Genomic DNA, 288358 nt, shown 5'->3' with positions numbered 1-288358 from the left:
TTTTTTTTTCTTAGCTAGATTTGTAGTATCCATATATTCCTCGTGTCCGGACCAGTAGAACTGAAATACGGACCTGGCTCTGTGTGAGAGCTGTGATGGATTTTATAACTCTATTGCAAAGTTTCACATTTCTAGATGCCAGACCAGAGACCTACATCTCCATTTCAGAAAAATGAGCTCACAGCATGCCTACTGTGTGATCTGTGTACCAATCACACCTATCGTCACCGTGTTCAGCACACATGCAATGCTCTTCTGTATTTTGCTTGGCTCAAGTCTGAGGGAAGCCAGGTTATAAGAAAGTGTTTAAAGTTTTTGTTAATGCATTTATTATAGTGTAGTATTGCAATATCACCTAACTGTTCCTACTAGCCCTGCAGGAGCCCAAACATGGAAACAGTTCTGTGACATCTAAATAGTACAGCACTGGTTTCACAACAAGAGATGAAGGAGCTCAAGTGGAGAATCCTGATCACTGTTTATAGTAAATATGAAATAAATAAGCAGCTATTGGAGGGCAAACAGATGATATGGTAAGAAATGCCACTGACCTTTGTTTTGTTCTCGACAAAATAATGAAGCCCTTATTTCTTTACATCTGTATAAAGCAAAGACAGAATTGGTATAAAATATGCAGATCTGACTTCACTACTTATTCACAGTGACATAACCTTATACTTTTTATTCTCTCTTTCTTTAGGTGAAATGGCTATGGTATTGATACAAGTTAGGTAGATGCTGCATATTTTAAGTTTTCCACCTTCCCTAGACAGAAAAATACTTCTTAATGTAGCATTCAAACAGCTGCTTCCTCTTGTTGCTATGAAGGTAAATCAGGGCTACGGGGAGGTTTCAGGATGGAAAGAAGTGGATGTTTTGTATAAATAATGTCATTATCTGGGGTTATGACAGAGGTGGTGTATGTGCATACAAAGTTACAGCAGGGCATAAGCTGAAGACAAAAAGAAATTGTCTCTGGAAATCACAGCTTTCTGTTACGGGATTTTTACAGATCTTGTCTGGAGCTTTGGTACCAGTTGCTGTTGTAGAGAGGATGGTATGTTAGGTCACAGATTTGACCCAGAATTTATCTATTTCTTTTCTGTTAATATTGGAGACAGCAAAGAACTGAAATGTGGGCTGGTGTTTTCAGGTGTTATTTGCTTTTCCACATTTCCTCTTCATGTGTCACTGATGACCTGTTGCACTGCCGATTCCCTTGTTGTCCATTGACTAATAATCTCACAAGAGGCTTTATGAAGAACTCAACCATTTTTCTTAGTGAATTCCACGATTGCTGAACTTTGTCTATATATGAAGTACCAGTGCATCTCCTTTCCTTCACTCCATCTCTTCTGGCATCTGCTTGTTCCTCTAATGACATTCATTGTCACACCACCTCTTCCAGCCACCACTATTTCTCCTTTCAAGAGTTCAGAATACTCTCACCAGTCCATTCCTCAGGACGTGAGTTTAAGCACATGCTCCTTTCCCAATAGCTTCCCTACAGGATTGTGTTTACATACAGCCACTTTCTGTTATTACAAATATTTGGTAATGGTACGTTTAGCATTTTGGAAAGAAAATGTTTAGTAGGATCAAATTTGATCTAACCTTGGCTCCACTGAAATGGATGTGAACAAATGCTAATCCTTCTCAGACTTAACCCAAAGGGTAGTACTGAAATGCTGCTGCTTTATCATCCTTGGGGGTTGATGGGGGGAAGGTTTGGCTTTTTGGGAGGTTTTTTTTGTTTGGCTGAGGTTTGAGCATACAGTGACACTCTACTGGAACTGAAGGGGCAACCATCTGGTAACATTTCCAGATTTTCTTTCTGGTTTCTGACCTAGAAAGTTGGCTACTTTATTAAGATACAAGTTTTATTCAGACTTAAGGATGAGGCTTAATTCTGGGTTTTCTTTTACTTTATCTCTGCTGATCTGTTTTAAGCTGTGTTCTGGTTCAGCCCTAGCTAAGTTAGGGGAAGTTTTAAATTTAAAAATCAAGCAAAACAAAGCTCTGCAAAGGATGTGTTTTCTTTTTTCTAACTGCTTGCCTTTAAATATCTTGGTGTGAATGTCTGGTTGATAAAGAGTATTACACGGGAGATGTAAAGTCTATTCTAATAGAGTTTAACTTCTGTGAAGTTTTTCGCTTAAATCAGAACTATAAACAACGTTAAACAGAAAGTCTTTCTAGCTGTGCAGGGGACAGGGAGAACCACAATGAATGTGGTGAGCAAAAGGAACTGAAGCACAGCAAGTGAGGAGATGAGAGGAACTGAGTTGGGAGGAACTCACTGTACTTCTGTGAATAGATGACCACATTGCCTGCTAAAACATTGCCTCAAAGTCCAGGGAAGCTCATGTGAGATCGCTATTGCCATCTTCACACACCCTGCTGCTTAGCATGTCCCATTTTTTCAAGCATCTGTGGTGGGCTTGGTGGTTTTGGTTTGTGTTGTTTGATGTTACAGTTCTGTTATGGTTGAATATTCTTCATGATTAACATCTGCTGAAGTTTTTCAAGTGTGGTGGTGGAAACCAACTGATTACGGAGAAGCAATCTGTGCTGCTGTGGTTCCTGGCATAAGGTCTAGGGGAGAGGAGATGTGAGAAGATGAGAGAAGACTTTGGGGTCTTTTCTTTTCCTGTGGTGGTTGAATACCAAGGCTTTCAACAACTTCAGTTCCAGCTGGGTCATTGGGATTCTGAACTATGTACTTCAGCATAGCTTATGGATTTTAAACCTGTCACATTGTACTTTTATTATAGATATGGTCCTGCACTTGCAAGCTGTCTTCTTGATCTTTTGCCAGCAAGGCTTTTGCAGCAGTCCTTAGATATACTGTAGCAGTTCCCTTTTATAATATCTATCATTAACACCTCTTTGGCATCTGTAAGAGTTTCTTCTTTGCTGGAGATTGGAGCAGTTGATTAAGCAGCCTTTTGCTGTCCGCAGGCGATTTCTCAGATTTCCACTTTGTTTCAAATCTACCTTTCTAGCAAAGGTCCTGGAAAAAGGTTGTGACAGGGCAACTGCAGCCCTTACCTTCATGGTAATAATAAACTGTTTGAAAAATTTCAATCAGGCCAAAGCAGTGAGACAGCTTTAATGAGGATTTGTAGTGACCTTCTGTTTTATAGTAGGTGGATTCTGGCACATTGTCAATTTTAATTCTTACTGATCTTCCTGTGGCTTTTGATACCAGAGATCATAGGTTTCTCTTAAAATACCTGTAGAAGATCCTGAGCCCTGTGGGCACTGTTCTGACACTGCTTCATTAGTATTTGCCTCAGTGGTGGCAGTTTGTCACTGTAAATATCTCATCTTCTGATATTGCCCCTGTGAACTGCCAAGTTCCCCAGGGCTATGAATTGGGCGGGTCCCTGGGGTTCCTCTATGTATATATGAGCTGCAGCTTGCATCTTCAAAACTTATACGCATTATAATGGCATGCAGAAAGTGCTTGGACATATCTATTTCTTACAAGTATTTCTGTGTATATGACAGCAGTGCTTGCCTGTCAAAGTTTAGACTGTAAAATGTTGCAAAAGTAAATGCAAACAAAATGGGGTTATGACTGCCTGTTATCTCCTCTTGATTGAATCACATTGTTTTACTCTTGATTTGGTATCTTAAATCACAGAAGTAGTTTAGGCATGGGGGTGAATTTTAGTCTGTTTCTGGTTAGTCATGTAATGCTGGAGAGGTATTTCTGAATGCCAAGAGGCAGCAGAGACTGACTACTGTTACTGTTTGAGGTAGTAATGACAGTAAGACTTGCTGATGGAAAAAGTGTGCTAAATCATCAACTTCTCCTGTCTAGCAGGACTTTACTTATGGGACATCTGTTAGAGGCTTCTGCCTAATCCTTAAAAAAAAAAATAAATCCAAGATGTGGCACCTTTATTTTATGTATAGAAGGAACTTTTTTTTAGAGTTAATCTGATGTTCTCATTCTTTTTTCCTTTATTCCTAGTTATTCTTCTGGTGATTTGAGGTACAGTTAATCTCGCATTGAAGGTATCAGTAGTTAGATAAATAGCTGCCACTGGGCTAGATATCTTGGCTGTGGACTTCTGTCTGTGGAAAGACAGAATAAATCTGTACCATGATTAATTTCATCCATAAGAAGGCTTGTACAGTGTAGACATGTAAATCTTTGGCCTCAGCCAATGAACTGAACCATCATAGTTTGGAAGGTGGGTGTATGTAGAAGATTGTGGCCTGAACAGATGTAGGCTTGGGAAGCAAAAGCACAAAAAGGCAAAACGCCAAGGGACCCACAACCAGTTCGTGCAATGTTTGCATGTCACAGACCTTTAGCAGTACTACTCTTAGTAATCTTGCCCACCCAGGGTGTGCAGCACATCTGCCAGGGGCTGTACTGTGGACTGGCTTAGTGAAGTGGTTGGGCTCATTTCTGGGGGAATTATTTTTTGGGGTGAGGGAAGAGACATGGGGAGAATTAGTTCCCTGAAGGGGTGCTGTGTTGCAATGAAGAGGTCAGGCCAAGTGTCCAAAACATAGAAGGTGCTCGTGTTGCTGCCAACTGCCACAGCTTCATTTTGTCCCTGCCACTCAGGCAGTAGTTTCATAACACAGTGTGTCTGAGCTCCTGGTTCATTGTGGTATCCATTCAATTATACTGTCTCTGTCCATCTTAGAAGAAGAGCTAGTTGATAATTTACCTTGTGATTCAGTGCATATATCCTCAAATTGTACTTGCCTATTTGGATCATATTTCACTTTGAAATGATTTCTAAGGTCTCTTATTCACAACCTCTGTGGATTTAGCTGTGGCAGCTAAATCTGACAGGGATTATGAATTGGAGGCCTCCACCACCACAGTTCACAGTCCAGGGTATTAAAGTGAACTGAAATCAATAGTGGTTTACATTATAATGTGCCTGGCTCTGCACTGGAAACTGAAGAATGGACACATCACCTTTTTTTTGCCTCTTCAGCTTTCAGCAGAAGGTAAGGTGGCCAACACCAAGAAAGTACTTGAACTTTGCTTAATAGGACTTGGTGGAGCTCACAAGGAAGTGTTCTTCTTTGATAGTTAGTTTGCTTTCTGTGTTGCTTGTTTACTTCTTCCCTCTGTGCTTTGGATTATATTTGCCACGTATTAAGTTTGCATGTGTTTCTAATTTACTTAGTTTCTTCAAATTTTGTAATCTCATGCATTTTTGCCATTTATCTCAAATTGCTACCAGCTGTAAATATCATGAGTACGTTTTTTCACAGTTTTCCTAATTACAAATGAAAATGCGGACTAAAACCAAAATAACAATGCTCCTATTCCACATGAGACAACTTCTGTATTTAATACCCTGCTTCAAGTCAGTTGTTATACAGTGCTAGAGCTATTAGCTGTGTAATTCACCGTTCTGTCTCCACCAGTGGTCATCAGTAGAAAGGACAAGGCAGAAGTTTGCTTAAATACACATCTAGAAATTGTGTAATGATTTCAAGGTTTTTTTACTATTTCTAGTTTTACCTAGCTGGCTTTTAATTCCTTATCGTCTAATTAAATGTAAAAGAGACGCTAGTATTAGATGCTTCACTTAAAAAAAAAAAAAAAGTTACATTCACCGGATAGAACATTATCAGATGAAAAGAATGGATTAGTAATTTAATTAGATTTGAAACAGTCTCTTGTAAATCAATGGTACTCAGTAGATGCTATCCTTCTTCTTCTCTGAGTTCTTTTAAAGCTTGAAAGTCCATAAATGTTGTTTCTACTTAATGATACTTTCATAGTAGAAATTATTAGGAGCATGCCTGTCTTTCTAGTTCTGCCAAACAATGCTGTATTTTCTTTTTCCTAGTTTCTCAGTCTCTCCCAGCTGGCTACGAGTTTTCAAAAATCCTTTTCAGTGCTGTGGTAAGTGTGGCAGTGAATTCCCTCCAAGCCCTAGGATGAGGATGCCTGAAGCAACAAGTATGCTTATGCTCTGTTTTCAAGGGCTGCCTTACCTGCTCTTTTCTGTAGTTGTTTTTGATGAATCCAAGATGCTGTGACCATCAGATAGCATTGTTGAACAGTAATGTTAAGGTCCTGCTTATTTCCATGATGTGGAAAGACAGCAGCAAGCCTTATCACCCGAACTAAATATTCACAGCACAACCCCTCTCCCCCAGGGGCTGTACTGGCTTTGTGTTAAATAGCATATTGATTACAAGATTACAGCATTTTGTGTATAAAAAGTGTATAGTCATGGGCCTTTAGATTTCAATTGCCTATTTATCTCTGTGGAAAATTGTATATAATCACAGAGGAACTGCTTGGGGTGGTTCAGAACAGTGTGAGGGGGAAAAGAGTTGAGACAAAGAAGATGCATGCTCTTCTGGGGACTCTGTTCTTCAGTAGACCCCTGTACCTTAGTGTGTGATTGTCAGTGGCAGCAGAAAAGGTGTCAAGGCTTTGCCTGTGTTTTCACTGATGCACAATGTGGTGTCTCCTCATTCCTTCCTCTCCCCACCTAGCCACTAAGGATGATGTGTAAGACATGAAGGATTTCTTCATCCAAAACACTATATATGCAGTTGTGAAGCATTTCTACTGTCCTAGGTAGGGAAACTGCCGTTATCTTTCCAGTGGCTACACCCACTTTCATAGGAGGAATCAAGCGTTGGGTTAAAGTTACCTCTAACGTAGTGTGTTTTGTGAATGACTGGGTAAAGCAATTTCCTGTGCAACTTGGAAATGTCCGGGATGTGGAGCATCTTGTGTGTGGATCAGCACTGGTACAAGTAATGTATGTATGCATAATTTGCAGTAGACCATGGTCCACTTCATCTTATACTTGTAATCTAGTCTGTTTGGCTGCTCAGTTTATGGATGAGCTAAGTATGGCTGCTTCCCGGATAGTATATTTCATGCTGTGGTGAATTAACTTAAAATCCCATTGCTGTTCTCCTGTAAAGTGCCTGCCTCACTTTCTTTAAAGTGTTCTGAGGTCTGTCTGGCTGCAGCAGTGTATCTACTTTAATTTAAAAAATAGTAATTTAATTCCATATTATGTGAGCATATTTGGTCATTCAGGGCAAGTAATAATAATGTAATTTCTTACTCTAGTTCTCAGGTTTTAACTGGTTGCTTAATTTTCACTCTGTTCCTCCAAATTTTCATTAAAACTTTGAAAGGCTTACCTAATATTAAGAACTGGATGCTAGTATAAGTGTTAGAAATAGTGATGAGAAACTTGAATCTGTACAGCTGTACAGCAAAACTGTGTTAGTGAAAGTGAGGACGGCAGATATTGAGAATTTCCTGATGATTTGGATGCATTTAAAGTATTCTCTTGATACTTGTACATCACCCATATAAAGAATATTTATTTGGTCATAAAAAGGTCAAGGACAAATCAATGGCCGTGAGGAATGCAGAATAGGCCTGTATTCGCTAGAAGAAATACATATTTTGAGACTGTTTTGCACCGGGAGATGCTGATCCATTATGATCCCAGTAGGAAAGTCACTCAGACTCTGTAAAGTGTCATTTGAAATGGTACTTATTAAAGCTAACACTAAAAAGAGAAAGAGAATAGTAAAATCTTACATCACTTTAGATGCTGGGAACCCCGAGCTGTGCAGTATCAAAATGGGCCTCTGATCCACATACAGCACACCGTGCCATGGAAAGCATTACCCCATTTTGGTCATTCAGGCTATTATAGCACTTTCTAAAAAGAAAACAACTCTATTCATCATTCCTACTGTCAAACAGAAAAGATGTTCATGTGAGAGAAGTTGTGGCTGCACTTGTTAGATAAAGGCAAGGCCGGGCAGGTGGCGTAATTGCTGGTACCAAGTGGGAGCTGCCCACAGACTCCTCCATTACAATTAGCGCTAAGTTTATCCTAAGTTTATCCTGAGGCCAAGGGATACACACAGCACATCACAGGCCTGAAGGCCAGGCTGTACAGGCAGCACAGCACAAGCCCAGGACTGCTCAGTTTAACTGTTAGGTGGATCACTAACTCCTTGATGTATGGTGGTCTTCCAGTCAAGATCACTGCAGAGACCATGTCCCTTTCGTTCACAACTCAAAAATGTAGTATCAAAATAGGAAAGATAAATTACCGGTCAAATGGTATCCAGTATTGCTCACCTTTTGAAAGTCCCAGTGTTAGTCTAGCACAAATGTTTGCTCTATCCCTTTGAATGAAATTTGGGATCCCAACAATGTGAGTAACTAGTCTGCAAAATCAATTTCCAGTGTTTTGAAATCAATACCAGGGATTATTAAAAAAACAATTACTGGTCTTGGATGCAGCTCTAGAGTTTTATATATGCATTATGGCAGCAATACCTCTTTAAGGAAAGGCAAGAAAGCCACCAGCTATTGATATACTAGAAAGAAAAGCTTCATTAATGTATGAGTGGGATGAATTCAAAGAATGTCCCAGTATGATCAATCTCGATGTTACTGCGTTGCCACAGGTTGAAATGTAGAGAATGTAGAATTAAGTGAGTCTGAACTAAGTCTTTGGACAAAGTCACAAAAAGAATTGTGCACATTAAATCCTGATGCTGACCTTAGGAGCTCCACCTGCTCGGTCCATGCTGCCTCTTCACTGTATAACCTGAACTCCTTCGTTATGCAAAATTTCCTTTAATGCATACAGAGTGAGTTTATAAAATAAAACAGTGAGAAATGCATCTCCTAGTTATGCTCAAAATACAAAAATCTATTTAAAGTATTTTGAAATATTTGAAATTTATAACACTACATCTTTCCAGACATCATCTGCTGACTTACAGATCAGTTACTGAGCAGTATTAGTAGCAGAATATTTTTAAATATTTCAGATTACTAATTCCAATCAGACTAAACATGAAATATGTAATTTACAAGAACATAACAGGAGTCAGCTGTGAAGTTATGAAAGTAAGTAAACTTGAATTTGCTTGACAGATACTGTACTAAAATCTTGATAGTGTTTGATACACCTGTTACCAAAAAAGGCTGATTAAAAAACCCAAATTTTAGTTTAGGATGTATAATTATTATTGTGTTTTTGCATGCATATTCCATATCATCAGGTAATTTGTGCAAAAATCAAGGCAGAGGCAAAGGAGATTTTAGAAAGTTTGAACCTGGGAACCACTGGAAAAGTACAACTCTTGGTTAAACTTTCGTATAACCTTCACTGATGCTTATTATGAGCTATTGTGGGGAAGCATTTTGTTTTGTCACTTAAAATAATTTGCAGGTTATATGTATGAAAATACAAGAATTGTGACTACTGCACTGAGTATCCTTCAGCCATAAACCTTAAGTGAGTGTGCGTATATGCATACACACACATATATTTGCCACATGCAGCTGTTTGGTTTGCATTCTCAAATGGGTTTTGTAGCCATGCTCGTTGCCAGATTTTACTTTGCCCATATTGCTGTTCATCATGCTCTGTTGCCCAGTGTAACATCAAACGTAGTGTGCTATCTAGACTGTAAATGCCAATGTGTAACTAGTGTTTTAAGGATCAAGTCTTTTGTGATAAGAACTACAGTGCCCTAAGCTGTGTCAGGTCTCAGAGCGGCAGGTAGAACAAATAAGCTGAACCATAAGGGAAAGAGCTGTATCCTTCTGATTACACTGAATTATCTAGATTTCAAAACTTAAAGATTTGGTTGGTTTTTTAAATACGATATCTTAAAACAGATGGAATCCTTTTTCTGCTTCAAGGTGGTTAAGGATATATTACTTTGGAAGGACTCCACAAATTATTACCCAGTTCTATGACAGTTGCAGAACACAGGAAACTCAGAGAAACTAATAATTAAAATCTTAAATAAGTGTGGTTTTGGGGCTGGGTTATTTTTCTTCTTCCCTCCTAGAAAACTCAATTGTTTGAATGCCTGCTAATTAGAGTAGGGATGGTCTAAATTAGATTACCTTCTCTCCTCCCCCTTTCTGGTATATTTGGAGAGGTATGTTTCAAATTATTTACAGTCTTGAACTGGTGAGATATTCCCAAATGTTTCACTGATTATTTTTTTTCCCTGCTGTTGCCTTATATATAATGTAATTAGTTCTTTCCTTTTTATTAGGTCACTCAGGCTGATGTATATCCTGAATGAAATCTTCGTATTTTATATTTAACTAGTAGTTATAACACACCCCAGTAGGATCTGATATGCATATTGCTGTTTTAAATCCTTATCTTCTGCATTTCAAAAATGTGGGGTTAAATTTATGATGATACTGTAATTATTTGTTTTGATTTTTATCAAGTATGTTGCTTTGTGGCATTATAGAGTATTTTAATATCCTCTTAAACTATTTTTTTTTTTTGCCATCCGGACCGTGTTGTTTTGAACTTACTCTGAATACACATCCAAGCCGTGCACAGCGCTGTTGAATCTGTTCTGTTTTCATGAGATGTATGAAGCTTTGATTCCTGATTTTTTTATTTGTTTGGGTTTTTTGTGAAGATTGCCTCTCTTCCTCCCTCCTTTGTCAGTCTGGTCCCTTTCACATCTTGTGGGGAGTAGGGAATAATCTTACTATTAATATGAGGATATACGATCTATTTTTTTCCTGCCACATTCACAGCAGTCTCCCTTCAGTTGCTAAATGTTTTGTCCTGTCGGCTCTTTTTCAGACCAGGTTATTAGGAAGTAGAATATTGATTATTTAGGATGAGATTTTCAAAGCTTGCCTAGAGGGTTGGGGTGTCCAATTAGAAATTAATGACCTAGAGGCAGCTTTGAAAATCCCACCTGTAGAGTTGAAGCTTTTAAATGAGTCTGAAGTTAAGAGTGCAGCCATAATGAGTGCACAAATGGTGTGATATTTTCCTGTGATTGGAAGGAGTGTTAAATAGCAGCTCTCTATCTTCATGTCAAATAATTAAGGAAGTTACCAGAAGTAGACTTCAGATCAGAAAACGGATCCTCTTTTCTTTGTAACCAGCTAACAGGCAGTTATTTAAAAAAACTAAGGCACAGTACAGCCCCGGTAATGACAAGTTTTGTCTAGGAAGTCATGTTGTATCTGTTTTGTGAAGATAGTTAATCAGAAACTTTGAAATAAGCCTAGAGCAAGAATAAAAGCAAGAAACTTAGATTATTTTTTTTTTCCAATGGATTGAGTGAAAAATATTTTTTAGTTATTTTGAGAAGTAAATGTAATAGTACATGAGCTATAAGAATGAAAGTAAAGCAAGTCTCTTGTGTGCCAAAGATTTTTTTTTTTTCTTTTTTTAATGATTCCAAGAGTATGGCAGGTGAATCCATTTAGCAAGTGTAATGACTGGAAAGTGGAATGTTTTTCAAATAGCATGGATGAAATGATCTGTAGCCCATCAGCGTACAGCTGGAATGATGTCATACATGGTTATGCTTTAATTCTTCCTGCATTGCTAAAGGGGGAATGGGGTCTGTAATATCCTCAGACTGCCTTGTTGAATGCAAATCCTCAAGCTGGAAATGGAGAGCCTTCTCTTTCTCTGCATGACTAATGTTAATTTCTTTAGCAGAAAAAAAATTTAATATGTCTCTCTAATGGTAAATTACCTTTTATTGTAAATGTGCCACATAAAGGAAGTAATAAGTCATTATTATTGACCTATTACTGTTCTTTCTGTTTTACCTTTAATTAAATAAAAATGTGCACTTTGAGTTAATATGCTTTTTGTTTGAATATTCTTTTATTAGTCCAGAACTGGTGCTGATACTCCAACACACTGTAGTAATTAAAACTTCCTCTTAGATTTTGCTTAAGATGGGGTTGAAGTTTTCATCCTAGTTGTTCTCCTTTGATGGGATCCCCCCACCCCATTTCTCTTTTTCTGAGACTTCTAGTCCCAATATTGTATTGTTAGGTGGTGTTTCTAGTCACTTGTTTGCTCCTCAGGCACAAAGGTGGGAGTTTTTCTGTGGGAAGATAGTGCCCTACTGAGCTAATGATAACTTAGAATGTTAGTGCTTAAAAGAGTTGATTACAATATAGAAAAATAAATGAGACTAATTATAAAGGAAAGCCAGAAATTTGCAGGGTGTGAGTGATGTTACAGTGCAGCTGGTAGAACAGCTGGATGAGTGAGGTGGTGGAGTCATGTGTGTGCCAGACAGTGTTAGAAAAGAGCCTCAACTCTCTTTTCTCAGGGCAAATTATGCATTTACAGAAAACTGCCGCTAGGGTAGAAGCTATCCCAAAATAGGCTCAGGAACTGAGATCATAATCCAAGAACCTAGAGGCAAAGTACCCTATCTATAAAACCAGCTATGCTCATTCCTTCTCATGATTTTTTTTTTTCCTCCCCTTAGGTCAGTATTTCTTTCTGCATAATAGCACAGGGTTAGCAGAAGGAATCACAGGAATCACTTTATAGCTTGATACACACCCTGGGGGAAAGGCACTTTCCTTGGAGCTAGAAAACATAGACTTGAACCTCGTTAGGTAAGGAAGGCGTTGAGCCTGACCTCTTACACCCTAAGCAAAGGTATGAGTGTTGTGATAGTATATGAAGGTGAACAGTGCAATCACCACCTCGTTACCGGTCATATTTAGAAAAACTGCAAAATAAAACAGGAAACCTGGACCAGATCTCATAAAGAATAGATGCAAAAAAGCCTACCCTCAGAAGAAGGTCCAGTACTCTGTGGGCTAGCACTTGTCTACATCTCTGAATAAATGTATTCACTCTGGCATTTAAGATGCTCTGTGCGCTCAGATTTTTCTCTGAACTTCAGTGCACTGGTTGTTTTGAATCCCACTCTGAAATGCCAAGTTCCTCCATGCATTGCAGACATCAGATTCTGAAATCTGAATTCCTTCCTTGGGATCAGAAGCATAGAAATTTAATGTCATTGCTCATTCACTGTGGAGCCCTATGTCTTTTATTGGACATATCTAATCCCAAGTGTGTAGGCAGAGTGCAAAGACAATATGTTACGTCATGTCTCTTTAGTGATCCTGTTGCAGTAATTGTCACTAGGGGTACTCCAGGGTCACCCTTGTTCAACTAAATGTGGGCAACAATACTGTAACTATAGTGGGGCCAAATCTTTGCTTTGTAGCTCTGTTAACTGTAATTAAGATATGCTGATGTAAAAGTAACAGTGCACCAAAATTATTGTAGTATGATGGAAATGCAACCACTGAAAATTGATCAGCTGATGATAATGACTGTGTTAATAAATGTTGGCACTTTCTAAGTCAAAATTTAAAACTGAGCCCAGTCTTTGTTCTCCAATGTACATGACTAATCCCACTAAATTTGTCTCAGTACTAGCTCTCGAGCTCCTTGGCATTTTTTAAGAAAAGGTATTACAATGTTTGGAAGTCAAAAAATTGTTGATATTACTTGAAAGAGAGATGCTAAAGTGCATTGCTAATTGAGGCCTGTAAGTCCTCATAGACTGTTATGACTGTTGATAAGTATGGCAGGCTGTGGATGTTGCTGAAGGAGTAAGAAAACCTGTTGAACCACCTGCCATTTTGAATTTCTCCTTGCACATAGATATTTTTCTTAAGTGCTGATCTATTTAAATTTTGGTTCCTGGTAGTCATAGTTCCCTTTGTCACCTCTCCTGCAGCCTCTCTGTTGCTTCCCCAGTCTTCCTGTGCATACTCTGCTCCTTCCTTTGCCTCTGCAACACACCTCTAACCTTGACCTCTCTTCCTAGAGTTCAGCCTCTTCATTCCACCAGTCCCCTGGTACCCTTCGCTCTGTGCTTTTTTTCTTTCCTTCCTTCATGATGCCTTCACTTACCTGAACTTTATGTGAGGAATACTTTGAGGAACACAAGTAGCCGAGGCCAGATAGTAATGGAATAATGCATTTTAGCTAATTGCCTCTATCCAAGGTAAAAACCCAATCCTTTCTGGCAGAAGTGGCATTGCCCCATAGTAAGACCTCTTAATAAAAAAAAAAAAATTCCTAGAATACCTAAATGTCGATCTATTCAGCTCAAACTTTGAAATTTCTGATGACTGTATTAGTCTTCAGCAATGGTCCTTAATAAGATGGAGAAAAAATAGGAAGTATAATTTTTCTTTTAATGTTCTTTGTATAAGAGTTCTAATGTAGAAAATCAATACTTGCTATTCAAAGGAAAGCTATTGAAACAAATAATATTACTGGTTGGCAGACTCAGCAGGCTGTTTGCTATGATTACATTCTTGCTGACATGGTACTGCACTGGTGTTTAGAAACCCCAAAAAGCAATTTTAAGTCATTATGCTATGAAACAATTTAAGCAACTTAGTGTTTAGGATATAGTTGAAATAAACCTCAAGAACATATGAGAATATGTTCTTATTTGTGCTCAAAAAATTTTTGTATTAATGAGCCAATAGATTCTGTATGTCAACTGAATGACAGCAACTGTCCCTCAAACCCTTTATTTTGGTTGGTTGTGTTTTGGGGTTTTTTTTTGAAGTTTGTTCTTTGTTGAATTCTTAAGTGAAAAGTATGATACTTGGATTTTTTTAATATATCTTTTAGCCCATACTTAATCACAGGCATTTTCCTTTTTATATCTGGAACACAGACTGCTCAATGGTCTTTCTTTGTGCCAGCTCATATAATTCATATTTTTATTACCCTGATCAATTGAAACATTTTATTAAAGGTCAAAAGAAAAGAAAAATTGTAAAATTAGAAATGGAAATGGATTTGATTAACGATTGAAAGCATAAATATGGAAGCAAATGATCCAATTTATTACCTTTTTCTGTTTAATAAGTATCTTTGTCTTTGATTCTAGTTCTGTGTTTTACTCCAGCGGCTTTGGCTATACAAGTATGTTCTTTTTCTATCTAGCCATTTATAAGCATGGGAGAAATCTGCATTAACCTATGCATGTGTAAAATGGCTGGTAACAACAGCAGTATACAACATAGTATTAAACTCGGTCAAATGTATTAAGTGTTCCTTTTTTCATTTGCAAATTCAATACAGTATTGAAACTGTATGTGAGATTTTTTCCCTGAGACTTCAATTGTAATGCTAAGCATTTATTACTATTGAAAGCCTATTCTGCAAACAGACAGTGTATGCATAGTGCTTACAATAGCAGTCACCATGATAGTGTCTACGCTGTGGGGCAAGTATATTCAGTAGCACTTTGTGACACTGGTGTTGGCTGTGCATGCAGACTGTGGATACTGAGACTTCTGCTGACAGTCAGTCAGAGCAGATCTGAGGACCCATCATCTCCCATTGCAGTTGCTTTCCTCTGGAGGGAGATGGTGTGTTTGAGCAAGAAGGGAGACGAAGTACAGTAGGTCAACAAATCTGGTGATGGGATGACCAAGACTGGGGAATCTTCTGCATGTCTGAGCATACTCTAATCCACAGTATATACACAGCGTAGGTTGCTCCAATTTGGTGGCAGTGGTGTAACTGCTGGGTTCAGTGGTGGTAGACTGTTTAATGGGTATAAGGTAGTGGAAAATGGAGCCATTTTAGCTGTGTAGTAGAGGGTGTTCTCCCTGTTAGTGCCCGGGTTCAGCAAAATACTAGGTACTTTCTTAACTTTTAAGTGTGTGAATGCTCCCCTTGAAGTTCCTGTCAGTTAAATGTGAGCATAAGAAACTTGCTGAGCTGTAGACTATTTTCTTATTCTGGTTAAGGCTGTAAGGCGGCCCTTGAGACCCTTTGGGAAAGGAAGCCCTCTAAGCAGTCAGTGACCAAGGCATCAAGCAGAAGAAGGTGCACCCTGTGCACGACGTGCTCTCTGAAGTGCAAAACCAGGCTACATCAGAAGCGTGGCAGAGGTCAGGTGTCGAGGGCAGTTGGGCTTAGAGAGGGAAGCGGGGCTGACAGTACAGCTGGATGCTCCCAAGGAATCTGACCTGGCAAGGCTTCATTCCCCATCATGACCCAGCTGAGATTATTTGGAGGAATGAGTGTCCAGCCATCCCTGTGACACAGGCAGTGAGAGATGTCTCTTCACAGATCTTCAAATGTCCAGCAGACAAGTGGGTGACTATTTTTATGCGCAGGCAGTAGTACATAAAATACCATGTAAAGAAAGTGCGGATAAGCACTTCCTAGACACTTAATGACACAAACCAAATTGACAGGTATAGTGACATTAATTTTATCTGAAGACCAAAACAGACTCAAGTCTTTTATCAGTGATCTGAGTGATGACTGTATTCAAAAGAGAAGGAAACTAAGGGTATTTTTTTTCTGGAGTAGTAGTAGTGGATTTTTGTTGTTTAGGAATCACGGTCCACGATTTTTAACACTATAAACTCATGTTCCTTATAGCTTGTGTAAATGTATTTGTACATTGTACATGTATTTGTAGTGTGAAGTCTTTATCTTAGTGCCTACTGCTTCTATCTGACCCTGAATTAACAACTTGCTCATAAGCTTTTCACTGATGATTACAGCTACGTTATCCAACACAGCCACGCCTCCAGCAGTGACTGTAGCTCCAGTGGTCCTCTTTGGCTGCGGTAATAGCACCTAACAACCAAAGTGGGTGTTCCTTTAGTTACAGCTCAGTTCCTTCCCCAAAAAAACCTCTACCATTGCAATGAATGAGGCAAGAGACTTGTTAAAATATCATTACAGTCTGTTTTGTACATGTTGTGTCATTACACACAAGGTAGTGAATGGAATTGTATGGTCAGCCCTAGTTTGATATTTCTCAGGTTTGGAATTCTGGATTTTTTGAAAACTCTGTTGTAACAGATCATACTGTTGTAACAAAAGGGAGGTTTTTGTGTGCAATTTTACAGTACTCCAAATATGTTAATATGCAGTGGTTGAGAAGACTGATGGATTCTAAATAATCAACAGGGAATTAACTGAGGGTATCTCAAGGGGTTATTTTAGAGACAAACAAGACAAGACAGTTATTTTGAGCAACAGTCATATAATTCTTTTACATGGAACAACTCTTTGAGAGATGTCTGATTCGCTGATAATTAAAATTATAAATGAGTCTTGTTTGGCCTGAGTGATTACGTTCATGCTCCAGTGACTGTGGCCTCTAAGTACTAAAGCATATGATTAGACCCTTCTCTGACCTTTCAATATCATGTTGACCATATCTAGGCTATAACAGATCCATAGCCTGGATAGTTGTTTAGGGCCAGATGGTGTTTTCATGCAAAATTAACGCAAGAGGTTGCTTCAAACCTCCTTGTTCCATGCATAGCACAAGAATAGATTATTGAAACAGGGGCTCTGGTATGATATGATGAACTGCAACTGAACTTACTGAGGATGGGCATTTTGTATGTATCATCTTCCTTCCTGTCTAGCGTTCTTCGTGTCACTCTAGGTGATTTAACTTGTAATTTTTTAAACAATTTTTTTCCATTCAGCAGCAAGATGTAGGTTTTAACCTGACTGTAGGAATAATTCATATATTTTACCAATAACAATCTTTCGTGTGTTTAGCTAAATATAATAATTCTACTTTCACAATAGTGTGACGAGGTACATAATTTGCATCTATGTGCTTTGTACATCCAAAGTGAGCATTACCTTCCCCAACTACAAGAAGAATAGGTGTTTTTCATTCAAATGTGATTATATAGTGTGGAAGACTTTCACATATAAAATCCAATTACTAATTCCTTTTCCTGAAATTTTAGTTTGGCCATTTCCACTTCAAGCATTTTGAATTTTGACGGTTTTTGTGGGATGAATGGTCACGCTAAGGAAAATGACAAAACACAGGACACTAACAAGTCTGTCAGACACTGCTGAGAATTTCCTCAAGTTAGAAGATGACAGCCAAGATAAACTTTCCCTTGAAATATCGTGATGAGCCTGAACTTTCAGGAAGTAGTTAATGTTCAGTGTATGAACACAGCACTTCTTTTAGGTATCCAAGAATACAAATAATAATTTTGGAAATTATTTTAGGTACCCAAGAATACAAATAATCATTATGGAAATTATAATAATTATGGAAATTATATAATCATTATGGAAATAAAACAAAGTTATGAAATAGAAACTAGAGAGAAGTACATGTCAGCTCTACATCTTGACTGCAGCTGTTACTTCACCTTACCTACTTAGGAATTCATCAAGAAATCATGAAACAATCCTTAATATTCCATGCAATCTTTAAATCTGTGCATAGGAAGGCATGAAACACACAATTTTTATATATATTCGTTGATTTGATGCTAACAGGTTGACAAGATATTGGGCTAAACTGTACCCTTGTGTAGCTTTAGTACTGCTTTACGGAGAATTAATATTGCCTGGTTTTTTCCAAAGTCAGCTGTGAGAATTTCTGTAGTGCACTTGGGCAGACTTTGGAAATGAGGTCCAGGAGTAACTTTTTCTGGCAGTGCCTCCATTTTCCACATGTTAATTTAAATGATTTACACCATCTTCTACCCTGTCCCCAGCCAATGTCTGCATTCTGTATCTGCTGCTGCAGGTAATGGGCCCAAGATGTATTTAGAAGCCCAGATGAGGGTTTATTGAATTTACATACTTTGTGTATGAGGCATATGAAAGTCATATAAAATAGTCTGATGTTGACAACATAAAGGAGTATAATACCTTTCAATTATTGATTTTAAACTAGCCTTTTGGTAAACACATCTTTGTTTCTGGTGTTTCTGGCTCTTACCTGTGAAAGAAATTGGCATGGGTTTTTGTTTTTTGTCCTCCTAATTTGTTTAAAATGGGCTGCTGCATATGCTGTCTTTACAATGATAGATCAAGGGTTTTCTGTTTCCTTTTGTTGGTTTCACATATAAGTCAGGAGTAAGCCACTAACTTAATAGAGTTATAGTAACTTTGTGTGGTTATGAGATAGATGAAGATTTGGTCTCTGTGTTAAGTATCATTCAGTTTTGTTGGGTGCAATTTCCTTCATAAGTATTTATTACGAAGTCTGACTTGCTGGAAGTGGTGTGCCTGTTCATGGCATGGAACTGTTTCATGAGCCCTGTTCCTCTTTCCCCTGAAACTTATATAAAACATGTACTGTGCAAATGATTGCTCTACCAGAAAACTGCTTGTAGGCTAAAGTTGTGCTAAAAAGAGCTGAATAAACTGTAATTCTTCATTTATGGGGCTGAAGGTACTGGAAAGTGTAATATGAATTTGAACCTTTTTTTAATTACTAGGGAAGATTGCTCCCGGTCATTGTTTAATGCCATCTTTCTTTCTACACCACTGACCAGAGTTTGTTTCATCCATTGCTGAAATTGATCTAATGGTTGTTTTTAAACCATGTTAGCAGCAAGAAAAGGGCATTGGTAGGAGACCAGCGGAGAGATGACCCTATATATAACTGAATCTTCTTTTTTGGAGTTTACCTTTCTTAGGAAAGAGATGACAGGGAAAGGATGGATGCATAGATGGATGGGGAAGACCTCCTATCACCCTTTTGGAAATCAGCGTATGTTGCTCATGTGTGCGTGGGGAGCCATGGCGTGCTGGGAGCTGCTGGAGTTGCAGCTCCAGGGAGCAGAGTATGAGAGAAATTGGGGCCAGAGTGGCTCCAGAAAACACTGAACCTCAGGCAGCAAGTGCTTGGGAAGTCACTCAGGGATTGGTGTCTGGCCCATTCTGTAAAGGATTGATTTGGTCCTCATATGTTTCTCGTTCCCTTTCTGTCACCTCTCATGACTCCTATCAGCTCCCCTGACTTTTACTTTGAAAGGGACGACTCCCGTTCATTCTTCTGTTGTGTAGGGAAGAGATGTGGTTTGATCTGGTAGCCCAAGAAATTTTGAAGTTGCTCTGAGAAACAGAAGACCTAATATAGGAGTCCCTAAGAAACATGAGTAAGGTGACTTAGGGTATAATTTTCTAAGTGTTTTTTTTTTACCAGTGCAGAACCTGCTTTAATTACCATGTGGTTTCTTTTATTCTGTTATATTTTATCCAGTTGTACTGGTACTGTCATTCAATTTTTCAAAATGTTAATATTCCCTTTTTATTACAAAAAGATGCTGCTCAAATAAAGAGTGCACACTTGCTGTGTTAAGGCTTTGCCCTTTTTGTGGTTACTTGGGAGAATGCTGTCCTAAAATAACCCTTCTTCCAAGGGAAGCATATCAAGAGCATCTCCTTTCAATTGATTGTATTTTAACTGTTGACTCTGAAATCCTGATTTAAATATGAATAGATGTAAATTTTTTTTTCCCCTGGACTTAAATTCTTCTATTTGATTTTGGGTGTTTGCTTGTGTATTCTCATTTTGTAAGGCAGCTGTTTAGGCTTATGCAATACTAGATAATTCTGACTGAACCTCCTGTGTTTGTTTGCATTATGCTTTTGTTTTACTCTGCAGTTCCAAATGATAGGTTGTAGTAAGTATTCAATTTTCTGATGAGGCTTAAAAGAACTTTGGCTCTCCAATGCATCAGCACACAACTCCTGTTTCACTATGATAAGAAAGTGTTTGCCTTCAGGGAAAAGGAAAATGATTGAATGCATGTGTTTTACATTACTTGAACCATGATCATTTTACTGAAACAGGCCAAGACATTAACAAGGGTTTGGCCATGAGGGAATTAAGAGCCAGTCATGTATCTTATATCCTAGTCAGATGTTGCTTTTCTTTTCTTTTTTTTTTTTTTTTTTTTAAAAAAAGTGCTGGAGTTGAATGCAGTTGGTGCTATATAAACATATATAGATAAGAGCATATGTGTGTCTATCCATATGCACAGGTGGCCTGTATGCAACATCAGTATGTAAAGTACAGTGTTATCACTGAAAGCTAACAGTGATCGTCAACTAGCAAAATGTATTTGGAGAAGAAAATACCATTTTAGCATTTACTTAGTGGTCAAAAGTAATGAGGAACAAGATCCGGTTATACCAAGTTTAGTGCCGTAATTCATGTAGATTTGAATATAAATCAAAGGTATGTAAAATTCATATCTAAAACTGTGTTCTTTGTTATATATTTATTGTATTATAATTCCTTGGTAATTATTTTAGCCTTCATCTAGACTTCATGCCATTTTCAGACTTTAGATCCACTCTCCTTCAGGAATTGTCTGGCCACAGTCTTCCTTCCTCTAAAAATTTTGGGTTTCATCTTTGAAGTCTCCTCTGAGCTGTATCCAGAAGTATCATTGCTTATGAGTCTTTGAGATTCCATGTGTCACTCTGCTGCCTGACAGGTTGGGATGCCACTCAGATGGCAGTTCACTTAATAATCTAGATGTTGTAGCATGATCCTCTATGCTGTATCAGTACTGATGTTCATCCATCCACTTTCTTTCAAACAGTAGCTGCATTGATGTCCTCTTGTACAGCGTGATGTAAGGGGCAAGCACCAGGCCATTCACTGATATTTTGTAAGAAGTGATCTTCTAAAAGATGAGAATTGTTTGCAGCAGTACTTCATAACCAAGTTGCTTCCATAGACTAAACCATGCCAAAGAATAGAGCATGGGAAAGAAAATCCTGAAATCTTCCTATCAACAATAGAATGGCACAATTCACAATGCCTTATCGCTTCAAACTACGATATGATAAAAATGAATCTTCATTAGATGCAATTCAGCCTTTCTCCTGCAGCTAGTAGGGCACTAGTGGTTTATCATAGAATCATTTAGGTTGGAAAAGAGCCTTAAGATTGAGTCCAACTATTAACCTAACACTGCCAAGTCCACTTTAAAATTCTGGATATCGTTACCTCGTTGTTTAGAGAATGATACCGCAAACTCTGGGAGGTACTGGGTTGCCAGCACTGTGGGAATCACCATATAGACCACTGAAGCTTGTGCCAACTCTGTGTTCCTGGGCAGCTCTAGGACTAAACCCTTAGCCAAGCCCTGTTATTTCATGCATCCTGGTGAGACACATGGGGACAATGTGTTTCAAAAACTGAAATGGTTGCAGCCTGCATGTTTATATTCATTACTTGCACAGACCAGATCCTTTGGCTGTTTATGTCAGTCTGTGCTGATACACAGTGTATGCCTCTGTTTATATCTTTCCCATATATTTTGTTCAGTTCTAATGATAGACCTTATGAGACCACAGCTCTTACAACGTTTCCTTATGTGTGCCCAGAGTTTCACATTGATCTACAAGAGAAACTGTTTAGACTACAGCCAGGCTTTCTGGTGGTAGATTTTGGCAGTTTCTAAGGCCTGTTGTTTTCCCTGTGCTGCCAGGGTTTCCTGGCGGGGGACACGGGAACTTTAGGCCTCATGGAAGATGCAGCATTAACCTGTGAAATCAAGATTTTCACTGCAACATAAGCTGTCACCCAGGAAAGCAGTGTACAATGCATTTGTGAAATGTATGAAAAAAAGTCCAGGAATCCAGTTAATTAACCACATCAGTTTCTTAACGTGATCAATTTTAATTAAACTGAATTTTAATAGAGATCTGTGTAGTCTGTAGAGAGCAATTGCTAATTCTACAAAGCATGTGCTGCTTTTCACTTCAGATTTGCTCCCATCTAATTAATATGGATAGGGCATTAAGCCTTTTTGGACTCTGGTGGTTTTCATTTCATGACTATTAATGATTTTAATGAACTGGACTAATTCAGTAGTTTTCATCCTAGTGTTTCAGAGCTTTGTTCATCACAAATTTCAGGTTTATAATTGGTTTCCAGGTCTTAACAGTGGTCATTGATCAGCTTCAGCAGTTTCTTTTACAACCCAGTAGGAACATAAAAAAAGTTTTTAACCCTTTGCTAACACAAGGGCACATCAAAACTGCCTCAGTATCCAGAGAAAGAAGATGGGATCTATGAGTTCACTGAACATGCCAAATTGTGTCTGAATGCAAGTTGTGTAGAAATGTTGCCATTGAAGACATAAGACAAATTAAAAAGCAAACATGCTAGGTGAAACTCTGTCAGTCTTAACATATAATTATGTCACACAGTTTACAATACAGAGGACCTGATTCTGCACTGTTCCTCATGCTAGTTTTTTATACCAATACAGAACTATCTTAAAGCATTGCTATTCTAAATGTGTATTACCTGCCTGATTTATATATATATAAAAATGGTTGTGAAAAGTGTGGAGACTGTTTGTTCATACAGTGCCATGTGTATTCAAAACTTTGCATTAATAAATCAACAGACCTTTTTAACTCTTTCTGTACCTTATATATTTAGATTAGAAACCCTTCATAGGTTCATCTCTCTGGCTGCACAAAGACTGGCACAAAGTGTCCTCGTCTCAGTAAAGGCCTTTAGTGTGCTATGTATTATTATTAACAGCAAACACCTTCTTTCAGTAGGACTTGACTCCTCTATTGAGATAAGTAAAAATGTATATATATTATTTTTGAATTTTAAAATATTAAATATTTTCAGTGGGGTTTGAGCAAGAAACCTTGTACCTGTAAGACAAGTTTCATTGATTCCTACATAAAACATTAATGCTGGAAATTCTCTTTCAACAAACAAGCAAAGCCCCTGTTTTTGTTCATTCTTGTAGCTACCTGCACTGCCTTCGTGGTCCTTGAGAACTTTAGGACAACCAATTCAGAGGAAGCAAATAGTATCAAGCTTCATTTTTAAGTTAGTTGGTCATCTTAGACTTGGGAAAATAAAAAAAAAACCCAAACTTTTGCAAATTTGTTCTAGATGTAAACACTTATTTTCATTTACAAGCTACATGGAACACTTTGCAGTTGCTACAGACAATGTACGGAGCCCTGGAAATAAGAAGCAGCCATATGTGTCATGGTGATGGTATTGGTGTTTTGTTTGCTGAAAATCTTGACCATCTATCAAGACTGAGTGTAGAAGGTAAAACAGAGCTAGCTTGCTACACAGTGTACTCAGCAGTTACCTGGCTGTTTGCAGATGGCCATCTGCAGAAGGACACAGGGCTCATTGGCATGAGAAGGCAACAAGGTCTGGTGAACTGAGCTACCTGTGGGCACTGACTTCATCTCAAATGAGTAGAGCACAGCTTCTTCCTGACAAGGCTCTTGTTCAGTTGTGTACCAAACTTTTTATTTCTTTTCCTCATGGGCCATGCACATTTGGAGTCAGTGAAGATGAAACATTTCACACCAGCAATTTCGTAATGTTTATATAAATTTCTAGTCTTCAGTTACTTGATTTTTAAGTGTTAATGACAGCTTGAAAGGATATTTGCAGTCTAAAAAAAAAAAAGTGCACATCTTGTCTAGAGGCAGATCAGAGACCCCAGATGTGAACCTTCAGTAAAGCATCAGGAGGCTACGAATTAAGGCTGAAAAATAATGTGGTGGGGGTTTTTTTAATTTTTGTTTGAATTCTACCAGAAGAAATAATAGCAGCTTTGATATAACACTAGAGATACATTTTGTGGGTTTGGTGCTGAACGGAACGGTATTTGTGCCGCTTCACCAGTATGGGTTGGTACCATTTGCCCATCATCTACCACTGCACATTGCATAATTGTGTTCAAGTTCTGAATGGATAAGAGCAAGTTACAAAAGAGAAAGGCTTATGTATATTTAGAAGATTAAACAATAATCATAACTATTCCTTCTGGTCCTGTAATCTCTGCAGGCATTAGCACAGGGTTCCCATTCCTTCAGAAAGACACCTTGCACTCTGACAGAAGGATGTCTTTCCTACTGCTGCCAGCTGTAATCTCTTTGGTTGTACCTGAGATGAGAAGATTCTTATCCAACCACGCTGTAGTTTGGAAATATCTCTGTTTCAGCACTGATGTGTGTGACTCTATCAGCTGCAGTAAAGATCCATCATGCTTTCCAACTGTCTGTTAATCCTGCTTCAGTCCCTGTCAGGGTTTGTTTTTTAGCTAGTTCTGCCTTAGGCTGCGCTACTTCTTAAGGATATGACAAGGTTCTAATGTACCGATGTGTAAGACCAAAATTGTTGGATTGTTAAACAGTAATGGTGAAAAAGATGCTAATGACTTTATTCTCTGAAACAATGCTCCTTTTTTTTTTTTGAGCTTTCTTTTTTCGTTCACCTAGTATTTTTAGCACTTTATTTCTAAAACACTGCTGTCTGAGTGAGAGCTAAGAAACATGCTGAAGTAGTAGGATCTAGCGAGTAGGGTAGTGAAAGATGGTGAATGGCATTTGACACTTAATGGTTCAATATTTTCACTGAAAAGTGAATAGAAGCTCTCATTTTATTTACTTGCTGTTTCTGAGGTTTGAGCTTATCTGTAGTCTATCAAGCTTCTGCTATAAAGCACTGTGATGATTTCTTGGGGTGAAGGTAAGGGGGAGATTTGACCATATGCTTATTACATTTCAAGAAAGAGGAGTTATCCTTGGATTTCTACTGTGTCTTGAATAGATTTTGAGACCACTGGAAAAATGCGTAAGAAAATCCTTCTGAACAAAATTAACAAAGTAGAATGCCTCTGACTCCCGTCCCTTTCCCTGTTTGCTCCATCTGCCCTCCAGAACAGATTCCTGGGGGGTGAGCAGTATTCTGATTTTATGACGACTTGCAGCAAGATTTGCATGACACTATCTGTATGTGTGCCCCAGGAATAAATTCTTTTATTCATTTAATGTAATTTACAACATGCTGCAATGATTCTTTGAAATCAGGAAACATTCTACACAGAAGGATTAAGAGCTAGGTTTACAGCTGTAAGAAATACAGATATGTAACCATGTTTTATAATCTATTAATTCCCTTTCTGTGGTGAGTGTAAATGTTACTGTGCTGACATAAAATCCATTGACACTGAGACACCACTGTTAAAGATATCGTATAGGTAAATTCTTGATCTTATAGTGTGGTCCACAATAATTGACCGGGAGGTGTTTCAGGGAGAGTGTACATCAGGAAGGGTATGGACTTATTAGAACAGTTTGCCAACCAGATTTTAACCATTATGATTGGTTGACTGTTGTCATGTCAGTAGACCAAAAAGGTGTTTAAAAAAGCAGATGCCAATTTAGTCAGTTAAGTTGAAAGTGGCTTTTTCAGTTTGCAGTTCCTCCCTTTGATATAATGCAAGTGCTACTGAAAACAGTAGAACAAAAGGAGAATAAATAATGGGGAAATAAAGATAAAATAACATTAAAATACAACAAAATGCAATCTGTTTTATTTAAGGACACGGTTTTGTAATCAAGCATCAGAGGGGAGGAAAAATGTAAAAAACAGCACCAGAAAGGGACAGAACTATATTATATTGTATATCTAATACAGTCCTGAACGTAGTGTTGCTGCAACACAAAAAGCAGCTGTGATTTAGAAAATGGTCACGTTTGAAATGTCTAGATCCCAGTTTTCCTTTCTCTTTCATCATTGCAGTCAGCATAGTAGCAAAAAATAGCTCTCATGATGTCATAAACTTTACTGAAGAAAGCGGTGTCTTTCTTGAATTATTTATTTTACATAAAACATTTATAAAGTGCTACCAGACAACATGTAAGAGCAGTATAATAAAATCAATAAGCATTAAAATCAGAATGAATTTGGGCACCTCATATGTTCTGTGGAATTATTCTTCAACTGTGCCCGATCTGTGGCTACAAAACACCTTTTCTGCTATCCTTGATCCCATGGCCTCTCTGGGGAGGCTCTCGATATTTGAACAGTGTTGCTGGACTGTCCTCAGCCAGCTCCCAACTGTTCCCAGGGGACTGTTTCCCAGCTGGGAGCTGTATGTCATAGTTTGTGCTGACCTTACCATTCTCCCCCTCCCCACCTCCAGTGCCTTTCTCATGCTGTTAAGCACCAGTATTCTTGCAGAATTTTGAATTTAGCACAGAGTTGGCTGACTTAGCCCATGAAGCACTGTCCCTATGGTTGAGGATCTCCCAGCTGCCCCTATAGCAGAGCTTTAGGTCCCATAAACTCCCTTGGAACAGCAGAAAAAGGACCAAGGAAATGACCTTTTGCAATGAACAGTGATCCTTAATCTCAAGTTTGGAAAGATGATAAAATTCTCAATGTAAGAAATAAAAAGACGCTAAGGAGTTCAAGTAATATGGATAGAAGACAAGACAGCTTTTGTTCTTACTGAATAAGTACATTTGTAGTTATCTGAACTAATAATGTCACACAAATATGGGTTTTCTAAGAAATGACAGCATTATATTGAGCATATAAGAGTAACATAAATGGTATCACTTTGTTTAAAGGCTGAGTGTGTGCATGTGTACAAGACAGAGGCACTGGACTTTGCAAATATAGTTTGGCAAGTGATTTCAGATCATTTTGTCACACACACAAAAGCTTTGCAGAGTACACTCTGGTGTCATAATTCTGTCACAGAATTTAATTTTTAAATTGCTGAGTGACAGTTCTGCTCCGAGTGGTGCTGGTGCAGCCAAATACCTCTTTGAGAGTGCTGCTTCATCCCTTCCTACAGTTCTCAGGTACCTCTCTTCAGTTCCTCCTCTGGTGAGATTCATACCCTCATGAGGTAGGCTATCATGCTACCAACTCTTGCTGTGCTCAGTATTTCCCATCTGCTGTATTATCTGATTGTTTCAAAGCGACATCTCCGGGTTTCCTGAATTAGTACAGCATAGTTCCCCTTAGGCAGTATTGGTATTGCTTGCTGATAAGCTGTCAATAGGTTTCCCAATAATAACCTGTCAGATGCTATGTGCTCTGCTGTGATTTCTTGGCATGTAATTTGTTGATGGAGTATAACAGGTCCCATCTAGTTTCTAGACAATATCAGCCAACAGATGGTCCTCATGCTTGTACCTCTTCTTGGTAAACCTGTTGGTTCCAGATCACAATCACAATTAAGTATCTAGAAATAATTGTTGGGGTTTTTTTTTATAGAGTCTTTAGGTCAGCTGCTGAGGGGAAAAAAAAAAGTGGCAGAAAACTTACTTTGATTTGGAGCAAATCTTAGCTATTTATTTTCTCATCTCAATGAAGGAGGGGAAAACTGAACAAAGCATATTCAAACTTAAATGAGCACCAAAAGAAGACTGCTGCTTCACTGCTTTTCTCACAAGAACTTAAACCTGCATCTCTTAGAAAATTGACTGTAAGACCAGTTAATAGAGTCGCTTTCTTTCATAGGCTGGGTTTTTTTTTTTGGTTTGGTTTTGTCTCAGTAAATATTTACGTATTTTGTACTAACTGAAGAAATATCAACAGCAGAAGCTGAGACCACATAGGCAGAGGCTGTGTATGGTTTTGGCTTGTGGAGTGAGAAATGAAGATTCAGATTTTCCTAAGCAGAGAAATATATTGAATCTGGCCTTGCGTTGCTGTTACTGGACAATGCTGCTGACAACTCCACTGTCAAGTTAGAAAATTGATCTTCAAAATTGTTTTTTCACTCTCCAAGCCTGTTTTGATGGGTTTTTCACAAACTTCCCGTTAGTTTTGGCCCATGTAGTCTTGGGGTGGCCTAAATTAAACCTTCCAGTAAATCACTTGGATAATATTTTCAATTTTGCATGTGTGTACTTGCTTGGGTTTTGTTGTTTTGTTGTGTTTTTTTTTTAAAGAGCATTGTGTGTATGACAGTCCTCTTCAGCAACAGGCAAAAACACGTGGTTAAAGTGATGTTTTGCCAAATTTTGTAATTTGCGAGTGTATTAAAGACTCAAGAGATAAAAATGTTTTTAATTGTACAGAAGCTATTTACTTTCAGAATTGCAACAGTCACTTGTACGGGTGAATGTGCTTTGTGCAGTATAGTAAGAAATCTATCTGCTAATTTTTCCATAGTGTGTTTTCCTGGGCTGATAAAAGTGTACTGGTCTCATGACTGAACTGCTAAAGCACCTAAAAAGCCTCTAAGACTTCACAGAAAAGCCTCTGTAGTGTATGACTGTTGCATGTTTTTGCACACAGGCTAACCAAACTGCGTGAGTTTTTATTTTTGCAACCTAACTACTGTATCTGTAGCAAATCAAACAAGATCTGTTTGCTTTAACTAAAATTTGTAACACAGCAAAGCCCTTTGCATGCCTGTTGATCTCAGGTAAGAGTAAAAATGTTGGAGTGGTAGAATCCTACTGAGAATCAGTTTTTGTCCATTTAAGTACTTGCCAATAGTCAGATATGACTATAATTGAGCCTGTTCTTCCTTTCTTTGCACAGGAAAGACTCCTTCTAGGAGGCAGGAAGAGTTTTGCATAAATGAGGCAGGTTGCAGTCTTCTAGATGAGCAGTATTTTCACCAAAGCTGCACCACATACTTGCTTTCTGCCTTCAGCCTGTCCCCAACACATACCTCTATAAACCATAGGCACCACGAACCCCTCCAGGTAGCTACGTGTCACGAGTTTCTAACCAGTAACCAGTTCCCTGACAGGAAGACTCAGTGGCTCAGTTTGGATAAAGTTCTGAGACTTCATTAGTAATCTCGTGGTTTCTGATGACTTGGGATGTTCAAGATCTGCTCTGATGCAGGGAGTTCAGTGCCTTCTGGACTGCAGTCCCGTCACAAAAATAGTAGAAGTCCTTTGACTGAAATGGTTTGTGGCAAAGTGCCTCTTCTTTTTAAAATCTCATGCCATCCAATTGGCAGATGTGATCTGACAATGATAGAGAATGGGTCAGTGAATATTTTATATCCTGGTGAAATACAGAGTTTGGGAGTAGCCACATTGAAAGCTTCTTATCAGCTTTTCCCGTCAGTCCTTGCTAGTACACCAAGTGGAGTCCTACCTGCATGGGACAATGGACACAAGCCTGTTTCTTCCTTCTTGAAAGGTGGTGGGCACTACTGGTTCATGTGAAGTACTCTGGGCTAGGTGGGACCCTAAACTGGTACCTGCGTTTCTGAAGAAAAAAAAAAGATAAATAAACCCCTCAACCCCCCCAAAACCATACCAAAAAAGCCAACCCAAACCCCAGATTTCCTCATTTTTTAAAGTAGCTCTTTTGTTTTAAGAATTTGTATTTTGTATTCTTATTGCTCAAATACTTCTAGATTTAGCACATTAGCCTGTCTTGTAAGGGTGAAAAGTGGGGTTAATTTTTAGAGCTAGCTGAACATTGTGGTGAATGAAGTTAAATCCAGTTGGCGGCCGGTCACAAGTGGTGTTCCCCAGGGCTCAGTATTGGGGCCAGTTCTGTTTAATATCTTTATCAGTGTTCTGGACGAGGGGATCAAGTGTGCCCTCAGTAAGTTTGCAGACAACACCAAGTTGAGCAGGAATGTTGATCTGCTTGAGGGTAGGAAGGCTCCGCAGAGGGATGTGGACAGGCTGGTCGATGGGCTGAGGCCAATTGTGTGAGGTTCAACAAGGCCAAGTGCCGGGTCTTGCATTTGGATCACAACAACCCCATCCAATGCTACAGGCTTGGGGAAGAGTGGCTGGAAAGCTGCCTAGCGGAAAAGGACCTGGGTGTGCTGGTTGACAGCCATCTGAATATGAGCCAGCAGTGTGCCCAGGTGGCCAAGAAGGCCAATGGCATCCTGGCCTGTATCAGAAATAGTGTGGCCAGCAGGAGTAGGGAAGTGATCTTGCCCCTGTACTCCATGCTGGTGCAGCTGCACCTCGAATCCTGTGTTCGGTTTTGGGCCCCTCACTACAAGAAGGACATTGAGGTGCTGGAGCATGTCCAGAGAAGGGCGACGGAGCTGGTGAGGGGTCTGGAGCACAAGTCTGATGAGGAGTGGCTGAGGGAGCTGGGGTTGTTCAGTCTGGAGAAGAGGAGGCTGAGGGGGGAGACCATATTGTTCTCTACCACTACCGGAAAGGAGATTGTAGAGAGGTGTTGGTCTCTTCCCAGGTAACAGGTGATGGGACGAGAGGAAACAGCCTCAAGTTGTGCCGGGGAGGGTTAGACTGGATATTAGAAAAAACTTCTTCACTGAAAGGGTTGTCCAGCATTGGAACAGGCTGCCCAGGGAGGTGGTTGAGTCACCATCCCTGGAGGTATTTGAAAGAAGTGGTGCTTAGGGACATGGTTTAGTGGTGGTCTTAGCAGTGTTCGGTTAATGATTGAACTCGATGATCTTAAAGGTCTTTTCCAATGTAAACAATTCTATGAACAGCTATTTGTTATTTTAAAATAAGTATTCTAAATAATGCCTTGTTATTTCAGAATTTTGTTCTTTGTCAGGTTCTCTGGTTAAGTTATAGCCTGGCTGGCTAGTTGCAAGGCAAATGCTTTGAAATCTACTGAAATAATAACTAGAATAATGACAAAAAAAATCTAGAATCTGCAGAATTTATTGTCTGGATTTAGTTTGAGTTTTGTTGATTTATGTTTATTATTGTTATTTTTAAAATAAGCCTGTCTGTTCTCTGAAATGAATACATAGTAAAGAATTATTACGCAATTAAAACAATCTTCTGGCTAAATGTTAAATATAAAGTGCTAGTTAGTCAATGGAACTGCCATTCTCCTGGAAGCCCAAATCTGTTTCATGTAGTACCACTCTCTGCTGTGCATTGTTCAGTTTTGTACGCAGTACCCAGATAAACATGCAGGGATGGCTTTTCTCTAGGCAGTAGCATAGCACTACTGTAATCTATGAACTCAGCCTGTGCATGCCTCCACATTGCTATTTGTTCTTCTTACTACTGCTGAGCAAAGCGTGGGAGTGCAAAATGGGATGACAAGACAGCGTTGCTGAGCAAGGTCACCTGGAGCTCACATTTCACAGCTAAGCAGGCTACTGCTCTTGACTAAATTCCTGGTGAGTTCACTGCCTTGAAGAGTAGGTGGCCATGGCAAAGATTTGCTTGCTTACTTTTGGTAGGAGGACAAAGGTGATGTTTTGTGCCTGAGAAGAGATAGAAGCAGTGAATTCTGTCTTGAAAAGCTTTTTATACTTGTTCTTAAGGTGGGAAAATTCAGTTTTGTGTGTACTGTATGGAGCCAACCATATGATGGTGATTCTTTAGATTTAATTTTAGTAAGTTATGAGGAATGTGGAGATAATAACTTTGAAAGATGTGATCACAAATGATTCAGTTTAAATTACATGGAAGGATGTACATAAACACCAAAGTAATTTCAGAAGGGAAGAGTTTGAGAAACGTATCAATTAAGGATCAATTAAATGAACTAGACTGAAGAATTTAGGGAATTGAAAAGTGCTCTGGAACTTCAATTTAAAGAAATTCCAAGGTGCAGTGTGAAATTTGCAACCAAGGACCAAATTAAGGAGCATCGGCTACAGTTACTATGGAGATAATTTAGGGCCAAAATTAAGGGATGCAACCCATAAACAATCACGTTCATTGCGTACCCCAAAACTATAATTAAACTAATACAGATCTGGTGGGAGAACAAATGTGCATAATTTTGCTTTGAATAAATTCAGGTTGAAAACTAGCTATTGAGATTCTGGCACAGCTCTCCAAAATAAGCATCAGGAGACAGAAGACCTAAATGAAGTTAAGGTGGAGCCCAATGTACTGTTTAAACGTGTTACCTAAAGAGAGGGTGTAAGCTGAGGGTGTAAACCAGATGTGAACTGTAAGCTGCCTCTGATATTTTTCTGCACTATAATGTATTGCACAATGTAGGTTTAACCTCAAAATGTGTTTGTTACAAACCTGCTGTACTTTTTCAAGACTCCCAGTGACTATAAATAGGCTTTGAATTATGTCCCAAAGCAGCAAATAGGGTTTAATAATAGCTCCTAGTACCTCAGCTGAAGGTACTACTTATTTTCCATTTCTTGCATGGCAAAGCCTAAGAGAAAGAAAAGTCTGATTACCAATATTTTATGCATATCACCTGCAGCTGATATTTTTAAAAAGAGTGGAAGAAAACAGGCATGGAAACACAATGTGAAAACCAACATCAAACCTGACTCTGACAATTCACTCCTAGTGAAGGCTGTATATGTGTGTGGGAGTGAACAGAGAAGGAGGGACCGGAGGCCCTGTCTTCCCTGTTGCCTTACTTGCTTCCTCTTCAGCGTTCAAAAAACTCTATACCTCTGACTTTTGTAACACTTATCTGAAAACTTACTTTAAATGAACAGTATTTTAAAGGTGTGCAGGTTATTTTATGTGAAAATAAGGGTAAGTCTAGAAGTGTGTAGTCATACATATCTTTTTTTTTAGTTTCAAAACCTGTCTAATGCTAAGCAAGAAGTAGTCCCGTTACAATAAGCAGGATTAGTCATTGGCTTAAATTAAGTAATATGCTTAGTTGATGCGTAGAAATATCCAGAGTCCTAGTACTTAAGAAATCAGCATAACATATCCAGTGCCTCCTTCATGTTTTATATTTTGGGAACCCAGGGGTTATATATTTTTCAAACATATTTGAAATAAAACCTAAAAAACAATATTAGCAAAGCTACTCTACAGGATATAACACTTAGAAGAGAGACAGCATTTGAAACTATTAAATTATTATCTACAGTATTACCCAAAATATTTTAGCTAGGTCTATGAGAACTTTGAAATTTGCTTTAAGGACTGTATAGTTAAACGCTTTTTAAATGCACTGCTTAATTTTTCCTCACATTGTAATTCATTGTTGGCCTTTTCCGCAATGAATTGTTGGGATTAACCAATAAATCAGCAGAAAAGACATGCCAATTTCCTCAACAGTTGACAAATTACAGTGTGGGCAAAGTACTGTATGTTTTATTTATTTTTTGTTAATTTATTTCATGGGGAAGGCTAACATTCAGATGCCCCCAAAACGTGTTGTTTTTATTTGATAGTATTGCATTTAATTATGTTCCACTGTTTCTCAAGTAGCATTTGTAAATGCATTGCTAATAGTCATTACCGATAGTAAAGTAACATTTTCCTTGATTTGTGAATATTTACTTAGAAAAAATAGTATTATTTGGGAATAGAAGATTTGTAATTACAACGTTTTTCTTTCTAGAGCTTCATTTTAATAGAAGACCTTTGACTTGGTTGTATTTTTTCAGAATAAATAAAGCAGAACTTCAGGTTTGAATACTGTAGTTCTGAATTATTTAAAAACTTGCATTCTGGTTTCCACACATTAATTATTTCCTAATGTTTTGGGATAGTAGCTGTGCAGTCAAACTAGGCATGGTATCTGCCATGTACAAATCCCTGAAAATGGATATTTAGCAGGCCATTGGTAAGGAGCACTTGATGTGTGTGAAAACTAGTGATAAATGACCATGCAAATTAGACCGTTAATTGTGCATTACCTTGAGTTTCTCAATTCTTAAATAGCATTGTCTGCAACGATTAAAACAATAAATACAGTATCATTCCTCGTCAGGAACGTAGTATCTTTTGCTTTTATCATAACAAACCTATTGCTTAAGACAAGCTTTTGTTAAGTGCTTAGAAAGTGCCAGTAAAGAGAAAGTGTTTCTGACCTTGGCCATGTACTACACCCTCTGAAACTGTATTAGCTTTTATACTGCATGATGTATGAGCAGCCTTTTGAGATCTAGCAGTATGGAATACAATGCTGAAAAATAACCATTCATGCAATCCATTCAATATTTAAGGTTACGCATATCAAAAAGACGGCAATGTTGAAGTGTATTGCAACATTCCGGGGTTTCTTACAGCCCCGAAGCTGGAGTCTGTACCGGGGAGCTTCCCTGGGGGACAGGGAAGTTCCTGCACAGCGGCTGCCTTGTAGACACGGTCGAGACTTCTCCCACTCTAACAGATGCCCCAACTGTGGCAGGGAAGGGTGTTCGTGCAAACCGCGGTGTGCCAGGTCTGTACGAATGAGACAAAGTCGAGAACATGCCCTGTAGCCATGGTCCTGATCTCAGCTGCTCGTGCACAGGCCTGAAGCTGCTCCGCTGGCGGGCACAGTCACGAGGGTGGAAATCGGGTCCTGTCACGGAAGAGGTGAACTGTCCCAGCAGGGATGCTGCAATGACTAATAACCAAATGATAACAGTAAATCACTTGCGATTTAGCAAGTTCAGTAATTGAAATGGAGCTTAATGCTGTCTAATGACTCTTGCAGGGAAGAGGCGCTGGTGCCTGTGGAGGGACGGGCGCAGGTGGGCGAGGAAGAAGGTGGGCAGAGAACATGGCTGCATCTTCCACCTCACTCTTGTGTCGCATAGGGAGGCTGACTCTGCCCCCGTCTCTGCTTTTCAGTCAGCGTACATTTTTGCAGGTATGGGTGGCATCGTAGCTTTCTAATGCTCTGTGGGAATCGAGGGAGATCACCTTATTCAGGGGAAGGGTGCCGGTCCCATCCTACCGGCAGGACACCAGGCAGCCCCCACATCCCCGTCACCCCTCACTGGCTTAATGCACCTGGAAGAGGCAATGCTTTGGGAACACTGTGCTGTTTTTTGCTGACTTTTGTTAAAAATTATTTGATCTTCCAGCATGATCTCAGTCAAAAATGGTGTAATTTCTACATTGCTGTGTGATAACGTCATTAGCCTGCTTCTGGACAGGGAATGTTCTGGGAAGGGCCAAGGCCCTGTGGTGACCAAAATGGAGACGGGAGCCGTGGGGAAATACTTACAGTGTCTGTTTGCATGATAAAACTGAATTCCTGTTTACTCATTTAAAACCCTCTAGAGAATATGGCTAGGTATATATTATTTTAGAAACTATGCATTATTTACTTAGCTGTGACAAATACGCTCCAGATTTAAAACCAAACTGTGCGGCTGCTTGTTTAGGTACCAAGTAAAAATACCCCCCTACGTAGGAGGAAGTATAGCTAATGAAAAGCATCAGTGGTGTTAGAGTGTGTTTGTGGGAAGGGGACTGGTTTGCTTCTGAAGCTACAAGACTTGGTGGTAAGATGCCAGTAGACACACTCATGTGGACACAAAGCAAGTTCTTGGGGTATGAAGATGTCTGCCATACTGGCATTAATTAAAGTATAGTTAACGGTAGAATAGTGTGAATTAAGAGCACTTTGGCTTTACATCCAAACTTTAAACGATCACCTAAATGATCACTCTCTGTTCTAAGAAGCTCTAGCTGTATTTCTGTGTTATCATCAAGGTGTATGAAACTCGTCTGTTTGGGTATAAGCATATCACAACTTTTAAAAGTTAGCTTACTTACATAATCTCAAAAAATGCGATAGCACCATTCAAGCGTTTTATTATAACTTCTGTAGCTAAAATCTGAGAATCTTACGGATGCAGTTTTACAATTCATTGCTGTTGGTAGTCGGGCTGGGTTGAGTGTCTTCCAGGCTGGGCTGATCATTTGTGTCCCCTCGTGCTCACACAGCTTTCTGCGGTGCTCCTCTTCGAGGGAGCACTTGCCCTGGTTATAGACAGCCTCGCAGGCAGCTGAGAAGACAAAGACCTTGCTCTTTGGGCTGCGGAGGGGGAAGACTGCTTGTGTCAGCCCTGCCAGCAGAGCCTGAGGCTTGGGAAACTTCATCCTCCTCCTCAGCTTCTGCCCTGGCTTGCATGTTTGCCATTGAATTCAAAGCTTATAAAAATGTTTTATTTGTTACAATACAGCAATATTTCACCTAACAGTTTCCTTTTGTTTTTCCCCAGTGTTACAACATCAAGCTTCAGAAAATTATTAGGGAGCGAAAAGGAAGGTTTCCTTTCTTTATGCATTTGTTTCTGTAGGCACTCCACCTCTTTCATAGTATAAAAATATTATTTATCTGTCTTAAGAAGGTTCTAATGAGAAATTGGTATTTAAATATGTATTGAAACAAAATGGTCTTGGAGGGTTACTTTAATTTTGGTGGTAATTTACAACTACTTCGGGAATCACTATTTTGGCAATACTTCCTTCTTTTTAGTCTGTAAACAAAATACCACTCATAAAAGCATCATACCAAGAAAATATGCAATACATACAGTACGTCTTTTTCTTTTGCACCACTAGTAATACATGATGAGATACGTAATTTGTATAAACAGTCACAGATGGAGCTTCAGTTTTACTATTAGGATCTCACATAAAGCACTAATTACTTGGCTTAAAGGAAGGCACTCGGGGAAAAAAATGGGCTTTGTGGATCAGAAAGATGGAATCTGAATTGAAGTTTCTGTTTTATAATTACCTACACCTTTATTTTGGTTTGGGCTGTGCCATGACGCAAAAACCTCTGAAAAAAAAGGATTCAATTTACAGACTTCAAAAGCTGTATCTGACTTTTTTTTTTTTCCCCATTGATAAACTTACATGAGGCAATAATTTAAATAATCTGCCAATTTTAAGGTAGCATTTAAGTGGGTTTTTTGCTGTGACTATTACTGGCAGAAAAGAGATTCTTTCCTTGCCCCTTATTTCCCAACATGTGCATGTCAGAAAGGAGCTTCTGACAAAAATAAAAAAAAGACTGTCTCCCCAAAAGTGTACATGTTAGGATAGGACCCACATTTGTGATCCTGAAGAGTGAACTCAAAGAAAAAGCTGTATTCTTCTGTGCTTTTTGAAGTCAAATGTCTGTATAAATGTGGGTAATTTAAAACTGAGATAATGAAACTTTTGTCTCAAATTGTGCAAGTTGCTTGCTCTAATAAATTTGTCCACTGGTGGTACTAGCAGCCTTTTCACTGTCTGAAAAATTATTCAGGTCACCCACACAGCCTACAACTCTCATTGCTATGATTAAATCTTCTTATCCAGTGGGGCCACCCTAAAACACCTCAAACGTTTTGTAAGTTTGTTTTACACTAAAGCATCCTTACTTGCAGGTGGCAGAAGCAAGTTACATTTTTATTTCAAGGCTTAGTTGGGTTTTCTCTGGCTGATGAAATTTGGATACAAAGCCTTAATGTTCCAAGAATTCAACCTGCTTCTGGTATTTGTCCTTTCATGCTTTCAATTCTCAGTGGCTTGACTCTCTTGATTAGAAAGAATGAGTATGTATGTGTGCTAATAATTTTATCTAGGGATTAATAATTGCTGTGGAGATTCATTTAGGAATAATGATGATTTGAAAAATACTAATTAACCAGTCGGGTTGAGAGCATTGGCTAGCAGCGTTAGATTTCCAGGCCTTTGATTTCTTATATGTACTTTTGTTCTGTGAATCTACATTTTTCTGGTTCTAAATCTAATCTATAATCAAATTTTCTCTCATTTCTAACCCTTTGCTTTTAGAATTCCGTGATCTTGTTCTGTTTATTAAATAAAGGTTGCTTTCCAAATACAAATGTATACTGAGGAAAATTAAGATAACAGAATGAAGTGAATGTTGCAATTTTAGGGTTTTAATTAATACTAGAACACTTGAAACAATGTCCTGAAATGAATGGGGTTTGCTGATGAGTTGGTTTATATTTTATTTTTGATACTATCCTGCTTCTCCTAAGGGGAAAAATATTTTTTGTTCTTAGTCCAACATTTGTCTCAAGAATAATCGTAATGAGCATATGAGAGTTGACTGTGGGTGAAATGATGTGACATGCCAATGACATTTTCATTAAAAAATATTTTAATGAGAACAGGAAACAGAAGGGGGAGAAAAACCCTGTAGGCTCTGATGCACTGTTAGCTACCAAAAAGTACAAATATTTACTTTGGAGTGTGGCGGTATAGATGGATAGATAGATATTCTTTCCACAAAATGATCTTTAAAGAGGTGCCCAAGTTTTTTGTAATGAGATATAAGTAACACAGAACACAGCAGTAAAGTAAGACTTTGAGTTCAGTGACATAAGCTGCTCCTGTTCTTTGTACTACTGGAAACAGGAGACTCCATAGTAGCTGTTTTTAACCATTCTGACAGTTTGTTTGAAATACTATGCCATTGAGAGGAACTGGGAAATGTAATGTGATGCATTTGAATATGCATTTGTATCACCTTTTTGTTTATAGCAGCAAAAGCTATGTCATTAGAATGAAAATAAAAAATAAACAGAGTCAGAAAGAAACAGACAACATCAGCTGACCTCTCCCAGGTGGATCCACTTACAAAACTACAGCAGTGTCTCTCAATTTCAGTTATCCATACTTTGGTTTATTTGACTAGTACCAAAGCAATTCAGATTTAACGTATTGGGGAGCATAAGCTAGATAAGTAATAAGACTAAATTAAAAAAAGACTTGTATTTGGATAAGAAGTCCATGCTTTCCCTCTAGTGCGTCAACCATTTTTACGAGGTGTGTTTTAATATAAGACACAAGTACTGTAAAAGTGTGCAGGGTATACACGGCAGAATGATCATCTTCCCATAAATGCTGAAAACACAGACTCGTTCTTACCTTTTGTGGTAAGCATATATTAATGAATGACTCACCAAATCCTTTGTGTCAGATTAAAGCTTGGGTCTGCATGAGTTACTCATAAAAGGCCACATAAGTGGAAAAGAACGAAGACTGCCCAGTGCAGGAGCAGGCAGGCACCCTTGGGTCTAGCTGGGGCAATGCCTCATGTGCTACCCAGCCATTCTGGTACACTGTTGGGGCGGGAGCAGAAAGCATACATGCTGCAAAACTTGTTGCACTAATTATGTTAAAGTTGATGAGGCCTTACAACTGCCTGCAAAAACAGTTTTGCTTACAGAAAAGCAAATGTTCGAAGTCAAATAAGGGAAGGCAAAGAGAAAAATGTCTGTTTAACCTGCTTCTGACTGTTGGCTGTGTGTATGTGCCTGAAATTTTTGTTTGAAATTAGTCAAGATGTTCTATAAACTTTTATAATGTCATCTCAGCGAGTAATAGCCTGAGAGGGTAATTCAAATAAGTGAGTATTTTTTGTATATCTCGGAACACTTATACAATTAATCATTCCCTTGAAAAACATTTTGAATTTTTGCCAGTGCTTATATTGGTACAGGGCCAGTGCAGAAATAATTGAAGGGTCCTTGTGTGTAAAAATTGTAATATATAATAGAATTTGGGAATGAGGGAAAGGTCTGGGTTCATGTTGCAGTGATGTCATCCCAGAGCTCAGATACCACGTGAGAGGGGGGCAGCAAGCTAGAACAAGACAGGAAAAAATCCCTCCCCCCTCTTTCTCTTTTCAACTGTTACCACGATGGCTCAAACACTTCTCTTCTTCCACACTGTAACTGAAATCTGAAGCCATTCTTGTTTCAGTCTTTAAATGCAACAAAAAATGAGATGTGGAAGTGTCTTGTGTAGGGGGGTATTTAGACCAAAACAGTAATTGATCTTTGGTTTGGATTCTAATAATCTGAATGGGTAAAGACATCTTCCTTCATTAATATCCCTTCCACGCTTGGGAGGCAGGGATCCTGAAGTTCTAATAAGTATTGAAAAAACACTGGAATCGGTCCCTGACAGTAACAAACCATTTAAAGTAAGTGAGACTTGCATAACTCACTTCAAGCACACACAAAGGCAAGTTTCATACAAACGTCTGTATGCTGTCTTAGCTTCATCTGCCAACTCAGTGTCTTGGTTGCCCTTTCAACACCCGTCATACTTCTGCTGTAAGGTGCCTTAAAATGAAGACTTACAGCATCATGCCAAACTACGTTAGGCAAAAATTAGGACATGAATAATTTCACCCCAGAATATTTTTTACTTGTGCCTTTGGGTGAATATATAATAATAAAATTATTATCACAGAGGAATAACCTCAGAAAATCCTACGGACTAATATATAGTTTGCTTATTTTAAAAGAAAACCCCGACTACTTTTTATACAGAGAGGGACAGAGGGAATAGAAAGGTGTGCCTAGTTTTTAATGTCCTTAGTCCAATGTTTAGAATTCTGTTGGTTTCTAATATTTTTTTTAACTCAGAAATATATTTAAATGAAAAACCATTAGGTACACCAATTTTCATAGCAGAAATAATGACATGTTTTCTTCAATCTCTGACCTTACAAGTTGTGTCACAGGGAGATTTTACCTTTTCAAACAAACCAAGTATTTCTGTGCAATGAACTAGCTCGGAAGGGCTGAAATTCATAACACGTAACTCTAGTGGAAGAGTTAAAGGCAACTTGTTTTTGCATCTTCTTGGCAAATAAATAGCATATTTTATTAAATATATGGGCAATGCTCCACATATGGAGGAAACGGCATTTATCCTGCAGATGCAGAAGATGCATCCTGCACCTTCCCCAGGCACTGAACTTCACCGGTTAGCAATTAAACCTGAAAAAATGAAACTGTAGGACAAGATGCCATGGCAGTGATCAAAAGGAGAAAAGAAAAAAAAAAAAAGAGTAAAAAAAATATTATGTAGTGTTTGGAAACGGTTCACAATACTGAAGAATTGGAGTTTCTTGATCCTTTTCCTGTCCTTAAGTCTTGTGTTTGTGTAAGGGCAATCAGTTCCTTCCAACTTTGACATTTAACTTGGCTCAAATCTTCAGCGTTCAAAGGCTACATTTCAGACTTATTTGCCGTTCAGGAGGCCAGTTAAAAGCACCTCTGTTTGGGGTTGAGGTTTTGGTGATTTTCGGTCCTACTGTTGCTTTGTTTGTGAGTGTGGAGTCAATATTGTCTCTAGAGATCATTCCACAGAGTTCTTGCAGCTGAGGGAGGGGGGCTTGTTTGGTTTTTTGTGTGTTTTTATGATCGATAGCTCTTTCTGCATCTTGTCTGATTAAATTAGGGTATTTTAAAATTAGTGCCTCTAGAATCAGAATATTTTAGTGACAACATTTCCCAGTATTATGAATCAGCTGAGTTTTCATTTGCAACGTGGGTAGTGTAATATTGATAGTGTTGCATTGATGATCTTCTAGCAGACAAACAAAGCACTCCACTGGAAATCAAATAACCTTCGAGTCTGCAGTCCTAGGCACCAAAACTGTCACTGGTGTGTTCAAGTAGGAGTGATGGTTGTACAGAAGCCAGACTATTGGTGCTTTCCAGCAGAAGAATTTAATGGTTCTATCAAAATGTTCAAAGAGGAAAGATGAAAAAAAAATCTTTGGTGCTGCAATTTTGCTCTCATGTGAGAAGTGCAAAAGTGTACTGATTCGGACTAAGATCGGTGTGATTGACTTGGAGGCTGGCTGATTACAACTTGGATACCAATTTTAACTAAATTGGTTTAGAAACCAATTCAGGTCTATAAACCACATCAGGCTAAATCGATTTAAGGTTCTCTTAAACTGATTTAAGAGAGACTGCACCAGGGAGTTGCACAGATTTAACTAAATCTGTTTCTAAACCACTTGAGTTAACTCAGTGCTCATACTGTATATAAATCATCCTTTAGATGTAGAAGTTAAAACGTCTATATTTTATAGTTGTTCACTTTGTTCATTTGATTCATCTAGATCTATGTACAAATATTCATTGTACACAACTATTTCATTAGCAGCAAGCAGCATGGAACGGGAGTAGTAATTTTCTTTCTTTTTAATTGAACTAATATTTGGAAAAGGAGAGATTTGAGATGCATATAACAGTGCTTTCTGCTGAAACCTTTAGAAGGATGAAAAGACACTGGATGATAATGAAATTGTATTTTGAGCTTTTTTCCATAAAATGAAGTAGTCATTCTAGTGTGCGAAGTGCTATAATTATAAAGCAATTTGCCACCCTTAATGGGAGGACTTTTATTTCATAAAATATTAACAAAATATAATATCGGTGCAATAGGTTAGGAACAGTCTTATTTTCTCCATAAAAAGTCAATTTGTAACCACTGCAGACTGTCTTTCTCAAGATGACTATATTAGGGTAACTGATCCTTTTATAGAAGTATAAAAATATAAGCATTAAAATAATCACAACAGATGTCTCATTTACCTTTCTACTTAGTAATCAAATATTTTTCACTGTCTGCCTCTCTGATTTAGAGGCTGGTGTTGTTTCTGCAGATGATTGGCCAAGGGAAGTAGCATTTAATCAGTGCCTAAAAAAAGTAAAACTATTTGAGACAAAACTATATTTAAGAAGGGTTATCAGCTAGACACTGTGGACCTATCCCCAGCTTGCCTAAGAAAACATTTGTATTAGGCTAGCAAATAAGGAAAAATTCAGACTTCTTTTCCCACAGTGAAGCAAGAGGAAGAAAACTGAGGGAGCATCTGTAATTACAGGATTTCAGCTCTGATCTGGGCAGCTGCGAAGCATATGTATCATATGAAGAACAAAGGACTGGAGATGGCAGGATTAACCAAGCCTTAATGGATTCATTCTTTCATTTGCTCTCTTTGTTACTATTTTTGATTGACCAATAGATTTCCTTTTTTTCTTTCCTTTTCTTTTTTAATTTGCTGCTGTTATTGTTCCAGTGTCCACTCAAGCAGGTCACGATCAACTCCTAGGGAAGTCGTTAATCATATTCATTTTGATAGTGCTTCAAGATCAACCAAGAAATGGAGCTCTCTAAATAGTTGAGACAAAGATCATGAAGGAAACCACTTCAACAGAACGGTAAACATAATTTTCTCCTAAAATAAATGAGAATCCTCCACCCTGTGCTCATGTTAGCTAGTGTGTTAGCTAGGTAGAAAGGCAAGGAAACACCAGGAGGGACAGAACAAAACATTCAGTTAGCAAAGGAGGATCAGAAATTAAATGTGAACCACCTCTTTCTCCAGCTTTCCAGTCTGTCTGTTATGTCACTAAAATGAATACAACAAACCTTATTCCAATATATAATTGTTGCAATGAAGTTGATAAGAGATACTTGGTCTGCCTCTGCTCTGTTCAGGATGAGAATCTGTCAGGGCTAAAGCTTGTGTGGTTGATGAAGCTAAAGGGCCAGGAAACTGTCCTTTCATTTTAGCAAACAGTTTATGTTCATTGGCTTCAGTGCAATTGCACCAGTTCACACTAAAGATAATCTGGATCCTATGTCTGGTAAAACAGAGTGTCAAGTTCTGTCCAATTTTTCCACTGACCCAGAACACTCAGGTGTGATAAAATTAGATGGATTTGATGTTATCTCTGGAAGCTATTGAATCATTGCTCTGTCTTTTTTTTTTTTTTTAAACAATAATGAGTATGTATTAGCAGCATAGCCCTCTGTATTTAAAACCAAACCAAACAAACAAAACCATAGGCAATCCATGGGCTATCACTTGTATGTACTGTAGAGTTGTGTCCATGAGAGAACATTCACCAAACTCTTTTTTCAAAGGCAGCCCCAAATGTGTTTGGCAAAATATATTTGTAAGCTTTTCTAAGTAGACTAAACCTCCGTTTTAATGATGATTGTTGTTTGTTTGCATCTAAAAAATAAAGTAAAAACAAAACAAAAAAGGAACAGCAACACAACAACCAGTTAAAATCTTTTATTTCTAACTGAATTTTAAGAGTTCATTTTCTGAATAGCACAAAAATAGCTTAAGGAAATTACATTTTTCTGATTGAGGATACAATAAAGATCATTAATATTTTAGCCATTCCAATGCCGTGAGGTCCCATCTTAGTGTCCTTTATGCAAGCAAAGCTTCCATTGATGTTACATGGGCCCTACCGGGACGTTAGCTGGTGTTCAAACTGAAGGATGGGATCCCAGCAGTATAGTTAGCAAATGTGTTCGGTCCCTAAGAATTCAGTGTACAGTGTAAACTTGATTATTAGCTCACAAATCACTGCAAGCTGAATGTTTAGTCAGTCTGCCAAAGCTGCTGGCTAGAAAATCTGTATCTAGAGAAGTCATTCACACTGGAAACCCATCCTGCATCTATTATTAACAGGGTGGAAGCAATCTTGCTTATGTCTCTATGTATGTTCACAGCTGTCTGGCAATCAGGAGTGGTGGAAAACACAGAAGAAACATTGCCTAAACTAGTTGCTTGTGGGTTGAAAAAGCAGTGTGTTGCTATTTATCCCTGTCAACAGCAGGCCCTATTAACTATTTTTAATGAATCACCACTGCTTTTACTTTTGCCATCAGCCATGACCTTCACCATTTAGAAACACATGGTCTCTCATAAACGATAGTCTATGACATATAAACTTGAGAAGGATTCTATCACAGCTCAAACTACAATATCTATCACTAAAACAAACTGCTCATTCCAGCTGAAGAGACACTCATATATATCATGGAACCAGCATTCCATATTTTGAAATTTACTGCCCTGCATTGGTGCTTCTTTTTCTTGGCTTTTTTTTTTTTTTTTTTTTTTTTTAAGGAGGCCATACAACCTTGCTCACTTAATACTTTTGATAAACTTCTACTGACAAGGAACTTGATTAATGATGGTTAAAAGAATTGAATCAAGAGTAGGAAAGACAGGGCCAAAAAAGCAGACTGTTGGGCTGATGGAAACTAACGTCTCTACAGAAATATATGATGGACCCTCCTTTTTGCCATGCCAAGTAATTACTCGCACAGGCCTGTTGTAATAATTCCTATTACAGCCAAAACGGAAAAGTCAGTAACTCACAGCCCTGGGACAAGGTGAAGGCAAGGCCAGAGTAGTGTGGATCAATATTTCATTTACTCACCGAGGTTAGCTTCTATCCCTGTATCAAATTCTTTTACAGAAAGCCATGAAAGAAATGAGGTTTGCTGAAAAACACCAATACAGGACCCTCATTTCCTTGGGGGTGCTCATAGAGTACGCAGAGCAACAGAACCTTTCAGCAAAACAATATGCACTCAAGGTCACTCATTACTTGCTACTGTTGGAAAATAAAGTGCCATTAGCCTGATATGAGTAATGTACATCAATCAACTGCAGACCAGCAAAAGTATGTTTTCAACATGGTATTGCAGCTGAAAATGAATGAACCATGTTAACGCTTTCTGAACAGTTTGACAACAGTGAAGAATTTTTCCTTTGGCATTATCATTTATTTCAGAGTTTCACTGCAACTTGTCTCTGTAAAATCAAGCCAGAGCATCTCTGTTGTTTGCTGTGCTTTATTATAATTGAATTAATCCTCATTAGGCAAAAGTAATTATTTTGATGGGGGCAGTTGGATGCTTTCCAAAAAGCTCCTGTCTGTGCCTTACAGGACCCTCAGTCTAAGGGCAGATAAACAGATGTAAGAAGAAATGATCTATTGTGTTAATAAAATAATTTAAAGCAATACTTGCTTAGAGGATGAGATGACATTGAGGTGCACGTACTTCTACTTTGCTGCATACAGCAACTCTTTTCTTCTGTAAGGAAGTTTTGAGGAAAAGGAGGACTTCTATATCACTCAAGAATTGCATGTTGTATGTAAGGCTACCACTGTGCTGATCTGAAGGGCAAATGTAATATATGCTTCTGAAATAGCTGAAGTACACTTTGGCATATTTGTTTGCTGCTTCCTCTCACAGACTTCCTTTAACATTTTAAATGTTGTCTTCCCTGTAGATTTGGGGTTTACAGAGAAGCTATTGGGGAAGGTGGTAACTGAATGTGTTCTGGAGCTATGTACAGGAGACCTTGTGAAGCACAGTCACAATGACACAACTACTGTGCAAAAAATAATGTTTTTTCTTGGCGTCTGGGGCATCTATCAAAATGCAGGCTTTATTGTTTGAGCTTTCTCATTTGTAAATATTTCCACGAAAACAGAAGAGAAAGTTCTTTTGCTTCTGTGCGCTGGTAGAGATACAACCTTGCTTTTACTGACTGCTTTTTGGAAAAAGTGTTTGGTGGGTTTTTCATAATTGCTCATATGGTTGATGATGTTTTAGATCTTTTCAAATCTCCTTGATTGTCATCTGGTCAGAAAGTTATGTTTTGTGTTACTAAAGTTCAGAATTCTCTAATCTTATGGGCACCATTGAAAAATTTGTATCATAGTCATGAAGGGGTACCTTCCCAAGAACTGCTGTGTCATCCTGTTCAAAAATAAAGGCATTATGTAGGCATAAAATAAACTGTTACAGAGTAGGGAGAATGACTGTGTGAAGAGCACACTTTTTTTTTTTTTTTTGTGAAACTGTAGTCTTTTCTTTTTTTCCCTCCTTTTCTCTTTTGTAGCATTCTCTTTGTCTTTCTTTAGCATTTTGAAATCACTTACTAAATAAAAATGTTAAGTTTTTGTTCCAGAATCTTATCCTGAAGACTTACTGAGGCATGCAAAAATAGTTTAAGTGTTAGGATTTTGCACTATTACTGTCTTTTGTAGTGGTGAAGATAAAGTAGTTTCCTTTTCTAACACCATCTCCTGAGATCAGACACCCAAAGCAAAGCATTCTCATCCATAATGAGTGTTGAACTACTTCCAGCGCTGAACTCACTTAACCCATGTTAAGTCCATGCCACACTACAAATGTGTAAGTAAACACAACCCAGAAATGATGGACCAAGGGGAAAATGACTGATCGAAGGTGGTATGCTAAGTCAGAAATTATTATGGTCTTTCACGTTCGGTATTTTGAAAGTTTCTGTTAAGTTTACTGCTGTTCAGTAGAGTCTAGGGACATCCAATGAATTAATTTCATGTCTCCTGCATAAACGTGTCCACTATAGTTGTTAACAACTTGGATAATGCTCTTGAGTTTTCTGCAGTCCTGATGTTTTGTATTTTCATTTACAATTTGGAAGTATTGGCAGTTCAGCAAATACACTCTTAATCCCAGTTCTGTGCAGACCATGCTGCTTCCATTTGGGTGAATCAGTTGAACCACTGGTAAATGTGAGTTTAATTATATTTTGGGTTGGGTGGGTTTTTTTTTTCCTATGGATTTCCTTCTTTAAAAATGAAGATTATAGTAATTATAGTACTGCGGAACACTTGCTTCTGCTTCCTATTGTTCTTCCTGTGTGCTATTTCTTTCTAATGATTTAATGTAAAATGATGTACAGTGTATGAGCCCTGAGACAGTACTGCTCCCTTCTTCATATCTGCAAGAAGGAAAGAGAGATGAACATTTATAACTGCCTATGAAACAAAATACATCAGTTTAAAGAGAGTCAGTCTTTCTAGTCACGTAGAGAGGCTCTCTTGGATTAAAAGGGTCCACTACATTTGATTTGCTCCGTGGTTTAGATGTGAAGTCAACTTTGTAAAGAGAGGGTAGTTCAGTCATAAAAAGTCTAATAATTCCTTAGAGAGATTCTTTGAAAGGCACAGAGGAGAATTAGAGAACCTGTCTCCTGTAATTTTAGGAGAATTAGAATCACAATTTCCTTTTTTTAAAATCCTGTTGTGATTAAGTTACTTTTCAAAATCTCATTCACTACACGTAGTAAGCCTGTAACACTGCATGGGGCTGCTCTATGCTTATGTTTCTAGAGTCCCTGAGGCCCAAGTCCTCAAAGTTATTTAGGTGACTAAATATAATTTGAAATGTCTCAATGATGTTAGTAGTTCATTCTCATGAACCTTCTTTGAAACTGGGAGACAGTATTACCTTCATGTACTTGGAGGAAGAGGGCTGGTGAAGCATAAATAGGTTTAAAGGTATTTAGGTGCCTAGTTAAACTAACAGGAAATGGGCACCTCAATACCTGTAGAAGATCTAGGTTTCGCTTACTATGGGGAGGATCAGCACATAGGTATTATAAATCTCTGGAGGTTTCCTATGCTTCTAATTGCAATGAACAAGTCTTTCAAGAATGTTTCAATCAGGGCAGGAGGGCATTGTGATGGGAGGTTGAATGCTTCAGTATGTTTTAAAAGGAAATTAAACCACTTTTCCCCCTCTAACTTTCACTGGTATAAAAGAATCAAAGATTTCTTTTTCTGTTTGCAAACTAGCACCCTAACTTTTGGGTTTGCTTTTTTCCCTATTTCACAAGAAAATACCCTGGTGGTTCTTGATGTCACTGAGAACCAGAAGTCATTACTTTGTGTCAGTGAGTGCTCTTGTATGGCTTTCATAACAATAAAGTTGCGTGTGGCAGGATTACTCTTTGAACCAGAGTGTTAACTGAGAGATTGGGGTCACATCCATCACCCAAATGTGAGGCGGTCTGCTTGCACTTATAATAAAGAACAAATGTTTGGTCTGGAGGTCAGGATTTTTGGATTCACAGTGCACTTAGTTAGATCAAGGTCTGATCTGGGGTTAAAATCAATATCGCAAATTGCAGCTAAAATGACAAAGAATATGTTTCCATCTATGTTATATTTTAGGTACAGTAGTCTTAATGTATAAGTAGGTCAATTCCATTAAGATGTAATTTCATTAAGGGACCATAACTGCAACTGGAATTTAGCCACTAGATGTTTTTTTTTGTCTAAAGCAACTGTACAGACATGCATCACTCTTGGATGCTGCTCACTGAGGTAGTTCTGCTTTAGAACAATAAACTCAGTAATCATACAGTGCACTCCGCAAGAAGGTTTGAAGGAAATCAGTAAAAAGTGTTTGTCTGTAGGGAATGCCAGCAATACCACTACCACGGACTTCTGGAGGGCAGACTGCGGCCCATTCAGGACACTGGTCGAGAGGGTTCCTTGGGAGATGGTGCTGAAGGGCAAAGGTGTCTAGGAAGGCTGGATGTTCTTCAAGAAGGAAAGATTAAAGTCGCGGGAGCAGGCAGTCCACATGTGCCGTAAGAAGAGTCATCGGGGAAGATGACCGGCTTGCTTGAACGGGGAGCTTTTGCTGGGACTCAGGAAAAAAAGGAGACTTTATCCCCTTTGGAAGAAGGGGCAGGCAACTGAAGAAGAGTACAAGGATCTCGTTAGGTCATACAGAGAGAGAATTAGAAAGGCAAAAGCCCAGCTAGAGCTCAATCTGACCACGGTCATAAGGGATAACAAAAAATGTTTTTTCAAATGCATTAACAACAAAAAGAGAGCCAAGGAGAATCTCCATCCTTTACAGGATGCAGGGGGGAACATTGTCACCAAGGATGAGGAAAAGGCTGAGGTACTTGATGCCTTCTTTGCCTCAGTCTTTAATAGCCAGACCAGGTATCCTCACGGAATCCAGCTCCCTGAGCTGGAAGACAAGGATGGAGAGCAAAATAAACTCCCCATGATCCAGGAGGAAGCAGTTAATGACCTGCTATGCCACCTGGACACTCACAAGTCTATGGGGCCTGATGGCGCCAGGGGAGGTTCAGGCTGGATATTAGGAAAAATGTCTTTACTGAGAGAGTGGTGAAGCACTGGAACAGGCTGCCCAGGGAGGTGGTGGAGTCACCATCACTGGAGGTGTCCGAGGAACGTGTGGATGTGGCACTGCGGGACATGGTTTAGTGGGCATGGTGGTGTTGGGTTGATGGTTGGACTTGATGATCTTACACGTCTTTTCCAAGCTTAGTGATTCTATGATTCCGTGAATGCATTCTTTTTTTGAAATGTCCCAGCAATACCTGGCAAAGTAGTATAGTAAAGCAGTCAAACGTTTTAAAAATGCACACTTTATAGAAACTTGAGACCTTCAGTTTAATGCGCTTGTAAAGGTACACATGCAAGTAGAGTATTTAGCAGTAGAGCCTTCAGGCTTGCTTTCAAAAGGGACACGAGACAAAACATCTGATCTTAGAGAAGCTTCACTTCAGTTTCTGTAATGTGGCAAATCTGGGCATAGCTGACCATAAAAGACTTTAAAGTCTTGGAAAAAGGAGATGAAAGTGTCATTCAGGAGGAGACACTTTTTATGCATTCATGCTGGCTAAGGTACAATGTCTGTCCCCGGGCATGGTACATGAAAGGGTGGCAGATAAGGAGGAAGGGGGAAGTAATCTCAAATCTTGGAAAAGGAGGAAGATTGTGGGATGTCTTTTCTGTAAACCTCTGTGAGGATTAATTTCATGTGCATAAAAATCATACTGAGCTTTGTAGCAAAGCGTGATGCCATGTTTACAAAGGGTGTCTCTGTGTCCTCTGGTGGCTGGACCATAGGTTGAGAGTCATCTGACTCTCATAACTGTTGAGCTAGAAGAGGCTGTGTATTTCTTGCACAAACCGGCAAAGTTTATTTGGGGTTTCATCCCCACTGCCCATTCCCCTAAGGCCATCACCCAACATTGCCATACAGCCCAGAGCATAATATGCTTTTTTCCTCTTACAGTGCAGAGTTGGGGAGGAAATACAGCCCAAGCTGTAGTCAAGCGAAGGGCTCTGGCTCTTTCCCTCTGCTGTGGGATCTTAAGAAGCCCCAGCTTGCAGACAAGGATCTGCTGTGTGTATGTGGAGGAAGTCTGGGGAGAGAGAAGATCATAACTGGGCAACAGCTGCTCTGTATGACTTGCTTCCCTGGTAACCTGGCAGCTCTCCAAGTTGAAATGTGAATAGGAGTTAAACTGCTCGAAGCATTAATTCCCCTTATAGTCACAAGCTTCTCTTTCTCCTCCCTGCTCCCCCTGGAGCAATGCTCAGCAGAAGTGGAAGTATCCTATGCCCATGCAGGTTTTGGAGGGTTCATGCTGCCAGCAGAGGCAGGGAAGATGTCGCTACACAGTGTGGTTTATCTCGAGTATCGGCTGCCTGCTGTAACAAACAGGAGGACCAGGATGTTGGCAAGCTGCTCTTCTCTCTTCCCTGGGCCCCGTCACTTGATGTCACCTGATCTTATGAGGAGTTAAACACTGCATGCAAAAGCTTTTGTGATTGTATTGATATTTGGTGATCCCTGTTTACATGGAAGGCATTTCTGTGAACTTCCAGTCATGTGTAAGGATCTCGGGATTACTTTCTGCTGCCTCTGGGTGACTTGGATATCCTCCCCCCGCTCTCCCCCTGGTATTCTACATGAGCAGAATTTTCTTGGCAGCTTTTCAGGACTCCCCAGCTTACTACTGGGTCCTTTTGAAGTTCAAAACACTGCTCTGAATCTAAACCCTGTTGCAAAAATGCAGTTTTATGTCCCTTGGATGTTTATAGACATAATGTTTTAAATCTTTCAGTTTTAATCATATTATAACTTGTGGGTTTTTAAAGTACCTTTTAAATGTCCTGTTTCCTTCCTGCTACCTTTTGTAACATTTTGTCTTGAGTTTTCAGTTAGTGTACAACATTGGTGACTCATATATTCCAAAATATTGCAAAGAGGAAAAAATAAAATTTCTACCTGTTGGAGAGTGAAGAGATGTAAGCTAAACTGGGTGCAAATGAGTATCTATTGATGAAATGCTGGTGTTTATTTTGTCAAGATATATAAAAAAGCAGTATAAAATTAAACAAGAGTAATACATACAGCTACTTTGTGCTTACTTTTAAGTTTTCTCTCTATGGAGGCAGTAACGACAGCAGCCCAGACAGTTTCTTAAGGCTTTTCCTGCTCTTCTGTGCCCTCTATTTGATCACCTGCCAAGGCTTGCGAATAGTGCCAAATCAAACAGTACAGCATCTCCATAAGTCTGCTCTTGGAAGCTAAGGAATTCAGCAGTTGAAGTGCAATGCCAGATATAAAAGAAGCAATTACAGTGGACTTCCAGGAGTTTAGGTTGAATAACTTCAATATTTGTATAATAGATATTTTGAGGCTCCTTTTACTAACTGGACTTCTGCTTTCTGTATGCTTTATCAACAGAATCTTAATCTATTCAAATATAATCTTGCAAAACCATGGTTTTTCTCTTTTTTTTTTTTTTTTTAGGTTCTGAAGATCCATACAAACTTTGAAGCCTATTTCTGTGTATACTGACATTGGCAACTGAAGTGCAATGTTCATTGGTGAAAGAGAACCTTTGCAGAAGGAACCATAGCAGCTATTTTGAGTATAGAAGAGCACCTTCCTCTTTGCAAGTATTTATCTTTCTTCCTACTTATGCAGAAGCCTTCTCGAGTTTTTTGTCCTTCTTACTAAGTAACGGTGAAGAAATATCTGATGTGATATCTCTCAGGTTTTCATGCTTTATACAATGAAATGAATTAGTGGGGTAATGACATTGTTTAGAGTGAAAGCAAGAAAACTTGGATTTCTTTCATTGAATTGCAGTGTGGACACATGCCAATGCTGAATGAAGTAAAATTCATGTCACTGTGATCGACCATCCAAAATCTATTCACCATTTAATCTTCAGGAGCACAAAGAGGAGCTTTGCCCAAAATGAAACTATTTTTACATATACATTAGTGAACAGCCATACTCTTTTGTGGTCTTGAAATCCAGAGTCCATTTGCACTAATTTAACACACTGCTTGCTTAAATTCTAGATGAAGGAGCAGGGAAAATCTAACTAAACTTGAAACTTGATTACAGCATGACAAGATTAGGGGAATAAATGGGCGAAATTGATCTTGCATTTACTGATTTTCCTTGTAAAGATTCCCTTTTTAGCTTTGTATGTATTTTCTTGTTGTCTCATAAAGAAGCGATGAGTTATTACTTAGCCACATGACCCAGACCTTCCACACTGTGCCTGTTTGTTACATTCACAGCACTGTGTTCAAGGGGGGAAATAATTTCTTTGAATAGCTTTAATGAGATAAAACTTCGGTCTGTTTTCTTTGTTGTTTCAGTCATTTGTACCGTGGAATACTTGGACTATCATGATAAAGGGAAAATGGTTGAAGATTTCCACTTTTATGTGAAATTTATTGAAGTTGCTTTTGATGGTAGTGAGCTCTAACAAACACTAAAACAAACCAAAAAATCCTTTTTCTTAATTGTAGGTGGATTTTTCCCCTTGTTATTTTACTGTGCAGGCTCAAGTCTTCACTACAGTAGATCAATAAAAAACTTGTTTGCATTAACAGGGCTAACTATACACTTGATGTTGGTGCCTGGCTGTATACAGAGGTCACTTGCACTAGAAATGTGTGAGAGAAATCAAATCTTCTACCTGCCTTGCTTGAATCTAGGGGCAACTTCACTATGTAAAAAAATTAATCCTTTTCCCTCCAGGGACTTAGTTTTTAAACATAGCTACTAGAGCTATGTTATTTATAGTCTCTGTGAGGTTTATAGGAGTAATAATAATAAAGAATAAATCCTAGATTTAATTTTGTTTTTAAGCTCACTGCAAAAAATCATTCTATTTGTTTTGTAAGTTTTGCTTCACAACATCACAGTCAAATTGATTTCCCAATTATTAATTCAGAAACACTTTGTAAATTCTATCTCTTGGACTAACGGGTGGCTTCATTGCTGCATAGGCACAAATTTTCTACAGTAACATAGTGCAGGCTCATTGTAAAAGATCTCACAATTACGCTCAGGGGAGTTCACTGTCCTTGTTAGCTGACTTTACCTGCTGGTGAGCTTCCAAGTAGTATTGGCATCTGTTAAAGACAGGGTTACTTTCTGTCTCCTCTTTCTTCTCTTCCCTTGTTCACCCCATCTCTAGTGAAAGATGCAGCAGAAGTGATGATTACCTATCAAGCAGATGTAGGTTCAAGTATATCTAGATAATAGTGTGGTGGTGTGTGTAAGTCAGGTATGCTGGGGAAACAATCTTCGTGATGTAAGTGTGTTGTTAATGATATAATGACTCTAACTTATTTTCACCATGGAATGGTTTGTTTCATCCCTGCAAATAATGAACTGATTATGCACCCTATACGTATGGATTACTTTGCATTCTTTCAGAGGGCAGTTTCTTTTGGAGTGAACTGCATAAAGGCAAAAGGATGTGTGAATTATGCAGTACAGTGCCAAAAATCTGGGGCTCAGCCATGGAAGTTGATGGCACTGTATGGCCTGGAAATCTTGGGCCATTGTTGAACTCATGGCAGAGAGTTAGGTGGCTCATTTGGGCCTGATAGCAAACACTGTACTGAGCTTTGCGATGCTAAAAAGGCACATGCTAGGAAATGTGGAAGAGAAGGCTGCATCTAAAACTTCTCTCTCCACCACAGGTGTATGTGCCTATGCCCAGGTTTCAGCCATGCCTCTGGTGAATGTTGGTGTCAGAATTTGGAGCTGTACTCAAGCAGAGGTGTAGGAGAGGAGGGGGAGGAACTCCGTTTCATTTCTGAGATCTCGTGAGATTAAAGCTTAAGCTCACAGAACATATTTGGTCCTCAGGATGCAGCTACTTGATTTAGGGTAGAATTGATAGAATGAATTTTTAACATGTTATCTTTCAAGGCTCCTGGAAATGTGGAAAAAATAGTATTCTAAGGAATCTTTATACTTCTTGTATGCAAACCTAGTATATTTTTTACTTGGTATTTAACATGAAGGAGAGGTTTTTTCATTTAATAATTTTATGTTTTAAAGGAACAAGTTTCTAGCTTTGGGTTTGGCTAAAAAATAAAATCTACACACGTGCATACATATGTGCTGTCAACCAGGTGACATCTTCTAGCATCTTTTTCCTAGAGAAGTAGGGTATGTTGAAAAAAGAAGTAGAAGTAAAAGAATTCCACTTCGCTTTCGAAAACAACCTTTTGTAATGTGTAATCCTATGTTACCACTTCCTTAAAAAAGCTTTCTTTTACCTAAAATAAACTTTCTGAAATAACTCTTACCATTTGGAAAGCTTTCAACACATTGTAGGACAGAGTTCTTTCTTTTTCTCTTCCAATAATGCTTTGCACCATGCTGTGACTTGAACTTTATTTTCACATGTTGTGGGAGCATCTGAAATCCCTTGCCAATCCACCTTTCTCTCCAAATCCTTGAAACAAAATTAACAAAAACCGGTGTGTACATATAGGTATGCTACAAATACATGTATATGATAATTATTTCATAACAATGGTAGGTAGCAAAATGAGGTAGGCTGCAAATGGAGCTTTCTGACATCATTTCCATGGCAGATACTAATAGCAAATGCTGATTTTACATCAGTTTTACAAGAAACTGGTGAAAGCTCAGGTGGTGCAGGGGAAGACCAATGATATTTTATGGTGTAAAATAATGTTCACAAAATGATAAAAAATGTGGGTTTTTAAATTGCAAACTGTGTAGGAACTCTTCTAGGGGAAAAATATAATCAAATAGCATGTAGGGTTTTGTATAGCAAAGAGAAATGTTGGGCTAGCCAACTGTTTAGAAATGGAAGTAGGATGTAGAATCCAGGCATAGCTATTACCTGTGGTGTGGTGAGAATGCTTCATCCATAGTCTGCATGTTGAAAAAACTGTTGGGTTTAATCTGATTTGTGATAAATACTAATGGATTTTTCACTTTGTGCAGTTATGTTTGTTGTTGTTTTTACTGAAGCAGTTTATGTATAGTTTTGCAAAAAACCTGAAACTGTCAAGCAATGTTTGTGAATTCAGCAGTTCATGTGAGTAATCCAAAATAAGTTTGCTAAATGGAAATGTTGTTATGACTTTCAGTGATGGATTTTTTTTCATGGAATTTAAGTTCATATTAACTCACATTATGTTCAAAGAGAAAAACTAATGAAGAGCCTGATCCTACAGTCCCAATTTCTTTGAATCAAGAACTGTTATAGATTCTCGCATTCACCTTGAGCAACTATATGGTTTAAAGTTTATGCAACAAATTATTAGGTTTGGCAATGACTCAGTCGTCAAGATTAGTTTTACACCAAATTGCTTGCAGATACCAAATGACAGGTTTTGTAATGAAAGGTTGCAATTATTTCTAATTTCTTCAATAGTAGTCACAAATCATGGATGCTGATTCTGCCATTTGTACGTGGCTTTCTAAAATAATATCCTGATGTGTCTGCCTTACCAGTCTTTTATTCTGTTCACAAAGCCGAATAAATCAGGTAAAGTTACAAGTGTGCAGGAGGAATTTTCAGAAAAATTATTACTGAATGATCAGGGTGGGTGTTCTGGGGTTTTTTTCCCAGCACATTTGGTTCTTATTATTTATTTTCTCTTGCTTGTTGATTATGTTTGGTATTCCACACCCCTCAGCCCCACTCTGAATGATTACAGTGAACTGCAAAAATAGGTAATAAACCATGGTACAGCATTACTGATGTGACTATTCTGCTCCTAGTTCTGTAGGTAGCATGCTCAGCCCTGGCTCAGGGATGTTTGCATTCTGTACTCCTCAGTACAGCATAAACGCTTTCAGTCTTCCCAAGCTTCTGAAATTATTCAATCCACAGAGGCTTATCACATTGCCAAGCTCATATAATCTGCTTATCACGGTCAGTCTCACACAAGTAACATCATGACTTACCCTTATGCTGTCCTGGCCAATATTAATGTATTCTTTCCAAATAAAACAGCTTCTAATTGCCTAAGCTGTGTGTGAGCTATCATCCACATGGGTACTACTGCTATTACAAGTATTTAATGACTTTGTAATACCGTGAGTATGAAAAAAACCTATGTAAAAGAAACTTTGGTTTGGTTTATGTCACATTTCAACAACTTGCTGCAACAGCACTGCCTGCAACAGTACTAATTGGGATTCTAATGCAACATTCTGATTGATGCTTTTGTTTATGGTGCAAGTTTAACTGCATTTTACCAAGAACAAAACTATGCTGCTAGAGAAAGCACCTAAAATCACACAAACTATGTGGAATTCTTTTCATTAAATACTTGCTTCATCTTTTCTAAAGTTTTTGGTCAAAGCTGTGTTAGCTTTTTACACCTGTTCAGATCAGTACATGCAGGTGGATGGCAATACTCTTCTGGGTTGTATGTGTATGTGACAACCTAAGTCTTCAATATGATCTGGATTTAGATATTCCTCTCAAATTCTTTCCTATTTTGGTTACTTGCAGGAAGTAGCATAACTAATGACACTCAATATAATATTGTAGAGTTAAAGCAATATTTCATTTGGGGAACACACTCTGGGATCTTTCATGCACATTTTGAAGAGAATGTCCTCTTTTCTCTGCCCACAGGTTTTGTGATCATGCTCCCCCAGCCCCCAGGGCCGGAATGTTTGCATTGCATTTGTTTGCCCAGTACAGTTATTATCCTAAATGAAAAGTAGAAGTGCAGATTGTTGCAAAAACCTTCTCTTCTCAGTGCTTCTCTCTCATTCTGACAAGATGTTAACTTTTGGAAAATGATTATCAACAGACAAATAAAAATTTATTCCTATTTTCTTTAAAACTTTGTTATTGAAAAACTACGCCAATATTATCCTTGTATAAATTGCAGTAATTCTCTTGGGGTCAAGCTTCTTTAACTTTCAAGCAATTCTTGGATGAAGAGTAATAGAAAATAAGCCAACATCAGTGGATGTTCAATAAAAAAGTCGACTGTCCTCAGTCAGTTTGGGTTTCTTTGTGCTCAATTTTTATATTTGCAAATATGGCCATTAGAGAGGGAGCACATTATACTTGAAGTAAATATTTTAATATTATTTGATGGAAATAACTTGGAAAAGCTTTTATTTCAAGCAGTGGTTTTTTGTTTATTTTGTACGTATACTAAATATTTTCTCAGAAATTCATAGTTTTTCTGTTGAGAGGGGAAAAATGTTTGATATCCTTAAGTAAAAGGGTCGTAAATAAATGTGACATGTTATTTCTCTGGAATGCAGTTTGTTCTCAAAGGTCTGGGATTCTCAAAGGGGATTGACGTAGACGAAAGTCTGAGAGACCCAGTTCCTTCACATCTGTGACCTTCTCTTACAGGCAAGTAAGACATCTCTGCTTTACCGGTCAAACTTCAGTATCTGCAGTGTGATGCTGCTATGTTGGAATAACATTGTCAGAAAATCTGTCAGTACCCTACAAGTGACAGTGGTAGGCACTGACGATCAGACTAAAGCAAAACTTTTCTTAAATTTAACAAAACCAGCAATATGTGCTAAACGGTGTAGTGTAAGCAATCTTCTGGCCATTTAGCACAATACAATTAATTTTAGGAATGCATTCTGGAACCTGACTCTTCCTGACGGAAAAATAATCCCCTACGCTGCCTGGGAAGGGAGAGGGCAGCAAAGCATTTTAACAGAATATTTTGGGGATGCAGCAACCTTATTTCTTCAGCAAATTCTATTTGCTACAGACTTGCAGTGGCGGCTTCACTCTATGGCATCTTGGTGCTATACAGCTAATATGAGACATGACATTAAACGCAAAATAGGTAGGAAGACTTGCAACTGCTTGCAGATGGGATACGTCTCCATGTATATTCACACTAAGTCAGTATTACCAGGGCTTTGGCTAGCATTTCAAACACTGGTGGTTTGGGTTTTTTTCCATATTGCCAGATGGTATCTGCTCCCTAATTGCATTTACATCTACTGTGTTTCTTGTATGACCTACCAGGCAGCTTCTATTGATGGTCAGGATTGAGCATATTTTTCATTGTAGTGCAAAGGGAATGATTTTACACTCAGGGTATTGCCTTATGAATAAAGCTTAAAGCTTACTGGAGCTTTAAGTCCAGAGCTATATTCTTTCTGTATTACTTAATTTCATTTTGGGGCAACTAAATTCCTTTTCATTTCTCTCTGCAGTTTCAAAGAGCTGTTTATAAAACAATTCCTCTTCTAAGCTGCAGGAAATATGAGCAATGGGTGAAATGATATCTGTATGCTTTTGAAAGTATATATAGTAATCAATAGAGACAGAAGGCTCTTTATAAAAGCAGAAGTTAGTATTTAAAATCAACCTTTGAAATACTGCAGAATTTTTAATTACTCTTAATTTAATTCTCTTATTTTAATTACTTGTCAAATGTTACCTTAATTTTTGTCAGATAGCCTTTTTGATACATGTTTGGGTCAGACAGAAATACAGTGGTGTCAGAACAGAACAAAGCAGGAAGCTGGCTATGTCTTTTCCCATCCTTTTCTTGTGTGTAGGTTTTCTACATAAGGATGAACACCTGTCACATGGCAGAACTCTAAATATTACAGAATTTTCTCTCTTAAAACTGGATGGTTTCAAATATATTACTTTGTTTGAGAAGTTCAATGATAAGAGGACTATGTCTTTCTAATGAGATTTCCTTTTAACACCTTTGTTCATCTTCTGAAACACTAGTCCCAAAGTAGCAGACTTTTTTTTTCAATCCAACGATATAACAGCTTCCTGAAAGGCATGCAGTCTGCAATTAACTTTTTTTCTTCACTTTTATTTTTTTTGTGGAAGAATCAAACTTTCTAACATACTCTTGACAGCCTGAGTCATTTGATGGGGTCCTTGAAGGTAAAAGGGTCATGAAACATCACAGGAACAGGAGACTTTTTCAAAAACCCCAGACCTTAACCTTTGCTAGAACTATACTTCTTTTACTTCCCAAGAAGAAACACTGTGGTTCAAAATGAAATATTTCTACCATATAGTAATAAACTAGTGTCGAATAGGGAACAGATATAAAATTGCTTGTCAATGCTGTTCTTTTTTAAAGTCTGCTTTGCGAAAGATGATTAGTATAAGGTCCATAACAAAAATTATTTAATTTATTTTTCTGGACCCTATTCTTTGGTCCAGTCTCTTCTTCCCAAAACAATTTTATGAGATATTGCTTGGGACTTCTGTTTAAGTAATACCCATAATACCAAGCGAATTTGCAAAGGTGGATTTAATAGTACAATTATTAGGATCCACCAGATGCCAACTAAACTAGTAATAATGTGTTTGATCTCAAACATCAAACCTTGCAGTAGCTCTAATGCTTAACTGCACCACCAGTAGGAATGAAATCTTGATCCCATTGCCATGAGTTGGGGATTGGCTGCATTGCTCTCAGTGCTTAGACTCTGAGCTAATCATTATCAGCCATATTGTCTGCTTGCTTTTCAAGCATGAGTGTGACAATTATAGAAGTTCTTTTATAAAAAGGGAAATGATATAAAGAAAATCTCTATGACGACTACGGCAGCTTACCTGAGTGTGTTAATACAGATGTAAAGAACTATTGATAATTGTGTAAAATAATTTTACCCTTTAAATGGAAACTAAGGAGATGAAAAGTATACTAATCTATCATTAAAAGAAAATGAAACTTCAGAAGAATTTATGACAATTCCCCTAGTTCATTGTAGCCTTGTGGCACTTGTTAAAAACATTAATCAGGAAAGGCATAATGGTGGTAATAACAATAGACAGGTATGTGGCAAGGTAATTGAGAGAACTGTCTAATCTGATTAAAAAGCTGGTAGATGCCATGAGGAACATCTGAAATGTTTATGGGCTAAGCGATGCCAAGGACCTCGACAGTAAGATGAATAGATATACCTAGCGTGGACTGGGCACCAGACACTATAGAGAGTCTAAAAGCACGGTGGGTAAGCGGTGGTGTCTGAAACATGACTGTCAAAGGGTATGCTTCATTTAGGAAAGATAGAAATTAAAATGAAAGGTGATTTTTCTGTGCTAATGAATCTGTAAAGTAATACAAAAGAATAGAATGGCTAAAACAAGGGGTTCGGAACTAAAATGCTTCAGTGTTGGTTGAACAACGACCTAATGGAACAGTATCAAAACTACCGGGCTAATTTTTTGTTTGAGTAAAGAACCTCGTTACATGGTTTGACAGAGCACCGTGAGAATTGTCTTGTGGTGAAAAGGTTTAACATTCCACATGAAAGTGCGTGAAAAACTGAGAAATTGGTGGTAAGCCCCAATTTTAATTCAATGTGAGAATGATGAGTTTCTTTATCAAGTTGTTACAGAAGAAATAATAGGTGATACTATGCTATGGTAAGCAGTGAGTACAAAATAAGAAGCTGTTCACAGAGAAAAGCCTTGGCTTCGTTGATACTTGATTAATTTCAAATTAAATAGAACTATAACTCAGACTGGTTTTGAAGAAATGACTTGAAGAAATCAAATTAAAGAGCTATTCAGTGGAGTCACTTAGACTGTAGAACTCAGGACCTGGAATTGCTCTTTACTTTTGGTTTAAAAAATGTTTGAAATTTTCATTTTAAGCAAGAGGAAATAAACTTGTAAGGAAGGTTTTGAGGTCCAGTTTTGTGATGTTAAGCTGGGTAACCATTTAAAAGGTTATTAAGAGTAAAAATCTCACTAGAAATTAGGAAAGAAGCCAATGAACAGAGGAAGAGATCTGTCATGGGTAGGAAAACTGTCTGGTAAGTATGACATGACAAGTGCCAAAGTCAAGATGTCTTAGACTTAGGAAAGAAACTGAATGTAAATCAATGGTAAATAGTTCCTTATCTATATTTTAAAAGAAAAGAAAGTGGTGAGAGAAAGTGAGTGGGACTTGCATTTAATGTAAATGAGGTGTAGATTGAGGATAATCTAGTTTTGGCCAAACCAGTTGGAGTTGGGGTTGTCAAGGAAGCAACACAGTTCTTAATGAGAATAGAAAGCATGAAAATATAATCTTAGTAAAGCCAAAATAAAATGAAAACTTGGAAAGCATAATATATAAATTTGGCAGGGAGAAAGTAGGAGAGAAAAAAAAAACCCTGAATAACTCTTTATAAAAATGGTACGTGAAAGTATGATTCCTGTAATTCCTTTTTATTTTTAAAAGATCAGTAAAATTGTATATGGTGCCAAAAACCAGCAGATTAAAAGTTTTGTGTAAGAAGTGTGTGTATGGTGGTAAGGATGGTTGTAGGTAACTGTCTGTTGTTTTAGTTTTAATTGTATTCAGAACTTTAGAGAAGTTAAAAGAAGATACTAAGAATAAACAAACAAAAAGTTCTGGAGGTTGATTTAAAATTGGATAACACACACTGAATTTACCAAAGATAAATTATACCACATCTCTCTTTGATAAATTAAATTCTTCATGTAAAGGATTTTTTTGTTTAATCCTGACTTCAATAAACCATTCTGTATGGGTCATGTGGGAAAAAACAATGAAGGGTGGGGTAGAGGGAAGTAAGAGAAAAACGGTAAGGTGGCTGAAGAATTCTATAAAAATCTGTTCTAAAAGTAGAAAATTTTGACTGTAAGTAGATTGAATGGAGTTTTTTTAAAGGCCACCTTTGAATCATTGTTATATAACAACACTGGAATAAAAAGCAGGTACAGCATAATTAAATTATTGCAAAGCCCCAAATTATGAAGTCATTGTTATTAAGGAATGAACTTCATAAAGAACGAATTTGGTGACTGAGGATAATGGAAATAGGAAGGCATTTAATACTACAATGGATGATGCTATGCTTTTAAAAACTAGTCATAAGGATATCTTTTGAAACATCTGAGCTAATCAGTTGGAAATGACAACAAAAAGAAGAACTTGAATATATTAGCAGATTACAGGATGAGGGTGAGCTACCACTATGATGCGGGTTGTTGAAAAAAGCAATAGTTTGACGCCCCTGGGGAAGTATTCCCAAAAGGGACAGCAAACTGCTAAGGTCATATACGTGACAGTACTACATGTCATTTGAATTATTGCATGCTGCTCTTGCCCCTGTTTCAGTAACATATTTTCAATTGAAAGAGGTGTAGGAAAAGGCTGCAAGGTTTATCGATGGGATGGAGAACCTCTCTGCTGAGAGGAGGCTCAAAAGTTTGGTTTGTTTAACCTAGCAAAGTGAAGCTGTAAAAGAGTTTGCTTGCTCTTTACAAGTATGTTAAAGAAGCAAACACCAGACAAAATAGCTGCTTAAGAGAAGGGAAAATATTGGCACAAGAACAAATTGTGTATGACTTGGTCTTAGATGCATACATTTGGGCTGGAAAGAGGAAATCTCTAAGAATTGGAGAAGGGAGATGCCAGAAATGCTGTTTGACGGTAGAAATGGGAGAGAGATGCCAAGGTACTGTTAAGATGAAGTATGATTAATTTATAAACCAGATTTTATGATGATGTGGCTTGTGATAGCAGGCAATTAATTTTGATTTAGGAGGTTCATTCCTGCCCTGTGTTTGGGATTCATTAAATGGTCTTCCCACCTGCCTCAGAGCGCATGTTGAACGTGATGGCATGGTACTAAGGGAACACCGCTGATGTAATTTTCAACTGTGTCATAAAATCAGGGGATATACCAGTTGAGATTGTTAAAGATCCTATGACTGTTTTCTTGAGTTCTTTCTTGCTGCTTATGACCTTGCTAGTTTGCCAGTTTTATACCTACCTTCTGTCTCTTGCAGTTTTGCTGTGCCAATATAGGTCAGAATATTTGCCTAATTCTAGCCCTCCTTATAGAGCACTGAATGGCGAGGAAGAAACCAGACTTCTTCAGCTGAGGAGTAGGTCTGAATTCCCTGACTCTTGTTCAGGTTATGGGGTTGCATCTTCCAACCCTCCTAACACCTCTGGCACTGCAGGAGTGTTTGTGGGAGTCAGAGGGCAATGACTAAAGTGCTCCTGAGCGTCACCGGTCAATGCAAAGTGGGGCATCCCTTTTGGGAACCACAGCTGGGCAGTTCTGTGGCTCCTTCTGAGACGTGCTCAGACTCAAGTCTGGCATGAAAACTGGTCCCAGAATTAAAAACCTGTTGTGTTGCCGATTCCTTTTTGCAGTTTTCTTCTGGTAAGCCTTCATTTTTTCTGCAATTGCTGGGTGATAGGAATGTGGCTAAGCATTAATTCACTTTGTTGTTGTACATTAATAAGCAGTGGCTGCATCCCTGTTCTGAAATATATATGCTTTAATGAATGAAATTACATTTATACGTAAGCTGAAAAAAGTGTGAGTGAATATATTTTACACAAATGACAACTGATAATTTTTTATTGCATTTAGTAAATTAAAAATGTGTATGCTGATTGTAGGGTGTTAACACAGATGCTTCAGCCTCAAGAAAAAAAAACCAAACAGAAGTGAGGTATGAAGAATAATCTGGGGGTTTTTTTGTTTGTTTCTTTTATAGGAGGTCGAATATTAATCATGACAATTGGGTCTACAGTGGGATTTGTGAGGCAGGGTAAGAGTTAGATACTGTCTGCAAAAACCCATGCAGCTGGATTGTTTACCAACTTATCTTTATAAGAAATCTTTAAAATAAGGAACCTATCTACCAGAAAGTCTTTCCATGTTTCTTTCTACGAAATTGTCGTGAAGCTTTGACTCTAGATAAGAGAATTATAACGAAATAAAGGAAACATTGTTTAGTTGTCAAAATGAATTTGAAGTGTGACATGTGTGGAAAGAAAGAAACCACAGAAAATTGGATATTGGCTCCTTGAAATTTAGGTATGTAATGTGATGACTGTGGATTGTCTAAAAGAATCTAGCCCTTCGTGGTTGGTAGAATCAACTGTTTTATTGACTTTTCTGGTTTTATGTTTTAAAGAGTATTAATATTAATGACACATAAACAAATACTGCAGAAAAGCTCAAGAAGTATTTGTTTGTAATCAACTTGATATTCAGTGTTTCTGCTTTTTTCAAGTTTTATTATCATGCTTGCTCAAATTTCCTAATAAGTGAAATAGTAGATTTGAATTGAATGTTGTAGAGCATCCATGAAACAAAACACTTTTTGCATCATAAACAAAATATTGGGTTTACTTAGATAATTAAGGTTCACTTTTATACAAATAAGAACTAGTCACATGCCCTGCCTGTGAATCAAATATCAAATATTTTGGTGTAAGAACGACTAATGCTATTTCTCCTAATTACTGCTCAATAACCTTCACAAGGCTAAAGTATGTAATGTTCAAGTATAAAGGAACATACAGAAATATATTCTCTCTCTCACACACAGAGATTTATATATGAGGAGAGCCAAAAGATGAATGAGCCTGTTTTAAAATACAGATACGAATTTAAGGCATTGTGCATATCTTCTAATAGCCAAGCATTTGCATAATCAGGATTGTATCAACCTCACAAGAAATGTAAGGAATCCTGAAGTCAGCTTTGACAGCTGTAGCACAGGGAGCTAACTCAATCTTTTGTTTTTGATGTGCCTTTATACTAGAGTATATGATAATGATAGTGCAAATGAGCTGCTGTAAGACAACTTGTTCTCTCAATAATATTGTTCAATTCTGTATTACCCATTAGTAAATTTTTAAGTTTCTTTCGAATTCTCTAAGGCCTTTATAAAATGGTCCAGGAATATGCGTATAATATGTTTATGTTGACAAGGCTAAGAATCTAAAGTGAGGTGGATGAGGGTCTGTGTTATCACAGCACAGTGACAGGGCACTGTAAAGCCAAAGACAGTGTTATCTGATGCTTGGTTTTTTGCTATTTTATGCTCAAAAATTACTCTTGAACTAGGAATAGCAGTAATTTCCTTCACAGACACTAGTCAGAAGTAAAATTTTCCTTTTCCAAAAGGGTTCACAGGGAAAATTTACTAATACCAACTGATCAGTATTAGGGGGATGGGGGGAAGGCCAGGCTAGTTGGTGATAGGCAATGTGTCACTGTTTAGAAACTGCTGGAAGCTGGTAGCGGCTGAAGTAGTCATCCTCTGGCGACGTTTGATAGCTGTGTAAACCAAGTTCACGCTTCATTCAACTCTTAGTTGATAAATGCCTTGAATTTCAGAAACTACTCTGGTGGTTGTCACCAACTGCAATGCCTTTTTCAGTAATTTCATGCTGAAATTCAAGAATGAATGAATTATAAAGACTTAGATGTTCCTTTGCTACTAAAGTTGTAGTGGCCCTCCTCTCTACAAATGAAAGCGTCCATATGGATTTATAAAGACTCATGGAATTTGAGCCTTAGCTCTATTAGGTTTATGGTAGAGTGTCTCCCTTTATGCTTCTCAGTGCAATTTTCTTTCTTATGTTTTCTTAATGGGGACTTACTGGCCAAAAGGAGACGCTTCATGAGATTCCACGTGGTTGCAGGAGCAGGACCTAAAGTGAGCTGTGGGCCAGGCTGACAGAAGGCCCTGCCTCCAGGCATGGTCCAAGGGAGAAAGGTCTTTCCCTCTGCTGTGCTTGCTCATGAGGGGAAATAATCTGCTGCCTCCTTAGTAATTATAGCACCCACCACACACACACCTTCTTCCTATACTATGAGGTGACTGAAATGTTGAAGAAAAGCTTAAATTAATTTCTTTCAACCAGCCCTATGCCTTATCTGCATGAGGAAATGTGAAACTGCGGCTATAATTCCCTCTCTCCAGGTGTGCGTTCATATGAAATGAAATGATGCTATCCAAGTGTATGGCCTCTGTGGGGGAAATGCAGGGAACCAACCAGACAAAAAAAACTAGTGCCCTCACAGAAATAACAGACAACTTACACTAATACTCTGTGAAATGGCTCAGCAGCAGCAATATTGATATTTAAACAGCAGTTTACGAAGTCAGTTCAGCAAATCAAAACTCAGTGAAAGGAAGGGTTTAGTAAAAATTTATTTTTTATTGAATGCATGATATTCTGAGACAATTAAAGCTAATTCGGAACAGAATATGTTACCAGTGAACGAAGCCTGTTCAGGAAGACCTACAGTTGCAGTTAGTCGGTGGGTGTGTTTCCCCACATAGCCTTACACACACCCCAGCTCTTTTTTCCCTTCCACTCCCTATGCCTGGATGCAAGAAGTGATTGCAGCCCAGGCCAAGGCAGGCAGAGGCCCCGCTTCTGCTCTCTGTAAAAGCTAAAGTAGTTCCACGTACTTTAACGGTGTCAATCCTGATTTACTGTGGCACAACTGAGCCCGTAATCTGGCTGTGAAATAATAAATTGATGCACTCTTGAGGGAAAAAAGGTCTTATGTAAAATCAGGAAAATGCTTTTGTTAAAGAAGGACTGTGAGATTTTTATTTTTTATTTTGGTTTGATTTTTTTAATTGCTGGTAAAAATTTCAGGTTTTTTCTCAGATCGGTTTGTCGCATCAGAGTAAAATATAAATAATATATAGTAAATAATATTTTGGGCTTTGTGGAACTAAATATAAATAATGTGTTGTTTGCATCAGTGAAATGCATGCCTTTTTCAACATGTCAGGGCACTTCTGATACACTTGTGTTGGCATCATTATACTGTGGTAGGAGGAAGTCATTTATTTATTCCCTTTTGGCGTCCATAGGATTTAGAGATGAGACATTGCCCTTCTGGATGCATAATCCAATTCTGATGCTTTTGTTTTTTCCAGTAAAATGTCAATAATTTGATATGTTTCTATTGTCTAAAGCGGTTTTGTCTTGATGAAAGACATTTTAAGTGGACAGTGTTTCAGAACAAAATTTCTCTTATGTAGCTTGTCATTATGTGTGTAAAACGTAAGTAAATCTTATCTATGAAATTAATGAGAATGTGGGGAGAAGGAAATATTTTTGATCAGCGGTAACCAAACTCTGAGAACAGGGAGGAAAAAAGATGTGCAAAAAGCTTCAAAATACAGCGCCGCATTGTTTGCAAAAAGCCTGCTGTTTCCTTTATGTCTAACTGATCCGTGCCAGAAGCCCTCTTGAATTTCTACAAGAATAGAGCTTCAGATCATCTGCATTCAGTGCCAGAGTCATGGCCCTGGAACCGATAATTGCCTCTGACAGGATTTAATTACCTTCTCCAGGACCTTTTCTCTGTTTGATTGGAGACCACCCCCTGCCTCCGATCAAATCAGGCAGTAATAACACGCCGCGGTGCCGGAGCCAATCCCGAGCCCGGCCGGTGCGGTGACCTTGCCGAGCCGGAGCCGATTGGCGGTGTCGGCCTTGTCGGTGGTGGCAGGCAGCCGTCACCGGCCGGCCACCGGGAGATAAGAGAGCAGCATTAATGCTAATGGAGTCTGTCAGCATGCCGAGGCCCCGGTTGCAGTCGGAGCACGGCGGCGTGGGCAGGCACAAGGGCTGCGGAGCCGCCGCAGGCCCTGGGCGCCCAGACCTGCGGCCGTCTTGGCGGGCCAGTTGCCATTCAGCAGCAGCCCTGGCAGCTGGCCGGCCGCGTGCGCTCGGTGTGACAGAGTCGTTTTCAGGAGGGAGTCTTCCTCCGCTCCCCTTCCGAAACAAGTGGGGTGAATTTACCGGGGTGAAATCCACCGGTGTTTTGTAACGTAGATGGAGAACATCGCTACTTGGTATGCATCGTGCAGCCCCTGCTTTTAATATTAACTTGACATGTGCAGTCACTATATTATTTATGGTTGTTTTAATGTGGAGTCTAAATGTACCCTCAGCTTTAAGAAAGAAAACTGCATTCCTTTAGCAGTCGGCTTTTGGAGACCTAATGCTTTTGAGGTGAAATAGCAGCAGAATTCAGAGTGCGGTAGTTTTTAGCAAATATTTTCTGATTCTCAGAAATTAAGCAAAACCTTTTGCCCACACCTCATTTAGCAGCTGGATGTCTTGACAGCATTACTTCTTTGAGAGTTTAATTGGCCGGACTTCAACCGTAAGGTGTGCGTAGCAGCCAAGAGTCAACAGATACTCTTTTGGTTTTGTTCAAAGTTATATTTATCTCGGTGCAGGTAAAGGGCTTGTCCGTGCTCCAGTGAAGCCGATGGCCGAACTCCAGGCGGAGCAGGGGTAGATCCAGGCTTATTTCATGCTGTGTTTGTTGCTTCATCTGTTTCCACCTCGAAAGGAAATGTAAATGCTGTGTAGTGAAATGGAGGGGAGGGGGGTGATTTGATGTCATGGTAACTTCTCCAACTATCCGTACAGCTGTACATAAAATCCAGTGCTGCTAGAGGCAATGCATCTCACAGCACCTCAGACAGCAGCGGGGGATGCTGATGCGATTCTTTTCCTTGCGGCTTCACTGAGAGGAGCAGCAGTTAGCCTGGCGAATGCCTTGCATCCCGGTATTGCCTCTTCCGATTTGAAAGGCCTACCAGTACGAACAGGAAAAAGGATCACAAAGACTGCTGCAGAAGCAGCGTTACTCAAGGAAGCAAAAGCACAGAAGGGCGGGGGGAGCATGTTCAGCTCTGCATTAGATAATCTAGCCCTTTGTGCAAATGCCCTGTCTTCATTTTGCCAGTTACCCTGTTTTTCCCTTTTCCTAAGTTTCCATATAACTGAGGATCTGAGATGTTTTCATATGCTCTGAACAAGGATTACAGGGACGTAGGGCTCTCCTAACTCAAGGCTAAGAAACTTCCATATGAATGCATTGTTTGGTGAAATTAAGTTGTGTTTCTACAAGGCAGCAGATGACCATGTATGTGTGACTCTGGTCTGACCGAAGGCCAATTTATTTGGGAGTTATTTCACCCTCCTGTGGATGGCCTGGCAACACAGCGGTCTTCTGAGGTGAAGAGATGTTAGAAAGAAAAAGGTGTCGGTGCGATTTTTCTCTTTTTCTTCCAAACCTCTGCTAGCATATAGCAAAGTATGCAGGCTGCTTGTATAGACCGAGACACCGCACAAATGCTCTTAACTGCGGTGCAAAAGCTCTTCCCTTTTCTCAAAGCGAAGTACAGAAAGATCAAATAGACAATGAACCATTCTGAGTGCAGTTCCCTCTGGAAACGTGGAGGGAAAATCCACTAACCCTGACTCTGTAAAAGTTTTCATTTCTAGAATGGACAAAACCACTCAATTTTTTTCTTATTTCAAACAGTAACAGAATAAAACAGAGTGAGTGTATGTGTGTGTGTTGGGGGAGGGCGGGTGGAATCTGAGGCAAGTAACATTTTATTTTTTTTTCATTTGCCCAGACAGATTCCACTGTGAACATGTAATGGTTTTCACTGAGGCACTGTGTTATTTTAAGGTAAATCTGCTGACTTCAGAATGCATAATCAGTTTCATGATCGTAATAAATTATATCACAGCCATCTCTGGGGGGAAAATGGAAGGAAACGCACAAAGCAAGAGCGCTAGGACAGCTTGCTGGTTAGGGCGCTAGCCTAGAACCCTTTTCTTTGTCGCTTTTTTAAGCAAATAATTTCAAAAGCACCTAGGTCAATTAAAAGCTCATTTTGAAAGCATTATAAGCACTCAGAATTTAAGTCTCTCTGAAAGATATTTTTGAAAATGTTGCTGCAGTTCAGTTCCATAGCTGTAAATTGGGAATTGAAGCACTTCTTGCAAGGGTGATGTGTGAATAAATACATTTGAAAGAAATTGGAGCAAAATAGAAGCTTTATAAGGACCTAGGATGGACAGACAGGCTACACAGGCTGTGGTACTGAAAGCATTTATTCACGAGCAGTCATAGCTTAAGCAGCTTGGGCATCTATCCCCGCTCTTGGCGGGTTGTTCCCACCTCTTGCGTTCTTTGCCACAACTGTTTGCGCTGCGGCACGGTGAACTTGATCAAGGAATAGATCCAGCTGGTAAAAGATAAAATGTATGCTGACTACATGGCAATACAAACATCTGTGCCAGACAAAACACTGGTTGGCACGTGGGGTGGAACGAAGGCTGGGAGGAAGGAGGATGGGAGCTACTTAAGCAACCTGTCGCCGAATGCAAAATCACAGTCTATTCTTATTTTCCCAGTACCTTAAATGTTAATCTAGAACAGTAAAGGTTTTGTTCTAATGTGCAAAATGGATTGACCATGGTCTGATGAGAAAACTTGGAGGTTTTTGTCTCTGATTTCTATACAAGCAAAACTGGCTCTCTCATTTATATATCAAAAAGTAGAAGTAAAATAACCCAAAATTTGTTAAACAATGGCAGTATCCCATGAAAGAGATGATTTAGGAGTCATACTGTCAAGTGTTATATTTTGATTTTTCTGAAGAACTGAATAGAAAACATACAAATGGAATGCTACCTTTAAAAAAGACAGCTATAATTCTTTATAACTTTTCTTAGAAGCTTGTACTGTATGTCTGCTACAGTATTACTTTTTTAATTACCTCTGCCTAATTGTGAGATAAATCATTGTTGCGTTACCCTTTTATATTTGAGATACTTCAGGTTTGTCTTTCCAGGCTTCAGTGGCAGTATACTAAAGATGAATTTCATCTATTCCATGTGACACAGGTTGTTTAACAGGAAAATGTTTTTATTAGAAAAGCTGGTTTAAGGGTCCATCTGGAACCAATTGAATTCTCTAATGGCCTAACCTTCTACTTCTAGAGGGAGAGAGGAGAAAAAGCAGGGAGGAAATTCAGGCTAACAGTATAGTTCTGCAATGTGAATTTAAGAACTTTCCCCTCTGCTCCCTCCAGCCTCTTGTTCCTGCTCTCTTGCTGTAATTTGCCATGTCCTCAGCTTTGTACATACAGCTACTTCTATGACTTGCTGTAAATTATACTGTCCAAATAGCTGCTATTAAAAGTCATCATCAAAAAAGGATAGGGGGAGCCCTTAAAAAGGATGAATGAGGGAAGAGTAAATTGTGCTATGGGAAAGGAAATGAACGTGGGTCTATGAGGGAAGACCAGGAGCTCCTCAAGCCATTCTCACTTGAGCCAGTCATCACTAAAGCCCGTATGCCACGTAATTACAGACTCAGTCATAGACTTTGACGATCAGCAGCCCTCTTTAGATTACCAGAGTATCGCTGGGTACCTCCAAGGACTGTGTGCGAAGGCTTTATCAATATAAAAATGGAAGGCTACATATTGCAGCCTGATTCAAAGTCCAGTGATGATCCCAGGTGTCTTTCCATCATTCCAAGAGGCTTTGGAGAGAACCTGTGTATAGCATTTCCACATCAGATGGGAGGAATTCTGCCCATTGTGCCACAAATTGAGCTGAGCTAAAAAAAAAAAATATATATATATATTTGCAGTAACATATCTTTAAAGGACTTTTTCTTATCAAAGAGATATTAAGGCAGCATTTGTCCTGATATTGTGTTGTTTATAAACCACAAACTTACTGAACTCCCCATTTTGTAAGCCTATTCTCACATTCAGGCATAAGATTAAGCAATTTCTTTTTCAAATGCAGACAGCCTGTAAGACAGCAAATGGTTGCTACTTGTCCAGGACGAAAAGGGCTACAGTACATACGTTAATTCATGTCATGGGATTCTGAACTTTTTTGATTGCATTGCTTGTTTATTTTCAAAGTGGAGTGTAAAAGTCATTATTGATGTAACACTGTATTTGTCTCTGCTGTTTTAGCAGCATAAAATAAGGACTCTGCCCCAACCACCTTAAAATTTTGTTGGTAAGTGATACAGAAAAAAATCTCCAAAAAGAAAATACTTTCCCTTTTTGAAGTTGTCCATTGAAAACATTTTGTTTCTAAGTCATGTTGTATTATTAACTCATATCAGGATGGACTGATAGCAAAATGTAGAAAAAGAATATTACGTTGTTAATAGAAACAAACAGCTATGAAGTCTGAAGCTGTGAATTTTGTGTAGCTTGTGCTCCTTAGCACCACATCCCTGGCAGAAACATTATAAGCTAGAGCATAGCTAGAGGAAATTAACGTAAAAAGTGTTGATTAGGAAATATTGGTGAATGTATTTGTGTATGTGTTTGGGGAAGAGATAACAGCGCAGTTCACTCCTAACCTCATCTGCTTAAGTGCACGGCACAGTTATTTGAAAAACCGTATAAAAAAGATAAAATCCTGAGTGCAAAGAGCCTAAAAATGCATCTATATTGAGAAACTGTAGCCAATTGATTATTCAGCTGGCAAAATGGAAATTTCAAGTTGCATAGACAGCTAATTGTGGCCTGCCTATGGAATGACAGGTCTATAATTTTTAGTTTTGTGCACATTCAAAGCCAGTCACCTTGACACTTAACAGTCCATTATCTGCTGGCCACCGACCATATGATGATATTCAAAGAGTGACAGGTCTTTTCCATTACAGAATGATAAAATGCACTATGCTTTATTTGGATAAAGCTGTCTTCACAGACAGAACAAACCAGGTGCTTATCTGATTCTTGCATGCAACAATGACGTTGGGACACCTTTTACTCCACGGGGCTAATCTTTTTGTTGTTGTTGTTGTTGTTCTTTTGGGATAAAGATGAGTGAAATGAGTGAAACTGGTATGCCCAATATTATTTTCTAGAACAGGTAAGCTGGCATTCATATCTATGATTTCTTCCAGTATTAAATAAGATAGATTGCAGGAAGCGTTGGGAGCCGGGTCATGCAACTACACGAGTCATAATCTAGGGAGAAATGTTTATTTTTTTATAAAAAAGATTGTTGTGTTTTCAGCATGAATACAGAGCAAGGTCAGGAAACATGTCCCAGGATACTTGCTATCAAATAATAAGAAACAACAAACCGCCACAAATCAGGCCGAGACCTAGTATTTAATTCAAACTTAAACAAGTGGCTGGATCAAGGCAGGGACTCTGCTACACCTTCCCTGGATGTGGTAAATGTGTCTGTGGCTCTGTCCCTGGCCTGCAGCAAGAACATGAGACTGGTGACCATCTCTCTTTATAGGAAACACACAGCTTGAAGAGCAGACAGTGCTTGGAGCTGGGTCTTTGGGTTAGGGCGTTCCCTGCCTGGGCATCTCTTCAGGGGGTTGTGTAATCCAGGGAGGGCAGGGAAGCAGTGCTTCTGTAACAAAAGCTCAAGCTACAGCAGAGAGAGGGAGTCTCTTCCTTGTACCTTGCTGTGCAGGGAAAGCTGTACTTTCAAGCGCTACAAACAATTTGAGTACAGGAGTTTGCAGTTTTCAGGAACCTGATGGGAGATGGGCCCACACAAAAGTCATAAACTCTGTTTTGGCCTCAGCACTAGTTTCTGTGCCGAATTGTCCTCAGTGAATTTTATTTATTTATTTCTAAATGTCACTTTTTAGTTGGGAATGGGAATTCTGAATGTGCCTTTATGACAACTATTTTTAAACTATTTCTGAAGTTTTAACAAGAGTCAGTATTGTTTTTCTTTGCCGGCAGGGCCTTTTTCAGCTCCCAGTGACATTAGCGCAAAGATGCTCACCAATTCATTGTGTGCTGGAGCAAGTGCTATATTAGTAACTGTGCGGAACGTTGCAAGAGGTAAGTTTTATCAACTGTTCATTTTGAAATTACCTTAAAATTATAAAAATCCTGTGAATCACAAATTTACAAAGCAATTTTCTTGAGCATTTAGAGTTAGCAATAATAACCTTTGCCACTGGAAAAGATGATTTGTGGATTTTTGAAATGATACACATCTGCCATTTCAGTGTTAAAAATTATTCTTTTAGCTCCTTGCTTATTCAGTAATGAGTGATGATAAATCTACAATACTTCTGTGATTATTTTTTTCCTATAAGAAATGTACTTCATATGCAAATGTTCAGTCTCCTATGTCCTCATATGTACGGTATATTACATGTATTTATAGCTCTGGAGGAAAGGCTAATGAAGAAACCATAGTCTGAAGAGAACAGCCATGAGACTTCATTTGTTCCCTACATGCTGCAATAACACTAATACACCTTTTACTCTACAGAATGGCTTGTACTTGGGGAATTGTGTTTCATCCAATTTTCTTGCAAATAATGAACAAGTTCCCCCAGGTTTATTGGCACTATCTTGTGCACACTTTTTTGGTGTAAATTATTTATTCTACTAATTTAACAGCAAACAGTCCTGGATAGTGAGCTTAGTGAGGCAATTTCATACATATTGGTTGTAGGTTAATTATTTAGGGATTGAGATATCTCTGGTAATGCCAAATAAGTACAGACCTAATCAGAGAAAGCAATTGAATGCTCTAGGTTTTCCAGATCTCAGATCATGCAACCATTATTTTATGTTCATTAAGTCTGTGTTTTAGTGTAAAAGAACATGAATGTGTTTTGAGGTAGCCAACAAGTCAACTCTTATAGTTCCTGTCAGTTCCCAGGTGATCGACCCATTGGTCACTATGAGCCAGCTAACCAGAACGTTCAGATCCACATATTCTGTTATTCTGGAAATGGAGACAGTTAGGATATTTTTGGGTATGTGTCTCATGGGATAGCTTAATGGTTTGGAGGCTGTTGAAATATGAATGCTGAAGAATCAACAGATAAATCATATTTAGGACTAAAATAAACATCCTTTGCTGATTTTTTTAAAGGTGGTGTGTAGCCACACAGAGGAGATAGCTTAACTTCTATAATTGTCACTACTTTATTTTTATAGAGAGATTTTGATGCTAATCATTTGAAAAACATGAAACATCTCAAGGCCTATGTAGCGTCACTACCCAGTGTCAGTTTAATGGGAATGGGTATTGTGTATTTTTTTTAATTCAATGAGGAAAACATTATTCTTAATCAGTATGAGGGTTTTTCAGCTGACATAAAATAAGTTGGGTAATTCATTGGAGAGAAGTGTAAGCTCTGAGTAGAGCCTGGGAAGACAATGAATGAAAAGCAGTGTGAGGAGAAATCTGTGAGGAATGCTTGGTGTGGGTAAAATGTTGATGTTAAGGCATAGTTGTTTCCATTCTGTCATCTTTATTTCTACAGCAAAATTACTGCTCTGGGCTGTACTGTGCTTGACTCCTTAAATGGCACTCAAAGCAGCCCTTCGGAAGGGCTAGAAACTTTTTATCTTACATCTGTGTTCTAGCACCTCTTCAGTAGCAGCTGGGCTGTGTTGGTTTATTTTTGAAGATCCCCTATGTAGTAATCTGCTCTGTAGGCCGTTTGTTTTGGTAAGGTTTGTTTTTATTTTCTCTTTATGTTTGGTTTTTTTTTTTTTTTTTTTAAATAGGCATGTGGATTCATTTTTAATGTTAAATTTAAAGCAACTTCCTAAAATGTGCCTTGAAATCGGAGCAGATGGTGGGGAAGATTTGAGATGATCCCTGTTTTTTTCCTAAGGTAGTTCATTCCACAGTTTTAGGTCAGTCTTCATGGAAGTGCTTGCCCCCTTCCAGATGAGCCCTACCTTCTTGCTGAAGAATTTGTTTTGCTGGAGGAGTGAGTAGTTCATTGCAGGCTTTCCAGTGTAGAGAGTAGAGGATATGATGGTGAAAGCATGATAGTTTGCATCATTGAGGGAATGTACTGAAGGATTCTGCACTAATTGGATTTTCTTTAGCACGAAAGCCTTTGTGCCAGATGTGTTGCACTGGTAAGAGAGATGAATAACTGAAGCCAGATCATTAATAAGCAGGATAGGATGGAGTCACTTAGCAGCAGATTGAAGGAAGCCCCATTCATTGGCACTTAAGGGCATTCTGCCAGCAAGGATTTCGAGAGTACAACAAAACATGTTTCCCATTTCACATTCAGTTGATCTGAGATGCATCCTAACAATATATTATTTTTCTCTATTTCACTATGTAAAAATAAATACAATACTTCAAAAAAAAGCTCATGTGCATCAGCTGTTCTCTGGTAGGAAGACATGCTAATCTACTAAATTCTCCAGTTGCTGTGGGATTTTTGCATTTCTAAGGAGAGAGCTAATAAAACTCATGATTAGTGGAAGAAGATAAGAGAACCATGGATAGTGCTTTAGTGATGGAGTGCTCAAGTGAAGCAAGGAGGAGAACTGGAGCTAGACTCTAATGGACAGCTTCTGAAAAGAAACCCAAAAAGGTGGGTGTTAAAGTTTGTCCAAGATTCTCTGTAGCTGTGGGGTGGAATAAAGAGATACTTCCAGCCATGAGTTTAGATATCATTCAGCAACTTGTATTTTATGGAACCATGGAAACTAAAAATCAAAAACATGAAAGAAAGACTGTAATAGTTGGACAAGTATACGAGGAATCTTGGCAAAAGTATGAAATAAAACATATACAGCTGTGTTAAGAAAAATATTTAACTCCATTTTAAATGCCATGAGCCATTAGGATGTGTTAAAAGACAAAAAGCAGCATAGTATTTTTTTCCAGCAAAAATGAAGAAGGAAAGATGCATCTCACTTTATTGTAAAATGTTTTAATTACAGGAGTATACTGCACTTCTGCTTAGGTGCAGTTCCTATGCTCTTAAGTCCATCAGCTTAGAATTGTGCAATTATGTGTGGAAACGGAAACACAGATAATCAAAGGCTTCAGAGTTACACAGGGTGAATATAGGAAGGGCTGACCGGGTTACATGGAGGATTTGGAGTGATTGGACACGTGCTAGTTCTTGTTATTTAGGAACCTTATTTTCTTAAGACAAGGTGCCAATGACAAGTAAGAAAAATTACTTTTTCATAATTCAAGAATTATATGACCTGGTAGGCTGGAAGAAAAGAAAGAATCTCTTAATATTTGGCTTCTGTGGACTATTCATGCAGTACAGCTATTTCTCCTACAAAGTTGAGAACATGTAGGAAATTGAGCTGTGAGGTGTAATTAGAATTCAGGAATAGCTCATCTAGTTTTGTTTGGCCAGTGAGTGAAAGCAACAAAGGAAGGACACAACTTCATAAGATGAATGATTTTCTGACTGTGATAAACCACTTATTCATTCAGTACGAGGAAGAAAAATGGATATGGACTTAGAGAGCAGTGATAGATCAGTCTTTAAAAGCTTCCTAGTTTTGGGAAAAAAATGAAATATTTATTTTACTAACCTAGATGGGGACACTTTATCTAGTCCACTGTTTAAAGTTATACCTGTATTACACATGCTAGAGTTCTGTAAAGAGCTACCTGAAGTAGAGGTAAATGAGCAAGCCAGGTACTGGAAACAATCTGGTTTCTAATAGTAAGGAACTCAAGAAGGCCTAATTTATCCTTTTTAAGACAACACTGGTTTTTAATTCCTTGTTTTTTCTTTCCTGCTTATACATTTTAAATCATCAGTGCAGGATGCAGTGAAATTAATGGGTTACGAAGGTGTAATTTTGTTGGTTGTAGTGCTGTTTCGGGGTGAGTATTCAGTAAGAAAACCCTGGATCCAGCTCTGCCAGGTTCCTTGCTTCTGCTTTGCTGATCTGAGCTCTGACACACTTGCTGTAATATGACATGAGATCCAGCACTTTATTTCTAGTGGCAGACTTCAAGTTCCCCCTCCTTTTGTGGCATTGACTTGAATTTTTGCAGAGAAGATATTGTAGACAGGCACAGCAGTAAGGATTTTTAATCCTTTTCATAACAAAACTCAAGGAAAATCAAAAACTCAACATACCTTGTCTGCTAGGCTTTGCGCAGTAGTTGCTTTTTATTTCTGCTGAGAAGCAGTTCTTAAGCAGAGTGCAAACCAGTAGGAATGACTGTACAAAGGGTGGGATGCTTTCCATTGTATTACTGGGCTGTTTTCCCATTTACTTCCTGGCGTCTCTAATGGCATGGAGACAAAGTTTACAGCCTATCTACATGAAAAGGAGGGCACAGGGCTGATTTGGATACAGCCAAACTGATCAGGGAAACTTGAAATAAGAACACCTGACAGATTCAGGGGTTTCTGGGTAGAATACAGCCTTTAAAAGTCTCAAGGGAATAACACGTTGTCTTTCAATGGCATGTCTTTCAAGGAGTCCTCTCATTTTCACATTGTTCTTTAGTATGAAATGTTAAATGGAGATTCCACCTGCCTGTTCCACAAGTAGGTCAGCATTTGATAACTGCATTAAAATTGGCCTTTCTTAAATCCTCTCTCTCATTGTAATCCTTCCTGTCCCTCTCAATTTTCCTATGTTCTAATGCTGCATTATGGAGAAAATGTTGGGTCTTTTTTCAGATTATTTCCAAACCGTCACCCACAATAGGGCTGTTTTGGTTTTGGTTTTGGTTTGGATCACATTTCTTCCCCAAAAGCTTCCAAAGATAGACACAACAGATATGATGCCACATAAGAAAGAGGGGTTTTTTATGCTCGTGCAAAATTCCGTGTTTTTTTCTATTGTTCTGAAAAAAAAACCAAACCGTTTTGGGCTTGTGAAAATGTCTTAAAGAATATATTCAGAATATTTAAATATATTTGGTAATTTAATTCTCAAGCCTAACATCCAGTTCATTTTCAATGTGGCCTATCACTTCTGGTGTGACATTACTGAAAACCTTCTGATTAAAGCCAGCTCTCTTATGCATACTTTACCTCTGTGACCTATGAGTAGCTTGAAACCATTTGAACTCTGTCTAAATTGGATCCCCCTGGTTGTAAGTGTTACTGCATGTCAGTTCTATGTCAGTTGGATGGAAATCTTGCTGCAGCGGATGAAAGTTCACAGCTTAGTATTAATCTACTGGGCAAACTACATCTAATGCCTTCAGTTTTCTTGAAATACAGCTTCTGATGACCTCTGACAGGTAAAATACAATATAGGATTTTCTCATATTCATTTTAGTGTAGATATTTAAAATGTAGCATGTATCATCCTTCTGTACCAAATAAATGCTATGAGAGACAAAATTAAGAATAGCAACAAGTGGGTTATTGGACATGGAGACTTTTGTTACTAAAATATGTCTAGGTCCACTACTTCACAATTGTCTTATTCTCAAAACAGAAAATGCAAATCCTGGCTTCAGTAAAGGAGGCTGTTTACCGATGAACGGCTGGCTGGGATTCCCTTGATATCTATTGGAAGAGACTTCCAAACTGGTGTGTGAAGAGGAGTTTAACAAAGAAAAATTCCTGAAATTGCATGGTGTCTGGAGCGGGCAGCATAAATCACTGAGTGCTGGTGGAGCCTGTTTTTAACTCACAAATAAGAACTTCGAATTTAGCACCAGCTACTGTTTAGAAGAGAATCTGTATAGATTTGTGCAGCCTAGATGACACCATTATCAACATCCGCTGTTACACAGTCACAACTTTATTCTGCTCTGTCAGTGTTAGGGAGTCTTAAATTGCAAGTACATTACATTTGGGTTTGCTTTTTAAGTGATCTTCTTGTACATAAAATTCCAAGGAAAAAAAAAAGTCTAATAGGTGCAGGTTTGTAAGTCTGCAACTTGATCTCACTTCTGTTTAAACTAATGTGTTTAAAAGAGAAATTTTAGTCTATAGAGTAACTACAGTTTGCCATTACAAAACATTGCTATTTGATAAGTCAGGTTAGAATATCTCATCTGATGACTCTCATCCTGTCATTCCTCTTAGGCAAGTACAAAACAATAGTAATAAATCAGTATTGGTACGGCCAGAGGTATTTTAAGACAGTGGCTATTGTATCAGTTCTTGGACAGTTTAGGAGTGTATTTGTCTGTTGTTTCCATTTTTAAACCCAGACTTCTAAAATCCTGAGAGCTTGACTCTTTTTCCCATGAGTCACACAAAGAAATAAATTTTTGATTACAACATGTGCAGAACCCAGAGTCCAAAACCTTGGAGTCCTCTTCCGTCAGAGGTTCTAACACCTGCTATCAAAAGATATATATCAAAAGTCGGTGGCGCTCCCAGAGCATGCAGGGTTCGGGTCACACTGGTCTCTGGGAGACCAGAGCTCATTCAGCAGCAATGCCACAGAAGTTTTCTATAAGTACACATGCTGTATGTACACTCGTACTAATATAAATATAGAATAACAGCATAGGGACTCTTACAACAATGTAACAAAATCAAAGTATATAAAAAAGGGAAATTAAGCAGTTTGCAGACTATGGTAATCTTGTGGCTTGTGGCCTTTAATCATTGATTTTTGCTTTGTTAATTTGGCAGTATTGAATGTAGGTAACTGCAGCATTCTGATCTGACAAATATGTGGAAAAGAGCACACTGACGAAAATCTATCAGATGATAAGTGAATGTTTCAAAGTAACATGAGTGTGCATAGTTAGATTCTGAACTGAAAGTACTGAAGTGTGGACTGACAGCGGTGATCTTTTCCTTTACTGTTCATTGGCTCACACAATTCGTTTTAATAGAGACCTCCAGATACGAAGATGTATCTTACCCATTGTAGAACTCCCGTATGTGGTAAATTTTCTTTTTAAGCTTACAGAGTGCTTTATGATAGGCTAAACTTGAAAGAATAGAAAGAAACAAACAACAGTGGATGACATAGTATGGTTTAGTAGCTTTGCGTATGAAATAGCTGACTGAAAATCATGTATACTTAAAAAAAACCCGCTTTTATATCAACAGCTAATGTCTCATCTCAAATATAAGGGTCTGATCTCAGGGCAGGGCAGAGCATCTTCTCCTTTCAATTTCATCACTTTAGCTAGAAGTGAAGCCAAGGATTTCAGTGGGATGAAGGAGATTCTGTAGCTTCTGCTCTCTGACCCAACAACATTAAGTATAGCCTTTAGTCTGAAGCTTGGACAGAAGCTTAAATATACATTTGTCCAGGTTTATTCTAGGTTTCGACCTTCTTAAGGGTAACAGCTTGTTCTAAATGGGAAAGAGTCATTGTCAGACCATTCATTTATCTTGCATCTGGGTAGAGACGTCAGCTAATCTGGGGAAGTTTTGTGTCTGGATTTGTTTTAGAAGCTATAGAGTTTTGTAGGCTTAGCCCCTTACTGAACATGCCACTGGGCTTGTGGAAAGTTGGGATCTGAACCCCTGCTTTTTCCTTTGTCTTTTGCGTTGCCATTTTTGTATTTTTAATGTTTTCCCTTTTCACTTCTCCTTCCCAGAGGTGAGACATCTCAATGGACAGGTCCCTGTGACAATAAGGGTGCTACAGACAGACACTGTGATTCTGCTTCTCTCAGCTACTGTCAAAGGCTATGCTGTGTGCAAATCTTAATGCACAACAGGAATGCACGGGAATCCTAGGTGGACAGAAAAGTACCCTGGTTAAATTCTGAGATTTATAAACTGATTTTATAAAATGGTTTTCTTTTAGAAGGCATTTTTTACAATAAGATCATGGTTTTGAATTTGCAGTAATAACGTCACAAAAGACAGAATTGTGGTCAATAGGTCTGAGTGGGGGAAAAAAAACACTGATAGAAGGCTCCTCAAGTGCATAGTTTGGGTTAATGGTAACTGACAGAGAAAATGACTTTTTAACACATACGTTTTGAGATCACCTCATGGGAAAAGATATCAAAACCCATGGAAATCATGCCTAGATTAGTTTAGAAACTTGAATGTATTACCAGAAAATCCTCTCAAGATTCCACTTACCCTTTTTCTACTAAGCCTCCTATATGTTCCCTAATAGCAAGAAGTCTCCTAGATACCTGTTAGCACAACTTTCTAATTAGTCTTATTGATAATTAATCTGGATAAATCCATGTGCAGAAACTTCTCATTATCATTTTTTTAGAAGTGTGATATAGGACCTTCAAGAGATGTTTGTTTATAGATATTTTCCTTTTCATGGTTTCTGCTACGTGCATGTCGTGGTGAGATTGTGGGTATAGTTTAGTTAAATTTCCAAATCAGGCTACACTTTAAGAAATGAAATGTATGGTATCCACTGCTTGATCTTGATGATTGCCTTTTGTACAGGAAAATGTTGATGTGACTGTAAAAAATGCCCTGACATAAATATTTTAATTTACAATAGCACACTTTCTATCATTTCTGGGTCTTTTTGTTTTGTTTTGTTGTTTGTTTGGAGTTGTTTTTTTTTTTTTTTTACTTCTCGGTTCTTGTTCAGCTCTACAAGCACACTGCTAAGTGGCAGGAGGAATAACATATAGCTTGCAGTCCATCATCTGCATTCCCTTTGTGTTAGGTGTAACACTGGCATGAAAATCGGAGCCCCTGCTCCAATTTTTCCAGCTGTCTCTGTCTCCCTGTGATCTGTTTATACAAATTTTCTGGCAAGTCTTCGGATATGCGAGTTTATATCCCTTTCTTGAGCGTACGTACACGTGTTGCTATCTCAAAACATGGGAACGACTGAACAGAATCATTAATGGCTTTTTTCAGTAATTTGAGCGTGTTTACTGATGTAAACCCTCAGAACATGCAATATCTTCTTCCTTTGTCCTCTTGCTCTCAGATTTCTATGTAAGTTTGTTTTGTTTTCATCCAAAATGTATGAATAAAACAATATCAGAATCTTTTCACTGCCATCTTCAGGTCTTATTTATAGAGTACTTTCACAGCTTCAGGAATTGTTAACTTTTAGGCAATAAATGTCATCTTACTTCTGAGGTTACATTTGTATTCTTTTCCTTAGCAATATTATTGCTTTAAAACTGTAATATGTTTTCTATTTTGGTCTTTTTCTATTGCCCCAAGGGACTTGAGCTATAACTAGGATTTGCATTGGCCACGGTGCTATTCTCATTCTGCACATGGTTACGGGTAGACAGGCAAGAGTGCCAGGGCCAAACACAGTATTCTATTGAAAGAGCTTGTGCCAAGATTTGGGCTTGAACAATTTGGAGGAGACATGATGTCACTGTCTCCATAAAGTGAATTTGGACAGGAATGTTGTATTGTATTTTGGGCATGTGTTTCAAAAATAACAATTAAAATAATATCTTGTATGTTTCCTTAATTTTTGTATTTACTCTCTAGTTTCACAGTGCTCGCCCTGCATTTCTCATGTCCTAGTGGTATTTCTTTTTCATTATTTTTCAAGCAGAGTTTGATGACACTGATTTAGCAGTTTCTCACAGTTCACTGCTTCAGTTTTCATCAAATTATACTTCTACTTATACTAGACACTTTCATCATCAATTTCCATATGCCTCAAAGACATGCAGGGACCAGTTTGCCAACACTGAACTCAAATGCTAGACAGTAACTGGAATACAGGATTTTTTTTCTTAGGGTGTCTGAAACAAAGAGTGTAGAATCCCTCAGTTCTTAGCAAGTGTTTTCAGCCTGGATGTGTTAAAAATCTGGACAATAATTGCTATGGAATATTGATTTTAAAACATTAAATCAAGGGATAAAAATTAACATTAACCAGAGATTATACTGTAAGACCTTACCCATTTCTTTCTAGAAGCCTAGCTTACATTAGGGAGCACTGGATGCGAATTCAGGCTTTGCTCTTTCACCACAGAATGTGAGGATTCATAAGCATCCTGAACTGTAGTTTCTGTACAACAGAGTGTGATAATTACGATATTTAACACATAATAAAGATTTTAGCCTCAGGCTCTAGGTTTACATGTACTTTCACATCAGCAGTGTTGCTGGGGTCATTCAACGAGACAAGGCTTCTGAGAACGACTGTGAAAGTCTTTTCCTTCCTTTAGGGAGTCTTGTTCTTAACTTCATCCTCAAACTAGAAAGATCTCCATGTTGGAACGCCCGACCCCTTTAAAGGCTTTGCATTATGTTCATCTTACAATTCCGTACAGTTTTCTATAAAGGGACCACACTCCTGACCAGAGGTAATTTGGAGTCCATAAACTGAAACTAAATGTAGATGTGCTAGTGTAGAGCTAGTGTGCTAGGAAGAGTGTAGACAGGCAGCTGTCTGATACCACTGTGACTTCTCAAAACTCATGGGGACACAGTTCATCTTAGATCCAGGAACAGAAATGTAGTGTGGACAGAGTCTGCCACAGGATGCGATAATCTATGTGATGAAGAGGGAAGGGAGTTGTTGAATAAGTTAAAGGTCAAGGAGAAGAGAGGTTTGTAATACTCCCTACTGTAGTACTAAATGCCTGTTTCCTGACAGACCTTCAAGTTTTGGAATTACTCGGTACAATGAGCTTTGAGTGCCTGAACTGCAGCTGAATTGAACTGAAGGTTTTCTCATGCATTGGCTTTGACTCGATGCACTGTACACGGCTTAAATGATAAAATGATCACTTGAGGAAAAAGGCATCCACCTTCTCCTAAATAGGTAAATTGATATGCAATAAATAGGATGTCTGAACGCCTTGCATTACTCCCACAGTTGCGTATTCCCTGTCACAGCTCATTGACCAGAAGGTGACCAGCAAAAACCTTTCCACAGATAGTGTGCCCTGAGCCTTCTGTATCTGGGAGTTTCTGCAGTAATGTCTTTGCAATAACTGCTGTGCATCAAATACTTGCATCTTTATGTACATACAAAACTGAAGTCACTGCCTGCTCTAATTATGAAGGAGTAAATCACCCATACATCCTTCTCAATTTTGAAAAAAGAATGTTTGGTGGAATGTTCAAAACAAAAAAAAAAATTAATGAGAATGGTTTCTTCTCTAGGTACCTTGACTAGCAGTTACACTGGAAGTTTTCAGAAGGGCAAATGATTCACCTGCAGCTTTTTTGCATCACTTTTTATTTCTACAGAGAGCAAGTAGGAAAGTTCCAATCAAATATTTAATTTAATTTAATAGGGGAAAGGCAGCAGACAACCATTATCCTGTGACAACGTTCTGGTCCATCGAATATAAAAAGAATGCCCAGAGGACAACTAGTGATATTTCCTTCAGCAGTCTTACCTGATGCTCTATCAGCATTATAATGACGTGCTCCTTTCTGTCTGCAGATTCTGACAGAAGGCTCAAGTTTCACTTCCTCTTGAGAATTGTACTTTTTCTCCAAAAGCTGGTGCACTTCTATGGAGAGGCCATGGATTCTTCCTGAAGATGTAGTGTTTGCTGGAGTGTTGAAGAGGTTAGTGTATGGGCCCATGTTTGTGAGAGAAAAAGTCAAATAAAAATTCTTAAACCAGTAGAGATTACAAAAATCAAAAGCCAAGAGTCTTTTTTTTTTAAATACATTTTTTAGGATTTAATTAGCTGCTAGTTCCAGTTTGTGATTTTCTTAAGGGAAAGAAGCTCTAAGAGCTAAAAAAAACATTTGTATCTTCAAAATTGGAATCCTGGGTTTTTCTTCTCTTTGTTTTTTCTATTTAGTACTATGTTTTTCTGTTGTTTTCATGTTGTTGGCCAGCATGCTCAACCAAATGCCCTGTGACTTATGGGCTACAAATGGAGGAAGAGAGCAATGGAAAACTTTTAATCTATCCAACTATATTCTGCAAATTTGGAATGTAGTATCTGCTCAGTGGGGCATGAAGCCTAAACTAATGCAGTTTTCTCCTCTTGTCTTCTGTTCCACAGTTACTGAAGAATTTCTACTTTAATGAGAGGAACAAGCCTGGTAAGATGCAGTTTTTGACAGAATCACAGTGGTCTACATTGAAATACGGTGAGTCCAGTGACTTTCAGTGTAGATTGCTACCGGTGGTTGTCCACTGGATCAAACTCTACTTTCTTAAAATGTTAACAAATCAAAATATGCATTGTCTACTACTGTATCAGCATGCCCCAGGCTCTGGAGGCCAGAACTGAATTCTGCCGGCAATACAGATGAGAACCCTTGATGCTCTGGTCTTAAATCCAGGAAACACATGTATTAAAACAGGCAAACAAAACCCGTTGATACTGTGTCCAAACTAAAAGACAGTGTGAAACACTGGCCTAACTTTTTCTGAAACTGTAGCATACCCTGTGCTGGTCTTGGTCCTGCACTGCACACTGTGGCACTCTGTGTTATGCCAGCATAAGCATTCAAGAGACTGTGCTGTGGACTAGGCTGGGAAAGTGATCTGCCTTAAAACCCTTTTTGCCTTTTTGGAAGGAGGCTTTTTTAAAAACAGAATTTGTTCTTCTTGTGTAGTTTGTATCCCTGAAGTATGGGAGCAGAAGCAAGTGGCAGAGGAGTGGGGCACTTGTGGAAACACCCTGGAAGTAGCATCGTTGATCATTTTATACAGTGAGACGTGACCTTGTAATCAGGTCTTCCCTGCTTTGGTCAGGCGATGGAATATTCTTGAGCTTACTCTGAGAGTACTCTCCACAAGCAACATGCAGCAAATTGTGGAGCACAGTAATGCACCGCATGACGTAGTACATCCTGACCAGATAGGATCTGTATCGGGACAATGTCATGATATACAGTTTGAAAGGATTTTAGTTTTTTTTTTAAATTCCTTTCTGTGTAAAAGATCACTCAAAAAATCTTATTATTTAAGGAATGAGTTCTCAGAGGTGGACTTGAACTGATACTTTCTTGTATTGCTTCACAGATACTTGGGGAAGATTTTTCCCGAGGTAAACAGCAAATTGAGATGGGTGTCCATCGTTCACTCTGGACTACCCTATGCGTGTCTCAAAAGTTGTTGGCTCTGTCCTGGGCTTGGCAGAAACTGGAGACAGTGGTACCTATGAAGTGTATTAGAAATGACATAACAGATTTTGAAGAGTCTGTATGCTTTTTGTGATACTATCGTGTTTTACAATTAACATGCATCTGCTGCATCTGTACATTTGATGATACTCACTTTGGATTTGTAAAAGTGAAAATACAAAATCCAGCGCAAACTCTGAACGTGGCTTAGGTTTCACGTATAACATACACTTTTAACATTACGAATAGGAGGTATTAAAGTAAAGAAAAGCTGCTTGTTCACTGTTTTGGATTTTGCCCAACTAGAAAGATCAGTCCTGTGACACTCACAATAAACAGCTTGTTTACTTTTTAAGTTTTCAAATTTATCTCTGAGATCCTCTTGTCAAGTGTGTATTAATAAATTCACATTCCAGCCAAAATAAGGATGTTTTCTTTTTCTGTACTTACAGACTTGCATTTTGATGCTGCTCTTGTGAATTAGAGAAGAAAGGCAACAAAATGCAACTCTTTTCCTCAGAAAGCCCTTTAATCAATTTGAGAAAAATATTTTTTCCTTCTTTTAGCAACTCCAGGGCCAGCACATTTCTAAAGTGGATACATATTTGGAAAGCATACTGTTCTCGGGGAAACAGAAAACAAGTAGTTTGTAAAAAGGGAGATTTCTGTTATGTGCTCTAGACAGAAAACATTTCAGAGTTTGTCAAGTCACATATTAAAAACAGTGCTCCTGATGACTATATTACAGCTCGGTGTTGCTGCTGAACGTTTAGTATTGTGAAAAAGATGTGACCTTAGAATCAGGTCCCACTCTGGATTCATGAGAGCAAAACCCAAGCACCGCTAACTTTCAGGCCACATACCTTACTTTATATAAGGACTAGTGAATTAGGTAAATGGTTATTTCAGTGCTAGGGCACTGAGACACTGGGGTAATGCCTGATTTGTCTCTCACCGTACAAGGTATCAGAGAGAAGGTCTCTGAGCTTCCTAATTCCCAGTCCAGTCACCTACCCAGCATTCTAGCCTGTTTCTCCTCCTGTGCTAGAAGCTCATTTTTTGTAGTGCAGGGGGCTCTAGATGTGTAAGGACACAAATACAGGAGAAGTCCTGCTGCAACTGCAGAGAAGGGATGCAGCAGATTCAGGATCAAACCCATTCCTCCTCACCTCCCTCCCCTTCCCCCGTGCTTTTATATTGAAGCTGGCAGTGGTACCAATGAAGCTATCCTGTTGTCTTTGTGTCCCAGTTGCTCATCTCACTCACTGCCTTGTTCCAGCAGAAGCATCTGTGCACTTATGAAGCGGATCGAATGGGGAGACTGACCCACACCAAAACAGACTGCTTTTCCCCGGTGCTAACTGGATCGCTTTCCTGGCTGGGATTCCCTGTTCTCACATGAGGGCTAGTTCAGGGACAGAAGTGGGGTAAGTGGGCTGAATGCTGGATTGCTTATTTCACAGCAATGTCAGAGTAAGTCAGCTAAAAATATTTGTGACACTATGAGCTCAGACTCCATTCCAGGCAAAGTTTCCCTGGAAATGTTGCTTTGAGTTGGTGAGGAGGGCGACTCATCTGCGGGCCACTTTGTCCGAAACAGGAATTTTCCTTTGGTGGTTCACAGTCCTTACTTCTGTTAAAAGGGAAAATGACAACAGTAAAAAAATCAGACTGAAAGGTCTAATGTAAAATTTGGAAAAAACTTTGCCATTTAATCTTTTTTCAGGTTGATTTTTCTTGATTTGCCATGCTTCTAAACAGGACAATCCATCCCAGGGGATTTCTGTCTGGCAATACTGGGGACCCTTCTTATTGTTTTCAACAACAAAGAAAAACCTGCCTAGTTGCCGTGCATAGCCGAAGGTTGGCCAGAGTCAAAATCACTTATTTAAAATATGTAGGACACTACTTACTCTGAGAGGCCTGTTAGGAGCTTTTATTTTCTGTCAGCTCCATTATTCCAAACCCTTTGGAATTTTTCAACTTTCTTCTCTTTTTTTCTTCATTTTTTTTTCTCCCCACTGTAAGTGTATGACTGTGGAAGTCCCCCCCTTCCGTTTGCTGTCTTGAAAGTAAAAGAACACACACGTCTAATCTTTACTTTGTTACTGTTGTGGCTGTTGACACAATTGCTGTGGATTTTGAAAAAAAAAAAAAAAGACAACAGCAACCTCCCTGATTCTACCTCTCCATAGAAAAGCCCCAATTACCCTGAGACAATGTTCAGCCTCAAAGGGTAACCCGACAGTAGTGGTTTTCTTTTTTTTTTTCTTCTTCTTTTTCTTTTTTTTCTGGTTGCGGAGGTGAGGTTATCTACAGGAGGAGCACAGCACTGCATTAATACCTAATGACGAAAGGTGCGGGAGACGTGAAAACATGTTTCGAGAATTTTTTTTTTTTTAATTGTGGTTATTTATTTATTTTATTATTTGTTTAGGCAGAGGAAGAGCCGAGCAGCGATGCGTGGTGCCGGGCCGGCTGCGTGTAAGGGGTGCGAGCCGGGCGCCCGCCGCGGCCTCCCGGGCGCTGCCCCGCGGCGGGGGGGGGGGGTCCCGGCACTGCCCGCCCCGCTCCCCCGGGGCTGTGGCAGCCGGCACCCCCCTGACCCCGGCTGGGCGGCAGAGCCGCTGCTCCTGCCGGCTCGGCGGGGGGAGGCTGTGCCGCACTTGGGAAATGCAGCAGCGATTCCTCCCTCCCTCCCTGCCCGGGGGGGTGAAGTGCGAGGCAGCGGGAGGAGCTGTGCGTGTGTGTGTGTGCGAGCAGCGCTCCGTGGCCGCCGTGTTTCCTGGTGCCTGCTCCCTGACCCCAGTGGCAGTCCCGCTCACTGCACCGCGCCCGCCCTCGCCGCCGCCCCGGACCCGCACCCGGACCCAGGCCGCCGCCGGGCACCGCCGCGGGGTCGGGCGCAGGCTCTGCCCCGGCCGCGCCCCCGCAGCCCCATGGAGCGGCCCCGCTGCCCGCGCTGAAGGCATCCCCGACCCGCCCGCAGCGGCAGCCGGCGGAGGGAAGGTGAGCGGCCCCGGGTCGGTGTCTGCGCGCCGGGGCGGGGGGGGGCCCGGCGGGGGGCAGCGGCGCACAAAGCGGCGGGTTAGAGGTGCCGTGTCATGGACGAGAGCGGGGGGGGGGGCGCGGGCAGGAGCTCCGGCGGCGGCGGCGGCGGGGCCAGCCTTCTGCAAACAATAATAAGGATAAAACTGGCCGCCTGCTCTCCCTGCCTCCGCCGGCGCGACCGCCCCGAGCCCGCTGGGTCGGGTCGGGTCGGCGCGGCGGCGCGGCGCTTCCCCGCAGCCGAGGCGGCTTTTTCGGCGGCGCTGAGCGAGCCTGCCCTGCCCTTCTCCCCCAGGCCGTGCCCCCGCTGCCCTCCGCCGCCGCCGCCTTGCTCCTTGGCCGGGGGGGCGGTTGCAGTGCTGGAAGTGGCCTGGGGGCGGGAGGCGGTGTGCCGGCTCCGGGCTCGGGGTCGGGGCGGGGGGCGCCGCGGCGGGGCCGGGAGGGTAGGCCGGGGAGCATTGTGCTGGCTGGGGCCAGCGGGCGGGCGGCAGCGCCGGCGGGCGCAGCGCCGAGCAGCCGGCGGGGGACGGGGCTGCCGGCGCGGAGGGACCCGGGGGGGGGGGGGGGGGCGGCGCGGAACACGCCGCAAAAGTAAGGAGGGTAACGCGGGTTGCTGTGCCGTTCGCCGGGGGAGTTTCCCCTCTGCCTTTCGCCGGCGGGAGAACCCGCTTTGAAACCCTGATCCCGGAGGCCTCAAGCACTTGGAAACCTTCCGGGGGTGGGGGCGAGGTGCGGGGGACGGCGCGGTTGGCGCTGCCGGAATAAAAAGCAGCGGCATCCCCCCCGCGGCTCGCAGCGGAGTTTATTGCATCCCTCCCCCGAGCATCCCCCCCCCCCCCCCCAATAATTTCGGTTCCGTGGCAGCCGGGGGGGGTGATGCGAACTTTGCGCGCCGCGGCAGCGATCGCACAACGATTGCAGAAATGCCCCCTCGGGGGGAGCGGCCGGGGGGGCCGGGCAGGGCAGGGGGCGCGGGGCGGGGGCTGCGGCACACGCCGGGACGGGGCCGCGCCGGAGCCATTGGCCACCCAGAGCCATCAATCACCGGGGGGGCGAGCCCGGCGCCCCGCGGGGCCGCGGGCGGGGCGGCCCGGGAGCCGGCGGTGGGGAGCGGCCGGGAGCCCAGGTACCGGGGGGCGGCGGCGGGGGAAGCAGGGGGGGAGTCGGGGTCCGGCCCCCCCCCCCCCCCCCCCGGGTGCCTCCGCCTTGGACTCGGTGGGTAGGCTGGAGCCCGGAGTTGCCCGCAAGCTGCAGCGCAGCATCGGGGGGGCTGTTGGGGCAGTTGCTAAATGATCCCCAGGCGCGGGGTGAGAAACTGGGGGTGCGGGGGGGGCCGCCGTCTTTCGGGGGGGGTGTTGCAGCGGCCAGTGCCCGCGCTCCGGGCGGGTGTAACGTGTTTTGTTGCTGTAACAGCGTCGGGATAGTGGATGTATCAGCAGAAGGTGTTGACCCGGAATTAACCCTTTCCGTCTCCTGCCGCTCACAATTTTCTTTACAGCCCGAGCCCAGGCAGAAGGCAAATTTCTGCCGTTCGGATGAGGAAGGCGTGAATATTTTATCTGGGGGAAATGCGTTCTTCGCCTGCCTGGATGTGCAGGTGCATACGTAGAGCTTCCGTGCGTAGCTCCCCCTGAAATGTAACATTACGGTTTAAAATTCCCGATCCGTGCGTATTTTGTGATAGTTTTTTGACACTGCGGTTGTATACTGATTTAAAATGAGCTGCGCCTAAGTTTGTGTCAGCCCTTTTATGAAAAAGTGCCGGTTTGTAGCTGTAAAGCTGAGCAGATGTATACAATAGCGCATCTCCTGCCTCCCTGGCGGTGCGGATCCACGCGGGAAAAGGATTGTTGCTCCCAGGATAACAGCTACGTTTGGGAAAACGCAACGTGCAAAACCATCTTCATTTAGGCTTTTAATGTAGTCATTCTTACTTAAAACCGCTACATAAGGCGTGGAAGACGCACATTGTTTTACTTGACAGATGTGAAAAATAATGCAACTTTCATTCTTTTGTACTCATCTCCTAGATGTAATCTTCAAAGAGTGATTGCAGTTGGAGAAAGAAGACCGCTAGTGATTGAAAGTAGCCTTTTTAATTTTTTTTTTTTATCTTGGGCCTAAAGTAAGTGTTTTTAAAGTTTTGAAGTGTTCAGCTCCTTTTTGATATTTTCTTCAGGGAAGCTCACAGTAAAGGTAATAATTAGATACTTCTGGTAGGTGAGCTGTAGTACTCTGTGGAGCACTAAATGGAAATCAGAGAATTGACACAGAAGCCAGCTTCAAATTTTACTTTTTTTCCAGTCTGGCAATTGTTGTTGAATATCATTTTAAAAGGCTGCTTTGTTCGGCTTTGTCTTAATTTAAGTATAGAGATTTATTCTTAAGATTAAAGATTGGAACAATGGGAAGCAATTGCAGCTTATGTACTTATAATCTTACTGGAAGTCATCTTTAAAGTATTTAATACAGCTATTCAAGTATCCTCTTATCATTTGTTTTATGCTAGTTAGTTGTAATTTCTTTCTGTAATGTGGATTGTTATAAACCTTGTAAAAAATGCTTACTATCTTTCTGTTTAATTCACTCTCATGAGCAAATTGGGGTTTTTTTCTATGAGTGAACTGTACTATGAAATTTAATGTTTTGACCTTTCTTATGCTAGATTACTGAAAATGGTGTGATTTAGCTTTTCTGAAAGCCCAAGCTTATTTTTACTGTTGGTTTAACGTGTTGGTTTATATTGTAGCTTTTAATTGCGAAAAAATGACATTAGACATGTAATTTTCACACTACTTCTTAATTTATGCAGACGCTGAAGTTCTTGCTGTGTAAAAGACAAACTTAGGTTTTTTCCCTGGGCGCTTTGATGGCTAGCATTCTTGTTAATGACAGTCATTTCTCTAACAGGAAGATGTTTTCATTTGTATTTACTTTTCAGTGCAGGGCAATTATGCTGCTCTGTGTTGCATGCTCTTCGTAGTTCGTATCTCAAAAGAATTACAGTACTTGGAACAGGACTGCAATTTGAAGCAGGTGTTGTGTTTTACTGTTATGCAAAATAACACTAAAATATAATTGTAAGGGAAATTAAGGAAACAGCTGCAAACTTGGTGTGAGAACCACTACATTATGATTCGTGAGCAGTTGTTGCCGTGCATCTTGCATCACCTCTAACACAGCAAAGATTTGGTTTAGTAAAGCTCACCTTGCTGATTTTTACTCCTGAAACTATTGCCCTTATTCTTATGGGAGGGGGTTAGTGCAAAGACCAGACCATAACCTTAGTTACGGAGATGTCCTGTCTCGCTAGTAACTCAGTTTTTAAACAGGAACTTTATGGTTTAGTTTCATCTTCATCTTTTTTTTTTTTTTTCTCCAATGCTAAAGAAGATGAAGGATAGAACCCAATTACTGGAATGAGGGTTGCAGAATGTCTTAACCCAACTAACATATGGAAGCCTACATAGGCCTGAGGTTGTAAAATAGTAAAATAAATGGCCTATAGCAGGCCATCTGCCATTTGCAGGGCATTTTTATCGTGCTTCATGCCAAACTGGAAATTAGTCTTTGTATTAAAAATATATTTTGAATACAAATCAAAGATTCCAAATGTTTAACGTTACACATGGCAAACACATTTCTATCTGGGAGCGAAGAGAAGTTCAGGAATATCACATTGAAAAAATACTGCTTAGTTTGATGCCCAGGGCTCAAGTCACTCTCTTCTCTTTCCTATCTCTTTGTCTTCCCAGTAAGCACTGATTTACTTTTGTAAATTACACACCAGATATGACAAATCCACTATTGTGTGTAGCAATTAAAGGGGGGGATCAACTGATGCGAAGTGTCATGATTTCATGTAAGTCCTTGCAGCTAGGATAGCGTGCCCCAGCTGAGCATCTCCCTCAAACAGGGCTTTTCAGAGTTGCTCATCTTGAAAGTATTCTTCGAACATCAGCTGATCAATTTTCACAAAGTCCCTCTGAAAGGAAGGCAGCTGAGGTATCCTCAGTTTATTGATTGAAGAAATTGAAGCCCAGATTCTGTGCAGGGAACTCAACAGAGATCAGCTTTGGGAAGTTTCTGGCTATTGGGCTTATGCTCATGTTATAGAATTATTCCGGTCTTAATGCAAAATACGTTTAAGAGCACTTTGAAGAAGTGAAAGATAGGGATGCATAGAGAGGAAAGAGCATATTTCTTTCATCTTCTGCAGAAATATTTATGCATAAAATCGCACTTAAATCTGTCAGATAAATCATTACTGTCTGGTGATGAATCCAAACCAGTTTCATAGCTAGTGCACTGTAACGTGGATATTTTGTTAACGTCTAGCTACTAGCCTTTCTCCGGACAGATAAATACTTTGATTCAAAGGTGTTTGGGTGTACCTTTTGCTATGCAATTGTAAATTCTTTTCTTTGCATCAGCTTCTCATAAGTCTCTTGGATGTAACTTATTTTGTAAAGCTGAAACAGGGCCTTGAAAACAAGTGTGCGTATTTGTGGAAAGCCATTTGTCCTTCAGGAAACTGGGTCCACTTGTTAATTTTCATGGTTGCAGTTAGCACAAGATGTTATTTAAAATAAAGAATAGTAAATGTGGAGTATTTGACTGGAGCTTTCAACACAGACTTTTTTTTTTTTTCCTTTTTTTCCCCCAAAGATAAAGCCTTATTTTAAGCATTCATCCTTTGGCTGTATTTAATAATGATGGAGTTAAATGATGAGGTAATTAAAAAAAAAATTGTGGCTAGTAATGCTGGAAGAGTTGGGTGATGGGTACATCAAAAATATAGAAAAAGATCTTTGAATAGAAATCAGGAGAGGATAGAGTAATATGTCTGCGTATGTTTACATCTCCTTTGGGTTTATAGCAGCATGTGCTGTCTTTCTCTCTTGGCAGAGGTCCGTGGAGTTGATGAGGAGCTGCTTGGAGCCAGGAGCCGCCTGGAACACAATGCCCTACCCCGCTCCTGGCCTTGGGAAGTTGTGAGCTGCTCATGTCCATAAGGAGGAAGGATGGCTCATGGAATTCCTTCACAAGGCAAAGTTACCATAACGGTGGATGAATACAGCTCCAACCCAACGCAGGCGTTTACGCACTACAACATCAATCAGAGCAGGTTCCAGCCTCCGCACGTGCATATGTGAGTATTCCTGGCCTTGCCTGCGTGTCTCTGCGTGTGCGTCTGCGTGTGCCTTGAAACCCAGCGCTGCTGCTGAAGGAGTGGCTTGAAAACTGGAAAAATTGGTTGGTCACATTAGCTAATGGGCAAAATGGTTATCAAATTTCTTACGTGGCAGTTTGAGAAACACTGCTCCATCATCTCCTGGCGATAACTCTTTCTCCCTGAGGTGCAGTGCCACCGACTTCGTGAAACTTGCCCCAACGATGACTAATAGGGTACATTTTCTGAAACTCGTCACTCCACTGCTCTCTTTAACACGCCTGAGGGACCCATTGCTTTAAAATTTAAGCTCCCTTCCCCCAGCCCTTACACTCAGCTGCGAAATAGGCCTAATTGGGACTAATTGCCCCCCCCTCCCCACCCTGATCACTGAATCCTTTGTCCTCCTGGTTGTGAGTGGAACGTGTGCCGCATGCTGCATTCCACTCGCAACCCGCAGCACAAAGGAGTCGGGGCTCCCAAGAAATACAGCTAAGGGCGTTAAAACGATGTCCGTGGCCCGAACTTAAACCAAGAAAAGCAGGGGAAGTGGGGAGCTGAGGCTTCTTACCGCACCTTGCTATTCCTGGGTATTGTCTGACCCGCAGGATGGTTCTGCTGCGCCCTGCCTGGGCACAATGGTTGCGCTAAGAGCTAAGTACCAGCTTTAACTCTGAATTTCCTTCCCATTGTTTAGTTAGGTTTGATCTTTATCGCTCGTTCTACGGAGGTTCTTTTTCTTTTAACATTAATAGACTGAAAAGCACGTGAAACTAAAACAAAGACGACATCTCTTGACCTCCTGTGTGCCATTGTTAGTCAGGATTTTGAACGATGTCACACTATTGAATTTGGTAAGGATTTTGCATAATAAGGGGGAAAAAGTTGTATGGAACTTCATTGCATTTTTGTTATGTAGAAGCCTGCCGGAAGAGCCACAATGTAGGAGTTCATCACCTTCTAATAGGATTTCATGTGGTTACAATCTTCCTAAAGGCAACTTCAGGGAGGATGCTGAAGAGTGTCTGTAGTGTGTGTGACTTTTCAAGGTGGAGAAAGTTTTCATTAATTACATTTGATTTATTGCTACAGCGGTGATGTAACTCTTCTTTTAGAAATATTTCCATTTCTTGATTCACTTTTCAGACCTTTTGTCAGAAAATTTCCATTGCATGTTTTGCACTCCAGACTGCACTTCTGACTAAGTACAAATTCTGTGTAGAGGATGAATTCAGAACAAACAAAAGAAATTTAGAAAACAGTTTTAAAGAACCCCTTCTTATTGACACTGATTTCAGTGGGGGCTGATTTTAGGACTGACTAAGTGTGGTGTTCAGCATTGTAAAAATTACTCATGCTTTGTTTCAGAAACTCAGAAACATTTATACAGCTACTTCCCTAATAATTTGTGTGTCTCTTAAACGGTATTGACTTGACAGATGTCTTAAAAGATATTTTACTTGTTTAGAGAAATTGTATAATTGAAATAAATATGGAAACTATAAAGCACAATATAGTGTCAGTATTTTAAAGGATTGTTAACTGAAATACTGCAGCTTGCTTAAAATCGGTAATTTGGTTTCAAGGAAGGGTGTGGCATACTAAAAGGGAGATCAAAATTTAGAAAAATTGGAAGGGGATCAGTCTCAGATTTACAATGGGAGCAAAGAAAACGATGTTACAGTGCAGGAGGTGAGTTCGGGTGTGGGTCTGGAGAGCAAACGATGGGTTTTAGAAAACCTGTTGAGGAAGAAAATGCCGGGATCCTACCAGGTGTCTAGAGTCGTGGGTGGAGGCAAGCAAGGAAGTGAAGATATGACTATGGCTGTGGGTTTGTGTGATGGTAAGAACTGAAGAGTTATTTCTGGGGAGAAGAGACTGACTAGACCATGTGGTAGCTTCAGAGGGGGTCCTTATTTGTCTTCCCAGTGTTTTGTATGGAAGCGTGCATATTTCTGAAAGAGGATGTCATCAAGCAAGAAACCTGAACAGAAAATTGGTAAAAGCAGTATTAACAAAGAAGCCGTGATCTTTTTGCCCTGTTCTATCTTTGCTAGTGCCACATTGCTGCAGCTGCCAGGATTGTTTGATTTGATTTGGTTTTACGGTCTGCTTTTCTTTTTTGCTATCTTAAAGTAATGCATGCATTTTTTTTTTAAAGAGGGAATTTGAGGAGGTTTTATTCTTCTTTAGTGAAAAAAATTATTTAAAAAATCATGGGATGATGAAAAATGAGTAAAGCAACACAGGAACTGAGCGTTACATATATGTGAATAGCAGGGCAATGTATTGCCACAGGGCCCTGCTGCATACCGTAAGTCAGCTTAAGGACACTGTTCTTTCCCAAAGGAAATAATTTTTTAAAAAGTAATTTCTTTATGGATATGCACGTTCATGTGCAAAGGTGAGAACTGGATTCTTGGTGTATACTGAGCCATTTCTGGTTCCAGTATCCTTCGGGCTTGACTCTCGATAGAGTAAATGGAGAGTCTGTGGATTATCGCCAGTGTAAACCTGGTGGTTAAGGCACTGCTGGCATTACACTGCCTGTTCCATGGGACATGTGTCCTGTGCTTTTTCTCCCACTTTCATTTTGTGCCTTTCACATGAGTGTCATGTAGTTCGATCAGCAGGGATGCAGTTCTCTTTTTGTCATCTTTTATATGTAATTTTTACACCAGCACTTCTTAATGAAGCCATTTAAGTGTACTATTAGGTAAATAACAGCGTATTAAAGCTGCCTTTGCTTGCGCTGGCTGTGACAGCAATTTTGTCAGTTACTTAGGCTTTGGTATATTATGACTTTTGAATCAGTTTGTCCAGTTTTTGTATTTCATTTCTCTACTAATTAATGTTTGAACAGGTGTTCTAGAGACAATTTTTACTGTACGATTATTTTGGATAAAGGGATATCATGTTAAATGTTTTGTCATCTTGAAGCAATGCTCCCACCCAGAGGTTTCACTTATTTTCTGAAGTTGTTATAAAATGTTTTTATTGGAATGCTTTGTACAAGTTATGTTTACTTTCAGTTAGTTTTAATTAACTGCATCACCTTAGTTCCCTGCTTTAAAGGGCAGCTGCAAAATAATAACAATTATAATGTGCCTGCCTTTGCTTCTTAATGATTATTATTCTTCTGAAAGTTTCATACTGTCCCATTTTTTGTCAGGAATTGTGACTTCAAGAGGCAAATGCTTCTTGCTCCTTTAGTGTAGTGCTGCCAAGTATTATAAGGTTTGGTTTTGGTTTTTTTTTAAAAAAAAAAAAGCTTGTAAGCCTGTTTAGACCCTCAAGATGCTTTGTGTGAAGCTATGGCCAGTGGTGCCAATGATACCAGTGAGCAGCAGTAGGATGCAGGCTGGGAGCTGGCAGCCCGGGCAGGTATGCTTTAAGCTGCAGAGGCTTCATCCTGTGAAATCACAGCCTCAAAGTAGAGAGGATAGAGAAAATTTGTACTATGGTAAGCAAACATTAGGAAAAAGGTAAAATGGCAAAACTTAGAAGATAATTGAAATCATCAGGTATATTTGCCATTTGCTTAGGGTGTTCTCTTTTTTTTTTTTGTTGTAAGACTTTTCTTTTTTTTTTTTTCCTTCTTTTAACTCTGTAGCTTTATGGCAGCTACCACAATGGGTCTTTAAACCATTTTAATTTGACAGGAATTACTAAGGCTCAGTTTTGTGGAACCTTCCCATCTCACCTCTTTTTTTTCCTCAGATCAATGGAAAGGCACTGAGAAGAAAATGGGACAAATCCAAATGGAACATTATTTACTTAGGTTTTAACCAGAGGGAAAAAAATCTTCCTGTTTGGCTACAACACCCCATTTACTTTCGGGGGGGGAAAAAGGGGAGAGTGAAATAAACTTTGCGTACCTGTCGTGGAAAATGCCTGTTTTGACAGGCCCAGCTGGTGAGGATGAGGGAGTTCTGTGGAGATAAACTAGCTGTACTCCAAGCTACTGCAGGCTGAGCCTTTTCGAGGAGTTCATTAGCTTTCCTCTGGTCTCACCCAGAATGGCTTGGTGGCTTGTTTTTAGGATACTTGGAGTACACATTAAAACTCTGGTATGGTTTAAATTCAGTAGTAGGGGAGTAAAAAAGATAAGAGATTTCTGTGCCAGAGCAAAAGTCTTCTAAATGAGTTTATGCATACCTGGAGATACATTGAACACTCTGTAACTATATAATTTTACTGCCTTTTCTGTACTGGAGTAATTCCCCATGTGAGAATATTCTTATTTTAAAACAAAGAGTATAAACAGAGTTTTATATTAGTAGAACTGTATGTCTATAGTTGAATAAAGTATTTAAATGTATGAATGTGTGTAAATGTGCATATATAATAATAATAGTAATATAAAAATATAGCTGTATAATCATAGAAGAAAAAACTTTCAACTGTGCCGAAGCCTTAAATTGTTAAAGCCCGGAGATCTTATTAGACTACTAACCTTGTGAAGTAGGATCTTGCATATTTTTTTTTCTTGGGGAAACCATCCTGCATTTAATGGGTTTTATAAACTCCCACTGAGATTAGTGGGGAATCATGCATTTGATTTGTAATACTCCCAATCTCTGTTTCATGTAAGGTGTGTGATATTTAGGGGGAGGGGGAAAGACTTGGCATTAGTAGAATATGGACTCATTTGACATTTACAGAGTAGTGGAGTTTGTACATGTAATAATACTGGTTGAGAGAATACAGAGATTCAGTCTTATGGTAGTTAGCTGTACATAGTGTGACTGGGCAGGCTATTTCGGTTGATAATGATGTGATAGAAGATCATAGTTTTGGTGGAAATTGTTGCTCTGTCTATTAATAACACTTCTTACAAAAGCATACATAGCTCATGATGACCTAAGTTCCTTTTTCTAAAGGAAAAAAAAAAAAGAAAAATTTTATTTTTCCAAATAAATAAAACCCCCGGTACTCCCTGAAACAAGCAAGTTGCTCGTGTTTTCACAATCAGAGCTTAAATGTATGTTGAACAAGTATAGTGAAAACTTGAGCCTTGCTTTTGGACACTGATTTTTACTGGGGTGGTGGCTCCTTTGTGCACTTTTAGCCTCCTTTCCCTCACTGGTCCCTCAGTGGCATGGGTGGCTACTGAAGCGCAGCAGCTCAAGACCCGGTGCGTTAAGTAAAACAAACCTGTTTTTCTTGAGCCAAGAGCAGTGGCCCTTCAGCAGCTGCCCCCAAGCAGCTGAGCTCTCCCCGCAGCAGCCTGGGGATTCCAGCTACGGCGGCGAGGCCGGCAGCTGTAGGTGAGAATCCTTACAGCTGTCCCAAAATAAATAGTCCCCACTCAAGAAGAGGGCCATTAACTGATTGTATTTTCTGATTCTCCTGCCGTAGAACAATGGAAGCCGAGTTGCAAAGGTGCTAATTTTAATCGTCATTAAGAAAACTCTTACTGGAGCGTGTGCATGCCTGTACGTCTGTGTGAGTTAAAATCAGTTAAGATCAGTACAGATCTTACGTTATTTAAAGTTACTTATTTTGCAAAATCTAAGCATAAAATAAATTCTAAACTTAAATTTTACCTGTAAAATGAGAATAAAAACTTTCTCATGAGGATACACTTATGTTTAAAGCCTTTTGAGATGCTTGAGTGGAGCATGCTGAAAGTGAAGTGTTCATACAGTGGTGATATAAGGGTCAGGGATTGCAGTTTTGTAATTAAAACTCAAATTTAGGCCCCTTGTATTGCGTTTATGCAGTGTAGTCATAATATGCTAAACTCTCTTGAAAAAGTTTCTGACTTCTCTTTTTGTCATTGCAAAAAGGGATAATACCGACCTACCTTTAAAAAAATGTTCTGACATCCGTGGAAGGCTGTTGCTGTAAAAGTGCCAATAATACTATTATAATAAATGTAGGACAGGTTTAAAATAATTTTTTGTCACCATCGCCCTGTTAGTTACTGTATTTCCAGATTGCGCTGTCCTAAGATGGAAGCCAGGTCTGTTTAAATTGGTGATAAAAGCCTTTACCTGTAGTGCTAGTGGGAACCGGCTGCCAGAGCAGTCTCCATACCTATCAAAATCCATCAGCCAGTCCCTCAGCGTGAGGTATCGGCTTTGTGCAATTCCCGGGGGTTCTCTGAATGTGAAGAGCTGTGCCTGTAGGTTACTTGCAGGGCTGGAAGGGGGGAAGTTCCCTGATACACACACTTCAGCACGGAGCCTGCCGCTCCCCAGCTGCTCGTTCCTGCCCCTGTGCCACACGCTCTGCCACCTCCCCAGCAGTGTTGGCAGTCTTTTGTGAGGCTGCTGTGTAGTCATACCACTGAAACGGTCTAGGTTAAAAACGCCCCTTCTGTGGTGTTTCTTGTTTTCCAGTGAGCTACTTTCAGTGATTCTCTTTCACCCCCTCACAGTAGTGGGTTATGCGGGTGGCCGGCACAGGTGAGAGGGCAGTGAGCTTAGGGATCAGCCAAGGGTCAAGGATAGGAGGAGATGAACAATTCTTCACCTTAATTCTTCATTGACGAAATCGTGCTGTTAAAACAACACCTTGTAGAGTCAGTCTGGGCCCTGTGGTAAACCACGAGAGGGAGAAAGAACATACATGTGCATAAAAACCAAACAAATTTATTTCTTGCATGCTGTATTAATCATGGCAAGAAGCCTTCAGGTAACGAGTACTTTAATTGTAAGGCCCCGTTTCAGTAGCTGAGCGCTGTAAATGGAAATTTTCATTACGTGATCTGATTCTATGTTATAGTATTACCTATGTAGTTCCTTTAGTGGTCAGTCATACTGAGTGACAGTTGACTTACGATTTCATGTCTATGTACGATATACAGTGTGTTCTTATCTTACGGGAGGTGTGTGATGGGGTCTGACCAGGAATGCTTTTTGCAGCAGTGGTCACTACCACACTGTCTTGTGCTGGAGGGAGACTGCTTACTGGGGGAATTCTTTGCTGTGAAGTAGTTAAGCAAAAAAGGTGGATATACATTACAATCAGGATGTTGTACTGTCACTGGAGCTTGTAATTTCTTTTTTTAAAATATCAGGGCAGTAGGGCTATTATTTTGGAAGCAGCAGATTATTGCTTTTGTTTAATGCTTGAACGGTGAGCGCAATCTATCCTGTGAAACAACTTCTAGAGCATAGATTTCCAAACAGGGAGTTAATGCTTTACAAAATTTGCAGCCCACACACTGGGAATCTCATTGCAGAGTTTTTGGCTCATGGTTTTCTCCTGGTGGCAGAATGAGGCTGGTGCTCCCTGCCAGCCGTGATGAGAGAGCGTGTTCCTTGTGACAGATGGCTATTCCAAGCCCAAGGAAGGCGCTGCACCTACCTACCAAACATGTTGTTATTTTATTTTACAAATCCTTGTTTGAATATCTTGTTGGGCAAATAAGGAAAACAAAAGCCCTGTACACAATGTGGTTGATGTTAGAGAATCATAGTGGTTTGGGTTGGAAGGGACCTTAAAGATCATCTAGTTCCAACCCCTCTGCCATGGGCAGGGACACCTTCCACTAGACCAGGGTGCTCAAAGCCCCGTCTAGCCTGACCTTGAACACTTCCAGGGTTGGGGCATCCACAGCTTCTCTGGGCAACCTCTTCCAATGCCTTACTACCCTCATGATGAAGAATTTCTTCCTTATATCTAATCTAAGTCTACCCTCTTTCAGCTTAAAGCCATACCCCCTTGTCCTATCACTACATGCCCTTGTAGAAAGTCCCTCTCCAGCCTTCTTGTAGGCCCCCTTCAGGTACTGGAAGGCTGCTATAAGGTCTCTCTGGAACCTTCTCTTCTCCAGGCTGAACAACTCCAGCCCTCTCAGCCTGTCTTCATAGGAGAGGTGCTCCAGCCCTCTGATCATCTTCGTGGCCCTCCTCTGGACTCACTCCAGCAGGTCCATGTCCTTCTTATGTTGGGGGCCCCAGAGCTGGACGCAGTACTCCAGGCGGGGTCTCATGAGAGCGGAGTAGAGGGGGAGAAGCACCTCCCTCGACCTGCTGGTCACGCTTCTTTTCATGCGGGCCAGGATATGGTTGGCTTTCTGGCCTGCAAGCGCACACTGCCGGCTCATGTTGAGCTTCTCGTCAACCCACACCCCCAAGTCCTTTTCCTCAGAGCTGCTCTCAATCCGTTCTCCGCCCAACCTGTATTTGTGCTTGGGATTGCCCTGACCCATGTGCAGGACCTTGTACTTGGCCTCATGAGGTTCGCACAGGCCCACTTCTCAAGCCTGTCAAGGTGGGCCCACCTCTCAAGCCTTTCAGGGTTCCTCTGGATGGCATCCCTTCCCTCCAGCACGTCGACTGCACCGCACAGCTTGGTGTCACTGGCAAACTTGCTGAGGGTGTACTCAATCCCACTGTCCATGTCCCCGACAAAGATGTTAAACAGTGCCGGTCCCAGTACCAATCTCTGAGGAACGCCACTCATCACTGGTCACCACTTGGACGTTGAGCCGCTGACTGCAACTCTTTTAAGTGCGACCGTCCAGCCAATGCCATATTCACCAAGTGGTCCATCCATCAAATCTGTGTCTCTCCAATTTAGAGACAAGGATGTCATGCGGGACAGTGTCAAATGCTTTGCACAAGTCCAGGTAGATGATGTCAGTTGCTCTTCTCGTATCCACCAACGCTGTAACCCCGTTGTAGAAGTCCACCAAATCTGTCGGGCACGATTTGCCCTTAGTGAAGCCATGCTGGCTGTCACCAGCCACTTCCTTGTTTTCCCAGTACCTTAGCATATGTTAAATTACTACATGCAGCTTGCTTATGTTTAATGCAGGACTATTTCAGAAATGCTGAAGTGTTGGTGATGAACATCAGTTTTGTACTGAATGTTACACGTTAACTTTTTGAGTTTACATTTCCAATCTTGAGCTACCAGAGGCGGCTTAATTTCCGAGTCAGTTGCCTAGCATGGTTATCTATGGAAGAATTTAGAAATGGAGGGCCAGCGTTTCTCCTTCCCAAAAGAGAACCTGACGAGTTTTGGTTTTGAATTCTGTGAAATGTTGTGGCATAACTTGAGAAAATAAATGTGCTTACATAGAAGAAATACAGTGAGGCAGGGAGAGTTCTTTAAAACATACATCTCTTACAGAGAGCTGCAAAGTTACTTCTTTGAAGATACTGTGAAGTTTGGTGTAGGGTTTGGTTTACCTGCGTTGCCCCAGGTGATGAGTGCTACCAGAGAAAGTGGAGCACCAGCGTTGGATAGGAAGTCCCCTCGGTCTTGCATGGTAAAATCATTCACCTCTTAATTCATGCCAGGTTTTTCCAAGTCCCCAGAAAGGATTCCAGCCAGTTGTGAGTTTTGGTATTTGAAGCATTGGCTTGTTGTTTCCAGTGGTTTGAATCATACTTGGCATATGCAGTTGTAGTTTCATGGACTTCATTGTGATTATTTCTGCTTGCAGAAGGCCTGATACTGGCTTTCTGATCTTTTCTGTAACGTGTACATGCAGAGCAGTGCAAAATAGAGGAAGGAGGTAAGCCTGTCTACAGATACACCTGCACATATTTCATAGAAGATATTTTAGAAGATATAAAGAGCTTGTTTGATGGAATTTGGAAATTCAGGTCTTGCCCATTTACTTTCAGTTTTGATGTGGGCCATTAAGATTGCAATTTTTAGGTCTTATATTTCAGAGGGTAAGTTTTGTGATCCTGTGTGTGGTTGCTTTTAATTATAAAATGAGGAAGCTGTGGCCAAACCACGTATGCGTTTAGAACACTGAAGTCAAACCAATTCTATCCTGTAGTAAATGTGACTAGACTTCATTTAATGATTTTTATTTAGATGCCTTTTTCAAACAAAAAGACAGCATATGATAATCTTGTACCCAGTAACACGTACAGTAGCCGGTAACATGCCCAGAGCATGCCCAAGTGGTTAGAGCAGAAAACCACAAGTCTGTATTCCAAACAATAAACTTTAGGTACCGGGAGTTGCAGTCATTTTATTTCTCCCCTGAAGGGTTGACCATAAAGCTTGGTCTTAACCTTCATAAACACGGAGATTTCTCCTGGCATATCAGCTGTATGTATCGTGCAGGATCTGCTGCATGAAGGTTGGCTGAAACAAAATGCTGGGGGATGAGCGTTGGTGTTGCACACTGCTGCTGAAGCTTTCAGGGTGGGGGCAGAGAGGATGGCTAGAGAACAAGTCAACCCGTAATCCCCCAATACAGTCGTCCTCTTCATAACTCTGATGGATCAAGCCCATGTTATTTCTTTCTCTTTTCTTGTAGATCAGAGTGCTGTCAACAGAGTTCAGCTGTGTACCCTCCACTGACAGGGAGATGCTTGCCCCTGGTTTTATATGCCCTGTTTTATAATGGGTGCATTTTCTAAATTTAAATCATTATGTCCAGGGGAGAGACAACTAAGAAAATCCCAACTCTCTCCTGTTTTTACCAAAAGATTATTTAAATGATTGTGCTGTGTGGTGTCTTGCAACATTTGGTTTTGTCACAGGTTGTGGATTTCATATTCTCAGACCCTCTCTTCCTTGCGTGCTGCTTGACATTAGGGCTACAGAGATTCCACGGGATGTTGACAAGGGAAAAACAGTACTGGAGGCTTCCTTGCAGCAGAGTCTTCACTTACTGTACTGGGCATTAACTTATATCCAGCACATTAGACTTAAAAGCACACAGCCATTAAGTGTAGCACTCCCTTCCCAGGAGGGCAGCAGATGGAGAGAGAATGGGGGAGGGAAGGAGAAAGGAGTATGATAGAGGGACTTTATCTGATGTATTTGTAAGCCAGTAAACTTGCTATTTACCACGTTTACAATTTCTCTGGTATAAAGAATTGAGTGTAGTGACTGGGAGCATCAGGGTCAGCACATTACTCCTAAATGTTTAGCTATTGTATCAGTTTATGGGAAAGAAAAGGTGCTAGTCCAGTGTATCTTCCCTCATGCTCCTTTTAGATAGGGAGCACAAAGAAAAAAGTCATTACTTTTTAATTACTCTAGGCTTCTTTGTTTCTTAGAGGATGTTCACGTTTGGCCAGCAGTGAAAATTACCAAAGGGTTATTTTCTTTCCTGTGAATGGTGAAGTAGTAGTTTTGGGGAAAATTATTGTTCAGAATTAAAATTTCATGTGGTCCAGCATATTTAATGAATAGGAGCCTTGTCCTATACTTGTTAAATGCAGTGATTAGTGACACTCTTATTGCTTCCAGTGGGACAGGACCAGTCACTTAAGAGATGCCAGATTAAGTGGCTCCCTCAATTTTAAGCCATGATTCTTTCAGGGACTTGTTTTCTCTGGTTGTTAACAATGTACATATAAGATTATGATAATTAACAGATATTAAAGAAGAGGGAAATTTCATTTTTATGGTTTGTGTATTTTGTAAATTTCAAGTCAGCCAGGCATTCACTTTTCCTCCTGGTGGAAAGGACTGAATAAATTAAAACTAAAAAAATACATAATTATACATAAAAATATATAACAAACTCAGGTGTAATCTTTGGCATTATTTGAAAGTTTTTAAAATAAATTGTTTTCATTTTGATTGTATTTCTCTTGACATTAGTTTGATTTTTCCATCATCTTTTGTTTGTTAAACAGTGATGTTTGCAGCTTTGAAAGGAAGGCATGTCTACAAGAAGAACTAATTTTGTTCTGCTATCATTATTCTATACCTAGAACATTTCCACTTAGGACATGCTCTTTGGGTTACTGAGGGAGAGTTATGACTCATATTGCAACTTCTTAGGTCTTTTGGAGGGTATTTTAATTGTTTGCACAAAGTTCTTAGTTTTTCTGCTAGAAATGTTGTCAGTATAATGAGGCTGCACAGATCAAATACTGTAATACAAGTTCCAGACACCCTCTGAGAATTAAAATGATGATGATAATCCCCTAAGGGTGGTGGTGGGTTTTTTTTTTTTGCACTGTGACCTTTGGCAGTGTTCTGCTCGGCTACTTTGCAGTGCTGCTTTGTGAGAGTGCCACTGTGTTAATGGAAGGATCACACATACTGTTCCTCTCAGAACCTGATACATCATCTTGGCAACAGAATGAAGACCTTTAACTCTTGGAGTTTTCATCATTTGTTGTTAGTTATCTATTACCATAAATTCTATGCCTTCAAGAAAACAGGTTGTTTTTAAAATGTATGTAAGTAGAGTAGAGCCTTCATTTTCTCTGAGCCAGAGGAGAAAGGAAATCCTGGTATTGGTTTCAAGGAATCTAAATGGTCTGTGTTTAGGGGGATTTTGTTTTGTTTTCAGGCTCATTCATTTTAGATATCATTAATACAGAGCATGTTTTCCTGAAAAGAATCCTTGCATTCAGTCTAGATTGTCAAGAGGGAATATTAATTTAAGTTGAAAATTAACTTTGGATCACCTGGCTTCCTTGATAGTCTGTTCGTACCATCATTTAATACTGTGATAGACAAGAGTCACTATTTCAGTCAGTGTTTCTCTTGGAAAGTTTTTAAAACATCATTCTACAGAATGAGGAAGACCTTTTATGACTCATTTTATTCAGTGCGGAGTTAAAAGGTGTAAACTGAAACACATAAAGTCAGGAAGTTAGTAGAGGGTTTTTTTGATTAATTAGTTCAAATTAAATGGGGGTCTATAGAAGATTTGGTACAAGAAGTGGCAATTTTCTGGATATCTGTTTTTAAAGAGGCAATGCAGTTTCTATAGGGTCCAGACACTTGTCCAATAAAATCCAAGAGGAGTGTACTGGAGGTGACTAATACAGAATAAATGGAAGATGAGAAATGGATAAATGATCTCAAAAACAGAAATAACCAAAGATATTGGCCTAAAGCACAGTTCTTAGCACACCTTGTGCCTTCAGCTGTATTTAATTTGTTACGATTTTACTGTCTGCGTACATGTTTAAAGGCAATCTTGCTCTAGCATGGAGCAGAGCAGTAATATATGGCACGTTACTGCTGCAGCAGTAGTATTGGACGGAGTCTGTCTTTCAGGTTTGTATGTGTTTTATTATTTTCCTTACAAAAGCTTTTTTAGGTTTTGAGCTTCCAGACTCATGCCTTGTAGTTGTTCACAAGGGAACCTGGCAATGCTGACCAAGAGGTTGTACGTTAACATACTGAGGCAAGGTCATTTGAACCTTTCAGTGCTGTGCCCAGAACCTGATGGCTTTAAAGGCACACTTTTTTTAATTCTTTCCAGTTTTTCTTCTGTTGGGCTTAGTGTGCTTGTGAGCAGTGTCAGACAGTGCACTGGGAACAAATTCTCTTTCTCCACATATGCACACAGAGCTATTGTAGTTACTGTTAGAGCTTCCCTCATAAGTTCCCCACAAATGACTGTCATCTCTTACCTGTAGGGACTTCACGTGTAACCGGGAGGGTAGGTTAGTCTCTGCCTCCATTCAAACTAGAGTTTCTTCAGAGAACACCAGTTGCCATGGTGGTCTTTGTTACAGGAACATCTTTATAGGAACTAAAGCAGAGTCCTTTGTGGTTTTTTTAAGGCACAAAACAGCTGTCAGGGTAGAATTTCTGTTTGTTTAGGGTCAGATTAGACAACGAGCTCTAAATGAAAAATTGGGTATCCTGCTATCTATCCCCTGAGTCATCTAATCTTAAATAATATCCTGTACATTCATAGGGCATGAACAGTGCTGACAAGTATGTTCAAAGAATTTATAGATTTTTTTCCTCTCTGCTTTCCAAGCAGAAAAAGGCAGAGAACTAAGAATTAAAATGTTGACTCGCTGATGGTATAACTTAAGTATATTACGCATCAGCTACAATGGATGGCTGCTGGAGTTGCCATCCCCAGCGTTCTGATTTTAGCACCCTCCTGAAGGCTGTTATCCTGCAGAAGGAACAGTTGAATGGCGCATGAAAACGTATCCTGAACTGCCTTAGTTTGCACTTCAGTATATTACTCTAAATGAAAATCAGCTCTTGTTTAGTTGAATGCTTCGCCTTGAAACAGTGATAGTCAAGAACCATGGTATATGGGTGACTATACCTGGGAGAAGTATGGAAGAAAGAGAGAAATAAGGCTGTCCTTATTTAATTTGTTGCCCAATATGGGTCGATACCCTGGCTCTGAGTACTCACATACCAAAGTTATATTAGGCAGTATTTAAACAAGTGTTTTTAAGTGTTTGTCTAACTTTTGCAGTCATTTTTGGTGCAGTACTGTAGAAGGGTTCTGTTCCTATACATGCGACTACAGATGTGACTACCTGAGTTCTTTGAGCATGACAGAGTTGAGGTCCATTCTCCGTGAACGTTACGTGTTTCACCCATTGCCAATTTGCAGTAGTCATACCACAGTATCTCCTAGTTGTAGCAATTGCATTAGTTGCAGCTCGAGATTTTAGTGATGTTGGTTCAATGGTTCCTGCAGATCTCATAGCTGAAAGGACTTTTTAAAACAGGTGGGTATAATATTAAAGCAATGACTACACAGGGCATAGCAAAACCCATTTTCTGTTTGTCTTACTGATGCTGCTGCCTGTGTTTTTGAAATAAAGTCTTCTGATCCATTGCACAGCTCCACTTCTGGTTTCTCTGAGGAGCCTTATGACTGTATTTTGGACATGTCTTCTGCAATGTGTGATACAGCTGCCAATGACCTGGCAGCTTAATCAAGTTAGGAGTTCAACTGTACAAAGAAAAAAGAAACCTTATTCATTAACCCCCATGTATCTTTTGGTAATTAATAAAGGTGGTATGGGTAATTGCAAAAAAGACTTGAACGTAAATTGAGACATTTTAGTAGGTATTTCCCCCACTGTGAGAATCTGACTTTGCGATGGCATGGGGGGACACCAGTCCACATGTGCAGTTTAAATAGGTCTGGATTCTGCATTATAAATATGCACCGGATGCAGGGGAGAAAACCAGCACATTCTCTCAGGATGCCGTTAGGGCCAAGCAGAATCTCATTAGGGACAACTTCAAAGATCAGTTCCTCATGTCCATAAAAACAAGTGTAAATTATCTTCTGTGAGCCTGCTGTTAGCAGTTGCACTGTTACATTATGCATGATTTTAGACTGCGCATGGTATGAACAAACTGCACTATGTTTCATTAGTGTTTTTCATTTTTATGCTAAGCTTGGCAACTTTGCTATTTATTGGTGTTGTTTTGGCTAATACACTGTTTGACTTTACTAACAGCTAACATAACATGAAAATTAGTGACACAATGTCTGAAAAGGACTTTTAAGGTTCTACAGTGCTTATGTTTTTACAGAGGAATAGCATATAGAGAACTCCCCGTATTGACAGCTTTACTTGCCTTCTCATTCTTCCGCTCCTTGCACTTAGTAAGAAGGTGGCTGCTCCTGGCTCTCTTGGAGTGAATCTTGAAGGAGCTTGAAAATAATAATAGGGTAGAACTTCGGTAACTTGTGCTTTCACTGAGCTACATACCCCATCATATATGTTTGAAAGGCCAGTTTGTAATTGTTGCTGGGGAAGTGTTTTGAAGTAGCGAAGTGCAACCTCTGTGAATGGAAGTTTTGTCACAAGTTTCAGTGGGATCAAGATTTTTGAGTTTAAGTCTTTGTTATCCTTGCAGAAACAATAAGATGCTGTGGAATGTTTTCCTAAACTGAGCTATATTGCTAAAAACGGCAAAATATCTTTTTTCATTTTTTTCCTTGTGGTATTTCTGCCTTTTTTTATATGGCTTAATCACTGGTGAAGCCAAGCTAGGAAAGCATTCCCTTGCACACCTAGTCAAGGTTCACCACTGCCTTTAGATGTGGTGTTAAACTCCCGAACGGGTCAGCAATCTGATTTGCAGTGTGATTTCACAAAGACCTGCAACCTGGGGCTGCTTTAAGCTGCTCAAACTTAACACCCCTTGTAACAGCCGCTACGGTTTGAGAGCTGGTTTAAGCCACTGCTTGTTAAATTCGTAATGATGACAAGTGTGTGAAGCTGTGGTTTTATGAGAGCTTTTTTGCCCCCTGTTTTTTTCGGGGTGGTGGTACTGCCAACTTGAATAGCCCTCACTCATTTGCTGTGCTGTTCTGTTCTCCCACGTGTCCGTGTTGTACGTGTAACATAATTGGGAATTCTGAATAATGCCCTGGAGTGAGAGGGAGAGAAGCTCGGTGCAGCCCAGTTCAGTTCTCCAGTCCTGTTCACCATCCGTCCCTGCAGACAGTGGTACTGGCACAACAGGGCAGACTGCTGAGGCAGGAACCAGCCACGGCGAGAGGGGACAGGGAGCTGCAGAGGCTGGCGCTGCTGCTGCAAGGCAAGGTTATCAAGCTGTATACCCACGCTGATTAGTAATCGCTTTGTGTTTAACGTATGGCTGACTTTGCAGTTCATTTGCAGAAGTACTGCATGAGACATAGCTGTGAAGTTGTTGGTTTATGTGTCTTGAGGTGTTGGGTGGTTTCGAGTTCAGTGTGTAGGTGAATTGCAAAGCTAGAAGAAACCCATGTGAGACTTTTGTCTAATTTTCAAACAAGACGTAAAGAATTTCCCACCGTTGTTCAAAGCTACAAGAATAATCTGAGATAATTTCTACATCCTTGAAGGGCCTGAGTGCGCCTGTGGAGATCAGTGGGAATTTGACTTTCTGCAGGGCCAGAGTAGTGCTGTAAGGTGTGAGGGGTGCTGAGCTGCCGGCTGTCCCGCTGGTGTTGCCGGAAGCGATGGTGCAAGGCGCTGGGTGGTGCAAGGACTGAAAAGAAGTGCCCCGTTTTGAACTGCAGGGCAGCGTCTCTGGACCCTCCCTGGTACTGAGGGCTCTGGGGAGCTGCGGCCAGTCGGCATGGTCCCGCTTAGATCTGCGCTGATGGAATGGGATGAAGGAAGGCTGGTCTTTGCTGTGTGGAGCCTGGGACAGGATGTTCTTCTCTCCTTGAAAACCCTTAATCCTCATTTAGCGCTCCTACCTGTGGTTCCCCTGGAAGAAAGGGCAGTTAGTCTGAACAGAGGCCAAATCTATTTTAGTGAAGTTTGCTAGTACAGTTCTAATGTTAATCATGTTAACAGATCCACCTAATGAGGACACAGATTATGCTGGTAAAAAAGCTTACACTCTTGACAGCAAGCAGCCAGATGGAGAAAAACTATGGAAGCAAAAGTCTTGCTCCTTCCTGGGTTTAGGTTTTTTTGGTTTGTTGCATATATATAGATCTTCTACTGTTACAAAAACATTGCAAAAATAATTTTCTCTAACTGACATCACTTTCTAGTGCAGAGTTGCCTGGATTTTAATGAAATTTAAAAAGTTGAGTTCTTTACTCTGGAAAACTCCCAGCCATTTCAGCTGCCTTTTAAAATCTATTGAGCTAAAAAGCCTCCTTTAATTTTTTTTTTTCTGCTCACCTGGTGTAACAGAGGAGAATTTGACTGAGATTTTTTTTCTGTGATTAAAAAATGAAGGAATCAAAAAAACCCACACGGTGTATATTTGTTTCTGCATGTGCGTATGTATATACATATACATATAGTTGATGCTTACCTGTTTCCCAGAGAGAATGTTTACATGCAGTAGTAGCTTTGCCATTCTCTGGAAGCTTGCTTCCTTTTGACATTCTCTTGACTTTGATTTTAAAGCCTGTAAAGCCCCAACATGGTTTGTTATCTTGCTAAGGAGTCATCAGTTTCATTAGAAGTTCAAGACTGCGTTGGGAGGAAGTCTTCATTTAACATCATTGTTTAGGTCTGGTTCTTTGTCTGACCATAGCGGACAATGTTTCAAACAGCGATAAGATAAGAAGTGGCAGTGATAGCCATGCTGCAGGGTTACTGGAAGGGCATGAAACAGCGTCTGGCTGTTGGACTTCAGAGGTCTGATTCTTAGTTGTAATGGGTGATTGAAATGTTCTTCTCATAGAGTTGGCAGTTAATGTGGCATTCATGTCAGTGTGTCCCTCAGGAAAAAATGAAGTGGTTGTAGCAAAACAAAAAAGAAAAAAGCAAAGTCTGTAAAACTGAGCAGACAGAGCATAACTCTGTTTTTCATATACAGCATGGTCATTTGCTGCTTTTAAAGTTCAAAGAAATACATGAGACCATGTGAGGATGTAGTTTTGTTCAAGGAAGATATAAAATAATAGAGTAACAAAAAAGCATGGATGGTTGGGACTGAGATGCTGGGAAAGAAAGGTGTGAAGAAGGTTGTGAAATACAGCCCCTTAGCACAATAAACTTCAGTCAGGGCTCTTGTTATCTCAATATTAAGTTAATTGCTTTTCTGTTTTTCTTTATTCATTCATTTTGTTTGTTTGCTTTTAATTTGTCTGTTTAGGAAGTCTGTTTCCCATCCAAGCCTAATACTGTCTCCAAAAAAAGGAGTCATCTAGATGTTGAACATAGGATGCGAGATCGAACTGTGTCTGGAAATAGAGAAAACTCTTGTTAGACCAAGGAGTTTCTTATTTTTGTCTTAATAGGAAGAAAAAAAAGACTTAACATTTAGGAAAATTGCTGTGTTGATCCAACATGCAGCTTCTGTTGAAAGGAGCAGCCCCACTGCCTTTGTTCCTGCCGTCCAGTGCTCCTGTTGCTTCACTTGTGCTCATACTCACTGCTCGTCTGGTGAGCCGAATCGGCTCATGGAGGGGCCACGCAACTTCCAGGGCTAGCCCAAGGCAGCAGTCGCACCATGCAAAGTGGTGAGGTGGGCGCAGGAGAGCAACTAGGTCTAGGTCTGCACGGCTGTCCTGTGTATACTCCCTTCTAGGCTGTGAAGCCTAAAGTCTTGACTTCTAGTACTGGCTCAAGACAGTTGTTAGTGCAGCTGCACTGAGAATGGGATTGGGAAAAGGTTTGACTGAAAACATGCCTGGAACTGAGGAGTGGTTGGGCGGATGTGACCAGCCACCTGTCTATAGGCTCCCAGTATAGGTTCTGGGAGAGGAAGAAGGCCTTTTTTTCCTTTTTCCTAACATGTACCCATGAAACAGCTTATGACTCACCTTTTACACTCTGACTTTTAAGAAGGGCCAAGGCTGTGCTTGTGTGTTTTACACTGTTAACCTGAAATAGTGGCCTTTACCAGATCTGTGAATGGAGTGGATGGTGAAGGCAATAATCTTGATGGGCTTCCTGGTACAAGTTGTTATCTCCCATGAGCCAGAGCTTGGTGGGACCCTCATGAGAGAGAGAATCACAGGCTGGGAACCATCAGGAAAAAATCTAGGAGACAACAGGTCTTCACGGTTAACAGTTTCCTCTGCTGTGCTTAGTGGTGTGAGAAATCACAGCATAGTTTATGCAGTCAACAGCAGTTCCCTGCACTTACTTCAAAATACAGAAGTGGCTTTACATTGTATTATCCTCAGAGTGCAGCGCTGACATCCTGTTAAGCTGGTGGCAGGCCATACTTAATGTCCCAGGGCGGAATTCCCTTTGTACCATACTGCAGTTGTCCCTCCACATATAAGCATGTACCCATCACGCTTGGATTGGAATTGCTTTTTTGCCATCAGGCTGGGAACTGAAAAGTGAGTGGCACATGCCACGAGTCAGAGACGTTGTTAAATTCCTGTGAGGTTAGATTCCCTTCGGATACTTGGCTTGTCTGAGTTGAGCGCAGCTAGGCATGCCCCTGCTTACTGAGGTCCTGGGGCTGACGGTACGTACACCTGGCAGGTCGCCTCATACTCAGAAGTAGTTGAGTGGCAACTCTGTAATTTGGGCTAGTCTCTGGGCATGGCTATTTAGCAAAGGTCAAGGGCAGAGTGACTTACTGGATCATGTTTGGCGTGTGTGTGCACAGAGGGAGAGTGGCTTATAAGGAAGGCTATCGTGACACAGTGAATGTCATTGATCTATATGGAAATGGTTGTCAGCCACTTTAATTAGCTGTTTTACAAGAAACACACACCTGTGCTTGCTAAAATTAAGTTGTATTTGCTGCTGTCTTGGTGACACACTGTAAAGAGTATACAGGTATTGAATAATAGTAACAGCAAGGTATTACTTTGGTGAGAAACGGTCTTTGGGGAGATTGTGACATTTCAGACAAGAAAATGTCATTTGTGTGGGTGAGTTGAGCATAGCTCTTTGAACGGCGTGATACTCTCTTCATCAGTTAAAGATGATCATTATTTAAAAAAAATCTAATGTTACCTGACAAGGAGAGAAATAGAGAAATCCTTGTTACAATAGGTAATACCAATGGAAAAAAGCAAGTGCTAGAGGTGGTTCCTTATGCAGAAGTAGTTGCTACTGGAAAGCCTCTGGGCATGTTACCGTTTGGTTTCTACAGCAGCCTGCAGACAAAGCCATTCTTGAGGAAAAGTTTAGAGCAGTCAATTATCCAGAAAGCAGATTGACTAGAGCCTCTTAATTCTAGAAAGAGCCAGGTTTGCCCCTTAGGGGTATAGGTTGTCTCAAGTCTTCACAGTCTGCAGAAGATGAAGGAGCTCAGAATTTTACAGGCCAAAGTCAACCAGTAGAGTAGAACTAGATAGGAATAATCAATTGCAGAAGGGATTTCTGGAACAGAGTGAAGTATCTTGCCAGTTTTGCCCTTAAGGGCGGTATTCGTTATGAAACAGTCTGTAAGTCTGTCCTTGATTGCCAAAAAGTTTGGAGGGAGGAAGGAGGAGAAAGGTTGCAGGAAATTAGTCACTATAGTCAAAGAACTAAGAATCTTAACTGCTAGTTTTGTTTAATATAGATGACCGTTAGAGTATTGATGTGAACAAAAGAGTTTCACTTAGCTCACATTCCTGCACCATTACGGTCACTGTGAACTCTGACTTTATTGACTTCAGTAAGCACGAGCACAAGCCCTTCGTGCTCTCCAATGGGAAATTTCAGTGGCAACGCCAGAATGCAGAAATGTAAAGAGAACTGAAAAACAAATGGATCCAGATGTAAAGGAAGAAATGGTTACGACAGCTGTTCCCAGGTTTTAACAGATGTGGGTGGTTTTTTGTCTCCTTGAGCAACTTACTGAATTAGCCTGTTTCCTTACTTAGAAAATACCCTAATAGTTACAAACCTGTTAAAGATGCTGGGAAGTTTTATTTACCATCTTTTACAGAAAGTTTAGTAATGATATTTTGCTGAAAACTCACAGATACTTTTTTTTTTTTTTAAATTTGCAATTCCCCATAGCCTTGGAGAGCTATTGTGGAATTCTGTCGTAGTCTGTCCCTGGAAGGTATTTTTTCCTGCTCCATAATGACAGGAAAAAGAACTGGAATTTCATTTGCACGCTGAGAAAAATTACTGTTGGTGGGTGGGTGGGTGCAATTTTACACATATTCTTAGTCAAAGCAAAAATGGTTTTGATTGTTTAAAAAAAAACCCACAACCCACCCAAGTTAGTATAGCTGACTATGAGTGCACCCTGATATTCCACATATTTATGTATTTTGGTTTTGCCAGTTTGTAAATTTTACTGTGAATTTTCAAGTAGCTGAAGCTTTCCTTAGGTTTTTATTATCAGAATAGATACTAAAAACATTTAAGTTACTTTTCCTTTTAAGTACTAAGAGGAGTATGAAGATGAAAACCAAGACTAAGTGTGTATCTACATAGGGAAACTGATTCAGATAGTTCCTACAGAAAAGGCTGTTCTGCAGCTGCTACTCTGAAATTCCTCTTGGTGTGGACACTCATATTCTCTAGGAAAAGTGCTCAAGCTGAATCAGAAAACAGGACTGTGCCTAATAAATAGACTCCCTGGGGGGTCATATAGGAAAAGCTATGGTGCTTTTAATTCACACAGCCTGTCTTACTTCAGAGTAACCTCCTCATATTCTTAAGCTTGAAGAAACCAGAAGGTAAATAAAAACAATGAAAAAGATTCTTTTGCATAAAAAAAGGTGTGGGTTTGGGGTTTTTTTTTTATTAGTTTTGTTTTTTGTTTCAGTTTTTTTAACTCATGGTTTGGGGGATCTGAGGTATGATTTCTCTGTCTTTAGCTTATTAATGCCAAGGTTGGTGGAATTAATCTCTGTGCATGAGACCTTATGTGCCACTGACTATGTGAGCTTAAATGTTGCATTATTCAGTTTATGCCTTACCAGCACCCACCACAATAGGATGAATTTCACATACCTTGGTTATTCCCATCTAAATGTGAAATGATGGTTTCTATTTGTTCTGCTGCAGATAGGACGTTTCATAATTTTTACATGTCTAATGCATTGGTTGAAGTAATGAAATTCCCTCTTTTGTTTTGAAGTGTAATCAGTGAGATTCCATTTGCATCGCTTGTAGCTGAATCACGTAAGTGAAATTACATTGCCCACATCTCATTTTGTGTCGTAAAATGTTATGTGGTGCAGCTTGTTTCCCTCCTTCCTGGAGCTTTTCAGGGTCATATTCTTACTCTAAATTTCAAAGCTACAAAACATTTGCTTTTTGTATTTGGCATAGAAATTACTTTCTGCAGTGCAGTTCTATGTCTGCCACGTGAACCAAAATTTTGATAGTGCGCAATACAGGGATTTGGAAAGCACTAGTTCTCAAAGCTGTCAAGGTCTTGTGTTCTGTTACATATTAAGTGATTACTAAGTAGGTTTGTACAATTAGCAACAACCTCTGATTCATACGTGATAATACCTTACTACCATTCACATATAGAAACTGCACATTGAGGGGTTTCAGCTTCTTTGACTTTGGAATTGACTTGTAGATAATACTGAAATCAAAATGATTCTGTTGTTCTTCCCTCTTTTCTTTCCCCTGCCTTTGTTACTAGCATAGAAGCGAAAGTAAATGCGTTTTTAAATTGAGTTTTCTAAAAGTATCCCTGAGGTAGATTTCTATCTTGACTATGATTCATTTTTGGATTTATTTGATTTTTGGGGATACGTATTTGGAAGTAAATGGTTTAACACAGTAAGAATAATTGCTAACTGCAGAAGTCAGTGACACTTCCGATAAATATGAATGTCCCAGATACTCCCACTGAGGACTTTTAAGTCATTAATTTTTATGATAGAAGTATGAGCAAAACAAAAATGTTCTTAGATAACCTATAGCACTGTGGTTGCCCACAAACCCTCTGCCTATTAACTACATTATTGATAAAACCTCCTCATCGTATATGCAGCAGCGCTTCTCATAATACTGTTTAAATGTGATGAGCGTCAAGTAAATGCCATAGACAAGTTACAGTTATGGTGGAACAAAAATATTCAGTGCTGGTTTTTATCCATAAGATTGGTTTTATTTTCTGTAAAAAGGCACTGGTGCGGAGTTCAGCAGCCTCTAACATATGAGTACTCATTGCTTAGGAGAAAGTGTATGAGAGCACCAAATAAGGAGCGAGATTTGAAAAAGAAAATAAAAGGGGGAAGAAAGTAAGTCAGAATGAATTGTGCATTTCTAAGGAGTATCTCCAGCTGAAGCTACATTGGTGCAGTCTTCTGCTAGCACAGACATGAGATTTTATTTCCCGCTGCTATAGCTTTATCTACCAAGCTTTTTCTCCCTCAGACTAATGTTTGTATCTTGAAATATTGTGGAATGTGTACTATTTGACCTGCGGTTTCCTTGTCATAAGTTGTTTAATTCTGGAGAGAGAGGGAAAAGAGGGAGAAAGCTATCTGCTATAATCTTTTTAGCTGGGAAAGTTTTTGACACATCTTTTACAAATAAAAGAACCTGCTTTTGGTATCTACGGTACAGCACACTGCAGCCCTCTCCAATCCAGTCACCAAGGAGTTGCAGCATTTTGTTGATTGAATCCAGTTCTCTCTGCGACTGGGTTGCATGTCAGACATGTATGTCAGGGAGACAATGTTAGCTGTAATGAAGACAATTGCACTAAAAAGATAAAGGATTGAAAGATAAAAGTGCAAAATTCTCTCCAGTAGACGCCCAAAGTGATCTTTTATGTCTCTGTGTTTCCAGCAAAGTTACTGCGAAGGGTTGAGACTGTGTCTAAGAGCAGAACGTAGTTCTGATATTTTTTTCCCTCCTTCAAAGAAAATTATACAATGTAAATACGTATTTTTCTATACCTCCTGAGACTGATTCAGATCTCTCACCAATCTAAATCTAGACTTCAAGTTGAGCTTAAGATGACTGGTGTCAAAATTGGTGACAATGGAATTAACTAGGAGCATAGAAATATTAGGGCAGCTGTGTGACTGTGTAACATGCAAGATTACATCATTTCAGTCAACCATTCTAATGTACCGAGCTTTTCAATAACCTGGATGCTGAGTAGGAACTTGTATTTTGGCGTTGGTAGAAGCTAGTTGATTATCTCCTCTCTCTATTCCTATTAAAAACATGGACTTAACTTTAGAAGGAGAGTTAATTGCTGTCTGTATTTTATCACCTTCCCTACAGAAAGCTTCTTAAACCTTAAGAGGAGCTAGAAGCTGAAACCTTTGACAAGGGCTGAAATAATTCCTGTACATGAGACTGAGGCAAAAGGCCTTTTAGGACAGCATAGCTATTATGAAGAGTTTTATTTAGTAGGAAGATAGTGTCAGATGCCCGGATTTCAATGGGAAGCATTTTATTACTAATATCTTCAAGAAGTTTGTTAGAGCTTAGATGCAGCAGAGAATATACATCCTAATGGAGATAGATTTTTGTACTGGTCCAGATCCACAAATGGATTTTGTAGATAACATACAGTGTCTGCCAGTTTCCTTCCTTAAAATAGTATCTGACGCTGCATGAATAGTAGGAAATTTCTTTGTATTTGAGTTACATGTTCCTCTCTGTTGGTTCACCGATCTCCTAGTCACATCACTGACAATTTCATAGGCATGTTGATGACACTCTATGCCCTTAGTAACTTAAAATGGGGACTGGTGGTGTTTGCCCAGCGTGAATTGTCCTTCCTTTGAACAGGTTTTTTGGACTCAGTTCCATCACCCCTGTGGAAGTCAATTCATAAGGCAGAGAGACTCATGATGAGCGCTCTGTTTAGGAGAGGGCTCACACTTCACTTGCATGGAGGTTGAATTGCATCTCATCCCTGGAGAGGGTGATACCTTCAGGTCAGAAAATAAAATGATTGAGAAGGCTCAGCGCAGAGTTTCTTACCTGCACTGTATAGTTAACTTATGGATTCAAGAAGAACACTTGTATTTCCTGAGCAGCAAGTCGGTGAAATTTCAAGTAGTTACTGTACTTCAGACCAAATATATATTGGGGGAAAAAAAATCAGAACCAACCTCAGGTGTTTCTCAGCAAACATTCGAGGCTCAATCCTGTGGGTATCTAAACACTGAATATTTGTTTCTGAAACATGAACAGGGATTTTAGATTTCATAGCAAATTCTGCAAGATAATCAGATCTCCTCAAAATTTTGTACCCCTTCAAGTCCGGTTGTCTTATTACATAAGAGTTACAGTCTGTTGCTGAATTTGTCATCTGCAAGAAAAGGTACCGAGTTATGCTTATGAATTTGGTACTTTTTAGGACACTCCAGATTTCATTCTTAATACAAACAGGCATAAGAAATGGAGTATATGCTGCAGTAATTTCTCCTATACTATTCTTTTTTTATAACTCCTCTCATTAGTTTTCTAAAAACTAATTAGTTTGGTCCCTCTGACCAAAATTGTCCTAATTTTCAAGAAAGATGGCCTTTTTGATGTGTCAAGTCAGAGTGAAACCAGTTAGATTTAATCTGTCCCAGAGATATGCCTCTGTTTGGTTTGGGTTTTTTTTTTTTTGCATTACAATTTGAAAAACTGTTTTACTATTGAAGCAAGGGCTGAAGCCTTCTCTGTTTTTCCACCCTAGAAATAAGTCCACCCCATTTTCTGACTCCTGCAGTTGAAATAATTGGAGGGATACCACACGTTAATTTAGCCTCACTCTTGCTGAGATATAAAAATGTGAATTTTTCAAATCTCATTGTCCTTAAATTAAAATTGGATCTAAATTCTCTTCTCTTTGGGGTTTGGGATGCCAGATTATACTTCGAGTATATTTAATGAGTTGGTGTTTGTAGACCTTATAGTAGGGAAATAAAAATGTGCCTTTGGTGTAGAGAGTTTATTGACCTGCCTTCCTAGTACGTGCAGTTTTATCAGCAAATGAGTTCTTTTGGAGTAGGGGGAAGGCATAATTTATAGCAGTCCCCCAACAACAACAACAAAAGAATGTGGGAAAAGTGCTTCTTAATGACTTTTAACTGAAACCATACCAGCATAAAAATGGCAATTTACTTTTTTATTTAAAGGAGATACTTTAACCTGGAGAAACCTGGACCTTAGAGTGATGCTGATACTGGTGTTGGTACTGTTTTCAGTTCTGTTTTGCTTCTCTGACCTTTGGAAAGCCACTTACACCTAAATTTTAGAAGGTATTTCATCGACTAAAAAGAAATTCCATCTGGGAAGGAATGATTAATAGGATTTTCAAAAGCGCTCAAGCAATTCAGTTTCTGAATTCCCATTAATATCAAAGGAGGTTAGGTACTTCAGAAAAAAGACCAGGTGACTCTTTGCCCCCAAAGAACACCATAGAAAATCTCGATTTTTCCTCTTTCTGGTTTTATTACTGACCAGAATCTGGGATTAACAGAGTTTGGACCCTTAATTAGTTTATATCAGGCTGAGAAAATGTATTATTATAAATTCCTTATAAAGGAGGGTTTTCTTAAGTTTGCCCAAATGATGATGGTGGATAATATATGTCTTTTCTGTTTAATCTCATAAATCTCACTGGAAGTAAAACAGCTCCAAAACCTGTAATAAAAAGATCCATCATTTCCCTGCAGCTCTAATTGTTGGAAACGTTAGCAGTAAGCTGCTGAGTGGTGCGTTGAATCCTCCTGTGGGTTTGTAAACGTAATTTTTTTTTTTCCCCCACATTGCACCAAGACACAATTAGTGCCATTTCTGAAATAAATATCAGACCTCTGTTTTCCAGAACTCTCTCTAAGGTTTTGATGGGTGACACATGTACATGGATGTTTCCAGAAGAGGTGTGGCTTTCTAGCTAATTTGGGGTAGTCTGTTCCTAGATATGAGTGCTTGTATAACTAAGATCTACCAGTGTGAGTGTTGAAAGGTATTTGCATCCCTTTCTTTTTACTCAGAGAAGAAACCAGATGTTTTCTTGGTGTTTGACCACACTGGAAGATGGAGTCAAGTTAACAAAGCACTAATATGTATGATTTAAACAATTAATGGCTGACAGCAGCCAACTAAAGCAATGCTATATTTTGACATCCATTGTGTTTATTGAGAGGAAATGAGTATTTGGCTTTGTGTCATTCAGCATGTGTTGTATCACAAAATCAGCTCTGTGTATGTGCATGTATATATTTTTCTGGCTGGAGATGTCTGGATAGCTATACGATGCGCTGAATTTATGCTGTAAGAATTTGCAGGCAGTGCACCTTTTGTTGGAGGGTACAACGCGATCAGATAACCTGCCTGTCCCCTTCATCAAAGTTTTCGTAGTTTCCCTTCCAAAATCAGGAGATCAGGTATAAATACTGAGAAGTTAATCTATTTACCAAACCATTTTATAAAATACGGCTTCAAAAAGATTTATAAAAGGCCTGGCTTTTTTTGAATTTTAAAATTCAAGTTACGAAGTGATAATTGACTGACTAGAACAAATTTTCAGGACAATAGATCTTTACACAGGAGTGTTAGCGCAGTGGGTGCGTGCCAGCCAGGAGGGAGGGAAGGGTGCTCGTGTGGCCTGTGTTAGCCCCGGAGGGGCCACCAGCGAGCTCTCGAGCTCTCGCAGACCAGGCAGGTGTGGGAAAGGAGCTCCGGGAAGAGGAGGCAGCGGTGCCGAGGTGGCCCTGTGGAGATGGCTGACTTGCAGTTGTTTCCTTACCTGGTGCGCTGGCTTTTGCCTCTCCTCCCTGACGGCAGGCGTTAGGCTGCAGCAACCATCTGTGGCGTGCTGTTAGCGGTGCCTTTGCCCTGCTGGGTTTCCTTCCAGTCCCACCAGACCGTCCGGCTTTTTCTCCAGTTTGCTGTCCTGTTGGCTGAGGAAAGCCATGGTAACCTGTGGTGTCTGGCTTTAGCCATGGGTACGAGGATAAAATGAAATGGTTATGGACAGCTGGATGTGGTGTTCGCCTTCATCTCCTCCCCCTTTTCCAGGCAAGTACTTTTTTTCCCTTTCAGTCAGTTCCTGTGACTGGGCCCTCGTCATACAGAGTCTCATTTAGCATTGGCAAGCCAGCATCTACCCTGGCAATCATCGTGAAGTGACTCAAGGAGATAAAGATGCCAGGGCCTGTTGGACTCAGTTGGCTGAGCCGGTTCAGGGAACACAGCCGGCTGGTCGGAGCAGCTGGGGAGGCACAGCCATGCATGCCGGGGCTGTGTCAATCCCAGCGTGGGTGGCTGAGCCTGTGGCAAAGGAGGGAGGGCACTGGATGAAACCCCTGGGGCCTGACGAGTCCTTGGAGAAAAACCAAGGTCTCAGTCACCATCCCAACAGTCTTACAGCCTCCCTTAGTGTAATTTGCTTTTTTCTGGATTTTGGTCATCCAAGAGCCTTGGTCTTGACTGTGCAGAGTTGGCCCTGGTGTGTGCCCAGTGATGGCCCTTTTTTTCGCTGGTGTTTCATCGTGGTGGGCGAGGGGATGCGCTTGCTCTGCCTGGCCGGCCACGGGGTGCCACAGATGGGCAGCACTGTGGGAAGGCAGTCCCATGGCTGCCGTGGCTCTGGCTGCCAGCATCCTGCGGCTGGGTGGGGCATCTAGGAGGGTAGAAATGTTGGGTGTTGAGATGGATGCTGTCACGGTGCTTATTGTAAGAAATAAGAGTGCTTCAGTGGAGGAAAAAAGAAAATGTCTGGATTTTCCAAGATGCCATACAAATTTGGGGAACCACATCCAGAGAGGCTGTGGGAGATGCAGTTGCAGAGCAATACAGGCACAGGAGGTTTTCTCCCTTGTAGCTTTGGGAGAGTGAAGAAGCTCAAAAGATTTTGAGTAAGTTCTAATGAAGAACAGGGGCACTGTGTCTGCTCCACACTTGATGCTGGAGTTCTGGTTTTTAATCTGATAGTGTATGAAGTCTTCAGTAACATGTCCATGTTCATATCAGCGTGATCAACTAAACTAAATGACACTACATGTTAAGACTTATGTTAATGTTATGAGCTGAAGATTTTAAAATTAGATGTTACATTTTTGTTTCAAAATGTAGATGCATTTACAGTTTGATTTTGATATAGTCCTTCTGGTCTGTGACATTAAAAACTGGTTCAAAAATGATGAAGTTGGCCTAATAGTCCTGAGAGTTTTTTTAAAAATAAGAACTATTACACATCTTTTATTTTCATTCAATTTCTTGAACATCTGCAGGGCATACAGATGCATTTCATGCATTTTTCTTCAACTGAGAGACCTTTTGATACATTATGACAAAAATAATTAAGCCACAGGTCTCACGTGGGTCTTGAGACTGGCTCTAAGAGAAATAAAAAAATATCGCAATATAACAAAGCTGTGAGATTTGGCTACAGTAACATACTTTAAGTACCCTAGCAAGGAGTTTTCACAGAAATTCCCATTATTCTCTTCTCCTGATCTTCCCATGCCAGAGGGAGCATGTGTAGAGCCAGAGGTATGAATTCAAAGACAGAAGAAGATGAAGATGTAGAAAATACATTGCTTTTGTTTTCCAGTTTCAACAAAATTATCTTTTGTTGCCTTAGCTGAGGAGGGGGAACTAACAGCACTTAGAAACAAGCCTTTTAAAGTGTTTTTGCAAAAATGTTTGTATTTTAATCCTAAAATAAATATACCAAGCTAACTGGCTTTTTGAAAAAGTATTTGGTTTACAAATTTTGAAAATAGGAGTAGCAGGAAGAGTATGAAGGTTTTGCAAGAGGAAGCTAAACAGTAAATAAATAAAACTGTGACTATTCATAGCAAGTATGAGTAGGTGGTTTTTTTAAAAGCTGGTAATATAGATATGTTTGTAATATAGAATAGTTACTAGATAGCGTGTCTCCAAGTGACTCTCAAAACAGTAGAGTAAGTGCAGCAACACATACAGATTCTACGTGGTACACAGACTCAGAAGTCTGTGCTTAAATGGATCTATAATGAATACTAATTTAGACATCATAAAAACAAACCCCCAAATTCAGTCACAGGTACAACCCAATGGAGAAACAATTAAGAGGTGAAAAGACAGCATACAATGTGACAAAGTCTGGGGAGGACACAGGCCTGTATGTCATGGGACTATTCCTGCATCTGGTGAGTCTGGGAAAGAGTAAAATGATGCAGTCTTCTGCAGTGACCACTGACTTGTTGACCTCTAGCAAAGCTGACAGAAATGGCTTAAAAAGTAGTGGCCTGTAAGCAGTAATAGTGCCGGTGTGAGTTGTAGGGTTTGGGGCGAATGATTTTCAGCATCTGTAAATGTTTTGTCCAGCATAGGTGCTGCATTCATCAGAGTGATTTATTCTGCTTTAGAAACTGGAAATTCTTCCTTGCTTAATGTTTAAGCTTTTTATTTAGTTTTCATGGATGAGTTGGTTTCTTGGGAATTGTTCTATAAGAGGGGATTTGGGGTCTGCATATCCCAAAACCCGAGAGAGCAGGGAAGTGAAAAGGCTGTGGGTTCAGCTCTCTAAGCACCGGCATTCCCGGGGTCCGGCTAACCCAGCCAGAGCCCTGTATTTTCAGCTTTCAAAGTCACCCATACAGAATTATCCTTTGGAATCAAAACTTCTATTTCCTTCAGAAAAATTGCGCTTGTGTATTTTCTAAATTTTCTTTGAAAACAGGATCCAAGTGTAATTCTGCCTTGTCTCTTGTCTCTGCACCGCCTTTCTGTCTTGGAGGTACTTTCTAATGCTGCTGATTTATAAGACATCGTTAAGAGTAACTAGCGTAAGCTTGGGCTGAAATACACATCTAACGTGCCTGTTCCATAGCGTGACATCCTAAATCAACTCCTTTGCCTCCGTGCATGTGAAAGGCCTGACGTTTTCCTCCTCTGTGAGTCTGGAATTCAGCCCTCCTACCTCGCTCTCAAAATCCCTTTGATAACTTCTGCATTGCTGATGGTTGTTTAATTATTTAATCTCAGCTTTTAAAACGTAAAGCCATGACGAAATTTGCTGTCTGACGGATGAGGACGGCGTACAGCTCCAAGTCCGCGCAGTCCCCGGGCGCGGCGCCGGGTGCCGTCCGCAGAGCCGGCAGGGCGAGGGGCAGCGCTCGGCTTCCCGGCCCCCCTCTCTTGGAAGTCCTGTGGTAACCGTGGTTTTGGAGGAGGATGCTGATGAGTGATAGCTGAGCAAGCCAAATCGGAGCCTGGTTTATGTTGTCCTTCAGTTGATTCAGCTGCAGCAGTGTGTGAGGAACTGTAAATTTGAGGTTTGTACCTGAGGGACTCTTGCTCTAAATGAGAACAACGGGTGGTAAGGGCAGTTTAGTAAAGCCAAGTAATTACCTGATAAACAAGGTCCTTACAGAAGTGTATGAAGATTACATTGTCCCTTCTGTTTTCTAAACCCTTGTCATAAATGCATTAGATGTGACAGATCTTACATTACTGTCACGATCTTAGAAAGCAGTCATTGCTCAACTGCCTTACGGGATTTCATTCTGGGTCTTACATAAACTTTTGAAAAAGCGCCTCAGTGCCTTATTTTCTAAGGTGCAAGATATCTTAGGGTAGATAAGTACCCGTTAACAGCTCTCTGTAAAGGAAGTTAGATGCCCAAAATCATTTACTAGCTTAAGGCAAAAAAATCCTTATTTGTTTTGATACTTGGCTATTTTGTTAGGTTTTTTTCCATTCCCTGATTGCTGTATTAATCCTAACATAGGAACATTTAAATTATTCTGGAATAACATTTACTGCATCTTTCCATGAGCATGCTTTTCCAAATTGCAGTGCTGAAATAATCTGTAAAGTGTTACAGTCTGCCAGCTCAAGACGACTGAAAAAAATAAAAGTATTGGTGGGGGATGGAGAGTGTCAAAATCAGCTGGATGCACTGTGTTTGGAGCAAATGGTAAAGAATATGTTGAATTTCTTAGGTATGTGCTCTGATTCAGCAGAGACTGGTGGTGAGCAGGGCTGAAATAATTACTTTATCTCCTGCTGAATTGCAGTGAGGGTCAGATGCATAACTATAACAGAGCTTTTGGAAACGCCAGTCTAGAATGCCCAGATGTTGGGTCGTGAGGTTGAGCAGACCACCAGAAGGAGGGTCGACGTTCCCAGCCCAGGTGGAAGCCTGCGAGTGAGCAGTGTGTTGCCAAAAGCTGTGGAAGGGTAGTGCCTCGCTTACTGCGGTAGCTGATCTCGCAAGTTCAGAGGCCAATCCTCTCATGATGTAGTGAAAAAGAAAAATCTCGCATTACTGTTTGCCATACTGTAGCTGTGGATGAAAAGAAAACTTGAGCCTTTAGGACTGGCAATAACACCACCTTTATTAAGTTTCTATTGAAGGACTATTTTGAGTAAGATGAATTGATGGGCTGAACACAATAACCTCCAGTATCTCACTTTCAAATACTTAGTAGGCAAGCACTAGTGAATAAGAAGAAATTAAGCTAAGATGTAGAAAAAAGGTTACTTGGCAACATCATAGTGTTTGTAAAGAGGAGAAAGAAGGTCAGGAACTTAATGAGTTTCGATTACAGAATTTTCTGTAAGTAAGTCATTGCATGAATAGAAAAATCCTAAACCAGATTTTGGTGTCATACTCTAATAGGTATTGCCTGAAGCAAAACAGGGTTTGTTTGGAAACAAACTGCAGAGAATAGCAAAAGCATAGCTGCCGTGTACGAACAAAATTGGGCTCCCCAGAGGCAGGCAGTGCTGGTCATAGCTCAAGCAGAGACGATCTGAACAAGGTCTGCGGTACTGCTGAAAGTAGGTGTTCGTTCTTTGTGTTGTCTGGAGTAAACACACTTGGAAGTGTGGAAACGTTGATTTGGAGTCCCCCATGTTTACTGTGTGACATGCTATTAAGAAAGTTTCTGCTCACCTTCAGTAATTGGGAGGAAGACACCAAATCCAAAAGCGCTATGGCCTGTAATTACCAGCTTGCCAGTGTGATTTCAATGGGTAAATGAATTTTCCTCTGTAATAATAACCTTATTAAATTCTGACCCTTGCAGAGAAGAAGAATCCATTGGTTGTTGGAGTTCAGATTTTTGCAGTGGGTTTCTGTAGTGGTAACCAGTTGTATGGCTCAACAAGTAAAGACCGAATTAAAGTAAACATCATCTTGTAGAGCCTGAATTTTGCAAATTAATTCAGTGGACCATGGCAACCAAATGTGGAACTTTTATGGTAAATACCGTTTGATTGGAAATACTTAATTATGGTACCTAGGAAAATGCAGTCTAACAAATAATATCTTCCCCCCACCCCCCCATGCTAAAATTACAGCCATTAGTAAACATTCTACCAAATGTAAAAGACTCAGTAAAATCGTGTTAGTAAGTGCATCCACGTGGACATTTTTCCATTGGAGACCGGTACATGCCCATATGGAGTCTGATTTCTTGAACCACTATAAGCTTCCCAGCGTAGGGAGCTGAATTGCTCCCTGGAGGAAGGTTTTGGTCTTTCTCACCTATGTAGGGAGCTGAAGTTAAAGACACTGGTGGAAGTTTTCACACAGTTCAGTGTGTAGTAAATACTAATTCAGTTTACCAACAATAGTAAATACAGCTCAGTAAATAAAGGAGTACTTCAAAAGTCTATATTTTCTTAGGATTTGTGCTTTATTTTCTATTACTGATCATACATCTCATTACAACTATGAGGATTTAAGAAAAACAGATTCACAGTGATGTGTGCTAGTTACTTGTTTTTATTCAGTGTGGAGAGCAATACTAATAAAACCTGTTTAATTTTCTTTTTACTTTCAGGCACCAATTTTTGAATGTCTATTGTGCCAGTGTGTCCCAATAAGTCTTAAAACAGCATCATTTTGGGTGCTTTAAAATACTTTGAGCTTGGTTTCACTGCTCTGATGATTTGAGAGCTAAGTGGACTATTATTCTGACATAGCTCCTACATTCCGCAAAATTTCTAGCTGAAGCTAAGCTCTAACCATGATCAAAGTGGCACATCAACGGAATGGGCTGAAGGTTTGTGAAGTTGGGATGGGGTTTTCTGTGGTGTTAATCCAGATGCTGTGCTATTCAAATGTTGAGTGAAGTTGAGCAAATCAAATTATGGTAACTATGCAGAGAAATAATTGCTATTCCAAAGTAGGCTATGGGTTGCCTTTTGTATTTTAAGTTATTCTGTTACAAATTAGAACTTCTAACCACGAAGTATGCATAAAGCACGTCTCTTCCATGTTATTTTTCTGTTCTGCTTAAAATTGAAAAACAAAACCCGAAACACCTCAAAACCAAACTTCTGTGCTGAGTCACATACAGTTGATAAGATCAAATTAACAAATGTAGCTTGCAAATAACCAATTGAACTAAAATTTTAAATCATTGGCTATAGGGAAAAAAAATGTTTTACCTATGGTTGCTTGTTACTCTACCACATCAGTTCCTGACTTTATATGTTTTGGGAAGATGAGCTCAGGATTTTGTAGGAGAGTAAGAAGTTGTCATCAGATTCAGTTCTGCAATTTCCAGGCCTCATCAAAGCACTCCCGAATGTACCTGATTGTGCATAAACAAATATTCCTGCTGGAATCTATAAGAGTGCCTATGCCCTTGCACAAAATCAGATGCTAAGCTGCTCAGCTCAAGTCAGATCTTGTTGCTGGCCCACCTGTAATTTAATGGCTCGTGCACTTGTTCATGTATAAGGCAGATGATGGAAAAAATATACCTGAATTCAAAGTCTCTCAAATCCATTTTCCCCAATGTTTAAATTAACCTTAGTATCAGAACTGGCCATATTGTGTGTATTTTTCAATCTTCCTTCCTTACCAGGTAAGTATTTAAGAAGTACTGTGATCCCTTCTGGCTTTTTGGCAGTGTTGCATTACGGAGTCACTTCTTTCAGCATAGTGTGTGTAAATGGATGTGTATGTGTGTGCATGCACGCTTGTGTAGAGATAGATCTGTGTTGATATCTGAAATAATAGATGTGAGGGTTTTAACCTTGTAACTGTTACGAGATCTTTATGTGTCTGCTTTAGGGTCGACCCTATCCCATATGACACTCCAAAACCAGCGGGCCACACGCGATTTGTCTGCGTCTCAGACACACACTCCAGAACAGATGGCATCCAGATGCCTTATGGGGACATCCTTCTCCACACGGGCGATTTCACCGAACTGGGACTGCCCTCAGAGGTTAAGAAGTTTAATGACTGGTTAGGTAAGGAATTACTGCGTTTTGGTGACCCCAATTAACCTCTCCTGTCAAGTGTCAGTCACTGCCTCCTAATTGAATTAGAGCACTTGAAATTCCCCCCCCGCTACCCTTGCTTCACTTGTCCTCATGTGATGTGCTGTTTCTAACCTCAGTATGATTCTGTTAATTAAGACAAATTTTGAGACTTTGCTGTATTTCTGCATTATCTTGGGGGAAAAGATTCTGTCATTCCACAGCAAGGACTGTGTAGCCTTCTGTGTGCACTGAGGGGGTGGTGGCACCTCATATCAATGCATACAGCGTCCTATTAAGTTGACGCTGTGGGGTTTTATGTCCACAGCCAAAACTGTTGCTTGCTGTATTTTGGGTTTACCATAATTGAAAGCAGTGCTGGAAGTTACAACATATTTGGAAATGATGAAAGTCCTTCTTCCTACAATACAGGATAGCAAAATCAAGAATACGGTTTGGAAGAGGAGAATTTTTTTGGGGTGGTATTCACATGGTTGCCCCTTTGAGTTAGAGTACTGGCATTTTAAATTTGAACTCAGGCACTCAATACCTTTTCGGTAGAACGCCTTTCGTATTCTGCTGTAGTTGATAGCAGTGCCTTGATAGTCTATTGCTCCAGATGAGGGCAATTAAATTGCAACAGCAGAAGACCAAAATGAAGGAGGGGAACTTCTCCAGGATGCTTCTGTTATAAATGCCACTGGTAGGCTGGCTGTGTACTGCCATGTCACCATCTGCATTAGAAACAGAGATGAAGGTGACTCGAAGCAGCTGATCTTCAAGAAATGTTAGAATGAATTTACAGCATTATGTAAAAACCTTTGAAAGCATAGCTTTCTCATCACGCTTTACCTCCATCACTGCACTCTCTCTTGCCTGCTGTATGATGGCCACATCTCTACATGCCTTAATAGCATCATTTTATTCCATTGGAGTTCCTTGGCTGACCCTTCAAGAGATAAGTAAAGAACATTGGGATTTACAAAAGGAAATTTTAAATAGAAGAGCTTCCACATTCTCTGTCTTTTCACCCTCCTTTGCATTTTCTCCATACTGTTCTTTTTATCTTCCTTCTGACCTCTGATTTCCATAGCCCAATTTTAAAGAACATTTTTCCTTCTTTTTATTGCTGTGCATGTGGGATTGGGGCTTCCAGATACTGCCATATTACTGTAATTTAATTTTATCTTTCTTATTTCTAGAAAGCGGCACTACATTTTATGGGCTCAAAACTATCCTTTTTCTAGGAATGTAATTGCAGGACTGGGAAATAAGAAGTGGTGGGAGAAGTAGGTGGATATGTACATAGGTTGAGGGAAGAGACACACTAGGAATCATCTTCCTCAACTTTTGAGTGTTCTTTGTGATAACCTGTAAACGTTAGCGTTGCGAGGGAGGAGGAGGGAGCAAGGTAAGGGCAGTGGGAGGCTGCACCGCTTCACTGGGAGTGAGCTGTGGGGTCCCCCAAGCTTCAGTCCTCGTCGAGAAGCTGGACAGCACTGCTGTTCAATGAGGTTCAGTTGTTAGAGATGCTAGGCAGCTCCAGAAAAGGAATTGCTTTCTGGAGAGCATAGACCTCCAAAGTCTACCCTGAATGCACTGCTAAGAGCAGTGTCTGCCCACCAAACTTCATCTTTGGACTTTGGGTCGTTTCACAAGTATTGCCCGAGCCCACGCCTAGTGCTTGGCATTTGAAAATGCTAACTCGGTACTGCTGAAAGCCGAAACAAGCAAGCTGCTAGTGTGTTTTCATCCTTTCGTGGGGAATCTTACAGTATTGGCAGTCACTTGGCATTCCTTGTATTTAACAGGTGTTTCATGATGGTGTTATTTTATCCCATAGATCCTTGGTTTAACATTTGCAACAGAAGAATTATAACCCTTTGAATAGGTTTTGTTCCATCTTCAATAATTTAGCATGGGGCTTTCTTAGCATATATACAGTTCTTGTAGAAGTCAGGAGAGTATTTATCTCAGAAAGCAGATTTTGCATTCTTTGGCAGTTGGTGTCATTGAAACTGGAAGCTTTGACTGTGTGAGGACCTACTGGCTTTGGCCTCAGGCTTTCGTATTTCAGGTACAGAGAAAACTTTTTATATTTTTATTTTTTACATGCACAGTGTCTACTTGCATTTTCATATATATGACAATACCAGTTATTAAGTTTCTGGCATAAGTTGAGGCAGCAAATTTACTCCCCTGTGGAATCCTGTCGCGTTGGTGAATACTTGCTCCACTGCTGTCCTCTCCTCATCAAAACGCTATGAAGTCAGGCATGCCCTTTTACCACTTTATTTCAGGCTCCTATCTGTAAAATGGGAGTAATTGCATTTTACTATTTACTATGTATATTGTGAAGATTAATACCTTCAAGGTTGTGAGGTGATGACATGGAATAGTTTAAAAAATACATACCAGGGGCAGGCAGGAACAAGCAGGATTCCTTTTTCTTCTGCCATACAGTGGGAGGCATCTTATTTTTTCATTGTAGTTGGTAGGAACCTTATTCCAAAGCAATGCACTGAGAACTCCCATCAAATACAACGTTGTCCTTATAGAAAGGAGTGTTCATATCTTCTGTGTGCGTGGTTTTCTCCACTGGCAATCATGTTGTAAAGCAGTAATGAAGACAAGGCATTTGTATCATTTATACTGCGAGGGAGAGAAGCGAGATCAAAGCTAGGCTTCATTCCACAGCTTATTTTACCTGCTCTGTGGTAAAACAACAGGACCTCATCTCCACTAGGATTATATAATGGGAAAACTAAAAAACAATAACTATCCGTAATTTTCTCGGCAGTAAAGCCAAGGGAAGAGTTAAAAGGCGATTATTCTGAACCCCTGCCTCACTTGTACTGCACTGGGTGTTACGTGTGCCAGAGTTATACAGGACTGAAGGCACTTCTGTCAACCCTGCGATTTTGTGGGTCTTGCATCCCTTTGCAACTCTTCGGCTATTTCACCTGAGCAAAATGTTCAGCATCTTGTCCATCCATTTTATTAACATTTATCCTTCTTCCTCATCTCTGCAGCCAAATCACAGAACCTGCTTTCCACGCCCTCTTTCCGGCTCTTCCTACCTCTCAGCCCTTCCTGCTACTTCTACTGATTCTTGCGCTTTTTTCCCTTTGGCTGATAAATTTTCATTATTGGTTTTGCATGAAAGTCATCTGGGCTCATACATTGAATAACCTCTGTGGTCACTTAGTGATTACATACACTGGCTGAGGTAATTTATTCACTTTTGTTTTGGTGTGAACATGTCCCTTGGGTCTTGTAACTGCTGTAATCACTTGACCTTAGTGACTGTTGAATGCTTTAAACACAGTTATTTTAAATTTATAATTGTTTTCATTAAAAATCTCTTATAGTAACTTAACTGACCTTGCAGTAAACACAGCATTATGTGCTGAGGAAGAATTAAGACATTATTCTATGCCCAATATATTTCTCACCGAATGTTTCAACATACTATTATTATCACTATTCGTATTTTCCCCATCCATTCTCATTCAGTCATATATGGGAAATGAAATACAGGAATATCTAATTATAGCTCTGTCTTCCTAGTGCAATATTTCCTTTCCTGCGTGATAGGAAGTGATTGAATAACTCACAAGAGTTGAAGAGAAAGCAAAGATAAATTCAGGCAGATAGATCTTTAATGAGTGACGATATGTTTATTGTGCTCAATTAGTATGGGCCTGATTATGCATATCCTTACTTGTGTGAATAATTTGCATCTGGTTTAGTCATTTTTCTCAAATGGCTAGTTTTGTTCTTTTTTGTCTAGTGGTTATCTCTTACTGTGTTCGTTTCTGGTTTGGGGGGTTTTGTTCCATGCAAGATTTCTAATGTAAGGCACATTACTGGGTGAACTAGGCACAATTCTGCAGTGGTAGATAGGAGTAAATCCAGGAGGTGAAATTACTGCTGGCTAATGTCTGCAGAGCTGACAGTAGAATTTGACTAGGTTTTTTTCTGAGTTGTTCTGGGATTTAGCAGTTTGACTGTTTCATGTTTTTTCTTCAATGTCTTGCTTTTATTTTGAACACATGTTTCTTTCAATTTCTGTGGGATAATGACTTGAGGAACTTTGTGAATGGTTTAGTGGCCAAATACATATGAGTTTGTACTGGAACAAGTATTTCTTTACCTGTAATGTATCCTTGCCTTTAGTGTAAAACTTGTTGATAGACAAAAATCCAGCTTTTTTTCTGTGCGTAGTTCCTCCATCATGTTACTTAAAGTGAGAAGAAAAGAGTGATTATACTATTTTAACACAAGGTTTTCTTATTATAGTTTGCATATGTGGATGTGGTCCTCAGAAATGTATTTTCAGTTCTTTTAAAGTTCATCTTTGTGTGAGTGTTTAGTTATTGAAAATAGTAGCTTCAGCTTGGAATTGCTGGCTGTTACACAGTATAGATGACAAAACGGGAAGAGCACTGGAAATGCGGTGTTGCCCTTGGAGGTGTGGACAGGCAGTTGGTTCCAGTCTACGCTTGGATTTCTGCGTTAGTACTGTAGAAACTTGAAATTACAGTCAAAACTGTAAGCCAGACACCTGCCAAAATAGTGTTTGATCTTGAAGATAGTATAATTTAATCTGAAAAAAATGAACTGTAACAAAATAATGTAATAGTAAGATCAAGCTCTTCTCTTATCACTGTTTAAAAATTCAGGGTCACATTCCTCTTGTATCCTTTCTCAGTCTCTCTGGTCTGGCTCAATTACTCCCTCATTTTATCTAGGCTTCATCTCCTCTCCAGGCATACTTCATTTAGGGTGTTGTGTGAGCGCGTAATGTACACTGGAAACAGTTTCATTGTGATGAAGTATTTGTTCTTGAGAACTTTTGCTCCATAAAAGGATATTTCTGATTTTTATAAAAACAAACCAATAAGCTCTAAATTTCTCCAGATTCAGAGGTGTATTAGCTCAAAGTATTCTGAACTAATTTAGAACCAGAAGGAAGCTTATGAATAATTTAAAATAAAATTATGGCAATAAAAACAAATCTCTTCCTATTTTTATGAATTGATTTATTTCTGATTTGTGTTTTTACCATCTGGAGCGTATTTTGAACCCTATATTGCTCTACTTGTTATAGCTAGAAAGAATAATTGACTAAACATAAAATACCATTTGATGAACAAAACTCTTAGCACTTGAAAAAAAATTGCGTTCATTGCCAGTGAAAGAAAATGCTGAGGTAGCTTTAATCCTGTAAGTGTGTATGAGTTTTGCACAGCTGTTCTGGGAGAGAGGGAAGCAACTCCCTGGAAAATCTATTAGTCTAATTTTGAAAACAGCTATGTCTTCGGTGAGTGGCTCTGGTGAGGACTGTCTTTAGGCTTCAGACACTGGAATGGGATACACTTACTTTAATAAGAGGTCGAGCTGGCTGCTGAAGACAGTTGACTCTTCTGTTGGTGTTGGCATTCTGCTGTCCTTCTGACACTGTTAGGAGTTCCGCGTGATTTGTAGGATCCAGACCATGTTTGCTGCCTATTTCAGAGATGCTCTGAACTGGAGAATGATGGAGACCTGAAGGTGCACTGGCAAGCCTGTACAGACAGTTTTATTGTGTCTATTTGCTTATTAATTCTAGCTGCTAATAGATGCTGAATGTTATGAGCTTGGAATGTGTTAATGCAATTTCATTAAAAAAAACCCCAGATTTATAAGATGAAATCTAGAGTTATCAAGTGTTTTTGGTGTGGTGGGTTTTTTTACTTATTTAGTTCTCTGGGTTTTGTATCTCACTCTGTCTGTATGGTAAAGTTTTTAAAAGCTTCTTCCAAGTTTATTTAGATTTTATTGCAGTATCACTACTTAAGAGTATTTCTTTTGCTTTTGTTCTAACTTGAACTGTGTTTAATGTCAGAGTTAAATTTTCATTTGTAGTTAGTTTTAAATTCCCATATGGCTTGACTAAATTAATTGTCAGTGCTCATCTTTTATTTGCATACACCTTCTTTAGATATATTAATACTAATTTTATTTTTCTTTCTTCTCGGAGGAATACAAAAATAATTTGAATGTTACATTTTATTTTATTTATAAAATTGTGGGGAAATACAGCCATGTGGATTTTTGGTAATAAGCTGAATAATGTTTTCCTGATGTAGCAATCCACAGTGAAATGTGGAAACAAAATGGAAAAAAAAAACCTGCAAAATTCTACTTTTGTGCTATGGTTATTATAGCTTCATATTTATCCTCTGCTCTGAGTCAGATACTAGATGCTTTGTGGAAAACAGAAGCCTAGAAGTGTACCTTAAAAGGTAAAATAGAAGAAATTGTATAGAAATTAATGTCAAGATAGTAAAATTTCCACTGACTAAAGTGGAATTTGTGCATGAGGAGCCGTGTAAGTTTATTCATATCTGATCAGTTGTTTCTTGTTTTGCTCTTGTTACTCCTGGTAACTTTTCATAAAGAAATTTCGGAAGAAACTATTTTTACTATCTGTTAATGGCATACAGAGAAACTTTGAGGGTTTTTTTCTAAACTGTAGTCACTAATTAACTAAAGAGACAGTGTAAAATTCTCTGTACAAGTTGTGTACTACCTGCCATGATCAATCAAACCAAACATTAAGGTGTTATTTGATAGCCATTAGAAAACTTGGCTCAGGTGAAATGTGCTTTCAAAGAGAATAATGTTCTCGATTGAGTGGCTCTTTATGTGTTTAAACCTAACATATTCATTTGGTAATTTTCAATGAAAGCAAGGAGCCAGTGAGCACTGGAAAGTATTGCACAATTCTTGGACAGGACTTCCAATCACAATAATTGCTCAGTCATTTCTTGCATCTGCTTCCCTGGACTGCTGTTGTCTTAAAAGGGGGGGTATGATCAGGTTTCAAATAACAAACCATAACCAAAATAAATTCATAAAATAACCAAAATAATTCTTCCTATCAATTCCCTCTTTCCCGCAAATCCACTTTAAAACAGAACAAAGATTTATGGTTGTTGTATTGACCAGGCATGAAACAAGTAATGCCACCCAAATAGAAAGTTTTATAGACATTGTCATCAGATTCGTCCTCCAGCATTGCTGCCGCATATCATAACATGAGAATGATTTCAATGGAAAGCAGTCAAAGTATGTATTCTTTGTACACCATCAATTTATTTTGTCACTTACAAATTAAATCTTGCATCAAAAACACAAAGTGCAAAAATGCCTCTCTCCTAAATGTTCATATCATGTACACCATATTAACAATATCTAATTAAAATGAGAAGTCTTTCTGTTAGTAGAGCATCACATTCCTGCTTAGAAAGAACAATGGTTTCGGGGTGGAGGAGTTGCTTTGAGCAGAGAGAGATTAGGGCTGGGAGGAGAAAGCACTGCAGAATTTAGTATCATGTGTAGTGTTCAAAGAAATTTTATTTCATCATAAAGATTAGCAGGCTGTGTTTAAAACCAGCAAGCTGGTTGGCAGTGTCCTGTCTATTACAAAGCTTTCTTTTTTTTAATCACCACTTTTTTTTTTTAATGTTGTATGCGACTACAGAACCTAGCAGACAGCAGGAATGATCTTTCAGTTTTGTGCTTCCCACCCCCCTTCCTCCTTTCAGTTCTGCATGTTAGGAAATGCGTGAGATTACCTTAAACTGAGCTACAAAACGGTATCTCAGTGAAAAGCCAACCTGCATTTTTTTGGCTTGTATAAAATGATTTTTTTTTTTTTCCATGGCCAGCCACTGAGAGTGAAGATCTGCTAAAAATGTTAGGATGGGGGTGTGTGGGGGTGTGTGGGGGTGTTGAATCAAGCTTAAAACTCAAATGTTAGCATTTATTCACACTGTTGTGGACATTACTACGCTGTAGAAAAGCAACATGCAGCACTTTATGTTAATGCAAGACTGGCAGACCTTTATCTTGTAGTAATTGCCTATACTAGGGGGTTAATAAGTGTTCCGAGAATTACTGACTTCTTTTTTTGTTAAAGAAAAACAGGTTGTTGCTTCTTGCTGGCTATAACCAGCCTGCATAGCTTGTTAATTACCCCTCTTGTTGCAGTGGGCTGAAGCTGAGTATTTGAGCTCGGACGAATTCTACATGCATTTTATGTATCGGGAACGAGGTGTCTTGGCACAAAAGGGCTGCAAAAGAAAGACCTGTGCAACTCCACCTTGCCCATCCACATCCGTCACGCCTGGTAGAAGAGCTTGAAACCTTTATTGGCTGTATTTAGGGAGTATATTGATTTCAGAGGACGGGTGTTATATTCATGGGTGCTCCAGTACCACTGGTCGGGGGAGAAAAAGGAGAAGAGAACCCCTTCTCCCAGGGCTAAAGGAATTTTGTGTTTTCTTTGTCCTGCTTTGTTGTCCTGAGCATGGCAGTGCGAATAATGGTGCAAATAAGGGTGGTTACAAGACCCACGGGCAGCATCTTCCCTTGGTGACCCTGGTGCAAGGCTGGGAGGACCCACTCTGCTGCCACGTCCCGCGGCGCTGGGCTGGTCTCAGTGTTTGGCTCACATGCGGGCTGGTTCATGGTGGCCCTTCCACCGCTTTGGGAGCTGAGTTTCTCAGGACTTGAGATCGTGTCGAGGCTCAGGTCACTTCAGCACCTCAGTTCACTGTTCTAGTCCCTCTTTTCTCATCCTGCACCCCAGCTGTGAGGTGTGACGGTTGCCAAACCCTCACTTACTATTGATGGTACATTTAGTAGAGAAGGAACAAAGCAGCACAACAGGGGACAGCAGTGTAATGAGAAAGGCAAGAAGATGCAAAGCCAACATGGAAGAGAACAAAATAACATCAAACTGGGGGAGGGACGGAGGCTACAAAGAAGAGGGAGACAAATGAGAGCAGAAGGATGTAAAGTAGTAGAGATTCACCTGCGTTTTCCAGAGCTTCATTTCTTCCCAAGTTAATAAAATTAAGAAGTGAGAGCTCAGGAACACTCTGTACTTAGAACTTCCTGTAACTGTTGGTTAAGTGAACCTTAAAGACCTCAGAATTATGTACATCTTTTCTAATGAACCAGAATCTTTAATATTACAAACCAGGCTGGGTATCAGAGTGCAATAGCTCCTTTTCTCCTGAATGTTGCCATTAAATTTTTTTGGTGTAACCAGCCAACACGGAGAGTTTTAGTTTAAAACAGAGCTGCAAATGGTAAAAAATTACCTGTGCTTCCTTACTTTTACGTGAGCTGCTCTCCCCCACCCGTTACTCTTCAGGCTCCCCACTCCCGGAGCAGCATTTGGCATTTGCCTTCGCTGCTGAGAGAGGAGCAGAAAAGCTGCAAGGCAACCATGGCGTTTCCTGCATTTTTCTGCAGGAGATGTCCCCTGAGCATTGTGGGGAAGGAGTTCGTTCCTTCTGCTCGCCCCTGTCCCTGCTGCAAGCTTCGGTGGTCACTGGGAGTAAAATAATGTAGCTGTAGCCGTACTCGTGGTCCTGAGAGTAAAGGTCCTGGACTAACATCCCCTCATAAAAAACCCCATGTGAAGTAATTCCCAGACTAGCGCTGTAGGGAAAGCCATTCGCCATTTGCAGTCTGCTGGTTGTAAATGATAATCCTGTGCCATTAGCCGGAGTGTGAAAGGCGGGAGGGAGTGCCTGAGCGAGATGGCTGAGGGATGGATGCCCTGCTGCGGCAGAGCCCGGGCTGGCCCTGGGGACGAGGGGAAGAGCCACTGCTCTGGTGACTGACAGCTCTGGCCATGTGCGTTAAAATGGGTCCTGGCATTTGAGTGAGTTCCTAGAGAGGATGTGTGTAGGGTTATAGTGGAAGCAATATAGCCATTCATAAACAAATGCTTCCGTGAAGCCAGCTGTAAAAACAATGATGCTTGCCTTTGAGGTGAAAGGGCAAAACCTTAGCAGAAAGGAGTATAAATAAGAAATAAGTTGTTACCTTTGTGTAAGTGACTGAAATAGCTGTTCTCGTAGTGCTTTGTCTTAATGACCATCTCCGATTAACTATAGTTGTCGCCTTATTCAGCAAAACTGCATATCATGCCTTTTTATGGCAGTTTTTCCGTTCCTTTTCTTTTTTTTTAAGTCTAGAAATAATGGCTCAAGTGGGTAAGTGAGGAGAGACCCTACTCTGCAGAAAGCACACGAGATGAAAAATTGCAAGTGCTGCATGCCCCAACAGTTAATGATAGCGTTTAATTACAGAGAAATACTTACTCGTGTACCAGAATCCCCTGTGTGCTTCTGTACGCAAAAGCAAACTACAGATGCTGCATCATACAGATTTTGTAGCACCTTGTGAAAATGTTAGTGTAGATTCAAATGCACATATCCATTTAACCTGATTTAAAAACATTTCACTACCTCAGTAGGTTAGGTGCTTACTATTGTCCTTATTAAGGAGCAGAGACGGCTGCAGCAGCGGCCCTATGTACTTGTAACAAGGATAGGAAAGCTAGCAGTGTCACCTGAATTCCATCACAAATGAAGCACTCAAACTCTTTATATTGCAGAATGGTGTTTCCATTATATATATTATTTTTCATTCATCTGTTTTGTCCTTCCGTCTTTGGAAGGACTGTTAGGAGGTATTTCAGCACCCAGGTTTGCCCACTGAAATTAAGAGTGCCACCTGGGATTTTTTAAAAACTTCAGTCTGAACTGTCTGTCATGAGGTCCTGGGATGCTGTAACATAAATAATCTGGTATTTGAAATTCTGCAAAGCCAGGAGAAGAGAGGAGGGGAAATGGTAGCAGGGGTGAGATTTGGAACTCAGAAATCCCTGGCACCAATTTCCATAGTTATCGCTTTAGACCTTTATCAGGCTTAAAGTTTCCTTCTGTCTCTCTTTTCTGTGTTTGGGGTTATGATATGTGCTTAAACTTACACGGAAGGTATCTGAGGCTTTGTGCCGTTCTGCTCAGGCAATTCTAGATGGCTAGGCAAAAAAAAAACCTGCAGAAGAGGAATTCAGTTCCTTGTAATAACATCATACAGCTGGAGTGATTTGGTTGTCTCCTTTAGTAGCTAAGAAACCTCTCTGTGGGCTGGGTTATTAAAAGGAATTTCCTTACAGGACTCAGGAGATTCCTGGTATCCGAGATCATCTTGAAAGACTACAATGGAATGTTTACGTTTTTTAGAATAATAAATTTAAACGTGGGATTCAGAAAATAATACTGGAGGTTCATAAAGAGCTGCCTGAATATTTCTAGTTGACTGTAATTTCTGTTTGTGCTCTCTGTGTAGTCTCTCAGTAAAGATTTCAGGAAACGACCGTGACGGTAGTTCTGAAATACCTTACCTAGTGCTGTCAAATGGATATTGGACTGCTTCTAGAAGTGGAGTTTAGTTCAGGTTTTAGATTTCTCCTCTTCCGACTTAGAAAAGGAAGAAACAATTCTTAACAAACATCAGCATCGCCATGTGCAAATACGTTTAAAAACACCTTTGAATATCAAACTTGCTTTTTAGACTTAAATGTTTACAAGGAAAAGCACAGAACATGATCACAGGGTAAAAAGCAGCTAATTGCTTTAGCATGCTGGAGGATGTTACATTGTCAAAGTTACTAAAAAGCCGATGTCCCGCTTTTAGACAGCAGTCCATGCTTTTAAAACCTTTGGGATATTTAAAAAATATTTTATCTTATTTCTTCTTTTTCCTTTCAGTTTATTTTCCTTGTGATTATTCTTGCTGTCCCTGCTTCTTATTTTTTCCCTTATCATTATGGGAATTTATCCAAGTTACATTAGTATTGGTAGTCAGTTAAGTCTGAGCCCCAGTATGTTTTGTAGTTTACCAATAATGTAGTCAAAAATTATAGTTTTGAAAGGAAGGATTTTAGTTCCATGTATAAAAATTGAGAAGTTATGTAAAATATACTGTATTATAGAAAGAAAATTAAAACAGTTATCAGAAGTTTCTTGTTTATGTATTTGAGGTTTTTCTTCTCATAAGAAATGCTCTGATCACCTTCCTGGGATACAGAAAAAAGGAGGCATTTGAAGGGATTTTTTCAGAAATACTGACTAGGCTTTACCAGGCTGCGAGATAGAGGGAGGCGTCTGCCTCCTGCTTTGTGCATTGTAAGCCTCAAAGACTTTAATTTAAAAATGAGAAAACAAATAATGGGAGCAAGTTCAGCCAGGAGAGAAATGGGAGAATGTTTTTGGTGATTATATGTGTTTCCTGATTGAGGTATTGATTTGTTTATCTCAAGGTAGGTAGGTATTGGAAGTGTTCTGATAGAGGTGTGTTTTTCAATCCTGTGGACAGAAAAGGAGGTTCTGCTTGCTCACGTAAAGGTCCCTGTCAATACGGCAGAAAAATCTGGGGCAGAATCTATATCTGGGTCCTGCATTCATAATTCTCATTTCCTTCAGTAAGTTTTCCTTCCACAACTAGTGAAGAATTGATATCCAGACTTGTTTCTCATTTAAATAAAGATTTTAGTTTGCCTGGAAAATCTTGTCCTTAGCTTTCGCTGGCCTCTTGCAGTGTGAAAATATATGTATGTAAAAATACCAAGACATTGTCTGTGACAATTATGATTAGCTTAATTACTTTCTGTATAATTGTTTCTCAAGATGACCTCCTTTTCGATGACTTTTATTCATTTATTTTAGAAAAAAAGGCTTAATTGGAATTGTAAATTACAGAGATGAAGGGTATGTTGTGGGAAGTAGGTCCAGATCTGTTTGTGTCAGACGGTGACTGTTGGTTTTTATAATCTTAGGATTCACGGAGAAAAGTCATTTAAATTGATACAGTATGTGCGTGCACAAGGTAATATCAACAACCAATATATTATTTCAAAATCTGGTGAGTTTCTTTATAGAGGATTAGGTTATATAGTGTGGGGGAGCTCCGAAAAGAAAATAGAATTGTGTATTGATGCCTTTAGAAATATTATTTGAGGGCAATAAAATGTTCCCTGAAATTCCCTCCTGAGTGGAGAAAATGGGGTTTGTTTGCAGTAATTGCGTTTTCTAGCATTTGCTTTCACACTTTCCAATATGAGTTAAGCCAATTGGAACCTGTGATTTCATTTTGCTTATTGGCAAAAGTACCATGTAAATTGATCTGTGATGCGTTTATAGAGAATGCTTTGAAAGTTTTGAAATAGAGATGGCTTTTTCTTATTAGATTTAGATAGGATTAGGGTTCGTTTCTATATTTTGGCCTAATGTAATAGTAACCAAAAATGTTCCTTTTCAATTTAGTCTTAATCAAGTTCAAGGAGAACATTTCTACTTAGGCCCACTGGCACTGTGAAGGCAGAGTTTATGTTCCCATTCTCAGCCTTGATATGCGGAATTCAAGATCTGAGCCATTTGAAACCACACCGAGCTGACATCTGTCTAAAACTTGTCAGCCCTGGTACATTAAGATCTTGATCGCAAGCGAAAATGTAAAATTTTGTTGGACAAAATATAGCATGTTTCTATGTATTTGCAGTATACACGCACTATAGACATTAAACTGTGCAGGGGGTTAGATGCAAATCTCGTTACAAGTGTAAATATTGGGGTAATTCTGTTTAGAGGAACACCCTTCAGCTCTGCCAGACAAAAGATGTTCTTGCCTGAAAACCTTATATATTTTCTCAAGCGAATGCTGTTTCACATAAAGGATCTCTTTGAAAGTGCGTGCAGAGCACCAAAGCAGTCGTGGTAGTCCTTTATGTGTTGCTTTCCTTATGGGAAAGAGAAGAGTAGGAGGAACTACAATTTCTTCAAGAATCATTTTTAAAAATGAAAGGGAAAAAATAAGGCTATTGTGATTAGCGGGGGTGTGGTGTTTTCAGAATTTGCTAAATTTAAAGGGAAACTTCACAGCTGTCAGATTTTTTGATTTTTAAGTTACGTGATTATTTTTATTTTTTTTTCTTGAAAGCTGAATCTTTCAGGTTACATAAGTACAAGCCTGAATAGAAAGCCTTTCCAGGGACTAGCAAGCAGAGAAATCTGTGCTGCTTCTGTTTCAGATTTCATAATTTTAAAGTCAATTTTGGGGACGACTTACACCTAAAGTTGGCAGTGCTGTGAGCTGCAAAATCTGGAGGCTTTTTTGGGTCTGAGGTTAGACTAAACAAAAACTTCAGATTCTGTCTGTTTTAAAACAAATAAATGTCACTTATTAATTGATAAAACTTTAGTGAAGCTTTCCATGTTTCAAGAAAAAATGTTTCAGTAACAGCAGGCCAGTGAAATTCAAAACAACTTTGAGATCAAAACCCAACACATGTCATGTCAGAATAATGCTAAGGAATACATGGAACCCTGAAGTGAAACAAAAGATTATCGCTTATGTTGTGCTACATCTTTTCTTTTAACAGAGAGGAGAAGGATATTAATCACAAACAGTTACATTAGAATAATGTTATGGTTGAGACATAAAGACATAAAAGCAAGGAATTGTTACCAGTGTCAAAGCATCATTAAATTGGACCTCTAGTTCGGTAGGTTCTGCTCTGTACAGTTTGTACTGCACTTGGTGATGTTACGGCCCAGCGTTGTGCAAAATTGGCTTTATTTAACTATGGCAAAGAGAACGCACTTGGTGTTAGGTACCGCCGATTCTGCAGCATCAGACTTCTCCTAAGTGCCCGCGTAGGTTAAGTAGCACCTGTGTCTGTGGTCGCTCGGAGAGGACCGTATTTGCTGCAAAACCTTGGCACTGCATGGCTGAGTTATAGGTGCTGAAGCAAGATTCACTCAATACTTCCTTGCTTTCATGGGTTTATGGCTCAACCTTCGCATTATTGTAACGTAGTTTTTTGTGTTTAATGTTTCTTAGACTTGGTTTTCCATTGCCAGCATGGAAGAAATCCTAATGCATGAGTTTCAGAGGAGAAGGTAGCAGTCTGAACCTGCTGTGTGGCTCGATCCGCAAGTGTGAGTATTAACGCTAGAGCTGTCAGGCCTTGTGAAAATTAATGAAGCCTGACGGTTACAGAGTGAAAGGTCAGAGGCAGAGCTTGCACTTACCTAACATTTCTGTTTTGTTGTGTCTAACAGCGTTTTCAACAAAGGGGAGCTTTAACATACAAGCTTTAGATTTATCACAGGAATTCAAGGGTCTCAGCCTTTGCTTCTCCCTGGGCTGTGGTCTGATGTTTTCTTTGCATAAAGGCAAAACAGTTAAACTTTCATTCATCTTCTCCTCTTGCTGTGTTGCCCATGTGTGTTTTGCCTGTATTTTTCTTTCTTCAAAAGTTGGTTTTGGAGGGGGGGGGGGGAAAAGAAGCATCTGAACTGATGATAGTTTAAAAAGCTGGTGGAATACTTTTCATCAAGATGATTTTGAGAGATCTTGTACTTCAGCTCTTCATACTTCTTTAGAAGCATGTCCTGGTTCTGTGCACGTTCTGTCTTTTATTTGCCTGCTTTTTTGTTTTTAGTCATTTCATTCTGTAGGTTTCTACAGACACAGGGAGGTAAATTGCATAGAAATACATGGGTTACGTTTTCAGCCAGTTTGTTGGTTGACATCAGTTTTAGCTATTCTATTGAGGACTTTCTGTGAAGGCTGTTTGATGAAAACGGCCAGAATATCTTCACAGTCAGCTGGCCAATCTCATCCTAGAAAAGATGTTTGGTTTTCCTATCCAGGTTTGGATCTCAGTACCTGCAGTTGATTGGTGGTGTGAGAAGTCCAGCTTATCATTGGAAAGCTCAAGTCTATATAACTGTACTTACACGCTCTAACTCATCTGTTGCTGCTGAAGGAGAAATCAGAGCCTTTGAGATACTCTGTCTTGTCTTTTAAAAAGCTGAAAGGGGCCTCTGTGTGTTGCAATTGTGCTGTCAGTGCTGGGAAGAGAGAGGAACCATGGCCCTGAGATGGAGTGGGCTTTCCGTGGGAAACCTCTATGAAGAGTTACAGGGCTGCTGAGCAGCAGCGGGTTCTGCTGGCTGCCCTCGCCTGCCGCCCTTCGGCGGGCAGCTTGGGCAGCCGGCCAGGCAGCTGAGAGCAACCCGTGCTGCTGTGGGGACTGGAAGCCCATAGGAATGACACAAAATCTGCTCCTTCCATGTTTATCTCTGGACGAGTATGTGGTTGGTTATAGGTGAATGCTTCATGGCCAGCTTTGCATTTTTGATGCGTGTATGATAGACCATAAATAGGAGACGATTCACTTAAAACTGGCATCTCACTTGTACAGATTTCCCTCTTTTTGAAGGGACTATGATTTGTACTTAAAGGTTTTTCAGCCCATTTCTCAACATATGGCCAAAGGGTCTATGAGGCTATGAAATGGGCATGAAAATACTTCACGTTTCGTGGAAGTGTTGTGTGGTTGGAATAATTAATGCATGTGTATGTATATTCAGAGCTTCACATCAAAAGGACTTGTGTAGCATTTGTGTGTAAATACAGGTTTCTAGCACTATATAGATGGCTAGTACCACATTATTTCTTATTTCCCTACTTCCCTGTGAGTTTTGTACGTAACAGTAGTTAAAAAATAATGTGATATTCTATTTGTGTAGGGACTCAGAAGTTAACATTCGTTGCCAGTCAGACTCCTTTTCATGTCTGGCAGCTCTACAGAACTTGGGTTGTGTGACTAAATTGTATGCGTATGAAGCATGCCATTAGAACTGGAACAGTTGTTCAACAGATTAAGGACTCCTAGGATCAAGTACTTAAGGTGAACTTAAAAAAACCCACTGAAACACCTTCTTATGTAGGTTAAAAAACCCAACAACCTGCCACCCTCCCCAGCTTCCCCCCTCGTCACATGTAATAGGTGTGTTAAAAGTCAAGTCTGTTGCTCAGCTAACACTTTAAAGTGATGTAAGTGGTTGCAGCCAGCAAAAGAAGTCCTGCGTTACCAGCCTTCACAGAGCCTCATTCCTTTTTTGCTACATCAGTTTTCATCTGGATCAGTTTCCTGATCCATTGTGCTCTGCGGCCACCAAATCCTTGTGTTGGCAAAGAGGCGTGGTGGCACAGGAGTGAGGATACACACTTGGGGGACAAAGGTATGTGGGACTGTAGCTTGAGGGGTTGACTTGTTAAACAAGAAGTCACAGAAATCCTCTGAGACTCCCAGATTAATGTATTTACTATAAACAATTCCATTTTTACAGGTTATTCACAGTTAACTATCTTTGCTTTTATTTGAGCAAGAGTGATACTGACCTTTTGTCTTCCAGAAGAGAACAACTTGTCTAATCACAATATTTTCTTGATTAATGATTAGATTGTGCCCTTGCTTCTGCTGTTGAGGGCAGACGTTGAAAAACATCTTAGCCAAAATAATATAAATATATATTGAAGATGCAGATGCGCATGCACACATGTATATACACATAAATATATAGGATTTCAAATACTTCAGTATAAATGACTGTTTCACAGACTTGGTGCCCTAATCATTTTTAATAGCTGTAATTTTAGCCTTCTGATCTCACCTGTTAAGCATTTAAGTATTTTTTTGTTTAAACTCAGTTATTACCCTGGGAATTGATAATTGGGGTTTCTAAAGTGCTCGTCCCTGCAAGCAAATCAAACTCTTTTCCTAGTTTGGAAAGCAATTCTTCTATCTGTTTTCCAGATTCACAGTATAAATCAGAATGAATAATGTTACTGATGCATGATGGAAAATGTAGTCGTAAGGAAGTTTCACTAATAAAGACCAAATGTAGCTGACAAAAATTTAGCAAAGGAAAATGAGGAAATGCCTTTCAACCTGTGTATTCTGCTACAGCGTTTCTCTCTGTACAGACAGCACAGATGTAGATATGCAGAGATTAATCTGGTTAAGATGAAACTAAAATACCATGGAGTAGGAGATTTTTGTGTGTGACTGTTCATGCTTCCATATTAAACACAGAAGGTCAGCAGATTATAGACAAAGGGCAAGACTGCCAAAAGAAAACACGCCAAAGTATTTCATAAATTCTATCGGAGAGAATGAATGTTCTGCACTGCCACAGGGCCTTTCAGGAAGGGGAAACCTGAACGCAATGAATAAATAGCTAATCTGATTGCAGGTAATTTATTACTGTGATTAGTGCTGTATCGTCTTTCCTCAGGGAAGAGGAAAGAAATGGATGAGACTTCCTCTTGCTGCTCCCCTTTGCTTGGGCCTGGCTCTTGATGTGTTGATGAGTGGCGTTGCTCATCGCTAGCTTCTGAGCCAGCTCTGGAAAAGGAGAGCAAAATGTGACTGCTTGTAAAGTCGTGGAACAAGGTAGGAAGCCAGGTCAGAGCTTGGTGCCCATCCTATGGTAAATAATAAAGCACGTACAAGTACGGAATGAAGCACATCTTGTCTCATTGCTGGATGGGTGACCTGGGTCTGTAGCCATTACATCTGCAGCCAGCACCGGTTACTCTCCGGCTCACAGGTTCTGGGTGTGCAGTGCAGCTGAGCTAGAACTTACGGGTAGATGTTGACAAACTTTGGTCCCTGTGGGGTTTCTCCTCCAGGGCCCGTTTCACCTTACTCCTCAGTCCTGGTGTTGGTCCTTGGGTTTCATTGGTGCGGCCGTGTCCTGAGCTCCTGGTGGCACTGGGGAGAGGCTGTTCTCTCCTTAGTCTTAATAAAATCAACGGCTGTCTTGACACTGATTGCAGTAAATACTCTTTGGTTTTCCCTACTGATTTCAGGTGCTTATAGAACATGTATAATGTTACATTATATATGTTTTAATAATCACTGATGTCACCATTGGTTTGCCTTTTTGTCCTGTGTGTCTTCAAATTAAGCCCTCTTTTTCGAGGTGTCAAGATAAAAAAACCATTGACTTCAAGCAAAATGTTCCAGACTTAATTGGACTTGAAAATCAGCACATTTTGCTGATATTATATCTCTCAAAATACATGGGAGAAAATGTAAAACCTGAACATTTATCTAGTAAGATGAGAAGTTTTCTCTGCTAAAACTGGCAGATGTTGATCACTTGGCAGAAACCTGAATTTAACTTCTCCATCCTACTTCTCGGAGAATTTAATCACATCCAGCTTGTTTTGGGGGATTGATAGTTATGACAAGTGTATCAAATTTCATGCCAGTGGTATCTTTTATGTTTCCTGAGAGAGGAGAGAATAGCAATTTTACCTTGTGCCCAGGAGTCACAGAGAGCAGGAATTGTAGGTACCTGCCACATCGAGTTTTTAAATAAAGACGAATTGCAGAGCAGCATGTAGCAGAGATGGGGAAGGGGAGGGAAGGGAAGAGAGTGAGGCATAAACTGTAGAGGAGCATTTATTGCATCTCGCCCAGCTTTTAATTTAATGCAGCACCGCAGAGAGTTATGAATATGTATGATTTTGTTCAGATGTGAGATGTCTATGAATATGTCTGCTTGGGTTTTTTTCAGGAGATTTATAGCTTTTTGGTTTTCTATCCAGAATTAACTGATTTTGCAAAGATGATGTTTATATACATATCTTGTGTAATTCCTGTTTCTGTGCTGTAAATATTGAAAAGCAGAGGGTTTTGACTAGTTCCCCTTAAGTCTTATTTAGGGGAAGGTTAATCTTGTTGTAAATACTTACAGCTTTACTTTGAAACTTACTTCTAAAAAAACCCACAAACCCAAACAGTTTTGAAAGTTGAAAGACAAGTTTTAATCTAGAAAAGCCACATCTATGTAGGAGAACTGTATTAATGAGAAATATATAGCATCCGATTCTGTGTTCCTCAAGACAGATGTTGGGAGTACCAGACCTGGAAGATGGACCCACAGATTTCAACATACATTTTGCTGCTGTTATAGAAAAAAACCACCACCACCAAACACCAAAACCAATCTTTTCTAAATTATTGTTAGGAATATACAACAAAATGAATGATTTGGTATAAGATTAGGAAATCAGGCTTATGGAGAAGGCAGTAGAAGGGAGATGTAAGTCTGGTTTTAGCTTTGATGGAAACTTGTGATTTTTGGCAAGTCACAGTGGGACAGATTTTGTAAAAGAACCTAACTTCTGTGAAGACATAACAGTATGGGACTGTATTTTTAAGGGAGCTCAGCACCCAGTGTGTTTATTTGTAAGATCTGGCACTGGTTGTTGGTACAAAGTGCTTGAAAATCTGTCTCTGAATGCCAAAAATCTGGCTTCGTGGGCCTGATCCATGCCTCGTTCCAAACAATGGAAATAGTTGCCCTGACTTGAGGTGGTCGAGTCTGTACTCTTTATTTCTGACCCTCATGATAAATGAACTAACCACATTTCCTTTTTCCTACCTTATGTCTTACTTGATTGAGTTTCGTGGTTTCTTCTACACATGTACCTCTTACAGAAATGAGGTACTACCATAAACTGAATAATAATAATAAAGTGAAAGTCCATTGCAAGTGAATTGGAGCTTTGGAGAACAGGCTAGGTCTGCGAGTAAAAGCCACTTAAATGTTGTGGGTTCCATACGAATTCGTCCAATTAATGGCATAATTTAAAAAACAACAGCACCAGCAGCCTAATTCTGTACCCTGTGCCTGGTACCCTCACGACACACTTGTGAGGCATACTGTAGTCTCTGGTCTACCCACCCACTCGGACACTTGAGGTATCCCACTGCAGGTCACTCCTGTGGATTAGGGCTCAGGACTGCCGGCTCTGACCCTGTCCCATGAATTAAGCAGTAGGACTCAGAGTCATGTCTTAGGCTAATTCTCATCAGCGTGTCATCAGTTGAAAGCAAGGGAGCAGTGGTGGTTTATGCCGCCTTCGAGGCTGGTTTGGTGCCTACCAGCTTGTTTTGTTTAACTCTGAAGTACACGCTTTTTATTGTGACATTGCTTTGTGTGACGTTACTTTACATTTTAACGCAGTTTCATTCAATGGAAGAGAAGCAGCATTAATAACTTCTGCTCAACATGGAGACACGCACAGATCTTGGGCATCTCATTCGTCACTGCTAGCTGTCTGCTTATTGTGCCGGCGATGCTGGTGTGGGAGGAAAATGTGCTAATTGAGTCCTCTTTTTTTGTTATTTCAGGAAACCTACCATATGAATATAAAATAGTGATTGCTGGGAATCATGAACTGACATTTGATAAGGAATTCATGGCAGACCTTGTTAAACAAGATTACTACCGCTTTCCCTCTGTGTCCAAATTGAAACCAGAGGACTTTGACAATGTTCAGTCACTCCTGACAAATAGTATTTACTTGCAAGATTCAGAGGTAACAGTTAAAGGATTCCGAATATACGGTGCCCCGTGGTAAGTCTCTGTTTAAACTTTCTTTGCTTGAACCACAGCAGGAATCATTCCTGTTGAAAATGCATGAAGCTGCTTTGTTGCATTGCCCTGCAGAACAGTATCGAACTTAGCTGTAAACCACTCTGAAACAATTGCCGCATTTTTTGTGGATAAATAGGCTATATTTAGCTGTGTGCGTGAAATAAGAGAAAAAGAATTGTAATTATTTCTGCTCTGCCTGCTGAATGCACTTAAAAAATTGTGGACTCAGTATCCACTCTGTGCTTGTGGATTAACTGCAGTGGCATCTCAGTATGTATTAGGGTGGGAAGCTCCATTATATCGTGTGCTGTTTAGGTATTTGTGTCTGCTGTGCTAATAGATTAGTGTGGTAGCATTTAACACCGGCACAGCACAAGGTTCAAGGCAGCAGGTGCTTTAAGCATCATTTCTGATCAGTTCTAGGCATTGTTTTCTTTTGCCTGTAAAGTTGTGATAACGAAATTTCAAGCCAGTTTCGATCTCATTCCATCCCGACGCCAAGCATATGCAGGAAAAATTGCTGTCCAGTTTGGTACTAAGGAGACCCTTCCTTGTCTTTTCTGCATGTTGTTTAATTGTGATGCCTGGTATCTGTGTTAGAGTCTTGGGTAGCACTCACTTTAAACTCTCATGCTAACAACAGCCACGGTCCTTTCAGGCTTTACCAGAAACCTGAACTTCGGTGATGATGATGATAATCATTATGCTACTTCGTGTTCTCAGTTGTCAGCTGAACTACTTAGATGCTAATTTATACACACCTATAAGAAAGGTTTATTATAAGCTTATAACTTATATTTTTGATGTCAGGCTTTAAAGGTGAAAGTAGGAGAGGAAGGGGGAATGCCGGGGTTGAACCAAAGAATGGGGCAATCCTATACAAACATTAGAAATTTTCCTCTTCATCTCATCTCTGTTGACTGTTCACTTGGCCCACAGGCCGTGGTGATGGATACAACACCACACACATTGATGCTTCTGACAATGCTTTTTTTGTCATATTGTGTACATTAATGCTCGCTAGAAAACTGTGATCTAGCTCTGTATCTCACGTTCTTGACTTAAGCTACTCATTTTTTTTTTTTTAATTTAAGTCATAGCCTTTAGCTAGTAGTTTAAATCAGCCTGACATTGCTTAGCCAAAAAAAAAACCAACCCTCTAAATCCTGCAGCATCAGCTAATTGGGAAAGATGATCTTAATTCAGGTTAGGAATCGTCTCTTAAAGACATTTCAAAGTAATTTTTTTTAGTATAGCAGCATATAACACACAGAAGACAGGGCACATAAAGACCTTGGGTAGTGTGAGGTGGATTTGAGGCTCGCTGCAAGGTGAGCAGCTGTGTGAGCTGGAAGGTTAGCTGCCAAGATTAAGGTTGTGTTCAACTTCTTTCACATGTATGTCTCGGACTCAGAGGGCTTGTGTTCTGCAGGCATCCAGTGATTACAAACTATAGACATCTTTGCAAATTTATTTGGGGCAGATTTACCTGAACTCTGCTTACTACAGAGCTGCCAGAGAGATCTGGAGAACGTAGAATCCGAGTCTGGGGAAGAGAGAGCTTGGTATTCTGAAATGGAGAACTGTGTGATAGGCCTTTACATTTATGTTTATACGTACTGGCAAAATGTAGTGATGTTTTTCCCCCTCTTTTGCTTCCCAGATCCATAATGGCAATCTGTTATCCTTTTGTCTCCAGCTGCATTTAGAAGTTCTTTCATTTTGCAGGTATATGCATGGATTTAGAATGTTTGTTCTGAAATATTAAGGGATGCAACATCAAGGAGCTGAGTTGTTTTAACCATAACAAGTGAATGGCATATGTATTCTGACCTGGTCATGGAAGACAAATTTTAATTATTCCTCCCTTATAATCCATTGATAACTGGATTTTTCCAGTTAGTGATCAATGGGAAATAAAGCCAGATTGCTAGAAAGGCTCGCTGAGCTCCAACCAAGTGCAGACTTCTCTCTCTTGAAGGATGGTTCATTTGTGTTCAGCTGTGAAAAACTGTTGTCAAAGCATGCTTTGAGCAACTGTTGATGTGGAGTTGAGACTGTCATTTTGAATACAGCTTTTTAGATCAGCTAGTCTGGGTTTGGAGGATAGAGATGTGGTGTTGTATTTCCACCTCTCTTTTTTTTTTTTTCCTTTTTTTATTTTATAATGACAGTTCCTGGAAAATGTGAAAATTCATCTAGTTTCCTTCAATTTAGTTGGTCTTTGAGAGGAAGGAAAAGTCGCATCAGATACTGGAAGAATCTCTTCCAAATCTGTTCTGTGCCTGGAAACTTAGGCAGAATGATCAGACAAGCTTGTTAGCACTCCTTAATTTTTTTTTCTCCTTCCCTCCAATCACATCTCACTCTACTACTATAAATCTTCAGATTACCCCAAAGGAAGAGAATTTTTGGGGGTTTTGTATGGATTTATGGCCTCCTTACCCCAATTAATTCTGTCACAGAAGTGGAACTGGTCATTAACCCAGAAGATGCTCCAACCCTAAAATGAGATAAGTTGCCATGTTCAATTTACCTGCATTTTTGTAAGTATTTCCAGAGGGGAAAAAAAATCTCATTTGTTGGTAAAGCTACTGGTTTTAATTTAACAAGAGGGATCAAACCAAGAATAACAGCTGTGATCTGGAGGTTTCAGCCTGTCGGGGGTTTCTAAGAAGTAATTGCCAGAATACTGGGAAAACTGGCTTTAAGTCATCTATCTATTTAGAAAATGTAAATTGCCAACTCAGTGTAACTACAGAAAAGAAATATCAGTCCATATTCACTACATGTTATTACTCATGGTACATCTGAAAGCTTTCTAAAGACCTAAGAGAATTCAAGTAGTGCCTCCTAACTTACGATTTAGTAGAATTTGTATGTAGAAAATAACTTACAATACACGGGAGCATTCATGTGTATTTGCAATTGGAATGTGCGGTGGTGCATATCAACAGCCTCTAAGGAGCAGAAAATTTGAATTTAGCCTGATGGTTCTGAGAGTATTAAATGGCATTAGCTGGAGGGGAGTTGAAAACAAGAGTGTCAGCCCCTAAAAGAGAAAAGAGCAAGGGTAGGACATGAATCGCGTTTGGAGCTCGGCTTATTTTCAGAGGTGGAGAGTGTAACTGACATTTTCACATCTTAAATAGGAGATTCTTTGATGTACCTTGAAGGAGCAAAATGGCTGAAGGTTTTCCATTTGGTCTATAGATAACAATCCACAAAAACCTTTTCCTCCTTTCTCTTCCTTCTGACTTTGCCCTATGAACCTGGCTTGTTTGGTGGGAAAGTAATCGATACTTTATTCAGTCAAAACTCTTAAAGATTCCTGTGGAAACACTTTCTCCTTTGGAAATTTGAGATTGAGGCTACTTACTGAACAGGACAAAAAATACAAACAGAAAGGGATATATGAATTTTTAAATTGTAAAACTCTCTTTGTGACATACACGTAACCATAACTCATGTGTCTGTGAAAGGGTAAGGAGAGACAGTCTTGTTTTTACTGCAGCTTCGGGTGCTGAATATGTATAAGTGAATACGTGTAAGTTTTATTTAAATTCAAATGTTGCTATTTTAAAATATGTGAGGTTTTTTAAATTATATTTGAAATTGTTCATCCATGCTAAGGGCTGAATTTACTATAGTATGCTATTGACGTTTGAATACAAGTATTCTAGCAATGCCTGTTTTCTAATGAAGCTTTAAAAGCATTCAAACCACCAGAGTACTGCAGTTAACTGGAGCCAGAATTTGTTTAAACCACATTTTGACAGAAACAATTGTTCAGGGAGAATATTTTTCTCTGGTTTATGTTGTTCTGCTGTTCAGCTCTACAGGTAGCTTTTTTGCTTTGTTTGAAAGACAAAAATAGTTGAAATTAAAAAGTATTCTGATAAACTTTCTCTTGTGTGCGTAGAAATTTATGGTAGTTAATTTCATGAATAACAAGGCAATAGGCTTATTTATGGATTTAAAATTCTGTTCTCCATAAAAATTCCACAAAAAATGTCGCAAGCCATAAGTATAAATTAATCTAATAAAGCAATCATTTACATTATTTTTAGCTATTAAAGTATATGGACAAATTCCACCCATATCTAGCAGAATGAAACGTAAAACTGAAGACCCAAGACTTTCAGCATATATATTTGTTTAGATAACTATAGATAGAGGAATCTTTTTGAGGGAAGAAAATGGTTAACATAAAAGCTAATTCAATATAAATCAATACATTTTAATGGTTAATGGAATCAACTCTATGGAAATAACTGAAAAGCACAAACGTAAAAGATGAAAATTGATTATTTAAATAATGACTGAAATGGGTGATTTGCATCACTGTGATGAAAATCAATTCATCTTGAAAGAAGACGGGAATACAGCTCTTCCCTTCTGACAGGAACAGTAGCATTGTTCAGCAATATCCTGCACATTTGTCAAGCTGTAGCTTGTTCAGGTCTCGAGAACAGAAGCACAAAGTTGGCCTCCCAGTTGCTTTTAATGAATACTAGTGGGTTTTTCCTCTGTCCAAGAATTTGATCTGTAGGGTGATCCAGAAGTCAAGAACAAACGACTCACTATCCCTCACCTCTGCGAAGCCAAGGCTTTCATTTGCTTTTTTTAGTAACTCTAGAGGAAGTGCCTTAACTCTTTTTCAGAAGCAAAATTTTAATTGGCATAGATAATGCAGCCTTGAGAAAGTATAGGCAGGTTCAGTCATCTCCTTTAAAAATAATGTTTTGTACCATTTTTTTCTTTTCTTTTCTTTTTAGCCCAGTGTAAATTTTGGGGGTTTCATCAAATCGTTTCGCATCAGTTTGAAATTATTTCCCTAACTCTGTTTCTTTCCCTGCTTCATTTGCAATCATTTCAATACAAGTAGCTCTAAGTTGGTACCTCTCCCTTGTTCTGATGAGTGTTTTCAGACTTTGTGTTTATCCTGTCAGAAAAGCATCAGATGTTGGGTTTTTTTTCTTTTCAATTATAAGTTTTGTAATGCATCGCGGATTTTGCTGACAGTCTTCAAGTTCTTGAAATAGCAAGCAAATTAACAGCATATATTGAGCGTGAGGACTGGAAAACCAATTGGCGACTCAAATGATAGGATTCAGATATACTGATGGCTTGGAATGGATCTCATTTCTTTTATTTTCATAGTCTTAGCTGGCAATTAGCTTGTGCCTAAAAAAGGGAGGAATAGAAATTGGGCAACTCAGCAATAAAGTTCTTCATTGCGATTTAGCAGTGAGGAGACCAGGGGGAGACTGGACAAGACTGTTGGTGTTGTACCAGTTTTTCAGGAATTCCGGCATTTATGCAGGAGAAGTCAGCAACTGAGAAACTCGTTGGCAAAGACTGAAGTCTTCTGTCTGTGTGTTAAACAAACACACCACCACTGTAGCACGGTTGTGTTTAAAGGTGCAGGCTTCTGTTTCATTTTTCTTGGCATTTGTCCTTCAAGTCTCTCATTTTAGGATCGAAGAATGTATTCCCCCCGGTCTAGAATTGCAGCGGTTTGTTTACATTTTTTGCCTTATTGGGAATGCTGCTGATTTTTCTTCAGTCTCTTTGATATCAGATCACTTCTAAGTAAAAAATTGTCCTTCTTACTTTTAAAAGCTTTCTTTCTTTCTTTCTTTTTTTTTTTTTTAAATAAATAGTGGAATGTTTGTAATTTTAAATATATTATCTCATAAGTAATCTTTCCTACTATAATGCTAACCTGTTCTAGCTAATTCTTTGGAAAGGTCTGCATCCTGGCACTGGGGTAAATCATGAAGTCTTGAGCTTTCCTTCAGGCTTGACTTCAGCAGGAAAAAGAACTTTAGAGTATTCATTACTAGTGTAACGCACAAACTGTGTCTCTTTGGGTGGAAGCCTAGCCAGTTAAAACAGACACAAAATGGTGGCCCTCCTAATTCTTTTGAATCTTCCCTACTGTGGAAACAGGGATTTGAACGCCAGAGCAGCACCAAACAGATGATTGTGGGACTCTGCTCCGTGTCTCTAATTTCTGCTCCGTTTTCCTGGAGTTCAGTAGGTGCTGCCCAAAAAAGCCAAGAGCCAGAACGAGCATGAGCTGTGCTGCCAGGGGCTAATTACGGTGGTCTGCTGTTCGTAGGTTGAAGTGTGGGTTGCTCAACAGTGAGGTCGTTTTGATACACAAGTTGTGCTCGTGGTTGTAGTTTTGCTTTGTTTTGTGTCTTTTCCAATTGCCAGCTGTCCAGGAACAAGAAGTTCGCTTTCCTTTTGCTGAGCACTGCAGTAACACAGTGGACAGTGTGGCATTTGTGTGCATGGAGCAGGCTGAAAGCATTTGCACCCAGCAAGGAGTTAGGAAGAGTAGGGTTTAATGAGAATACGGCAAAACCCCTGAAATTTTCAACTCGGCCACTACAGACTTCATCCTGGGAGGAGGGCTGAACGCCTTTAAAGAATGGGAGCTAGGGAAAGAGGAGGGAAGGAGAGAGTTAGCCCAAATGTGGAGATACGTTGTTCCTTATGGGATGGGACTCAGTGTGGTGTGTTGATGGTTGCTGGAATAAATTTTTCCATGCAGCTTCTTCACTTCACGACTCCTACTTTTCCATTTTCCTCTACCTGTATGTGCGCCATAGCTCTTTGTGGTGGTCTGGTGCAGAAGGGAAGAAAGGCAAAACTGGAAATTCCATGCTGCTAAGGTTAACTGAAAAATCATTTCACTCAAGGACAACCACGTTCACAGTGGGAGAGTGGAGAAGTAAGAGAGGGGCTTGAGCTTTGACTAGCTGATGTCAGAACGGATTTTGCATTGGATGCTGCTCTTCAAGGCCCACTACTTTCTTTCCTTCGTTGCCACTATGTGGTATACCCTGAGCAGGAGGGAACCGGGAGCAGCTGGATGCTTGGAGTGAGAGGCGGGGAGGCTGCTGGAGGACGTGTGGGCGAGTGCCAGCCGGGGCCCGGCTGCTGGAGCACAGAGCAGGAGGCGGTTCAGGGCCCTCGGGCGGAGCTGATGAGCCGGAGAAACCAGGACTCCAGCGGGGAACGAAGTGGGAGACCAAGGCTTTGCTGTAGGGGTAGGCGGACTACGTGAGGGCCCTATCACTGGAGGCCCATCCTCACCCACCCGTTTGGTGGGGAGTTACGGCAGTGCTGCCGGTTACGTGAATAATTTCTAAGTCAGGAGCTGCGACGCTGAGTGAGAAGAGACTACGTGGGCCGATGCCTTCACAGTGCGAGTGTTGACCCACACTGGAAGAATGTAGCCAAAAACCCCCACTTTGGCAAGGTACCTAAATGTGCCAAGTTTGGGACATGGGTAGTTTCACTGATTCAGTGAGATTAGTAATAAGCTTTAATTAAATACATAATTATCAGTTAAATATAGATAGACATATGAAGAGCTTTTCTGAATTAAGTTGTAATTGGAAAAATAGGGATATTTTTAAGTGTCTTTACAAGATGCGATGAAATGAATGAGCTTGGGGTGGGGGGGCGACTGGGGAGAAGGTAGGTCTTGTCCTGTGTACTGTCAGGAATGTGAAAGTTGTAGTATACAGGTGGTTTGCTTCATAGTTCATCTGTTCAGGACAAACAGGAGAAAATTTGGAAGAATTTACATTGCTTCAGGTGGAGCTGATAAAACTCACACAATGTGATGGTGATAAAATGCAGTAGAAATGCAAGAGAAATTAAGTTTGAAAAACTGTATTTGGATTTCATACAAGAAGTCAGTCAAGTAGCAAGTGACTAAGTTTTGTTAGCTCCCAGTGAAGGATAAGATTTCTCATGACTGTCTTCAAGATGATTTGGGTCATATTTATCTAATAGTTATTGATCAGAATGCTAACTTTACCCTGACGTGTATAAAATGCTTAAAGTAATTCATAGAGGCTGTGAAATAAAGCAAAAATTGCACAACCACTTCAAGTAAGAGAACACTGATTGTGAATCTGAGCATAAACATAAAGGTCAAGAGTGACAGCTACATTCATCAGATTTTCATGAGAATCCGTTCAGTAGAATAGATCTGGCACCTTACTTCAGAAGTGGTCAACACTCATGGATTCAGTTGAAAATCAATGAGACCGCTGGGTATTTATAACCACCTCTAAAATGTTTAGGTGCTAGTCTGTATTATTTGTGTGCATCTGAAGTATGAGAGTTGCTGACATTTCTGACTCTACTAGTTAAATATCAAAATCTTAATGTGGCTGAGAGCTATGTTTGTATACGTGCACACAGAGAGAAGGCTTAAGCAGTGATTTATAAGCAGGAAGATGTCAACAGCTTATCATTGTGCCTTCGTAGATGTGGCTGAGTTGCATACACCCTTGAGTAAGTACAGAAGGCCTCACAAGCTGTGATGCCTTGCTCCCTCCTCGGATAATTTTGCACAGACAAGGACATCATTTTACAGCCTGCGTGCACAGTGTACCTGGGAGAAGTAATGGGAGTTACCACCTAGTAACTCCATTCTGTGTTCCTCCTCTTTAGCATTTTAGATAAACCCTCAACACCAGTATGCTTTAATATCTGTGCTTCAATGTTTGCCTTACATACTGACATGCATGTCATGCTTGGACACCCTGTGCCTATGGCTACTTTGACAAAGGAGATAATGCTTCCTAGACAATGAGCTCGTGATGATTTGAAATCATCTGACAAGTGTGTCATCGTTTTTATTTTGCAAGTAATGTTGTGAGTACTTGAGTATTGTATCTGCAGATCTGCCAACTTGTCTATCCTCTGCTTCTGGAGAGCTCTTGTGTTCCATTTTGATGCTTCAGCAGCATTTGCTGGGTGGGTAAGACTGACAAGAAAGTTAGGTGGTCTGGTTCCTCAGAAAGACATGTGAATCAGTGTATCTTACTGACAAAAGCTGGTATTTGCAGCTGCTGTATCGCCCTCTTGAGTAAGGTTTACGAGTTTGTACCCTGAGAATATACGGATTGTGTATCGCCTCAAACTTCAGATAAGAAAGCTTTATGTAAGAAGGAAGGGTGACTCTTTCAATCTCCTTTTCCTGGCACAGATTTTAATGCATCTTGTTTCCAAAACTGGGAATGTAATAAAAAGAAACTGCAAGAAAGGTGTTCTCTTTAACACCTCTCTTGGTGTTCCATCTGCGCTACTTGGGACACTTCCATGTCCTGCATCTCAGGAAAATGGAGGAGAAAGGCAAACCGAGCATTAATTCAAAAGCTGTAGTTGTAAATTGTTCCCATTTTTAATAGGGGATGCCCCAATACGCTGTAATCCCCAGGGTTATGGGTACCTGCATTTGTTTTTTCAGTTCTTAGTAAGTTTGTCTCCCTCTTCTGTTTGTGAATATAACACAGGTTTCATATTTGTTAAGAAACCTGGAGAATACCATTTTAATAAAGAATGTCTTCCATTGCCTAACATGAAGATCCTTTTTAATAAACTAGATTTATAAGCTTCAAGAATGACATTTCTTGTGTTCTTGTATGTATAGCACTGGAAGAGGTTGAGCTTTTGGGAAAGCTTAGAAAAGATGGAAATAAGTCAAGTATAAATCACTCTGCTAGAATTCAGTATATTGTTTAATCTTTCGGTAGATAAGGAGGTATTCTGAAACATAAAGGATGAAATCCATCCTTCCTGGAGTCAGAAGGACTTTTTTAGTTCATGCAGGATTTTGGACAGCAGATTCCATGTGTTTAATGAAACACTGGCTGCGAGTGGTACCTGCACTACTTCTGAAGCAGGCACAGACGCAGCATTTTGTGTTGCCGTTATCTTCACTACCTTTTGTTACAGCCAGTCAAATTGAATACTTTCAAAAGCAGAGAAACAGTTTTCCTGAGAGGCATGAAAAAGTTCCATCATGTCCTGTATGGTGTTTGCGTAGGCACTCCACATAGTTCATGCTTAACTTCTGATTGTTGAACATTAGCAAAGCTCCAGGTAATGAAAAAAAGTACGTTATCTGGCATTTTGTTTCAAAGGGATTAATTTGTAGGACTTTTCCCTGGCTGAGTACCTTTTCCTCATGCGGTAGAATCCTGCTGAGGGCCAGCAGAATCCGCTGGCCAGGATGCAGGAGCAGCACAGCTCCTCGCAGGGTCGGGTGGGATATGTGGGATCTCTGCTGGGTCTTAGCGTCTGCTACCATATTGCAGTGGCAGCAGTGTTTTGAATAACAGTCATTCATCATATGCCAGTATTGCATTTGCTGATCCACGTATGTGTAACTGAAAAGTGTAGTTCCTGCAAATTTTGTAATCATCTAGTATCAACAGAAATTTAAGTGATACTTTAAGTGTGACATGAAAGTATGCTTTGTTTCAGAGAAAGATTTTGTTGTTGTTTCATAAATTTTGGAGTTAAAAGTACAGACAAAATGTTCAGAGGTGCAGAGGCTGATAGTCCACCTGGAAGTGAGCTGCTTTAGCATAGAACAGCGAGACCTCGCCGTAAGGATGTGTCTTTAGCTGATAATTACTAGCAGTCAAACTACCTAGAGTGTACACCTTTTCTTATTTATATTCCAGTCCTGTAACCTTCAGAATTCTCTTGTGCCTTTGTTCTATTAATCTACAAAACAGGGCTCGACTTGTGATTAGTCCTTAGAGGTTGTTTCTATTAATCAGGCTGCAAAACGGGTCTACGTGGATGTTCTGTTGCAAGTGCTTAATGTGCTTTCCTCATCAGTCCACCGCACAGGGCTGAAGGGTTGGCTTAAATGGCAATGAATTCAGTGATGTGTCTGCTGCACTTTCTTTGTGTTCACGCCTTGATTGTGTTGCTGTGGGATGGGGAAAATAGAAAGAGGAAAATAATTGCAGTCCTATAGAAAATTGCTTAAGTTGGTGGCATTTGCGGCTACGCATTGCTAGAGGGGCAACCGGCAGCCGCAGGACGGCTCCTGTCACAGCAGAACTGCTTCTTAGGTGCGTTTTGAGTGAGAAGACCCTGCCCCAGCTTTAAACGCGAGGATTAAAATTCAGGCTTTGATTGCAGATAGGGAGCTAAGTTTTAGACTATTTTATAGAGTTTAAAAGCGAAATCTATCCACGTAACATTCAGAGGGTCATTTAAGATAGTGCGTTATTTTTCTGCAGTGGGTAGAAAGCCAGACAGATTTCTGCTGATGTATATATAACAAAAAATAATCTAAGGGTTGGTGGAATATAAACAAAAAAACCCAAACTGAACTGTTCTGTAACACTTCCATTATTAGAACTTATCGTAAAATTTAAACAATAAACAGCATATGTAGTGAGAAACTAATCTAGTTTCATTATAGAAGAAATTACTAACTATAAAAGCATAATGATTTATGTTTCTATTTAAATACGGTATTTCCTCCCTGTAGGAGGAAAGTATCTATTTTTAAAATGTATCAGAAGAAACAAACCAGACCCCTAGTTATTTTTTCTATACTGTTCCTTTGGTTTGGTTTTTTTTTTTAAAGTTTTTGTGATGTTGATTACGTATTTCTTTGCCAGCTCAGTAAAGGCTGTCACTGAGTTAAAGAATTCAGGCTGCTGTCTGGAAAAAACCCTGGCCCTGAGGCAGCAGGGTTTGTCTCACTGCTGTGCTTGCCTCTCTCTGTGCTCATGCCCGTTTTTTCTGTACGTGCCTCAATTTCTCTAGTGTGGAAGCTTAAAATCACGAGCCTTCACAAAACTGGCCCGGTCTTGACTTCCAGTGACGTCCCCACCGGAGTTCTTGCTGGCTACACCGAGAACTGGCCCCTGACCGCTTCGTGCCATCATTTAACCGCTAATTTGAAAGGCTTTGTGCTGCTTCACCCCCAGCTCCAAACCGCTTCATTAGGCTGTGGTTTGTCCGGTTTGACCTTTCACGGCCTAAAGAGCCGAGTTAAACGCCAGCATGACACCTCCCTCCCTCCCCTGATGCAGTGCAGATGTAATGCCTTCGGTTGTGCCTTATCACGGTGACGTGATCCTGACACGAATAGCCGAGCGAGCAGCTTACACGCACGCAAGTAGCCTGTTTCACAGCGATTAAGGAGAAGGGGTTCCCAAATGTATCGTGCCTTGCAAATTCATCGCGCCCGCTCTTTATTGTCCCAGTTGAGGAGGAGCTGGGATTCTGCATTACCACCACCTTCTCCCTGTGGCAAACCTGAGGTGTTACAGAGGGCTAACCAGCTGAAGGTGCCAGATTGTAAAGCTATTTTTCAGAGGTGTGCAGACTGGTAATAACAGTCACTTAAATTAGTAATAGTTTGTACTGTCCAAGGTGATTCTCTTTACAATTCTAGCCGTCTCTGGACAACGCTGTGTCAAAGCCACCACTGTGAAATTTTACATACATTGTTCTTACTAGGAATTGAGAAGAAATAGGGCCTGTAACATGTTCTTCTTTAGTCCTCTTTTGGTAATTTCATTTTCACCAGCTATTTCTACTGGGTTTTTTCATCTTTCTTCTTTTTTCCTCCCTTCTTATCATTTCCCCAGTTATCAGAGAAATCCCTCTTCCTGCATTGATTCATTTCGACCAGAGTCTGGAAGGCACAGAGAATCAAATTAACTAATATTTTACTTTTGCATGTGATTAATGCTAATGCTTACCAAGAAGAAAATACTTTACTGTGATTTAATTTTCATTCTCTGGTTGATTCCCAGTGATTTAATTTTGCAGAGGGTTGTCTCTCTGCCTATTATGTCTTATGGAATCATTGAAGTTAGAGATGGAAAAGACCTATTAAGTCATTCTGCCTTCACAGGATTGTCTCCTACACTGTATTTTTGAATGTTTTGCCCAGTTTTAATGAATGAAGAAAAGGAGTTTTACTTATTCCTTTTGAGATTGTTCCTTAGTGTAGTAGGTGTTACTAATGGGAACTAATATTCAGCTTATATTCTTCCTATGTTCATTTCATTTTTTTAAAAAAATCCACATTGTACCATATTTGATGAGATGAGCCTAAAGGTTTCTTGTACCTTTCATGATGTTTATATTCTTGTACCTTTCAGGCCCTGTGTCAACTACATTATTTACTCAGTCTTTCAGGTTTTTCTCTTTTGCTCTTTCTTATTTCTGGTGGGGGTTTTTTTATATTCCTGAGTATTGGGTTTTGGTTGGTTGGCTGTTTTTTTAAAAAAAAAAAAAAAAAATCACAAGAGGCTCAGGAGCAAACCCCAGTATTCTGCATGGTGGATGTCACTAATGTACTCGGCCAGTTAAAATGGGGACTGTATGTTTCATTGCTTCTGCAGAAAGTCCAGAGTTGCGTCCCACTGTCTTTTTGATATCTTCTGATACGTCCATGTGTGTAGCCCTGATCATTTTATTCTTCTTCCCATTCATTTTGCAAGCTCGTACATAATTTGCCGTCAGCTGCTGCCCCTAGGTCTTTTGTTTTAGCTTAACAGCTTTCGGGTTTCTTCTTCTCACTGATTATTTAGGATTTTTAATTCTTCTCAGATGTATTAGCCTGCATTTTTTCAGAAGGAATCCCGTTTTCCTACTTCTCTTAGTGTTTCTAACTTCCTTTTGCATAATTTCTTTCTCCACTGTCATGTTTATAACACCTCTCGCCATATTGAAATCTGTGAATTTAATTAATGTACTGTTTATGCGTTCTTCCAAATCATTAATAAAGATGTTAAATAAAACTGATCCTAATAACAATCCCTGTGGCAATCCACTAGCACCTCCCTTGTGCTGCTGCACTCTATTTGTTTATAGCCCTTTAGCCACTATTTATCTGTGTGATAGTCCTCACAGGCAAGCCAATTTTAGGTTTTTGAAATGGGATTGTATCACATTTTGCCAAAGTTTGGGATGATACAATCTGCTCTATTATTTTAATCTACTGACTTGACTGAATTTAATATATTTGCAAAAATTAAAAGTGATGAAATAGAGCTATGGTTTTGGAGCACTTTGAAATCTTAGCAAGCTGAGTAGCTGTAATTCTCCTTTCTTAGAGCAATTACACCTCCTCCACCCCCACCCACCACCCACCCCAATTACACTGTAATGTTATTCTGTGCTGAATTTAAACATACTAGGAGATAATTCTCAGTATCTCTCCTTAATTCACGGTGTGCAGATCAGCACCACGTTTCTTAACTGCTTCTCCAGGATCTGATTTTAAAAACAAAAGTACTCCAGATAGAATTCTTCTGTTAATATTTCAACCTTTGATTGTCTGTTGCTTGTTTGTCAGCAGTCATCATGGGCAGAGCTTTGTTATTTTGTAATTTTTTTATATATATGTCTATGTGAAATGTCATTCACCTGTTCGCAAAAGCAACAGTAAACTCTTGCCTTAATTTTAAATGCACACTTTCATCCTTGTGAAATTTGTAGGATTTATGTGTTTGCTTAAGTTCACCATGAGTTTAAGTGCTTTCTTGCGTGCAGCTTGGGGGTATGTATCATTTGGTTAGTAGCCCACTGAATTTATATTGCATTCAAATTCAAAGGTATTTTAAATTGCAATAGGAAAAATCTTTTGATTCGCGACTTTTTCCATTTACATTGTGTGCATCTGTATGAACTTGAATAACAAGTTGTGTCATCAGCAGTTGAATAAAAACAATCTTGGGAAGTTTCAGTTTCTTTTATGTATGTTTGGCTTGATTTTACAAGCTCTGTGCAAAAATCGATTTTTACGTTATAAAGCGTAGTGTGGAGAGTTTATTTGTCACAGCTTGGTTGGAATGGCATGCTGTTCAAATCACAACTGAATCATCATAACCGGCAGAAGAAAAGGTATTAAAATACGGATCACAGCCCTGATTTACAACTGTGCTACTCCAGAGCTATAGTAACATAAAGCCAGAGCACTTGTTGTTACCTTCTGGTTGGTGAGGGCTGGGGAGTACTGCAGTCTGAACAAAGAAATCTCTCGTGGCGTGCGCTCTGCTCACACATCGCTGACCGCTCTGAGCCGGGACTTGTTGCTTCTCCCTGCTGAAGAGGGCAGCTTGTCCGGTGGCACTAAGCTGTGTTAAGTGACTTGAAACAGAGCGATTTTGATGTCACCCTGCAAGCATTAAAATCCCACTGAAATTGGGGGAGGGAAGGGAAGCTGGGAGAGAGCTCAATCTTGGTTCCACAGTCAGTAATACCGGGTCTGAGCTCTGCCGTGTTACCCATTACTACAGACTTCCTCCAAGTCAGCCGGGTTTCGGATTCATTCCCCAGAGCACAAAGTAGGGAGTGTGTGCTGACTGCGGGGGACGCACACTTACCCTTGCAGTTGTGCTCCCAATTTTGAACTGGCCAAGTTTATACTGGGTAAATGCATTGCATCTTGTTGCTGCAGTGCTTTGGTTTGGGGTTTTGACCGAGTTTTGACCTAGTGCTGGGTATGCTAAAATAGGATTTACTGTCTTGTTGAACAATGACTTCAGAAGAGAATCAGTACTTCATTAAGATCTGCTCATAATGAATAGTGATAGACGGAGTGACAGGTTTGGTGTGTATCTTTGTACTTCTGTATACGTCAGGATGTCCCGTTTGAATTAAAGTCCTTTCTGTATAAAGCAGGTAATGGGAAGTGGCCGTGATATATTTTTAAACAGTGTTACTTAGCTGACGTGTGTTCTTAGTGTGTTGAACCCTTGAGGAGAAATCCATGAAGAAGTTACTGTACTCTCCCATCAGAAAGCCATGTGATTTGCACTTATGCATGTACGTGAAAGGCAATTTCACATAGGTGACTGCTGTGAAATAATTCTAATTCAGACATATTTCAGAAAGATAAGTGGGTAAGGAGATAGAAAAAATGCATTGATTTCTTCAGGAGGCGAACTGTTGGGTCATAGGTCCTTGGTGTAGAGGAGAGAGAGTGCTCTAGAAAAGTGTCCATAGTCTGTGAGAGCTAGTCGCATATGCATGGCAGAAGTGCTGTTGAAACTAACAGTTGGCATAGTTACTACACGAGTGGAAGAACACATATCTTCAAGGAGATCTGGTCCTTCTACTGCTGCTGGAATGATACTGTGCTAGTATGTATCACAGTTTAATGATGTGACTATTTTTAAATACAGTATTTGATCTATATTAATTGCTGCAGACTGTAGTAATCAGTGGAACTGAATTTTTAAAGTTTGTTTGCAGCCCTGCAGACCGCTAGGCAGCTGCTGCGTATGCTGACCGTGCCTCCAGTTAGGGAGCCACGCGGGTGCCCGAAGGATGGAGCATATGGGTGCGGGAACAGGGACGGGGAGTGCCAGCTCTGACACTGTCTCTCTGGACGAGAAGCAGCAAGGAACTGGTTTCTTTGCCTTAATTTCTTCATTTACAGAATGGGGTTTGTAATAACTATATGCTTTCCTCACTGCTTGCCATTTGCACAGGAGTTTCAGCACGTGAAGAAGCACTGTGAAAGTGCCAGGTATTATTGCTAACTTATTTTTAGCAAGGTGATCCAGCACGGTACTGAGCAGATGCAGACCTACTTTCGTGAATGATTTCAGAGGAGCCAGTGGGACTGTTTGCGGGCTTGAAGTTTGTGTACTTGCTTGAGTGCTTGGCTGGATCATGGCACTGGAAAGCTAAGTAGGTGTCTATTTTTTGCAGGATAAGAAGGGGCGTATTTGAGATACTGTTGAAGTGGCATAGATAGCTGTGTTACTTGAAGTGGGAGCTGGTAACGTGTGATTTCAGGACACTTCAAGCCCTCTTCTCCAAAAAGAGGAAGGTTAATAAAAACTGTGCACTGAGTTTGCTTCCTGAAATTTCTGTTTGGGATGGTAAATGCATCACTTGTTAATATTTAGTTTATTAAGAAAGATTAAAAGAATGCAGACAGGCTTCAGTCAGTGCTGCAGCACAGTAGAGTCAGGGGAAAACATCTGACATTGTCTGCTGGAAATGCTGTGCTCTTGTTGCCGTCCAAACCCGGCAATGGGCTGGCTGATGTGCCTTTACTATCGAAACCGTTCCCCAGACTGAGTCTGTACCCAGATGCCTGTTGAGAACTTCTTCTCCTGAGGAAGTGACGGGTTGTCAAAGACCTGGGCAATCCCAGCCCTTCTCTCCCCACCCCGAGCTCTGAGTCCGTTTGTTTTCCACGGAGCTGTTTGGATGTTGCTATTTTTCCAATAGACCCACCTTGGCACGGAGTGTCTGTGGGGAAGATACTTAGACTTCAAAGGAATTTAGACCTTCATTTGAACTTGGGGGTGGGTCACATGTACGCACCTGTGGGAAGAAATGCACCTTTGTACCTCACAAAATAATACTAATTTCATTCCTGCCTACTAATAAGCACCTCCTGCTCTTTATTTAAAATCAGACTAAACGCAGAAGATTCAGTCTTCAATCAAAGGCACTTCCCAGGTATTTGAGAAGAGAGTCCTGCAGTCCAGGCGGTGAAAACCGACACTTCTTCTTACCTTCTATCAAAAGCGGTGTTGAAATGTAGGGCCTGTTATTGTATATTTATTCAGGCATCAATCACAATCAAGCCTACTGCTAGTTCATCTGTAAGGGCATTGTAATCCTATTTTTATCAGTTCCTTCCTGTACAACAGACAGTTGAAATAGCATGAGTAGGGGTCAGAAATATCTTAATGGGTTCGGTTCCCAGAGATATCAGTGACCAGAGGAAGACTTTTGCCGAAATTTCTTCCTGAGCTGATAAGGTAGATAAACAGGGGCAAGGTGCAGAGCGAGGGCACGCTGTGGGAAGTAGAGCATTGGATGGCACTGTAAAGGAGCTGCAGAAAGATTAGGTAGACAGTATTACTTATGGAAAGACCTCAGGAACAGATGGAAAATAAATGTTACCGTTTGCCAAGTTACCCATTTGTGAAAGAAAGTGTTTAATTTTTTTCAGAGTGGGCCAGTTTAAGTGATTTTTGTAATTAGCTTTACTCTTGTTTTTGCTTTTGTACTTCTTAGAAATCTCTGAGTGGTTATTTATTTGAAGGAAACTGATTGTTGGTGATTGGCAACGTTTCATTCTTGTTAACTTTGGATGGAATGCTGCTTACTCTTATTTAAAAAACAGCATAGCTTATATACATCAGAGTCATTAAATTTTTATTTTACACTTTTACACATTATATTTTTTGTTTATACATTTTAAATGTTTCTGGTTATAAAGTGATGAATTACGCTTTTAAAACTCTTTTGTCATTAATTCAAGTTGTCTTTGGATGCAAATTAGAATTAATTTATGATTGAACACAGCGAATGGTTTAAAATTTGTTCTCCTGCCAAAATAAAACTACCTTAGAACTTCTAAATACATAAAGAAAAAGTAAGTACATTACAGCAAATTCCATCTTATAAGACCAAGTATTACCTTGGTCTCAGTTTTTAAACTGAGCTATTGTTCCTGGTCAAGCTAGTCTTTCAAGATCGCAGAGATGGACTTAGTCTTTCATACTTAGTTTTTAGTCATACGTTGCAGGTGGCACCTTTGCTTTTCCCATTCCAAGTCTATTTTATTTTATTTTTTCATTTTAATGAAACACTAATATGAACTACTTGTATGAGCTAAAATAAAAAAGTCTATTATCTTCTCCAAAAGCAGAGACTAAGCCTGTAAAAAATCTTTCTCAGCAAACTGTGCTTCTCAGAGCTTATTTGGGAACTTCTGCCAGTTCAGTGACTTGACTTCTAACTTTAGGAACAATTAAACATTGCTTACTTCTTAGGATATTAACGATCTTAATATATTATTGTAAGTGTAGACTTCATGTGGGTAGTTACAGATTGAGGGTAAATGTTAAAAATAATTAGCTGTCCAAAACAGTAATAATGTACTTAATATAAACTAGAATTCATTATGTAAAAACCCAAAATAAAAATCCATGTTAATTAAATCAGAAATACAAGTTTGTCTCCCCACCACCGTTTGTTGTTGTGAATCTTAATAATTTCTGCTGCAAGACTGTGATAAACCTGCTGAAGAGAACAGAGAAGCCACACATGTCAACCTGCTTTTCTACTTAGTACAGTCCTTTTTTCCCCCCGTTGTGCTGGGGGTTACAGCTGCTTATGACACTTGGTTTTATGTTTAGTTACACAACAGGAGGAGTTTATGCTAACAATGTGCTGAAGATTTTGAATGGCATTCCACCATGTTTTTATTTTAATTTTAGTTGTTAGTTATTCTAAGTGTGTATTCCAAAATATCCTTTCCCTTGGAAACTTATTTAAAATAAATTGCACAAGAAAGCAACCAATCAGTAAAGTCAGAAATATTTTTGGAGACTGAATGCCTTTTGCAAGTGATAAAAGAGTGAAGACATTCGCATTCTTCCATCATGAATAGTGAAAACTAGCAACAAATAATAAGAAGCAATCCCACTCATTGCAAACTAAAACTGCGTACATAGTAAGCTAAACTTCAGTATTTCTGCACTGGGGGGTTGTGTGATGCTCTCTGGAACACACCTAACGCAAACTGAGGTGAACTTGTGTGCAGCTGCAACTTCTGGAAAGCTGCAGTGCTCTTCACGAAGTCTGCAGAAGCTGGTGGGGATAGGTGGTGCTTTTCCTCATGGGCTCGATCCATCAGGGCTGATGGCAAGCAAGCACTGCAGGGGAGTCTTCCCCAGGGGTCTCTCACAGGTTTTCGTGTTTGCCTTTTTTATTTCTGTAATGCAAGTTCCATTGTGTATTTTGGTCTACCTGTCGAAAGCACTGGCCTTTCATACAGAAGCGTCATGCTGAATTGTGCATTAAAAATTTTAGATAATCATAATTTCCTAGCAGCTGACCTTACAACATGAGCAATTAAATCTTAGTTTGAGGAATAAGCTGTAGTTCAAGAAGAAATTCTGCACAATTACAATAATACAGGTTTTTCTTTTGTTGCTGTTCTTAACTATCCTTTCAAGAAATTTTAATCCTTTCTGGAGGCATGGTACGTAAGTTAATTTAAAAGTTGGTCTGACTTCTTTGTCTCTTTAAATGACAAGGAGGTAAATATTGGTGTGAGCAAAAGATGTTTTTCTAGTTGAAATAAATAGTGGGGGCGGTGGGGGTTGTGACTTCCATATCACAGCTTTCATGTAATTTTTCTGATTCTAATTACATTGGACTTTCTCTCACCCCACTCTGGTAATATTTCAGGTGAATTCATTTTACTCCATCAAAAGCTGACAAGAAAGGGCAAACTTAGTAAAGGTATAGAAACTGCTCGTTCTTATATTCTGTTCCAGAAACTAGATTTTTTTCATTAGCGTAGTGATTCTTTAAAACAGCCGCCCTCAGGGTGGCCAAGGAGCACAGGGAGCTCCCCAGGCTCTGAACAGAAAATCCATCTCGTGCTGCTGCTCCGTGGCTCCCGGTCAGGTACGCTGCTGCACTTGTAACTGTTCAGGGTTGAAAAGTTGCTGTTAAAACTTGAAGGAAAGAAGTTTACAGACTGTGGTCTCTAATGCTTGGTTTCTCAAATATGCGATGATGCTGCTGAAAGTATGCAGAGGAGTCCATCCTGCAAATTTCGGTGTGAAAAATGTCGTTTGCTATAAGCAGCTCCCCTGAATGCGTGTCAGCAATTGTGCGCGTTTGTGGAAACATAGTCTGGCTTCTCTTCCTGCTTCCTCACTGTATTTTCACCATTCATATCTACTCTTTTACATTTTATTCTATGGGGATTTTATATACATAATCAGTAACAAGCCTTTAATCCTTTGTGTAGAATTTTGCTAGCTCCAAAGACGACGATGCTTTGTAAGCAAGGTATGATCCAGAGCTCACTCCATCTTCCCATTGACTTCAGCGAGCATTTGGTCTGGTCCTTCTGATTCCACCTTCATGGATTTCCGACATTTTAGTATCATTATCACTACTGAAACATATTTTGCAATAACTCTGCAGTAAACGTCTTGCCAATAGTCACCTGGAATTAACTCTTGATACAGTTTAAATCAATGGGCAAACTTCTCCTCATTTCAGTGGGAGATGAAGTTTCAGTCCCTGTAAATGACTCTCAAATCTGGGATGAGAAGACAGAGGACTGTTGTTCGCCCCAAGACAGACAGGGACTTACTCTATTTTGATGTATTTTGCAGTCAAGCAGAAGTTACTGTATAAACCTTGCACTGTATGCCTGGTATTCTCCAGCTAAAATAAGACATTGTGCTTGTAGAGGCTTTGGTAAACATATGTTTAAAGGTTACATGGTAGATTATAAAACATAGAAAATGGCAAAACCTATTTACCTATGTGCATAGATAGCTCTGGTAAGACAGCAGACTGACCTGGGTGGCTTTGGACAAGGAAATTGATTTCAGTGGCCGTGCAATGCTGATATAGCAAAGAGAAGCGTGTCCGGATTTTAACAGGACTGGACTAACAGGCTGCAGTGATTTTTCAATCTACTAGTGCCAAGGGAGGCATTTTTGGCTATGAAGTAGTATCTGATTTTGGTAGCATGTTATAAAACATGGCACTTACTATAAATAAATCTAGTGTAGTCATCATAATGAACTATCAAATAATTATCTCTGATAGTTACCCTATGTGAACTGGTTTTCATAATTTAGTATCTTTAAATATGCTAAAAAGTATATCTGTTTCCATGAATAGTGTGAGCAAAAGGCCCTGATAATTAAGTCATTTTCTCTTTGCGAAGAATAGAAGTACCATCTGAAATATTTATAGGAAATATCTCAATGACTATATAATGTATTAAGTCCAGTTTGAAATCACCATTTCCTATAGCTTGAGTTCAGCAGAAGTTAAAATATCTTTGCATTACACAAGTAGAAGTTAAAACTGTTATTAGTCTCTATTTTATCATGAAGTTCTGTTGTCAAGGATAAAATTCCCAAGTGTACCAAACAGAGGAGGTGGGGAGAAGGGGGGGAAAAAAAGGAGAGTGAAAAAGAGGCACCAAATTTCCAAAGAAACAAAGAGCAAAGAAAATGTCTGGTAAGTATAGTTCGGGATAGGAATGTAGAAAAGTTGAGAGGAAGACTTAAGGTAACCATAAGTTTTGATGCTGAGCTAGCAAAATTGACATAATTCAACTGAGAATCTGTTTGTTTTCAAAATCCATGCGGAAAGCACTCAGTCATAAAAGTGTCTTCAGCATCTGCAGAAAGGCTGCATCGGTTCTTCGGAAAACTCACTAGATAACTTTCTGACTGAGGTCCTCTGAGTCCGATCCAAAGCTTATTGAAGCCAATGGGATTTTTTCCACTGATCTCAGTAGGCTTTAAATTACATGCTTGATCCTGAAGTTCTTAGACAACAGATGAGAAAAATTTAAATACTGTACTTGGAATTCTGCTTGATTAAGGACTGCAGACTGACATTATGAAATACAGTATACAGGCTCAACCGTATCTCCATCTTGATGCCAGCTTTGGCATCTGAATAGCTTAGAAAAATGCACTGAAGTCTCCAGGCCTGTAAGAATTTGAAAATGGCTTTTGCTTTATGCCTGCACAGAGACATTGCAGCTATAGTCTGAAAAGTTACGTGGGTGCTGTGTTTTCCACAGTGTAGATGTTTTCCGATATTTCAGTGTATTATTTTAAGAACTTTCTTACGTTGAGCAGGTATTGGTTCATTATGCAGATAAAAATAAAAGATCAGGGATGAAAGCCAGCTCCCTCAATAGTAGTATTGGCTCCTCAGTTCTGTAAAGCCAGGATTTCATTTCCAAAGTTAGTTCAGAAGACAAAAGCCTTCCCAATAGAAGGCATGGCCAATATAGTTCCATACTAGAGGACTAAATAAATAGAGGACCCTTGTAATTCCAGCTGCTTTTCAGCTGTACTGTACGTGTTGGAGATGTAAACATACTGTTTGAAACAGTATGTGAGATTCTTCCAAATTTCTTAAAAACAAAACATTCACGAAATAATTTTAGTTCTAAAAAATTTTTGCTTGTGTTTGTGATGCAGTTCAATACTGTCACGCTTTGGAAAGGCAGATGGGAAGGATAAGGGAAAGCATCTAATCCACACAGCACCTTTATAATAACCCTATTTATAATGTGGGCTGAAGACGTAGAGCTTTTTAAGTTAAATTGGGTGGACTTGAAAGCATCAATGCTGAATATTTTATGTGAAGCTTGTCAAGGGCCCTTACTAAAATAGCTTAAAAGCGGTATCACAGTTGCCTTCGTATAAGCATTGCACACTTTCAAAGAAGAAACATGCTGAAGGGTTTCCAATATTGCCAGAAGTTGGTATATATATTTTTTTTTAGCTGTCAGATTTCATATGCTGTATATATACACACGTCCTCATGTGAACAAACACCTTTCTCACCACTTCGTTGCAGAAGCTGTATTTTATATAATGCATGATGTTCCTTAAGGTATAATAAATGTTTTTGTTGGTGGTGGTTTTGGGATTGGGTGTTAGAGATGCTTGTTTTTAATTTTGTTTAAAAGCTGAGAGTTTAAGCTAAGCGAAGTTCAGCTCCCTTTTTAGTTAAAGGGGACAGAAAGCAGCACCTGCAATCCATCCCAGCTGCTTTAAACATCAGCCTGTGGACAAGTTGAATTACCCTTTGCAAGGGCTTGGCTCTCTCCATTGCCTATAAAGGAGCCCAGCACACTAGCTTGTACCAAACACCTGACTTTTCCATGGCTAAATGTAGCTGACAAGGACTCTAGTATTAGTAGACTTGCGTTCACTGTACCTAATAATAGCAGGTCATGTTTGTTCCTGATGCATTGTAAGAAATAAAGCTACAGCAGGGGTAGACTTACTTCAGAAAGGATATTGTGACAGTGATTTAGACGCTGAGAAATGTTAAGCATTGTGGAAAACCCATTCCTGATGACAGCCAGCAATAGCTTGTATTTTAAACACTTTGCTAATTCATCTCTGTGAATACAAGTTGCAGTGAAGCAATTAGACATTGAAACAGAAAGTTAAATACTGCTCTCCTGTGTAAAAATTCATATTTACAGGCAGAAGTTGAACTGCTCTAACATTTGATGGATGAAGTTTGGTAAGGACTTGTATGTTTCGATAATGCAAGTATGTCAAAATACTTTAACATGCCAAATCACGCTAATTTTCTAGGCATTTTTTTTACTTCATTATGATTGTGTAGCATGTGACGTAGCATATCTTGTTTATATATATGAAAAAAATATATATGGAATATATATAACACATATATTGTGTGAGTGTGCATGCATGCATGGAGTTACTGGCCTTGCCCGTAGGGGATGGTGAGGCTGTTCTTCTAGTTTTTTGTTTGGTTTTTAAAGAGTGTTTAATTCATGCCTCCTGAATGAGGAGGACTTTCTGAGGAAGTTTTTTAACCACTAGAGTATTGAATAAACTGAAGTCTCTATCCGCGGTCTTCGGCTTCCCTTCCCCCTTCTCTCTCCCAGCTGTAGCAAAGGAGCAGTGAGCTAAGGAAAGGCTCGGGCCATGGGACTCCTGGGGGCAGGTAATCTCCTGCGTCCCTGGAAGAGGAAGGTTTTGGATGCATCCCACTACTGACCTCTGAAAATAGATCCCCAAAATCTGGTATATCTCACTCGTATCATCTCAGACATGGAAGATTCGGATCATTTGGGGCCTCGGTTGTGTACTGTTCAAGAAAATAGTTGTATAGATTTACACCTTTGGGGGAATCTAGCCAAAATGTGGTGCAGAACCCTATTTTTACCCTACCTCTACTACTCAAAAGTTCGTTTCCTAATGCTTATAAGAGAGACCATTATGACCTCTGGTTTTTTTACACAGAAGGTACTGTGATAGTCAAAATGATTTCTTCTGAGGATAAAGGCAGGTGAAGGCTGCATAACAGCTTGTATCAGAGAATGGGTGGCAGCAGGGCCTTATAAAGAGGGGAGAATGTGAAGTTTGAAAGTGGATGTTGCTAATAGAAATGCACCTTTTCATATCTTCTGCGCTCTCAGAAGCAAAGCAATATCAAAGAGCAGAACAGCGAGAGATGACTTATTGAAAAATAAATCATGGGTGAAATTTTGAACATTGGCTTCAATGCGACCAGCATTTCACACACGTTGATACAGGTGCTGGATGTTTCTAGGTGGAGGTTACTGAATACAGATGCTCACTGCTCTGTTTTTAGCATTGCTCGGAAGGAGTCGTTGCCGTGAGTGGCAAGTCTCCCTATCTCACTGAGAGAGAGAGTAAGCAATATTTAGGTGTTAATTGGTAATATAAACCCATCTATTTTTCTTCTAGTGGTTACTAGCTCTATGACATGAGCAAGCCTATATAAAGAAGTTACCTTTTAAAGGCAGAAGATGATGATTATTTCATTACAGCAAGGAAAAGAGAAACCCAAGTTCAGAGTCTGATCTTGAAGTTGTCCTTAGAACAATTCGTTGTAGTTAATAGAAATACTCACGTAAGCTGGGATAATGATCAATCTTACCATGGTCTTCCCCCCTCTGTCACTGAAAGGAAGTCTTTGCAGATTCTGAACTCCCGGTGAGCAGGAGGCATCATCTCTTATGCAGAAGTTTTCTGAATTATGTTTTCTTTATATTTTTTTATCAATACGGTCCAAGCCTCAGTCTATTAATCCATATAAAATATGGATTATGGCCACATGGCTTAATATTCTGCATTGCAGGGGTTTTATTGCTGTCAGCCTCTCGCTAACCTTAGTGAGATAACTTGTGGTGGTAAAGTAAAAAATATTTGCAAGGTTTGGCCCTTAGTCATGTTTTTTAATAATGTGTGTATGTATATACATACATACATAGATGCATACAAAGTTTTCTTAACCCGTGCTCTATATTTCAGCCTGCATGAAGTCACATTGCAGAGCGTACCGCTGTTACCGTTAATACCTGGGAGTGGGCCAGGAGCCAGGGGCAGAAGTAAATTTTCACATTTGCCAGGCATGGTTCGTTGGAGAAACGAGCTCTGTTGCTTTCTTGTGCCTTTGCTCATCTGTCATTGTGGCAATACATAGTGACATTTCAAACTGCTAGCATGGAAATAAGATAAAAAGTGTTTGGGACAACTGGGAAATTTCATTTAGACAGAATGTCAGACCCTAGTCTCCAGTGAAAATACTGTAGGTTTACCAAGTCCAGCTTTGCGATATCATTTGATGTGAAATTAAATCAGAGGCTGGCCATGAACAGGAAAGCAGTTGAGCCTGTTCAGCTTTAGTTTGTTGTACAATTCTGGTACTCCTGATCTCTCTTCCTTGCATGAGTAAGTTACAATGGCTAACCATTTATAAAGGTATTTTGAAAACATGATTCCCACAGAAATGTCTTTTAATTCCTTGCATTACCTTGAAGTTTGAAAAGTTTGTTAAGTCTCCAAAAACCCTGTTCTGGCCCTCATTGTTCTTGTGGGTCGAGTTCATGCTGGCTAACAGCATGCTAACAGTTATTTTGCTTCATGCAGTAACCTAACACTGATATTTCAGGACAAATAGGCACCAGCGTGGCTCCTGAATGGGTGAGTTACATGTATTCATAAGCTATTCCATTCATTTCTCTGACATGGAAAAAAGGGTAGGGCTGCTTTCATCCTGCTGCCAACCCTTTTATCTCTAAAGAATCAAATTTCAGGAAACCTTTCTGCCTAGGTCAAAATTTCAAAGGGATCCTGTCATATTTAAAAAGTTTACCATCTTAATTCTCATAATTTTAAGGGGAATGTTTCTTTTCCCACTGAGAAGACAAAACAAAGCAGCCCCCCAAAACTAAACAGAAACCAATGAACAAAACTAAAGCAAAACGCAGGTTTGGAGATGTGGGGGTTAGTAAAAATGTGTTTAGTGTTACTTCACTTCCTACTATTCAGGACAGCGCATTGTTAAAACTGATGCAGTGTTTATACACATTGTGGTTATGGCTATAGTCGGGGCTATTGTTGAAGGATGTTATACAGACATTTATCATAGTATGTCAGTAAACCCATTGTAAAAATGTCCTAGTAGTTAAATGAGGCTTAGATTTAATGACGCTGTAAGAAAGGACCGGTTTTTTATCGTACTGTAAATAAGGTTCCTATGCAATGTCATTGGGATTAACGTGCAGATTTTCTTTTGTTTCAAAATAAGAGCAATATCTCCGTGAAGTTAGGCAAGCAATTTAAAGAATACACTTTTAGAAAGCCTTTGAAGAAATAGTTGCTTGGTCGTACTGTGACTACACAATGATAGTAAATGAAGGTGTGACATTATAAAAAATTCAAACCTTCTCCCCCCCAAAACTAATAGTACAATCTAGGTAATAACATCCTAACACTAATAAAATACTATGTTAACGGCTAAGTAATACATTGTCAATGGCAGAAAACCCCTCCAATACTTTCTTATAAGATACTTAACTCAACATAGTTCCAAATTTTTCCGCTACTTCATATGCTGAACTGATTTTATTACGTTTTTAACACTTCTGCCACTGAGAAATGTACAAACGAGGCTCGTAACCAATATTAAGATTTTACCCACCAACATTTATTTTTCTTGTAACTGTGAAAACAGCCATTTAAAGCTCCAAAAGGTAGTCATTTGGACCACATTTTAGCTTTCTGCAATTATTTTCAATCTGACATATTTTCTGTGAAGTATAGGGGGTGTGCATTATGTTGTTTAAATTAGGAAGTATGAAACTGTAAGGGGCATTAAATATAATTTTAACCATTTGAAAGGACATTTCAACAGCAGAAGATTAGGAAGGGAGGAATGTCTTAATTATTCTTCATATGTTTCTTTTACAGTAGGGGTGAATTGTTATCTTTAAAACTGTAGTTTGATGGTGAAGCTTTAAGTGAGTTTTGCCATCAGAGAAGCAGTTCCTGCACTGAATAACCAGTCCTGAGCCCAGTGCTACCGTTCTCCAGTCCCATGTTTGTGCTGTTGAAGATTTGAACGCTGTAAAACCAAATAACGGAAAAGTTCTTCCAATTGTTTGTAAACATGGGTGATGTTAGTGACCCCATCTCAGTCGTAGCAGTACCACCGGCAAGGAGCGGTGCCTGTGGCATGGAGGAGCAGGGAGGGCTCAGGAGAGAGGCGGGAGGGTTTTCCAAGTGGTTTTGCCACCAAGGAAAAATATCTTTCTGCAAGCGTCTCTCTCTGGTTTTTGTAGAGTGAATTGTGCTAGTCCACTCGTGAGGGACAGCTGTCCGCAGCGCGGAAGGCAGGACTACCCTGGGCTCCTGCCTTTCCGACAGCCTGCTGCGAGCCCCGGGTTGGAGCGCGGCTGCCTGGGAGGCTGACTCACCCGCGGGAGAGGCACAGAACTCAGTTCTGCATCAATTGATTCCAATTTTAGTATTCCTGGCTTTAAGAGGAAGATCCAGACAATGGAGTGTTCTCAGGGAAGAAAAAAAAAAGGAGATATTCAGGATGAGGATATTTGGATCCGTGGCAGCAGCACCATAAATACAACAGCTTTCCTCTTCCATCAAGAAAGATTTTGACTTACCCAGGGCCTTGCATGCCCCGTCAGTGTGCAAGGTTCCCCTTTGGCAGCGCATTTCCTGTCGGCTGCTACATTCTCTGCTTAAACCTTTCCAGGGGCATTGCTAGGGGCGTGATTCCGAGTGCTTTATCCTGCAAGAGTGGATTCCTGCAGCTCTGTATTTTAGAAGGCTATTTAATGTTAGCTCTCTATTCATTTGGAAGTAATGGTGTTGGGGGAAAAAAATTAATTAAAATGGCTTCAGAAAGTAGTTAATTATAAAGCCTACCATGGCCTGAAGTATAAAATACATTGCAGACTGAGAAATCACGTAGGGGTGCATTACTAAAATAATTAATTTACAATTTTACATATATCACCCACACAGCAAATGCCGTGGCTGCTGCTAAAACGAGTCCAGTGCCCTTCAAAAACTGTGAGCATCTCTTATATCTCCCACTCACTCCCTTTTAGATATGCTTGTTTTATTCTTTACTATGGGCATGCACTTTGTGTTAAGAACATCAATTTTGTGGAAGGGCTTTGGGTAAGAAAGGAAATCTTCGCTGCGTTTATTTTGGCGTTATCATTGTGTTTTGTGGGGCCAGGGTTTAACTCGTTGAGTGCCCGATCTAACACAGGCAAGAGGTGCACAGACCTAACTGCTACCTGTGCCGTGCTCCCTTCGCCTGGTGCATTGATCTGGATCAGTTAGTGTCAGCGGTTAAACTAGTCTCAGACCATTTACAATCCTGCCGGTTCTCTCAAAGGATAACAGAGATGTAGGGCTGCACTGGCGTGCTGGCTTTACACTACCATGGGATCCCAGCAAGGCAATCCTGTAAGTTCAGCACTGTTGTACCAAATTTAGGGCTTTTCTCTACTGGTGTCGCTGTGTTTGCTTGTGTATGCCAAACCGGAGTTAAATATTGCAAAGCCTCACCTTGAAGTGCAGGAAAATAGCTGGGGGGTGGGGTGGGGTGTGTGTGTGTGTTGGTGATTTTTTTTTGGGGGGTGGGGTTTTTTAAATTCACTTCTGAAGAAACGAGAACATGTCCTGTGCAGGTTCTGGTTTTGTGATCACATCCAAACAGTACCTGCTCCCTGGTAGCTATCAATATGCTGAGATTCGTGCCTCTTGTCAGTCTAATTTCTAGTTGGTGCAGGTTCTTGACATTCAGTGCTTTATCAAACATAGGCTGCTTGGCACCTATTACCACTGATCTCAGCATTGCTAATAAACAGCAACATCAAGGCCATATTTTCTGGTTCCTGTCAGACCACTGCTTTCCTGGGTGAAATAAAAGTCCTATTAACATGCTCCTCCTCATTGGCTCTGACAGTTTGATTAATTAGGCCCCCTCTTTAGATGACCTCTGCACTGACACGACAAGGAGGTGAATATAAAATGAATAGTTTGCCCACATGATGGCCTACTGCAAGTTTCAGATTTTTATCAGATCAGACTAAAGTCCGGGGCCTGTATTAAAACCTACAGTGTACAGCAATAGATGGCTGTGGGTTACGAACCGCAGGCTTTACAACATGGTTAAAGAATTAAAACCAAACCAATCCTAGCCATCCTGATATATTGATTTCTCCTCGAAGAATTAGCCTTTCCTTTACTCTCTTGACCATACAATACAAATCTCATTCAGTTACATTATCAAATAAAATGACCTTTTGTTTTCAACAGATTTTTTATTGCCAGAAAATACAGTACGTTAACTCTGTGGTTATTCAGCCTCCCATAAAATACTAATGTAAAGCCATTTTTCTAGTGCCACTCTATTTAAATGTCAGTCTGCCTTTCTATTATAAACCACCAGTTCAGAGGCTTGTAACTCATCAGTAAAAAATTTACTTCAGGTGAGAACTTGGAATACGAGCTCACAACTTTCCTTTCAGAGTGTATTTTTTAAAAATACGAGTGGATGTGTGATGCCAAGGGGCGAATATGTAATAGTGAACCTATAGCGCGGCATTCGTAGCACCAGAAACGCCCGACTGTGGCAGCACGTTGCGCCCTGGGCCGTGCCCCTGGCCGGGGCTGCTGCTTTCTGGTTCCGGGAGCAGCAGCTCGGTCAGCCGGCTGCGCAGGGCTTGTGGAACTACATTGCAATCCAGCTAGGAGGCAACTCGGGCTTTCCATAAAAGCTGGAGTTTTGACTGGCGGTTGATGAGAAAGACACCTTCCCTGCCTCTTTTTTTGCTGCTGCTTGCTTGCAGGTAATTATGTTCCATTAACAATTTCTTGAGGGGAATTAGGTGTTGCACGTTGCCTTGGAGAGATGTGGGGTCAAAATCCTCTCTCCATCAAGGTGAGAACTGGAAAGAGCATGAATAGCATTTTGTTGATCAGGTGGAGTCACTGATACCGAGGTAAAAATTCTACTACGTTGGTTTCTAATTAAGGTTTTCATGTTATTTTTTTTTTCACCAGAAGAGTCAGATTAACTCTCATTCAGTCTGTGGTAATCTGCATCTCCCACAAACCTCTTTGAAGGGGCAATGGGAAGGGGGGTGAGCCTAAAATTAAATGTTGTGTAAATTGACCTGCATGTAATCAGAGCTCCTTGTTTAATGATCTTGAAGCCAACAAAAGCGAGTGACCCATGCTTAAACAGATCCTTTCCAATTAAAATAATGCTCCTTTTACCTCTGTGATGCCAAATGCTCTTTGCAGTCTTTTAAGCAGCTTCTGCTTCTTTTATGACCCTCATGGTTTTTTCCTGCAGTGTCTCCTGTATTTTTTTTCCTTTGTGTTCATCTGTTTATCACGTAACTGTATTACTTTAATTGATTTGCTAAATTGGCTCATACATAAGACAGCTCCTCCAGGTAATAACCTGAAAATGTTAGCTTATATTACTAGGGTCATGCCTGAGTGCTACAGCAGTTGGAGTTTTCATTGGTTTAGGAGTGCAGTGCGCCTTTTCTTCAAGTTATTTGTTGGACTCCTTGTCACAGGCAGAGCAACAGGAGATAAATGCATTTTTATGCATATATACATATATATATATACACGCACACACGTTGTATGCATGTAATACTGGGTGTAGGATTTTTGTACATGTGAACTTTGCATACAAGTCTCCTGAGGTTTCCTGAGCTGTGAGAGGGAGCTACAATATGCATTTGGAGATCCATAATCACACTTTTCCCAAGATGACTTTTTTTTTTTTAGTTTCTTGGTTGACAGAATTTGACAAATTGAGTAGCAGTGGTTTTGGATGAAGATTGGACAGGAGTTGCTAACTTTCCCTTCCTGCAGACTCCGAAGTAGGATCACAGTTTTCAGTAAAGGTGAAAATTTCAGTGGGCCAGATGTCAAATTCCTGCACAAAGCAAAGGCTGTAATAAATGAAGACAATTAAGCAAATCTGCGTATCTTTTAAATAAATGACATTTCCGAAAACTTACGTTTAAATAGTAAACCAGTATTAATGCTTTAAGTCCAGCCATGATATTTTGTACTGTACCTAAATGCCAAATAAGCATGTGTCGTGATACTGGAAACTCTTTGTTTTCATCTGGTTAGCAAGGGTAAGTGACTTGACATCCAGCTTCAAGAATAAGCTGAAACGGAAGGTAGCACAGACTTCAAACAAACAAGAAATGCTGGGAGCATCCTGTGGCCTAATTATAACTAACTGCTTCCATTCTTTTATGTAAATTTTCAGAAGATTATGTTACGAGTTCCTACAATTAAATGTCGTGGTCTGTGTGTGCATGGAAGACTAATACATGTGAGTCTCGTTTGGTTTTCCTACCAGGCATTCTGGAAAGTTTCTGTTTCTTCTTGAAGAATGCTAAGCAGCATTTTGAGCAAAACATAAATAAAAATAGTGATGGTATTTATAGATAAACAGCACCATCTGTCAATAAGCAATCTCAGTGTCTGATTTTAAATCATTGGAGCAGATAAGGGTAATTGACTTATTGTTAAAGACTAATAGTGAAAATCATGGAGGGCGGCATTCTGTGTCTGCCATCTCATTCACGTTAAGCAAGTCGCTTAGGCATATGTTCTGGCAAATTTATTCTTGGTGTACTCAATCTAGTTCTACACAGTACCTCTGTAAACAGTGCTCCATCTAGACTGTTCTGAGGCTAAATTAATTACTACTTCTAAGGTACTTGAAAAGAGATTTTTAAAGCCTTTGAGTTCCTGTGATTGTGATGCAGGTTTGTGCTTAGTGGGGTTTTTTTGGTTGTTTTTTACTTTTCAGAAACAGCAAGCTGGCTTGTTACCTCTGGAAATTAGATCAGGAGAAGCAAGGGCAACGCAGACATCCAGAACATGAGGGCACAAAGACCAAAATATTTTCTTCTTGATTCTATGTGCTAGAGCATGGAAATGTGTTATACGAAAGCTCTAAAGCAATGCAAAAAGAAGAGCTAAATGTAAGCCTGCTGTTTGAGAGACTTTATAACTCAGAGTCCTTTTTAGGTGTGTACTAACTACAGTTTTACTGTGAGAGATTAAGCGTGCTGGTGATGGGTTTCATTCCTAAGGTGGCTCAAAACATAGATGTGATATCTAATAGGTATTCCTGTAAGCATAAAATGGCAAGTCTCTTGTTTTCAGAGGATTACCTTCAGAGAACAACAGACTGAGAAAAGTTACTTTCTTTCAGGTAGCCCAGCTATTGCTTTTTCCTCCATCATCTGTGGCTGGGTTTTGCGCCACGGCTTATAGGAGTAGTGACATTGTCCAGCGTTCTCCCTCATTTGTTGGTCAGGAGTCAAACAGATAAGGCCTGCAAGAGCTGGAGCTGGTGCAAGGGCTGGTGACGGGTGGGGGTCCGCGGCCCCTCGGGGCAGCAGTGAACTGGCACATTGGCTCTTAGGGAATCCCCCACCAAAACTAACCCTCTGGGGGAAGACCCACTTTTCTTGTTGGTGTCATTAAGTTACATACCTATATTGAGAGCAGTACGGGGTGCAGATGTAAAGTTACATAAAGGTGCTGAAATACTACATAAAAACGTGTCTGGAATGCCTCTGGTTTGTAGCTTCAGCACTCATTCATGAAAAAGCCGTCATGTTGTTCTCTGACCAGCATAGCCTTTCAGAAGAACTAGAGGGACTTTCTAGCGATGCTGAAGAATTCTGTTTTAAGTAGCATTCAAAAACATGATGTTTCTAGAGGCCGTTTCTTAAGAACAAGAACCAGATTTACCAATAGGGCAGGCAGGCATAACTACTTTTGAGTGGTTTGTTATACTACCTTATATCTGGCAACATTTGTTTCACAGTTCACTGAAATGTAGCTTGCTTCTTTCAAAGGTAGCCAGCCGCCTTCAGTTAGTATTTTCCAGATGCTACTTTTATAAATACATAAAGTATTCAACAGAAGCTACAGGATGCAATTACATCTGTACAGATTTTGCTTTTTTACATGTCACGGGCACACACGCTCCCCAGGTGAATAAAAATATGCACAGATGGGCGTGTGTTCGAGAGGTCTTTACTTCCCTTTTGCTTTTGCTCTACTGTAATTTGTGTTGTCATTGCAGAAACAGGGCTACTAATAAAACCCTCTTCCAGATCTACCTGGGGTAGAAGCTTTGTCAGTTTGCATTTCCTGCAGGGATAATAAGAGGCATGTAGAAAATTAATTTAAGATGTAATACAACTAGCGTATTATGATCATGTTTACTAGAAGAAACCAGGCATCCAAGCATCATTCTATAACACAGAATCACAGAATCATTAAGGTTGGAAAAGACCTGTAAGATCATCAAGTCCAACCATCACCCCAACCCCACCACGCCCACTAAACCATGTCCCGCAGTGCCATGTCTACACGTCCAGTGATGGTGACTCCACCACCTCTCTGCACAGTTGTTGAGCAAAATGGAATCAAAATTACAGCTAGCTGCTTTTTTTCCTTTTCTTTCCTCTCTCCCCCGGCCTGTCCCTCAGAATGGGCATTTGGTTTATGTTGTGCTGAGGTCCTGGACCAAAGGCGGCCTTCCTCTACACTGGGTATTCTATGATTCCCTATGTTTCTACAAAGACCACAAAATTCTACCATAATAATTTGAGGACTTCAAGCTCTCTTCAGTCTTGCAGCATTATTTTACACTTTGAGGGTACATGTACACTGCCAAGGGGTGCAGTATGGGAATGAAGGGGAGAATGTGTCTACTCTGGAATGAGAAGAGGTTCTGCAAATGAGTGCAGCATGGTACTTCGTAGGCCTGAGGTGCTGCCACAGTGCTCCCATTGCCCTGCGGGGAAACAGTGTGCTTACTGCTGGGACCCAGCTGAGGCTGGTGCTAGCTTAGACCAGGTCTATCCTTCAAGCCATCCTCAACTGTATGCAGCACAGAAATATGCTAATACTGAGGCCTTTGTAATTCTGTTCTTTTTAAAAGTAGAATGAAATTAGCCCTTGAGTCAAGTTTGAATTATTTTCATATTTTTGGCATATTAAAATATCTCCCAGATCTCATTAAGTAAAGCCCTAAATGAAATAATTGCAATACAGTCAGGGATTCGAAAACCTCAGAAGATTCGGAGGAAATTTCCTCTTTGATGAGCAATTCAGATACTTAAGCAAAGGTTGTCTGAGTAATAAACTTTAAAAATTCATCTACCCCCTTCCTCTCCTTTCCAGTATCCACTGCCTTCCTGGTGTCGTCCCCTCCTCTGCTTCGTAGTATATTCCTTCCCCCGTCCTCAGGGAGCCCTGTGCTCTGTGTCCTGCTGTCCTCCGTGTCCTGCGATCCTCCATGACATTGCTGGCATTTTAACCTCCTGCGTGTCTGCTCCTTTGGCCTTAAGTTTCTTAAACCCTGTCATGTTTTTATGTGTTTCTTTACACAACTTCCTTCTGCTTTCTTTTCTTTAAAAATACATCTTCCCCACAGAAGATGAGTTGTGGTCTTAAATACGGTCTGTGGTGCTCTGGTGGTGTTAACACAAAACATGTGAACGGAGCAGATGGTGTATGTTCCTCCTCCAAAATGCGTCACTAACCGTTCAAGACACAGGATAGAAGATGCCAGTGGTTGGTGTGGGCCATCAGAGAGACCAAACACTGCAAGATATCCACAGAGGTAGTAGGCTTTAGATTTTGGGACCAGAGCTTAGATACCTGTCAATAAAAGTTGGGGCAGCCTGGAAGCAGCAAAGGCAGAGATGCGCAGAGAGTGGGAGAGGGAGGAACTGCAAGATGCAGGAGGGAATTCTTTTCACATACCCTTTTCCAGCTGTATGGACAGCTAAAGCTGTACTTACTTCTGTATCTGTCCCTGTTTTAGGTGATAATCTGGTCCAGACCAGCATCTCCATGGAACATGCTGAATGGCAGCAGTTGAGGTCCTAGCTTTTTCTTTCTTACCGCTCCGAGATCCAAGCGCAGGTCTCTGTCTGACAGGAGTCTAAGCTAAAACCTCCATTGACCAGTTTGTACAATCTGAGGTAGACATTGAGAACAGCTTGGTGCAAGGAGTGTACCAGGTCACACTAGCCTGCGGTGATGAGGTGGTTGCTGCAGCTTTTCCTTGTGGAAGACGGCTTTGTAGAGAAAGGACACTGTGTGGACTCTTTCCCTCCGAACATGGTGGATGTGCGGGCGTTGTGTTTCTTCAATGTTTTGTCATTTAGACAACCAGCAAGTGTTTAGAGGTTGTAGTATGTGAGTTGAAAGAGAGAGAAAACCTACAAAAAAAAATTACCAGCAGCTGTTGAGGCTTCAGGTTTTTCTAACAGTGTAAAAATAGCAGAACTATGTTTTAGAGACTTCAGACTTCTGTGCAGGTCAGTAATAAGGAGATAGATACAGTAACATGGCTGACATAATCACAGTACTGGTAACCTGCTTTCGTGAGAGCTTCAGCTGTTTAAAGATGCAGGGTAAGCAAAATCCCAAGGAACCAGACCCCAGGGTACTTCTTTTGGTTGTGTATTACTGCCCTCACTTTCTAAATGGGACACTGAGGCACAGCAGGTAAATGCTGGTGGGAATGAAATACAGCTCGAGCCACCAGACTGTGCCTTTTACTGATATCACAACATCACAGATAATGAGCACATTTAGGAAGCCATTTAGCCTTTAAGATTACCTGGTTGCTGTTACGTTATGAAAAAGCATTTCAATATTCACTGTAAGGAAGAGCTTAACCAAAAAATGCTTTTGTAGCACTGAAGGCAAGTTGCAGAGCCTCTGTAGAAGCTCTTATCTTGTAAAATGTGCTTCCTTAATACATTGTGCGCTTGCCCTACACAGCCTTTTGTTTCCACGATTACACACGCTCTCCTCCTTCTCCCTCACCCCACGCTACAGTCCCTTTTTGTGTATTCCCACTAGGCACGCTCTGCCCGTTGACTGAGCGGGGACGGGCACGTGTGTGCTGCTCTGCCCCGGCAAACATTTGTGTGCGGCGTTCGAGGCGGGGGGAGGAGGATTGAAAGGCTTTTCTTTTCTGTGCACAAAGGTCACTTTTTTCCCCCTTTGCGGTTTGTTCTCTGCTAGTCTGCTGCAGCTTTCATCTAGGACTGCAAGGGATACTTGGGGCTGTGTTTGTAGGCTGGTCCTGTAACCAGGAGTGCGTACTGGTGTCCTGTCCCGTTTTTGTTCTGCTAATGGAACTGTCTCTCTCCCTCGTGGACCAGGTCTGTGTGTTCAGTTTGAATGCTGACAAAAATAAAGAGCATTTCATTATAGTTATTAGTTGTGTAGAAGTGCTTCCTGCTGCGATGCGTTTTAGACACCCGCTCGGCGCTTGCCCTGTAGGAGGAAACAGACTGAGATTTTTGCCTTTTGTGCACTTAACTCATTGGATTAAGGACAAAATTGAAGCTTTCCTAAAAGAGTGAGTAGCCTTAAAAATGGATGAATACACGGGATTAAAAACAGAGAGGTAATTTATTTTTTCTAATCCTGTTTAGAAGTAACTATTGAAATAAATGGATTTACTGGTGGAGGTAAAAGAAAAACCTGAATCTAGAAGGTCTCATTGTACATTTACCTTTTGAGTTGTTGAAATCTGAGGATCAGGTAGTTAAATTCATGAGCCAGAGAAGAGATGAAAGTAGGTAGTAGGAGATACCATCCTTTAAAAATGTTAAAGTTCCAGAAGGACTTGAAATTCCTGTATCACCTGGATGAACTTGGCCGTGGGCTTGCGTCTCCTGTTTCCCCGAGTGACGGTGTTGGCTCTGAGGTGTACACACCAAGGAGCGGTTGTGATTTTGTGTCATAAAATAATGCTTCATCACTGTGGGTTTTTTGTTTGGTTGGTTTTTTGTGGTTTTTTTGTTTTAAATGTAATACTAAAATAGTAGAACCATACAAAGGTACTTGGGAGAAGGGAGATCTGATGACCTGCTGAAGAGGCAGCTCTCTGCCTTTAAAAGCAGACGGATGTGTGTGTCTTGTCAGGGGGTTCCCCCAACACACCTGCCAAGGGAGGGTGAGTCCTGTCACGAAGCTTGAGATCCCCTCCTTCTTGGTATTCTGTCAAGTGATGTGTGTCTCCTGCAGCACAAGGTGTGACGATAATACACGGCCTACTGCGTAAGCATTCTTTTAATTGCAGAAAATGTAACTTCAGAAAATGCCAGGTGGAGGGGATCTGTGGGGATTCCTGCGTAGAAATGGAGAACTGAAGAGACTAACGATGGGCCAGCTGTCTGCCTTTCATGAGGATATTCCCTGTGTCACATCTGGTGCCAGCGTAGCTGCTATCCCTAAATGATAAGGAAGCTTTGCAGTCAGGGGAGGGCTGAGCTGTCAGGTGAGCCAGGGATCAAGAATTACTGCGGCGGTTTGATGGCACATGAAGGATGCTGTGAAGTGCAGCGTGGTTCTGACGAGCGGAGGCTCAATTAGGTTCTCCCGGACGCAGGCTGACACGCTGGGCAGGCGGGACCCGCGTCACACCATGCATCGGGTATGAAGAAGTGTTCTGGTCCGTCAAACGTAAAATGACAAAATCATTTGTAATCTTTCATTACTAATCCCTGTGGTTTTTATGTCTACGCCTCCCTTGTGGCATTATTCAACAGCTGATAGCTTTCTTTTCTTGCCAGCTACTTAGAAATGAAGTATACTATAATGGTTTGAGGAGTTAACTGAAATCTTTTACTTAGAGCTTCACAGGAAAGAAAAATAGGTCAGATCTTAAATACAGTAACTAATGACTAAGTAGCCTTTACCTAATTGTTTGCACCTGATTGCAACTTACTGCAGCCAAAGTTCATTAGGGACATTTCTTCCTAGGTATGAGGTGGTTTCTCCCAGTAAGTAATCAGCTCGAGAAGATGTTGCAGAAGGCACATAACTATGCGTACAATTTTTTTTCTCTCTAAATTATTTAGAAGCTGCGAGTGACTCTCTTTAACTCTTATGTATGCAATAAAGGGCACTAATAGGAGTGAAATAGCGCTGTCCGGTAGGATGCTACCTACCTACAGTGCAGGCTTTGTCTTTCCTGCACACATTTAAATTTTGCTGGGGGTAACCAGCTATTCATCTGTCCCCTCGCGGGATTCACAGCACATCAACTCCATTTTGTCTGCACTGCAACACAGCATAGTGCAAACATCAGATGACCTTCCTTGTGATCTCATCTAAACCTGAATCTGTGCCATAAAGCCGTTTTTTCTTACTGGTGGTATTCTGAACATGTCCTCTTGGCTTTCTGGCAAGGCCTGAACCGCCTCAGGGACGCCGGGGCCGGTGACTCTGAGTTTGCCCAGTCAGGGCGCAGTGCTCTCATTGAACAAGCAGTACAGGTTCGTGTTTTAAATGTCAGAAACCTAAATCTGTGATCCAGGTGTTCTTCCAGTCATGCCCTCTTTTCTCCCCAATTTATTCATTTTGTATGAAAATATTTAGTGTATTAAAGAAGTACTTGACCGTCTTTTTTGTGCACGTGCTGCATAATGGGGAAGATTCCTTGAAAGTTTTCTTAAGAGTAGGTTCCCATGTGGTGCCTCTTAGTCACAGCTAATTACAGAGGCTGGTGAATGAAGAATATATAGGAGCTCAGGTTCCCCTTCTCCTCCTCCCCCAGTGCTTCAGAAGAAAATAAAATAAAAAACCTGCAGACAAATCCAGGTTTTTCTGTGATTGTAGTCTCCAAAGAGCTCCAGAGAGATCACAGATGTGGTTTCAAGTTTCAGGTTTAACTATGGTGTAATAACTACAGTATTATCTGCAGGAGAAATGCGAGTGGGGAAAGAATCATTAATTGACAGTGAAAAGTTCAAGCTATGCGCTGCGTGTTTGTTTTTTTAAGCAGCTGAATGTTTAGCCAAACCATATTTTAACTGCAGCCCTGAAGGTTACGATAATCTTGATACGTTAAAACCTGGGAACATTATAGGAAAGGAAATTCAGATATGTGTTTCAGAAAGGTCAATCATAGAAAAGCAGAAACACTTGTGATTCGGTTAAAGCTAAGACACATGCTTCAGTTTTAATTCAGTTGCATACAAACCTCCTGCAAGGTACACTGACCCTACTTTACAATATAGGAACTTTTTTAGGTGTTTGAGCGGGTGCAGAGTAAGCCAGGAGCGAGAGGTGAAGTTTCATTGCTATGCACATGAGGAACCCGCAGCTCGCACAAAACGTTTAACTAACATCTAATTTTCCCATCTTTTGTTAACATTCACCCAGCATCCAGGAAGTTTGCTAGGTTGAATGAGTTCCTCTGTGTGTGTAGTATAAGTATTAGTTCAGCAAGACTAGTGGGATATGGCTGTTGGTTGTTACTAAGGCACCAGTGACCTTCCTTCTCCTATATTAGCAGCGCCTGCTGTTTTCCCATGCTGCCGATTGTCAGGCATTCAGACCATACATATAACTGGGTATGATCTTCATTGGTCAAATAATTGTCTCTGGAAAACTAAATACTTTAATTACAAGAAATAAAAATTAGAGGTGCAATCTCAGAAGGAAATTTCCCCTTAAATGCATATTTGAGGCTGAAAGATGCATAATTTAGAGGGTGCAGGAGGCAGATTACGTAATGAAATGATGTAAGACTCTTAATGATCTCTCTCTTTTTAACAGGTATGCTTTTCTTTAAGGTTGGTTCGTGGTTGGTTTTCCCTCCCGTTTTTATTTTTTATTTTCAGAACTGCAGTACACAGAAGACTGCAGGGGTAGGTTGAGCTCTCACAAAGGTGCCCCCAAATGACTAGGGCTAGGACAGGAGTGTCCTGCCTAGAAAATGAAGCAACCCAGTCTAAATCCATTGCCTGAGCTGTAGGAAACACACACATGGATGCAAAGTCTTAAAAACTAACGGCTGTATGAAAAGTTGTTAGTAATAGGTGTAAATATTATAGTGTCTGTTCAGCACAATTGCTCTGTGTACCTACCTGATGAGGAAAGGCTTTATCCTAATACACCTGCATCAAAATGATTCAATTTGGTTGTTAGCCTTTGAAAAAGTACTCTGGGAAGGTCTGCTTTTCATTACTACGTGCCTGGGTTGATGGATAAACCAGTGTCTCAGAACGATGCTAGGCTATGATGGTGGAGACTGAGGAGCTCTGTTTTCCTTAAGAAATACTAAATGAATTTTAAATTATAAGATCTATTGAAAAAGTCACTGTGAGGCTAAACGTTGTGTGATCAAGACCTCTAGGAAGCTCAGGAGTTCAAAGCCAAGTTATGTGACAATGTTCTGATATTAAAAGCGTAAAAGGAGCAAGTTTGAGTTTAGTGAAATACCGTAGTACAGACGGTGCTTGTAGCTGCAGCGTCATACAGCCTTCCTGGGGAGCTGGTACCCACCGGCTGCCCTGTGCTGCGGGACATTGACTCTTGCCTCCAAAAATCTTCTGAGATTTTTGCTTCTTTTGGTAGGTAACTTCAGGAAGGAGTTCTTGTGTTTGAACATCCCCAAACTTTGAAAAAATAGCTTCAGATTTAGACCGTGTTATTTTAACTTTTTTCTCTTTCTCTCTAGTGAGTAAATGCCCCCAGGGCTGAATACTCTTGAAATACAAAAAAGAGCATAGGATATTAATCAAAATTCAAACGTATAGATTAGTGTATGTATGTATTTGAACCAGCTTTTTTTAGAGGCATCCCCTTCCAAAAGGCTGTCTGCAAGTAATCTCTGAAGCACAGAAATTGTTTTAATTCAGAAAAATTGGAGACGGGAAGATATTTTTATTTTACACTGATGCAGTTCATCTCATTTTCCCCCAAAGGACACCGTGGTTTAATGGATGGGGCTTTAACCTACCCAGAGGTCAGTCTTTGCTAGACAAGTGGAACCTTATTCCTGAGGGAATTGATATACTAATGACACATGGACCTCCCCTTGGTAAGTGAAACAAAAGCTGTGTGTGATTTTTTGCATGAGAATTTTACTTTCAAATTAAGCAAAATTAATAATGCTATAAGCTATACTGTAATCGCGCCCTAACTCAAAACTATGAATCAAAAAGCCTTTTTGGAAGAAGTGTAAAGTGATGATTAGGCTTAGCAGATCTGTTGAGCTTCCAGGGGATTTCTTAATAAAAACTAAATTTTTTGTTAAACTGAAGCTAGGGAAGATCAAATATCTGACTCCATAGCCATTATAACTTGACATTTTATTGAAGAACAGTGTTCATCTGACAAACAATTTGCAATCCCATATGATTTTTCAGAGATTGACTAAAACATTTTTCCACTACAATGACATGTTTCCTTAAGGTTTTAGAGTTTGCAGTCAAGAGTTCAGGAGTATGTAGTCACATAATCTCCTTGATAATGTCCTTGTAAGCTTAGAATATGTAACAGTAGTTTTAGAGATATTAATTGGCTTATAACAAAATTGTGAAGGAATAAAATTATGTTCTCAGATAATTGTTCCTTACTTGAACTAATGACAGGTGAGCACAAGTCTGTGAATGCATAATTTGTTTTTTCATTTAGTTAAATTTTGCTTGCCTTGTAAATGTGAGTAACTCACTGATCCCCATTTTAATTCTAAGTTCTAAACTAAGTTCTGATGGTCTCTAAAAGACTAGGATGATCATTCAACAGAGGCAGGAGTACAGTTTTGGCATATCTAAAGTCATTAAAGCCCACACTAAAACAATTCGATAATTCCCACTATTTTTCCCCTATCCTGTACCCCACAAGACAGTATCGCGTATTATTTACTGCTTTTCTATGAGACACACGTGGCAACCAGTCTAGGATCATATTTTAAATACCTCAGTTAGTTTTACAACAACTGAGCATCTGCCTTTTATAAATACGGCTTATCAGGATAAGAAAGTGTGTCAGTCTCTTCTTCATTACCGTTATTGTTAGTAGACCGTGATTTTGTCAAGGTTTTAGTAAGCTCTTGAAATCCAAGGGGTCGGATCATCACATGAAGTCACTGACTTTTGAGATGGTAGTGAATATAAAAAAACTTCCCAGAATTGCAAGGTGCCATTATAAAACACCATTTAAGTGCTACCAGGCTGGCTCAGTGCTCTTGTAGAGCTTCTTGGTGACCGTGGAGTCAGGAATTAATGCGTGCTTATGTTTTGTACCACAACTAAGTTAAGAGTCAGCAATCTAAGCAGAGCTAAGGAAAAAAGAAAGTCCAGAAGGTTTTTGACCAGTAATGTACTTCCCACCTCTTTTTATATCCTGGTTACTCTTTTAATACTACTTCGAGAGTGTTGTAAGGTGATGTGCAAATTCTCTTTAATCTTACTAGAGCTACCAACATGCTGCTTGGTAAAGCAGCAGTACACCATCCACTGACAGGAGAGCGCACCGGATATTGAAAACTAACGCTTTGAAGAGCACTCTTTTAATCTGTTTGTTTTCCCAAAGAAGCAAAAAACCCCACAAGCATGTTTATAGTGTTTCATGGGTGCTATTCTAAATGGGTTGCTAATCCATCTGCTCCGAATTGGCTTCATATAGAAATACTGTGATGCTGCAGACACTAATGAGTGCTTTAATTGAATAAGCATACTTAAGTTTTGGTTTTGATGGAGATAATGAAGTTCAATTTCAAAAGGCTGGCACTGTATTTTAACTACGGACACAGATTAGGTGTTAGTACTGTGCCTAAAAGGAGGGGGTCTTGGTCTCAGCCTGCATGATAATATTGACAAAATGCTGCTTTTTAAATTACATAAATATTGAGGGAGGTAGACCTGTAACTGGACTCTTTGTTCTCTCCAAAATTCAGTCTAGTTCATGTCACAACATGTTTTCACTACCTGGGATAAACTTGGCACAGGGTGTAATCACGCTAAAGTCAGTAGAACGGTGCTACAGTAGGATGTGGCTCCTGATTTCCCTTTTACTCCTCCTCACTCATCTTGTCCTGCTGATTCTTATCCGTCCTAGTCCAGGTAGCAGACTTCTGTAATAACTGATGTCAAGTTTGTACATTTTTCCATATTATCCGTAGGACTGAGTGGCAACATAGTCAATTAGCAGTAGCTTGTTGGAAGCTATTTTGCTACACTGCTTGTTGTTGGTGACCGGGGGACTCCAAAGTAACCTGACATTTGCAGACTGTGGTCCTGTGGAAGTTGTGGGAGACTGTGTTTTAAAGCTTTGAGGTGGCAGAGGTATCGGGTCGTAGATCAGCTGATCTTTCCGAGGTATTTTGTTTTGGAGTAACCGCCTAGCTGCCTTGGGAAGCTGACTGCTGTAAGAGCCAGGGGCAAGGGAAGAAAAATTTGCAGCAGTGCCGGGAATAAATGTCCCAGGGTTTCAAGGTGGAAGATGAGTTTAAACCTATAGTTTTAAAAACCAAATCACATCCAGACAAATATTAATACAGATGGGGGGAGGAAATCTTAAGGAAGACAAAGTGACAGTGAAACATTTCTTAAAAGCCATTGTGTGCTTTAATGGAGAGGTTACGACTACAGATAATGTAATAAACCTTCCATGAATTATGACTTCCTGAAAGACTATGTGAAACCTTACCTGAATAGAGAAAATTAATAGTATTGATTGCATTTTGCCTTCAGGTTTTCGAGACTGGGTTCCAAAGGAGCTGCAGAGAGTGGGTTGTGTGGAACTGTTGAACACGGTGCAGAGGCGAGTAAGGCCCAAACTCCATGTCTTTGGTGGGATCCATGAAGGTAAGGAGCTACACTACTCCCCAATTCGATCTCAGGCTGGTTTCAAAGAAGCATGTTTTGACAGTGTATTGCAAAGGATGGATAATGGCATGTTGGACTAATGTAGGGAACGAATTGAGGGAAATGATTGCATGCACAGACTGTTTCAGGAATGTGTGCTACATTTAGCCACCTACATCTTTCACTGTGCAAAGGTTGTTCTATACAGGTTATTTGAAAGCAATTCAATTTTGACAAACTCGGTTAGAGAAACAGATGAGGTTCCCCCACACTTGCAAGCCAAAATGAAGATCATCCCCATTATTCCAAGCACAGGAGCCAAGAAAAGTGCTAGAAAAAAAAGAAAATCAAAGACAATTTACTGTCTCAGCTCACCTCCCTCAGCGTATAAGGAAAAGCAGAAAGCAGGGCATCTGGAGTCAGACATCAGGAGGAGAGATTGCCAGAACTTACTTTGCATACGTTTCTAAAAGCATCCTGTAATACAGTTTGTACTGTGTGTGTTACCTTCCAGCAGTCTCGTATTTTAGAAGAGATACTTCCCTGTTGTCAGTACCAGATCAGGCAGAGTGTGAAGCTTCAGAAACAATAAGCTCAGTTTCTGGCAGTGGAAGAGACTGAGAGATTAAATACATTTTGGAGATACTTAAATATTTAATACAATTTTGTAGCTTTCATGTGGCTGAGAGACAAACACTAGGAGTTCTGCCTGAGAGAGAGTGTAAGACTTTGTGACCCTAGAACTCAAAATTACACATTAAGTGCTTTATATTGTCCCCCCTGGAGGTTTCTCCATTGACTCTAATTAGGTTCTCCATAGGCTTAAAGATTTGGAGGACTTCATAAAAGAAAAATAAAAAAAGGACAGCTTTCTCAACTAGTGTTGTTGGTTTTTCTGAAGCCCTTGTGACTTCATGCAATGAGTTTTCTGCCTGGTATCTGTAAATAAAGAGTTCATAATGGAAATGCTGACATGACCTTAAGTATAGTGGCATGAATAGCAGTCATTTAATGCACGCAGGAAAAGATTGGGTATTTTGTTAGAAGTATTAATCCTTGCATATTAAGAATAAGTGAACACAGCAAGACTTCCAGCTAAAACATGTAATTGTCTACAGCCTTTGTAGGCACATTGAATGATGAAACTTCTAGTTGTAATAGTGTTAAGTCATGGGAGAGGAAGGTATTTTAGTGTACAGGATCAATGCTAACAAAAAATTGAAATCCTGTTTAGTACTTATGCAGAAGACGTAAGAACGGCTTGTTTCAGTACAGAAAGAAATAGCCAAGTATTAAAAGCATTATCTTACAGTGCAATTAATTCTCATCCAACTCCAGCTGAGATGAACATGCACCACATTCTATTAAATCGGTGGAGGCTACACACACATTTTGGTGATGCAGGTTTTTTTCCTGGTTGATAAGCAAAAACAACCGCAAACAAGGTTTTTGCCACCATGAGATGATCTGAATCAAAATTGCCAGTCTAAATAAATAAAGTAGTACAGGTGGACAGTGCAGCAATTCTGAAGTGATTATTCTTTCTGATAGACACTGTGGGTAGCTGTATTTATCTTAGCTTTCAGACAGCAGTGATCTGTACTGTATCATAATGGTTTAAAAGAAAAGCATTTTTCCCCTGTGGGTTAGCAATGGGAAGTTTTCTTCCTCCATGAAACTCTGATGTTTTCTTTTTTTAAAAAGTAAGTTTGGTGCCAAATTCTTCCTAGATTTTTTCTAGCCTCTTTGTTAGCTTTCTGTTGACGTCAGCTGAAAACAATGGTAAAGCTTTCTCTCACCTTTTGCACTGGTGGAACTGGAGCCCCTATCTCCTAATCCTTGAGAGAATGTTTGTAAGAGGAGAGCTTCTGCCTTCTCGGTATCTCTGTACTGCCGTTATCATTCGTTTTCTCACACCGCATTTGCTGAATGAAGGTTCAGGTGTGACTCAGTTCATGGGTCACTATAGTTTGCTCCACTTTCCCAGAATTAGTGGAGTGCACAACCCTCTGTAATGTCCTATTCCTGTGCGGCAAGTGGGAGAGAAGACAGAGGCCAGCAGAGAAGCAGCATTGCTGCTGGTTCTTCAGACGTGCTCTGAACAGGAGCGTTGCTGGCCAGGTGTTTAGAAGGTTGAGAACAGTCTGCAGCATCCTGAAACTGATGCCATAGTGTTACTGAGGAGCCAAGTCCTTGGCATGCTGAAGAACCTGTGATTAATACTCGCTGCTTCTTGCTTTTTTATTTGGGAATGAGTTATCAAGATCCCTTCATAATGAAAAGCAGTCATCTATTTAACCTTCACCTCAATTTTCTGCTTAAGCTAGGGATCGTCCATTGACCTCCAGTGCTCTGTTGTGTTTATAGTAGGAGATTCCTTTCCTCAGTCATGATTTTCACTGGTAGATAACACACACGCACACATATATAAATATATATATATAAAAAAAGTAAATATGTACCCATGTATATTTTTAACGTGCTAATGAGTTTCTGAGGTTTCCCAAGCCAGCGTGAACACCAGCTTGGCAGCCCTATGATGAGGAACTGGATGATAAGGGCTAGCATGGGGAGAGCTTACTGGCTTCAGTTCTTTGCCCAGAGAGGGGGTTTTGTAGGTGAAACCAAAGTTACTTCTAAATCTTTTGCTCTTGGTTGGTCATTTTCTTATGACAAACATTACAGGCATGCAAACTACAGCTCACTAATTAATTAGAAGAAGTACATGTGTGGTTTTGACTCTGTTTCTGCTGTATCCAGTTACAACAGAGGATTTTCGGGGGGGGGAAGTTTGTACATAAAACAAAAACATCAGTTCTTATTTCAAATATAGTACACTGTATTTTTTTCAATCAAGCCTTTGTGGCAGCTTTCAAGAGCTTGTATCATTTTGAAGGGATGAATTTAATTTTATTCCAAAGCATTGATCCCCCAACAAGTTTTCAGTGCAGCTGCCCACGGGCAGTATCGTTTGTTTATATTACAGTAAGTGTGACACATTCTCCCTACAGGTTATGGCATTATGACAGACGGTTACACAACGTACATCAATGCTTCAACATGTACAGTCAGCTTTCAACCAACCAACCCTCCAATTATATTTGACCTTCCAACCCCTCAAGGATCATGAAGCACTACTACACGTTTGGAACTGGGGAAGGTCTATAAACTGCCATTTTCTAATTATAAAGCTTACATTCTGTTACATGTTTATTTTAAAATGGGGGGGGGGGAGAATTTGGGGGAACTGTGGGGTTTTTGTTTTGGGGTGGGTTTGGGTTTTTTGGGTTGTTTTGTTTTGGTTTTTTTTTTGTAAATTGCTGGTACAAAAGAAACAAGAAAAGTTAGAGGTTGTGCTTTTTGGAAATGCAGCATTCATTTTAAATTGATAAAGCATTGTGAATTTGTAAAATGAATTTTGTTTTTCAATAAATTTGCCATTGTAAATTGTTATAGTGTTCTCAAAAGGACAGCCAAGCTTTCTTTTAATAAGTGAGAGACCTTATTTTAATATTGTATTATAAGCTAAAAAATAGGCAGCATTTAAAAACACCCAAATTTGCACAACTTATGTTATTGTCGGGGTTTTTTAAGTGTCTTCTTTTTCCCTAGGTCTAAATGTTAGCTTTTCGTCTCCATTTATATCAATTTTTTTAGTAGCACAAACAATATTTTGGGGTCCATTTACCTCTTGATACGTGTGCATGTACTGAAACTTGTTTTTATTAACGGTAGAATGCAGCAAGGGGAGAATAGACTTCTCAGTTGTTTGTCTCTACCTGCTTTATACATTAAAGTCTGATATAGGTAGCCACAGCCTGTATGTGATATCTACCTTTTATTGTTTGTTTTTAAATTATTTTAGCTTTAAAAGACTGGGGGTGAAAGCTGCAAAGAGCAGGTATTTCATGCAGTAAAAAAAATGTAAATGCGGACTCCTTTTAAATATGAATTTATATATATATGTATTTTTTGTGCATTATAACTAAGCTAGGATTTAATATTGCCAGTATAGCATCTGCAAAATTATGCTGTACAGCACATCTAAATTATGAAGGATGTGTCAGATTTTCCAAGTGCTCAAGGCCTTCAAGAGCCCGAGTTAAATCTTTGTCGTAGTCCAGGCATGTATAGAGTCAGATGGATACAATCAAGCCTAACTAAAATAAGGCTTAGTTGTCCTTTATATTTAAATATTCTTCTTGTCTTTTTATTTCCTTTTTCTTATTTTGCACTGTGTGTAAATGCAATCTCGCTAGCACAAAATATTGTTGCAGATAGTTATTTCTGTTCTACCACTGTAAATGCTATTGAGCTTTGTTCTGTTTTATGTTACCTTGTTAATGGAATTTAGAAAAGCAGTTGTTTCTTTAAATTTATTGTGATATTATATCTAGCGGCCTTTATATGCAAATAAAATTGCAAGATTTTTAAATACGTGGTTTAAGGGAATTTTGCATTTTTCTGTGGCGTTAACAGTTTAGGGGGGCAGTGATGAGGGTAAGTAAGAACTTTTCTATTTCTCAATAAATTTTTATTGCTTACCATTCATAGGATGTCAGTTGGGTCGATAAAGCACTCAGACTTTTCCTTCCATTTCTCTGCCATCCATCTTTCCATTCCTTTTAGACAGAAGAGGTTTTGTCTTCAGATACTGTAATTCAGTGCAACTAAGTTTGCTCAGTTAAGCCTCGTAGGATACTACTCCAGGGGACATGAGGACAAATTGATTAGGCGGTAACCTTTGTACTTCCTCACTTGGTCATTAGTACCGAGCTGCAGGTGCCTTCTGCTCATCCACTGTGGGTTAAGGAATGAGTAGTCTTAGATGAAATACGCCAGTTCTCATCTGGATCTCTTCTTGGTTTTGTGGCTACAGCAGGCTCGACCGCTGGCAAGAGAATTGCAGGGGGTGTGGTTCAGTGTGTACCAGAATGGCAAACGCACCGGGACCGACTGCTATTGCTGCAATACAGTTGAATATATAATAACACAGTCTTGTTCGAAAATAGAAGTTATGGCTGTGAAAATCCAGTTTCAAACATGAGAAGGTAAGGCACTGTTTTCATAAATCTGCATCTGCAGTAGCATGAAACAAGACCTGGAAAGCCACGGAGTATTCCCATTTATCTTAGCAGTTGTTAACTTTTGACATTATTTTGATACAAAGGTTACAGACAAGAAATTCTAGGCTCTTACAGCAGAGTGCTACTTAGAGGACTGGTGCTTGTGTATTTTGATGCAATGCGCATTATACATAACTATGGAGTTAGGCTGAAATTTTCAGATTTATAAGGCTGCTATAGCAAATTCTTTTCTGGGAAAGAAGCTGCTGTACCTCTTAAATCTAGTTCTTGTTTTGTATGTGGAAATTCTTGTCAGGTTTCCTTATGGAATAGACAGGCACCTTCACTCTTTAATGATACCTGCCCTGCTCTGCCTGCGGTGCTGGTGATTTTATCAGTTGAGCCAAAGGGAAAAAAGTCACCAAGTATCAGTCCTTCCTTTTGGATGTAGATGCAGGATGTGTCTTGTGGGGTTTTTTCAGCCAGCAATAGGAAGACTAGGGACTTGGTTTTGGTAACCACAGCTGTTTACTGGCAAAGAACATGGCTACATTTAAGATGGCATCTTCAGGGGTACTTTCTAAGTGTGCGTTTTCTCTTGTATTTTTTTTTCTCTCTGGCTCTGTCAGCTTCACCTTGCGTACTGCTGGTTGTTCAGCATGGAGCTTATTCTTCTCCATGGTAGGATCTTTTTAATTTTATTCCCTCGTGTAAATTTTACTTCCTCAATTTTCCTTCGTCCTTTCAGAAATGGATGTAGCTTTTCCTCTTCTGAGAAGGCTATCATTTTGGCTAGCAGCAATTACAAAAACATTAGCAGTTTGGCATTTTTTCCTTCTGTACTCTTTAGAGATTTTGAAATGTATACGTGTCTGTCTTTGCTGTCACAGGCAGGTAATTTTCCTGTGCTGGATGTCAGCCATATCTGACAATCAGGGTAGGTGGGACACAGTCATTTGAAGAAGTTTGATTTCACAGGGAGGCAAAAGTGTGATGAATCTGCTTCTTTTCAAGGAACCTTCACTACTAAAAGTAGCTTGATATCTGTATGCAGAATAACCCTTGGATAGTCAGTCTTTCTCCGGGGTCTGATCCAAGCCCATTGAACTCACTGGGAGTCTTTCTATTGACTTCAGCTGGCTTTGGATCAGACACCTGGCATCTATCTGGATTGTGTTTCTGTCTATTACTCATCCTTTAAACTGGAGGAGATGGTCCCTGGTTAACATGCAAGAACGTCTTGGCAGGAAGAGGGACCTACCTATTGTAAGTGCTGAATCTTTCCAAGTGATTGATTAACAGCAGCGTAGTCGATTAACCTTTCTTCTTCTGAGAGCAGCTTTCATCTAGTCATCTCGATAAGGCTGAAAGCAGTCAAGGCCTTTATCAGGGGAGGGTTGCAGAACAGGATGTTCCCCAGAGGTGATTGGTTCCCAATTCTCTCTGCATAGTGAATTTAGTGAATTCAGCAGACCTTGAGGTCAAGCGTTTATTAGGCTAAGAGACTGTCAAATCAATCTGGTCTACTCCAGGCAAGTTCTACCAGGAGAATGCGTTTTGCCAAGACTCTGTCTAAGAAATAGATTGATGACTAACTCCTGGTTGAAGCTGCCTTTCTCTTTTCCATTTTCCGTGAATCAGATTTTTTCCCCTCACTGACACCAATATTTTCTCCCTAGACAAATTTTATTAAGGAAACTCCTGGAAACCATCTGTAATTTAAGTCACAGGGAGACTTCCAAACTCTGCAGACCTTCCATTCTGTGTTAAATTGACCCAAGGGCTTTCTTTGAGACCTTGCTTTTGACCACACCTGATTGAATTACATTTCTGGAATTTTCTTTTCAGCCCCTCTCTTCCCCTGCCTCCTCCCCCCCCCCCCCTTTTTTTCTTTTTTTTTTAACTTGATATTTTCTAGCAGTTATAGACAGGCAGGAATCCTGATTTTCCCTGCCCAGCATGATAACTTCTCATTGGAAAGAGAAATGCATTGTAAAAGCTGCACGGAACAAAGCCTGCAACAAAAAGGTGTGTATTTTGTCTTTCCTCTGTTTTGAGATATAGATCCTGACTTCCTTGCAGATTCCTCATTTGCAGTAACCAGTCTTTTATGCACCATCATTGTTGCTGATTTACATTTACATGCTACTCAGGTAAAATCATGTTATGACCAGGCTGGACAACTGTCAGCTGTCAGCCCTTGTAGGACACCCTATGCACTTTTGCAGGGAGTCCCAACCATCCAAGCACAATCTGACCTACAGAAGCACAAAGAAAGGGACACTAATAAATGAGCGCAGCCTAAGTGCAACGTGGAAGACTAGAGCTGGGTTTTAACATTTTCATCTTGAGTTCCTGTCAGCCTAATCAAGAGAAAATACAAGAGAAGTCTGAGTGAGTTTTAGTGCACTAAATCGTTTGTCAGTCATCCATATTGATCTATTTTTTTCCCCATCTAGCTATTGCTTTCCATATCTCCATTTCTGTCTTGAGCCAGCCAGTTTTGTAACGATTAATTTATGCTGTCTTTATAAGGATACATGTTGTTTTGTTTTACTTCTTAAGTTTTTCTGAGGAAGTTTTCCTCAGGCTCAGTTTGCTTTTTTTTTGTTATTAAGTAGAATTGGGAGGAGTCCTTCATTTCTTCTAGGCAGCATTTCCCTGCAGTTCTTACTACACAATTTAGTAGTTTATTTTGTACCTAAGGTTTACGTTCATGGGAGAGGGTCTGACAAAGACATGTACCTCAGTTTAGGATAACTGAATGAATGGCCTACATTCATCTCTTCCCCAGACTGCGGGTAGTATTTATCTGGGTAGATGGCTCAGCGGTACAATAGGACTTGTTGGCTTTATGAACTGAGGAGTTAGGACTAGTCCTAAGAGAGAAGACTTTTAAACTACAAAATATTCCAAAGCAGACTCGAAAGTATAGTCTTAAAGGTATAAAACAAAAGACTTAAGTCTTCCTCAAATCCCACTGAAATGTGTTTTTGTACTATGGTTACTCTTAATGTGGCTCAAACGTGTCAGTCTGTTGCCAAGGGCTTTCCGTGATGTTAGAAAAGGAACAACCCAACGAATTTTAAGGTTTTTGCATACTGTGTGCAAGCTTTTTCAACACCCAGTGGCATGTGAGTATTTCAGCAAAAGATGTGTTCTCTTCTGGCTGCTGAGAGTCACCGCAGTTGGAGTGTAGCTTTTCCTTTTTTGTTAACTGTCAGTGTAGGTGGTGTTGCCCAAAGTCAACATGGATCTGGTTTGTTTGGGAGCTCATTATCCACACGTAACAAGGGATCTCCCCTGTAAGGCTGAGTCTAAAGGTACAGGATGCTGAAAAGGTAGGAGAAAAGGAGTCTCTTGAGTTAACAGATTGAAAAGTGTCCAACTTGCCCAAGATCACACAGGACATCTCACAATCCTAGGAACTGAATCTGCATCTTCTGAGCAGTGTTCTAGCTCTTTATTTACAGTTTTCCTTTTTGTACACTTTCCTTTGCAAATATATGGAGAAACCAATTCCTTTGTTGTTACCCCAAGAACAAATCTGTTGCTATGAAAATCATCCCAGCATCCTGGAACACAGGCTGGCTTGTGACAGGAGAGACTTCCAGCTAGACAGAAAGCAAAAATCAAAGCCAATTCCTGCATTTTTAATCAAGCTAGAATAGAGGGGGGATAAACAGGTAAAACCAAGCTCTTGGTAACAGAACAAGCAATCTCTATTAGCCGCACAGCAAAACCTTTATCAATCATTTTAAAGTGTTAAAGTGCATCTTATGTTTTTTCTTCAGCAGGCAAAAAAGTGATGAATTAGCTTAGTTCAAACTCTCTGAAGATGATCGCTAGCATAGATTCTTTAAAAGGTCTGAAGCAGGTACAAAATCTTTACATTACTGTAAGATACAGACCACAGCTCTGTCAGTAACACCACGTTGTTATTGGCTTTGTGTTATGAGGTATCTAGAGAATTTTGGAGACAGCATATTTGAGCATCGTATTGACACTACAAGGCATCTGGCTCAAGCCCAACTCAGGCTGGGAGAGTGGCAGTTCCTAAGAGGAACTAAATTGTATTGATTAAGGTCTTCTAATCAACAGAACAACTAGTACAAAGTGCTATTGAATTTACTGTAGACTTAAAACTACAAAATACATAGGCTTATTATTCATAATCAATTATACTAGATGTAAAACTTTGAAATTCAATAGCTATATCAGCTTAAAATGAAACTTAAGTGGCTTATTTTTATCTTTGATTTGGTTTTCTATTATCAAACTGAGGCCAGATTTTCAGGTATCTTTACGTTTCCAGGAACATCTGGAAAGTCCTGTTGGACACCGCATCGCTTTGGTGGCATTTAAATCCTTCACCCTATGGTATCTAGAAGTATGTAAAAATCCGGTTTTGTGACATGTCCTATGCAAAAAATCTTACCTGTTGCTCCAAGATGACTTTGGAGCTACTACAGTTATCAGTTAGACTTAAGCACAATGGGTAGTTGCAGATGAAATTTACTGTTGTTAGTATAATGCTCTACAGCAAACCATCGGCTATGCAAATACCCGCTTGGAAAAGCTGTGGCTCTCATTTGCATGACAGCGGCACTCCAGGCAAGGCTAAGACCTTCTTGACTTGGTGTTACATGTCCACCGTGGTACGAGAGTCCCTTTGCTGTGAAGCCCAAGTCAAGCAAGAATCAGGGAAAGCAAAAAGCCAGTAACTATGTTATTTGTGCTGTAGGAGCAGCCATGAGACAAAAATTAAGCTAATCAGCCACAGTCACGCCAGTGACCTGTGGCCAAACGAAGGATTGAATCCTTATTTCCTGATCTGACAGCTTGCTGCTGTTCGGTTCCCCACAGCTTTTTTTTTGGAAAGATCTTACAATGAGAATGAGCCAGTTTCCTGATCCTAACTCAGAGAAACAAAATAATTTAAAAACGCACAAAACTTTTCACATTAAAGCTCTCATTTGAAGCAATGATAACCAGTAGATACTAGAAAGGGTGTTCTAAAGACATACTGGATTTCCAGGGTTGCGTACGTAGGCTCTAACTACTGCAAATGTTAGACAAACAGTATTTTGTGTCTTGTTTACTGAAATCTTCTGATAAAGCTTACAAGGGTGTGTGCCAAAGTGCCCAGGACAGGAACAATTTTAAGACCATCCCACCTGAGATTGGTTGGTTGGTTGGTTGGGTTGGGGGAGTGGGGTGTTGAGGGTTTTGTGTGTGTGTGAAGTAGTTCCCAAGGCGCTGTTCCTTGGGTAGGAAGTGCTCTTTGTTGAAATCTTAATCCCAGTTTAATTTTTTTCAGACCAGCCAGTCGGACTTCTATACGCCGTGCAGTAAATTTTTTTCTTAAACTGTGTTTTGATAGATTTAGCTCCCTGCTGTAAAGACATGCTCGAACAATGGGGGCAGGTAAGCAGCACGGCTGCGCTGATGATTTAGAGTTTGCCGGCTTTTATATGGAACAAGAGGAAAGCTGGTCTGGTGTCAGCAGTCATTACCTTCTGTCTGTGATGTGCTTTCCCGACACAGTGGCACTTGAGAGACTGCTTTGTAACTACGTTACTATGAAAACAGACTTTTCCAAGGAATGAATTATCTATCTGGAGCGTAGTAACCATATGCAGACAACCCCAGCTGTAGCTGTGGCTTTCACTAGTATCGTTTACAGGCCTGAATATTTGTGTAAATGCCAATTAAGCTGTGGTAGTGTTATTTGTCACAGAAAGCTTGGCCATATAACAAAAATACCTCGGTTTCTGTTGCCAGACAGTTTGAAGAGGATTTTTGCTGTAATAAATCAGTCTTGCGTGATTACGGAGTTGCAGTAAGGAGTTTCAGCATTTCTGTGGGTCTGATTTTATGAAGTTGGTGATACTGCTCGTGTGGGTTAGGGATGTAGGACTGGGTGCTGTGAAATCACTAACGAAACAGCAAGACCTGACGGGTTATAAGAAGATCTCTTCTACCCGGTGGAACAATTTAAAGCCCAAGAATATGGCAATGGAAGAAATATTGGAAATGGGTTTAGAAGGAGGTAACACAAAATTTAGTCCCTCCTCCAAATACACATTCAAACAAGAACATCTTGTTGGAAGTAAGTTTGACCAGCAGCAATTATAGCACTGATTTTAGAAATTAATATGAAACACAATACATGTGCCTATGAATCATCCAAATCATCCTGCATGTGCATTTGTATATTTAGTTACTGAAATAGCTGTCTATACTTTTCTGGCCTTGAAAAATCGGTGTGTAACCATGCTATTGCCTATTTGTTACTATACACATAGGCTAACACCGTGATGATAATTTGATACATCCTCTACAGTAAGAAGTGGATGACCTGCCATCTAGGTCAACTGGTTCTTTTCCCTTTGAGACAAGATAGTAGCTCTTCATAGCAAATGAAGCCTCTCTAATCTTCAACCGTTGTCCATTTACACATGAGTAAATAGGTTAAACTGTTCATAAAACGACAGAATCATACCAAAGAGTAATACAAAGCGGCAGTAGCAAAACTGAGAAGCAGTCCATTACATTCTGCTCTGGATAGTACCTGCCAACATGCTGAAGACGGAGTACAGTATTGGATAACGATCGAGTTAAAGGGTATGGGAAAATACGGTTATTCGAATAAAGTCTAGCCCTCATTCCTCCTGCCAGGGTACACGAGTGCTCTCGCGATGGCCCTCCAGAGCTCAGCGCAGCAATTCACCGGTTTCCTGCAGGTGAGGACCCTGCCCCGACGACTAAATGGCCATAAGGAAGTAAAATGTGCCCAACTGCACTATGATTCTGTCTCTGCATAAAAGAGCAGTGAGTTTCATTACATAATTAGTTCTTATTTTCCTGCATACTTCTTTGTGGCCTGCATAGTACAGTAACCTTCCAGTCACACATCACGTGTCCTCCTCTGCAGCAGTACCTCCCGAGGTCAGCTCCTGCCAGCCGTCGGGCTGAGCGCTGGGGAACACCACAGGTTCCCCTCGCCAGCACCCGCCGCCCCATGGGACTTCCCTAAAACAATGGGAGCGGGTACTTGAAATGGGCAGGAGAGAAAACAAGTGGGAGGTGGTAGCAATATGTTTTACGGTAGGTTGGCATGCACAGCAGAATGCTATTCTTCTAGGATATAAATAAGCATAAAAGAATATCAGTATCACTCTATCAAGCAGGAATGATTAACTGAGCTAGGCAATTTCCCAAGGCCATCATTGTCCCTGACACTCTAGAAAGCTGCTATGATCCTATAATAATCACTGGATGTTATCTTTCCATTTGGGTAGTTTGTCCAAAATAATTCAGCCAGGACTTACGGCTCATCCCTGCTGTAATAGGTCACCATATGCTTCACATCTGGTCCTACACAAAAAGCCATATTACACATACAATGGCAACGATTTTAGGGGACAGTCTCCAGAGACCCATAAGTGTGACTAGCAGTCTTGACAGCTTAGCAGTTTCATTAATCAGCATTAAAACCTCATTTTACTATTACAGGCATAATTACTACTAGTTCAAACGGTGACTAAAATAAGCAATTTCACGAGTTTTGTTATTTAGCGAGTTGATATAGCCAATTTTTTCTAAGATGTAGGCACTTAAAAAAAACCCAACAGCAAGTCCACCACTTTGTCTCATCAAAAGTCATTGGACCAAATTGACCCCATCAGTGATGATGGAGCAGAAGTGTATTTAATGAGAAAACAAGAGAAGGATGTAGACTTCTTTATGTTTCCCACAATTCAGATCTCTGGTTTGTCACAGGCTAAAGTGCTGCATTAGGATTGCCTGGAATATCTGAGTATCTGCTGCCAGGTGACTATTGCAGTGTACAATTGGGATCTAACTTTAGCCTTTATCTGAGGGGGGAGGGAAAAGGAAAAAAAACACCCCAGTTTGCAGACAATAGTATGCAGAGAATGTATGTCTTCTCTTACCTCACGCACCACATCCTGGAAACCCACTGGTATTTAAAGCTTGAAACATTTTCTATACGTTTGCTATAGAGGATTGAAACTTGATACAAATTCTTTATTTGAAATACTTGAAGTCTTCCTATGAGGCTAAAACACAGGAGCCTGGATGGCACTGACTGCCATGTGCAATTCCATGCGTGGGTCTGTTGTTCTTCTCCAATGTCCTAACAGCCTTTTTTTAACATACCGTCCTCTAAAACACTAATAAAAGGAGGGCATGCAAGGTGGACAGGAACGGTGTAACTTTCAGTAGTTCACATTGTGAGACAGCTGCCCGCAAGAAGTCAGCCTGGCAAACTGAGAAAAATGTCCTTAAAAAGAGCCAGAGAATAATAATTTGGTTCTCTTCTCCCTTACCTACTGAATCAAAATTCATCCTGTGCTCCATACAGTACAGCTGACAGCTTTTAACTTCACTGGGTCTGGGTCCTTAGCCTTTGAGAGGACTCCCTTGTATGTATGCCACCACTGAATGGGCCAGAGAAAGCAAACTCATCGTCTTTAAGCGAAACGCTTTCGTCTTCCTTACTGAAATAAGAGTAACTTTCCATCGAATTCAGCAAACATTTGGGATTCCTGGACCCCAAATTCAGTATAGCAGCAAGGTATATATACTGCCTTAAAACCTTGGCAGGATAAGGGCTAATTTCCAGGTGGTTTGTTATAATAGGAAATCTTCTAAAAGTGCTCTGGAATAGTGCACGTGCCTCTCCTCTGCGTATGTCCTGTGGGCACCTCTTCTAGAACAAATAATTCCTCCAGCACTTGCAGCCCAAATTGCCCCTTTTCCTTCTGCTGGGCAGAAAGCTCTTTCATTCTGCCAGCACAAGGGTGGCTAGTTCAGTATGGGCTTGGGGGGCAGCTCTTGGGTGCTCTGCGTTACGAGTAACGGTGCACCCATTTTAAATCGACTGTCTTAGAGCTACAAAGCAAGGAAAGACATTTAGCCCAGGCACTGCAATTAAATTGGGTTTACTCTATATCCCATCTTTAAATAAGCTAGATATTGGGGTAAATGAGCGGGGATGGTGGCCCAGAGCTGCTCCATGAGGTCCCTTTAAGGGCCGTCCGCCGTCTTTCCCGGCTGGCTCCCTGCCAGGTTGGAAACTGGAGCAGGAGGCATTGGAAATCCCTTGAAAACTGTCATTTTTTGAACTGCCAAGAACTGTAATGCTAATCAAGGAAAACACGGGACATGTACTGGATTCTTTACAGGAGCAGGTCTCCAGGGTTGAAATTTATTTTAAGCCTGTGCTTATTTTTAGAGAGTTTCTTGCTGTTGTTGTCAAACCTATGCGAAAGCAATTATTGCCTGTGAGGGTCACCCGGAGTTCAGTATTACTGAAAAACTTACAGCAGGGCTGTGAATGGCCTGAACCCCTCCGCAGAGCAGCCTGCGCAGGCCCTGTGGCTTAAAGAAACACAGCAGCTTCCTCTGGCCTCCCTGCCTTCCTCCTTTTATTTTTATTTTTTTAAATGAGAAGCAGGTTTGAACCCTTTTCTTTAATTGCATCAAGCCATACTGCCGAAAAACCCCTCCCTGCCCTAAGTAGCCAACTCCCCCCCCAAATGCAAACCCTGACCTGTACTAGGGTGGCAGCTCCATCCTCCTCCTGCCTCGCCCCTCAGGGCTATTGAACAAGCCATCATTAGGTTTCAGAGCAACCCACTGAGACAAGATCCGTTTTGACATACGGTCTAAAATGGATGAACCAAGATACAGGCAAGATAAAGTTATGACAAATGAAAGCCAAAACAAGAAACAAACATAGCCATCTAAGGGAAGCCCTCAAACATGCTTTCCCTGCCTTGATCAGCTGCCGGCCTCCAACTGCTCCTTTTCTATCCGACCAAAGCGCGGGGTCTGGCGTTGTGCTGCTCCAGTGCGCGTGTTTCTGCTGCGTGCAAGCGAGCGCTGCCCCGGTGAAGGTCTGCTGCCTCCGTGCAGCTTCACTTTAATCTTCACATTTTCTAACTGATACAGAAACTCTTTTCTTAAATAACATCATTTTTACATTTAGACGAGCTAAGAGACTAATTTTTCTACTCAGTCCCTCAGCTGGGGAATTACTGAGTAATGCAAGGTAGCTGTTCCTGCATTTGAAAGCTCTAATACTAAGAACTTGCATAGAGAAAGCGGACTGCGCTAGGGAGAAGGAGCGGGACAGGAACAGCGGGATCCTGGGCTGGCTCTTCAAAGGGATGAGGAGGATTTTAGGAAGCTGTGTCAGAGCACTGCAGCCATCCTCTCCACCACAGAAGGAGGACTCAACAACCTAGGTAAGTACTATATGCCTTGTGTGAAAGCCATATTCATTGCTTTCCTTCTTGCTATAAAAGAGCAGAATACACGTGGGGCCAGAGCTGCCCCAAAATGTGTTGTATGTTGACAGTTACGCTCCAGAGAAAAGTAGGATGGATGTAGCTGTTGTTTTGGGAGGGAAGGGAAGGAAAGATTTAAAAAACAACAACAACAACAAAATAATCAGAAAACTGCCTTCTTTCCTTACTTACCTCATGCACTTTCTGAAGCAGACCGTCAGTTGCTGTGAATTTGCACCCTTTGCTGAGGGCTGAGGAGCTAAACTGCTTCATCTACAGCAGCTACAGGTGGAGGGCTACCTTACTTCTGTGTGTGTGTGTGTTTTTAGATGTGTGTGTGCATACAACATCATCACGTTTTCACTTTTTATCTGTGTGTATATATATACACACCCCAAAACTGAAAGCCTGTTGATGCTCTGTGCATTGCCAAGCATCCACAGGTGTTAAGGCAGTTGGTTTTGTGGGGTACATGCACACACACACACACACAGACTTTGAGGACTGTTGTCATTACACCCAACCAGAAGGGTTTTTAATAACAGGGCTCGAAAGTTGCAAGAGGGATTTATTTTCAACTTCTCTGTCATTCCTGAAAAATACCTGCTCGCAGATAAACCTGTCTATTAACTCAAAGAGTCGTGATTATAGGCAAACCTCAGGTCAAACCTCTTAGACAATACAGAAACGCTGCGATTTTCATCACGAAGGGATTTTATTAGGTACAGTGGCACTGCAGAAGAGCCGGAACAGGCCTGATCCTGTACCCAGTGCAGTCAAAGGTTTTGCCGCTAATCTCAAAAGTGCAGGCGAGCTCTGGCACTGCTAATGCTAGTCAGGAACAATAATTCTACTTGGTAACAGAGAGTAGAAGCAAAATCAGAATTCTGATACCAGCTTTTGGTGGAAATGGATTTTCTTCTCTGATCATCATTCTCAGATTTAATAAATAGAAGTATGTGTACTAAGTAAGCACAGCAGGACCAAAATAATTTCCTGATGGAGAGACTGAGGCCTTCAGGAAAGGGTCAGCCTTTATTGCCCGTGAGGGTGCTGTCAGCATAAATAATTATCATGAACTTCAACTTCAAGCAATCAAACTTCATCGTATTGAAGGAGCCCCATTAAATGCTCAGATTGTTCTTAATTTGATCTAGTGCAGTCAATCCCTTAGGGAAAGAGAGACTGCAAAAAAATCAATACAGCATTGCAAAGGAGGCCGAGGTGTCTTGGTCATGTCTACCAGAGGAAGCAGCACCATCTGAAGGAGGGGAGTTTGTCTCGGTCCCGCTGGGACACAAGGGCAATAAAGCTTGTGACCTGCTCAGGAGCCCTCGAATCGCTTGGACCAGATGACGAGTTTCGAAGGCAACTCAGCTGAGCTAAATCAGACTCGAAGCAGCATTTCTTCTAAAGCTTTGCTGAGATGGCATTAAGCTCCTCTCTGAGGTTTCCTGTTTCCCAGTTCTCATCCAGCCGGGTTGCATGACGGCATCTGGTCTGCCGTGACCACGCTTTTCCACCCCTCGCTGTGTGCAGCTGCCGGGGCGATCGCTGCTGCCTCGCTTCGGCTCTAACTTCTGTCTTCAGAGAGAGGCACAGTGCGACGCAGGTTCCAGCGCACCTTCTGGTCCCTTTCTGTTCCTAGTTCTGCAAGTCAAAATATGCTGCTGGTTTCAATTTATTTTTTTAAAGATCTCCACTCATCGCTTTCTTCAGAGGAGACAGTGAAATACTAGACATTAAGAGGGAAAGGTCCTGAATTTGTGGGCAAAGCTAAGAATCAAAATCTAACCCACTAGGTCGCGCTTCAATATTCATAGCATTGAGACTGATTTAACCACACTGCCTGGACCTGTGTAAACACCCCCTCCCCAAATTACCCCTTTTGCTACCCTATGTATCTTGCAGCGTGAGCTTGCTACCTGTTGCAGCTATTATTAGAGGGCACTAAAGAGTTGAAATAACTGGCACAGATTTTTTTGTTAGGACTGCTCTTATCTCTCATGACTTAAAAATTACCCTCTGTCACTTCGTAGTTACTCTTTTAACCAAAGTTCGTATCGAAATATTTCTAAACAAAAGAACAGCTTGTGGTAAGCAGATTTTTTTTGCCTCATATTTTGATCATAGGACTGTGGAAAAAAGTTAACTTAAAAAAAACCCCCGAAAAATTAATAAAGCTAAGGCCATTTATAAAGTAAAATGCCTTTTCATTTGAAAGCTCACTCTGCCTGCCCACTTACAGGAGTGGGGATCGCACGTGTGCTTTGGGCTTCGGGGGTCCGAAGAATCCCCGAAGAAAGAGAATGAGAGATGCTTCTTCTGAATTGTGCCTCAGATAACAAAGTGAATTTTGTGTCAGAGACTTTGCAAATGACACAGGTAAAGATTTTACAAAAAGATTTCATATTTCCCTTTCTCATTGCTGGTTGAATATTGGGAAACCTGATTAAGAGCAGGAATAACAACAACTGCTCTTTCAAGTGGGCTTCAGTGGGCAAAAGATGCCTTGCTCCTGCTCCTCGGAGGCACAGAAAGCAAGCAGGCTTTCATATGGCTGTAGCCTTTGCCCTACAGCAGGTTCAGACTGCACGCTTAGATCTGCAAAGGGCGGACGCCCAGCTTTCCCTTGCCTTTTCAAAAGAAACGAGCAAAACTTTTAGCTTGCTTGTACCAAGCAGCCACCTTTTAGTGCGGCAGAAGATGGCTTTTGACTGACTGACACGGCAGGTGCCGCGGGAGCCAAGACAATTCTGCATTTCAACTGTTTGTTGTCACTTCCAAAGCCTATTATCTAGGGTAATAAAGTTTAAGATTAAGGGGATTCTGCATGTTTGTGTTGTTCTCCACAAAGCTTATCTTCTAATAGACCAGCTGCTTTATTACACTTCGCCCACCCCTTCTCATTGTATAGAGAAGCCACATGTACGAATGGGAACGCGCTGAGGCAGACCTTGGCTACCAGCTGGGAATATCATATCGCCCTCAGCCTCCATCTGGGAGTATTAAGTTACCAGCAGTTGCCAGCTGGGAACGTTGCATCTTCCACCTTGCCCAGCAAAACACACCGCGTTATTGTTGGGCTTCTGCCAAGACCATAACCTGGTTGGGTTCCTATTCTTCTTCTCCTGACTTGGGTGCTCCACATGCAACTGCTCTGGCTCTGCTGCCCCATGGTGACCATGCCTGCTTCGTACTAGAGATGCGAGTATTCAGATGAAAAAGTCTCCTCCTTCTGTTCTCTGGCACATGCCCTTGGAAAAAAATGTTAAACATCTGTAGCAGAAAGTACTCAAATGAAACTGCCAACCATTCATCACTCAGAGGATTTATGGACGTCTTTCCCTCAAGTCTTAAACCTTGCATTCACTGAAGGCCACAACATGGAGATATGATTGCCACATATTTTATACCAAAGAGGGAATCAACTAAGCTGGGGAGGGGGCATGGACAGTTAGTCTGTGTTGTGTGTCCCCCCCTCTTTTTTTTTTCTTCTTTAGATATATCCTAGATGCATTTTAGGCAATAGGATCTGCCCGTGTAACATCCTGCCTTCCTCACAGCATATGTGGGAACATTAAAATCCCATTAGCATTTCACTTTAGATCCAAAGATCTTGGAGTGTTTCAGAAGGACCGAAGCAGCCTGGAGGAACGGGCCAAGAGGAACCTTACAAAATTCACCAAGGACAAACGGAAAGTCGTGCACTTCGGAGGGACTAACCCCATGATACAGTACTGGGGAGCAGCCACGCCAAAAAGAAGTGGTGGGTCCTGGGAGGCAGTGAGCTGAACATGAGCCAGCAGTGTGCCGTGGCAGCAAAGGCGGCAAACAGCATCGTGCCTGTATTAGAAAGAGCACAGCCAGTAGATGAAGTGATTAGACCCCTGTCCTTGGCACTTGTTAGACCATGTCTGTAATATCATGTCCAGTTCTGGGGCCGCCGATGTAAGGAAGACGAAGAAAATATGAACTATGAAAACGATTTTATCTATCTGGCTTCTGTATTACCATCTGATTCTGCAATAGAAGTGTCCTTAACAGCTCCCTGATAATGCAGTGGGGGGGAGTGCAATAGCGTGTCAATCCCAAAGTCCCTGTCCTTCATTCAAGGCACTCAGTATCAGATCTTATGATACCTTATAGCTCCAAAATGAAGACTAGGGCTCACAGTTTTGGTCTTTGGGGATGGCATTACCTTTAATTAGCAGATAAGACTACCCCTAACTTAGAAATGGAGTCGTCTTTGAGATTGACATAGCAAAGCCAGAATAAACTGTCTTGAGGTTTGAGAACAGCTTCAAATATCACTTATTTCCATCCCTGATTCAGATACACTGTCTTCATATTGGCTTAAGAAAACAAGCACATCAAAGATCAATACACTTCAGGGAACAGGTGGGAGGAAGAGAAGAAGAGTAATGGTGAGATGATTCTCATATTTCTTTGACGCCTATTAATATTTCCTTGGCCACAAAACATAGATCACAGGTGTCCTAAACTCCAGACTAAGGTAGGTCTTTGCTGCAAGATGCATAAGAAGACCGGATAAGAATTAACCAAGTATCAACAAAAAAGCCATAAGAATATCAGGAGATATTCTGATAAAACAGGAGATTTTCCCTTCAGTAATTCACTTTTGGGAAATATCTAGCCGGTCTGACTAGAACCTGAGATCAGAGCAGAGTGTACATACACTGTAGTGAAAATACCACAGTTCACACTCCTGTAAGCTGCTTTATCATAAGGCAACAGCACTTAATTTAGCTCTTAATAAAAAGTGCCAGAAGATTAAGACCAAGCTGAAGATTTCTACTGCCATCCTGGGATTTAGAGGTTATGTTGAAATCATTAATACAACCACTATTTGAACTCTTTTGATCACCAAGTATTAAATTCATCCATAAGTACATAAATCCTAGGAAGCAGGAAAGCAGAGCTACCCAGCATCGACAGTCCTTTTTCACTTGCTTTTCTCATCGTTGCCTGTGGTCGTAATGTCTTTCAATCATCTCCTGAACTGCATAAAGAACCAATAGTGCAGTCCCTCCCCATAAAATGCCATCCTAAATTCTCTTAGAAGTGCTGTTTACTTATTTCAGACTCTCTCAGAGCATGCATTAAAATGCCAGGTGGCTTAGTTCCCTCCCCAGGGCTCCAGGGCAAGCTTTGTGCCACCCCTGAGCACAGAGGAGCAGTGCCTTTGCCCCCTGCTCTTGCAGCCAGCAGATATTTCTCAGCTGCATTTAAATGATACTGATGAGTCTAGATGCATTTGCAGTATCCGCAGTCGTGACAGCCCAGCTGAGCCAAAGCGGTGGGCTGAAAGAGAGTGAGACAAATTTCGTGGGTCAATATAGGAATGTACCTCCTCATTCCCCTGAGGAATTCGGGCACTTTATACCTTCCTGCACTGAATGCCTGGCTGTGTGTTAGGGGAGGCTGTGAGACGAGACGCTGCCATCCCTCCTTCCCGTCCACACGGGCAGGCGCAGAGGTCTGGTTCCAACACGGCAGGGCAGCACCCGCGTTACTCAGCTTTTTGGTGAACATCAGTCCTTCTGTTTCATGCTGTTATCTTGATAGTGTGTATGGCTTTTGGATTTATCCCTGAAGATTTTATTCAATATTTTATTACAATGTTGTGGAGTCCACGGCTGTGAGTACTCATCTGCCAGCCGAGCTGACTTCACAGAGCTGTTCTGGCTTGCACATGCCACCGTTGTAGGTCCGGTTGTAGGTCCAACCACTTTATCTCTGTGCTGCAGTGATACAGAAGAAAGTCTTTTTTTTTTTTTAATTTTTTAATTTAAACAAAATGATGGCTAATATAAAAACCGCCCTCTAAAGCCAGAAGACCTCAAACCATTTATTAAAATAAAGTCTGTATTGGAAATGGGCAAGTAAGCTCATCAGTCAGGGAACTCTAAGAGCAATTTTTTTGTTGTTGTTTTAGAAGTTCTCGACAAACATTTCTAAATCAGACAAAGGATTATGCTAATGAGCCTGCTGAGTTGTCACTGCCTTCCCACAGCCGCGGCTTTTAAGACAATGGCCACATTTTCTCCTAAGAACAACTCACTCATTAAAAGAAAGGCCTCCAGAACCCACGGATTCTCACAGAGAAACAATTCCTCTAATTATATTTTGTATTCCACTTTAGGGAGTATTTGGATAAAACTGTCACTCCACAATATTATGCCATTGTTTCCTATTCTTTCTTTTCACATTGTTTTCTACCCTTAAAATGAAGATTCGTATGAAACCTCTACTTACTATTGCAGAAAACTGTTGGTTTGGGGTTTTTTTAGGCGCCCCTCACCGCAGCGCTGACAGCTCACGTTAGATTACAGGATCTCTTAGGAAGTGAAATGGTCTTAGTAATGCTTTTGACTTTCATTACTCAGCCAGATTGTGGAGTCTATCAATTATACCTACATTGACACACTGGTGAATTAATTGGTGCGTTTGACAAGGACAGCTATTACCCCGTGTTGTTCTGACAGCTGGGTTTGATATCAGAAATTTGTCAACCTTCCCGTTCACGTGAGCTGCTGGAGGAACAGTTGAGTAGATCAGGTGAGGACATTGCAAGGGGGTTTTTTTTTCCCCTTTACAATCTCAACATCTGGTGATAACCTAAACCCTAAATAAAATCACAGACATTCATAACATCAATAAGCAAAGAGCATGCCAGACCTGTGCTATAAAACACTCTGCTGTCTGGGCTGACAAAGTGTTCAAGGAGTCAGAAAACTAATTTATTATCAGAAAAGTTAGCACCTTTCAGTAATGACTTTCTATGTGTCCTTCAAGTGCCAGTTATACTTACTGGGTGGAAGTATTTTAACTTTATCTGAGTTTGGGGACTGGTGGTTACAAGACAGCTGGTAACTTAAACTTCACCTCGCTTAAGATCAGGGGCAAGATTTGAGTTACAGTTGGATGTAAATAGTTCTGGGCGCAGAGCACATTGCTGGGGAGCCGTGCTGCTCGCTGGCTACCGCTGCCCCACTTTGAGACACTTCCCAATAGTTTCTCATTTGCTTTCTTTTCTGTGGCTGCTCACGAGAGCTTTTCCCTTGCCTTTTAAGACCAGATTAGAGAATTACTCACCATTTTAACAAAGAAAACAACACGCGGGCGTGCTCCCCCCTGGAGCTGGCAGAGACTTGCTGGCTTCACAGCCCTAGCCTTAGTCTTAGTGCTCCCTCCTCCACAGGGAAACACCTTGGCGGGTGCCCAGCTCAGTGAGAGATCGTCCCTTTCTGGGCGACGAGAAAAAGCCCAGCCCTGGCTTTGCCCCCGCCGCACCCCACCGGTGGGCACGGAGAGGAAGACGTGCCCTTGCAGCCAGCACTCCTCTCCGAGCTTGCCAGGAGAGCAATGAAAATAGACTTGCTCTCGCAGCCTAAAGCAGCTTAGGAGCGAACCCTCAGACACATAACCTTATTAGGTCTAGAATTTAGCACCAGTCGTGCTCAAAAGTTAATTTGTAAACAGGTAGCATAGACTTACAGCAGCGGTGTAAAATGGAAACAAAAAAGAGCCCCAAACTTCCTAATTCCCCAACGCAGCACACAAGTACCAGCTACTTGGCTTTCCTAAGGCCACGTGGCAAATCGCAGGTGTACCGGGGAGAGATCAGATGCTTTGGGGCAGTCCCTCAGCCACAAAGGAAGTATTTTTTTTCTGGAAATAGCTTCTTCAAATTTTTTTAATAATAATCTGGAGAACAGGTTATCAGCATCCGTTACCCTAAGAGTGCAGACGGGGATGGGCTTTCAGCTGGGCTCTGAAAGGGACTAAATCCGCTGGGAGACGGGTCCGTCTAGCTGGTGGCACCCTGAGAGCAGAGTCCAAGCCTGACAGCTGCCTCTCCGGGCAGCGCTCCGGACTTCACCGGTCCCGCATTTCGGAAGGCAGCGTGCTCCCCGGAGCTGCCTGAACTGGCCGGCAAAGGATGGCCGAGTCCCCACCTCAGCGCTTTCCTTCAAAGCGAGCGAAGCTTTTGTCTCCACACAGATAATCGCTATAACTCCTACAACTGCGGTTCCCTTCCTTGAGAAAACACAACAAAGAGGAGCTGTTCCCCTCCACCCATCAGCCAGTAATCCCTGGGTTAATTGTGGGCCTTGGTAGGATTTCAGCACAAGCTGGGGACCGGAGTGCACAGCGCTCTGAAGATTTCAGCAAACTCTGGTTTTGCCAAGAGCGTTTAGAAAGATGTATTGGGAGACACTTGAACACCTAAGGAATTAAAGCACAGTGGCTAGGTGGCAACAGAGCGGGAGGACGGAGGTCTCGTTACTTAGACAGTTAGGGGGTTTTTTCACTTTCCCACCCTCCCCACCCTAAGAAGCCTTTAAATCTGTGTTTCTTGATATTACGCTTGCTGCTCAGAAGACCGAAAAGGACTTAACTTTTAAGTATTGTCAAGACCATGGCATGGTGAAGCATTGCTGTCCTGGCTAGTGTTTGGCTAAAAGCTTCAAAATATCAAATGACCGTATTATCATTAGATCTGTAAATCACTGGCCTTTTAAAAAGATAATAATGCAGCCAGGTTTTTATTTATACCTTACTAGTTTTGATAGTAAGTGGTTTACAGTAAAGATTCAGTCATCCAAAGCTTGGTGAAAAGATACATAGGAATTGTTATTACGGTGTTTATGGCTCTGTGGAGGGGAAATAGCTGCAACCAGCTGATTTATTGTCTTTGACCAGGTCACATGTTGGTGGACAGCAAATTCATTTCATCCGACGCACAGAGACGTGGTTAACACCAAACTTCTTTAGCAGCTCGTCCAAGAAAAGTAAAGTTAAAAAAGTAAAGTTCTTGTTATAACACATTAAAAAATAACTAGCAGAAGGCGATCTGGCAGGCTCGGTCCCACAGAGTTTTGTAGGAAAAATTTGCCTCATGGAAGTCAGTTGTTCCACATAGATGACCGGGGGCTGCTCACGTGTGCGAGGGTTTCCAAGGCTCAGCTGCAGGGCTGCTTGCTCTGCGCTGGAACAAGCACGGTGATACATGCCTGTCTCGGCCTCATACCGCAAAAAACGGACTCCTGGGCAGTTTCTTGTTCTGCATTTCATCCCAGAAAAACCCAAGGTGGAGGAAGAGTGCAAGGGAAGCAGCTTGCTGCTTCTACATCTGGCTGCAAAGCTGGTAAGTTTGGTGATATCACCTCTGAATTAAATGGATGATTTTAAAAGATGATGCAGTCAGCGAGCAGAGAAAGTTGCAAAAATTAAATGCAGTTTAATGGTGAAACATTTCCATTTTTGAGGCACTACATTAAATTATGCAGCTGTACATCCAACTAACTTTCAAGTCAAAGTGACCTTTGGTTAAGGTATATTGAAATAATCTTATTTTATGAAATATTTGTTAGGGGGGAAAAACCCAATGCATGACATACATAGATTTTGCCATTTCAGATACTTGTCTTACTAAATGAGAAAATACGGCCTTGTAAGGGTTCATTAGCAGCAAAAGCAGCACAGGGATATGTACAGTTACTGTGATCACACTGAAGTGTTAAATTACCTGAGCCAGAACTGCAGTAGTAGATTTCTTTTAGAAAAAGGATGGTCAGGTAGACATAGGCGGTAAGATTACCTTTCAAATGTTTTACTGTAGACTTAAAATAGCTACCCAGCTTTAAAAAAGAGAGAAAGAAGGGGGGGGGGAACGGGGACGGGGACGGGGGGAGAGAGAGAGAACATAATTTCAAAACCCTTAGCTTATTTTTAATTTATAGTCCTTGGAAAAAAAATAAGTGGATAGCCCAATCATTTATATGCCTGGGCAAAAGCAATACATCTATATAAAAGTACAGTGATATATTTCTGTTGCTAGTTTAATGTGCTGCTCTGTGCCCTGCGTGTTCTGATTCATTGGAGAGCAGCAATCATGTCGACAGGAGCTGTTCTTCAGTTCCCATCAGCGACAACTAAAGGCCAATTCAAGGTTGTGGTGGGGTCATGAATCTAACATAGTCACTGATAGAACAATTTCCCTTCCGCATGACACCGTCGGTGGGACACAGAGGGAATATACGGCAAGGACTGCTGCAGGTATGTCTTGTTATTCCCATCCCTCCTCTCCCCACATCCCCCTTCCCTTTTTATTTTTAATTTTTGGCGATGGTCTGTGCTGTTAACAAGGAGCCTCTGGGGAATACAGAATCAGTCAGTGGAAAATAAGAAGAGGGAAGACTTCTAAGCCTTTAAGAAACCAGCATACTCCTGGCCTCTGTGCAGGGCAACTCAGCAACATCAGCTCAGTTTGAAAGCTGGATCCACCCCAAGACAATACGAGCTGTACATCCCTGCCAGTCTTATAAACGAGAAAGATGCTGGACCAAACTCCACGGTGATTTCACCTCTGGTCCAGCACCCTTTGAATTAAATAAAGAGGCATTTTTATCTGGACATAGCCCTACCAGAGTTGCTATCCTTCTGTGGTATGAAAATCAGACTTGAATTTTGCCTGACAATGCTATTATTTTCGCACACTGAAGCCTGTAGATGATCCTTCCAGGGGACTTGGCACAAGCTTTGAACAAGTTGCAAAAAAAAGAGCCAACTCCCGCTATTGTTTCTGCCATACACATCCCAGGGAGAGCAGATTTTGGACCAGATGAGTAATATTTCATTCTCGTGCCACTATTAGTCATCATGAGACTGTACAGTTAATACGGTGTGACTTAGCCCTGCAAATTCTAACCACCGGGCATGGGGCTTATGTTGAGGAGCAACTGCATTGCAGCTGATAGAAATACCTAATGCAGTATGCTTTACATTTTGAAAAATTACTTCCAGTACCTCAAGTTTGCAGACTGTACTGTTTTCTGCCTTCCCTATTAGAAGAAGCAGACCCGTAAAATGTGGATTTGCAGGTTTTGTTCGAAAGAGACCACATACTACTACAGTTCATTTGCAATTAATGTTTAAATGATGCTAGAAAGAGCTGCAGACCACTGATTCAAAATCTAAAATAATCAGCTACATCAAGGTGTACGGTTATACTGGGCGCTTTGTATTTCCCGTGTCTTGAAAGCCAAAAGCCTGGGTCATATCCCCAGTGAATACGGGTAGGTCCAAGCTTTTCTTATGACCAAATTTTCCTCCCTTGTGCATCATGCTCATTCACACCCAGAGCGAGGCCACGCTGCAGAGGTCTCTGAAAAGGCCGTAAGTGAACTTGACCTCGCTGAGGCTCAAGTCCCCCTTCGACGGGCTGAGCACAGAAGGGCTGAAGGAACGACGACCATTCCTACTGGCACTGCTGTTGGGCAGGGGCATGGGCAGCTCGGCCAGCCTGCGGGGCAGAGCCTGCTCGCCGGTTCAGGCTTCCCCTTCTGAAACAAATGCACCAGATGCGACTCAGCGGAGACGGGGGAGAGGGAGCTGCGGCAGGACCAGAAAGCAGGGGGAGCCCCGGGAGGAGCTCTGCTCTCTTCGGGATCTCCCCAGGCTTCTGGTGACTGTCTTACAAATGAAGTTTTGCGCTCCCTTTAAAACAAGGGGGTTCCCTCCTTGTTTTAAGCAGCTTGAAAGCTATATGAGCCCCAGTCTGCCATTTGCCTTTGATCCCCAAGCCAGTTTCAATGATAGTTTACATGGAAGCACAAACACAACCCATTTTAGGTATCTACACAAAATTTATGTCCTCTGCTCCTCTCTACTGCTACGGCCTTTAAGACTGCTCAGACCATCAGCATTTCACAGCTCAGCATTAGGAAACTTAAACGCACCTTGGCTTGCGTGTTGGTATCAGGATCCTTAGCACAAAGAGCACGGGGGTTTCACGCGAGTCGTGCGAGGGACCCAGCACAGCCTCAAGCCCCACTGTGGCCTCAGTACATGAAGGAGTGTTATAGCATATTCAGATGGTATTTCAGTGGCCTCCCCAAAGTCAGCATATGGGCTCGCAACCATGTCCCTTTCATGATTAGCATCGTGACTAGAACCTCAGTGGAGGCTGAAACGAAGGACCTTGCTCTGATCGCTCTTAAATCGGTAGGCAAGGGCGGGGGGGTGTCACCTACTCTTCTGCAATGGTTGGTTTCACAGGCATCGCTAGCACATCTGCTCACAAACACTGATATTAAACCACAGCCAGTAAATGAGATAAAGCGTCCCTTTTTCAATGCCAATGATTCTTCAACAACACGCAAAGTAGCTTTGCCTCTGCCTGGATTTGGATGGGTCTGTGAAGCTCCAGACAACCTTCTCAGTCCCAGAGACGGTCCTTCTCAGGCTGAGACGTGTTGGCAAAGCAAAGCCTGAAAAGCAATAGTGGGTCTGTGTGTACGCTGGGCTATAAATATGAGGCTTCAGAGCCCAGAGTTGTCCCACAGTTAGCAGCTGCAAATACTAAAATCAGTGTTTCTGGGAAACATTGAAATCAAATTAACAAAAAGTTCAAATCTAAAAATATAGCTGTAATTTACAATTCCCTTTAAAAGAATTTTATTCCTGCACTTGTTATAATTGAATATATTTCTAGATAGCATAAAAAAAGGGACTGGAAATTTGTATTTATGAATAATAAGGAAGAGCTGGAAATGGAAAGAAGAGAGGTTGTGCAACATTCCTGCTGAAATGCAGGCTTCCCCACCAACAGCCCGTCAAGGATGTTAACTCTTGCCCGCTAACTCTTCACTCCGGCTCGGGCTCTGTCAGCTGTACGCAGCTGTGTTTAGCGTGTGATGGTTTTTTTACTCTTGTTTATACTGTTGTAGTTGCTCCTAATCAAACTGGCTGCAGATAAGATCACAGCATGCATTTGAACTTGAAGGTGAAAGCACACGTCTGTATCCTCTTACTGACAAACTTCAACGCGTGTGTGGGCATCTGTCACACCAGGGGTGAAGAAAATGGAGGGTCTAAAACCTCTCGTCCTCAGGCATTACAGCTTCACTCGGTTTTTAGCCGTTCATTGGGCAGAATCTTTTGCCATATTGATTTCACTTGCATTAAAAATTCTTCTCTGGAAATGAAAGACTTGGATCTGTCTCATTATTTTAGATCTGAGCTGGCAAATGAGTTAATATTAAAATGACATACACACGCAAATCACATTTCCTATGTTACAAATAACTGGAGCAAAGCGAATATACCAACATTAATAATTTACCTTATGAGCTTAGCTCCTTTTTCTTTTTCTGGAACATCCACAAGCAGATTGCAACTTCCTCCAATTTATTCATTATTCAAATTCAGTCAACAATTTAAAAGAAAATGTTTACCTACCAGATAGCTTGCATTTTGCTTCCATTTTCACTACTCGGTATTTGTAAGAAAGTGTTAGTCACAACCGTGTAATTAAATCAGATAATGTAATTTCTGGTCCTCAGCTAAATCAAAAGGTAATAGTTCTGGGAAAAAAATACTGCCCATAAAAATTAAGTTTCTACAAATAGTCTTGTCTATGTCTGAATTTCATCTACATTCATTCAGACTAACAACTCAACTGCTCAGATGTTTAGCAAATGATCATTAAAACAGGCAAGGCAGCTTTATTTCCTTGCTTGTCTGTAAAGAAAGAAAATACGTTTTCTTTCCTTTAGCAATCTTTAATCTATTCTGCCCCACAGTTCTTCCCCTTGGTTCTGCAGGTGCCATTAACAAATAGAAAGCTACTGACAACAGATGTCTTTTAGCTGGCTTTTATTCACTGCCTAGAAGCAGCCTTTGGGTTTCTGCAGATCCAGGGACCACAAGTGGAAACTGATACTAAACCGAAGAAACCTTGGGTATCAGGAGCAGAACAATGAACCTTCTTTCACTCTTCTCCCAATTCTTGTTCTGTTTTCATTTTTCTTACCCAGGACAAATTTTTTCAACCCTTTTTAGTTATTTTTATTGTTACTTTCTAATCATATTCCTCATTTATTGGGGGCTAACAAGACATGAAACCTGCACATAGAAGTTTAAAAGGCACCAAACAGACCTTTGACATTTCTCCCTATCTGATTCTCAGCTAAGCATTCAGGCGCTCCTCGCACTTTCAGAAACCTCTGCCATCGTGGTAGGGTGCAATTTCTTTCCGTTACAACTGGAAGGACAGCGTCCCACCAGCCCTAAGTCCTTACTGCGCACCGCAAATCCAAGAAGATGACCAAATTTCATCAGACATCGTCCCGTTGTGTGAACAGCATAAGTTATTTCACCGAGTCCTGTGGGCTGTGTGGTTCCTGTGGGGTGAGCCACCCAAGTGGCTCTTGATTATCAGCCTGAATAGCTGTACCTTCAAAAGAGGATAGAAATAAACACACAAAGACAAAAAAGTCTGTCCTAGGAGACAGCATTACTAAAGCCTACTTAGCAGAGGTCTCTCTCTGCTGCTCCTCTATAATGATAGCATAACTTTAAGCTGTCTGCCACAGCAATCACTGAACGTGATCAAATCACGTATGAAACCTGTAAACTGCTCTGTTAGACACCCTAAGGCTTACATGCGCATGCCACCCGGGCAGCTGTTCCAGCACAAGCACTGCAAGTCCCGCAATGGGAGATGGAATCCTACCAAAAAATATTTTACTTACGGAATTAACATAGCGAATATGCAATACCAGGTGACAGCTGTATGCAAACTGCAGATCTTCCATTGCTAAAGCATGAAGGGTTGCTCTTCAAAAGAGCAAGATGGGTGGGTTGGTTTTTGGTGTGTTGTGGTTTGTTGTTGTGTTTTTTGGTTTTTTTTTGTTTTGTTTTTTTTTTTGTGTGTTTTTTTTTTGGTTTTTTTTGTTTTTTTTTTTAAGGTTGGACTTGATGATCTTACAGGTCTTTTCCAACCTTAGTGATTCTGTGATTCTGTGATTCTGTGATTCTGTGATAGGACTTGCAGCCTTGCTTAGCTGCCCGGTCAATAGGGCTTGTCCAGCCGCAGACACCAGCTACGCTGGGCAGCATGGCAGGGGCTGTTGGATACCTCCAAGGTCTGTCCAAGGTTCAGCCGGGCACTTACAGCAGCTGCTGGATCATAAGGCATATATCTGAGGCAACCATGCAAGACGACCTCGTTCCCCGGAGGATTTCTGCCAACCTGGTCTTTGATGCCACCGAATGAATGTAAAGATTTTAACAGCAGTTTGCGTGCGTACAGCTCTTAGAAATGAGCAAAGGCTTTTCCAAAGCAGAGCTGAGTCATGGCAGGAACCGCACTGCTGTTGAGAGGGATGTGCGAAGGCAGGGTCTGCAGCAGGCATGCCAGCTCTGGGAGGGCAGGGATCTCTTCTTCTAAATCTATTCTGCCTTCGGAACTGCAGTGCTCTCTCTGCATTTTTGGAGGAGACAGAATAGATTTAGAAAGTGGCTGCTTATCGATTTATAGTCTTTATGCTGGACATAGCTTTTTATTAAAGAAAGCAGATACTCAATAGTGTTAACTAGTAATGGGAATTGACTTTTCACTAATTGCACAGAACCTGGCATTAATACACTTTAATAGAAAATAGGCCTGTGCACTCCAGATCAATCCAAAAGTTTTTCCTGACTATGCTACAGACAAAGGACTCCAACAACAACATGGCTAAACAAGACATTTTATTTATTTATTTACTATTCCTCCAATTATCGAGATAAGGACATATCTCTAGGGAACGAGGGAAATGCTTTAACCCAGCTGCTCTTCCACTGTTTGTTTGCTCCACAGGGATCCTTATTTCCCGGTGTGCTATTCTGCCCCATTCGCCTAGTTTGTACAGGGAGGAGCTTTTTGCCTGCCTCAGGTACAGAGGGATGCAGGCAGAATAAATGTCCTGGAAGTAAGGCTGACATTAGAAATAAACCAATTTATTATTTAATGACTATTATAAACATTTATAAATAAATATGATTTTTATCATTATTATAGGCTTGTTTTAAATGCTAATACTAATTTTATGTTAATGTTATGAAACAAATTTTCTATGTGTTCAGCTTCACCTTCTGGATTCTCATTAGAGAAGCACAAGGGGATTAGCAGCTGTGCCCTGCTGAGCACCCTCGCCTCCCCAAGCCCTTCTCCTCCAGCCAGCCCTTGCTTGAAGCAGTCCTTCACTTGAAAAGCTCCAGCTTCCACAAGGACAGGCCCTGCCTGGTCATCTTGCTGGGTTTCTCTCTTTTTGTCCCGAGAACATGTAGTTGCCGAAGTAATTCTCTGTGACAAAAGGGTTGGTGGTCATTAAAAACCCCTCGAGGCTATCTCAGGTGTGCAGCTCCCCAGGACTCAGCAGCTGGTTGCTGAGAAGACACCGTGAGTTTGTGGGGTCCAGCAGAGGAAAGCTAGCGTGCTCAGTTACAAACACTGCATTTTTCACCCAAGTGTTGTCACTAGTTTTGAACATTCAATAAAATAAGTCTTGCTCCCATTTTGCAGTTCATATTTAGTTTGCATTGCTTGTCAGCCACCTCCATACAGAAGTTGAAGACAGACAAAATGGGAACAAGATTCAGTCACTGTCCAACTAAAACTCTCGTAGAAAGTGCGAATATGTGTTCTCGCAGCAAATAGCAGTTCCAAGTGGAGCAAATTGGAGTCCCGGCCCCTTTTAGGCACTATTACCAGTCAAATAAAGCAGCTAATAATAAAGGATTGCTGTTTTATTTCATGCACTTACATAAAACAGATTGGCAAAACCTTACTAATGGTTTGTGACACTCAAGCATTATACCAGCCGGCTCCTAGAGACAGGCTCCAGAAAAAAGGCTTGCTTTTTTTTTTTTCCCCACCAGCTTCAGACTTTTAAAGGGTGGAAGTTCATGGCTGTATCTGAATGAAGTTTGAAGCACCCTCACCTTTATAAGTACCCCTCCCATAGTCATGGGCTGCTTTTAGATCTCCCTGTAGCCTCCTCTGAGCCCAGCTGAAAAAAAACCCGTTCCCCGCACCGCTCCTCACGGTGCTCCAGGCACCAGCAGTGACACGGCGGCTGACAAAGGGCAATGCTAATTAATGCTTCACGCTAGTTAATGATGTATGCTCGTGTCATGAGAAAATCATTTTTAGCTCCCTGTAGTTCACACAGCTTGACTCCTTCTGTCACCGGCCTCCCATCGAATGGACCCTGAGATGAGCCGGGATACGGCAACGCTGTATTTCTCCCCAGTAGAGGCGAAAGCAGCTCTGACAAAGGAATCCTAAACTTTTGAAAACTTCTGGCTCACCACCACACTCCTTGTCCGGCAGAGCCAAGCTGCGGAGGGAACCTCCCTCCACAGGGCAGGGCGTACTTCAGAATCCCGCTCCAGGCTAGTCCCGATGGCTACGGCTCGGCGTGCCTGGGCACAGGAGGGCAGGAGGTCCCTCTGGCAGGGCTTCAGGCTGAGCGTGTAGATTTGCCATCCGAAGGACTGTGAACGTGGTCTTGCAGGCAGCTGAAGGCCCCCCCGGGACGCAGTACAAACATACTTGTTTAGCTCTGTTTTGGTCCGGGTGACGGGAATGAAACCCCAGAGCCACGCCACTGGCCTCAGTTTGTTCGGATTGCTGCAGGGCTGCAGTCGAGAGCTGGACCCACCTATAGCAGCAGGAGATACAGCAGCATATATATAGCATATATATGGTAGCAACACATACATAGCAGCAGCTGCACCTCGCTGGTGGGCTGAACTTCCACCGAGGGACGGAAGGCTCTGCTTGGCAGCTCGCTACTGCACCGAATCCCTTCTGCTAGGGAGACACCCTCCCCGCCTCCCCGTTGCGGCTACCCCGGAGCGCCGTGCTAAACATGCTCAATAACCACCCAGCAAAGCACTGAGAACGCTGTAATTACTTTTTTTCTTCTGTATTTTGTTGCTGATAGTTTATCGAAGAAATGAGAAATCAAACTACAGCTCAGTATTAAGAAAATACTAACAGTTTACCAGGGCTTGTATTTAAAAGCATGTTATGATAGTACCTGTAAAACACTACTAATACACTGTTAATATCCTATCCTGAGGTGAATTTATGCCATTATTAATCAGTGATAAAGCCACCTGTGGTTGCTCCCTTTTCCTAATATGGTAGTTCATACACAAAGAGCCACTCTACTCGTAGCGCCAGACATTTAGTTGCTTCTGGATACCTGCAGGTATGCAGAGTGTCTTGTCCCACAGGAACATATTATTTAGTAAGACAGGACTTAGAAGTGAAAGTGTAACCATTTCTGACCATAACCTTGGCTTTGCACTTCTAGTAATTATACTTTAATTGCATTACCCTATTTGAAATAGAGTTGTAATTGGAAAAAAACAATTTGACATTCCCTGATGCGTACTCTGACATGCATTATTTGCTTTTTATTCAAATATAAATGTTCTCTATAATATTAGCAAAGAAAGAGGAAAAATAAAGCAAAATTGAAATGTCAGTAGCAATTTCTGACATGTGAGAAGCACCATCAACTGGTGCTGGATGGTAGGCAAGGGTTTTCAATTCACTTTAAAAAAAATAAAATTGTGAAATTAGCGGAGTCAGAGGAAAGGAGAGATGTGAAGGGGGAAAGAGCTACAGCTCCGTTCCTCCAGGAGCTCTCTCTGTTGCACATGGTAATATCAAAATACCACGCCAGCTACCAGCTGTAATTGAGTGATGAATGGGCCTTTCAGATTACATTGAAGCAGAAGATGCAGAAGGGTAATTTCCAACCTTCCAGTTAACTATTGAATAATTGTTAAGGCCAATAAAAGTCCATGAAACGCAGGTCCCCTTTACTCATACCCTGCAGGACAGAACATCCACTTAGGTACAAGAGTGGTTTATGTCTTCTTTCTCGGGCGGATTCAAACAAATCCACTCTGATCAGTGGGAACTTACACCATGTCATTTGCACCTTGTATTTCTGAGAGCTGAGCTCCAACTAGTTTGGCTGGATCAACTGCATATACAGTCCTATATGCACTTACACATACGCACACAGCTTTACTGAGATTCGGAACAAGTAAAACCTCCTGATGGGGTTCAGGATGTGAATCAGCCTGAGGCCGTTTGGGGCACTATGCCCCCAAATTTAATTTAATTATTTAAAAAAAAAAATAAAATACAGGTACAAAGTTAGTGGGTTAGGTTCTGCCATTCTGGAGGAAAAATATTACTTAAAAATAAGGAATCAGTATGTGCTCAGACAGTACATGCGGAAAACTGTGGCTCAGCATGTTACCCCAGTCTGGGACGGGGGTACCCGGTTGGGACGGCGGTGCGTGCGTGTAGAGCTGGATGTTGCAGTTCACTTGCACCAGAGGAGGAGAAACCGCAGATATCTTCTGCAGCGATTCCTATGATGGATGGCCTTTGTCAGCGGCCCTGCATTCTCATTTGCTCCAAACCAGATCTAGCCCAAGGTTTTACTTCAAAGAGTCAGCAGTTCACAGACAAGAAATTAACACAGGGGACTCATAAAGCAGAGGTAGTTGGCACAGACTAGGCTGGATAAATTGTGCCTTTCTGGTATTTTGATAAAAGCAAAACCAAACCTCAAACACAACAGTAGGAAGAAAACCTTCTCTTGAGAAAAATAAAATTCTGGGTTTGCCTAGAGATATAACCAACTTTCACTGGTGTAAGTTAATTACTCTGTGCTTTCTACCCAGCTAGTTTATTATGAACACATCCAACACCAGACATATGAAAAGTCAACTATTCTACCTCTCTGTGTCCAGCTGCCTTGTACCCATCGCCAAGCCCGACTCTGAACTCCAACAGGAAGCCCTAATATTTAAGTCTGGATCCAGGCGTTTGGCACTTAACATTTCATATGGACTTCAGGCTTCTCCGGATCTGGTCTTTAGGGGACAATCCTGTAAAGGTTACCCAAACATTTTATTTTGGGACCCCAGCAGCAGGAGATTTTCTTTTAGGTGTACGCTGATGGTTGCTCTGTAGCTGCCTTTCACAGTGGCTTCTTAAGACCATAAGATCTTGGGCGGAGTCTCTACTCCTATGTCAGTACAAAAGCATACGTAACCAGTGAGGGTGAACGGTGTCTTTGTGTGAACAGTCCTGTCAGCTGTAGCGCTTTACCGTGGCACATTTCACTTGTGCAGAACCCACCTATTCGCTTGGCCTGCTTACCCACCTAAGCGATTTCACTGAAGTCAATAGGACTGTTAATACGAGCTCACTACCAAGACAGAACAGCTTGCTATTGCCAATGAAATACATAGACAAATTGGCTTGATAGAACAGTGTAGCTGAGATTTGGGGCCACCTCAATGATGAGGAGCCTGTACAGTTGAAGGAGTCTGGCTTTAGGTTAGACATATTACACAAGTATATTTAACAGAGTAATAACTCTGATTTTTCTCTTTTCTTAGAGATTGAGCTGAAACTCCCAGGGAGCAGCACAAAGGTAGTAACTGAAAACTAAGCTGAAATATAATCACTGTAATTAACACCTATTAAGAAAAGCTGGTTGACAGGAGAAAGGTTGCAGCACCATTGAAGTCAGCTGGCAGGATCCAGCCCATCTGATTGGAAACTGCCAAGGGAGTCACCTGCCAGAGCACTACTGTTATAAAACAGAAGGAAAGGAGCAGCTTGGAGGTTTGATGGTGGGGATTTTTATGTTTGTTTCTTTTTTGGGGGATTTTTTTTTTTTTCTCTGTTACAAACTTGCAATAGAAAATGAAAGGAGGAGAAAACTCATTCTCTTGAATACATCTGGATTCTCAGGTACTCCTAGGAAGGATGAACTAGAACAAGAACTACTGAATTTAGGAAACTTACTTTGCTACTGAAAGTCTGTAAAAATCTAATTTTTTACCTTTAAGCAAAGTAGTTGTGTTAATGGAATAGCTCTGTAGTCTTTATATATGCATTAGATTATGATGCTTGTTTCTTCTTTATCTGGGCTGGGCTCTGGAGAACAGACTTTGATCCTTAGTTCCAGTGTCTTAGATGACTTATGAGGCCTTAAGAGCTGTGAATTGAGTAGGATCCCAATGTTCTATCTTTGAGAAGTTTTTAAGTTCTGATGGTTCTGGTAAGTGGCTCACTTGAGATGCTTAGCTGGTGCTTGCTAGGACTATTTTGTTCTTTTTTAATATGTAAATTAATATTGTCTGGTTCATGGTATTAATTCAGTAGCTAAAATGAACAATTTAAAGAAGGTAGAGCTATCAATTAAAATGCAAGAACAAATGGAAGAATAACAAGGAGAAAATTAGAAGACAGAAAAGAATTGGTTTTACTTCTGGTCGCAGTCTTGGGCTCTGCATGGAAGCTAAATCACTGTTTACTCCCAGGAGGTTATAGTAGATAGTGCTGTCACCTGCGGGTGAGATGGAGAACTGAGTTTATTGCACTCTAGCTGTTAATATTGCCCTAACTAGAGTCTAGAAGGGCAAGTCATTTAGTGTGCTATACAGATTTAATTTGCTGGTGAGTACATGTGAAGGGCTGCCACAGGAAGCTGGGGGAAGAAGAGAAGAATTAGGGCAATTTTCTCACCACTTGGTGATAGTAGGAGACTCAGGAAAACTTTTCCCATCCCCAGCTGCCCCTCTTACCTTTCGCCACCTTGGCCTACCACAGCTTATGGTAGGCTGCTTCTGCTTACTGTTGTAGCTACGCTGGTAAAATACTCGTCAGAGTCTGCCTGGGAAACAGGACACGTGCAGCTCTTCAGCTGTGTATTGCATGCTGGCAGTAGCACCAGTGTGGATGTCAGAAAGACTCCCGTTTTCCTAACCAGTGCAGGACCCTGCTGTGAGTGGGTTTCTTGGCTACCTAATACTGACTTTCTAAGGGAATCCTCAGGTAGAAGCTTTAAATCAAGGTTGGTAACACACTGGACCAGGCTGCCCAGGGAGGTAGGGGAGTCGCCCTCCCTGGAGGTATTCAAGGAGCCTGTGGACATGGCTTGATGGGTATGGTGCTGTGTGGTGTGGGTGGGTTTTTTTGGGGTTTTTTTGGTTTTTTTGTTTGTTGTGGTGTGTGGGATTTGGGGTTTTTTTGTAATGGTTGGACTTGATGATCTTACAGGTCTTTTCCAACCTTAGTGATTCTGTGATTCATAGTGAACACTGTAAATTGTAACTGTATCTATAAGGAATTGTGTTGATCTCTACTTAAAGAACTAACAATTGGCAAGGTATTTGGGGGAAGGGGATGGGTGAGAAGCTTTTATAAAGACCAGAAAGAAAATCCGTTTCTCCTAAGTGCTAATCTTGTACTTGAGTCTGCTATATTTCAGCCTCACAGATGTGAGGTAATGCATCTCTCGTCTTGGGCTCGATTCCTGAATCTGTCCGATAATGAAATCCCCTCTGCTGAGAGGGCTGGGATGCAGCTCTTAGAGGTGCACCAGAAGTTCATGTTCAGGTTTGCAGTAAGCTGATGCCCTCTGCTGGGTACGAGGAACTTCTTTTAAAATGTAAACCCCTTATTTCAGAGCAGGATAATGAGTTTCGAACAAAACCCCTACCAAGAGTGAACTGGGCAGTTTAATTGCAATTGTTCACACCCCTCTACAATATTTTTTTAATATGTGCTTGGAGGAGAACTGTTAATTTGAAATCTATCTGCAGTGAATGAATATAAGAATAGTTCTGGTTATGGCTTCCACATTGGTAAATATTAGATGCAACTTGTAATTAAAGATCTTTAAATACAAATATAAACCTTTTAATAAACTGTTCCTCTACTATTAGTAGGATTTAAACGCATGTGTAACTTAAAGTTGGAGACATCTTTTAAGCCTATTTAAATAAAGTTGTCATTACTATGATATCGACTGCTCAGAAGTCAGTACAAAGGTGAATACAACTTTTGGAATGTTTGCTGAAGAATTACTGGGGAAAATTATCTGGATCATGAGGGACAAGCTACTGCATGTCCTTACATCTCATATTCCACTGAGAAATCAGTTGAAAAATGCTGAAACTCTGCATTTATTAAGACACCATATGACCAAAAATGTGACTCTCATTTTAGAGGAAAACAAGGTAACTGAAACTGGAAATTGTATGTTTACACTTTTTTCATGAGACTAGGAGAGCTTGAAGGCTTTAATGCTGATTCCAGCAAGCTGTAGCTGTTGTTTCTGTCACATAACAAGTGACAGATGTCCACCTGAACACTTAACCTCTGCATAGCTGTCACTAGGGGATTTCAGTGCGAGCTGCTGTGCAGTTGTCTACTGGTCCATTCTGGCTAATATAGAAACCACCTATACAAAAAGGCTAGAAAGAACATTAAAACAGGTCTAAAATCAGAAAAAATAATTTAGTCACCTTAGCTCAGTTTTCTTTCTTCCCTTAGAGGCTTTAATTCTGACTTCTGGATTTATAAAATCATGCTTTTTGTGTAGGTCTGTCCATTTCCTGCTGTTTGATGTCTTGAATGGTCAGCCAAGAGATTCAAGTTAGAGTCTCCTTATGTTAGTTTCTACGAGTTATGAACTTAACTGATTAGACACAGCATGGATTTAGTTTTCTTTTAAGGATAAGGTTATAATGTATCTCCCAAAGATAAATGCCTTTTAGTAGCATGCATGCTGAAAATGTTAATATAACACCTTCTCCGAGTTAATTACCTGACTGTACTATATTGTTATTTGAGTATTTACAATCATGATTTGAGTATTTAACAAAAAGCATCCCAGGGCATGCTTCATCAGTTTGAAACTTTCAACTCCGCTAAGGGGGGCGTGTGCATGTGTGTGTGGAAAAAGGATACACCTTTAGATATGACCCCAAAGTTCTGTGGCAACTCTCATAAGGTCTGCAGAAGAACTCTCATTGACTTTAGAAGATGTTAAATTTGACCACGTTCTAAACTTGATGTGAATTTTGCACTGTGTGACAAAGAAACCAAAACAGTACTTAACGCTGTAGTTAAGAGATTACAAATCTGGAGCTTCTGTTCAACAAACTCAAACTGATCCATGGGATATCTGTTATTCATAAAACAGGTTCTTCTATTGTCATTGATTTCTGTCTTGAATATGTAAGCTTTATCTAGGCATTAATTTCTGCAATTAATATCAAAAGGCAAGTTTTAACACAGTAACTGGGGTACATTTGCAGTTAGCTTTTCTCTTTAATGCATCCAGAGTTTCAAGTGGTTATCGTACCTGGTTTATGAACTTCGACTTTTATGGAAAGTAGTTGTTTCTTTTGGCTATATTAAAAGAACATACTGTTTAACAGGCTTAGTTGTAGAGTAATTCTGAAAGTTGGGGAACTACATATGCTATTGGAAACAATATGCAATCACTTTTAGGTGATAAAATAGCTTGTGTATTATGCTGATGGGCTAAGTTTGTGTGGTGTTTATGAAACATACAGAAAAAATGGGAGGAATTCATAGTGGTAAGTATTTTAAATCTAGCAAGATGGTAAAGTTCAACTTGCAGCAGTGTCTTTTAATACAAAAATAGATGAGGGGGACATGGAAGTGTATAAAAACATATTATGGAACTTAGTAACACACTTAAACCCAGGCATGTTAAGGAAATGCAGTGAAATGGAAATACCCTAAGTATGTAAGCAGGACATGTGAACAACCAACACCAAAAAGCCCTGTTTTACTGGAAAACCCCCAAAGTCTCCTGTAGTTTCTATAGCAATCAACAGTACCCAGTACTTAGCACAGGTTTTTAGTCAAACAGCAGTCCTATGTATTTTGTTAGGAAACAACTGGAGTGATTTGGGAAAGTACTCATTGCTAGTGAATCTGTAAAATGAGAGACTGAGTATACTAACTTTTCAGAGACTTAATGGAGTAGCAGAAATGCAGATCTAATAATGAGATGCCCTAGGCAATTTAAGCTACTGGTAGACTCGTGTTTCATTCAGTGAAATGCTTTAACAGTTACTGAATCCAAAGTCTAACTGTGGACTTAAGTGATAAATTATATTCATCAAACCTTTGGAAGCTTGTTAAGTTTATCAACAATGGGTACTGCTGACTTTGGTCTAATTTAAAAAATAATAAATACCTAAAAATTACAACATTGGATCAGCTTTTTCCCTCTCACTTTCATGGAGGCATATATTTATATTTTCATCTAATTCAAAAGGTTGCTTAAGAGATGAGACAGTTCCAAACATGGATCAAACACAGAAGATTCATTGCTGTGTCAGGATATGCATGTTCTGCAGTCAACAAAGTAAAATGTATTAAATGCCATTTGCATGTAAGGAAAGCCATGGCTGTTACTCATTTGCGGTGTTGCTGTCTGGAAAAGAGTGTAAAGAGTATGTTGTTCTCCCTAAGTAAACTCACATGATGGTTCTTGTGATAAATGTGGCTGGAATCTAAGGCCAATGAGAGACACATCCATTGGAAGAACAGCCAATGCTTTGACCAAAAAAAAGAAAGTCTGGTTAATTTTGTAGCAGGTTTAATGAAAATGTAGTATAAGCTGATGCTTATACTTCACTGGACCAGCAGATGCCAGCACAATTCAAAGCATAAGTTTGGATTTTAGTGATGCAACCTTCAGACACTTACCAGAAAAGAAAATACTATAAACAAATAGCAAGATTATACTTTACCAAATAAGTCTTCAGAAATCAATAGTTAACAGTATTCTTGAATAAATGTGACCCAATAAACATGCAGATCTTCCAAGTCTATCACAGAATTAGGAAATTTATTCAAAACACAACAAAAATACCAAGGAATAACACTAATGTTACTAAGATTTCAATTATAAAGTATCTTTTCCATAAATCTTCTTATTGTAAAATTTTAATGTTCTGAGGATAGATATTGCATCAACCAAACATAATTTCAATTCAACTGGGGTTTTCTGGTAGCAGTCTGGGTATCCTTAGTTTGGGAACAGACACTCAAATTCATTTCAGCTGCATGCAAACCTTTACCTTAAAAACAAGTAAACAAAGGGGAGACAGCTGTTGAAGTACCAGTCCAATTACAGACCAATAACAAATATGGCAAAATTATTTCAATTGTGTTATACAGAAATCAAGAAAACAGTTCCATAATTAATACTTTAACATATTTTTCAATGCCTTGACAGTTTAATAACACTTTAACAGTGGGGCTTGAATTCATCAGGATAACTTTATCTCAAATCCAGTAACTTGGACAGGATCTGAACTCCTAAATGCCTTTGAATCCATTTAAGTGAATAGCTTTGAATTTATCAGATGTAGCTGGGATAATCTATAGATGATACAGCATTCACTATTAATACTGGAGAGAGCTTTATTAACACTGCATGTAAATTCACTGAGAACTTTTAGAGTGTTTCACACAAAACAGATTCAAAACCATGAGATCCTGAACCATAGAAGGAAAAATGAGGGATACTTGGAGATGGTACACTAAACAAAACAGTATATGAAATGATGGTGAGTGGCTCAGGACGTGTCACATGAAAATTTAGCACCTTATACTTAAATACAGTGAAAGACTGTTCAATGAGAACTTAACTTGGATGACTAACAAGACCAAGTACAAAGTAGAATGCAGTGTGAGAAGACAGTAGTATGATTATTTCCATAATCATACTAAATGAAAGTGAAAGTGAGCACATTAATCATAAGGATCGTGACAAATTCCAATGGTTTTAATTAAACCACTAAATGATGAATGTGCTGTGTTTAATCAAAACATGGAATATATACTTGGGATAAACAATGCACATATACGCTAACCAACATGCTTATTTCTAATTATTTCTCCTCCTTCTATCTCAATTTGCTCATATAGCCACTTGCGGTCACAGCGACATTCAGCTCCGCACTTGTTGGAGCCACACTTGGGGCAAGCATAGAAACATCCCAGGCAATCTTCATCAAGACAATCGCAGAGGTCCATCCCACTGTAAAGGAGTAGTCCCTGGCTATCGTAGACTTTACTCTTGGCTGGTATAACTTGCCTGTATAATGAAAAACAACAGTTATTTCCATGTTAAAAAATCCACCTGTTTTGATGCCAAGCTGCTAATAGTTGTGGACAGAAGTTTGCTTTCTTCAGGTGTTCATTTTAACACTGTTAATTTAAAAGATGCATGTATGTTACTGTATTTGACAACACTTCTCAGTCCTAACTGTATCTCCACTCCAAGGCTTTTGAAATACTTTAAAGAATGGGAAGTTTTTATTTCTTCAATAGCACACTTACTCAACCACTTATGAATATTCTTAGGTATATGATGTAAACTTCAGATTACCTTTCAGATGATGTGAACTGCTCCCTTAATTTACTTTTCTTTTGTAACGTGTAGCTGTAATTCAAAGGAGGTCACGTAGAATCATTTAGGGTGCACCCATCCTAATTTAAAGGTATTTTTTATGCTTTTATCATTACCCATCTCTGTAACAGTTCTGTTAAGCCGCAGAATCACAGAAAAACTCTGCAAGGGACCTCTGGAAGTCACCTTGTCCGATCCTCTGTTCAAAGCCAGGTCAACTCAAATTAGGTTGCTCAGGGCTGCATCTAGTTGAGTTCTGAATAGCTCTAATGTCAGAGATGCCACAAGACTTTTGATCCAGTGTTTTACTACATACATAGAAAAAGTTTTCCTAACATCTCATAAAAATTTCTCTGGTTGCAACTTGTGCCCAAACTGAGTAGAAGAAACAAATGGCGGGGAAGAGGATGTGTGGTTTGTGAACAGCACATCTAGTGTCTGTTTCTGTCTTGTAAAGTTAAACTTAGGTGGGGAGCAAGGGAAAGATATTAATGCGATCTTTCTTGCATGTTCTAATAAATATTGTATGACTAGTTAAAGCTGGGACTTCCATTACTCTCCTATTAGGACACGACTGAATTGGTCCAAACTTCTTTTAGTGGAAAATGACAGACAAAATTCAGCTGCATATCCCTTTCCTCTGCAGAAAGCATGTTTTTAAAATCAGTCGCGTTAGAAGGTAGTAATTTGTTATGCAGTATTGTCCAACTTGGATGCTACCTTCCTTTTTTAAAAGGAGGTAAGGTCCTAACTTGCACATTTTTGTTTACAAAGTGTAACTACTGAGTTTACTGAAAGATGACAGTACCAATATTTTAAGTGTAGTCTACTTGATCTTACTGTATTCAAATTTAGCCTATTATCAGAATTTTAGTTTATGCATAAATTAATAGCTTCATCTATGATCTGTGCAGTATTGTCATGCCTTACTAAATACTTGTTTGTATTCTAATTGCCTGAAATATGGACTGTGTGCTAACGCTTTATCTTCCATTTTGTTTATCTCAGTAATGAGAGTGAGCTTTAACATTCTCAAAACCAAAAAAGCAATCCATAAACACACAAACATCCATACAGAAAATGTTATAGTGTTACACGGACACTGGCCATCAAGACTATTTTATTTTGAAGTGAAAGTTAAAGATAATGTAAATACAAGAAACAGCTCACCTGTCTGAATTAAATGATGCATTTTTTGTTTGCAGCCTTCTTTTTTCCCTTTTACTGGTCTCAGGAGTGAATTCAGTCTGTCGTCCTGGATTAGCAAACTGTAGAGACTTTAAAGCCTTAGCTGTACGCCCCTGAACAAAGACAGAAAATCTCACTTAATTGCAAATACAAACCTAAATTCATAAGAAAATGTCCAGCCAAGCCAGGATATTGTAATAACTTAGGTAAATTGTTGACCTCAACTCTAAGCACTGGATTTCCCATGAGAAACAACTGAAGTCTTAAAATTTTTACACTGCAGAACTGGAGCAGTCTCAAACCCAACAATACAAGCTTTACAGTAGCAGTTTTAATCAATGCTTTCAAATTTCACTCCCTATTAGTCCCCTAATCATACTGAGATGTAATTGAAAAATACAGTTAGGCAAGCGCCCCTTGGCTGAAAGGAACAACAGGTCCTAGAAGGCAATTCTGCTTTGCTACAAGGCATATAGAGATGAGCTCTTGCTGATTTGGTTGCCCACACTTCTACTGATTACCTGCATGTATCTTGAACAATGCATCCAACAATGTATAAGCTGTATTCCAAACTCAGCACTTAAAGCATTATCCTCCCACACAAGTTCACTATAGCCCCTGAACAAATGCCATGGCCTTCACAGCTCAGACACCACAACAAGAATTTACTTAATTCACCTTGATGCACTTTCACTTGGTAATGAACTGCTAGAGAAAGTGGATTTTTTTTTTTTAAAAACTGAAGAGACTAAACCAGAAGTTTACCTCAACATCCTTAGAAGCAACCTTTGCAGTGCTCAATTTTAAGCGCATGAGCTTGTTTTTTGTAAGGCTTGAGTAACAGCTTAAAATACCAGCAGCAGTCTGGTATTTACATAAACTTACAAGTTGTAAGTCACCCTAGTACACACAATCATTTGAATTTAAAAGGCCATAATATTTAATTAGGGAAGAGGGTTTTTTAAGGTCTTCCAAATAAAGGTTTAAATACAGTAAACTCCCACACATCTAAAAGACTGCACCCTTTCATGTTGCTATTAAAAAAACCTCAATTTCTTTATGTAGGACTTTCATGAAGCCCAATTCCAATAGCTTGCAGAACTTAGGGGGGGTGGGAAAACTGATCCATATACATACGTCCGAATCAAGTTTTCTTCTTTGGCGATCTTCAGATTCAACATCCACACTTCCATTTATTATCTGCATACATTTGGGACAAAGCTTCCAACCAGGTACAAACTGTCTTCCAAACTTGGCACTTAGAAAAGTTGCGTCATCTAAGTCAATTGCACGTAAGTTTTTCTTTGATAGTTTTCTGTGCATATTAAAGGGATCACAACATGATTTTTGTAAGTCTTCAAATCTTTCAATGTAAATTTTTGCATGGTGGAAGCAGATTGTATTGTTCTCTGAAAGGGTTATTCCAGTCCTAAGCTGAAGTAACAGTAGGTCAGATGAAGATATATCTTGCTTAGTCTTGAAGCCAGTGTGACGGGTATAATAGGTCTTATGGCACTCATTGGTAGCTTGAAGCTGAACTCCAACTGAACAAGGATCCATATCACTTTATCAGAACAACTTACTTCACTTATTTTGCCTAAAATGAGTTCTTTGAAGTCTTTAGTAGTTTCTATGAAGATCACCCTAGAGAAAGCATTAAAATCAATCAGATTTGTGCTGCAAACCTTTAGCTGTAAGCTTGACAGACTAGGTTTAAGTAATTTAAAAAACATGTAAAGAAATTGTAGCCTTCTGGTCTAGATAAGACTAAAAATATACTGAATTTAATTCTGGAATTAAACCATGCATCTTATGTTCCTTTCAGAGGCATTTTTTCCCAGCTACAGTAAGTATCAATTAAAAATGTTTAGCAGTATTACTTTCTCAAAAGCAATCTGGGAGCAAGGTATGAGGTGGATGAATTGTTCAGACAGGCAAGATGGCCCACAGGAAGAGACTGCTGATGGCTAAGCAATTCACCCATCCTGTTTCCAAGTAGCTTCTAGGAAAAAAAGCTGCTGAAGGTAGGTTGCACAGGCTGTCTGATATCAGTTAGCAATTCAAATCCAACAGCACTTTCCTGTGTGTTCTTCCCATGTATATCAGGTGCAAGTCAACACACAGAGAATCAACCTGAGACTTTTCAAGAAACAGCCTGTAGTCTACACAAAGATAGGTGGCTCTAGATGTGTGCAGTTGTTGTCACATGGCCTTTGCATGCAGCTCTCTCCGAGTCCCATATCTGTTTGATGTAAATATTGGGCAGTTATTTAAACACAAATACAATTACCAAATGCAAAGCTAGCTACTGCAGAGTGGTTTCGTATGCTATGCCCATGCCAAAGTTTGTTGCAAATCCAATGCTGGTCCTAAAACATCGGAGCCTGAGCCCATCTTGCGCTATTTTCTACTGCAACATAAAGTACAAGTTTCTACCAAAATAAAGGAATTAATTTGCTTCCAAAACCTCCGAGAACCTTAATTACAATGAATACAACCTAACTGGGATCTTAATGTTCACCTACACACTACTCTGCAAAGACAAAATCAGACAAGTTAAAAAACATAGTGTACTGGTTTTGGCTGGGGTAGAGTTAAATTTCTTCATAGCAGCTTGTATGGGTCTATGTTTTGGATTTGTACTGAAAATAGCATTGATAAGATGCTGATGTTTTAGCTAATGCTGAACAGTGCTTACACAGTGTCGAGTCCTTTTCTGCTCCTCAGACTACCCTGTCAGTGAGTAGGTTGGAGGTGCACAAAAAGTTGAGAGGGGACACAGCTAAGCCAGCTGACCCCAGCTGACCAAAGGGATATTCCATACCATATGATGTTGTGCTCAACAATAAAACTGGGGGGGAGGCTGGTGGTGGGGGCCACTGCTCGGGGACTGGCTGGGCATCGGTTGGTTGGTGGTGAGCAATTGTTTTCATTTGCATCACTTGTTTTCCTTGGGTTTTATTTTCTTCTCTCTTTGTGTTTTTTTTTCTTTGCCTTACTTAAAAAAAAAAAACTTTTTAATTATTAAACTGTTTTTCTCTCAACCCACGAGTTTCTTTCTCACTTTTACCCTTCCAATTCTCCCTCCCATCCCACTGGGGAGGGCGGGAGTGAGCAAGTGGCTGTGTGGTGCTTAGTTGCCGGCTGGGGTTAAACCATGACACACAGTTCCTTGTGCTAACCACTGAACAGGGTAATATGGCTTTTTAAGCAATAAAAGTATCATCCAGTTGTAAAATGGAAAAAGACAGTCTGGGACGCTACTTTCAATAAAATAAAAGCAAACAGCATCACACACAACCTAATGACATGAAGTGTGCAAGTTAATCCAATATACAGAAATATGAACACAGCAGTGCAAAAGTTTAACAGAGAACAATGAGAAGTTAATAGGCTTTTTAAAATTACTCTGAAAAACCACTGCCTGGAGCATTTTTGCAGCAGAAATCCTCTTGATTGTAATACCTTAGTTTTTCTGAAACAGATGTGTATATCTGAAGCAATTACACAACATTTCCATATATTAAACTGTATGCACGGTAATTTAAAGGTCTTGCATAGGACATGCTATTGTCTAGGGATTTAACTGTTCCAAATATAAATTATATGCTGGGCTAGACTCAGGCCAGTAAACTTGTTTTAAAGTATAATTTTATATCTCATTCAAGACAGAACTGAGTATAACTGAACAGTTATTTTTACACAAGTTTTCTCATCCTATCGTTAAGAATGCTCCAGCTTTCACACTTCAGTTAAAGCAAGAATAATAGAGGCACAAAGAGTCCTGAATGTAGAGGTACAATGTTATAAACACCTGAGTTTGCAAAAAAGGGTGTGTATTTAATTCTGAAAATAAAGCAAGCTTGGTTCTGTTTTTTTGCAAGTTATCTGAAAACAGAAAGACTTAAATATTCTAATGCTTAACACTGATTTCTCAGGTCAAAACCTAATCCTGTATTTTAAGGCCTAGAAGTAGCCCAGTACTAAATTGCAAGGCTATCTGAACTCTTCTTCACTGAAATTTCTGTAGTCTAAGTTAACTAAGATCTCTCCTGAAGTTTTGACCCTGCACAGCTCTTCAGATCTGCACTGAAGAGCACAAATAAGGAGTAAAGTGTAGATGTCAGTGACAGTGCTGTTAAGTCTTATTACATAAAAGTTCTAGTGCCTTTGCCTGTTTATGTACTTTTACTGTAGTACTGACTTTGAATGATATTTTTTTTCTCTCTTTTAAAGACCATATGTAAAACTTTACCATCTTAGTAAACCAGCTATACTCAGAACTAATTTTTTTTCATTAGCTGCACAAAATTTGTCTTTCAAACCAAGGTAACTGGAACTGCATATGATCGAAGCTCACTGCAGCTGACTTACTTAACATTTTAACAACAATTTAACTAATACCATCCGCTTGATTTGTAAGAATTCTTGGTAGAAGCTTCAGAGGCATTTCTTCCTTCCTCCCTTTGGGAGGAGTACACACAGCTTTTTGCCTTTGAATTCTCTTTGGTGGAAATAAGAGCCAGCTTCAAACACCAAGTTCTTAAATGAAGGCTTGTATTCACACCTGTGAAATCATCAATTACTGTTTACTGCACCAAATACAATAAACTAAAGCAGAAGGCAGCGATGAGGATCCGCACAGTGAAGCACTTGTGCGCAATAAGCCTGCTGCGCTAGCAGAGATTCAGCGAGGGTTTTCTAGCTTCTTGCTGCAGGCAGAAACAAAGGATTGAGGAAACTACGGTTTAGACTGGCAGCACTGGGTTATAAGAAGTCGAAGGGAAAGAACAGTCTTGAAATTGCAGATGTGACCCCGCATTATGCTGGATGTTCAGCAGCTGCACAGCACTGCACGGCAGACCCTCATCCAAAGGGTGACAGCCCCTAGGCAGGGCTGCGTGTTGAGAACCGTGCGTTAGTCCAGAGGAAAGCGCGGCTGCTCGCTTGCTTTTGCGGAGGCACTGACCCTCGGAGAGGCCAGCCTGCCAGTCCAGCTGGGCGGGGAGCAGGGCGGGAGGTGAGCAGCGGGCCCGCCCGCCACCGAGGGTGGCTGAGCGCCCCCGGAAAGGGCTTCCTGCAGCCCGGGCGCGGGCCCAGGCCCCGCCAGCGGCTCCTCCCAGGCACGGCCCAGCCGCTCCGCGGGGCCTGGCACGGTGCCGCTGCGGCCTGCCTCCCCCCCACCCCCCCGGCCGCTCGGCGCAGCCCATCGGCTCGCACCCGAGACCCCTCAGGAGGCTGCCCCGGTACCTTGCCGTGGACTCTTTTCCGCCGTTGCGCTGGGACGCCGGCACCCGACTTCCGCGTTCCCCCAGTAACGGCGGCGCTGCCTGTAGCGGCCATTAACCGCCCCTCACCCCACCCGGCCGCCGGCTTACCACAGAGCAGCGGAGCGCCGAGCGGCACTTCCGGCTCGAGATGGGGAACGGCGACACCGGTCGCTACGGAGGAAGCGGTGGGGAGGGAGGGGGTGTGGGTGTTGCGTGGGCTCGTAACGTACCGCGCCGCCGCGTCGGGCTCGCGCTGCGCATGCGCTGCGCGCTCCCTGCGAAGGCGGGAGTGATGGCGGCCTGGCTAGGCTGAGGCAGCGCCGCGCCCGGCGCAGCGATTCCCCGTGCCCCAGGGGGACGGTTCGCGGTAGTCATGGGGTGGGTTAGGCACTGCCTGGCAAGGAGTGGGGGCTCATCTGCAGCGTCGTCGCCCCTGGGCGCCGCAGTTTGGCCGGGATCGCGGCTGGGAGATGAGGGAGGCGCAGCCGTCCCTCAACCGGTGCTGACGCTGTGGGTTGCTGAGGGAAAAGGGCCGGGGACAGCGATGTCAGGGGCCGTTCCGCTTGTCGCGAAGGTCCAGGAGCAGTGCCAGGCGAGTGAAACGTCGCTGCGAAAGCGGCACCTGCTGTAAGGGTCGGCCGCGGCCTGCCGCCTGTTAGAATTGGCGAAGGCACGGGGAACATGTCGGGCTTCAGGTCGGAGCTGAAGCTGTGCAAATCCCTCTCCTGCCCCGACGAAGGTCGGTGAAACAAAGGGCCGTTCCCGCTGGGAGCGCCGGCGTACCCGCCGCCCGGGAGCCCTCCCGCCGCTGCGGCCGCGGGGGGGCGGCGGAGGCCGCAGCAAGCCGCCCCCGCACGCCTTGCCAGCGCCACGGGTGCCGTTAGGTACTTAATGAGGAAGCCTGGCTAATTGAAACAGGGAAAGCTATCAGTGTTACCACGCTAGGGCACTCTCAGGGAGTCAATCATTATGGTTTTTTTCCCCAGGTTCCTCGCGACGCTCTTCCCCCCCTCCTCCCCCCGGCCCCAGAATCAATGCTAAGGAAGCTGTTACTTATTTTAAATAAAACAAAAATCTTGAAAATCTGTTCCTTTTTGGGGGAAAAAGCCCTCAGTTTCTTGGTCACAAGAATGTCTCTCAAAATTTACTTTATTTTTTTCCTTTTGTTTAAAATTCTATAATGTTTTCAGGACAATGGTTCTTTCCAGGGAGGAGGTATGAAATTTTGACTGTTACTCATTTGTTCTACGGCTGGATAGTGACACTACAGCCTACTTATTCTTGGAGTTTTTTGAGCAGTAATGATAATAAACAGAACACAGGTGTCTTAATAAGTACCTTAAATTTGTAATACTGATGCTGATTTTAAATTGTAATGATGTTAGTGATATTTAAAAGAAGGCCTTAAATTACTACTTAATGTCCAGACAAAGTTTTTGCTGGTTTATCTGTGTAGAATTTTAGAGCATGCAAGAAAAAAGTGCTGAATGAGAGTATCTTTCTTCTGTTTCTGTCAGGCTGCTCTCTTTATGGACTGGATTCAACCCAGAATTTTTTAGGGGATGTGACTGTTCTTTCCAAACCTCTTCAAAGGTGGGATAGCCTTTTGAAAACGTTACCCTTCTCATAAATGAGATGTGACATGCAGACTTGTTAGGCACTGGTCTGCTCTGCCTGTGTTGCTCGTGTCCTGTGCAATAACTGCATATTGCTGAGTTATGACACAATGATCCAGAAAAGACCTATGAGATCATCTGCTATATGTTTCTGCCCACTCAGAGCTATTGCCCATAGTACATCAGTATATCACAGCCCAATAACACAAACAAAAGGCCACCCAGTTAGTCACACTAGAGGCTTAAGTCTCCCTCCCCATTCATTTATAACTAAATAATTACTAACTGGCTTTCCAGCAGATTTTCAGTAAGAAAGCTGAATTATAGTCAGAGCAAATACAGAAAGGCATGGCATGTACGTAAAAAAATAATTTTAATGGGCCATAGAAACTAATACTAGTAACAGAATAATGAGTAATACCATATTCATTACTTGGGGCTTGACACAGCTGGTGGACAGTATGATAACAGATAACACCTCTTTCTAAAACATTTTCAGGACTGAGCTATGGTAGTGATTAGTGCAATAGAAGCCAGTCTTGATTCACCATAAATATTTGGGTGTAGGTCTAGGTGGTTAAAGTGATTCAAACTGCTTTTGGGGCTGGTTTCATTGGAAGTGTTCTTAAGCTGAAGCTGAGTCAGAATCTTGGATTTGGCAAATACTAGCCAAGCCTAAAAGAAACTAAATTTGTCTTAAAGGGCAAAACACCTGGCTTGAAATATGTAGCCAGCTTCAGCTAAAAAAGTTAAAAATACACAACTTTCTTGAGGCCTAGCAGTAGTTTTTTATGGCTGTGCTGTATTTTGCCATTAGAAAAAAAAATCTTAGCATAATGAAGTACTGAAGCCACCTGGGTGCAGAAGTTAGAAACAGCATGAAAGATCCAAAGCTGCAAAGTGGGGGGCTTTCTCTTGCAGTCTGTTATTCACAGTAGCCTTTGTCAGTACTGGTAAAGAGATCAGCAAAAGGATATTTTCAGGTAGAAATATGATTTTGAAGTTGTCTGTATTCCTTTAAAATGCATGACTGTAAATCAGGATGTCTTTTCATCTGACTTTTTGCAAGAATGTTGAAGAATTGGTGGAATAGTTGTCGGAAAGTAATTAAAAGCCTGTGGAGGTGAGAAATAATTTTACACTTGTTTCAGGAGATACCCAGAATTCTAAAGCACAGGAATATAAAGCTTTAATCATAATGTGACAGTAACAGCATGTAGGCTGTGCCATTTTCTATTTCTCCATCTGACCATTAAAGAAAGCCATTATAAATTCCATATATATTGCTTAAGTCATACATTGGCTCAATGATGACAGAGACTGCGAAGTCCTATCATTCAAGGAGGCGTCAATAAGACCCTCTGCTGACTTGTACTGCTTAGGATGAAATGTGTGGAATTAATGAAGGGGAATAATTCATGAGAGGAGATATTTGAGATACAGGTTGTGACAGCAATTTGTATTAAATAAATATAGGAAGAGCAGTGAGGTGTGTGTATTCAGTTTTTCAGTGTTAGTGTCAATCTGTGACACTGATTGTATAGGGCTAGATACAGATTTGGGGTTATCCGGCTGTTAACTTGTAACAAGTCTGCCATCCATGGATTTAGACTGGTTTTGGTTGATCCCATTAGCTTTTATCTATGTAAATGGAATTGTGCCTTAAGGAGGGAGAAGTTTGGGGTTTAGAGTAGAAGGATACTAGATATGGAAGATGAAAGGTAACAGGGTCATGAACTAGACTAGATGCAGTAAAAGTATTCTCATATATTTTCATAACATTGGGCTGGAATTTAAATTCGTTTCTCTGCCAATGCAGGGTGATTCCATATGCCATTTTCATACATAAGTGCATCTGACGACTGTCAAAGCTTGTACTGCAAAGGAGTATGTACGTCAAGGTAATTTTTAATGGATGTTGTATTGAAGAGCAGTAGAAGTCATACTTTTTGAATCCAGTTTTGGTCTGCTTGCTAAGATTCAGTGATTAGTGTGTGCCTCAGTTCACTCACATGTAAAATTGAATAAAGTAGTATTGACATACAGCATCACTTAAAAAGTGCTGTCTTTCTATCGCCCTGATTTTCCAGAATTTGAAGCAGTGACGGATTTGTTACTGACCTGCAAAACACTGGGATAGACTCAGAAGAAAGATGATATTAGCACTGTATTCAATACAGTACAGATCCCAGGTAGCTCAGCTCAATTTCAAAGATAATCAAGCAAAAATTTTTACAGGGAAGGACTACCTGATAAAGCACAAAAAGTAAGTATTTTGGTAATTTTTTCTCCAGGAGCAGTACCTGGGTTTTAAGTTTTTTGTAACTTTACCTACCATATGAACAGCATTGTTTTAAGAGCTTACAGCTTATCTGTAGAAAACTTCCAGAAATTCAGTTTATCTACTTAATATCCAGGTAGACTGGCCTAGAAACCAGCAAAATGCTGGTAAGGGTCAGACGTTTGATTTAATTTCTTCTTCAATCTAAGCAAGTTTGAGGATGCTGTTAAATTGTTTTTTATTAAAGTGAAACAGATTAAGATACTCCACTAGTACAGAATCTTTTGTATCACATGAAGGGTCTCTTTTAAACTTAAGTGTTAAATGAAAATAAAATTTGCATACTATTATATTTGGCATGTTTGATAAGAAAAAAAAAAGCATCTAATTTAGGTTGTATCTTTTTGTTACAACCAGAGATACTATTTCCTTTCTTCAAATTTTTTAGGCAAACATCTCTGTGTCCAGCTCCTAGCAAATGTGCTGGAACACTAAGTAGGCGTAGATGTTGTCTGCTTTGAGTTTTTCTCTGATTTTCTTCTGAAGTACTGTCATGTGCTCTTTCAGAAACATAAAGTCAGAGATAGAGTGATTGTAGCAGGGAAAGAGGAAGAAAAAAGCTGACAGTTTTGGTAGGGAGCATTTAGGCATAAATGGAAAAAAGAAAACCTTTACTATCAAGGAGTACCCCAGCAGATTCAGTGTGATGTGCAGAATTCTCTGTGAGGTGCAGTTCAGAACCTTTGAAGCTGCATAGGAAGTAGAAAGACTCGAGGCAGAAAGGGGGCTGTATCATTTGAAAGGGTTATTGTGAATTACTAGGCTCTTGATAAAGATTTGATGGGAGAAAGCAGGTGACAAATTTGGATTAAATCCTAAGATGTGTTTGGAAGCTGCCACTCTTCTTACACCTTGTATATTCCCTTAAGCTATGGGGTCCCCCAGATCAGGGGACTTCTTTCTTTTGTGACTGATCATTACAGTCTGGGAGTAAGTATTAGCCTGTTACATATTGCTTGTAGAACAAAAACACTAGTTTGTGGAAGGATGAAGGAAAAGGACCATAGAGAATGTATTATGTTGCCATTAAATTTATGTTGTCAAACTGAAGTTTTTTTTATTTTGTGTTGCCATTTGTTAAGTTGTCTTGTCTTTACCCTTTACAAGGACCTACAGTTTCATTTGTATGACACCTAAATAAATACATTTTATTACAAGTAAGGGTAAGTGTTGATTTCACACTTTTGCCCACACAAACTTTATGCAAGCATAAAGACATTCACTAAATCATAAACAGAGTTGTAAATAAGTAGCCCACATGAGTTTTTCCTTGCAAAAAATGTGATGCCAAGTGCTGCATTTTATCTGAGAGTCATGAACTAATGACTTGTCACCAACAGAACTGTTTCTTTCACACCAAATCTTAAAGTTGCTAAATGTCTGGATATTACCATAAAGCTAATGGTTTAAAAAAATATTTTAAAAAGTACCTTGGGATATTTTGTAACGTAATAATAACTTTATTTTGTAAGATACGGATATAAAAGCATGCATATACTGGCTTAAATCACTTTCTGGCCTGGTTCTGGTTTGTTTTTATTTTAATTTGACATTATTACAAAGATTATGGATTATTTTCAAAATTCACATTTAAATTTTGACCCACAGATGTTAAATATTTGGATTCATATTGCACTGCATTTTTTGAGTAATATATTTCTATTCTATTAGGCTGAAAAAAACCTAAAATCCCCTCAACACTTTGATTCTCGCTGTCACAATGAGAATCATCTGCTTTACTGGCATCTGACTTTGGGATGCCCCTTTGGGAATCTTTTGCCCTTTCCATGCTGGTTTTGTGATAGTCTTTATAAATTTATTGCCTGGAACATTCTGTCTGTCTGCTCAGTGAGATCTTTGGGTTTTTTTGTGTTGAGCAGCTTTTTGGCCGCTACTTCTAATCTGCTCCTCATGTTTGAGCAACTTCACAGATGATGTAGCATCACCCTGTTGCTATACTGTGTTCTTTGCTTCGGGGCTGAAGAGAACGTGCTTAGAAACATGGATGTCTGCTGTCCTTTGGAATTGGTGCAGCATTTCCCTGCCAGGTTTGTATCTCATTAGAAAGCCCCAGTAGATAGCATTTTATTCTAACATTTGTGTCTCAGATGGTGCTAATTTTCAGGAGGAGTTTTCTTTACCCATCTGTAAAGGTATTGAATTTATTTCTGATACAGAAAGCAGGGACATTATTTTTTGCTGTTATTAAAAGCAATCTCATTAGCCTCTTTTTCGTCTCTTAGAGAGCAACTAATATTTGCACAGACGTAAGACCAATTAATGCTTACTCACTAGTAACAGGTTAGGGTGTGCAAGGAATTTAGGATTTGACCTTTGCTAAGAAAAATGTCCTCTCCATGCTTGCTTTGATGGAAAATGAAGGTTGTTAATCTGACAGTAGGCACATCAAATACAAATGGGGAAACTACTGTTTTCGCATTGGTATATGCTCAAGCATTTGTCTATTTATCTGTTACTTCTTCCCAATGCAGTCTTGTGTCCAAGGAAGCAAATAGCGCAGATAATGAATATGTGCCCGTGAGTGGGCATTGTGTCTGTGTGTAAGTGTGGGTTTATGGGTCATGCATAATTCCAGGAAGCCTCGTATGATTGTTTCCTATTAAATAGTAGGGCTTGATTTGTGGTTATTCTGCATTTCTTTTATGCTGTCTGCCACAGAAAGCAAGCTCTAAGGCTGTCTTAATTGAACACTAAAGTTGAGGAGAAGAAATAGAGCAGCATTCACGTCTAGGGGTGTTGGTTGTATAGCTGCCACCAGCTATTGACAAGAACTGTATTTAAGTCCTAATTTTGGAAAACCTATCCAGCACAGATTGCTAGCAGTAATTATTAGCCACCTGCTGGAAACTTGTGTATGATATTGTCTGTAAAAGGAGAAATTTTCTGTGATATTTTTGTTGAAGGAGAAGTTTTACTCTGTTGCAATGGCTATACTGGCATAAAAGTGTTTCTGCTACTATGGGTAGCTGATACCTCCTGTATTTTAAAAGGATGTTTTCCAGGGCAAATCACACCTATCTTAACAAATACCAGTTTTTATCTTATTGAGGAGGTCCTAAACAACATCACTTAGAGAAGTTGAATGACTTGCTGAAATCCCAAAGCAGTTCAGTACCAAAGAATAGCACCTAGCAAGTCTCAGTGTAGACTTACGGCCCTGAGGGCACGTGTGCAGGGTTTTATTGGTGCAGTTGTATTGGTATAGTTCGTATGGGAAACATATTTTAGTATAGCCTGTTGCTTTAGTGAGGTCCTGCTGCAAGAGTACCTTTGCTTGCTAAACTTGCTGTTCCTAACACATCAACTTTACCACACTTCCTCAGTTAACGCTTACAGAACAGCAAGTCCTGAAATGCTTGTGACAAGGAATGTCAGAAACTGACACTCATGTTTGAATATCAAGTGTGTTGTGCAACTTCTTACCAAACATAAAGTCTTGGTGTTAAAATGGTCAGTGCAGCTGGGTGTATACATAAACCAAAAAGAAATGTATCTGTTAGCTTAGATTTTTTTCAGTCCTCTTCTGTTACTGGGGTTGGGCTCTACAGAAAATTCTGTAACTGTATTCTTCAGTTCTACAGCATTCTGCTCCATGACTCACTGTACATCAAACTTTTCTATCAACTGTAGCTATGGGAATCGCCATGATTCCTTGAAATCCTTACAGAAACAAGACAGTTATCCCATGAAACCTTTACTGAAATCAAGTTTATTTATATCTTTCTATTTTTACATTAGAGTGATTTTATTATTTTTTTTTTTTTTCTTAAAGCATGGGAGACAGTTACATTGTCCAGCAGTTTCATAGTCTTGTGACAAATCGGTGACCTAAAAACACGCTGTTTGCCCCCTGGATTTCATGCATCATTATGTATTTGGGGAGAAAATGGTGCATTTGTCTGCAACTGATAGGTCTGTTAGCAGGTACTAGCAAATACTGCAAATAGTCAGAGTCTAAACATAGCTGTTTTTAACTTCCAAACACTAATGTAAAACCATTACATATTGTATTAGGCTGTATTATTTTTGTTATGTTCAAGCAATCAGATTTTGGATGTTTTATCCTCTGTCTGTCTGTGTCATTTTGAAAGGTAAACCAGGAAAGCCTCTGATAAATGATGGGAAAAAATTCAAGTGTTTCCCATCCCTCCTCAAAAAACGCAATAAAACATGTTCAACCTAGGACCACTTTGTTGATGTACTTTAGAGTGTCAAAGCCAAACCAATACTGTTACTTACGTTGGAACAAACCAATTTACGAGTCAATCTACAGTGAATCAAGAGTGTGGTACAGGAGTTTATAAGTTACAGCAACAGTTTTCTTTATAGCTTTTACTGAATCCAAGTAACAAAAGAGGACACCTCAGCTTCCTGAGGTAACGAATATGAGTTAATAGCAGCAGCTGTATTGGCTAAAGAAAGCTATTACCAAACTGAAAAGGTGTAACTATCCTAAAGACGACCTAGAAAAAGTTTCTTAGTTTTGGCTGTAATTATAAGCTTTTATTTTTCAAATTAGGAATTTTAATCTTATGCATTTATTCTCTACTTTTAAAAGCTAGGGGACAAGAAAGATGATGATACCATGCAACATGCAGTTAAGGTTTCTTTATGGAGGGAGGAGGGAATGGCATTGTATACTTCATAGAGACTTCTTGTTTCTCTAGGTTTTTCAGTGTCATTCCAGTGCCAACATCGTAGCTGAGGGGAAAAGGAAGGTCCTGGTTATTAGGGCCTTAAGTGAGTCACCACGTGCCCACACAGTGCTGAGGGAAGGGTCTCCATGTATATCTAACCCCTGGTTCCCGGGATCAGCTGGAGCATGCTTTAGGCCCACAGTGCAGACTCAGTAGTGAGTTGCTTTGAGATTCCAGGGTTCCAGAGTCTGTTTTTTTCACTATATCTGAACACCTTCTCCTAGAATATCCTCAGATGGCTTGTTAAGGCAGCTCATACCATGAGCTGTGTTTACTTATTCATGTCTTAATATTCTTCTCTTTCCATTGCCAACTTCAGATGCTCTTTTTAAGTTTTTCCCTGGGTAAGTTGCATACTAGCTTCAGAATAACGACCTGCTTTCATTTTATCTGTAATGGTTTTCTCCCGTCTGTCTTGGAGGTAGATGTAGCATGTAAGTCTGCTAGTTGATTTCTGACAAAATTCTGCTTTTGCCCAAGAATATTTCTCATATAAGCATTCCTTGGCTTCTAAGAAATCTTTGTTGCTATCATATCTCAAAGGTTTTGTTTCTTGTGTCAGTAACGTGAATTTACTATGATGTATAAACACACTTACTGTGGAAAAATAAATTATTCATCATTTAAATCAATTTATGTTTGGAGAGTCCACAATTTTCCTGAACTTTAATAGTTAGTAAATTGTTTAGGCCTTTTTCTTCTATTTCTTACTTTGGAACAGCTTTGTGTCATTCTCAGACAGTTGAATTGCTTTGTACCTTCTTGTTTATTCATGCTTTGAGTGTTAGTGCCAATTTTTTATTGTCAGTGTACTGTGTTAATTCTCTATTTATGTAGCATCATCAGTGTTTCTGTACGTCTGAGGATAGAACATGCTCTTATCTTGTCTTTTAGTCAGCAGCAAGATATTTAATCTTTTCTTTTTGATGGTAGAGACTTCTTTAAATTCACTGAGGTGTTTTGTAGTTACTGAGCCATCCAACTTCCTCCAAATCTGGTTATGTTAGGAAGTATCACATGCTTTTGCATAGTCAATAAAAACATGCTCAGTGGTGACTGAAATCCTAGGGAAACGATTTCATGATGTCATGGGGTTAATTCTGCTTCTGAAATCTGCTTCATGCAATCCTGAAGTACAAAGCACAGTTCTGATATCGGCGGGGATAGCATTACATCAAGACTCCAGATTCTCATTCTTTAGCATGAACAAAAAGATTCCTTTTATCTGCTTGTCCAGCTGGTATCTAGTCAGCTATACATCATTGCAGGTTTCCCATGGTACACAATTGCTAATTGCTTTGAAAAAATCTCCTGGTACTTTCCCAGTTTTTATTTTCAAAGGAGCAGATGCCTTTTTCTTTTATGCAGTTAATATCTGACTCTTATTTTAATTTCTCATGTATGGCGTTTTAAATAGTTCTGATGAGACAAATCTTTTGCTGATCTTTTACTTGTTACTTAATCGCATCTATACTGTTTGGGCAGAACTGCCATGCTGTCAGAGTGCCACCGTAGAATCAGATCTTTGTTGAACATTTGCTCTCAAATTGTACTTCAGAAGTTTTTGTCATGACCTATTGGTTCAGGGTGTTTGCTTCTTCGAGACCTCTGAAGGGCAGAGCTAAGAAAGGGAAATAGCTGATAAATCATCTTAAAAGTTTGGTAAGCAAGATACTCTCTCCATTCCCAGAACTTATGGCGTTTATATGTACATGATAAACTGACTACCTTAATACCAAAGTTCATGCATTATATACAGGTAACAGAGGGTCTCGTCTACACTGCAGACCAAGAACGCTCTCCAGTGTGCTTGGTGAGGTCTCTGGTTGTCCAAACTGAGGGACCTGCTGGAGTGTGTGACAGCTCTTAACATGTCTGGGTTGGTTTGAAAGAGAAGAATGGGATGGCGGCCACCTATGCAGTCAGGTTCTGGAAGCTGGGAAGTGCTTAAAGAAATTTTGGTAGGACTGAGTTACATATATTAATTTTAGTTACAAAATATTCATAATTGCGTAGTGACACTAACTGTGAAGTATGCTAATGAAAAGACTTCTCAGGCTTATGGAGGAGGGAGTTAAAAGGCTGATATTTCAGACATTTAAAATGAATATTCTCCTTTCTGTACATGCTTTGTCTTGTTTTGTTTCCCTGTCTCCAGCTATAGGAGACAAACATTTGGACCATTTGTCATCTTGAATTCATGTCATTTTAGGTATACAAACATATCACTGGAACATTTCCTTATTTATTCACTTTAATGAACTGTGACCAAAACGTTATTTTCCTTTTGTGTGATTTCATTTTCTTTTCTGTAATCTCTATGTTTTTGGTGTTTTATATTGTTTTCTTTTCCTTTATGTCAAAGCGTATGCATATTATGTTCATACAGTCTATTTATGGTACTGTACTATAATGAGTGGAAGAATTTTTGAAGTCTCTATGACTCTTATTCTAAATGATAAGCATGCATTTACTTACTTTTTAATGCTTTCCATGGATTTTGAAATACTAGGAAGTCCTTGGGAAAAGTCCTTAGCATAACAGAAGTCCGTAGCTTTGTGTAAGTGTTCTATTGAAAATGTAAATCATCTGTACAAGTGCAATTTTTAATTTTGGCAGCCAGGAGCTACATTTATGGGCTACGATTTCTGTGTGTCAATTGCTGCTTAAAAAAAAAGAGCAAACCGAAGAGCTTAGTTATTCTTCTATTGCAAGCAAATGGATATTAGGAAACCTGTCCAGAAAATAGTTCAGGAAGGTAGGTTATGAGTGACATAGTTAGGCTGAAGAAATTTCTCCCTCAAAGGGCTACTTTGTATTGTTAATATTTTATAGCGTCTTGGAAATTCTCTGCTGGAATTGTTATAATATTGTTATGTATTGATCTGACTGGAGAGATGCTTTTAATCTGGATTTTAATCTGAATCTTCTCAAAATGCAGAGAGCCTTGAAAGACTTCAGTGTTTAGGCTCATCCTATCTCAGATTAGTGGCTTCTCAAGTAAGGGACATGCAATGGAACCACACTTTTCTATCACAGGAGAATATCTTCTCATAAATTCATGTTTTGTGTATTTATCAGATGTCTCTGAATGCAAGTGCCTTTTCTTTTAGTAGCCACAAGCTCTTTGGAGTGGTATAACGCAGTGAAGTACACAGAAGCCTCTGCTTTGTTCAGTGTTTGTTCCCATGAGGTAACTTGTACTCTACACAGTGTTTCATTCTTTTGGTGGCTTTTTGCTAAGGAGGGGGAAGCTAATTTTGTGAAGTGAAATATGGTCACTGTGTACTGTGCTTGGACAAGGGTGAGTGTTCTGGAGTTAGGTCAGACTTGTATTTAACAGTTCGTTTTCAGTGTAGTTTTGTGTCTTAGCACTGTTTTTTTTTTTTTTTTTTTTAAGTGGAAAGCATAACCAAGTAGGATGGGTGCTAATTATTTTTACTTGTCTTTACTCTCCAGATAGCACCATGACCAACAGAAAAGAGGTAATGTGCTATGTTATAGTCATTTGCATAGAAAAACCGTATATACTATCCAATCCTTTTCAGGCTTTTGTCTCCCCAAGCACCAAATGATGTCTGAACTATCTTTTTTTAAGCAGAAGCACAAGCAGGCTGGTGACTGCACAGTGCAACCCTGTGGGAAAACTTTTTGAGCTTTGCAAAATGTTTAGCTCTGAGAAGCTAAAGCAGATGTTAGAGCAGAAAGAATTTATGCCAGAACTTAGTAAGATGAACAGAGGGGAAAAGGTAATGGAAGAAAGCACAAAATGAGAGGAGACTAGGCTGGGCTGGGACAGAATAAATGGAGGAACAGTGAGGACTGACTGAGAACCAGTTTGATATGAACTGAGAATGCGAGATAGTAAGGACTGGGGAAGAAAGGATGGAAAGAGAAAGATGTAAAGCGCAAAAAAGGCAGAAACAAAATAAATGGTGGTAACAGAAGAGACAAGAGCTCTGAAGTTAGTGCAATTTTTTTCCCCTCCAGTTAATTTCACTTGATAAAGTTATAATGTATGAGGAATCTGGCTTTGGTCCTTCTGGCAGTCAAAGTACACTGGTTTCTCGAAATAGGGGAAATAGCAGGAAAGTAACATGTTTTAACTTTAGGAAGCAAGTATGAGAAAATCCAGTACAATGATTGCTTTTTCTTTAGTTTACAAAGTAGCAGTCATTTGTCGAGTAGGTGGTACAGAATACTTTCCTGGTTGCCAACTGTGCACTGTTGTTTTGTGCAATTTTATGAACACTGAGAGCCCAGAATATAGGCATGTAAGAATTAAAATATTATATAAGACCGGTGGTTGTATCAAACTCTATAAATACTCTTGTTATTTTGTCAAAACAACTGCTTCAAGAAAACACAAGGCGGCAAGTGGAAAACAGTTTGGAGATAACTAGCTTATAGAGACTGGGTTAAGAAAAGTTTACCAACTCTAGTTTGGCTCACATACTGAAGCCAACGAGTTTAAATTGGCATGTAATAATAATGCGTGCTGGAACTTGAGTGGTGGTGGTGGAAATCACACTATTGTATTAGAGAAAACAGAGGATGAGACTGTGACCTTTGTTGAGCTTTTCACAGTATTTGATGGAATTTGCAGATGAAATTATACAATACCTTATTCATATTGAAATGTTACACAATCATAAGCTAAGAAATTAAATTTCAAGAGTCTTTATTCACTCAATTTTTACCCAAAAGTCAACATTTTGGCTATGAACAAATTAGGATGAGAAGACTCAAGAAGAAGGTACGTGCTACTAAAACATGGTGATTCAAACAAAAGTGTCATGTTGCAAAACCAAAGTGTGAGCAGTTACTTACATAGTAGATTTCTGATTTGAAGTTAAATGTTTAATTTTATACCAGGTGATGCTAGATTTTAAACTGAGTATGTTTAAAATTTGGGAAACAGTATTCTGTGTCATCAGACAATTCTGACTATCGTTGCACTTTAGGTATAGAGATAAATTAATTGGGACTACTACAGTCTTTATGAATTAAGTGTATTTCAATGTTCTGTAGTAAAAACAGAAAAACAGAAATCATGGAGTTTAATGGGGGCAGAAAAAGAAGGATCAGGTTAAAATTGTAACTTTAAAGTCTATTACATATATGCAGCAGTCAAGGCAGCTAGGGGTGGATATTTATTCGATAGACAAATTAGTTTATATCTGAATTCTGAGGAAACCAAGAAAAGCCTAAAGAGGGTTATTAGAGTGAATCTGCAATCAAATACTCAGTTCAAATTACTAAGATGGATGGGTGTGGTTTTTAAATACCAGGAACCAGACAATTTGGATTGGCCTGCAATACTTAGACAAGATTTACCAGTTTTACCCCACTAATTATGTGTTGCCATACCCATGTAATTGCACTTTCCATTGTGTTCCCAGTCATTCATTTGAACGTCAAGTGCAGTAGAGAGATAATAGCCTCCAATTTATGTTGTTAAAGGGAAAGAAATGTCAGCACATCATATTGTTTTGCTAGAATGTAATAATGTGGGCCCAATTCTCTTACCTTTCTTCTGTTGCAGTTATTTACAATTATTGAAAAAAGGTTTCAAGGAGGGTATGAGCCACTGCCTGCTTTCCGAAAGGTTAACCTTGCTTGCCACTGAAAAAAAGGACTCCCACAAGTATTAGGAGTGTACTTGCAATGAATAGAGAGTTTGAATTTAATAGTGATTTTTTTTATTGCCTTTCCCATAGGCTCATAGAGTTAAAAATTATAAATTCAGAAGGGATCTTTAGGGTGATTCAATTTTATTTCCTATATTTATTAAAAAAATAAAAAAATAATTCCTGGATCAAACACAGAACTTCTTGTTGAGCTGGAACATGTCAGTTATAAACATGGAATGAGATTATAATGTATCTGGCTATATTTGTGCTAGCTGTATTCCTTGCTTGCTCTTATACAGAACGTGTTTTATTTTGTGTCACTTTGTTACTTTTGAAGAAATGGCATATTAATCAAAATTAATCAAAATTAGATTTACTTACAACTTTTTTCAGAACCAATGAAATATTAGGATAGATTTTAGCCATATCCTTAAAGCCTCTGTAAAGTAAGTGGTTTTATTCCTGTTACAAATACATGTGTTGATCATACGTATTAAACTAGACTGAGCAACTATTGCTCCTCTTTGTTCCCGATTCCATTCTGAGAAAGAATTCATGTTGTATGCCAAGAGTGTTGTCAGTTAAGTGAAATCTGTTAGCTCTGGTGGCAGGGACTTGTGCTTTTTGGAGAAGGAGGATCTGAGTTCTTTCTGAGTTGCTAACTGGATGATCCATGACTACACACTGAGACAGCACAGAACAGTTTTTCTTTGCAAGAAGGGTTCTGCTATGCATGTTAGTTAAAATAAGGGATGGTATTGTCCCATCTTCCCTGGGGCAACAGACTGTTGACTCATTGATGCACAATTTCTGTAACAATATCTGTTTCTTCCGCTGTTAGTGGCATCATCTACTGCGAAGCAGAAGGAAAAAAAATGGTTTGGGAAGGAAAAGTTCTCTGTGTGACAATCAGCATGAATCGTTTCAGAGGGAATAAGTAATATCAGCCCATTTACTTTTCATCTCTAGAGGTGCTTTCAATCACAATGTTGTGCCATTGTGAAAATCACCCTTTCTGGTCTTTTAAATATAACAATATTCTGAGCAGTAATATTTGTATTAGTAATGTAATGCAGACAAAACAAAAATCCTAGTCAACAGTCTACATCTAAAAGATAATTTTTTTTCTGATTGCCATTGCCCAATTTTAAAAGTTAAGAATCAAGCTTTAGTGTCACAAGTAGAAATTTGCAGTCTGTAAAACATTGAATATTCAAGCTCAGCCTTCTGGTGGATATTGGTCTGTGGCACAGACAGTGAAAGTGTGTTTTTTGTCAGACCTAGAAACATATGCAGTAAATGGCAGACTGTGGCCAGATTTTGTAAGTAGAAATACGTCATTTGTACCTTTTTCCACGTGAACTGCACTTCAATAATGTGTTGATGGTAGCCCTAAATCGTAACCTCCAGTTCAGTTTTTTGATCATTGGCACTTTTCCTTGGTTCTTTACAATGCAAATAAAATTAAACTTAGATTAAATCTACAGAGACATTTATGGTTCTCTGTGCTATAAAACAGAAAAAAACCCCAACCTTTTTACAGATACATTGTCTTTAGTAGTTTAAGCATCTTGTGATTCATCAATTTTTAATGTTAATTTCAGTTCATTTATCAATTTTATTAAGGACTGGCTAAGCCACTGCAGCCTGGGGCAGAATTCCAGTAGTCAGATGTAGTTTGGAATATTTCTCAAATTTAGTTATTCTAGATTTGTAGTAACATAAATGTGATGAGAATATGGCCATCGGAATTTAAGCGTGGTCCTTTGCAAAATAGTGAAAATTTTGTTGTGAGACATCTGATGCATAAAGTCTAATAATTCATTATGAACTTATAGAAAATATACCATATCAATATGAAGAGTGATAAGTGACCCTTATAGTCACAAAGAAATATTCTGAGCAGTTTTCTACTTCAGTTCTATGCTTATTCATCAGAAAGCAAGACTGCATGCGTCCAGCCTTTTCTGTCAACCTTCATGTCATCATTTTCCAGTGCAGTTGGAAAGAAAGATGTTATGCACATAGTTTTCTTTGATGCATAGCATGACATAAGGGCCAGACTGGAGTGAGATACTTGGACTGCTTGCTGTGTTATTACTCAAAATGGCCTCAGACTGTTCCTTTGCACTTACATGCTAATTGTAGTCTTCCTGGTGGGGAATATAGTGCTGCTGTATTTAGACTTAGTTTGTCCTTTTCACAAACTTCTACTTCTTCTTAACCGATTGCCAATTAATGTCCTTCTCAGTGTTTTTTAATCCAACAAATATCTTCTGAACAGTGAGCTCATATTGCATCTTGCAGTTCTTGGAAATTCTGTGATCTCTTTATTAAGATTCCCTCTCCTCTGTTCGGTTTAGAAAGTCTTCAGAGCTATCGCTTTTTCACGTTATTATCTCCTATGGCTTTTTTTAACATCAGTATTTTTTTGATACTCAGAGAAAGCCACACACTAAAAGATCAGCTATTCTGTTAGAATCAGCATTTCAATCGCTGTGATGATAGCTTGATCCTGAAATGAGGATCTGCCCCCAGTGAAGTTATTTGGATCTTCTGTAACAGCTAAGCAGTAAATACACTAGGGGATGCTGCAGGTACACAGCTTTTCTTTAAAGTTTTCTTGCTGATGATTGTAGAAGCATATCTGCTGCCCTGAGAAGCATATAAATAAAAGCATTCCCATTAGAGTAGCAGGCAGGAGGGCTGTTAATCAACTGAGTGCCTTGTTAAAGAGATAACTGAAAAGTCTTCCTCATCTAAGGCTTGATCCAGCACCCATTGAAGTCAGCAGGTGGCTTTGAATTAGATCTGGGCTGCAGTGTTTCAGATGAAACTAACAATAAAGCAGAAGCTGCCATGGGTATTTGTTTTAATAGATTCTCCCATTACTTGATCTCTGGGAAAGAGGTAGATTACATTAGTTAGATTTTTTAGTGCTTTTTTTATTGGGAGGTATGAGGCTTTCCTGGCACTGGGAGTTTAGTGCACACTGTACTGCTGATTCCATGACTCTATGTACCGTTGAACTGGAAATGACTAAATAAGTGACAGCTTTGATACAAAGCTGTTTTATCTGAAAATAGTGCAGGTAGAATTAGATAAATGGGCAAGAGACCTGGAATATATTGTCTTGCCTGGAATAGATTATCTTGCTCGCCCCTGAGATGTTACAGTTCATAGGATCGTTCTTTTGCTGTAGAATTCTGTCTCAGCCTCTGCATGCATCCTTTGAGACTGCTTTCCTGCCAAAGCCTCTGAGAAGATACTGTCTTAATCTTGGTGTGATGCTGACTTGTCTGCAATAGGCCCCTGAAATCTCATAATGCCATGTTTTTACTGCAGAGGTAGTATGCATCATCTGCACTGGCAATAATGTAAGAGGAATTTGTTTGACTCTCAGGAGAACATCAAATTACACTGCAGTTTTTTTCTTTAGCTAACTGGATACTTTTATTAATTGCAGAGAGGCTGAATCCCCATTTCAGTGCTACGCTAATTTTCACTATACTTAAATGTCAACCTGTACCCCTCATGGGCCAGTCAGCTTGAGTGAAAAACATTGCTTCAGCAGTTCAGTTTGGTAGGCACTGAGTGAGCATCAGTGCTCAGGATGTAATTGAACTGGTTCTGTAGTGACAGTGAGCCTATAGTATCCCGTAGACTGTTCACATGCAGCTTGTTTCTGTCTAAAATATCATCTATGAAGCGAGCACTCCGTGTTTTCTGAAAGGAAAAATTGTAGTTTTTACTGTCCTGCATTTTCAATCCCTTTATATGTTTTCTTATGTTACTTTCAAGAGCAGAGATGTCAGTTTTCTGCATGCTGGCTACTTACAGATGATTTGGTGAGTACTGAATCCTTCCTGAAAATAAGCAGTCAAGAGAGTGAGCGTGTGCCAGTGCCTCGTATTCCTCCACCTGGGCGTAGTGTAATGCCATCTTGTGGAGTTGTTGTTATATTACTCTAGATTAAAATAAGTAACAAATTCTGTGGGTTTGGCAAGTGCTTTCCCTTTACCTCAGAGGGAGACCTGCACATTTAGCTTGTCATAAGAGACAGAATAAGCCACCAAGCTCTAAAGCATTATCAAGAGGAGTAAATAATTCATGGCTTTAAAGTGACACAAAGGTACTTATAGACAGCTTGTCAAGGAGCCAATTTAATATTCTTGATCAACATGTATGAAAATAGATACTTAACACCACAATATTCTTCTTATTGGCATCATAGCAAAGGAGAATTTTAAGGAAAGATAGGAAGAAGAACCAGAAAGTACCTTTTTGGATGTGTCAACTCTTAACTTGACAAAGTATAGAGGTGCTTGTCTGAAAAATTAACAACTAGAGGATGGAAGCCGTCACTATAGCTTGATTGGAGGCCTCTAAATACTTGATGAGAGATGATGGGTAGAAAGGATCAATCATAAAGAGCCTTGAAAGTGATGGCAGATAGCTTATGGTTAATGCAGTAGAGAAGGAACAGTCAGTAGAAGGTTGCAAAGAGCAATGATAAGTTAGATTGGCAAGCAAGGCTGATGATTTGTGCAGCAGCATTCTTCATAAATCTATTATCTATAAAAAGTCCAAAATTTTATTACTTTTACATTCATTTTACTATTTTATATTTACATAATCACTGACAAATAAATATTCTTTATCTTCACTTTTTCCTTCTGTCAAATGTGTCACTGTGTCACAATATTACATGGGGTAAGGCATATTCTTGGGAAGTTCTGCAGCTAAAACATACACAGTGAGACACCTATATGACATGGATGTTTGCAGAAGATATTTATTTATCGTAAAGATCAAACAGCAATGCTTAATTCTCCATTGACTTTCTGTTGCATTCTTAGCACATGATAACTGTATCATTCACCTGCGTGAAAGTAGGTAAACGGATAAATATTGTTTCTATGAATATGAAATGCCCTCTCAGCTGAGGTGGTATTTCTATTGTTCTGCAGATGCTACTCTGCCATGAGTTGATGGTATGTAAGAGTTTTCCAGTTTTTAAGAAGTTCTGTGTGTTATATTTGATTTGGTTTGTTTGGTTTTTCCCATCTCCCCCCCCCCCCCGAATGTGCTTCAGCTATGCTCAACTAGTTTTAGCATCTTTTAAAATACGTTTAAGTAATTGAATATTACTTCTGGCAGTTCAAGGAGTCTAAATTTCTAGTTTATATGTGGGAATGATCATACGTGGGAAACTTCATATTTATACCCGTGCTTAGTGGTACCCAAAAGATTCTTCGTAAGAGTTGACATTCTTCAGCTGAAAAAGAATTAGGCTATTTAATTTATGTGACCCATCATAAATGCTAAGACTGATAGGATTTCAAAAATTGAGTCTTTACTGCTTTCCTTGGAAATATTCTGAAACAGTCTGTGGAGTAAAATCACCAGATAAATCAGTTTAGTTTGCTTGTTAGCATTCTGTGAGCTGACAAAGAGGTTATATCACATTGTTATTTGTGCTGTACTAGACACTTTTGTAAGGTTATTTTCTGAATACTGTATCTGTAAGGGTTGATTCAGAGAGTAGTAAGACTCCTAGAAAAGACCTATGGGAATTAAAAGGAAAATCCCCTTCACTCCATAATCACGCAAATTTTCAGTCTTTCTGAGTCTTTGACAGGATGAGAAAGTTCAGTGGAAGATTCCTAGGGTAAGATCCTTATCCATTGAAATAAAAGGAAACTAACTCCTTATGACTAGTGCTGGGGTACATTTTAAAGTCAGAGAATACTATTGTAGTATCACATTAAAGGAGACTCTTGCCATCCCCACTTAAAGAGTATTTCCCTGGAAACTGAAGGGCAGTTTGCCTATAGGCAGGATTTGGGGTTTTTTTTTGAAATCAGAATATCTAGTACTACAGCTGTTTTGGAATGTTACAGTTATTGAAGCTATTTTTCTGATGGGAGTAAAAAAAGGATTATGGCCAAATTTTTAAAAACATATTTAGGCTTTGCTCCAGTCCTTGTTTTACTGACTTACTATTCAGGAAAATGGACTGCTTCTGCTTCAGTACTGCTTTTGCTTTCAAAGAGTCTTTTATAGATATTATATTTCACTTTAAAATAATTACTAATAAATAATCAAGCTATGAAAAATTTAGAATTAGATCAAAATGTAGATTTCAACACTACTAAAATGTGATGAGATTGCTACCTGATGGCTCAGGTTAGGCCTGCACCTGGACCTATGTTTCCATTTTTGAAGTTTGAGATACACTTGATTTAAAAACAAAAAGTATTTTTTCACACTTACCAGGAAAGCAGAGGTAGTCCTGAAGATACAATTTGGATTTAATCTAAGATAAGAACTATGTAGAAAAGCACTGTTTAAAAGGGTTTTCTTCTGTTAGCCCCCTATTAATAGATCTTAGGATGAGATTTTACATGTCTGCAACAATATATGGTTGAGTCATAATTTCTTTGTTAATCACTAGAACTCATAGATTCCCTTTTTGCTGTACTGCTGCTTGGTCAGCTTTTCTCCTTTTTAAATTTGTCTGCTTTATCAGTCTTAAAGGTTATACTTAACAGTTGTATGTTTTGTGTATCTATGTTTTGTATTTTCTGGAAAAGACATACAATATAGCTTATGTGGAAAGCGAGATATCATTTTCAGGTCCAAGAGCAACTATAACATCGAAATAGATATCTGTGATAGAAATTTGACAGCACTTATATGATCTGGAAAAACATATACAGTCCTGTAGATGATGCTTCAGGGATAAATCCTCACTTGGTTGCTCTTAAGTCTTGTGCTTACTTTTCAAACATTTGAAGATATTTGGTATCAAGGCATTCCCACATGATAAGTAGCTGGCTCCATTTCATCTCTTCTCAACTTCCTGGGAGGGACATAGCCCAGAGATGTTCTTAAATTACACTGGAGTTGAATACACTTCAGGCTACTTATATCATAAAGATAACCCATAAGTGAGTTTTGAACCTAAGCACAAGGCCTTTGATTTGCATGAATTCATTGCTGCTGTTAATGCTATATAGGCAAATGAGAAGGGTTCTTACATTGAAAAGCCTGTTTCTGATTTAGAGTTTGTCTCATTTTCATAAAAGAATTATGCATTTAAGAAGGACTGTTCAAATGCGGGAAGTCTTACAAGTTAGGTGGAATTTCGGAGCCTAACTTCAGGCAACTGTTATACAGATTCATAGCTTATTCTGGTGAGCTACCTGAGGGCACATTAGTGTACTAAGGAGTAAATTAGATTTAGGAAACCTGACTTGTGGAGATTTTAATTTAGATAACTAAAACTGGGTTCCTGAAAGTATTGCTTGCAATGAGTTACAATGTGATTTGTTTTGGAAACTCAAGTGTTCACCAGGAAAATCTGTCTGGCCTTGGTTTCCCAATGAATTTTACTTTAGTGCAGGTGCCACATAAAGGTCATTCTCATCCAGGCAAAACAAAACATTACTTGAAATCAAAACAGTGAGCTCAATAAATGCCAAAGGCTGTCTGAGCTGAAGAGGTGAAAGGGGAAACTATCTTTTGTTCTACATTGAAAGCAGACTTTCTGAGTTTCATTCCTCATACGTGCATTTCTTCTTGTCACAATATCAATTTCATTCTCTTATTTTTTGTAATCCTTGTTCAAACAGCAGTAAAATAGACTCAGTGTTGTGCTCAGCAGCAGAGATGGAAAGCCAGCTAAAGAAACATTTATAAATACCAATGATAGCTTATTTATAAACTTTATTGTACCTTTGTCTGATCTGGAGGGACTTACTCATATAAAATAGTTTTTTTCCAAAGAGAACCAGAGTTGTAAGTCCTTCAGAAGGTTTTTATGCTATTTTCTTCATTGCAGAATATGAGCGTTGCATAGTTATGCAATGCGCTAACTAGCTTTTGCCACGTGTCCTTCAGCTGAGGACTTTTTAAAGACACGCTGTTGTGCATTTAAGTCAAAGGCAGTATTGAAAACATCCACTTAGCATCTTAAGCAGAAGATGACTGATGATGGTTTTCAGTACCTAACGTCACTGCCATTTATCAATTCTTGAAAATTTGACTTTCAAACTTGTATGTGGCATTTTGTGTGCGTAAAAGTGAGAATGCGTCCAGTTAGTATTACAGCAAAACTACTGAATAACTGGTTATATGCATACTGAAACGTTTAATCTGCAAACTTGAATAAGGTGGGCGTAACGCTATGCACACAATTTGGAAAAGTAGGCATGATTTTAGGTGCTTATCAAGTGAAAAGAATGTGAACAGAGTTACTGACATGAAAAAGTTACTAGAATTGCTCTTCAAAAGACTTTCTGTGGAGTAAATGTGAATTGTTAGCAATGTCATGATCAAAAATGGCAAGAATGCCTCTCTCTTTCTGCTGCTGTCAGTAGCCAGAAAATGTGGTAAAGAAAGGAAGAGGAAAGCAACTGTTTTAATAAAACTTCTGAATACAAATGTCAAATACCCAAATAAGTAGTTTTTTCCTTTTTACCTAAAAACCTTAAAAAGAGTTACACAACCTGAAATCCTGAGCATCAGTTAAGAGAGTGAATGGGCAGTAAGATTTGCCTGGCTGGCAATCCTTGATGCATTAAATGAATGCCAAAGAAAGACTATTCTTCTCCTGGAGTTTTGCTAAACAATAGGGAAAAGTTATAAAGCATCGTGAGGTTCAAGCCTGGTGAGACCTAGATGGGATTGACAGTTGACTTCATGAGAGAGACTGCGCACATCCCTGTGTTTAACAAACAGATGATGTCTAGCATTTTTAATTTGACTTCTGAGTAAGTGTGAAGAGCAGAAACTGATGCTTCATAAATATTTAGCTATATTATTGGCTCATATCTGTTGGGTTACGTGATAAAAGTCTGTCTGCACACCCAGAAAGAAGCATAGAGAGAAAATGGTGGGTGGGGGTGCCAAAGTAATGCTCTGCTGAGCTGCTGCCAGGCCCATCGCAGGAGAGCTGTCAGCCCATCAAAGGCTCATCTCTGTAAGCCTGGAGGAGCACAGAGGCACAAAGGCACGGCAGGAACTCAAATTAAGGACTCAGGGGAAGTAACCCCCCCTGTCTGGGCCAGGACTGCCCCCCTCAGCCCCAGTTTCCAGGTGTGAAACCCCATCAAGATGAGTCAACACTGGAGCACCTTTTGGACTGGGAGAGGTCGCTGCCAAGGGATATGTGACACATTATGGGATGCAGGGAGAGAGCATTTTGGGATTGTGCAGGACTCACTATGGGATATTTAGTGGAGGAATCGGAGGTGGGGAAAGGGATAGGTTTAGGTGATTTAGGGAGCAACAAGTGTGGGAAAAGGTAAGGGAATGAAAAGGGCTGGTCTGGTGTAAATAGCTTGCTGGTTGGTATGCCTGTCTGGCCATGCCTTGCACCTGATTGGCACAGTCTGGCCTATCTTCCTATTAAATTCCTTTCTAACTCTTTTCCTGGGTGAGGGACTCTCTGTTCTGTGTACATACATGGGTCTGAGTGCCAGCAACTGGAGTCAGACCACAAGTTGGAGGGCCTGCATGTCTCTGTGCCAGCAGCTGGGGAGGTCAGAGTGAGTGGACTTAAGTGCCAACAACTGGAGTGGGACCTTGGGTCATAGGGGCCTGTGTGTCTATGCTGCCAGCACCTGGAGTGAAGGTCTGTGTTGCAGCAGCTGGGCTGGCACCACAGGCTGGAGGGCCCATGTGCCTGGGTGCCAGTGACTGGAGAGACTGGAGTGAATGAAATTAAGTGGCAGCCACTGTGGTGGCTGATCTGTGTGGCCAGCCATGTATGTATGTAGTGTTTATATATGCTCTGTGTGCATATGCCTACTTGGGAATATGTATTCACCTTGCTGCTGGTTAGACCTCGGGATATGGAGCTGCAGAAGCCTCATCTCTCTTGGGCTATTGGATCTAACACAATGTACTTTCCCCTTAACAATGTTCATACCTGTTGAGTGAGAGATGCAGTAATTGTCATCAGAACCAGTCATTAAACTGCATAACAGTTGATAAATAATGAAAAATCTCTTTGTGAGGACATGGTCCATTTCTGTTTAATTCAGCAAGTTTACAGTTTCCTTTATCTCTTGTTTTCTTTTGGGAAGAAGCTTGTGCTGTATGTTGCTCTCCATCTGTATAACTCTACTGATGTGAAATTTAAGACAAGTTTGAAATATCTGTTCCTTGAATACCCCTCTTCCAGACATCTTAGGATTTCCCTGTAGAAGGAAACATGGCAAACCAGGTTGCAAGGGAGGGAACGCTGGACTAGAGAGTGTTATGCAGTGTTATGTTAATTCCTGCTGGTAACTTTTTTGATTCTGTGATTGATTTCTTGCTACATTGTTTTGCAATGGTTGAGAGTCTTTTGATTTGTGACACAGTGATCCTGCTCGATTTGTTTTAACTATGAGGTCCCCAGTGTTTTTAGTTTCTTTGTTTTCACTGACATGAATTTAGATAGTCAAATGTTCAGTAGCATGTCCAGGTTCACAGTAATAAGTCCTAGTCACAAACAGACCAGCAATATTTATTACCATGTCATTATTCACACAATAGTTGGAATGTATTGGGAAAATAGGTTCCTTACTGTGTCCCCTCATTGATATGAGGATGAAATGTTACTAAGGCATCTTGCTTTGTAGTGGTGTTGGGTTGCATTATCCATTGCAAACAAAACAGTTATCAATGTCTACTTGTAAATAACTCACAAGTTGAAAAAATAAATAAATTGCATGGATTTCTCATTAGGAATCAGCTGAGGTAAGCAGGAAATCCTTTGCCTAGCACAGATATGTCTACCGGGAGAATGTGACATATTTCAGGTAGGAGAATCCATTTATGACACAAAGTTCCTGATGCGTGAAAGACCTTGTTTCAGGACTTTATGAACAGCTGTTTGCATAATGTTTTTGGAGCCATATAACATAATAAGGATTTATTTAGTGATCTCATACCAAGACTGAAGGGATTTCCGAGTTCAGTTGTCTGTTTTCAGAACCTGGCAGGTCTACAGTAGGCTCTTTTCATCTAGTAGTAGAGTTACAATTTGACACTCATCCCTTGTTCTTCCTTTTGTCATGGGCAATAAGCTTTTATTTTATTTTCAGATCAAGTGCAAGGATGCATTTTTAGTAAACTGGTGTAGTATAGTAATATTACCAATTGTATAATGCTTCAAACTGTGGTTTTTTAATGCAGCTTTGCTAGAGTAAGAAGTCGGGAGATTCTGAACTCTCCCTTATCAATTACCATATGCTTGGGCACGTCACTTTTTCCCCTTTAGAAGTCAATGGGGCTGTGTATGTCAAAAGCAGAATTGCTTGTTTCTTTCATACGGCATACTGAGTTATCAAGAAAGAGAAGATCCTTTTTTGTGCTATTAATATTACCTAGCTTGAGATGTGGCAAATAACCTGAAATAATATGACAGAAATTAACGCAAGAGTGACATTAAAAGGAAATTTTCTAATTTGAGATCTGACACTATTCCAGTCTTCAAAGTGTTAGTGAATATTTAATGGCTCAGACATCTACTGAAAGGACGTAGACTGAATTATTTAAGGGCATCACAAACCCTTGAGTATTTAACCCCTGAAGCATTGAAATTCATAACTGAGGCTTAGTTATTCTGATGTGATATTTTCATTCCCAGGCTTGCGCTCATGCTATTTTATTTTTGATTATTAAAGCAATATTGGTCTACACAGTATAAGCAAAACTAAGCAGATATTCCTATATCAGAATACTCTGTAATCCCACTAGCTATCCTAATATTCTTAAAATAAATATTCTGAAATATTATAGTGTTGAATAGATGAAACTAAATATTATTAGAGTGGTTCTCATGAGTCTGTAAGACCATTCCAGACAACACACTTTCCATTAACTACAGCGCTTGTTCTTGGAGGTGATACTTGGGGCTTGTGTTGGGGTGAACTGAATCTTTGTCCAGCTGTTGCACCTTCATTATCTCTAATGAATTTATTAGCTGGATATTGGAATTTGACAAGGTAGTGTCTACACTGCTTAGAGAAATGCTTAATAAAATGGCAGTACTCCATGTGTTGTACATGCTGAATAACAAATACTAACTAGATTGTGCATAGACAGGAATTGATTTGGTTATGCTTTTACATTGTCCCTGAACTAAGCATCACAGTTTAAAGTGGTTTTGAATTCCAGACATAATAATCCAAGTATATGAACACATCCAGATACCTGTAGATCAGGATCTACTTCTCTTAAGGCTAGATTGCATAAAAAAAGCTGATGTGGTAAAGTTTGTATCCGTTCACACTGATGTTGTAAATCAGTCTCCCATCTAAAGCATTAGCTCACATGTGATTTAGAATTCTCATGAACATTCAGATATTTATTCTAAAAGGAGATATCATATAGGAAAGAAATGTAACTGATTGGGCCAGATCCATTGCTTGGCAGAGCAGTCTTTGGCACTATTTGGAAGTGGGGGCAGAATTAATTTTAAGCTGTCTTTATTATTTCTTGATCATTGGGCTAGCTGAACTGCATATCCTACTTTTATGTTACACAGAATCATGCTGTTGATGATTCTGAACGCCTGTTCAAAAAGGCAAGTATTACCAGGGCATAGACCTGATCCATAACCCTTTGCCTCACTGTGACATAAGTTTTGACAGTCTCTGAACCAAAAGTTTTCTTTCTAACTTCTTAACATTTTTCTTTATTATCATATTATTTTGACTGGGAATTTCCACAGCATTCACAAAAGCATCAAGACTTGCCAGTACTGTGTAATAAGAGAAGGAGATAATGAAAGCTAAGATAATTTTTGAATGAAACTTTAAATGTAAACACATGAAGCAAGAGCAACACTGGATTCCTTAAGTTGTTCAAAGGTTTTTCTAAAAGCCATTGGATAACGTTGGATTACCTTCTATGTCTTGAATGTTGGTATCTTAAGAAGGATGTATTTTATGTGGGTTAGATTCATATTCCAACTAAATAATATCTCTGTCTATAGCCTTATTCAGTGTATGTAAGTGGATTCATATTCTGACTGAATAATATCTGTCTATAGCATTATTCAATGTATATAAATGTAATCCAAAGATATTAGATCTAGAATTTACCTTCCTTTCTCATACAGAATAATGTCATACTATCCAAGTAATAGATCTGAACCCCCCCCCCCCGTATTTTTTCAGTGAATTAAGAGATCATCAGTGTGAAGTAAAACTTTACCTCTTGCCTCTTAGAGTTGCTACATGAAAGAAAACTAATGGTTAATGACTGTAAAGCATAGCTAGTTAATTCTTTCACTTCCCCACCTACACATAATGAAACACTGACATTTGATTTCTTGCAAGTATGTTCTTTCTCTAACCCTGCTCCTGTCTTGTTTTTTATATTTCCCAGAGACTGCAGCCTTGTGAGCTGCTGTAATGTCTATCAGTATAAGTCACATTGAAAGACCAAGGCTTTGATAGCTGATGTTAATAACATAAATTGAAGAGAAACATGATATACACAGAAAAATTGTATAGATCCCATTGCCCGAGTAGAGGGGTGCCACTAATCTCAAGGCTGCCATCTCCAAATGAATTTTTGAGTTTAGCTGCTTAGCTCTTTTTTTTCCTAATTTTTTTTTGTAGTTTCAACGAAGATGTTAGTTGTATTTTTTAATGACAATGAAGTGTGCAGCTAGATATTGCATACTGACAAAGCAAAATGCACTTGCTGAGGTGGAAGGGTGAAGGAGGAGTTTAGCATAGTAACACCACACTCAACTGTCTTTCCCCTTCCTATTCAAATAGCCCAAGTAAAGTGCAGCCTCAGCTTGACATGTACAAGCCAGAGTCCTGACATTCCTGTTTTCCACCTGTTATTTGTGATTACCTCTGTCTCAGGCTAGATTTGTCTGAGGATTTGTGAATGGCTAATAAATTCTTATTAATCAGTTGGGTTAATACAAGTAGAGGACATTTATATTTCTATATATCAATATGGTAAAAAATATTGTGAGCCCAGTTATATGCCAGAATTACAAAGGCAAGTGTCAATTTGTTTTAAGCTAGGAGGAATGATTTACAGAACTTAGGCAGGGAATAATAGCTAAGCATTGACAACAGTGGGTTGATGTTAATATGTTGATGCTTTATTAATGGCTTCAAGGTGAGTAACATGTATTTCTTTGCCTCTCTGTAAAATCAGGGTGTGCTTTCTACTTAAAATGGCAGTTGGGATTAAACGGTCATTTCAATTAGTAGGACTATGAATACTGCTGCTGCACTTCATGTTCCCATCTTGATGTCTGGAGAGCTTCAAGTACAACTGGCACAGACACTCATAAGATCAAGGTCAAACTGGCTGCATAATAAATGATAGAAAGTATTAATTCACCCACAGATGTGGCAGCAGAGATGAATAATCTTCCTGCAGTTTATCTATACATCTGGGTATTTGAGAGACTTAATTACAACACAATGAATCCTGCATTAAGTGTCCCTCTCAAAGGTCTTTAAAGAGACAATTCAATACTATGTATTGCCTTTATGGTGTATGGTAGTTTTCCAGGTTTCCTGCTTTCAGGGTAATGCAAGAAAAGAGATACTTTTACTTAACTGGGAGTAAATAAATAGATAGTTCAGTCCATTTTAGCTTTTACTACCTCTAAAGTTAGTTTCTGTAGGCTGGTGGCTAAAGCCTGACATACAAGGTCTTTTTGCAGAGCCTGCCTTTAAAAGTAGAATTAATATGCAGCTTTGACAAGTTTGCTGTTGGCAGACTAGTTCTATTGAAGTTGAAAAGCGTTTAACCTATTGATTTCAATGGAAAGGTTAGGCCCATGGTAGGAATTTTTGAAAATCTGTATCTTAATATATTAGGAAAGTTTCTAAAAGCTTACCCACCAATTTAGTATTTAGAGTAGCATGTCATACCAAGACTTTCACCTTTTGACAGAGTTGCCATTTATTCATCATGACAGAGCTAGGCAAACAGCATACAAATTACTTCTGAAATATTTTTCTTTAATAATAATTCAAAGCAGATTTGGACCTCAGACCACACTAATATTCATGACTTGCAAGTACATTCACTAAAATTTAGGAAAAACATTGATGTAAAAGTAAGTTTAATGAAATGATTATGGGACATTGAATGGAAAGTGAACTTTGAGAAGATAAAGTCTGTCTTACAAATTGTCAAAGGTAGTCCAAGATACCTTCAAGTCAAGCCAGCCTTTTGTAAGAATTTCTGAATTTCTGTCAGTGAAACTACTGACAGTGCAATATTTGCAGTCAGTCAGTAAAACAACAAATAATTGTTGACATGATTTGGAATGGATTTCACTTCAGAGTAAATGCCAGCGCTAGTTTCGTATAAATGGAGGCATACATTCAAAGCTCGCTGATGTTAACAGCAAGAGTTCATGTAGGAATTACATGTTTCCTGAGCCTTTTGTGCCATCACTTATGATTAGAAGAAGATGATAAATTCAGTAAATTATTTGTTTGCTGTTCCCCTATTGATATTTTGAAAAACACAAAGCTTTTGTTGCATGACATACCTATCTTTTCAAAAAGCCAGCTTTATACAAGAGATTTGGGTAGAATTCATATCTAGGTACTGGACAGGGGCTGAGAAGGTGTTTGAAAGAGGTATTCCCAAAGGCTATAATTTGCTTGGCAGGTATTAGTGCTTCTATGGAGGGCACCTTTTTCTTTGTATCTTTGAGTCTCTAGGACTTGATATTTACCTCAGCATTTCTATCTAAGATGTGTGAGAGATACGAAGTGAGAGTCTGGAAGCTTGCAGTGATTCATGATTAGGATTTTTTTGCTAGCATACTGATACTACCCTCAATACTCTCTTGACTGCGTTAGTTACGGTTTTAGTTCCAAGGTTCTGAATAGATTCGTTTGCAAAATGAAAATGAGTGATTGCATTTGTCTGATGATTGAAATGAGAGCTGTATAATTTTTGTTTTTACATGCAAGCTAATTTGTGACAGATATGTGGGCACAGCTCTGGAGAGGTTCTAATCCCTATAGTTTAAATAAAATAGTAATGATAATCTTTATTGTCATCCACAGGTCTTTTGTGTTACAACTATGTAATATTTCATCATGACATTACTGGATCAGGCTAATATATACCAGTCTTCTATTTGATGTGATTTGGCCATATAATGCAAATATGGCTCAGGTGGGCATATTAGTTACATGAAAAAAATTATAAGGGGGGAAAAAAATGTGATTTAAAGTATAGTAAAAAGTAGGCAGGTGGACGCTTAAGTTTTTTAATCGGCTTATTAAGACATACATAACAAAAGTGCAACAAAATTATTTTTATTATTCCAAAATGCACAACAGACAACACAGGTGTTTACAGATCTATTTTGAAAACATATCTTTTTCCATACTTTTTTACTACAAGCTACTCTGTTTTGCATTTTTAATTCAAAATTCTCTCATCCAGAATGGAATAACTCCTGAAATGAATAATATGCTTAGTTTTAACTGAAGTCAGCTCATGTTTAAAACTGAAATGAGTGAGAGACAATTTGATCTAACTATTGCTTTACCGCTTTTAACACTTCACTAGACCAAAGAAAACATCCATGAGGATGAATCTTATAAATAAAATTAAGAGAACTAATATCTTTCAGTAAAAAAGCTAAAAATGAAATAAGTTAAAATATCTATTATAAGAGAGATCCAGAGTAACCGACAAATTCCCTTTAAATAAACATGTCTGTAAGGGTCTCAAAAGCAGACATGTCAGGCGACCTCAAGAAGTTCTCTACTTCATTCCTTTGCCTCATGGCAAATTAACTGTTATTCCCAACAGTTTCGATGTGTCCTTGAAGACCTGTAGTGGTCACTACTCCACAGACCCCACTCTCTCTCTTCCTTCCTTCCCCAACCCCCTGACAATTTATTTCAGTGTTTGTACCTCTAGCTGTTTGTACCTCTCGGAAGATTTGCTAGTGACTACTCTGAATCTTTCATTAGTTGTTCTGTTCACTATGAACATGGAGAACTGACTGTTCCTTTTATCTTTGTAACAGTCTTCAAGCACGTAAAAGGTTCCACTAATTTTCCCCCCTGTTACCTCCTGTAAGCAAAACCACCACATTTATTTAAATATTTTTTTCCAAGATGTTTTTTAGGCCTCTCTCCATTCTTATTACTCTTATGTGAATTTTCTCCAGCTTTTTAAACTCCTTGAAGTTCTGTGTCCAAAGCTGGAAATAACAACTCAGCTGAGGCCCTTGTCATGTGGTGGAAGTAGGTTGTGTCTTGTAGACTCTACTCCTTACATTCCCACTTTTCTGCAGCGTTGTGATGCTGTTGACTCATAGCTTGTGTAACCTCCAAGTCTTCGGTGCAGAACTGCTGCTGAACCAGTTGCTCTCCATTCTGTGATTGTGTAGGTGATTGTTTCTGATGAAGAGCAGTATCTTTTCATTTTCCTGATAGGATTTCATTCTGTAGGTTTCAGATAATTTTCCCAGTAATGGGAGATAATTTTCCATTCTGATTCAGTCAGTCCTCCAGCTTGCTTCCAGACCATCCCAACTTCATATTGGCCATTGCAGAATTAGGTTGCTGCAGAACTCTATGTCAGAAGGGACTACTGTGAACTAATTTCAAGGCATGTTATCACACCATGCTTGCAATACTGGGATCAGGTGCCTCTAGATTAATCTCTAGAATTTGTGAGACTCCTATGTTAACTAGTATTAAAATAATTCTCATTCTTACGTTCTATTGCATAATGAGAGGAAAGCCAGTGTTTCTGATATGTGGCAAAATTTTTAGAATTGTTTAACTGACTTAAGATATGTTTACTCAGGTGAAAGTAGACAGCTGATGATTCTTTTTTTCAAGTTAGCCAGGTATGAGCTAGAGTTCATGTTGTGTTATTGTGACACTGAGCCTGAGCTAACAAGCCTTACTGAGAAAGCACAAGAGTTCAGGTGACATTGAACATTTGAACATAGATTTTGGCTCTTAAATAAACATGCTGTTACTATTTACAGAGCATAATGACTATATGAAATATTTTGACAAAAGTCAGGATCTCAGCTGAGAGAAGTTTGCAGTCCAACTAATAGAAAGCAAGGGCAGTGCTTGCAAGGTTTTTTAAAATGAGTGTGTTCTGAGGAGAGATGGAAAGCAGGAGATAATAAAGACTTGGAAGTTGGGAACTTTTTGAAAGCATAGGATACCATAAAGTAAGCTGAGTGAACTAGGCAGTGGAAATACAGGAATATAAAGAATGAAGGTGTAATAGAGAAGAAGAGGAGGCAAGGGCAGAAGGAATCGAAAGCAGATTTCTATAGACCGATGAAAATGATTTTAAGTAAACTGATGGGATAAGTAGGGAAGGCCTGAAGAGAAGTTTAGTCAGTAGCTCTCCATTTTGGCCTTAAAAATCTTTTTTTCGATCTTGGCAGTTTCTAAATAGCCTTGCCTATTATCTTCCACTTAAGCCCGATCAGTACCTTTATTTAGAACTGAACATTTAAAGCCAAACTGCCATCTCAAGTACCCTTCATTGGTTACTTCCATTCTGACTGAAGGAACAGTAGGATGGCCCCAGCCCCCTCACAGTGCAGTCAGTGCTGTCAGTGTCGCAGGTCTCACAGTGGCACTCTGTGGCTACTGGGTACGAATAAAAAGATTCGGGATGGTCACCACAGCCAGGGATCTTCACTGTTTCATACACAACCTCCTTGAAGGTACATGTTTGCTGAACAGATGATACTGGTGGATATTTATATACTGGATCCTGTAATTTACAAGAAGGAAATACTTATTTTGAAATTTGTTATGGGGTAGAATTCCAGATTTTTATAAATTAAAGGACCTGATATGAAATCTAATTAAACTGGTGGGGAAAATCCCACTGAGATCAAAAGGATTTGGATCAGACTCTTCTAATTTCACCTAGATCCTTAGATTTCTCCTTTCAGGAAGACTGATATGGCAAATTTGTGTCACACCATCACCAGACAATCTTGCAGGTCAATTGCTTGATTCTTCAAATCATTTGGCAAAGTAGAGGGTTCTGCATAGTAATGGCTGCTTTATTGTATCCATTTGCAACCACAAATTGAACACAAGGCAGAGATCCAGATTGTAATACTTTCAACTCTAGATACACAATATAAACATAATATGTGCAGCCAGTTAAAGATCTGAATTTTACTAACATCTTTTCACCTTTCCCTTTGTGGTTCAGATTGGCTGTGTGTCTACTTTCCTGTCAAATAGCACAGCAGTTACTCAACCAGTTCTTTCACAAGGCTTATCCTGCCTATGTGTTCGTTATGAACTAGAGAAATGGGTTATTCATACATCACTTGGAATATTTAGTTCCAGTGCCTGAAATTAAACTTAAGATTCTCACCCTTGTGAAGCAGTATCCTGAGCACCACGTGGCATTCACTGTAATACAGAATTCACATTCTTCTCTTTCCACTGCTATAGTAATATTGGTGAGCTGACAGCTACTGCAACAAATTGCTTTCCAGCACAATAACAGCACGTAACAATTAACTGTCTTCATCCTGTGTATAAAGCAAAAAATATATCTATGCTGGAGAAACATGTATAGCTATTTTCAACAGGAAATATTTATAGAAACAGGGAGAAATTGAGTCTTCACATTATCCTCAAGTGGTTCTATAATAGCAAGCTTTCAGAAACATCACTGAGAACAGAAGGTAAAGCCATTAAATAGATCTATCTCTATGTTTATTGGTAAAGGAGTTTGATTTTCCTGAGCGACTGAAATGGCATGTCAGCAATCTTTGCAGAAAAATAACAGCAGAGTACCATACCACTTTCAATGAAATACTTATATCTAAGTTTCTGTAAAAAGAATGTGTCCTGTCTTTAAGGAAAAAGCAAAAGAAGCAAGGGAGAGAAGGAGCAAGGGATAATCTATTTTTCAGAAGCAATTAATTACATAGAGTGTTTGCAATTTGAAAAAAGATTTCTAGATCAGGATCTGATGAAAATTTACCTGTATTCTACTTGCCTTCCTGGTGGTAGCTGTAGTGAAAAGAAAGCTGTATGCTTACCTTTTATACTAAATTGTGTGTAACTTACACCTTGAGGATTTGCAGTGTATTAATGCAGCAAGCATTAGTTTTGTACTTGGTGAAAGCGGATTAATGTTCAGCCAGACAGTGAGATCGAGCCTTGTTAAGAGGAAAAAAGAAAAGCAAAACACACTCAGGAAGTGATGGTGAAGGTTACTGACACAATGTCTTTTTAGAAGTTATACTGGATTTGATTCAGTGGCATTTAGAAATAGCTGAGCCATTCCACAATTTGAAAGAAGGTTGAGAAGCCTATTTTTGGAAAAGTTCAGGTGTTTTAACTGTGTTTTATGTCAGCTCTGAAACTGATAGGCTTGGGGTGCAAGCTGGTCCTTTGGTAATTCATAGCAGAGACATTGCTAGAATGTTTCTTGGCTAATTAGTATGTTCGTGAGTTTTTCAGGGTATCAATCTTAATTGCTTTTTACAGAATGATCGCAGAATGATAGGGGTTGGAAGGGACCTCTGGAGATCATGTAGTCCAACCCCCCACGCCAGAGCAGGTTCACCTAGAGCAGATTGCACAGGAATGCATCCAGGTGAGTTTTGAGTATCTCCAGAGGAGACTCCACAACCTCTCTGGGTAGCTTGTTCCAGTGCTCTACCACCCTCAAAGTAAAGAAGTTCCTCCTCATGTTTAGGTGGAACTTCCTATGACCAGGTTTGTGCCCGTTACCTCTCGTCCTGTCACTGAGCACCACTGAAAAAAGACTGGCCCCATCCTCCTGGCACCCACCCTTTAAGTATTTATAAGCATTAATAAGATCCCATCTCAGCCTTCTCTTCTCCAGACTAAAAAGACCCAAGTCCCTCAACCTTTCCTCATGAGAAATATGTTCCAGTCCCCTAGTCATCTTCATAGCCCTTTGCTATGAAGGGCTCAGCAGCAGCTCCCTGTCTTCCTTGAGCCGGGGAGCCCAGAACTGGACACAGTCCTCCAGACGCAGCCTCACCAGGGCAGAGTAAAGGGGGAGGATAACCTCCCTCACCCTGCTAGCCACACTCTTCTTGATGCACCCCGGGATGCCATTGGCCTTCTTGGCCCCCAGGGCACACTGTTGGCTCATGGCCATCCTGTGTCCCCCCAGGAGTCCCAGGTCCCTTTCGCCAGAGCTGCTCTCCAGCAGGTCAGCCCCTCACCTGTACTGATGCATGGGGTTATTCCGCCCCAGGTGCAGTACCCTACACTTGCATTTGTTGAATTTCATAAGGTTCCTCCAAATTAGGTCTTACCCAGTGAGCTGCATATGTACTTGTTTATTGATCTGTGGTCCCAGAAAGCTAGTAGTGTGAGTTTTGTTAAACCATGAGTAACTCAACTTTCCTTTACCATTTGAAGTACCACTGTGGTTTTTCAAATTCAGATTCCTGTCCCAGTATATGCAGTCCTACTTCCTGTCTGTCGCATGGTCACATTTTTTTAAATTATGTAAGGGATGTCTGTATTGTGGAAAGGGACTATAAAAATGTCATAATGAGGCTCAGACCTCGTTTTTTGTCAGTGATCTCAGATCAAGTATTGTGATGTTACAGAGAAAATGCTGGTATTTTTAACAGGCAATCATGCAAACTCAACTTGAATGCATTCTCTAGTTCGTCATGATAATGAAAGATTCTACGAGCAGTGTTCCCCACTTACTGCCCTTTTCCTGCGTTCACAAGTTAGTGATGTGTACCTCTTCACCAGAATAATGACAGAGAAATAACTTTGTTGAGCTTCACATATCACTTCTGGGGAAAATGACTCACAGTAGCACTGTATTTACTATCATCTGTCCAGAACAGCCAGTCTTGCTTTGTTATGACTGTTCTATTATGGTCAGTCTGACTTTTACAGAAATCCATCCACAAAAGAAAACTAGGCAAGGACATACAGTTAAAAGCATTTTATCATGAAAAGAAATTCTCACTGGCTTATTACTTGTCCTGCAGATGGGATACTTTTCAAAATGGCTTTTACAAATGAGCCCTTTAAGTGTCTTATACCTTCCTGTGGTCCTGCAGACTGGCCATCTGTTCCAGTTTCCATCCAGTCTGCAATACCTTAATTTGTTAATGAATTTCCTATCACATCAAAATTAGAAAGTGATCCACAAATTTTCCCTGGACATCTCCTGTAATAACAACTTTGTTTGAATGAGAACACAACTCAATTAAATGTATAAAGAAGTCAAGAAAGCAGACATCTTCCTCTTTACTAATATAAATTCTGTGATAGTTTGATAATGGTCTTTTGTGTCGTTTAATGTCAACACAGTCTGTCTTCTCAGGGAAGATTCTCACTTGCTGTAAATCACTAATTCCAGAGATGCCAGACAAAAAGCTGATTACAATTAGTTATATCCCTACTGAGGATGTGGCCTTTTCTAAGTACTAATTTATGCAAATTAAATAAAACCAAATAAACTTCATTTGCAAAGGACAATACAGAAATTATCTAATCTCTCAGTTGCAATGATCTGTTTTGTGGTTTGAGGAAGTCACACACATTCACTAAAACCATAGTTTCATGAGCAGAGAGTGCAAGTTTAGTCCCTGCCATGCTGTTTCTTCCCTCCCCTAGTTCCTTGTTCTGGCCCACTCAGCCTCCTCACTTGTGGCAATACAAATTAGGGAAATCATTCTGATTAAAAAGAAAAAACCAACCCAGCCCTCTTTTACAGCTTTGTTGTTAATCCATATCAATTTGTTCCACAATGAAATGAACAGCTGTAGCAGTGTAATTGATGGGATTGATTGGGGAGTGGGAATGAGGGGGGAGGATAACAGGAAATGCTTTACTTGGCATTCTTGCTGAAGAGTTCATGAAGCTGCATTGTAAACACTATACAAACTTTTTAACAGGAAGATTTCATCCTGCACTGACTTCAAGGACATTTGTTTCTGTAATCATCAGTTCTAGGTTGGTTCTCCAGCTATCAGCTCTGCTACATTCATTATGTAAATATATGAATATGCATTTTTAGGGTAATAGGAAATTGCAAATTGAAATCAGCTAACCACCAGTCTATCATCTGAGGAGTGGTAATTTGGTGAGTTGTTATCTGGTTGACTTTGATTTTGTTCCCCCACCTTTTGTTAGAAAGATACACTAAAGGAATTATTTCTCATGATGGGAAAGGTGCTGTGTAAGTACATTTTTTTTCCTAAGAAAGATAATTAGTTCATATCTCTGGGAAATGTTTATATGTCAACTATATCATACTCCTTCAAGTTTATATTCCCATTAGATTAAAAAAAGGAATAACAAATGTGAAAGGAATAACAAATGTTATTTATCCAATAAGCTATCATTTTCATATATATGTGAACAGTATACGTAGGTTCTGTGTTATTGAATTTTGTATGTATTTGAGAAATAGAAATGCTTTCCATTTTAAATGGTTTATATTTCAGTTTAGGGAATAATGTCAGAGGGAAGAACACTTCCTCTTCACATGCTACAGCAACTTTTAAGTATTAAGTAGTGGTTTTATCTGTCTAGTTCTTAAGCAATTTTGCCCATCCTAGATTTATCAGTTGTCATTATGTTTCTAGGCTAAATGCTGGGTGTTGCCCAGATTGTCAAAGAGGAATTATTGAAGCCATACTCCTGGAATTCTGCGGTGGTTTATGTATACAGCCTGGGAAATTAAAAGATACTGTGGTGTGTCTATGCAGACAGATTCAGACAGACCTGCATGTGCTCTGCTCACACTTGGAGCTAGCTAAGCAATTCACAGATCTGGAATGTCTTTGCAAATGGCTTGTTTGGATTGGGGTAAAGCAATCTTACGCTCTTTCTCCACCTTTCTAGGGTTAGCTTACTAGTGGGTCCATTGTGCAGAATCCAATCTCTAGCAAGCCTCATGAGAGGGCTCAAGTTGCTGCAGAATCCTGTAATTGCATTATGATTGGGAATGAAATTGGCATGACTAGCACTTAATGGTCAAGACCTCTGTCAATGGAAATTGCTGTATTTATGTTGAAGTGAGTGGGGAAATCTGGCAAATGTTGCAACAGAAGATCTGGTCTTCAACATGGACAGGGAGTTGGTTCATCAGAGTATAGGTGGTCCTGTAGATGAAGACTCTCCAACTTTTGTGCAAGTCATAGTGGGCATCAGATTCGCTCAGCTGTGTTAATGCCGTAGTGGCATCTCAGGGAAATAAAAGGCTTTTCTATATTGCTGTTTTTTTGTATTCTATGGCTATTTCCCTTGGACTGTTTACTGTTGTAAGCTAGCAAGCCATTGTTACTACTGTTGCCACAAGAGAGCGCTTGCTTTGCTGTTTCTAATCACTTCAGCTAGAAGTGCTGTGACACATTCTGCTGTTGTTTCCCTTCTAAGCAGTAAATGCCTTTTTTCTTCTGTTTGTGGTTTGGGTTTTTTTTTTGGTTGGGTGTTTGGTTTTTAGTTTTTTGGGGGGTTGTTTTTGTTTTTTTTTTCTCCAAAAGTATCTAATACAGAACTGAAAGCTTTGTGTTTCTTATATGTCCTAAACTAATGAAGTTTCTTTATTCAGGAGGAGTGGTAGTAAGACTAGCAATTCTGTTACTGCAAGTTGTAAATCTCCCTTGCTTAAAAGAAGGTAGTTGAGATCTTTCAGAGAACTTGAGCATCTATCAAAGTGCTGTTGTGTGCAACTCATCTACCATGAGTAATAAATCTGACTCTGTCCTCATAGAAGATGTGTATTGATGTGTATTCTAGTGGATATCTAGTCTGATATAAAAGACGGGTCTTATCTGTAAATTATTCCAGCTGCAGACTAACTTTAGCTTCTAATATATTCTTTTAAAAGTGTCAAGGGATGTGGTTTTAGGTTTGTTAGATTCATGGTTATTATTACATGTTTTAGGTCTTGTTAAATAGATATGTTACTGGGGATAATAGTTTCTGCATCTGAAAGCTGTTTCTCATTGAAAGTATGTCTCAAGGCACGTTTAAGGTGCTTAAATCTATGGCTTAATTAAATTTCTATGTGTTAGAACAGAATGGAGAGTTCGTTCTCTTAAGTTTGGAGTTGTGCACTTCAGTGCCATCATACTGAGTATAATATGTGCTTGTGTCAAGTTTCTTCTGCACACAGCCTGTCTTGACTAAGTACCCTTCCTTTCCCCTTTTTTGTGTTTGTCCAAATGTTTTTCTGCATAGGTCCAAATTTAACCTGAGGTATTTAAAGCAAAAGACCTTATTGCTACTACCCGGTGATTGACTAAATTTATATCCTTGAAGTACACAGATTGCAAATTGCTTCTGAATCTGCGCTTCAGGACTCCCTGTGTGGGGGTTGGTATTTCACAGTGGAGCAGCACAGGCCTGTATTAAGTAAGTTGACTGGAGTGTTGTCTTTCCTTTATGTTGTTGTTGGTTTTGTTGCTTACTAGTGGTGGGAGGTGACTTTTGTCATTGCATTACCCCTCTGTATGGCTTTGGGTTTTACTGTAATTCTTATTAAAGTCATTGGAAAGACCCTCATAGGCTTTAGTGGTAACTGCATTGGGTAGTTGGTCTCTATTGCTCAATACAATTTTTGCTGATATTATTTTAATTTCCTAGTACTGATAATGCAGAATTGTGAAGTAGCTTGTGCCTGCTAAGCACATAGCTGGATAGTTGAAATTAATTAGTGTCAGCTAAAGAGTTAATCATTAGTGGAAAATTCATATATCCAGCCATATGCAAGCAGAATACTTCACCCTCAGGTGAATAAAGAAAATGCTAGAATGCATTGACTACATATACAGTAGCATAGAATTTTAGAAAGCTTGTGAGATACTAGTTTCCATTACTTTGAGCAAAGGTTATACAGCCCATATTTCCAAATACGTACATAAGCTGTTAGTCTTTCTAAGTCTTGTGAAAATCCTGCTTGCAGTTAACAGCAGCAGAAACTAATCCTTCTGAAAAGTGTTTAGTGAACACAGAACAGTGCAAGGAACAATACAGATGCTTATGTTAATGTCATTCAGTTATTTTTCTTGTAGTTTTTGTCTTGCATGATATAAATTCGTTCATGGCTGATTTTTGTACCACATTTCTGAATATATAAACCAGCTGCATTTTCTTACCCTTTTTAGTGATGGGATTCTTGCAACCTTCAGCTCTTTGCTCTTGCAAAACCACAGTGGCTTCTTATATAAGATCATTTGATAACTCCAGTGGTATCTGTTAGGAAATGTATGTTAAGATTCTGCTCAAGACTAAATGAAGTTTAAAAACTGTATGTTTGTTAGGAATGCTTTCTTTTTTCTTTATCATTCTTTCATTTTACCATCTCACTTTGTTTCTGAGTATTTTATTTTTCCAATGAAAAAGAAATCTTTTTTTTAAATAGGAGTAGCTTCTCTGTGTGTGAATAAGTAGCAGTTTTGATCCTGTTACTGTCCTAGAGCACTACTGTTTTATTTTAAGCTTTCTGTGTACGACTAGTGTTTTTCAACAAGAACAAGAAAGCATCTTAATGGACTTAACACAATAGATTTGTCATATTAGAAAAGAGTTGACAAAGCAAGGGAGAGACCTGATGAACAATATATTTAAAGTCATATATTCCACTAACATATAACCAGTTAGGGTTTCTTTTTTGTTATGTGAGCAGTTCTTGGGTCTGTACAGGATTGCTGTTATGCTGTTGATAGCAAAAGTGCAGAAATATTTCTATGAGGATAAGAGTTGAAGAAACTAGAAACAGGGGTGTGAGGTTGCATCTGATATGATTCATTATGGTTTGTTTTTGCTGGTCTTGCACAGAGTACAGAGACATGCCCAGATCTGTTTCACTGCAATTCAAGTGGAGTGTGTGTGCCTGTAAAGAAGGAACCATGCTAAGTGTTGTCATCTTCCTCACTGAGCAGTAGTAGAGAGATCTCTGGATGTATTTGTGACTCCTGGGTTGTTAGGTAGGAGACGAGTTCAGTGTAAGTGGAAGCCAAACTATCTGAGAGAGGAAGAACAGTTTGTTTTTTAAATTTTCATTTAATTCTTAAAGAAGAAAACCCGAAAGTTTGAAATTCTCTGTAGAAGGAAAACCTTTTCACTGTTGAGTTGCTTCAGGTTGCTGTCTTTCTGTCTCAAGTTACTGTCTGTTGAAGCCAGAGCATACACTTGGATTGCCTAGGCAGCTGCAAATACTGGAACCACTGGGTTCCCCAGCCTTGAAAATGTAGTATCTTCAGCAACCCAGCTTGATAGGCATCTGAGCAGTCCAGTGAGAAAGCTGGCAGGAAACCTAGGTTTCAGTGAACTTCATTGAAATCATCTTTGTAGAGTAAGTTTTCAACAAATTTGAAATTCGTCTTTTGCTGTTTACCTACAGAAATAGTAAATTTTTGGAAAAAATGTATCAGATTTTTTTGGGCTTCTATTTTGGAGAGCAATGATCTTAGGTTGCTAAAAAGACACTTACTTGCATATTATTCTCTTAAACCATATTAATCAGGAGCTGACTGAATTTTGAAATCCAAACCAAAATGAAAAACAAATATATCTGAGTATTTGTTTGAAACGCCAAATCCAATTTGACTGCATTTGAGTGCTTTGGTACTGCATATGGTTCCTAAAAGTAAGTGCTTGAGAGAAAGCTGAGATACTTAGCTTCATTGACATAACTTGGTGAGTGGCAAACCTGGCAATTTCTGAGCTAGGTGGCCTTCTGGTTTTCTTTCTTGTCAGTGTTTACAACAAATGTACACAGATTCTATTAATAACAGCATTTAATTTTTTTAAACTTCTATGTAAATAATACTTCAAGACCCAAATATTAAAGAATGATTTGAGCCTGAAGGATAAAGGCTGCCATTAGTAGTTTGTGTAAGAAATCATTGCATTTTTTTTCTAGGTAGCTTGTTTCACTGATTTGTTGTGTTCATATTTTGTTAAACCTAGAAATAAAAAAGGACAATGTTTCAGACACTTTAAAAATTCATCAGTATTTCTATTATATTCTGTAACCATGCTGAGAAGCTGGGCAAGTGTTTGTCTATGACGGATTTTAGGAAGGACTTCTGAAAACTTTTTTGCATTTCTTCTAAAACAGTAAGTTTGGCAGGACTGTGCCTTATTCACACACAGACAACAGCACCTGCTAATTGTTTTCAGACTACAGCTATGGTATGTAACATAAGGCTTATGTAAATCTTGCTGACAGTGTGCATTGATAACACAGTAAAGTTGATGCAGAACGATTCAGCACACTTGGATAATGGATGAAAAGCCCATCTTATTTGGGTTGCTAAATAAAGTCTTAGGCTGAAGATGTCTGACCCATATTCTTTTTGCAAGTGCAGTGATTTTTAGGTCAAATTGCTTAAGAAAAATAGGTTGAAAAGAATGCATACAGTCATAGCCACCTTCAGCTGCGATTTTAACATTTTGTCTGACCAGCTGTATCTAAAATAGTCACTGCTTTTAGGGTTTCTAAACATTTTTAAAAAGGATTTTTTTCTTAGCAGTGCTATGGAATCTTTATTCTAGGGCATGGAGTCATTATTGTGCAGAATATATGGTGTTGGAGTTGCTCTGTGAGCTGTAGGAGTTTGATTGTGGTCAGATTGCAAATTTGCAAAGAAATTTCATGAAACTACTGCAGGAATCAGTATTGCAGAGCTTTAATGAGGAAACAGTTCTGAAGCTTAAGGAAAAAGCTTTCCACGTATCAGTCCAGTATATAGCTCAATAAGAAAACCAAAGCTTATTTTTTAGGCTCTATTAGCAGAGTGATGAAATAAAACCCCAAGCATTGTATTTGGCTAAATTCCTGATGAAGGTGTATTTTTCCAGAGAATTATAATAAAAACCAGAGGCTTTATTCTTAAATAAAGTAGGTACAGATTTGATAGATTCAGGCTTGAACCAAAGTCTTAACTTCTGGTTACTTTGTATAGTATTACACACTGTCCAACCAAATCGGTGGTTAGCAGGATCTGTGTTTGCTGTTCTCAGGGAAGGATGCAGCTCTTTCCCTCCCATTCTGTCTTTTGTTCATACGATACTCTCTCCTCATTAACCATGCTGTAGGAATGCCACTGTTCTTACGCAGAATGAGTCGCAGGCATAAGCAAAGCAAGCTGTGGCAGGGAGGCAGACTTCTAGGGTGGGGAAGGGAACCGTGGCCTTGTTGCCTCTTTTGCCTGGGACAGAGCTTGAAGAGTATGTGTGACAGTGAGTGTTTAGGGTTATTCCTCTGGT

General features: G+C 39.9%; 3 protein-coding genes across 3 annotated transcripts; 1 reads left to right on the top strand and 2 right to left on the bottom strand.

The window, feature by feature from the left end:
* The first annotated feature begins 89830 nt into the window (after positions 1-89830).
* MPPED2 (metallophosphoesterase domain containing 2) lies at positions 89831-198994 on the top strand. Its single transcript, XM_059825951.1, has 7 exons — positions 89831-89876; positions 94824-95067; positions 130084-130265; positions 151189-151414; positions 192912-193027; positions 195684-195797; positions 198809-198994. Exons 2-7 carry the CDS (start codon positions 94940-94942, stop codon positions 198925-198927), a joined length of 885 nt encoding a protein of 294 aa, XP_059681934.1. The 5' UTR covers positions 89831-89876; positions 94824-94939; the 3' UTR covers positions 198928-198994.
* A 37860-nt stretch (positions 198995-236854) lies between these two features.
* On the bottom strand, positions 236855-241144 carry ARL14EP (ADP ribosylation factor like GTPase 14 effector protein). The gene is made up of 3 exons (XM_009814064.2): positions 240657-241144; positions 239502-239632; positions 236855-238016 (listed from the first exon to the last, which is right to left on the bottom strand). The coding sequence occupies exons 1-3, from the start codon at positions 241077-241079 to the stop codon at positions 237788-237790; spliced, it is 783 nt and encodes a 260-aa protein (XP_009812366.1). The 5' UTR covers positions 241080-241144; the 3' UTR covers positions 236855-237787.
* Positions 241145-277631: 36487 nt separating this feature from the next.
* FSHB (follicle stimulating hormone subunit beta) lies at positions 277632-278648 on the bottom strand. The gene is made up of 2 exons (XM_009821996.2): positions 278490-278648; positions 277632-277868 (listed from the first exon to the last, which is right to left on the bottom strand). Exons 1-2 carry the CDS (start codon positions 278646-278648, stop codon positions 277632-277634), a joined length of 396 nt encoding a protein of 131 aa, XP_009820298.2.
* Between the last annotated feature and the right edge of the window lie 9710 nt (positions 278649-288358).

The sequence above is a fragment of the Gavia stellata genome, chromosome 17, assembly GCF_030936135.1.
Source record: "Gavia stellata isolate bGavSte3 chromosome 17, bGavSte3.hap2, whole genome shotgun sequence".
NCBI lineage: Eukaryota > Metazoa > Chordata > Aves > Gaviiformes > Gaviidae > Gavia > Gavia stellata.
The sequence above is the reverse complement of the archived record's forward strand: the minus strand, read 5'-3'. Positions and strand labels throughout refer to the sequence as shown.

What these genes read in the sequence shown, in the direction of transcription:
- MPPED2 (XM_059825951.1), top strand. Translation starts at nt 94,940, where the DNA reads ATGGCTCATGGAATTCCTTCACAAGGCAAAGTTACCATAACGGTGGAT. An exon ending in GAAGTTTAATGACTGGTTAG is followed by an intron (nt 130,266 to 151,188) that starts GTAAGGAATTAC and finishes TTGTTATTTCAG; the next exon opens with GAAACCTACCATATGAATAT. An exon ending in GACACATGGACCTCCCCTTG is followed by an intron (nt 193,028 to 195,683) that starts GTAAGTGAAACA and finishes TTTTGCCTTCAG; the next exon opens with GTTTTCGAGACTGGGTTCCA.
- ARL14EP (XM_009814064.2), bottom strand. Translation starts at nt 241,079, where the DNA reads ATGGATCCTTGTTCAGTTGGAGTTCAGCTTCAAGCTACCAATGAGTGC. An exon ending in GAAGAAAACTTGATTCGGAC is followed by an intron (nt 239,633 to 240,656) that starts GTATGTATATGG and finishes GTCTTTGTTCAG; the next exon opens with GGGCGTACAGCTAAGGCTTT. An exon ending in GCATCATTTAATTCAGACAG is followed by an intron (nt 238,017 to 239,501) that starts GTGAGCTGTTTC and finishes TTCATTATACAG; the next exon opens with GCAAGTTATACCAGCCAAGA.
- FSHB (XM_009821996.2), bottom strand. Translation starts at nt 278,648, where the DNA reads ATGAAGACAGTTAATTGTTACGTGCTGTTATTGTGCTGGAAAGCAATT. An exon ending in CAGGATACTGCTTCACAAGG is followed by an intron (nt 277,869 to 278,489) that starts GTGAGAATCTTA and finishes TGTAAATTACAG; the next exon opens with GATCCAGTATATAAATATCC.